General features: G+C 39.3%; 6 protein-coding genes across 13 annotated transcripts in view; 4 read left to right on the forward strand and 2 right to left on the reverse strand.

The window, feature by feature from the left end:
- Nucleotides 1-1,355: 1,355 nt before the first annotated feature.
- LOC117435994 (uncharacterized) lies at nucleotides 1,356-4,930 on the reverse strand. The gene is made up of 2 exons (XM_034061374.1): nucleotides 3,260-4,930; nucleotides 1,356-3,225 (listed from the first exon to the last, which is right to left on the reverse strand). The coding sequence occupies exon 1, from the start codon at nucleotides 4,718-4,720 to the stop codon at nucleotides 4,085-4,087; it is 636 nt and encodes a 211-aa protein (XP_033917265.1). The 5' UTR covers nucleotides 4,721-4,930; the 3' UTR covers nucleotides 1,356-3,225; nucleotides 3,260-4,084.
- A 365-nt stretch (nucleotides 4,931-5,295) lies between these two features.
- Nucleotides 5,296-46,418, forward strand: PPP4R3A (protein phosphatase 4 regulatory subunit 3A). 2 transcript variants are annotated; one of them, XM_005149506.4, is made up of 15 exons: nucleotides 5,296-5,648; nucleotides 12,080-12,135; nucleotides 20,483-20,581; nucleotides 22,851-23,468; nucleotides 32,069-32,146; nucleotides 32,249-32,365; nucleotides 32,857-32,973; nucleotides 34,300-34,431; nucleotides 34,524-34,626; nucleotides 35,877-36,035; nucleotides 37,301-37,470; nucleotides 39,270-39,412; nucleotides 41,963-42,153; nucleotides 42,695-42,921; nucleotides 45,171-46,418. In XM_005149506.4, exons 1-15 carry the CDS (start codon nucleotides 5,507-5,509, stop codon nucleotides 45,282-45,284), a joined length of 2,466 nt encoding a protein of 821 aa, XP_005149563.1. In that variant the 5' UTR covers nucleotides 5,296-5,506; the 3' UTR covers nucleotides 45,285-46,418. The 2 variants fall into 2 exon arrangements, with proteins under 2 accessions (XP_005149563.1, XP_030905184.1); XM_031049324.2 differs by lacking the exons at nucleotides 5,296-5,648; nucleotides 12,080-12,135 and adding an exon at nucleotides 19,615-19,755.
- Nucleotides 46,419-53,505: 7,087 nt separating this feature from the next.
- On the forward strand, nucleotides 53,506-157,852 carry CCDC88C (coiled-coil domain containing 88C). 3 transcript variants are annotated; one of them, XM_031049322.2, is made up of 31 exons: nucleotides 53,507-53,914; nucleotides 54,000-54,100; nucleotides 62,445-62,553; nucleotides 99,221-99,290; nucleotides 108,968-109,026; nucleotides 110,676-110,759; nucleotides 111,401-111,541; nucleotides 112,183-112,367; nucleotides 112,935-113,016; nucleotides 113,462-113,620; nucleotides 119,546-119,692; nucleotides 121,088-121,232; nucleotides 123,928-124,109; nucleotides 128,042-128,179; nucleotides 129,523-130,593; nucleotides 132,950-133,077; nucleotides 134,284-134,425; nucleotides 135,023-135,211; nucleotides 135,568-135,729; nucleotides 136,819-137,096; nucleotides 141,722-141,865; nucleotides 142,458-142,644; nucleotides 142,865-143,010; nucleotides 145,842-145,931; nucleotides 146,732-146,973; nucleotides 150,722-150,904; nucleotides 151,303-151,371; nucleotides 151,999-152,067; nucleotides 152,854-153,155; nucleotides 154,125-154,340; nucleotides 155,557-157,852. In XM_031049322.2, the coding sequence occupies exons 1-31, from the start codon at nucleotides 53,855-53,857 to the stop codon at nucleotides 156,565-156,567; spliced, it is 6,291 nt and encodes a 2,096-aa protein (XP_030905182.2). In that variant the 5' UTR covers nucleotides 53,507-53,854; the 3' UTR covers nucleotides 156,568-157,852. The 3 variants fall into 3 exon arrangements, with proteins under 3 accessions (XP_030905181.2, XP_030905182.2, XP_005149562.2); XM_005149505.3 differs by lacking the exon at nucleotides 154,125-154,340; XM_031049321.2 differs by lacking the exons at nucleotides 150,722-150,904; nucleotides 151,303-151,371; nucleotides 151,999-152,067; ... (1 more) ...; nucleotides 154,125-154,340; nucleotides 155,557-157,852 and adding an exon at nucleotides 148,479-148,871 and having other exon boundaries at nucleotides 53,506-53,914.
- Nucleotides 157,853-168,922: 11,070 nt separating this feature from the next.
- Nucleotides 168,923-187,379, forward strand: GPR68 (G protein-coupled receptor 68). Its single transcript, XM_005149646.3, has 3 exons — nucleotides 168,923-169,083; nucleotides 169,861-169,973; nucleotides 185,122-187,379. The coding sequence occupies exon 3, from the start codon at nucleotides 185,258-185,260 to the stop codon at nucleotides 186,332-186,334; it is 1,077 nt and encodes a 358-aa protein (XP_005149703.1). The 5' UTR covers nucleotides 168,923-169,083; nucleotides 169,861-169,973; nucleotides 185,122-185,257; the 3' UTR covers nucleotides 186,335-187,379.
- A 3,073-nt stretch (nucleotides 187,380-190,452) lies between these two features.
- DGLUCY (D-glutamate cyclase) lies at nucleotides 190,453-243,791 on the reverse strand. Of its 4 annotated transcripts, none has more exons than XM_031049477.2 (15): nucleotides 243,646-243,791; nucleotides 221,297-221,346; nucleotides 220,028-220,103; nucleotides 217,125-217,236; nucleotides 213,838-213,991; nucleotides 212,940-213,138; nucleotides 210,512-210,662; nucleotides 209,136-209,258; nucleotides 206,120-206,317; nucleotides 203,792-204,052; nucleotides 203,224-203,323; nucleotides 201,429-201,577; nucleotides 196,688-196,807; nucleotides 195,384-195,535; nucleotides 190,453-190,830 (listed from the first exon to the last, which is right to left on the reverse strand). In XM_031049477.2, the coding sequence occupies exons 4-15, from the start codon at nucleotides 217,225-217,227 to the stop codon at nucleotides 190,690-190,692; spliced, it is 1,851 nt and encodes a 616-aa protein (XP_030905337.2). In that variant the 5' UTR covers nucleotides 217,228-217,236; nucleotides 220,028-220,103; nucleotides 221,297-221,346; nucleotides 243,646-243,791; the 3' UTR covers nucleotides 190,453-190,689. The 4 variants fall into 4 exon arrangements, with proteins under 4 accessions (XP_030905337.2, XP_030905338.2, XP_030905339.2 ...); XM_031049478.2 differs by having other exon boundaries at nucleotides 220,028-220,122; XM_031049479.2 differs by lacking the exon at nucleotides 220,028-220,103.
- A 711-nt stretch (nucleotides 243,792-244,502) lies between these two features.
- The window catches only part of RPS6KA5 (ribosomal protein S6 kinase A5), a 79,764-nt gene continuing 35,908 nt past the window's right edge, over nucleotides 244,503-288,358 (forward strand). Inside the window, exons 1-5 of one of the 2 annotated variants that reach the window (XM_034062046.1) lie at nucleotides 244,503-244,875; nucleotides 256,625-256,696; nucleotides 267,683-267,901; nucleotides 272,886-273,001; nucleotides 273,493-273,600. In XM_034062046.1, the coding sequence (XP_033917937.1) occupies nucleotides 244,803-244,875; nucleotides 256,625-256,696; nucleotides 267,683-267,901; nucleotides 272,886-273,001; nucleotides 273,493-273,600 (588 nt within the window). In that variant the 5' untranslated portion in view covers nucleotides 244,503-244,802. Of the gene's footprint in view, nucleotides 244,876-256,624; nucleotides 256,697-267,682; nucleotides 267,902-272,885; nucleotides 273,002-273,492; nucleotides 273,601-288,358 lie in introns of those variants that run through there. The other variant, XM_031049375.2, reaches the window with a different exon arrangement.

A 288,358-nucleotide genomic window follows, 5' to 3' on the forward strand; every position in this document is an offset into this window, starting at 1 on the left:
ATAGGCTCAGGTTTGTGGTTCAGGTACAAGAACAGGGCTACTGCTTCTAGAAAATCTGCAGCAGGATGTGAAAACTAAGCAGCGACATCTGAAACATGATTCATAGAACATGACATTAAAGCTACTTTTTAGTCCTGAAGTTACCTTATTCTAAAGCTGCATTCTTCTACAGCTTGCTAGCTTACTGTAGAATCATAGAATAATCATAGAATCATAAAATGGTTTGGGCTGGGAGCGACCTTAAAGATCACCTTGTTCCAAACCCCCTACCACAGGTAGGGATGCCTCCCACTAGACCAGGTTGCTCAAAGCCCCATCCAACCTGGCCTTGAACACTTCCAAGGATGGGGCAGCCACAACTGCTGTGGGCAACCTGTGCCAGAGCCTCACCACTCTCATGGTAAATATTTCCTTTTTATATCAAATTGAAATCTATCTCCCCTCTTTCAGTGTAAAACAATTCCCCCTTATCCTGTCACTGCATGCCCTTGTAAAAAAAGTACCTCTCCACCTCCCCCTTTAGGTACTATGATAAGTACCTAAAGGTATTAGATAACACCAAAAGATATTAGATACTATACAGACAGTGTGTTGGGTTGCTTGTTTACTATGCAGCTGAGCTTCTTTCAGAGCGGCCTTACTATTTATACATATAGTATATGTATATACCAGGCTGTATCTGACTGGTTCCATTTTGGAGGTGTAAGAGCACAACCAGGCCATCAATACCTGACCATGGCATCCCCCACCCTGGCTGGCTAAGCTGGTCACCCATCAGCTCTTGCAGCAAAACTGTTCACAGCTCAAAATTATAAGTACTATTGTTTGCCTTAAAAATGCAGTGATGACTGGGAGGTGTTTATGAACTCACAGACACCTGTAAAGCAGGAATATGCCAGAAGCAGCTGCCAGTAACGCAGCTGCCCTATGCTAAGCCATTCCTTCTCCTCCATCACAGCCTTCAGTAGGTGAACCTGTCTGTTTCTGACCATTCTGTCCTCAGCCATGCATATAAGTCTTCCAGGCTCTTTGAGTAAGACACAATTTTTATTCACAGTTTTTTCAGAGATTTTTCCAAAGAAGCCACATCAGCTGCTACTGGTATATTTCCAGCTCATAATTCCTTAAACTGCATCCTATATCAGCATTTGTTGTCTGTGATTGATGTCAGATAAATCAGTCTATTATTATGTGTTCCCACCTGTCCGATTTGAACACTTGCAGTCAAGTCTTTATGTCCAGTAATTTAAACTTTATTAAAAATTAATATTTTTCATGCTTTCTGAGATCACAGTCCTTTAAGATTCCTGTAGATTCAAGTTCTTGAGGACCTGTGTACTTTAAATGTTTCTCTCTAAGAAAACTTGTTCAATATCCATCTTAATAATTACCAGGAAGGCATTTAGTCATTGTTCATATGATACAAATACATCACACATTCTTTCAAGTATAGAACAAATTTATTTACTAAACAAATCTACTTTTTTAATCAATATCAACGTTTTAAATAATCTAGATAGAATAGGCCTATAATAGTGTTAACATTTAGAAAACTTGAGCTTTCCTAGAACTTCCAATTATTCACATCCCTTGAGGTCCTCATCCATTTTTCTATGCTTTAGAATTTGCAATGATTGCTAGGTTTGCCTTTTTTCTATTTCTTGTATGTATTTATTTCAAACTGCTGTGTTCACTTCCTCACTCAACTAGAAAATTATTTTTCAAAATCTCCCCTCTTCCTTGATCACAATATCCTGACTTCTTTAGAGACATCTTTATAGACTCCCCCTACTTTGATACAGTTTTTCTGTGTAATGTTTCTTTTCACTCAGTTGTTCATTTTCCACAGCCTTTTTTAGGAAAAAGTCAAAACGTGTCTTGGGAACAAGAAGACGTAGCCAGTATCCATATGTGTATATATAGTATGGATTGTAACCGTGTCTGCACATACTGAATGTAGCCATATTGAAATACTCGGACAAGCTCTGACTAATATTCTAGCAGTTAGCTTTACATAATGAAGTCTGAAATTTTTAGTTTCCTCAATATGTGGTTTTGGGGTTTTTTTTTTGCCAGAAAGTAATTAGCTAGGAGTTTTAGGAAATCTTAACAGTGCTTTAATGTATAGCTCCACGTTATGTGTTTGATCTCATTATAACAATGTAATTTTCTTTCCCCAAATTAGAAGTAGATAACTTCTTATTTCATTATCTTGTTCTTGGACTGCTGTGCAAGAGGCCCTTGTTGGTAAACCCAGTTTAGGCTTATTCCTATTACACTGATCCACGTGCAGTTACTTTCCTGTGAATAGGAGAAGTTTAAAACTGTATTCAATACTCCATTTCCTCACTTATTACTCAATTCCTGGTGAGCCAAAACCTCTGCCAGGGCATGGTCCTCTATTATTTACAGAAACTAAGGAGCTTAACCTTTTAACTCAGCTAAGAATGGCCTCTCACAATCCCTGAAGATATTTCCTTCTGGACACAGTCCATTCCCCCTGGAAGCGGGGGGAAGGTACTGAGGTACAACTTGACACATGTTTGCCTTCCAACTCATGATTCTAAGAAAAATAAGCTGAGTGGGATTTTTTTCTTTCACGTCTGCTTTCCAGGATGGGTAGCTGCCCTCAGCGCCCACCCTTTCTGTTGGAAGCACTGGGGTGCAAATGTTTGAAAAAAATGAAACACTTTGCTAAATATAATGAGAATTGGGATAAAACCCTGACAAGTGGGCACTGTTGTTGGGCTGAGCATTTTTCAGACTGATATCAAAATAATACAAGGCAAATTAAGAGAAGCTGAACCCAAAATTTTCATATAGCAAACTATAAACTGAAATCTGATTGAACTTCTTGTTTTCAATTCACAAGAAACACTGAAAGAACCAAACTGCAGTTAACAGTGTGGTCTATGCTTAATCTGATGGCCACAAGAGGGTACAATTTGTAAATTGTAAATGACTGTAATGGTCCCACAGAGATTTATCTAAGTGTCCTCATTCCTTTTTGAAGTCACAAGAATCCATCTCCAGTGCTGCCTGAGAGAAATTCTGGCACAGCACTTCCCAGGGCAAGGGTTGCACAGGTTGTCAAACAAAGGTGAGAAGTGCTTTCCGTGCAGATGCTTCATGAGGTTTCCCTTCATTTGGGCCCATAACCTGCAGTTCTAGCAATCAAATCTTTTCAAAGCTTTCATTGCATTAGCCAGCACAACATGCCTTCAGCTACTTTAAGGGCACCCAAACAATACTCCTGAACGTACTTTAAGGGCACCCAAACAATACTCCTGAACGCATCTGTGTTCTTAAGTAGTCCTTAAGCAACAGAGCCAGGCCTGAAAGCAAAGGTTTATCTGAGCCACTGGGAAACCAAGTACCAATTCTGTAGCTGGGCACTGACTTCATCACATGGCAAGCAAACTTGAAAGTGGAGAAAGGAAAACAGTGCTTGACGGGGGGCCTCCTCGTGAGTGTAATGAATTCGGGACTGAAAGTTTATCATCTCTGGGTTTGCCTCAAACTAGCACTGGTATAACTCACTTTGATGAGCAAATATCAGTACTTGCTTTAAAGTATAAAAATAAATCAATCTAATAGAGTATTTAAATTGCAATGAGCTCCCATGTGTGTAGTGTACCTAGAATATAAGGTGGACTCACACAGTGGTGTGTCTGTAGTGTCCCAAATGACTACTGTGTTTGCATATTTTAGGGAAATCTGTCAAACATATGTTCAGATGTTGGCAGCAGTGGCAAAAGCAGAGTCTCGACAGCTTCTGTTTGTTACTGCGATTGTTAGATCCTATCTCTGCCTATGGAGATCCAACAGCCGCTCAGTCAGAAGCTGTTTAACTTTAGGCTCACTCAGCAATGTATGACAGGAAAATAAAAAAGGAAGGAAGGAAAAAACCCTTCTGCGAGTGACCATCTCGGTTGTGCTCGTAGAGCAGCCACACAAACGCGAACCTGGGTGATCACAGCTCCCCGACGTCTCCTCTGCGGTGGGACCCGGGGCTGCGCGTTTGACACTGCCGCCCCGCGCACACGCGCGGCTGCCGGACACCCCCTTCTCGCTGCGATACCGGTCACCTCTGCTCCGGCAGCGCCCTGCGCAAGGCGCGGGAAGAGCCGGCACCGCCGCCGAGGGCGCTGTCACCCTGCGCCGCCCCTCCCTGGGCCCGCGGTAACGGCCCGGGCCGGGTCCACGGGTGTCCCGCCCGCGCAGCTCCGGCAGCGATCCCGGCAGTGCCGTTCGCTGCGTGGGGGCGGTGCTGGGCGCGGTGGTGTCGGTGCGGGGCTGCCAGTGCTCCGTGAAGCCACCAGTAGCGCACCGTGCTCAGAGACACAAACCCTACTCGCTGCCCGGTCGGGGCTGCTGTCCCTTTAAACACTGGCGGGCGGCCCGTTCCGCCGCTGGCTGGGAGACCCCGCGCCTCCAGTGAGAGGTGAAACCAAGATGGCGGCCGCGCAGTGACTGAGGCGGAGCCGGAGGGAGCCGGGCTGGATGGGCCGCGTCGTCGCTGCTCGCCCCTTCCGCAGGACAGAGCGCCTCTCTGCTGGCCGGGCTGCTGAGTGTCTGGAGCGCTGCCACGTCGCAGGGCGCGCAGAGGAGTCGGGACTGAGCCACCGCAGACCGTGAGGAGGAGGAGGAGGACGAGGAAGAACAACATGGCGGCGGAGTCGTACTGGGAGTGAAGCTTCTGCCTGCGACGGGAGCTCATGGGGGAGACGAGGTGCTGAGCTTGCCAGCACGCTTCATCCTGCTTCGGGACAGGCAGCGCCCTCAGGCCCCGGCGAGCCTCGGCGGGAAGGAAGGAGGCTCCTCGGACCCGCGCGCTGACGGACTGCGAGCGAGGGACTTCGGGCCTGGGCAGCTGCTGCACAATAGAGCCAAGCTCCAGGCCCGGGCGAGCGGCCCCTCTCCCCCCTGCCTCCCCTCGCCTGCTTCACCCCGGCCTCGCCAGCTTCCCGCCTGCTTCTCTCGCCAGGGACCGGGCCGCCAGGGTCGCCTGCTCTTGTCACCCCGGGCTGGCTGCCCTTTGCCGCCCGTGCCATCTGCTTTCCACCGCTGCTTCCACTCCCGTGGATCCGCTTCTCCTCCAGGAGCCCTTCTTTACCGCCTCTCCTCCCTGTCCTTCACCCTGCAAAGAGCCTCTCTCGTCTCTGCGGCTCTCCTCTGCGCAGGCTTATTCGTCTTTTGTGCAGCGCCTGACGGTGCCTGGAGCAGCTCCCTTTTTCCATCTCCACCTCTTTTCTCATTCCCCTTTTTCCTCTGAGCCCCCCTTCTCCCCCCCCCCCCCCCCCCCCCCAACCCTATTACCCTTGGTAATGAGGAGTCCCTTGGAGCACTGAAGAGGAGTAAGAAAAGCTTGTTTGGTGTGCCTGTGTGGGGCTGCTACCTTCTCTCCCGCTCCCCTCCTTTTGAGGGGGGCCTAGCCGCCGAGTAGCCTCCTGCTTCTCCAGCAGTTGTAAGCCAGAGTGGTGGCTGTGTTGTGGTAGGCGGCAGGATGACTGACACCCGGCGGAGGGTGAAGGTTTACACGCTAAATGAGGACCGCCAGTGGGACGATCGAGGCACAGGACATGTGTCCTCTTGCTACGTGGAGAGGCTCAAGGGCATGTCCCTGCTAGTCAGGGCAGAGAGTGATGGTAAGTGTGTGTGTCTGACGGTACAGTCTTTCCTCATCCTACCCAGAAAAGGAACTGGGCTTAGTTTTGTGTCTGTTGCCTTAAGGTTTTGCTGCGTAATTCTAATGTGATTTCTAAAAGTAAGTAGGCTCTAACCGTAGTTTATTCGTGATAGGCCAAGTGAAAGACATGGAAGATTGCCATGAAGTGCAAGCATAGTAGGCACTTGGTTCATAGTGTGTTGCATACAAAATACTTGAAGCTCATGTTGTAAAGCTGGAATGGGTTTAGGCATCTAATGATGTATCACTACATGCCGAATGTACTCCAGTTTCAAAACTGATAACCATGATGTATCCTTCCTTAGACGTTTCTGGAAATGATCTCCTTGTGAATGGAATTGTTCAAAACTTAGATCATATTTTTTAGCATAAATTTTTGAAAGGTGATTAGATGGCTAGCACCTTTCCCCCCACCCTTTCTTCCCCCTCCCTCTTTTCTTTGGTTGCAAGAATTATACAAGACATTCTAAAAGCTATCAACAGTTTTCAGCGTACACTTGTTCCAGTAGTGTAGACAGTACAGTGGACAGAACAGCATTTTCAGAGATTTTTTTTTTGTGGAATGGGATTTCTCAGACCTTCAGTAGTTCTAGATCTTCCTGTAAATACATTTAAAACCATGCATTATCAAATTTCTTCTTGTTTTCTGAACAGCATATGGCAATTGTGTAGCTTGAGTAGTAGCATCTGTTGCTGTAGCTACATGTTTGGGCTAGTCTTGATTATTGGTTAAGTGACTTCATGACTGCTATGATCAGAGTAGATTGTAAAATATATACTTTGTAATATCTAGCATTTATCATTTTGATAGTAATTCTGTCAGTGCATGACTTACTACTTCATTAGATATACAGCTGGTTATATCTAGTGACTTGTAGATCTAGTTGTAGCTTGTGACTGTCAACAGACCTTATAATTTTCTTTATTTGGCTTTGTCATTATAGGAACTAGGTTGAAAAGCATCTTGAGAATCATTACATCTTACTGTTTGAGAAAGTACTGACAAACTGTACAGTAATCTGTACAACAGAGATCATAAACTGATACGGAAGAAGGAAACTGAGCAGGTTTTTGATAATAGAGCTGCTGATAAGCATGAATCTCAGGATTTTGTAGCTTCTTGATTATACTTTAAAAAGTTGAACTGATGTTAAACTGATTATTTTATTTTTCACTAAAGTTGCATTTGTAGTTTGGTCATTTTCATAGTATAACAAATTATTCAAAATGGTAACAGACTTCGTTTCATTTCAGTGTGAGAAGGGAAGTAAGAAGGTTATCACTACATTTTTCGGCTGATCTTTATATTTTATTCTAGATACAGTTGCTGTCTACATAGTTGATGTGCTTGTGTTTAAAAACTTACGTCTTCTACACACTAAACAATTTCCTGTTTATTTCGTTGGGTTTTTTAATTGTTTTTAGAAAAGAAAGCAAAAGAGCTGCAGTTAATAACCTGCTTGTGAAGAAATAGTCCATTCAAACTAAAATCCGTTTATTGACTTTTAGTGGGATATGGATGCTTGAGACTGATTAGAACCTGAATTGGGCTGTTGGCAGCTTCTTTGTTGTAAATGAACATCTGTAAGAAAAAAATGCAGACTGGTATAAATGATCCCTAAAAAAGATGAAGTAATTACTTTGTGTTGCATAGCTAAGATATTCTGTCAAAGCAAAACTGGCTTAAACTCTCTAATAGCACCTAATACACAGAAGTATATTTAATGGGATACTTGCATTAGACTTCTCTCAAACAGCATCCATGTATTTCAAGAGTAGTGAATAATACACAGAGCCTAAGTTCTTAATTTAGTAGGTAGTATCAGCCCTGGGTAAATGTGCACTCTATTAATAGGCTAGTTTTTCTAACTTGCTTTTGTAAGCACCTCATAAAATCGATTTATTTTGTGTACTCTATGTGGCAATTGTTTACAGGCTGATCTTGAAGGCAAGCATAGTCATTTTTACATATGAGCAAATGTTTTGGGAAAAGGTAACACCAGTCTAGTGTTTCAGGTACTACACAATTTGTGCGTTCTCTTGCATGCTTTTTTAACTAAATGAAGTAATTCATTGTGATTTCTCTTACCCCTCTCTCCCTCCAGTTATCAGAAACACAAAAGTACTGGGAACCTGACATCATTTGTCTTCATGTTTCCATTGCATTCTTGTATTGTCTTTCTTTGTCAGCTCCTTCGCATTCCACAATCAAACTTCCTCCTTCCTCCTTTTCTAAACCAGCTTTTCCTAGCGTTAGAGCTGAGATTTATCCTGTGCATGCTGCTGTGTTCTTACTGACTTACTTCAGGAAGCTGACTGAAAACCTTGGGATCTGCCTCAGTTAAAAGCTCCGTTTCCTTTGTGGAGGAGACCGTGGGTGTTAGCGGGAGTTCTTGCTGTGGATGGGAAATTGCCAGTCATGTGAAAGGGCCAGTTCGGCTGTGCATGGAGTGACAGCAGAATTACCAGAAGTTCATTTGGCTGACCACTGGGGCTAACACATAGTTCAGTCTTTGGATTGAGCAGCTGTGATTTGGTGAAGCTTCATAGCTGCTTTCCAAGTGGCTGAGATTTTATGGCAGGGTCAGGGAGTTCAGATAAAGGAGCTACAAAAATCAGTATGCCAAGTCCAAGGTAAGTGATCATTTGAAATTGGAGGAGTAGGAGTGCAATTTATGTATTTTTTTTCCTTCATCTATAGGAGTAATTTTTTTTTTTCTTCCTTGGGCTGGTGGTGTTTTGGGGTTTTTTTGGTTGTTGGTTTTGTTGGGTTTTTTTTTAACACCATCTTAATTGTTGAGAGCAGTTGAGTGAGTTACATTGTTATCTGAGATGTCTAATGCTCCCAAGGCACTAAACTTTAAGAATTGCAGGCTATTTGGAATAATCTCTTACTCTACAGAAATAGCATAAACTGCTCTCAGATCAGATATATTATGCTTTTAAACAGGGAATTGGTTTTGGTTTTTTACACTTAAACAGCTGTTTACTTTTTTACTTAAAGCACTGAAAAGTTTCTCTGTATGATTCCTAGTTGCACTATCTGCTACTGGAGTTGCAGTAGGGCAATAGTGAACTCTTTTCTTACAAATAATCACCTTCCATGTTAGTTTCTGTGTGTATTTGGAAGCCTTTGGTCTCTGACCTGTTTCTCACATGGTATTTGAGGCTGCGGTGGCCTGCCTCATTCTTGAAATGTCTGAATGCTTCTAGATTTTAACTACATAGATTCAGATCACTTTTTTTGTTCTGAGCCCAGATACCTAAAGTGACCTCTGTAATGTTAATTTGAGGGCTTAAACTTTTAATTGAAGCTTACTAGTCCTATAACTAAACTTTTTGACAAGTCAAAGTGAATTCCTCCATTGGAGTCCATATTTAATTACTTTAGTCACAGGGGAGGCACCCACATCCTCACTCTTTCTTCAGACTAGTTATCAGTAACCCTATAATACTGTCAGAAGGCATAGCCAAAGTTTGTCTTAAGTTTGTTTTACCTTGCTCCAAACTCAAGGGTTTAATTTTGTTTATTTATAGCAAAGCAACACCAAAAATTTTGTGATTTAGGTTAAAATACCTAAAGGGGGGCCTACAAGAAGTCTGAAGAAGGACTTTTTACAAGGATATGTAGTTGCAGGACAAAGGAGAATAGGTTCAAACTTAAACAGGGGAGATTTAGGTTGGATACTAGGAAGAAGTTCTTTACTGTGATGGTGGTGAGGCCCTGGCAGAGGTTGCACAGAGGAGTTATGGCTGGCCCATCCCTGGCAGTGTTCAGGACCACCTTAGATGGGACATTGAGCAGCCTGGTCTAATGGAAGGTGTCACTGCCCATGGCAGGAGATTGGAGCTAGATGATCTTTAAGTTACCTTCCAACCCAAACTATTCTATGATTCTACGAAAATGCCACCCCTTACCCCTCAAAAAACCCAAACCAAAACAAAAATTACCCAAACAAAACTATGGGAGTTGGGCGGTGGGAATTTTTGTTTCTTTTCTCCTGGTTCTTCCCTCTCCTGAATGTTTATGTTTAACCCTTCAGAAATGCATTAGACTGATGAATAGTCTCTTGCAAATACAGAATGCATTCCTGGACCTCAGTTCGAGCTGTTTCCTGTGTTTGAGTGGATTGGTTTCTGTGGATCACTAGCAGCAGAACTGATAGCAGAGCTTAAACCTCTATGTGCAGCTTGCAGAAAACAGCTCTTGAGTTGAAGTTTCCATTTTAAAACATGTTTGTACTGGTGCAGGGAGGTGAGTGACACTACCCTTCCTGCTTTTGAGGAAGGATCCACGTAACAATTAGATGGGAGAGGAGCAGTGTTCCATATTAGCAGGTCTTTTCCATATGTATGTATATATATAAACAAGTCTGGAGATTTGTTGATGAAGGCTGCTGGCTCGGAATACTTCTCTAAATATCTTTGAAAATAGCACTGTATATCTGTATGTAATCTCTTTAGAGCAAGTTGTTCTCTGTACGCACATTCCTTTCTCAGCATAGAATGGTGATTACACTAACAAAAAAACCACAGCCGTGCATTTTTGCATTACTGTAACAAATAACAGAATTCAGCAAATCAGTGTTTTCTTCTTTATTAGGTGGCTTCAAATGCTACTTTCTGGCACCAGTGTTTTGCAGCTACATTTATAAATTCATTCAAGGATATAATTAGATGTGCATAATTTGGGGGAGTTTATTAAAACCATAGCTTGTACTAAGGTGAGTTTTCAGGTGTTACCTAACTATAAATAGCCATTGGGTCAGTGAAGATGAAATTTTGTTGGTGTATTGTAAAGTAGACTGGATAGTCTTAATGTATTCTAGCGTAGTACCAAAAGAAGAATACCTACAGAGAAAGTAATTGCTTATGACAAATGCAAGATTAAGCGTCTTGATCTGTGTTTAGGAATCAGTACTGATACTGACTTTGAATGGAGGAGAACTTTGTTTTTGGTATGTTGAATTTCTGTAACCTTTTTCCAAATAATATATTTGTGTTAGACGTCTGTTACTGTTGCCTGGTTCACAGAAGCAAATAAGGGAGACCTAAGACAATCTCATACCAGCAAGGGGCCTGACCCTGTAAAACTTAGTATAGGAAAATAGGCTCACTAAACTAACTAGTAGAATAGTCACTGATTTTTGAGTAGTTGAACATTTTAGGAGAACAAATTGCAGAAGTGGAACATCAGATCCTTCAGAAGGATGGGTTGGGGACAGTTATTAGGTGTAGGGCACACCTTTTACACTCCACTACGTTTCTCTTTCCAAATTCATGTTTTTCTAGTTATGAATCACAAATGGTGAGGAATAAGTTGAATCATGTAGTAATGAGAAGCAAGTCAAGCCTTATAATGCTTGATTTGTCTTTCCTACAAACATCAGGTTTAGCAGAAGAGGAGAAGAAATGTTCTTCTGTGGTAAGTGTAGTAAGGAGGTCATTCTTTGGTGTTTCCTTCTAGCCTGGAAGATGAAATGTCTTCGTTCATTGTCTTCCAAGATTTATTTATTTTTAAGTATTTGTCAAACATGGTGTTCAAGACTGCTAATTTCAGGATTCTGATGTCTATAGTTGTGTGTTCAGCAGTTAAAATATAGTGTTGAATTTATCAATTGTTTTAATTCTTATGATTCTGATTTGTATTTGCTGCTATTAAATCTTTCTAGATAGTAAAGAATATGTAGAAGTTAGTCAGCTGGATGAATAGCTGAAAATGATATTCTAAAACTTCATGTATTTGAAGCTGAGGCTTTGAAACCAAAAGTAAGATTGAAGTGAAATAGTGCCTATAAGAGATGATTATAATAGAAATGGAATGCTGGTTTTAGATGTTCACTAGGCAAACCCAAAATGCAGAGCTCAGGACTGTGGCCTAAGTACTAGTGTATTGAAGTCATCAGTAAAGCTCCTCGAGGATGTTTCCCTTCCCTGTCCAGCTGTCACAAGGGTTGCTACTCTAAGAATTAGTTTCTATATATGCTTTCCAGCAAAATAATGTGTTTCAGCTAAACTTCAGGAACAAATACCACATGATTAGCAAACTTCATACAAAACAACTGGGGGTGATCTACGAAATACAGTTATAATGCTTTTTGTGTGTTGACTTTAAAATCTCTAAAAATGTTGCCAGAAAAGTCATTACTCTGAATAAGAAAGAGGTTCAAAATTCAGTCCTCAAAACAGTCTTGAATGTTTGGTACTATGTGAACAATATATTTGAGGGAAAAACAAAATACAAAGCTGTAGAATATGTTTTTCACAGGCTCATTATTGGGTGGAAGGGTGTTACTACTTGTGGAAAGAGTGATCAGAAGATTCATGTTGAAATTGGAATTTAATACACATGTAAATAGTACACATGTAAAGTGGAACTTTTTTTTCTAGGTTCTCTTCTTCTGGAGTCGAAAATTAACCCTAACACTGCGTACCAGAAGCAACAGGTAAACATACTGCTTTTTCTTCACATTTGAAGGCAGGTTCTTTAACTTCAGCAATAGTTGGTTGGGATTTTTTGCCTCTATTTCAAATTATATTTTATGTTTTTGTACCAAAATAGGAGACAAAGTAGTTCTCAACATTTTGTGTATTTCATGATATGCGTGTGTTACTTCTCTGCACTGTTTGTAAAATTATCTATGTAACTTGCACTCTGTTTTACGTCAAAAATTGCTTTGGGAGAGACAGGCAAAGCGTAGGTGTGAAAATCACAAAGTAGCTGAGGTTCCTGAGGATTATAGTATCAGAAATTTAATATCATCTGGCTTTTTTATTTATATTTCAGACACTACAACTTGTGAAGTGTTTTATTTAAGACTAGAAGGCTTTAAAACTATTTACATATTTACCTTTGTTTGGTTTTTGCTTCAAAATGGATATGGGTTACTAAAGCTTCAAAGCATTCTCTGTACACAAAAGCAGCTTCTTACCTCTTGTTCGCACCTTTGTTCAATTATTGAAGCCGTACATTGTAAGCCGTGAAAGCTGCTGAGATGGGTGAGAAGTGAACTGTAGGTCTTGAATTTTGTTTTCTGTTAATCTCTCATGGATGCTGAGAATTACCCCTAGAGGTTTAGGAATGTTAAACCAGACTGTCTTTTGTTGCCTGTCTAGTCAGCTCAGACTTGCTAAAATCTGGTAAGGTGCAGTTAATGTATTAAAATACCTTTCAGTCTTCACCTTTAATAGTTTATTATAAGCATAGATGTACTGTAGTTTTGCTCACAAGCAGACTCAGTGGTTGTGCAGCTGCTTGTAGGATTTTATGTTGAAGTGAATGAGGAGAACCAGCCTGGGTTAAAATACCCTTCCTTGAAATATTTAACCTCTGTCAGCCCCTTGATATAATTTGTAATGCACCATATCAGAAGTCTGTACTGAACAACTGATAAGGCCAATGGAGAGTGGAAAATCAATTGCAGGGAGTAAGAAAAGACAAGACCAGCAAAAATGCTAAGCAAACTATCTCTTGGTTGTAATCCTAACTGGCCTGAGGTCGTGGTTCTGTGATACAGTAACTCAAGGTTTAGGACTCCTAAAACAACGTTGAGTATTTCACAGCTTTATGGCAAAAAGTGCTGTTCTAGTGTAAACTTGCTTAGCTGATTCAAATCCGTTGAAAAAGCATTGAGGGGTGAGCCTTGTATCATTATGCTTTATGCCAGATCAGATGTGAAGCTTACTTAAAGTAGGCAAAAAATTGTCAGATCTGTGTAAACCCCCACATGTGCCTGTGGGCACACCAGCCTTTCACACCTGTGGTTATGGCTACTCTGGGTCAGAGTCAGACATGTGGTGTAATCTGGCACTGCACAAGTCTGTACTGGTGACTGTGAAACTGTGGTTACTGAAATAAAAATATTAAACTTGAATCTGTCCTTTTAAAACAGCACTGTATGTTTTCTGTGCAGGAGAAAGAAAATTGCTGTTCTTAAAGCTTTCAAATGCTGCATAGACAGAATTTGTATTTGTAGGTGGGTTTTTCATAATATTTAAGCCAAGCAGCAACTAATATAGATTGAATGTAGGGCTCCACTCTGAGCCTTAGAAATACCAAATCTTTCTTGGTGTGTGTACTAATCCTACTTTATAGCACATTCTCTTTTATGTGAGGCCTTTGTATCTTTTCCTTTAGTAAAAGGCAAGTGCAGAGTTTAAACCTGATTCCATATGAGCTAATCTTGGGACTTTAACAGCTGAAAGGAAGAGTTGCTTCTTTACAGCTGCTCTCATATGGTTCTGAACTGCCTAAACTCACTAAACCATGATACTCCAAATCCCACTTCAAAGATTCGTAACTGTCTCTGTGAGCAGAAGTTTCAAGCAACCTCATGCAATATCCATTTGTGGAACTGAGATGGTAGAGTGAGAAATCTTTCCTTTTTGGCTTCAAGATGCCACTTAGGTCACCTAAGCTACAACTGAAATTGCAGCCTGAGGTAAACTTTTGAGTTCGCCTGCCAGTTGTGCTCATAAAATTTCAAGAACAATCTTCTAGAAACTAAGACTTAAAACTTCAAAGTAACTTCCCAGTGTTACGGTCTTACCAGCCTTTTATCTTGGAATTTTGTTGTGAGGGTGAGCCTCCATTCCGTTTTAAAGAGGTACGTAGCAGTGCATCTGTTTTTACTGTGATATACTTAGCATGTGCCATGTGGGTCTTCAAATCTCTAATTGAACTAATGGAATCAGTGGATAAGGTCTTTGGATGACTTTTGGCTGACATGAGGCTTGTAAAAAAAAACAGTCTTTCATTGGACCAACTAATATAATTTGTGATTGGAAGGAAGGAGAGGTATGATAAGTTCTTGTGGAAACTTTCAATGCCAGTTGCTTTGGATTCTTCACCAACCCTATACCTAATAATAGTGTTGTAATAAACAGTGGAGTTCTTCTGCAAGAAGAACTTTGTAATAACAGTGAAATTCTTCCACTGGTGAAAGAACCTTCTACCTGCTCTGCACTGCTAATGCCACTGTGAAAATGATTGTCTCATTAATTGTTGATCTCGAAAATGATGCAATCTCAGGATATACATCTGCATATTTTAATGATAACTGTCACAGCTTAGAACATTATTTGTCAGAATGATAGTGTAAAGACCTGAATACAAGTTTGCCTTGCTGCCACTTTTGTCTTGGTTTGTAAGACATCCATGGAATAACAAATAAACCATCCCCCAAACAAACAGCAACCAAACCAAATAAACAAAAAACTAAAACAAAACAACAGAAGCCATACCCTGTGAACCTGAGGTAACATTTTGTCAAATTGTCTGCTTTAGATTTCTTGGGGTTCAGGGTTGAAAGCATTGACTGCCCTTTACTGTGGATTAGTCAGTTTTCTGTGTGCACATAAATATTGATCTGATTGGTGGTATATACAAATGTCTGCCCTTTGGAGAGGAACACTTGGTAGATCTTGGGATCTGCTTGGGGACTCATTTTTCATACATCAGCATGTATGGTGTATCCTGAGATACTTCCCCTGTCTTCCCAGACTTACCTACCATCTGGAGGTTTGGAATAACTTAAAAGTATGAAACATGTAGAGAGTCAGATAAATTAGATTAAATCTTTCTGTCACCATGAAGAGTTATTCTGCTGAGTTCATGAAGGAAGATGTGTCTGTGAACCTGACCAGTGGAAGTTTTTGGATGCTCTGATCTGCATACTTCCTGGCAAACTCGTCATTACTTACACTAGAACTAGAAGAAAGGAATCCGTGTGAGAAAAGCTAGAAAGAAAACATCTTGAGAAACTAATGCCTTGTGGCTCAGAAAAAGGACTAATATTTCTTGTTTTAAGGTATGATTTGTAGGCAGAAGATTTATTCTGAAGAAGTAAAATGTGCATCAGTATGACTCAGCCTCCTGACTTTTTCTTGTTTAGGACTGTATGCTGAGTTTTATTATTATTCTTATTTTTAAATGTTACCATAATGATGATGATAAGTTCAGTATGGAATATACTGGATTTAATTATGGGTAAGTAGCACAGAGCTTAAAAGCAAATTTTGTTTAGTAAGGGGAATTTAATTATACAATGGTTGCTGGACAACACATACAATATTTAGTTTAACTCTTCTGGTGTTGTTTTCTTAATATACTAATAAAGGTAGGAGATACTTTAATTGTAATGCCTGGTGAAGTCCGTTTACACACACTTCAGTTCATGCTCTTACATTGTTGGGGTTTTTTAAAAGTATTAAAATGTCACAATTCCAGAATGCTAGTGACAAAGGTGCTGTTCTAAAGTGAACATTCTTCAGAAAATGGGTAATTGCATTAGTATTTTAGGACAACACATATCCTCCTATGCAACCTTAGAGGAGAAATAAACTCTATATACTTAGCATTTATCTAGAGAGAAAACTGATACGGGTGTGGGCTGGGGTATATAGTTTTAAATATACTTTAAGTATACTTTAGCAGTGCTTTAGCTATAGAACAGTAAAGACTTACCTTCTCAACTTTATTTTAAATACATCCATGTACAGCCTGTAACCCAGTGATGAAATATGTATTGCATCCCCTTTTGTGCCTGAAACAAGGAGGACTTAAGTTGCTCCCAGCTGCAAAGTCTTGCCTCTGCACTAGAAACTTCAGGGTCTTGTGTTCTCTACTTTTGCAGCCCCTTTTTCATTTCCTCACAAGAATACAAAACTTATATTCACCTAGAGTACTTTCTATTAACTACGTAGTTCAGAGGTGGTTATCTTTGTATAAAGAGAGCAGACTTGCTAATAAAAAAGCTACTTTTTGGACAGATCCAAAAAGGCACTGGCGGAATACTCTGAGATGAACTTCCTGCCCTTGCTGTCAGGACAAGCAAGCCAACAGTGAAACTATTTTAATTTGTGCTTAGTGTAGCTAAGATAGTAGGGAAGAATATGTGGTTTTGCAGGGTGAGAGGAGAAGCAAAGGAGAGTGACAGCTCTTGGGTTTGGGTGGGTTGGTTCATCTATTTCAAATGATGACATGTTCCATTATCTTCACATGTTTTCCAGTGAAATCCAGTTTTTCTGCTGTTTCTGGATATGGCCACTAGGCCAGTGAGTCCCTTCTGTTACAGAACTAATAAACTGGTTTTTATTTCATGATTCATTGGAATGCAGCTAAGAAATTGATAACTGAAAAGTCACATATGATTATTGAGCTTTCATAGAAGCTAATAAAATACATTCTGCCATAAGACTGAGTGTGCTTTGATATGTTATCCCAGTTTTTGGGATAACATTCAGATATTCCAGTTTTAGGTGAACAAATGCACAAAACCAAATGCAGAAGTGACCTTTAGATTACATTACTAGGATGGGATTTTATAGCCAGAAGATCCTGGTGTAACCTAACATGATAGCTATATAAATAAACTTAAAAATCTTGGGTAGCACCAGTAGTTTATTTCTGAAGCAGAAGACTGCTTAGGGAATTGTACTTTTGATTGTAAATATCTAGCTAGCAAGATGCCGAAAGGTGGCTTGACACATGGAAGTGTCTGCAACTGTAAACAATGTCAGGGCTCTGATAAGGAAAACAGCAGTCAGGCAGTCCAAGAGGGGGAGGAGCAAACATCCTGTGTTGAACTTCCAGTAGGATCCAGGAAAGTTTCACAGGCCTAAATTGTTTGATGACTAGTAGGAAGAAATTAATTTGCTTCTTAAGACAGAAAGCAAGCATTTGTGAAAGACCTGTGTAATTTGGGAATCGCTGCTTCTTGAGTGTAGCTTGAATCTCACAGAGATGCCAAGAGAATATTTTGGAGTTGCTGTGAAGACTGATAACCCTTCTCCCTGGATGTGAATACTAGTAGGAGGCCACTGTCAAACAATAGTAGTTTTCTTAATTTTACCACATTAGGAAAGAAAGCTTAAATTAATTTTACAGCAGAATCAAATATGAGTACTGATTGCTCTGAAATTCTTAATTATGAAATCCCAGGGCTTGCTTTGGAGATTGTATGAATGCTGTACAATGCACCTGCTGATCAGCTTGCTAGTAATTAAATAAAACTGATTTAATGTCTAGCAAAAGTGTGACGTCTACTGACTGTTAGTCAAGAACTTGAGATTGATGGTGTGTATTCAACAACCTTTATGTTAAGGAAAGTGAGACTTTTGGAAATAATTTCCAAAAAATGTGAGGGGAATCACACAGTAGATACTAAGCCTCACCCATATAAATACAATTGCCACTGTATTCTGGCTTAAACTATTGCAGTAGTGTTTTTGAAGTTGAGTTTTGTGGAAGTGAAGTTTTAAAGAAAGCTGTAGCACACAGTAGTGCTTCCCTGCAAACCTCTAACTAACCAACAAGAACTTGTTCCATGTGGGTGTGATACAGCGAACAATGAGACAAGCAGCAGAGGAATCCCCAGCTGTATTCTGAAGAAGTTTTGCCTCAGGCTGTATAAGAGTGCAACCTCTTTGGTAGAAATGATATATGCTTCTTTATGGGAATGTTATATATGCAGGTCTTCTAACAAGAGACCATGATAAGAATTTTTGCTTAAAATTAAAAACTCCTTGTTATATATGAGCAGTCATAATGAACAATAGTGTGGAAGAACACAAATTTATATAAATGGTCTTAAGGAGACAGCAAATTTTGTATAGGCTAAGATAGTGATGATCCATTCAACTGGCACTATTGTCAAAATATTTTTTTTTGTGAAGCAGCAAGTGATTTTCAAACAGAATAAGGTTGAGAACTCTATATAAAGTTTCCTGATTATCAGCCTATTTAAAAAAGATCTTGCCAAGAGCTCAAATGTATGTTAAGACCTAGAATGCCAGGATTCTGGCAAAGCACTCAATGTAAAAGCCTTAAGTGGTAAAATGTGTGCATGTTTATGGCATAGTTCACACAATATAGCTATGGTTTAATACTGTAGCTTCACATTTTAATTGTTTTTAATGCCAGGCTAGACAAGAACAGATTTCAGATGTTTGTGTTAGTCATCCCATCCGGTTCCTTGTCTAGAGACGAACATTTTGTATGTAATGAAAAAAAGGATATGTTTTTGATCAAACTGAGCCAGAATTGCTTTTATGGAAAAAAAAACAACCCAAAACAAAACATGCAGCATTTACTTTAGGAACTTCCTTTTCTAAATTTTTGTAGCCTGTTACTTTTCTGGCTCTGTATGAGTCAGCAGTACTAGGTGCTGTCAATCTGTTATTACCAGAGTATTTGCACCATGACCTGTCTTGTAGAGAATAAAGTATTAATTGTGACTTTCTTCTTCCTTTTGTATTTTGGAGGTGGTCTTCCTAAATCCCTTTCTTCTGTGTACCACCTCTTCCTCAACCCTTTGGAAAAGGAAAAGGTAAACTATTTGCCATTTGCAAGGTAAAGCCATTAGTGCCTCTGAAGCAGTATAGCTGCTCTGGTAATGGCAAATTGATTATATTGTATTGCTTGATGAATCCTAATGGAGCTGCCTTATTGTGCTCTTTAGACTATAGTTAAAGGAGTTTTCTAGTAAGTGTATATCAAAATGTCAGTGTAAGATTTCTCTTTATTCTCAGTGTTCATTTTAATATTTGAAATAAATTAAGCCTAATTAATAAACTGTCTTAAACTTTACCGATGTCTGGCAACTTTTAGTGCTTTTGCAGATATTTAAAAGTAATTCCTTTGGGAATAATCACTGTAAGCAGAATTTATATGTAATGACGCAAAAATACTGTAAGTTACGGTTCTCATTGAAATATAAGTAGAAAAATTACTGTGTCTTGTGCTAGTGAGTAAATGCATGCTTTAGCATTTAATGAAAATAATGCAGTTGCATATGTATGTTTGATGCGGCTGTATTTCAACTAGCTGCTATAGGAAGACAAAAGACAAACTAAAATTGATTTGATATGTAAATAATGCAGCTTATATCTTCTTCTCTTTTCATGTTTATTTTTTATTCTAACAGTTGTTTAGCAGACTGTCTGTAAACTACTCCATCGAATACCTTATCAGTGTGCGATATCACTGTTTGCAGCATCAGCTTCCGCTTCCATATATTGTTTTTGCATGCAATATGAGGGCTCTGGTAAACTCTTGAACTATTCTAGTAAGTAGATGAGAGCTTAACTGTCTGGGTAGTAAACATAACTAAGCGTGGTTTCAACTAACTTGTAGAAATCTAAGGCAAAACATCCTTTCAGAATTTGGAATGTGTAAAAATGGTGTATGTGGTTCAATGTAATCCGTATGCATATTCCTAGGGAGTTAGCTGTGTGCATATTCAAGTTTTTGATCTCATTTACAGTTTGTAGGCATCTTGGGGCTGCTTTTTAAGCAGCTGTTCTGTGCTTCTGCACAGTGACTTCTGGGGCTTATAAGAATGAGAAGAAAACAAAAAGGATCATAATTTAGTTCCTACGAAAGATGTGCAGTTTTATGTGGTCCAGTTGAAACAAATTAAAAAAACCCAAGCAAATCAAAACCAAAGCCAGTTGCTTTTGTTATCGTGTTTTATCAGAGGATTCATTGAGGTAGAAGTACTTATTCTAGATCAATCTTTTCGAGATTTACAGTATTAATGGTAATTCGAATTAATTAAACCTTTCAGTATGTTTCTGGAACTTCCTTAATTTATGCAGAAATGTTTGTAATTCTAAGAATCTCAGAACTTATAAAAGTCTTGCAAAGTATGAGATTGCATTTGTAGTGTATTACTCTCCTGTTCTACTAAGATGTTAAACTGTTCTTATTTTAAATTTTTACACTTTAAACACTCTTCAGATTTTCAAAATCTGAAATAACATTGCCTTAAAATACTTTTCCTCTCTTTAAAGGATACATTGATTGTGTGGTCTGAAGCTGAAAATTATGATTTGGCACTTAGCTTTCAAGAAAAAGCAGGATGTGATGAAATATGGGAAAAAATATGTCAGGTAAGTATGATAAGTCTAAGATTGAGACAGCCTAAATCATCTTAATGTTTGTGTTCAGAATTTTTAGACTGTTCTAAGAGATGAACCTGAGCACAGTGGATAGAAAGTACAAACTATCATTGTAGCCACCTCCCCCAAATTCTGCATTTGTTGAGTTTGAAAACTTTCTTCTTCCTCCAGAAATTTGTTATGAACTTAAAGTATGTCTGCAGTGTTTTTTTAGAGTATTTTCAGTTCTTTTTAGCTCAATTACTGCCCAAGAAACTTTAGCTCAAAAATGAGTGCTTAAAAGGTTTCATATAAATTGATTTTGTAATTAAGTTTTCCCAGGATGGCCAAAAGGGAAAAGATTACCTGTCCACAGTTTTGCTGTAGACAGAAGAATGTATGTGAACTATTAGTGAATTTTATAACATATTTCTCATAGACTAACCATATCTTATTCACATTTCTGTTTCTACATTTATTGTTCTTCTCTTCCTCTTACCTCATTCTATTGTTTCAGGTGAGGGCAGTATTGAGTTTCTCAATAGAACTTTTCCATGGAAGTATGGCAGTATGCTTCTGTTGACTATTAGGGTACGGAAGATTGATCTGATAGTTCCTCTGAAGTAAGAGATAGCTATATCCCTTCATTATCCCCTCAAAGCTATAGTTCTTGCAGTTTAAAGAAATTAACCTATTTATATATAGCATATATATATTTTAATATGTGCTAATTAATTCATTGTGTTTTACCACTATGACCAGCTGACTATATAGTCACTGAACCAGTGTTGTTTCTGGGTAACATTTGGTCAGGTATTAACTGTTGACCAATACCTGGAAGATTTTAGTCAATGTATTCACTTAATTAATTTTGTCAGTTCTTGTTTAGTTTTATTTTCTTCCATTCCAAGCATTACAACTTCTCTGAATTACTATGCTACATTAGGTGGCATTTCTCAAAATTTGTCTAATTCTCTCTTTACGGACTCTTTTGTTCTTAACAAAACTTGAGCTCCCTCCACTGTCTTTTGGACTGTGTTCTCACTGATTTCAGAAAAAAGACAAAGAAAACTGATTTTACAATTGCATGTGTAGAGATCATTCATCTTTTTAGAATTTAAAATTAAATCAGGAAATAAGTACTACATATATAAATAAGTACAGAAACATTTCCAGAAACCTTAACAGTCAAAAGAGCAAAAGTTGGGGAAAGAAATAAATCCGGGGGAAAGGGCAAATTATGTTCTTGGGAAACATGCAGATAAGAAGCCCAGCTTCCTCAGCCTCATGTAAAGATCTTGTAATTTTGTAAGAAACCAGTGTCTTTACATCCTGTTTTGAGGACATGCTATTGTATTGTGTCCAGTGTACTTCAAAGGTTTTAACCTTCCTCAGTTGGAATCATAGAATCATAGAATAGTTAGGGTTGGAAAGGACCTTAAGATCATCTAGTTCCAACCCCCCTGCCATGGGCAGGGACACCTCACACTATGACACCGTGTCACCCAAGGCTCTGTCTAACCTGGCCTTGAACACCACCAGAGATGGAGCATTCACAGCTTCCTTGGGCAACCCATTCCAGTGCCTCACCACCCTAGCAGTAAAGAACTTCTTCATTGTATCCAATCTAAACTTCCACTGTTTAAGTTTTAACACATAACCCCTTGCCCTATCACTACAGTCCCTAATGAATAGTCCCTCCCCAGCACCCCTATAGCCCCCCTTCAGATACTGGAAGGCTGTTACGAGGTCTCCGTGTAGCTTCTCCAGGCCAAACAGTCCCAACTTTCTCAGCCTATCTTCATATGGGAGGTGCTCCAGTCCCCTGATCATCCTCATGGCCCTCCTCTGGACTTGTTTCAGCAGGTCCATGTCCTTTTTATGTTGAAAGCACCAGATCTGCACACAGTACTCCAAGTGGGGTTTCACAAGAGCAGAGTAGAGGGGCAGTAGCCTGTTAGAAAGTTGTCCATACTAGTAATTATGAATTTCCTTTTTTATTTGGAGTACTCGGGAAATGTAGCTTTTCTCTTTATTCTCTCTCCTTTTTGTAGAAAATATCTAATGTAGAAATAATCTTGTAAAGACTTCTGTTTGCAAAAATGTTTTCATTATCTCTTACTTTCCAAACCAGTTGTACTCAGTGTCAGCCTTATGTTTGCACTTCTGTTTTGGCCATACAAAGAAAAAGTGTGTGGTGTTTGAAATGGTATTTTTATAAAAGCATTCAGGTAACAGTAAACATTAAACTCCACTTTTTGGAACGCATCTTATTTTGTAGGTTCAAGGCAAAGACCCTTCTGTCGATATTACTCAGGACCTTGTCGATGAATCTGAGGAAGAGCGTTTTGATGATATGTCATCACCAGGTCTAGAATTGCCATCTTGTGAATTAAGCCGGCTAGAAGAAATTGCAGAACTTGTGGCATCTTCACTGCCTTCACCATTACGTCGTGAAAAACTCGCACTAGCACTGGAAAATGAGGGCTATATTAAGAAGCTCTTAGAAATTTTTCATGTGTGTGAAGACTTGGAGAACATTGAAGGACTACACCACTTATATGAAATTATCAAGGGAATTTTCCTTTTGAACAGAACTGCACTGTTTGAAGTCATGTTTTCTGAGGAATGTATAATGGACGTAATTGGATGCCTAGAATATGATCCGTCTTTATCACAGTCACGGAAACACAGGGAATTTCTGACTAAAACAGCGAAATTTAAAGAGGTGATACCTATATCTGATCCAGAGCTGAAGCAAAAAATACATCAGACCTACAGAGTACAGTATATTCAAGATATGGTCCTACCCACTCCCTCAGTTTTTGAGGAGAATATGCTATCAACACTTCATTCTTTCATCTTTTTTAATAAAGTGGAAATAGTTGGTATGTTACAGGTAAGTCTCAAAATTTCACAGTCTCTTTATTTGCTATTTGTGCTTGTGCAGAGAAAGTTGGATAATTTTTTTTTTAACGATTGAGATGCTTCAGTAGAACCTTCATTTATGTGATTCCAAAAGTAATTTTGAAGTATGACATAAAAGGCATGGATTTGAGTAGTGAGCTGTTATTATGTTCTTAAATTTCAGATACTGGACTAGATTCTCTGTAACCGATATAAATGGAGCAAAACATATGTGGAATCCTGAATGAGGTTGTTTGGAATGAATAGTACTGTTTGCGTCTTACAGGGTTGATCTTCTGTAGGGGTTCGTGGGTTTTTTTCTGTATTTTGGGACTTTCCAAGTGCTGCAATTAAGGATAATTCTTGTCATGCTACCATGACAAGACAAAAAATATCAAATTACTTCACCCAAATTTCACAAATACAATCTCATACCAGGATAAAACTGTTTCTGATTTGGAAGTAAATTAAATCAGTTGTTTGGAAAGAACAGGTTCAGAACATAACATTGCTTTAGATGCTTGAATGTTTTCTTAGTTTGTCTTTTAAGTTCCTAAATAATACTGCTTAGAATTGCCAGGTTTTCATGATGTATGTCTTAATGCAAATATAGAGATTATTTGATGATTATAGATGCCTTGCTTACATGTCTTAAATATTCTGCACCAACCCATGAACTTCCTGAACTCTGTAGAAATAGGTGGACTATGTCTGTAATAGGAGCTTCCTAATGCTTTCAGCAAGCTCAGCAAAGTGTTACAACACATGCATTGTAGTTTGTTAATTGTCGCTATCTTAATTCTTCTAGCATTTCATAAATTCATAGCCACTCTTTTTGTAAGGGCTGTCTTATCTGGAGAAATGTGCAAAGTGCTAGGTGCTACTGATGACCTTAATCATATTTATCTAAAGTTGAATCTCAGCATATATCCTGTTCAATTTTATGGAGTATCCAACAAAGGAGAGTGAAAATTCCTTTTACAAGCTCATAGCAAAACCTCCCAACCTTCCATCCACCACACTCAGTTGATCAGAATACCGATATTATTTAATCCACTCTGTTGGAGCTTTAATCTGTTATATCCACATGTGGAGTATTTGATAAGCAGCCAGATGTGCATGATGTCACTCAGGCCTAGCAGCTGAGGTATGTGCCTTGTGGACAGACCATTACTTCCTGCAGCAGCTGGTGGAAGGCTGGTAGAACTTCAGAGGCCTCTTTGTTAGTACTAGACCCCAGTTTGCTCCCAACTGAACCAAACTCTTCATGTCTGTATGTGTGTCCTTGATAAGTAAGGTCCCAGATGTGAATCTGAAATAGTCAGAAGGCCTTAAGCATTTTGGAGGGGCCATTTTGAAAAAACAAGTCTGACATTGCGAGTGCTGAATAATTCAGATAAGGGATCTCAGCTTAAGTATCCAGTATGACCTGTGTCTCTAAAGTATCTTGACCTCTTTGCAAGGGTTGCTAAAAGCAAAGTCCTGAGGATCATGTATTTTAATTTGAGGAGGAGGAATGGAAGAATTATTCAGGAGTGTTGGTGTTAGTGGCTGATTCTGAGAGGGCTCTTGAAAAGGAAGCTGGGCAAGGAAAAAAAGGGACCTGATGCTGCAGAATCATTAAGGGTGTTTTTGCCAGAAATCCTTGGGTAACTTGATTGAGTAGCTGATTAGTTTCCTCTTTTTCTCTCTCTTGCATCCTATGTTAGGTTAATAGATGTAAGGTAAGCTTGGGTTGGAATATCAAAGACTGATGCAGTTGAAAAACATTTTAGTTGCAGTTTACAGTTGAAACAGAGACTCAGGTCTGATTTCGATTTGCTGTGTGACCGCAGGTTTCTGAGCATTATCTTCACTTCTGTTGCTGTTGTCTGTGGTTGAGAATAAAGTGTACTGTGTGTGCACTGGGGCCAGAATAGTTATTGCTGCATAACTTTCAAAGTTAAATAAATACTTCACATTGTTCAAGTGCAGCCACAAGTGGCAGCACAGGAGGAGGAACACATATTCTGTGTTACATTGCATTTCCTAGACCTTTCACAGTACAGCTGTATAGCATTGAGTGGTTACTCCCCAAGTTTATAAATAAGACTGTTGGAAATTATATTCATGATCAGTTCTGGGTTTTGAGGGAATTAAAAGAGGCTATCACAAATTATATACCCATTGCATTTCTAAGAGATTAAATGGCTTGATTGATTGATTGATAGATTTTTCTAGTTGACAGTGTGGCTTTAAGCCTATTTACCTGACATTTATTTATCCATTTATTTATAAAGCAGTATGTCAGGTTGCACTTTTCTATTATCTCTGCCCTCTAAGTTTTCATTCTTCCCTTTCCTTTCTCCACCACCCCTATGCCTACATTCTGTGTATAAAATGTATGGTTCCATTCCTTTTCATTTCTTTAAGCAGAATAAATAATGTTTTGAGAACAAAATTAAGACTGCTTCTGTCGATTGAACTTCTGTAACTGTTTTTCAAGGTCTCTTATTAGCATATGGTTTAACATGCGTTTCTGTAGTTGGTTCTATCATAGTATTTCAGTGGTGGGGGGTGTTATTTCATGAAAGAGTTAAACTTGTCTCTGGAGTTTCTGGCATTCATTGTTTTAGATCTTGTGAGATCCCAGTTCTCACTAACCTTACATGTGTACTTAAGAAGCTGGTGTTTTATAAATCATTATTGAGAACTTTCTGGGATGCTTCTTGGTAGTTTCTTGGCACCCATGGATGAGACTCAAGTTCTTAGTTGATGTGTAGTGCAGGTTGTTAATGCTTCAGCTGTTGACTTTAGGTTGTCTCTCCTAGACCACTGAGAGGGGAATGATCTCTTTAGGAAATTTTACCTCTCGGGTTAAAAGTAAAGTCCCTGAGCAGCTGATAGCCTGTGACATGCTGCAGCTATTGTGTGTGCAGCTGACTTGTTTTATATTCTGTTCTTTTCTCTCTTACTGATTGCTAAGGAAAGGACAAGAAAAGCTCTTAACTTCCACCAGGACAAAATAGAGAAGCTCTACAGAGCCCTTCTCATCTCAGGCTGTATATTAACTAAAATGGCACACTGCACTTCCCTCGTTTCAAATTAACTGAGCCATACCTTAGTTACAGAGAAGTGACTAGAAATTTGTACAGGCCTCTGTGCAGGTTGTGCCTTATGCTTTTTGACAGGCCAGGTGACTTTCCTCAAAATTACCACCAAATACCTTATTTAAGGTATTTGGTGTCAACACAGGACATGTAAGGTCAATTTTTTAGTATAACTAGTGAATTCTGTAAATATGAATATGCAGATTCTTAAGAATTGTGGCTTTTTAAGGGATTTTGGACATCTTTAAAAAGAAAAAAACCAAACATCTGCAGTCATGGAGGATACCTGCTTCCACGATTTTGCTTCCTTTGGTAGGTAAATAACTTCTGGCTGTTCTGTGGTAAAACAATGAAAATAGAGAATGGTGCGCCTTTGGCACTTACGGTTATGAACTGTATTCCTCTCTCCTTTACAAAGGTTAGCTTTTCCCATAATCTTTATGTAAATGTTTACACTGATGGGCTGTTATAAGAAACAGAGGTTAATTTATTTTTTATTTAATTGTCTAAGATCTGTAATTTTAAGTAACTATGTGGAGATCTCACTAAACTAGATACTGTTGTTCATGATGGATAGTAAGCCCAGTATTTCCAGTCTATAGAATTAACTGCTCTGGAAACCTCTGCAGTTATAGGTTTTATGATTCAGTGTACATGAGATACGAAAGAGGTATATAACATTTTTTTCCAATTTCAGCCCCTCCTAATATGCTCTTACTGCTTGGCGTCCAGCCTGTTCTAGTCTTGAGATGTCATAGCCATCAAGAAACCTCTCTGAAATGTGGAGTTCGCCAAGTTTTGAGAGTGGGGGTGGGACAGGTAAGTGGTGTTTCTTACTTTATATGACGCTCTTTTGCAATTAAAAAAATACATACTAATGTTCACACTGGAGGCCACCAGTTCTTTCCCTTTGTATTATTAACTAGTTCTTAAAAAAACAAAAAAACTTGCAAAACTGCGCCATAGAGTGAGCAAACACCGTTTCCTTCTGTTCTATTCCCCCTTTCTCATTGGCGTACTCTTTTTGCTAGCAAGGTCCTGCAGTGTTTTACTTTCCACAATACAGAATATTGATAGGATTACTTTGGGGTATGTGCTTTTAGACTTTTAGAGTCTTTTGTTTTGAGGAAAGTGAAGACTACAATGGGAACATTGGGCATATGTTAAAATAATTCATGTGCCTAGGAGAGCCCTGATCACTTGGCATTACTGCACTGGTAAATTAGCATTTTTAAATACAGAAATCACGTTGCTGTTAGTCCCTATATCCCTTTTTAATAGCTAAAAAGTTGTAGGAATTAAAGTACACTTGGGTATATGCATTTAGGTATATTTTGCTGGATTTATATATAACAACAGGCTGGTTATAATTTTGAAAGTGGTTTTACAGGTAGTTACTGATTCTTTACAGAACTCTGGATGCAAGTGTAATTATCTGTAGTTGTTTTAGAGAAAGAATTGTGTCAGTGCATGTGGGTAGCTTTACACAAATGTATTGGGACTGGAATGTCTACTGCCAGTCTGCTGTTTTGCAGTAGTTGGCTCAGGAGTAACTGTAGATCCACTCCCAGCAAAATTTACCTTGCAAATAAGGTATAAAAGGATGCCACTTTCTGGGGAAGATGACAGTGAAAGAAGTTTGCAAGTGGTGCATGCTAATGATTTCTGAGATTAACTTCTACATTGTACAAAATTATTGTCACTGTCTACAGAAACTCCAGACGTGATAAATGGATCCTATTGCTGTTTCAGCATGCAGTTTCAAGTGGAAATAGCTTATTGATAGCAAATGAAGGCGTGTATGGGAAGGTAGTCTGAGATAAAGGAGACTGAAGCATTTTTTAAACTATAAAATCCTCTGTTGTTGAAGCAGGAAGGAATGTATGTTTGAAGCTGTAATTTTGTTTGCTAGTAAGATTTTATGAAATTTTCTTGGCTGAAATACTGTTTCTGCCTAAAATTGAATATGGAGGTGGGAAACAGGATGGAAGGTGTACTGTTTTCCAGCTCAGGTGTCACAGAGCTTCTTGAAAGTTTTTTGAGAAAGGCATGTTTTCTGTGTTTATCTGTAATCACAGGCATGAAGGATCTGATAAGTGCAAGTTAATTACATTTAGGAAAAGCCTGCTTTTGAAGAATGCTTTTTTAAGTGCCTACTAATAGGAGGGGGAGGACAAATATAAATAGTGTCTTTTTTGTGATCCTACTTTGTGGGGTTTCTTGTTTTTAAAGTCATAAATGATTGAGTGCATAGATAGCCTGGCTTAATTTTATCTTCATGAACTTCGAAATATATTAAATCCAAGGAACATCTACTTGGATTTTGCAGAAGCATAAATGAATACACTTAGTATTTGGCATATGCATAGTTTAAGTATTGCATGTTTAATTAATTTCTGTGCATGGGGAAAATAACTATTCTACAATTGCCTCATAAACTGTGGTTTGCAGTTTTATTTTCTTAGAAACATTTGTGACTTTCAGGGCTTCCAAGGTAACATCCAAATGGATTTTGGTGCCTGTCTGCAAGGAATTATGCATTTGTGCTGTGTTCACTTCACAGCTGTATTTTGGGGGATTTTTTTTCAAGTTGGAAAACACCCCAAATGGGAAACGCTTAAGATTGTAGAATTTTAGCATTTGGTGTTGGTGCTTTGTGACTTCTAATACATGGGAACTCTGCTTTAAGACTGTGCATTTCCATAGGTTCTGGTAGTGTTGTCCAGGAATGTATCTTTAGATATGTTGCCCATGTCGGTAATCTTGCAACCTGAGAGAGAGAATTTTGTATTTAGAATGTTCACTGCAATCACAGTTATCTATAATACAGGAGTGTTGGAAGTTTTCCCATCAATAGCAACCTGTCTACCTTTCCTTAAGCATCCTGGAATGAGACAGTACCTAAAACATATTTCAGGGCTGAGACCTAACTGCAAAGTTAGTAACAGGTTGGGTTGGTTTTTTTCTTTTCTTGGAATAACTGTCATTTACTGCATGTTATCTATGTAAGAATGGGATGTTTCAAATCACTCAGATTGATCTTAATTTTGTCTGATTTTAAACTTCTAAATAAAATCGATACTGTTAGAAAGTCCCCTCTGCAAGTCCCAGATGTTTGCAAGCCCAGTAGCAGGATGAGTTGGCCTCTCCTGTAGATGTCCTCATATTGAACCATGATGACCTGTCACAGAGCTTAGCTGGGCTCCTGCCCAGCAAGGCCTTGCCTGTTGGGCTCTGCTGTTAGTGCTGGAGGTGCAGCTTCTCTGGCCACCTCTGTCTCTTGAGTCTCCACCATGGGTCACAAGTGAGATCCCCCATGTCACCAGCACCACAGGGTCTTCTCCTCTCGTTCCACACTTGACTTGAAAAAAAACCCAAAAAACCAAAAAAGCCCCCAACTTTGGGTAGTATTGTGTACCCTTTTTTATGCGGAAGCACACTAATCTTGGCTCTGACCTACTGAAATGCTGAAATTTCTACTATTTTTTGCTAATGACTATTCTAAGATATTCCTGTGGTATTGACTTAACAGTTACTGTCAAGTATTATGAAGGAAGTAAAAAAAGTTCATTTCACAGTGAGACTGGAAATGTAGGGGTTACACTTTTCCAGCTGGGATAAGCATGCATCTTCTCAATAGTTTTGATAAGAGGTGAGGTTAGTTTTACATCTTGGTTAAAAATCGCAAAAAGATAAATGAAAGCAAACTACTTAGCCTATTCTTAAATCCACTGGTAATCATGCAGAATAACTTGAATGCTCTTAAAAAATAATTTACTTTTTATATTTTTATGCTTATTGTTTGTTTTTTTTTAATTTTGGTTAAAAAATACGTTGGTATGTGTGCTGTGGGTTTGTCATGCTACCTGTAATGTCTAATAAGTTAGATATTAGAATAGAAATCTTACCAAGCCATATTAAAGCTGGATAGCAGGTAGTCAAACATCCTTGTATTCTTTCATCACAGCTGAAGTTTCTTGAAACCTAAGATCTTAGTAGTTGTTTAGAACATGTTTGAGTGTTGAGATTTGAAAGTCAAACTTTGCATTTCCAGTACTTGTTCCTCCAGATCGAATTTCAGTAAACATCAAATGAAGCGTGTCCTATCTCATTTTGATTTTGAAGCAGCCACAGAAATAGCACCTGAAATTGTGTGCAAAAATGATTTTTCTTTATTATCACTAAACTGTTGGGTCAGTTTGGAAGCACATCACAGCATCAAACAAGAGGAAACAGGTGACATATCCCAAATACAGGGTTGCCTTGCAGTGTGGTGAAATGCCTTGTAGGGTGGTAGCTCATGCCAACCTATTTTGGGTTTATCTGTGTTGTGCAGTGCCATGTAGAGATCTTGCACTGGGTTGTGACAGTGTTATAACTGCATTAGTGTGGTGTGCTATTGGAACTGAGGTACTTATTTTCTCAGCAAGGCTGCAAAGTGACCCTGGGTGAGGTACCTAGATAATCTGCAGTTTCAGAAACTTTATGTGGATGTATCTGAAATGCTGTTGTGGTTCTGCTTTATGCTGTGTAAATGTAAGCAAGGCAGTTTAGTTTTCTAGCACTGTGGTTTTAGGGTGGAGGGATATTGCACGTGGTGTCACTTTACTTCACAGAAATAACACTGGCAGCTTTTTGAAAAAAATCTATTAGTTTCTGTTGTACAGGCAGCTTTTTCAAGCAAGTGCTGTCTTATAACTGTAATATTGGGGAAAGTATGGGGGAGGTTTATTTCCATTTTAATGACTATGTAGTTGTTAGGACCGTGATGGTTATGGGAAGCTACATATTGCTACTTTTTCAGTCTAAATACATGTTTGTAATGTGTTGTCTGCTGTTTGTAGTTTTGCTAATGTACAGCAGCATGAAAAAGAATGGAATGGTTTTTGATTGCTGCCAGCCAGAATGCCCAGCAGATGCTGTATATAAGAGAAACACTTTGATCTGGTTTCTGAAGTTCACGCTTCTCACAACATTTGGGAGAAAGAATCTTGCCTCCTTGCTGCTGTTAGGAAACTGTCTTTGTCGTGTCTTTGTCTCCTGCAAAGATCTCAAGGTTCCAAAAATACATGTATGTATAGGGCCAAGTGGGAGGTCATATTTATAAATACATGTAAACAGTTAAAGCAAGGGTATTGTAGTGTGGTTTGAGGGACAGGCATGTGCCAAGGGGGAAGTAAGTTAGAAAAGTCATGAACAAAATTATGAGATTGGCAGTAGAAAATAGAAAACAGACAGCCAAAGGCAAAACAAGATACGTTGTAACTGAGAGTGAAGTGTTGGGTTTGGAGAGGTGTTGAACATCATAAAAGCACAAAACCAAGATTGATATTAATTAGTTTGAAAACTGAGTTAGAAAGTTGATACTGGTGTGATTAACTACAGTACACAAGTGTATATTCTCTCAAGCTACAGGAAGCATGGTTTAGAAGAACTTTATGTTATACTTGGATGCTTTTTTGATAATGTCAAATAAACAAATGGTTTTGTTTTGCCTTTGTAGGAAGATGAAAAATTTCTGACAGACTTGTTTGCACAGCTAACAGATGAAGCCACGGATGAGGAGAAAAGACAGGAATTGGTAAGAAATATGTAAAACATACATGAAAGGGACAGTTACTACAAAGTGAGGCATGTATCTGTTTTTTTAATTACTAACTAGTGCATTATTCATGTTTTTCAGGTAAACTTTCTGAAAGAGTTTTGTGCATTCTCTCAAACACTGCAACCTCAAAACAGAGATGCATTTTTCAAAACCTTGTCAAATATGGGCATACTGCCAGCACTAGAAGTTATATTGGTAAATCAGTTCCATTTTATTTGTGATAACAATTTTATGTATGTCAGAGAGGTTGTTTTAAAAAAATAAGTATGCCAAACTTCAGACATGCGGTTTTCTGAAGTGTTTGCTTCATTTTCTTGTCTTAGCCTAGGTTAAAATATTTTTGTAAAACTTCAAAGCCAGTTCCAGTATGACATTGTAAGTGCCCTGGCATTCTTACGTTTTTGTTTTCTTGTTCGCTTTACATCTTTATATGCTCTTTGGTGTACTATTAAATTAGAAAATAGGGAGGTAGACCAAAGAGCAAGGAAAACATAAAATGTGTTTTTCCCAACAGTTGTCAAATGTACAAAGAAGAGGTAATAGTCAATACAGGTTTAGAATACAGTTTTAGTAATAGCTAGGTATGACTTGTAAGTAGGAATTAAAAGCTGTATGCTTTGTGGTTTTCATTGCATTTAAGCCTTTTCTTTAAAGGAAACATAAATGATTTTATTTTACTTCTCTAGGGGATGGATGATGCACAAGTACGAAGTGCAGCCACTGATATATTCTCATACTTGGTTGAATACAACCCATCCATGGTACGAGAGTTCGTCATGCAGGAAGCGCAGCAGAATGATGATGTAAGTAGAGGGTCCCTAGAAATGTGTGTATTGTTTTTTGAAATTACTATTTTATATTGACAGCTCTGTTAAGGACGTGAACCCTAGTTCTGAAGAAATATGCAATATAGTCATGATGGTTACAGGATACTGAACTGCCATGTTTTTAACAGTTCTGTTTGGTGAGATGAATGCTTTCCTGTTTACATATTCCTGTTCCTTAAAACACGTTACCATAAACCACCATTTTGGTTAACACAGCTGTTATACAAGCAGTGCAGAATGGTTTTGAATTATGGCCTCCTTAAAATGCAAAATATAAATTTCGGTCTTGATCTTAGCATACACATGTTTTTAATTTACTTGTGAGAAACCTGTGTTTCATTTACTATCTCACATGTTGCAAGTGGAATGATGGTCTTGAGTGTTCAAAATCATGTTTCGACAGAGATTTACATTTCCCAGAGATCCCCTCTAGCTGATAAATACAAAAGGCAGCACACAACTAGTAGCAAGAAGGGTATTTTAGAGTGGTATTCAGTGGAGAAAAAAACATTGTGCTGCCTTTTCACTAGAGGAGATAGTTAATGTCTTTTCTCATATCTGTTAAAAACATGCCAGAGAACAGGAAGCTGCTGGTGCTGCTACTTCTGCACTGAAAGAAAGGGCCAGATGGGACAGGGAATATTGCTGGTCTTTCCAGCTACTTGAATCTGATGACTGTCTTCTTTCATGGGGGACGGTGGTAACCAAGCAATTTTAGCGTAGGGGTTCCTAAATGTAAATATTATTTTCTACTTTTATGTATATTTCTTGATTTTTGCAAATACATGTTGGGGTTATTTTTAGGTGAAAATAATCTCATCAAGGTCAAGAGCATTATAAAATGTACTGTTACGTTTGTAGAAGTAAAACTCTTGGTATGTATTCTAAAGGGGGGAAGGAAGAGATGTGCAGATAAAAACTGTGCTCTAAAAACACTTCCAGAAATCAGTTGTATTTTGACACTGTTAATTGCCTGTCTCTACTTTTTACCTTTTGACATTTAAGTTCAGACTGAATTCAAAATTAGATTGTTAATTTCAGAACCATTTTTAGTTGCTTTGACAGATTCTTCAGTGCTTGCCTTCTTAATGTTGGACCACTGACCAGAATGGACCAGTGGCCTGTAAAGTTAAATTGTGTCTGTTAAGTTTGGATTTTTTTGTTTGGTAGTTGTTTACATTTTGCAGAATTTTGATAGAACACTGTTTTAACCAGGCACTAACCCTTTTAGAAGGTAATTTGGATTTAGTGCAAGGGAGGAACATTAGAACTGATTTTTGCTTTTTTTTTCCTGCCTGTTAGGATATATTACTCATCAACCTCATTATAGAACACATGATTTGTGACACAGATCCAGAACTCGGAGGGGCAGTGCTACTAATGGGTTTGCTTCGTACTTTAGTTGATCCAGAAAATATGCTTGCCACTGCCAATGTAAGTAAACACCTTAAGCTGAAATTACATTTGGTTTTTAGATTATTGGTGATATGTGTTACACAGATACTTTTTTTTTCCCCATTCTTTAGAAAACAGAAAAGACAGAGTTCTTGGGTTTCTTCTACAAACATTGTATGCATGTTCTGACAGCCCCTTTACTGGCCAATACTACAGAGGACAAGCCTAGCAAAGGTAATGTCGCTCTGGGTTTTGAACATATTAAGGCTGTTGAATGTCAGTGTTTAAAATAAAGTAACTGTCAAAGGATGTTTTCTGTTTTAAAGAGTATCTGAATCTATGATACATCGTTCAAAGTAAAATATTGACTCATTATTTAGTCATTTGAATAATTTATAATTATAAAATTCAGAGACATGATTTAAGAAATGAATTGCATTTGCTGCAGATTTTATTTCGGCAAAAAATGAAATACTGTGTGATTTTTGGTAACTCATAGGGCTGTTCAGTGACAGACTTGTAAACATGTAAAAGTTTTATAAGGTCGGGGATTACTAGAGAGGATGCAGAATTGCCCCTAAGGTGTGTATCACAATACTGTGCTGAATTTGAGGGTATTGTTTCTAAATCAAAGTAAGAAAGCAGAGATCAGTGATGAAGTAACTGTTCTTGCTGGCTACTAGCAGCAGTACTGTTTGTTAATAGTATAGCACATCCAAAATGGATGTAAAAGGAGGTACATAAATGATACATAAATGTTCTCTGAACTTCTTAATTTATTGTATGGATTTCCAAGGGATTAGTTAAATTAATCTATTTTATCTTAACTGTCATCCAGATGGACTGAAAGTGAGATTTTTATTATTTAAATTACTTCTGTTCTTTAATGGTCAACTGTCTGGCAATACTTTTAAAAGTTAGAACTACATTTTTAAAAACGGCATTAAATCTAATATTTAACTTACTATTTTTGTACTTACAAGCTGGATTAATGTTTTGTTTATGCTGATATGGTTGTCCCAGAAGTATTAAAAGAGGCTGAGATTCTTCTTGTTAGAAGACATAATAGATCATATTTTTGGTGCAGATGTAGTCAAGGCACTGCATATAGGAGCATACTTCATGATAGAGACATATGGGCATCATAATGAGATTTGGTTAAAAAAAGCGTGATGGTTGTGTTACTGTTACATTCTGTCTTCTCTGAACCTTCAAACACTGAGTTAAAACAAAATGTAGTTGTTTCTATAAGAGGGTTTCCTGCCATATATATATATATGTATATAGAATACTCTGATAATAAGAAGATCGTTCAGTTTCTGTTTTAAAGACTAAACATATCCTGTGGCATGTTTCCTAAACTGTCTGTGGGAATACTGAAGAACTTGTAAATGTTTACCAGACTACAGCTGGATATTTGAAGTTAGTTTCTGAAGGCAATATCCTAGATATGCTTAATGACTTTGGTTTTGGTTTTATTATAGATGATTTTCAGACAGCCCAACTCTTGGCATTAATACTGGAATTGCTAACTTTCTGTGTGGAACATCATACTTATCACATAAAGAACTACATCATAAACAAAGATATCCTGCGAAGGGTACTCGTTCTCATGGCCTCAAAGCACGCTTTCTTGGCATTGTGTAAGTTAGAAACCTGAAGAATTAACTAGTACTTTGTGAATGTGAAGCGTTGCATGTCGTCATTCTGCTGGAAGTAAACTGTTCACAGATGATGACAGTTTGTGACTGAATACAGGAATTCTGTTATACTCTATGTTACTCATACCAATTTCTACCTATGTCAGTAGTATTAGTGAATAGGTTTGCACTTACAGATGCTTTTTTTTTCCTAAAAAGCAGACGGGTTTTTCTTAATCTCAGTCTAGAGGTGAATTTAAAAGATGGTATCTCAGTATTGAATATACTGATAGCCACTGTAACTTCTGACATTTTTTTTAGTAGAAATTATCAGAGGTATTTGATTAGAGATTAACAGATCTCCAATTTGGAGTGCATTAAGCAGCACAAAAGCTCTGTGTGCTGCTCTTCAGACTCTAGTAACCATTTTATTGACTATGCTCAGCAGAGTAATAATAAAACAGTGTGACTTTATTCTGGAGGCAAGTAAGAGATTTTTTCCTAATTCCATCGTGCACATAGATTAAAATAAAGCCTAAAGTTGACTGAGCAGTACCATACAATAAGAAATGACATCTTAAATTTGTAAGTGAATTGCCTGAGTTAGGTTTTAGAACCCTTGAATAATCTTTTTTCATTTACATCTAGTTGCTAACCAAAGTGTGATACCTTGTTGAAAAGAGGTTGAAACTCTACTTTCAACAAGAGTTGAAACTCTCTGTTTATACATAGAAAATCACATACTTCTGTACGCTTTGGAGTTTCAGAAAGAGCTTTAAACTGGATGTAAATTAAGTCTTTGCTTTATTGTATGTGTGAAGAAAATGTCATTTGCTCATTTCAAAATGAGATAGTTTGCATCCTAACCAAATAAGGACTCAATAAGTAAATTAAATAAATGACAATTTAATAAGCAAATTTTCTAATTCTTCTGAGAAAATATTTTGCTTTTGTCATAAGTAATTTAAAAAAGCAAAAATACACCTTTACATTAGAATATTTAAACAGTAGTATAATATTTCTTCAGTGAACAGGGGTGGCTTCACTCCTATGATGAAGGATTTCTTTATGATAAAATAGATGAGTAATCTTCAGCAGTATTGTAAAGACTGTTGAGAAGCAGAGAACAGCTGAATGTATTACCTGGTTCTAGTAATTTAATGCTGTGTAAGAACTGAGGTTGCAAATTGTCTTGAGTAATGCTGAATAATTTCTAGGGTTTTTTTCTTTTAAATTTAAAAAATATTTTGGTAACACTTCTGTTTCAGGTGCCCTTCGTTTCAAAAGAAAGATAATTGGGCTAAAGGATGAATTCTACAACCGTTACATAATGAAAAGTTTTTTGTTTGAACCTGTGGTCAAAGCATTTCTAAATAATGGTTCCCGTTATAATCTGATGAACTCTGCCATAATAGAGATGTTTGAATTTATCAGAGTGGTGAGTGCTGCTACATGGTGAAGACAATTTCTGTTTTGTTTAATCTTGTAATTCAAGATGACTTTTCTTTTTACTTGTACCCTAAATTATGCTATTCTAATGGGACTATATGATACTGTATTTAAATCAGTTTTCTTTTGTATCACTGTTACATATTTGTACATGTGCTTTCTTATGTTCAAACAGTACTGTGACTTGAAAGTTAAATTAACTCAGTACTGTGTATTCACAGGTGTGCAACTAATGCAGATTGGATGAGCCTGTTATCCCAGGAATGTAATTTAAAACTACTGCTACAGAACCATCCAATTTAGCTGTGCTCTGTAACATCAACTCAACTAAATATGGAAACATACAGAAAAAATACCAGTCTTTTTTGATTATATTAGTAGAGTACTGCAAAGTTCTTTCAGTGAGTAGTCTGCTAAAATATTCATGCCAGTTTGGCTGTCAGCACGTAACTGTTTCCTCACTGTTGTCTGCACCCAGATTCTGACAAGGTGCTGTACAGACTCTAAATATGTAAACGGGGATAAGCTAAGGTGCAGTCCGTCATAAGTGGGTGAGGAAAAAGGAGGCTTGGTCATCTCTTGAAGTCCTCTGTGCTAATGACCTCTTTCTCTTGGAACTGAGACGCAGGGTAATTCAGGACTGAGACGACCTGATCATCATGGAAGAGTTGTTTTAAAAATAGTTTTGTAGCAGTGAAAAAAGTTAATCCATATGGATGGCCCTCACTTCTGTGCTGTGGTCTTTCAGTACTCCACAAGATTTGGTGCTGATTCTGCAGTTCATGCTATGGGGAAATAAATTGTCTTTTATTTTGTTATCTCCCTTTTCACATAGATTCCCAGGTTGCATTTCCAGAATAGTTCTTGGTATCTGTAAATTTTGTAATATTTTTTTTGAATCCAGTTTTTTTTTATGAAAAGAGCAAAATTTTTAAAGTGTGATTTTATTGTCACTAATGTATAGCCATTCATAAGAGGAGACATTTGAGCACATAATCAAAAAGATAAACAATCAGTGTATTAAGATCCATGTTTCTTTGCTTGTCCTTATTAACTGTTCATTAAGGTGTTTATTCTGAGGTGTATTCCAGGGGCTGTGCTGTGCTAAGAAAGCCAAATAATGTCCAGGAGGTTTCCCTGCTGCAGGATGCAGACCTGTGCTAGTCTCAGCTGCTTAGGGTGGCTTTGGGTAGCCACAACCCTAAATCAAAATAGCAGAACTATTGGGAGGGTTTTGTAAAGAACCTTGGCCAGCACCGTATGGCCACAGAGGAGAAACTTCATGCTATTTTCTGATGAAAAATACCTTCCTTGTTCTCATCCTAAACAAATGTATTGAATAATTATTTTTACATAAGTAATTTATTTGCAGTGAGGAAAGAAATAATATGAATGCTACATCTGTATCTCATAAGTATATTTTAATTGAATTATGACAAATATATCAGTGATTAACTGATACAATTATAAATATTTTTATAAGTTATAGTGGTAAAGATCTTTTAGAGTTGGTTTTGGTATAATTTTCTGTTGGGGTTTTATGTTCTGTTCATGAGTTTGGAAGGAGATACTGCCAGAAAATTGCTGCTATCATGCCTGTTTAGCTGATCAGATATGTAAAGCTCTAGATTTTTAACTACACTTGTACTCATTTTTGCATAAGATAGTTAATATGCTACTTCCTTTGTAGTGTTTGAAATCATCTCTCATTTCAGTTGCTTTTTATATTTTATTAAATAAAGTAATTTGAATTAAAATAAGTCACTTTATGTTTGTTCATTCCTATAGGAAGATATAAAATCATTAACAGCACATGTAATTGAAAATTACTGGAAGGCACTGGAAGATGTTGACTATGTGCAGACATTCAAAGGACTGAAACTACGATTTGAGCAACAAAGGGAAAGACAAGATAATCCAAAACTTGACAGGTAAAATGCACTAAATACTCTTCTTAGTATATTAGTGTTGTAACTCTGTTTTGGGAATATTGGTGAGTTGTTCTGCAGTAATGGGAAATTAAATAATTTAGACTCCTGCTTGCATCTTGGGCATTGTTGAATTTACCTGATTAAAAGTGTGATTCCCAGATGTGTTGCTTAAAATTCTTGATCAGCTTTCAGCTAACATTAGTTGCTGGACCCTCAGTAATAATGCTAAGTTATCATATCCTACACTTAATGTACACTGTTGCAATGAGGCTGGAAGCCTATCAAGTATCGGAAATTCATTTGCTTAAATAATTAATTTCCATTGCTTAATGTGAAAAATAGTTCAATTGTGAATTACTATTCAGTGGATTTTTCCTCCAAAAATTCACATCAGATTTCCTTTTATTTTAGGTAGCTGTGGGAGTAGATATTTTAAGCTCTACCAAAATGACTGAGAAATAGAATATACAAAGAAATTGTCAGAGGATGCTTTTTTTATCACTGTCAGATTTGCTGGTGGAGTAAAAACTGATCCAACACTTGAATCACTTCTGTTTGCCAGAGCAGAAGTTCCCTTCCTTAGTACACAGTGGTTACCAAAGGGTAAAAGGTTAGGGTGTATAAAAAAACAGGATGTTTAAGACTTTTTACTCCCATTTGTTTTTGGCAAATGATACTACTTTTATATGTCGTTTCATTAAAACAAAATGGACTGTTTGCATGAATTAGATGAGTTAATCTTCAGAATTGTTAGCAAGACCTGTTCTTGTTGTCTTGAACTAGTTTGAAAACACATTAAAAAAGTAATCCTGATAAGTCATATGAGGACACCTTGAAATTTCAGACTTCTGAGTTATTTCCTGCCACAAGATTTCTTAACCAATATTTAAATGTGAGACTTACTGCACAATTAAAATCAAAATATAATCACAGGTTGGGCACATTCAAGAGTATGTGTTAGATCTGCAATTTTGAGTACTCATGCTTTGCAGGTGAGATGTTATTTTGTCTTGTGTCAGCTAAGCTTATCACTTACCTGTTAAATTCAGTATAATGGTTACATTAATGCACGTGTTGGAAGGAACACCCAGCTACTTCCATCAGTAATTTCCATCTGGTTTAGGAAGTAAAACATTAGTCTTAGCTTGGCTTAAGTTGAGCGAAGTGATTTGTGTATAGTTGTGCTGCATGAGTTTATCAAACAGAAAATTATAGCTTCAAAAACTTTGTAGCTCAGCCAGCCCAGTTTTGCCTTCTTCCTACACATCTTGTTCAGTGGCTGCACAAGCCCTGTCACAGTCCACATAATTTCTGAAGTGAAAACCCAGAAATAATAAAATTCAAAGATAGCAAGAAGCTGTTCGCACACTATAGTAAAGAATAGCTTGGTAAGGAAGGAGGCCTAAAATTTTGTTGATGTGGGCCACAGAAATGTTCAGAAGAGTGCCATTTAAGTGTAGTTTTTCACTGTTAGAAGAACTTGGAATTTAAATGCAGTGTAAAATCGTGCAGTATGTATACATCCAGATGATCATTTTGGCAAGCAGATTGTTCAGAATTAGATTTATTTTTAAAAGTATGTTTAGCATTCTTTTTAAATACCTTGTAATTTCATGATTCTTCCCTTCTGGCTTTTTCCTGCAGTCAGTAATGCAAGATTTTTTCAATGAATAGAACAAACCTAGATTGTATTATTAAAATTTTAATTCCAGTAACAGAGACTTTATGATAAACATTAAATCTCAGACTTACACTGTGGCCAGTAAGTTTTGAAGCACTACAGGAAATCTGTCAAAGGTTTCAGGCTTTTGTTGGAAATCAGCTGTTACAATCAATATCTGGCAATAATTCTCTGTTCTTCAGGGTGCACATCACTGTCCCTCTTCTGCAAGGCCGTAATACTGCTTCTGTGAGAACAAAAGGAAGGTGGAGTTGAGATAGACCAACACTGATAATAGATCAAATGGAGAGGGACAGGTAGCATTTTGTGTCGAGGGCTCTGAAGAATGGAAAATGCTGATAGTGACCAAAAGTTGTAATAAGTGGATGTGGCAGGAAGAGATAGCTGTCTTTTTAGTGTATCCATTTTAAACTGGAGTCATATTCAAATTAGATTGGCAGAGGAGAGGTTGTGTGCTATTTTTTTTTCCTTTTTTCTTAAACACTTTGGACACTAGGTACTGATGAGTTATAAAGTATTTTCAGGAAGAAAAAAAATTAAAAATCCATAGTTGCCAAACTCTTTGGTTTGCAACTTTTTGTTTACCTGCGCAAACTGTTAACCCAAGCCTGAATGCAACACAGTTTTGGACAGAGTAGTGTTAATGGGCTATGAGCAGAATTGTACTTTATTTGATTCTTTATAAATAATGTTTTTAATGATATTTTCATTGAAAATACAAATATTCACATTACAGATTGATTTGCTGGTATTTTTATTGCTCTCTAATACTAATATCTGTAAGCTGTCATTATAAATGTTGAGTAGAAATTTAGTTACTAACATGAGTTGGTTTTTGACTCAAAAATTTTAAACTTACTGTTCGGCAGCATGCGGTCCATTTTGAGAAACCATAGATACAGAAGGGATGCAAGAACCCTGGAAGATGAGGAGGAAATGTGGTTTAATACTGACGAAGATGATATGGAAGATGGAGAGGCAGTGGTGCCCCCTTCTGACAAAACTAAAAATGATGAAGATATTATGGACCCTATCAGTAAATTCATGGAAAGGAAAAAATGTAAGTGATGAGAAGTGTAATACCATATGGCTCATGCAGAAGCTATAACTTGCATTCTGTAGTCCTGCTGCAGTGAAGGATTGGCATATATTTATTCTGAAGTTTTTAGATTTTGCGATTGTGACACTAAGTTGTTGGACTACCCCTTCAAAACAGGTTTTGCTGTCTTTAAAAGAAGCATGATACAAAATATTGTTACAGATTTCTTTAAGCTTTTGAAAGGCAATCTTAGCTGATAGTCAAGTTTTCCTGTGTTTTATTCAGGTTTATAATTCAAAATTTAATTTGAAAATTAGATTTTCAAAATGTAATACATGTTCAGGTGATTTCATTGATAGAAGTGTCCATTCCTGGCCAATGACAACAGCTGGTAGCTAGTATAGTAGTATAAGAAAAAAAAGTCTATGATTACTCACTTTACCAAGTAGTACATAAAGTGCTAAGCTTTTTCCCACACAGTAAAGTGATTTGTAATTAAATATTTTGCTAAATAATACTGCTCTACTTTTGCATTTTTTTATGTTTTTTTTTCTCTCTCCAGTAAAAGAGAGTGAAGAAAAGGAAGTACTTCTGAAAACTAACCTTTCAGGTCGTCAGAGCCCAAGTTTCAAGCTTTCCTTTTCCAGTGGTACAAAATCTAACCTTACCAGCCAGTCATCTGCAAGTAATCTGCCTGGGTCCCCAGGGTCACCTGGATCTCCAGGGTCCCCTGGGTCTCCAGGATCAGTTTCTAAAAGCACATCTCAGATGGCAGCTATCACAACTAAGGTAATTCTGAATGGCCGTAGATTGAATTAATTGTTACAGACTAGGGATTTGCTTTATCATCTCCCAGGTTTGAGTGAATTGTGACAGGTTACGCAATAATGGACGTTCTGGTTTGTGTGTACATTTTGGTCTAATTTTTAGCATTTTTAAGGAGATCTGACGTGTATAAAAAGAAGAAATAACAGCTCTTTAATGCTCAAACTCTTAAAGTATGAGCCATAGCACTAGCTGCTGTTTGCAATGATATTTACGTTGAAATAAAGATGACACTTTACTTTTGTTGAATTGCACAGGGTATTTGGCAGGTAGAAATACAGAAATACTTTGGAAACATTGCCAAATTTTGTCAGATACCACAATGTCCCAACACCCCCATGGAGAACTTCTGCTGTTACCATTTTTAATATTGTTCAGAATGATACATCTGGCACATATGAAAGAAATAAATTTTATTATATAGCGGTGGTTTCTGTTGCCAAAATGTAAACAGTTTTTAATTTCCTAATGTGACTTTTTTATCTTTCGAAATAACATATAGTTTTGGGTTGGAACATACTGATGTAGAAGAAATCCTGTGTAAAAGACTCACTATAACTTGCAGTGAGCATTCCAACTGGCATTTTTTTAATATATTTTTAGAACACTGGTTGGTTTTTATTGTGTTTTTGGCTAAAGCTCTATTTAAACTTTTATAAGTCAAGGAGACAGAGTGATTGGTGTTTTCTCAGCACTGGGGGACAGATAAGGTAGTGTTTATACAGTGTAGTTCAGGTAATGAGAATTTACTTTCATAACAAGAAAGGCCAGGTTTGTATCTCAGTTCTCAGGTAGCCTTGGAATAACTATTCACCTAACTTCTAGTAAAGGTAAATGGTATTCTAGGGTTTTTCTTTCTTTTAGTCGAACATAGTTCTAAGAGTTTATTTGGATTACCTTCTGCTGGCAACACCTCGATAAGAAGAGTGGCTGATGGAAGAACTAAGGATTACATCTTTTAAATCCTTCTGTGGGGAAGGGAAGAAGATTTATTTTATTTATGGGGAAAAAAAATTAAGAGAGTTAGTCAAGCAGTTTTCCAAAGGGATAGAATTGGCTTGCAATTTAGTTCAGTCTGTTCCAAGCTGGAGGCTTGTCCTTTCCAAAACAGTAATTCCTTTATTCTGAAATGGGGTCTACATATGGAGCATATTGCATATAGTATTGGTTCCAAAATTTTAAGTTGTGGTAGTAAAAGAAAAATGTATGTTGAAGATGCAATGCACTGAAAAGCATTCATGGATTCAGGCATAAGCTACCTCCTGTCAGTATTACACTGTTCATGAACGTGCTACAGCTGCAAACCAGAAACAGTGTTGAAACTGGGTTCTTCATTCATTATCTGATCCTGTTGTGTGTAGTATACTCAGTGTTATGTTAAATCTGACTGTACAGAATGTATGTAACTATTTATCAAGTTGTATTTGGGTAGCCAGTTGGCTGAAATTTTTGGTTTGGATATCATTAGACATCTGAATAAGTAATACGATGTTGCAGTAAAGTACGAGTAACCGCCATTGCAGTCAAATGCTGGTCAAGCTTCAGAAATTAAAACGTACTGTAGCTGGAGGAAATTCTAGAAGTTTGTGTCATTTCTTCATGGGTCTGCAGCTGCCTGCTCTTAAAATTTTTGTTTATTTGCAATACAAGGCATTTTTTAATATTACTGGATATACTTTAATTTTCATCTGCCAAGTTTTTACATTCTGTAACTCACACACCTCATCCAGTTACATTGCGCAAAAAAATTAAGTTACTATGCAGTTAAACTAGCTTTTGTTGGGACAGACTGTGCTCTAAAAGTATCATAATTCAGAAATTCAAATTGAAGTATACTCTTTGTTTGTTTCTGAGGTGCTTCCAGATTGCTCGTTGTTGCATTCAACCATGCTCCCTAAAAAAGAATTTAAATCTTTACAGATAGAGCTTCAGTGGCATTTAGAAAAACTAAGTAGATTTTTGGACTTCCTTACATTTCAACTGGAAATAATTCCGTCCAGTTGGATAGGTAAAAGCCCATTTTGGATTTATTCATTTAAGCATTTTTCAGACTATTGTTCCTGAAGGATTTATTATTGTTCTGCTTCGCTTTATTCAAAACTTCCTAAATCAGTATACTTATGGTAATAGTCCATGCAGACATAATTTCCCAATACAAATGTGAATATGTGCAAATATTTTCTTAATTGTAGTAATTCTGTCTGTCTTTGTAGGGAGGCCTTGTTGGGCTTGTAGATTATCCTGACGATGATGAAGAGGATGATGAAGATGAAGATAAAGAGGAAACTTTACCTTTGTCAAAGAAAGCAAAGCTTGAGTCATCATAATGGCAACTGAGGAAGAACATTACTAGTTGGGGGAAAGATCTTTTTTCCAAAAACAAAACAAAACCACAGCAAAGCAGCAATCTTTTGTGAACTACTGTGTGTGACACAGATCAACCTATACAAATGGATTTCTGCCAATCAAGTGCCAATTCAAAGGAGCAGAAGGAGGGGAAATATTTCGTTTAGGGGAAAGACGCCTTTGAGCTCTCCAGCTTGGACCACATGTTGCCCTTTTCTCAGGGAAGGAAATGGAAAACAAAACAAAAAACAGCCAATAGGGCAGGAGTTTTGTTAGTGGAACTCTGGATTGGCTGGCTGGTCAGTTGCTACAATCAGAATATGCTTTCTTGGACCATGTATGAGACTCCTGAAGAAGAGGCGTTTTTTTGCCCTAATTCTTCACTAGTTAAGAATGCCAGCAGTTTCTTTGTATAAAAGAGACCTGCCTTTGAAATCATACATTCTGAACATTTTACTCAAGCTACAACAGGTTTTAAAAACCTCTATGGGGGAGGGCCGAATATAAAGTTTCCTCTTTTTCTTTTTTTTTTTTTTTTAATCTGTTCCCTTTGCCCTTTAAACTGCAGAATTTTTTTTGGAGGTGAGGGATTTGTTTGTCCCTTCTTGATTAAAGATTGAGTGGAATTCTAGATGTGGTCACTTTTGTGTCAGAATTTTTTTTTGCCCCCCTGAGTGTATGCTTAGTTGTTGAGTATATATTTGGGACCATTAAAATTTTTTGATGTAATATAATCTCACTGTTGTGCTGGTACCTATTTCACCCTGTGTAATTTTGTTCTGCATCACAGTTCTTAATATGTTTAGGATTTTATGGAAGATGGTATAGTTTTTATTGGGAGAAAAAAAAATCTTGCCACAATGTGCATAAAAGCAATACTATTTTGTGACTAAATATTTTATATTAAATTTTACATCAGCAACTGTCAAGAAAAATTTCAGGGAAATAGGAATAAAAAAATTTAAACCTATAAATATGAAATTAGTATTCCAAAGAGACTTTGAAATTTCGTAACTCAGAACAGTGGTAGACTAACTCATCAAAATGCAAAATGGAATACCAATATATTGACTCATTTGACTTACAAAAATAAAAAAGAATTAATTAAGCTGAAGGAAAATGGCATTAGTGGTATTTTTTTAAAACCTCTGCTTCCCTTTGGAATACCAGTTTTAAGTGAATCAAAGATGGTTGTAGAATAGTCTTTACAAGGATGCCATCTTTTGAAATTTATTCCAGTAATTGAAAAAGAGCAGTTAAACTTTGGGTCTAACTCAGTGATGACATTCTTCCTCCTTTTTCCAAAAATCTAAATAGTTACTAATTTGAAACTAAATGTTATATGCTGCCTCCTTACTGCACTTACAGAAGATAGCTTGAAGAAGAGTTAATTCAGTTCCTTTGCAAGCAGGAAAGCCTTTCTTAGATGTATTTTCAGGAGTTTATTCCTTTTGGACATTCAAAGCACCAATGTTACAACAATTGTGATGTTGCACATTCATGTATCACATACAAATAGAAGTGAGAGAAATGAAAACGTGGGGCTGGATCATACATGATTGCACCTCAGTGTAGATTAGCACTTTTGTTTCTGAAAATTGTGTTTTGCATGGCAGATTCTGTGCCAACTACAGAAGTCAGTACCTTTGCACTGGGACATTATTAATACATGTTAGTAATTTCAGATTTAAAATGAGAGTGTGCACTAGGGAAATCTTAGCCATCTTTTCCTCAAGACGTTAATTTGAAATCACTTTCCAAGGTTTTTACAGTGTGTTTGAAATGTCTGTGACAGGGCAGTTCTGAGCAGTAAATTTTACAGAGAAGGCAAGAGATGAGCACTTGGTCACTACAAGATCTGATACAATTTCCTGCTGCAGTGTGAGAGCCCCTATGCTGTCTCAACAATCTGCCTGAAACCTGAGTTTTGCAACTTTGGCGTCATCAGGCATCACGACAAGGAAATCTGAAATTTTGCAGGTTTTCTTAATCAACCTGGATTTCAATCCTTCCCAAGCTGTCAAACTTTCCTTGAGTATAAAGCTTTTAAAGTTCATCCATCTAGTCATCTTTGTGTCCTACAGCTATATTTCAGGAAGGCATTCTTCTGGTGTGGAAGGAACATTTTTTGTTAATGTGTTACTGTGTTCCTTCAGCTATTGAGTGTTTGATTTTGTAATGTGTGATGTTGCGGTCTTCTAATCTTTCACATGCTTTCATGATACTTGTAGGAGTCTGGGATTTTGAACTTCCAGAATTTGAAGTATGGTGTTTAACAGAAGAAATGCTGTCCTTAAGTTACTGGGTTGGGTCAAAATAATAATGGAAATAGGTCTGGGTTTGAACTTTCTATATTTTTATGAAGTTCTAAAGGACTGGTAAAGTACTAAGCTGCACATCTTTTAGTACTTTTTAGTACTTTTAGTACTTTTAGTACTTTTAGTACTATCTTGACTTGTAGTCAGATCATTAGGTGTCTTCCCAAGTACCTACTGCTTGTGACCTGACAGGACATATCTACACTTTGATGGAAGTTGGAAGTAGCCAGGAAGTAGGTGAGTTGGGGACAGTGGTAGGTATGCTGTTCCCAGTGACTTTCACTTTTGTATTCATGGAAATCTTGAAATACATTTCAGGGGAAAAAAAGGAAATAGTGGGATTGTGAGAAGTGATGGATTAAAAAAAAAATCTGAGTTAAGGTGTAGAAAAAATATGTTACAAAACAGTGTTTTTTCTAGATCTTTCTCTGGGCTGCTGGGGTTTTCTAAGTTTTAAAACATGGCTCCATGAAGGAATTGGCTACCTTTCAACCCAGCACAAGTTACTCTGGTTACCTTGCTCAGTTATGTTTTCTGGCACTTGTATAGAGTCGCTACAGAAGGTTAGCATTACCTTTACTGGCCATTCCACACCTGCAGAGGTATCCTAGAGCAGTGCTGTCTGTGCTGGAGTAAGTCGTATTGCAGTTGCCCTGCCTTGAGGAGATCAACACCCATTCCAGATAAGCTGTGAAAGTAGAAGACCTGATGAGTTACTGCATGTGCTCAACCAACTCACCTCTACAGTAACTTTACAGACACCACATCTGTGAAACACTGGTCTTACAATGCAAATAACAATTCTCTTCAGCATCTGTAACTGAAAAATAATCTCACTTCAAAGAGAATGAGCCAAGCCCATGTGACTTACAAAGTAAGTCCTTGTTCACATCAACCATCTCTAATCTTCAACATAATTCAACTAGAATCAAAGCCACCTTCTGTGTTTCAGTATGCTGTCAGTGCACACAATACATAAACCACTGATGACCAATTTTTACCATAGTCTTGTAAAACAGCTATCTAACCCCTTTGGGGCTACCACTGGACAACCTTACCTTTGTGTCTTCTGTCACAACCCCTCAAAACTGGAGTCTTTAATTTCATTAGTTGCTCAAATTCTTAAAGTTCTTCCCACATCTGTTTTGATTGTCACACAGGAGTGAATTTGGGGTGCTGTTTGAGCAGGTAGAACAGACACAAGTTTCCCCATTCCCCACGTTGTTCACTGTTCCAAGAAATGGCAATCCGCTTGGTAGAGGTGGTAGTCCCTGCTCTATTGTCATCTCCCTCCCTGCTGAGGCTCTGTTATCTTCTCCTTGGAGTGTTTTCCTTGCATGTGAATTGACACTTCAACTTTAGCCAGCCTAAGTACTTTGACAAGTTGCTTGTAAAATCTTTGGTTGTGGTTGTGTAATTTATACCAAGTCCTAGTGTCATCAATATAGATACTCATACACTCCTGTACAACTAAAACGCCAAACCAGCAATCTGAAGACTGAACATGCCCTAAAGCACTGGATCTTCAAAATCACATTCTGTTGTTATTAGGACATTTGCTAGTGATGATTGATAGGGATTGTCACTGATGATTTGAAAATATTTTCAAATCATCAATACTAAATCTTTAATCAAAACATGTTCCATTTGATATATTTTGGTTCTTTCTATACTTTCCTTTTTATCTTTAGAGTGGCCAGTAGCCATGCCTAGTGTGGTCCTATTGATTCTTCAGTTCACCTCATGAATCTCGGTTAATGCTGATGGTGTAGTTCTTCTGCGAAAGAGAAATTGAAGAATGTGCATGGCAATGTTCTGTGCTTTGGTGAGAAACCAAGCATTTGGATAACATCCCTGAACCTTTACATAATTATTGTGGTCCTTCAGTAATCATCTCAACAGACCAGGCCCTATCATGCATTTGAAACCTACAGGACACCTTCCCCTCTCTGCTGCTGCTTCATATGACATCTTTCACTATTTGCTGGACTTGTAGTTCCCACACTCCTGTACACACTGCTTTAGATTACCACAACCACCCTTTGTTTCTAGCACCTCTTTCGCTTATGAGTTTAACTTAAATGGATTTGTTCTCTTTTCTTTCAGGCCTGTGAGGATTCTTCCACTGCTATAGCACTCATTGCTTCTCCAAAGCTTTAAGTCAAGAAGTTTATGCCATCGTTGCTGTGTTTGCTTGGGATGTGGGTACTCCTCTCTTGCTTTCGAGTTCATGCAAAGAGCCATAAACCACTGCTGCCCCTTCATGTTCTCCCCTTATCTTTTGCACAGTATTTCTTTATTGTTTCCCACATGTATTTGACTGTATATTTATTTTCTATGGACTCAGATGTTTATGAAACATTCTGCCTAAACTCCCTCCTTCTGTTTTAGATTCTGTATTATGTTAATCTTGCAGGAGCCTACGCAGCTGGCTGAAATTTCAGTGAACATCCCGCCCTCCCACACAGGTTAATGTTAGGTTTTGTGGGAGTTTCTCTCAACATTCTCTTTCAGATGCCAGCCACAGAGACTCTGTAAATCACCAGCATCCCCGCCCACGTTCAGATTGATCTAAGGCATGTAAGCAAATACTCCTGGGTTTTTGTTTGTGCTTGGTTGCACATATAGTTGTTTCTTTTTATTTTCATTCATATTTATCGAACACAGTTTCTTTCCCCCCTTTGTCCAAACAAAACGAACAACATTGAAAATAGCATTTCAGAATCGGATATTGCGAGGAGCAAAGTGATCTTCTTGCCACCTTTTTTTTTTCCTGGCACCTATTGTTTACATCTCCAGAGTCTATTTAAAGTAAACTTGCTTCATAGATGAGAAGTTGATTGATGAACAGTAGAGTCATATTTACAAGAAAGCTGCTTAAGGACAGTCCCATGCAAAGGAGGAGAAAAAGGCCTTTCCTGATTACCATGAGTTTAAACTCCTGTATTGTAACCTTGAGAATTCTGTTATTCCCATCCCTCAGCAACTTACACTTCAGACAGCAGATGAATGGTGGAGCTTTGTTGATGGTTGTAGTCGTTGCTAGGGGACAGTCTGAGGGAGGTAAATCATGCCATTTACAGTCAGCCTAAAGGGACATTTGGAAATGCTTGAGCTTAGAAATTTCCTTCTGTGGTCTGTGTTGCTGAGAGTTGAGTGCTTCATGACTGTGAAGAGTGCTTTAGAAATACACACGATGATAATGGAGGCATGAAACATCCTCATGTCTTTGGATGCTTATACCTTTGTATGTGTTTCAAATGGTTGTCCTGGTGCTTAAGAACTGTGCTTTTAGTTAAAAGCTGACTGAGTACAAATGGTATGAAAAGAAAGTTGTGGATCACATTAAAATTAAATACTACAATGCAACTGCATGCACATATCTGGATCTGAACTTCCTTGCATGGTTTGGGTCGGTAAGGATCTTAAGGTCATCTAGTTCTAACCCCCGCTATGAACACAGACACCTCACTTGCTTAAGGCCCTGTCCAACCTGGCCTTTATTCACAAGCATTTATTTTGTTTTGTCTGCTGTGGGAAGGTGACAGCTTCAGGTACCACCAGAAATGAGACCTTGACCTGTGGTGATATTTCACAAGCTATGTCCTTGGTGAAACACAAGGTAAGTAAGTAAAAGTGCCTATCTGGAGAGAACAGCGAGGTGTGGAATTGCCAAGGAAGGAAAACCCAGCCTGGGCAGCTTGGGGTCTAAGAGCAGGGCATATGTTAGGCTCTGGTGGGCAGTCCGGCCTCCCCCAGCCCTCACTGTGTACCAAAATCGGGGCAAGCCTAGCTTGTGCCTCTGTAGCTCAGCGGGGTTTTACCGACCCGCAGCGCTCTTAGGTGGCCAGCTTGAAGCGTGCAGCTCTGGACCACCCTGAGACTTAAGCAACTCGCTCACTGCTCAGCATTTGTCAATGTGTCTGTCTCCCACAGCCCTTCAGCCTTTCACTCTTCAGCGGCTGGCTGCAGACCCTTCCACCCCACCCCCCACAGCTTCGATTTCCCCCTTGTCAATACAATTCGAAGGAGTTTACCAGTATTTTACACACTAGGCCAGCGGTGGGGCTTTCAAACACAAGACAAAATACTCTTCCAAGCTGTTGTTTTGCTTTCCTCACCAGAGCCGCTAGGGCACGAGAGTAACCCCACCTCCCCTCACAGCCGGCACCACCGGCTGTGACCGCCAGAGGGCGCCAGGGCCCCGCGCTCCGAGGCCCGACCCTATTCCAAGTCTGTTCCCAGCCCCGTCCCCATCCCCGACCCCGCTCCCGCGGCTGCATCTCCAGCTCCCGCTATGCTGCTGCTATAGAGACTAAATATTATCTGTAGCGCAGGCAGTTACGTTGAACAGCGCGTGAGCATTCAGCACTCAATAGCATCCCCAGGACCATTTCCTGGATAAGAAGTTTGGGCTTTACCATTGTGCTCCATGATGTGTCCCCTTCCCCCTTTCAATTACCTCACTACTGGCAACTGTTGCTTCACTTCAGGGGTCTGTAGAGGCGTGCTCCTACAAACAAATCGCATCCAGGTTGTGAAAGGGGGGAAAGCATTCTTGCATTTTTAATCTGCCCTCTCTGAAGGACACTAATTTTCAGATATTCTTTCTTTTGACTGTACTTCCACTAGACCAGGAAGCTCAAAGCCCTGTGCAGCCTAGCCTTGAACACTTCCAGGGATGGGATATCCATAACCTTTCTAGGCAACCTGTGACAGTGTCTCACAGTGAGGAGTCGCTTCCTAATGTCTAATCTAAATCTACCCTCTGTCATCTTAAAGCCATTCCCCTTTGTCCTATCACTACAAGCCCTTGTAAAAGGTCCCTCTTCAGCTTTCTTGTAGGCCCGCTTTAGACACTGGAAGGCTGCTCTAAGGTCTCTCCAGAGTTTTCTCCAGGCTGAATAAGCCCAACTTTCTTAGCCTGTCTTCATAACAGAAATGCGCAAACCCTCTCCATGTCCCCTTCTCTGGACTCCAGCAGGTCTGTGTCCTTCTTATGTCAGAGGCCAGAGAGCTGAATTCAGCACTGCGGGGGGGATGTATCTCACAAGCATGGAGGAGAGTGAAGACTACATCCATGAAAATCAGCAAACTGTCGAATGAGAACCCTAGCAAAACCCAACCAAGGTATGTAGCACCAGGCACGGAACAATTCAGATTTATGACTAAAAGGTATTTCCTCAAAATCTGAGTCTGGGATGGAGCACTCATCATTTGTACCTCCTGAAAGTTCTTTCCCCAACTAAAACCAGGGCGAGTCCTGTCCCCTGCAGCAGGTTGTGCCTCCCGCTCTGTCCGGAGCTCTGCGGTTCGAGTTTTTGTGGCGCGGTGAGGGGCTGATGCCACACGCTTCGAGGCACCCCTCCAACAGCCGCCGGAGCACTCCGTCCGTACTTTCGTGCTTTTTAAGGCACAAACTTGCACACCGCGTGTAGCGCTCTACGCTTGGGTCGTTCCCCGGCAGCGGAGCGGGCAGGGGGAGCGCAGGTGTAACCGCCAGGTCCGCAGGCTATAGAGCAATGAGACGCAGCCGCGGGGTAGCGAAACCGCTCCTACCCCCGCGCCGGGCTCTGCTGCAGACGAGAGAACACGCCGCCGGCACCCCTCGTCCCTCCGCTCCCGGCCATGCGACGGGCGGGTGCAGCAAGCACAGACAGCTCGCACCCCGTCCGGCCCGCGCCAGCCAGCCTGCCCTCTCCCTCCCTCACCCGCGGCCGCCCAGGGGCGCCGTCTATTGGCCGGCGCCGACCCTCTCCGGGCCTCTCATTCGCGGCGGGCAGTGCCCGTCACGGCGCTGCCGCAGCCCGGGTCTAATTGCCGGGTCAGGGCGCGCTTCGCTACAGGTAGCGTCGCGCCGGAGCTGGGGCTGCACCATATCTGGGAGCTGCCCGGAGCTTTGCGCCTCCACCTCTGGTCGTGGACGGCTGCTGCCCTTCGCCTCACTTTCTCGGCGCTGCTCGCTCCTGTCCCGGCCGCTCCTCCTGCAGCTGCGGGGCGAGCTCGGCTGGCAGCAGCCTGTTGCTGCTGGGAGGAGGGACCGGAGCGGCGGCGGGCGGTCCTGAGTCTCCCCCCTGCGCGGGGCGGGGGAGCGATGAGGCGCGCATTGTTTCCCCTGTAGGCAGCGCCCGGCGGGCAGCGGGGCGGCGGGGCATGGGTTCCGCGCCTTTGTCTCCTGAGTGAGGCGGCACCGTACCCCTTGTCTCCCGCCGCTGCCAGCAGGACTCGGCGACATGGACGTGACCGTCTCCGAGCTCCTGGAGCTGTTCCTGCAGAGCCCCTTGGTGACCTGGGTGAGCAGAGCGGTGTGTGATGGGCAGCCAGTGAGCGGCCGGGCCCTTCCGCCATCCCGCAACTCTACTGTTCTTCCTCCGGCAGGTGAAAACCTTCGGCGCCTTGGGGAGCGGGGACGGGGACAATCTCGGCATCTACATGGACCTGGTGGATGGCGTCGTCCTGAACAACATTATGCTACAGATGTGAGTGGGCTCCGGAGGGAGGGACCGTGCCGGGGGGCGGTAGCGCCGAGCACGCCTCGGCCCTCACCCGCGGGGGGCGCCGGGGCTGCCAGAGGAGAGGTCGCCCCTTCAAATGGCGGTGTCCGGCTGCAGACGGCGTCGTCTGTATCCTCCGCTGGGGAAGCTGACAGGCTGGAAGGACCGGGTGCAGGGCGAAAGCACCACGTTTGCATTTTTCCTTTTGGTTTTCTTTGAAATTAACAAAAACAGAAGAGAAAGCCACCCCAAGCTAACTCAGTTCTCTAAAACATGCTTTAATGGTTTTCTCTTTTGGTGGTGTTTTCCCCTTCTTTACTCCTCTTCCCCCCAGCCCCAACAGTTACTTTTTCTTACTTGTTCATATATGCTGTAGGGGAAGGTATATTGCAGTATACTACAAATAAGGAAATGAAAGTGCTTTATCATATGAAGCTTTACTGGAAGGATCTCATCTGAATTGTGCCTGTTATTGTGTAAGCTTCAATATTAAATATGTGATTTAGAAAAGCCCAGCTTCACTGATATCTCTTTATGGCAGCACTGTAAGGATGTGTCTTCAGGAAGCTTACTTATAAATAGGTTAAAAGACCAAACACTGAAAACACTGTAATGTTGAAATGAATGGTTGGTAGAAGTTGAACGTTTCTTTTAACCACATCCTTTCCTGTTGATGGTCTGCTACATGCAGATCCTGTCTGTCTTCTATCATCTTTTAAGTACTCTGAAATGTGTCTAGCAACGTTTGTAGGGAGAAATATTTGGCTTTCTAGAGAGGAGCCTTTGGAAATACCTCAATTTTGGCACTGCATTCTTTCAAGTGAATAAAATCATTTGAAGTGCCACCAGTGATTTGCAGTGTTAGGCCGAGTCCCAGTACTTAAATGAAGAATTTGTATCGGAATCTTTAAATGAAATTCCTGAAAAGTAACTTACAACCTCTGCTCCATCCAGTGAAGTTGGTAAGTTTTGTTATCTTTTGGTATCTGGCTGCTCCATCTGACAAGTAATCACATTTTCTTCTGGTTTGAAGTAACTAACAATGGAGATTGTGAGCTGGAACTTAGTATAGCTGGTGAAGGGTCACGGTTTGGAACAGAATCCAGGTCAATCAGCCCACTTGGTGATGACAAACTAGTGGTGTAAATTGTTAGCTGTGATGGAAACCTGATACAAAAAGAGGACATAAATTTCAGCATTTTCCAAGGAATAATTACACTTTTAAAAGGTAACTTTCTGCAAATTAGGGCCTTGAGTATGAGCGCTTGGACCCAGACTTGTAGTTTTCCAAGCTATGGGAAACTGGATTTAGATTTATGACCATTATGCTTGGCACGGAGATGACCAACCAAGCTATCAAGGAACAGCAGCAGTTGAGTCTGCTGTATGTTTACTTAACTATCACTGTTAAATAACATATGAAAGAATCTTACCATTTCAAAACAAGAAAAATTCATGTAATAGTTGCTCTTGAATTTTGTTAAATAGGCTGAAGTTATGTGGCTTTTGAATGACTGTGGCATTCTTATGAGTGATGTGGTTTAGAAGTGATTTATCCCGTGGTGTGTGCAAACAAATATTTGTAGTTGGCTGTTGAAACATGTCTAAGGAGATATAAAATTGTTAAAGTCTGTGGAGCAACTTAACAATGCTTTGAGGACAAAGAGTGAAGGATAAGATCTCCTGGAAGTAATGAAGATAAGCATATAGGCTGACCAAGTGCAGTGACACTCGTTGGCATTTTTGTTAGGTACCATGTGATTGTGAGAAATGCCCTAGCAGGTTTACTTGCCCTGGGCAATCAGTTAAATAAGTTTGGGGTTTTTTTTCCAAAAAAACGTGTCTTCCAGCAGTGTTGCCAAAAATCTGAGTGGGGGATGCACAAGCAGTGCAGAGCAGGAGACTAGGACATTACCCCTCCTTTTTAGGCAGCTTTGGCAGTGCTTCAGATGGTGCCTCAGTGCTTGAAACTAAGCTTTTTACTGAGAGCTCAAGACTGTTTAACTTAGGAAGGGTTGTGGTTGTGTTTATGTATCCCAACTCAGCAAGGCTTGGGAGAGGTGCTGCGACCTTCACTTTTTCCTGACTTAACCTTTAGAAATAGCAATGCAATTAGTGCTTGCCTGTAAATCAGGAAAGCCTTTGAAGGCATGTTTCTGCCCCACAAAGCTTTCAGAATAATGAAATAAGCATGTATTTTAAATGCTTGCTCATCAGCTTTTCAGGTCCTGATCCCTGAAGATGACTTCCAGTGTTTGGCTTGAGACTTCTTGTTGAAATTGTATTAATGATGGCCTTTGATAAATGGGTTAGAATCTGACATACCATGCCGTGACAGTGGTGATTGCCTGAAAGCACAGATGCGTGCATGCGTACACACGTGCAGAGAGCTGGGGGTAGCAGAGTGGAAGAGCTGGGCTCATAGTGTCATAGCTGTCTCCTTGCATGTGTGTTACTTAACTTTCAGGTTTTTAGCTTAAATAACCTGCTTGCTTGCTTACTGGAACACAAGTAACATGGGTACGTGAGCTTGCATCTAAACACCAAGTGTGATGCAGTACTTTCCTGCAGATCAGCAGATTTCTTTCAGTGAAGATTTTGAAAGCCAAATTCTTGGGAAATTCATTATTAAAATAAAACATCTTTGTCCTGCAGCTAAGCAGATTTTGAAGTTTAATCCATGGCCAAAGAGACAGGTGGATCTGTGAAGAAATCCAGATATACCCGTTGAGTGAAGGTTGCTGAATGAAAGGAATGATTTAGCTGTTTGAGGCTAGTGGGCTGTACAGTTCAGTCAGACTCTGGTTTCTGTTGTAATAGGTTGGATTTTGCTCAAATGCTCTCTGGCACCTTCAGGTGGGTAGAGAAGATCCCAGCTGCTTGAAGTCATGGAGTCAATGTTTTTTAGGCAGTGGGCTTATATCAGCAAGGCAGCTGTGTCACTGGAGAGATATGTCTACCAGTCTTCCTGTCCACAGGTCCCTGCTGGCTCTGTGACAGGAGGTGAAAACAAGGCTGTGTCTTTATCTTTTTCAGATACAGTCTGCCCCCAGCAATGCTAGGCCTGAATAAAATGTAGTTTGCTCAGGCTCACCAAACATAGCCATGGCACGAGGGCAAAAGAAGTGAACCCAGCCTGGGCTGATGTAGATTCTGACTGCAATGTGATCAGTGGGTAACCATCTGTTGGGCTTTGCCTGTGATTCCTTAGCTCACTGGTGATCCCTGACAAAACAAAACCCTTTCTAAAGAACAGAGGATTGCTTAGTTCTCAATAGTGGTGCCTAGATGTTTAACAAGTTAAACCCAATAAGAAGAGACAGAGAGCAATGTTTGGTTTCCCCACTTACATTTAAAGCAAGACAAATGTTTTTTTTTTCAAGTTGTTCTGCTCTAAATGACTGGTTTCTTTTTCCTGTGTGCTGTCCAAGTGTATACCTCAATCTGATAATGCTCAAAGGACACGTTGATTTTTGCAGCTTGCAGTACTGTCTGAATACTCTGCATACAAAAATGTGTGTTAATCTTCAAAGTGGAACTGCCATATTCAGAGTTTCTGTGTTTCTGGTGCATTTATGTGTATCAGGTTAATGAGGTTCTCTGTGGACAAAATTCAAAGAACATTTTTTAGATGATTGTGTGACACTTCTGGTATGAAACTAGCATGTGGCCATACTGCTTAGACTGCCTTCACTGTTACAGTTGCATCTGTGGCATAACACCTACAAACATAAGCAAATATTTGGCCTGTTTAACTTACTGTAGAAATCTTTTTATTTGGGAAATAGCATGGGGGTTTACATATGCAGGCACATACGTGTTTTCATACTGACTTGTTCTAATTCTTCTAATTGATGGTAGACTGCTGTTAAAATGTTTAGTAAATAGGAATATGTCTTAGGAATAGAGCTGATAAAACTGCTTGCATTGAAACCACATAATTAAAATGCAAAATAATAGGTCTTTCAATTTCAATCACCACTGTCATAGTTTGTGGTACTGTCAATCTGTTGTCTTTAATCTGGACCATATGACAGGAGCAGCCATGTTGTGAGCGCACGCTTCTTGTGATTTGCAGCAAATGGCACGAATGCTGGAAGGTTGGAGATATACATCTGTTTAATTAAAAATCTCATTTGGAGGTACATTTTTCTACCATGTTCTAGGCAATTCGGAAACCCTGCCAGCCTTATTGGCATCATCCCACTTGATGATAGAGGAAGAAGTTGGATGATGGGAGAGTTAGACTGGTCCAAGAATGGTGTATTTTCAGTTGGCGAGTTACCTGCAGAGTGAAGTGCCATGGGATGCTGGGCACAGCTGGTTTCTTCTAATGTCTCATAACCACTGAGCCTGGTTTATGGGCTTCCCCCTTAATCATGAAAAATACATGTCAGAAATTGCTCAAATGAGAATTATGATTTGCATTTTTTTAAATTATTTTTATTACTTCTATTTTATTAATTGGTTAAGAGGTTGCATCTTCAAGCACTTATGTTGCTGGCCCCATGCCTGCTGAACTCACCACTTGGCCTCTGCCTCCTGGCACGTCCTTTTCTCTCTGCTCCTGTAAAAGTCATGAAGGTGTAAAACCAGAGGACTTCTTTAAAATGTTTGGGTATGTAGTAAGGTTTGAGACTTTACTTCTGTTCATGTGGCTTGGGTGTTTACTTGTTTGTGAAGTACCTCTCTTAGTCATGCCACCTTAGTCTTATTTGAGCAACTTTTTTGATCTTTACAAGTAGGTGATTTTTAAAAAGGGAGCTGTAGTTTTCATTATGTGTGTGTAAAGGAAAGACCAAACATCAAGGGACTGAAAATGCATCTCATTGAAGTCCTGTGCAGGTATTTTTCTAGTACATTCAGGAATTTGTTTGGGTTCCCTGGTTGGTGTTGTAAAAATATCCTTAGTTTTCAGTGTAATCCTTGGAAAGAGATTCTTTCTGTAAAGTTCTTCATAAAGAGGTTACACCAACCAGACAGGTCTTAGAATGTGTGAAGTTTGGTACCAACAGCTCTGTTTTCTTTATGGCAGAAAAATCTCTAAACACAGAGCTTGCCCCTTACAGTGTAAGGTGTACTCAGGTGTTTTTTTTCCTTGAGGACTCTGCTTCCCGTTTCTGCTTTTCCTTTGCTGTAGATCGGGCTGATGGGTTGTAGTGCTTTAAGTACCTCAATCTCTCTAGGTTTTTAGCTGCCACCTTTCACTTCTGTTCAGATCAGCAAGTGCTGTGTGGCTGTGGGTGTTCTGGCAGCTTGCTCTTTTCCCAAGAGTGCAAGTAGCCTCAGTCCTCTGTGCTGCCTCTCCCAGCTCCTCCACCCTTCCATGTCCCCTGAGATCTCAGAGACAAGTGAGTGACATGGAGAAGGCAGCAGCAGGAGGGATCCAGCCAACCTCGCGTAATGTGACATGGTTAATCTAGGCAGGAGGAGTGATGCAGGAAGTGTTTAAAAAATGCAATAAATATATTCTTTCTGAATAAGTGCATGCCTCGAACTCTTGATTCTTATAAGTAGTCTTCATCTCATGCTTATGTCAAAAGATGTTTTGCCAGTTCAGCTGGATAAAACTGAGCTTACCTGTAAATGGCAAAGAATAAAGCTCTTTTTTGGAAACATCCCCCTGCCTCCAAGAGTAACTTTCTGCAGGTCCTCCAACTTCCTGGCTGTGGAGCTACAACAGGTGTAGTCAGTATGAGCTTATCTGACCCAGGATTAAGAAAAAAAGTGTGGCAGCAAATGAAGAGGAAATGGGATATTGCGTATTGGGAAGGGATTGTTTAGCTTTCCATGTGGAGACAATAAGCCCTGTGGTAGTTTGAAATGTGGGTTGTGCTGGCCTTCCACTTCTACTGCAGTGTCTTTTCTGAAGTGAGCTGAGGGGCTGCATAAAGTTGGTTACGCAACATATGCAGAAATCCATACTGTCATTTTTTCGAGCTATGTTTTCAGAAAAGCTTTTAACTTCATTGTTTGTTGGGAGAAGGAGGCAGGACTGCCAGAGTGACACTGTATGCTGCCGCTTGGCTCCAGGTTAAGAGGACCCTGAGGTCAGTGGCATTAAGGGCACTTGGGGCAACCAATTACCATTAATGAAGGTGATAGGATAAAAGCCCCAGAATTGCTGAGGGACTGGTTCTGCCAATGCTTACGTTCTTTTAATAGATGACTAGCCCCACTGTGCCAAAAGATGAGCAGGTCTTGTCTTGGAAGGAGGAGTTGTTCTGGTTCTTACTTGCTTTGGAGAACCTCACCCAAGTCTTGCAGTTGCACTGCCTACAGCTGTTGAATAAATCTGCTCTCCTTTGCTGTGGCTGGTGGGTGTGTTTTGTGGAATTTTGCCCCATTTCATGCAGTTTTGAGATGGGTTGTGAAGTATTGCTCTGCTGTACAGTCAGACTTTCTCTTCCTGGCTGTAGATGTTGATCAGTACCAGACAGTGGCATGGCAGTGTGCTGCTTACATGAGCTTTCACATGGAAACAAGAACTGTAGGCTGACCCTCCTGTTTGGCCAGCTTCTCTTTTACTGCGCATTTCTTCCGTTTAGGCTTCCTGGTTTGTTGTCATGACCTCACTAAAAAGGCTAAGCATCCAGCTTCCTTCGGGGTTCAGCTCAGACAGTAGTGAAGCTTGGTACTCTCAAAGTTCAAGCCCTGGTGCCATTTATGCTTCTCCAACTTGCTGTGCTGCAAAAGACCCATACTGTCAGTTGGTGTATGGGTATGACTTCCATATCTGAGCATCAGTAAAATGGAATACTTACTACAGATTTTGTTTTAAAAGCTTCTACCAGTAGGCTTTTTTGTCTTTTTTTTTTTTTTTGTAATTGACAGTGCCGATCAGTATACAAAATCCTTTGCTACTGTAAAGGCTCTGTAGGGTCTTGCTACCAGTGACTAGTTTACACAATGGTCATCTGTACTTCAGTTTGCTTGAACTCTGGTGCATAAATACTGTGTCTGATGTTATCTGCTGCGTGGCGGTTTCCTCTCATCTCTGGAATATCAATGTATTCTGCCATATTTATGCACATAGCACTGCTTTTACTAAAGAGGTGCTTTGGGATGGTTGTGCATTTAAAGAGAAATAGAAAGAAAAAGCTCTCTCACATACTTACTTAAACTTTTGCAGATATGCTTTAAGAATAAATATTGGATCAGTTCTTCTCTGATTTTCTTGTCATTGCTGGAGTTCACTGTTTGGCCCTGGAAGAGCTGTGAATGGCTTAATTAACAGCCACAGAACAGAGCTCTGGGAGGCAGGTGTTTGGATTGTGTGGGAGTTTGCTGATAAGAGTATTTATTAGAGGGGAAACACAGGACTTTGATCTAAGGTGTTAGATAAAGGTTTTCAGGTTCCTTTTGTTTGCAGCATGTTAGGGTGTAGGCAGACTGTCTGAAGGTGTACATTCATATTATTTGCAACTTTTTTCCTGGGTTTTATAATTTATTTTAGAAATTAAAAATCGGGTACGATTTTGATTTGCTTCCTTCAAAATCAAACAAACTTTAGGCTTCTTTCCCTAAAATCTTTACACCAACTTTTTTTCTTGTCTTGCTTATATCTCTACCTGTGTTTATGTTTTATTCATATCTTGAAGCCCACTGGAGTGTTTATGAGGCACAGTGGATATATAAGTATTGCTCTGCTGTACAAAGCTTTCTCTTTCTGGCTGTAGACTTTGGTTACTGTCAGACAGTGGCATAGTAGCTTGCTGCTTACATGAGTTTTCACATGGAAACAAGAACTGTAGTGTTACATCTAGTAACATCTAGTTAGATGATATGGTAGAATAAAAGTGCAGTGTTTCTTTTTCCTTTTACTTCAGTGTATAATAGATACAGGTTCTGCATTGATCAAGTATTAATACCCTTCTCTTGTCAAAAAACTTCCAAAGCCAAGGAAGGCATGGTAGTGTTTCCTAGGCTTCCCTTTACTTGAATAAGATAAACCCCTTATTATCAGAGACTGCTTTGATCTAGTGTGTACAAGCTAAATGTTCTCTTTTCTTTGGGGAAATACAAATAGGAGGGAAATACAAATAGGAAGGAAATACAAATAGGAAGGGAAGCTGCTCTGAACTGCTGTGCGTGTTAACTATAAAGTATGATATTTTGTGGTGTTCATGGAAATTTCCAAGTTATACATATGGGCAAAGGTAATGAGCTTTCTCCATTGCAAATTAATGTATATGTATCCTATGTAATTATGTCAGCACATTTAATAGGTAATTTTTTAAGGGTTTTCCTAATTGTGTATTACTGAGATGCTATGTCTTAGTACTGAATAAAATTGTAATATTTTGTTTTCTTTTCCTTCTTTTAATAGAGACCCTCGACCAACCAACCAGTGTGTCAACAAGCACGTAAATAATGACACCTATCTTCGGGTTCAAAACCTGACCATCTTAGTCAGAAACATCAAGACTTACTACCAGGTGAGATTTCGGCTCTCTGCTCATTGATCTGTGGTGATTACTATAATGTTTCAGCTCGTGCAGGGGCTAGTGGCTCAAAAAAAATTTGCTACAAGAAATAAAAAGGAAACTGTGTTTATGTAAAAGTACTTTCAGCCATGCTTTCCTTATAAAGTGACAATGCATCTGCCTTATCTGCCAGAGGCTGGTTCTCTGCACCCCCCTTCTTTCAAAGAAGAAATGTGCTCAAAGGCTATGATAGTGCGTGGATAGTACATGTAGTGAAAAAGCTCCTTTGTGGTGATGTTGCAGGCTGTGTATGTGAAGGGATTTGCTAACATTGAAGTAATGGTTTTGGGTATAAAATTTAAAACAAGTGACTTTCTATTCTTTAAAGGGGCTGCCAGCAAGCAAATGGTTATGAAGAACTGTACTTAATGCTAGAAATATAAATGGCAAATTGCTATAGTGCTAATTAGGAAAAATCTGTTCTTATCTTGAAGGCAGACATTGTATAATGTGTACCTGTTCTTGGGTGTTAAAGCAGTTGTTTGTTCTGAACTCCTCCTTTAAGAGCCTTAAGTGCAGGAATTACTGCAAATTCTCACAGTGCACTTCTTAGGCATCACCCTTGAACTGATAGTGTTCCTCTGCTGTAATACTGCTCCTCTAAAATGAGGGTGATGACAGCTGAGCACCTTTGTAGATTTAGATGCATATATGATGCTGCTGGAAAGCCATAGAAGTGAATTCAGTTACTCTAAATAGAATTTCTGTATACACACTGTAGTTAGACTCCTTAATGAGAGGAGTAAATGTTCTACTATTTTCTTCTACACATCTTTTTGCCAGATTTGAATGCTGTGCATTATAAACCAGGCTGAAACCAATGAGGACTGTTAAAATGCTCCTCTGTGTATGTGTCTTGAGCTTATAATGGACAAAACAGCTAAACTGTAGGAGTTGATATCTGTGTGCTCATCTTGGACACTTCATTTTTTCTGTACATGAGAAGAGATTAAATGCTTAACCATTGTAGTCCATTTTGATGCTGTTTTCTTACATGTCATTGCCTACTTCTATTCCATATTATTGCCACTACTATGCTTCTGACCTTGTTCAAGGAAGCCTAAAAGAGAGAAGGACTTGTGAAAAAGTTGTATGGGGTAGATCATAGAATCATAGAATAGTTAGGGTTGGAAAGGACCTTAAGATCATCTAGTTCCAACCCCCCTGCCATGGCCAGGGACACCAAACATACACTTAGGCATTTCCAGGGATGGAGGCAGTTTTATGTATATGTAGATGACTCATCTGTGCAGGTTCCAGGAGCTTGCTAGTAAAATGAAGTGTGTAACTCTGTTTTGACATTATGTAGAAGCGTATCATGTATTTCTGAAGGCAGCTGACTTGTGTCTTGATTGTTGAAAACTGGAGATGGTAATACAATGTGATGTCATCCCTGAGACTTGTGATTTTCAAGGAGGAAATTCCATTTGGTCATAACTGGAGGCTGAATATGGGTATTTTATTTCTTTGTTACCCACTGAACAGTGTAACTATGTATAGAGTCTTCAAGGAAAAAAGACTGTTTAAGGACAGGGACAGGATTAGTTTGTCTTTCCCCTCACCCAGACAAGATTTACAGTCTAAGAGTCTGATCCATCAGATATTGAAACTCAGGCATTTTATTCATGTGACTACTTTGTCTTGGAGCTGATAATACGACTTTTTTAAAGAGTACCTGAGCAGAGCTCAGGTTCATTAAAAGAGAAAAATTATTCATAATTATATGATATGTTGCTTAGTGTCTTGTTGACCTAGCTGTTGAGTTGTTTAATCATAATTCAGTAAAGCTAGCAATGACTAAAATAGGTTAAGACAGAGTTTCCAGTGGGAAACAGTAGTTGAGGCTTGCTGTAGCAAGCATAACAGTGAGGTTCCTGTTGTAGTCAGGAAATTAAGTACCATGCATCTTGTTGCCTGAGGACTACATATACTTCATGTAAAAAAAGCTGAGAGTCGTGAGAACTGATCATTCTTTGCATTTGGTCCTGAAAATGTGTAATTAGAGCAAAGTTTAAAATAAAATCACATTTTTTGTGATGATAACATTGTATAATAAATGTACTTATCCTTGTCAGAATCACATTTTCAGGGCAAATCCAAGGTCTTGATGGTAATCTGAGAATCCCTTTCATGTGGTGGAATCTGGGTGGAGTTAAGGCCGTCTATGCTGTAGCCAAGCTCTGGGCGATTCAGAGTGTAATGTTACATCTGTACTAATGTCTGTTAGATGTTCCAAACATTTCTTTGTATTTTAGGATCTTGTAGAATCTGCTTACATATTTTTTTAACATGTAACCAAGTGGATGCTTTGGGATATATTAAATATTGTTAGGCCTCTCTTCAGTGTTTAGAGATGTTTTTAAGTAGGTTGAAGTTGTGGGCATAGTTTGAAGTAGTATTAATATACTAGCTTAAGTTAAAATGAGTGTAGTGTCTTACTGACTGAAAACATAGTCAAATTTGATTGCAGACTGGAAGTGGGAGGGAAAAAAGTTCCTGGCAAACAATAGGAACATGAATTTGCTGCTTCCTCAAGAGAAACAAAAGCTCTAAAAATATAGTGTTGGCCTTGACATTTTACATTCCCTTTCACTTAATGGACCCAAGTAAAGCTTACAGATTCATAAATTCTAGGTCTCCTAGAATGAGGAAAATAGCACTTCATGATTAGCTGAAGGACATTGGAAGGTATGAAACAATACTTGCTCCTCTCTGCACTGGGCAGGAGTGATCAAGAATATGACATAAATTCATGGTACTGTAAACTGTATCTGAGGAAGGTGACATAACTGGCTACTAAAATTAACTCTGATATTCAGAAGGTAGTTGACATTTCAGATCACACAGTTGTCTAGTTCATCTGTATCTAATATCAGATTTCTCATGTATCTGTAGATAATCTTTGTTAAAGCAAAGTTCTCATTAATGCAGATAATATTATTATCTTCAGAAAACAAGGTTAGGTCTAATCCAGAAGCATGAATCCACGCATTCTTCACAGTGTTGTGGCTGTCCTAATCTCTCATGCTGAGGGTTTATGCTGGGAATGACAATGAACAAGCCAGGTTATTAGTGGAATTTGGTTCTGATTTGAGCCATAGAGTTTGGTTCTTACCTGTGCTTCGGCAGACATAACTTAGGAGTGGTAAATGCAATGAAGAAGTGTTTTTAAGTTCAAATAAGCTCTGATTTTTAGAAGCTTGCTAACTGAATTTGTTCATTAAAAACTTTTTGGAGAGTTGTATTCTCACAACTTTCAGCTGCATGAAACTGGATTGTTGGTGGCTGCTAGGAAAGATGTAGTGTCAAGACTGTTAAAATGCAGGATAATATTGGTTGCTGAGGCTTTGGTGGTGGGTTTTTTTCATAGGGTATGTAATATTTGTTACTAGTGGTAGCAGTCAACATGTCTGCGTTTCCTGCTCTCAGCAGTTGTACCTTTGCATGTCTGTGATTGGCAAGAGGTCTGTCCCTCTTTTGAAACCAGGACCAGGCAAATTACTCATTTTGCTGTGGGGTTTCATGAGCATTCAAGAGAATCTGTCATTAATTGCATTTAATGGCTGATCATAAAACTTTTGCAGTTGGTGCTGTATCTTGGAAAAGGGCTGAGCATGGCAGAATGTGTTCATTGCTCATGGTATGAGTTTTGTGTCTTTTCTTGCTCTGACTGCCAGGTGACTGATACTTGGCTGTCTTTGAACTGGAATTCAAAATGCCTTTGTAAGAAATGGTTTACCAAAGAGAATTACAGGTTACTGTCTGTGACTGCAGTTGATGATGTTGATTGAAGGAGTCAATAGAGAACTGAATGTATTGGAGAAGAGGTGCTGATCCACTGCTCATTGGTGCAGGTGTTGTGCATCCTAGTCAAAGGGTGAAGTCTACATATTACAGCTAACTGGTGTATGTGGAAAAGATTGACCTCCAGCTGTCATCTGCTGCGTTGTGTTGATAACATGGTTGGGAATGTTGGTCCTTAAACCAACACTAGGTAGTTCAGTCCAACATGGATGAAATGATCTTGCTATTCTTTAGCTCTGCCTTCACTTTGAAATGCTTCTGTTGTGAGTTCCACTAAGGCTTATCTACTGATCCAATTAAATTGGTTTGAAAATAGTTCAGGAGTGAGTACTGCAAGACTGAACAATGCTTGGCTTCATTCAAATGAGCATTCTTGACCCTTGTTGCCAGTGGGCTGTTAATTCCCTGGGGCCTTATGCTTCTTTTCCAAATGGTGATCCATCACAGTTGTGGCAACTATCTTCATAGTGGTGTGGCACTACCCCTGTTTTTGGCAGAGTTAGTACTAACCTTGTTAGTACTACAGTTTATTGGTATTGTTAAAAAAGGGCAACAAAAAAGCCCTTAAGCTGCAACAACCTATGCAAGAGCTATTATTGTTGCTGGTTCTGTCACTTCTTGTGATGGAACAAGAAAGCTAGAAAATCTGAAGGGTGTTAACCTATGCCTTCACAGTGCTGTGAGCAATATTTAATCCTGTAGTCTCCATGTAAGAGCAGCTGTCCTGATGTCTGCAATACTTGGAGAACGTACTCATACCTACAGAGTTTTGAAAGAGGCCTAAAGCAGACAGGTAGGGGAAGCTTGAAGTGGTTCTGCTGTGCTTCCTCTGCTCATGTGTCAATCCTTGGGTTTAGTGGCTTTTTCTGAGGAACTAAAAACCACTTTGATAGCAGTTATTAAAAAATAAATAAATAAATTTCTGACAGCATCTGTTTTGATGTCAGCTGGTTTGCTAACCCTTGAAAATGCCAGTAATCAATCACTCCTACAGTATATACTGCAGTTCCAAGCAAAAATTGCTACCTCTTACATGAAAAACGTGAGGCAGAAAGTGAAAAAGAAGTGGCAGTTGTGGCCACTAAATCCCTAGCAGATTGTTTCATGTTTTTAAATAGGTTGGAAATATATCTTAATTTTAAAAAATATTAAATGAAAGTGTACCAAGACACAGTTCCGAGACTAGTTATGACTGTGTGGCTTGTGCAGCTTCAAGAAGAAACTTGTAATGCTTAGCATTTCCATTAAAGTGAGGGTGTGGGGGGGGAAACTGACCTTATTCACTGAATTTGTAGAAACTTAATGCCACAAATCCTACTGTTCCTACCCAAACTCACTTAGCTGGGGTCAGAGATAACGGTGAGCAAGGATGCCTTACTTTAAGGCATGTTTCTACAGATGTGTGTCCTTCTTTTACTTGTCTGCTCCATATTTTTGTAAAACAAGTACAAGCAGCAGGGTTTTTATCAGGCATGTTACAAGGTATTAGGTGGCTGTGAATATTACTGTTGCTGTGGCTGTGTGAGACTATTGTGTCTTCAGGCTGGGGCAAAAGCTGGTTCTCCTGGTGGGTCAGCAAAGGTCTTGCAATACTAGTAGCTTTCAGATCAATAGACAGCTTCAGCTTCTGTATTTGAAGTGTTGAGTCAGACTTAGAGCTCTTGACTGGACTATGAAGAGGAATTCAAACTTGGAGCTCTAGATTTGGGCACAAGTTATGGACTGACAGTTGTATTCGAGCTATAAATACAGTCTGGAAGTAGCAGTGTCCTCTTTTGTGAATTTAAATCTTTCCTCACTACACAGGCTAGTTCTAGTGGGCTGGTAATTCAGTCCTTAACAAACACCAAGGGGCTAGAAATGCACATAAATGCACACACCCTTAAAGTAAAAAAGCAGTCTTCTGTTCTGGGGGGGAGGTTGTACCCACAGTGGCCTACTGAATTAGGTAAGTCTTTCTTTTGCTAGCCTTGTTTATTTGGCATGTTAAGCTCCAGTATGCCTGAGTGATGCAATATGCTTTCTTTTGATTCCTGTTTCCTAGAGATCTTAGTTTAGCAACTCCTCATCTTGAGTTTTAAATTCCAAGACTTTCTCAAGAGCAAGATATAAGAATATTCGATAGATAAGCTCTTTCTAATTCAAATACTGTGGTGAGCTCATGCACAAGTGTCTGTTCACTCCCTTTTCTGTACAGTTGAGTGGGTTTATATGCATACAAACTCCTGAATTATTTGTGCATTGGCAATTGTATTGTTGCACCTCCTGAAGGTGGCATGCATATTCTAGTGGCCTTAAGTTACAGCTGCACAAAGAAATGGTGGTGAGCAGCCACTAAACCTCTGTGTGTCTTTTGTGCCTCTTTTTTTCTTTTTTTTTCCCGAAGTCTACAGTTAATAAGTTAACTATGATAAATAAGTTAGTACTAAGGTACCACTGTAGAGGTGCTCTGTGTTTCAGTAAGGCAGTGAGCTACGACTCAAGAAATACTGCCACTGGCACAATGTGGAATAAGACCTTATCTGTTCTATATTTGTTTCCACTCCTATTCTTCATTTGACTCTTAGTTTAAACTTGCTACAGGCACAAACAGTCTATATATATCTCGTACTTCAGAACCAAGAAGGCCTCATTAAGCACATGACAAAAATGTTTTTAATTATACTTTCTGTTCTGCAATAGCATGCTCATGAGACATGAGGGTTGCATGTAAGACTGGTATTGTGAACACATTCAGTTATTGTGGTGGTGGGTGCAGGGCAAGGGTATGATCTTGGCACAGGCATTCTGGGAAATGCTAAACTAGTGATAATAGTCTTTGATTTAGTCCTTCAGCTGAAAATAGTGGTACCACTCTGCAAGTGGAATAAACATAAGAATATGAGAAAGATCATGCTTATTTTGTATAGGTCCTGTTAGCAAGTTATTTCAGTGAGAGACTGAGACAGGTGGCTCATCAAGACCAGCCAGACTGATGCTTTTTCTTTGGGTGAAAATTATCTTGCTCATTTCCAGAAGAACTAGACAAACATTGCTGCTCCAGAGCCAAAGTAAGCTTCTGCAGAGATCAGTTTTAAAAGTGTTTCCAGGTTGGTGAGAGCTACCCTATCAGATGGCTAGTAGCGTGCTCTTGGGCACCTGACTGAGGTTATTATTAGCTGTGATTGTAGGATGCATTTCAGCCAGTATACTGAATTATGTCTGAGGATTTAATGGAGAACTGAGCTTAAAGAGACATATTTATTCCCCTGAGGCTCCACATGCATTTTAATAATGAAATGGTGATCTCAAATACATGGAAGAGAATAGGGTGGCTTTTAAACTTCTTTATTGCCTGTAATTTCCTGGAGCTAGAATATCGGAAAGGGCAGAATAGGCTGGCATGTGTCTGTGTAGTCCTGTCTTTGTTTTGCTTAATAAGCTAAAGGGGTGTGAATTCATTGTGCAGAAAATGAAGAAACTGAGCCAAGAAAAAAGGAGCAGTGTCCTAAAATACAGAGGCAAGCGGAGGTGGCCTGTAAAATTTTTACAGTATGGAATAGCTGTTTGGTTCCCACGCAGCAATATTTAGTTAACCTTTGACATGTTAATTGAAAACAATTCTTGGGATGTCTGAATTGTCAAATACATTCATTGTGTCCTTTATATGGCTTAAAAAAGGGTAACCCGAGAGTGTGTGAAGCTTTTCTTAATGGAAGCCAAGGCCTAATGTTAATCTCCTAGACTATTGCTGTGATTACCAGTGCTAAAACCAACGGGGTATTTCAGTCCTATACTACATATATATTTTTGGATATTAGATTTAGAATGTAACTTGCTATTCAGTCTCACCAGACAGCCACGTTCAATGCTGCTGCCTACATTTCAGGCAGATGTCCTATTCTTGTCAGCTGAAATTTTGTTAAGGAGGAAGCTAAGTTTAGTAGAGCCTACAAATTTTGGGTAAGTTAGAAAACAGCCTGCATGCCACTTGTAGCTGAAAACAGCTTTGAGATTTATTTTTGCTAGAAGATGATAATAAATTAAAGATTGCTTTATTGCTTGTGTTTCTGCAATGAATTTCATGTCATTTAGTCCTTTTCATGAAAAAGTTTTTAAAGACAAGAAGATGAATTCTACAAATTTATAGGATTGCAAAACAAACCCTGAATTGCATGCCAGTTCCCAAAGAACTAATTTCTGCTTTTTAACGGCAGGTAGCAAATGAAGGTGATTTATGTTCGTATTTGTTTGCATGTTCTGCCTATGAAGGTGTTGCTTAATCCAGTGTGGTGCTTTTAACAGTGAGGTTATTGTCGTGTGGTATATTGTGGCACACTGGATTCAGTCCATAGTCTTGCTCTTACCTAACTGTTGACTCTGGATTAAGGTTTGGTGTCAAGGCTTGTTCCCATCAGCAAAGGTCTCTCTGTGCCTATCTCTCAGCTTGCCTAGGCTTTTCACTCCAGCAGGGTTGCTGTTAGCTTATGTTACAAAGTTCTGTAACAGACTCTCACTTTCTTGGGCACTGCTTTTTCTTAAGGACTTACAAGACCAGTAAGCAATTCTTCCCCAGGGTGTTTTCATCTGAGGCTGATATTTGAGATGTCATTTTAAAGCAGTGCTTATCTGTTGCTTTGAAGGAGTGATTATCAGGAGTTTCAGAAATGTGTGGGAGATCTTGGATAGAGCATCATCTCCAAATACACAGTTGTATTCTGAGAACAAAATGTGGTTTGCATGGTAAAGGTCTGCTCAAGCTTGTGATGACATCTTGTACTTCTGGCAAACGTGAATGTTCTTAAGCCAAGAAAGGGGCATGGAGGTTGTGGAGCCACCCACCCTTGTTAAGAATGACGGGATTTAGCTTTTGGAGCAGGCTTCTGGACCTGAGGAAGCAACAGACGTGAGGACAGGAGGACTGAAGTTTCAGTGTACTGCTTTCTTTGCTGAAGACAAACCACAGGGAAGGGTGTATTCCCTGCTTTACATAGTGCGTGGACTTTACACCGGCACAAATTAGGGAAGGCACCTGATCTTGAATGCACAGAAATTGAACTGCTGGCTTGCTGATCCATGCATGTGTCTCAAATTTTGCAAATATATGTATTTTTTTTAAGGAAGGATTTTTTTTTAAAAAAGCAAACTCTAAAGAGCAATTAATGCAGCAAATTGATGTGTGTACACTGTAAGCAGAATAACTTTTTATTTTTTATAGCCGTTTAGGTGGACTGTTTGAATATAAGCTGTGCAAGAGCTGGTGCCTCTCCTCTTTCCCATTATGATTAAAAGATGGAGCTGAAGGGATTTAAGTGTTTAAATTCTGTTGGGTCCTCATATGGCCAGTAAAAATGCCTAAATAAAACTGCTCAGCAGGCTGAAATGGCCCCTGTGGAGCTGTCACTGTCTGTTCTCCTTCATGATTAGCATTATTAAGAGTCTCTAGATGTTTGGTTTTGTTTTTTTTAGACTTATAGAATGACATTGCTAGTGCCTGTTAGGTGACCAAGATAAGCGATAGACATCTGCTCCTCTGGGGGTAATAGGAGAGACTTGTGGTCTTTGCACAAAGGAAACATGTACGAGTTCCTTTTGAATATCATCTTGTCCTGTGAAAATTACTTAGTGGGTTATTAATATTTTTAAACTATGTTAGGTGGTGTTCTAGAAAATGTCAGCTTTATTCACCTGATATTGAAGAACAGATTCAGAAAACATTAAGCTGTTTGCTATAAGGCTGAGAACAAAAGAATGAAGATAAATTCCCCGTGGCACTTTAAAGAGTTGTTTTCTTTGTAAATGGTGATCCCATCTGTAATATATCCAGAAAGGTATTTGTAGGGGAGTGCAGCATCAAATTTGTATTGCAGAAAGACCTGTTTGGCACAGAGTGTGTGTTAGAATGGGAGGGTAGTACTGAGGTTAATGCGTGGTTTATTTTGGAGCAGCTGTGTTGCAGTAAAACTAGGTGGCTGGAGTCTCATGGGAGGCATAATGATTTACCACTAGATACTGGACAGAGGTGAATTTCTTCTTAAGTTTTGATACAAAATGCAGAATTACTGTGCATGATAAAAGGCTCAGTTGTCAGGATACAGATTCCAAAGAAACAGTAATCGGTCCTGAGAAGTAGTTACCTTAAAAATAAAGCATGCTTCACTGTTCTCTAAAAACAAACAAAAAGTCCCAGCAAAACTCTTCTATTTGACTGGTTACTATTTGAGTTACTAGGAGTCTCTCAAAACTGTATAGTTACTTCAAAGCAGAGCTACAATTTAACTACAGTGAGTTGCCTTTTAATGTAATAAACGTCCCAAGATCACTTAAATTTCAGACTTTCAAATAGTGGGGAAAAAAACCCCACCAATCAACCTACAAAACCAAACCACCCTGTGTGTTCTGTATCTTCCTGAATATGAGAAAGCTGCATGTCAGCATTGAAGGCTTTGCCTTTACTTTCAGTGTTTGCGGCAAATGCTTATCCAAAGAGCACGTGGGTGTATCTTTACAGTTTTACATGCAGAAGGAATGAGTCTGTAGTAAAGGACTACAAAAGCTGCCATTATTAGAAGCTTTGCTTACACTCCAGTGCTCTTTTCCAGTCATGCAGAAGAAACTAAACCAGAGTGCTCTGCTGTAATTCTCAAACTTGGTTGAGCTGTCTCACATTTCTGCCAGTATGCATTTCCTTTGTATCCAGAGCCAAAATCTTGATTGGAAAGATGTTTTTTTGAGCTCCCTTTTTCACTTAGCTGTTCCTCTTTATAAATTGCTGTGTTGAAATTCTGTGCAATTGAGGGGTTCAATTTTCAAATAAATTGTTATTGCTTAAAGACTTATTTCTGTAAGATGCAGCTGTAGTTTGGCCTCTTGCTTCTTAAAACATCTTGGTTAACTTGCAGTTGAATTTTCTTTGTATGGCATAAGACCTGATCTTAAGTGGCACTGGCTTAATATAATTTGACATCCCAGCCATCTTCCATGGTGGGGTCTTTAAGTAGTTGTGCTTTGATACCCTTGGCTGTTGTGAAACTGGAGCTGTCTGCCAGATCATGGTTTGTTTTGCCTCTTCTCCTTGACAGCATATTGCAGCCTTTACCAGTGTCAAGGTATTTATCACACTTCATCAGTACTACTTAGAGATTTTGCAGTGTTTATGGCAACTGTTTGACTGTCTGCAGAAGGACCCAAACTGGCTTGCTTTTTCAGTCTTGAGCTTAGCCGGGCATCTAGTTTTGGAAGTTTAGTTTTGTAGGCTTTGATCATTATGCAAAACCTGGTGGTAAGAGAGGTGCATTCAGATGAGACCTGATTTAGTGTGACAGAGTAAAAAGCAGGTGTGTTGAGCAATCTGAACTGTTGTGCTCCTCCAGCATGCAGGATTTGTAGACAGGCCTGTACTCTGTCACCCATTTATGAAGCATAGATCATTTGAAGTTTCTTTTCATTTTGTTTGCAAACAAGTAGGAGCACACAACAAATGACAATCTCTTGAGACTCTAAAGGGATAATCTTAAGTATAAAATACATTAAAGTCACCCTTCCTATAAACAAACAAAAACCAAACCACCTTGGTCTTACTGGTATTCATGCATGTCCCTCCCATCATGTTGCATTACACTTAATTCCTCAAAGTCTTTTGTAAGTAAAGAAAATTAATAGTGAAGGGGTAGTTAATTTTTAGTTGGATAAATGCTGCAAAATGGTGCTTAATGCACAAACAAGTTCCTGGTATGTTCTTTTTGTAACAGGTAGAATACAATTTCCTGACTGAAAACTTCAGAGTACACTGGAGTCTTGGCTGAATCCACCAACCATATTTAATATGCAGAGGAAGTGACAAGCAAATGTTTTCAGCACATTTGTTTTAAATAAGCTTTTTTAATGCCAGTTTTTAATGTACCTGTGCAGCACCACAAAACCAGAGGCTCTAGCTTACTGGTTGTGAGAGTGATACTGTTGCACAGGTGAATCTGAGATTCTAAAGATGCTGTCTGAGCACTGTGCTAAAGGTTAACATATAGTTATTATAGTAAAGTTTTTTTCAAGTATATAGTGTTCCACTTCTCAGTTTGTCTGATTATGTTTGTGTAACTGGTGGGAAGTGCTGCCAGAAGAAAAATCTGCGTAAGGAGAGAAAAGGCTGGGAAAAAAAAGTTTAGATTGGATATAAGGAAGAAATTCTTTACTGTAAGGGTAGTGAGGCACTGGAACGGATTGCCCAGGGAAGCTGTGAATTCTTCATCTCTGGCCGGTGTTCAAGGCCAGGTTGGACAGAGCCTTGGGTGACATGATTTAGTGGGAGGTGTCCCTGCCCATGGCAGGAGGGTTGGAAGCAGATGATCTTAAGGTCCTTTCCAACCCTAAATATTCTGTGATTCTATGATAATATGTAGTCCTTATGTCTTTCATCCCCAAACAAGGTTTTATAAAAAAAAACCCAAACTAAACCATCCTCCCTGAAACAAACAAAACTCCCAACAACAAAACAAACACCCCAAAACAAACAAAAAACAAACAAAAAACCCCGCCCCATGCATCAAAAATTTGCATCAAAGGCTATTTTTGAACTGTAGGTTTCATTGTGTGTGTTTGGAGGGGGTCGTGTGGTGTTTGGGTTTTTTTATGAAGTACCAATAAATGCCTCTGCTGTTATATGCTGTGACCGTACAGTTGCTTCCCTGTATCTTCTTGGCTTGTGCTAATGATAGGGAGTGGCTGACTACCACAGTACTCTTCTGCTGGGGTATGTATGCTGTTTCTTCACTGGGATGAAAATGGTTCCTGCCTAAAAAGGCACCAGCAAATAGTGAAAAGCACAAGTATACAAGTCTGGAGGTACTTGAAACTCCTTTCTTGACATGGTGATTTGTTGTATTGTCAAGTTAGTCTGAGAGTTACAATGAAGTGCGCTTGTGTATAAAGGAGGAAAGCTGAGACTGAAAAACATCCCTCCCCCCCAAAAAAAACCAACAACCAAAACCCCAAAAAGCAAACACCCCCCCAACAAACAAAAAAAAAGAGAAAACCCTGCTAAATATTCCATACTGGTCAGTTCTGATTTAAGATGTTTCCAAGGTATTTAATGCAACACTTTAATATTTCAACCATCATTTTGTTTCTACAGGATCAGAAATACAGATAAAAATAAATAGCATGGGATTTTAAACTTTTTCGTGCACAGTGATAATTTTAACTGCTGTCTCATTCCATGTTTAACTAGAAATATGATTTCATTTTTTTAAATCCTCCTTCCCCCTTCCTACCTCCCCAGCCACCAGGTGAAATGTTTAAGTTGGCACTTGTCAGAAAAGCAGAAGAGCTAGTTTTACAGAATGAGAAGAAGTTATGTCAAAGCACATCTGTGTACCTTTTTGAAACAGGTTAAGAATGTGAAATAAATTAAATGGAACAGTTGTCAGAGGAAAAGGTCGAATTCCCTGACTCCAGAATACCTGCACTCTAGATGTTGATAAATTTACCTGGGAGAAGGATAATATCTAAGATAGGATTTTGTTTGCTTGGTTCATGGCAGTTATTGCACCAACAACTTTGACAGTTGTTGGACAGTACTTGGAATTCCCTAAAGCATGAATCCATATGAACTGAAATGTACAGCTTCCCAAATTTCCAAAACTTTCAGTACAATCCTTCTATCAGGTTGGTGCCAGCTTTTAAGAACTGGTTCTCTCCATCTGATGGGTATGTTGTGACTGGTGAGCATAGTTAGTTATTTACGTGTAGGGAATATGACAATAGAGAATCCACCTTCAGGAGTGGTGACCCCCTCATCACCTAAGGTAAACTATGAAGGCATTCCCTTGTGAATGCTCACACCCATGCTGCCTTGGAGGGGTGTTTGCTCTCTGTTCTGGTGTCTTGCTGATTTGCAATGCAAAAGATGCTCCCACTGAATAGACTTTCCTCTTGCATTTAAAGGCTTGAATTTCTACAGTTAATAGGGCCATCCACAGTGACAGAAGCTGGTTTTTTTCCCCTAGGTATTGCAGCTGGACACTGCAGTCACAGTCGGCTGCTTCTACAAGGCAGCTCCTCCCCACATAAACTCTAAAGCTTATTATGTTAGTGTACCTTAATATGTACCATCGGTATGTAGCTAGCTGGCATAAGACATGTCATTTAGTTACATTGTATATGCAAAAAAGTATTCAAATGACATACTGGAATTACAGTGCAGTAGTTTTTGCTGGTTGCTCTGAAAACTCTACTAGTAGGGTATTCTCAGCTCCTTCTGCTAGTCTTAAATTAAGAAATTATCTGAAAGGTTTTTGTATTGTGAGGGAAATCTCAAGGCTTCAGAAAAGTGATCATGAAAAAGCAGGATTTGTCTCTTAACATCAACTGAGGTCTGATCACTGTACTTACTATTGTGAGAATGGGGAGAGAGGGGGAGTTTTGTGTCAGTTTAAGCACTCCCAGTTAGTTTAGTCATCACCTACCTGCTCTGTGTGGTACAGACCCTTTTGAGTTGCACATCTTTGGTACACACTGCTGATGCGCAGATAGACTCCACAACTAGTTAAAGTTGTAAAGTAGGTATGCTTTTATTCAGCGCTGAGGTGCATGGGGATAGCTCCTCCAAAGCATGCACACCTCAGGGTTGTTGTCCCTTTACACTTATTCTCTTAAGGTATACATAGACATGAGGTTGCTCAATCCGCCTATACATATTTATTATCTATCCCCGCTTCGTATTATAATGAGCCGGAAGGTCCTTTGCACCTGCGCAGTGCCCCTTCTGATCATGGGCAGGGGTCTCAGGATGAAGTAAATGAGTCTTCCTCCTGTGGGCAGGAGTCTTCAAGATGAAGTAAATGAGTCTTCCTCTTCTTAACCTTTACACCTTTTAATCTTCAGACATGGACTTAGGGTTAGTTGGCGCCCAGTCTGCTTCTCCTGCCGCTTATCAATAGGAACAAACATCTGTGTTTTTGTCATGGTCTTAAGGCTTGATCGCCCAGTCTGCTTCTCCCCAGCTTATCAGCAGAACTAGCATCTGCTTTTTCCCCTCCAGCAGTAATCAATGCCTTGGCAAGGTGGCAATGGCAGGTACTTAGGACAGACAATACTTTTGTTTAAGGAAAGGAATTCCTTTAACTCCCTTGTACAATTTCTCTGTATTACCCCCCTGTACATTGGTTACCCGTGTATCAGTCCCCCCTTTTTCTATAAAGTGAGTAAATTCTTTTACTCTATTATTTATGACAGACCTATCCATGTTCCTTCTATTGATTTATGAAGTGATTTTGATAAAATTATACTTGGAGAAGGCCTTGGTTAACTAGATCTCTGGACCATCCAGTAACTCCTCATCCAATCCACTTCCAACAATTTTAAGCTTTTGCATATTCTCCTGCAGTTTTCCCAGCTTAGCATGGATTGATTCAGAATGGTCAGATTACGTTCATGCAGCACATACCTTTGAAATCCTCAAAACCTTTTCTACAAGACACCCACTGTATCTTGCAGGACTCAAACCACCAGATGCTTGCTGCTTAAAAACCAAAACTTTTTCTACAAGACACCCACTGTGTCTTGCAGGACCCTAACCACAAGATGCCCACTGCCTCCTGTGATTGTAAACCATAGGACGCCCGCTGCCTCTTGTTTTACACCTAAAACCTTTTTGTACAAGACACCCACTGTGTCTTGCAGGACCCTAACCACAAGATGCCCACTGCCTCCTGTGATTGTAAACCATAGGACGCCCGCTGCCTCTTGTTTTGCACCTAAAACCTTTTTGTACAAGACACCCACTGTATCTTGCAGGACCCTAACCACAAGATGCCCACTGCCTCCTGTGATTGTAAACCATAGGACGCCCGCTGCCTCTCGTGCGTAAAACCTTTTGTACAAGACATCCACTGTGTCTTGCGGACCCAAACCACAAGATGCTCACTGTCCCCTGTGACTGTAAACCACAGGATGCCCGTTGCCTCTTGTGGGTGTACACCAAACGGACACTAGCAGTCGGGTATACACCTAATTAGGCCAAGCTTCATGTAGTATGTGCAGCACTTGTACTGCCCTTATCTCATTCAGGTAGTAAGTGATACCTGGATTTATATTCTGAATACAATTGCAACATTGTGTTAACACTCATGGATCACTCTATCACAAATTTGTCTGTTATTACTGCTCGATGTGATTTTCCAGGGAGCTTTTGGAGCCTTTTTGAATCCAGACGCTTTGTTCTCTAATTTTGATAGTAGTGAAAGTTGTGAGTAATACTTGGAACGGCCCCTTCTACCTTGGTTCGAGATCTTCCTCTGTGGTCTGAAAGATTTTATGTATACATAATCTCCAGGTTGTATATTATGTACTGGACTCTCCAGTCCTCTGCTTCAAGTTCCAGCCACATGGTTTTCTTCTCCCACTTGGAGAGGCACTCCCTGTTGGACCCCATATGGTCTTCCATATAAAATTTTACATGGTCTAGCCTTTTCTTTCGACCGAGGTTTAGTTCAAAGCCTTAATAGAGCCAGTGGTAAGGCTTGGTACCAATATTAATTTATTTCCTGACATATTTTACCAGTCTGATGTTTTGATCAGATGAACCATCTTTTCTACTTGCCCACTGACCTGGGGCCTGTATGGTACATGTAGTTGCCAATCAGCTTCTAATTTTTGCTAGTTTTTTTGTAACTATTTTGCTCTAAAGTGGGAACCTCGGTCGGAAGAAATTGCCTCTGGTACTCCAAAACAAGGTATATCATATAACGATGTTCCAATTACTTGTCTTACATTATTTATTCTACAAGGGAATGCTTCTGGCCACCCTGAAAAAGTATCCGTTAACACCAACAAATATTGGTAACCTGTTCTCGGTAACTCAGGAAAATTTATTTGCCAGTACTGTCCTGGGTAGCTTCCTTCCCAGTTGTATCAATTTGATTTCTATTTTCTCCTTCCTACAATTTGCCTAAGTATTTATACAAAGAGTTGCGACCCCAATGAGTTTTATTAGGTTCCTCCTGAAGTATCTTCCAGAGTTGATTACAGGGAATTATAATTCGCCCATCATGTATCTGAACCCAACCCCCTTTTTTCCTGTCCTTTGAGATCTTCAATCAATTTTCTAACCTCCTTTGAATATCTAGGTTTAGATTTCTCAATTGTTAGTTTGCCATCAGGGATTCACCTTCTTGTTTGGCTTCAATATTGGCCAAATTATTTCCAGTTTCCTGATCAGAATCACCAGCTTAAATTTAAAAACCAAAAAAAAAACCATGAAGGAGATAACCAGTGGGCTTCTTTCTGTTCCAGAACTGCTAATACAACATGAGACACTAGTACAGTAATCTTTTGTCCCAAGGTAAATTTGCAAGTCTCTTCAATGTTCATGACAACTGCAGCCACAGCTCTTAGGCATCTGGGCTATCCTTTGCTTGCTTCATCCAGCTGTTTTGAAAAATGCACCACTGTCTTCTTATAGGGTCCTAGTTTCTGAGCAAGGACCAAAGCTATTCCCTCTTCTGGAAGTCACAGAGCTGCAGTTCTCATTAGCTCTGTTTTAAAGCCCTCCTCTACAGAATCAGTCTATTCCAAAGAGAGAGGTTTCTTTTAACAGTTCATATAGTGGTCTTACCAGAACACCATAATCATGTATCCATGTCTGCATCATCCAGTCATTCCCAGGTACGTACTCCTTGATGGCTGATGGTCGTGGTGTTTGATAAATGGCTTCTTTTCTAGCAGTTCCAACTTCTATGTTCTCCTGTTGTTTCATATCCTAGGTAGGAAACTCAGGTTTGAATTAGTTTGGCCTTTTGTCTGGATACCTGATAATCATTCAGTCCCAGAAAATTCAACAATCCCACCATTAACGAGACATATTCTTCCTTTGTTCCTGTAGCAATTAATAGGTCATTCACATATTGTAAGAGTCCCTCTGAGTGGGTGGATCAAAACTTGTTGGACTGGTTTTAAACCCTTCAGGTAATACTGTCCAAATTAGTTGAGTTTTCCTTACTGTGTCAGGATTTTCCTTATTCAAAAGCCAATAAATTCTGGTTTTCTTTGGCCAATATTAAGCAAAGAAAGAGTCCTTTAAATCCAAGACAGCAAACCATTTGATTATTATTCAATTTAGTAACAAATGTCTATACCCCCCTTCCTTTCAGTTCTGTAAAGTCAATCTGCCATTGTTGGCCTGGTCCATTTGTTCCCTTTTAAATTTTTCCAGACTGCAGGGTCACTTATATTACTCTCCATTGCCTCCCAGGGCCATCTCTCTCCCCGGTTATTTCCCCCAAAAACACAACAGTTACATTCAATGCTTTACAAAGAGATTTTTTAGCAACTGTGGGAATTTCATATTGGACTCCAGTTTCCATTTCATGATAATACATGATGTTGTATTTTAAGTTCAATTTTAGTTACTTTTTTTCTGTTTCCAATTTTTATCCACCTGGGCAAATATATTTTGGTTGGCTACTATAGTACCACCTCCACTTTAAACTTCCACAATTAGTATCTAAATTATCATCTATAATATCACATGCATCAAAAATTATTGACAGTGAGGTACTCGAATTGGTTATAACTTCCTGCTTCTGAATTTGTCCTCACTGAGTTTGATTATATATGCAACTGCCTTTCTTTGTTCCTTTGCATTCATAAACGGTGTGGTAGATCATTATTTGAGAGGTTACTCTCCCTTGTCTAGTTGTGGTAATGCATTCACTACAGTTGTTGTGAATGATTTTCCTATCAGAACTGACACCAAAAGAGGTCCGGTCAGGATCATAGTGCTCAGCGGTCACAGCCCCAGGGGTTGCAGCCCTTGGCAGACCTTTTCAGCTGCAGCACCGACTCCCTCCGGTCTTGCCCTCTCTGGTAGGTTAAAGGTATACCCCACAACAACTATTCCAACGAGGTGGTAATTTCACACCGAATGCAAAAAGAACTGTAATTGATTTCTCAAAAACTATTCGTGGTCTCCCCTACCAGTAATAATATACTTCAAACAACTGGGACACTTGGCTCTTAAAATAATTTCAACTATATCTGCATTTCCCATATCAAATTTACAGGAGTCAATATATATTCCTTCAGTTACTTATCCGAGTCCTCTTGAGGGTCAGCTTGGTGTCTCCGGGTTCAGTCACAACTTTCCTTTTATGGGTCCTTTTACTCCAGACGCGTGTGTCCACCCTTTTTCAGCAGTTCTTATTGCCGTTTCTGTAGTTAAAAGAACAAGAAATGGTCCCTCCCAACGAGGGGATCATTCTTGTTCTAATTCATTCACTGGAGCTGCCCCATGGCATTCCCCTCCAGGGCAGTCTCAATTCCAGGGTCCAGACTCCCCATAGCACACACACAGATCCGGTTCCACAGAAGAACATCTTTCCCTAGTATCACAATCTGAACAACATCTCTTTAGCTTTTAGTTTTTCCTGTCCTTTTCCAAAACCAAAATTAAGGGATCAGGAAGAGGTATATTAATTTTGCACTCTGTCACATCTGCATACATTACTTCATTCCATTTTCCTTGTCACCTCAAAACAACATTATAACAATGTATCATAATTCAAAGTTCCATTTTTGGGCCATTTTCCTTGATCTTCCAAAGTATATGAAGGTCAGCATTGGTTACAATATTTTACCAACGTTTTCTTGTTTACAGAGGTCCCAGAAGACCCTCTCAGTTCTTTCCAATGTGCCAAAATGTAACCCAATGGGCTTTTCCTCAGAATTTCCTTGTTTTGACCGGCTCCCATTTCAGCCAATCTTTTACAGATCTCTATATAGTTTCTCAGTGCTCTGCAAATGCACTTATGAAAATATGAGAGCACCTACACAAGTTTCAGTTACAGCAAAATTTCCTTTGCAATCATGCCTCTTTTTTTTTTGACATTTTTACATTTTTTTTTCCAGTTTGTGTTTTTTTTTTCTCTTTTTTTTTCTTTTCTTTTAATCTTATACACAGGACAGAGACAGGACCACAAAACATAGACACTTCGTCCGTCTCCGGCCGCTCTCCTCGCGGAGACACGGAACCGCGGATTGGGACTCCACACTCGCTTCTTAGCTATGCTACGTCTCAGTCACACAGAAACACCAAGTTACACATGGGATCCCCCACTCACACTATGGTTCTGCTTACCCTCCTCACGGTTCTCAGAATTTGAGATACAGCAGAAACCTGGTGGGTTCGCTTACCCTTCACCTGCCCCCCTAGCAGGTCCGTCCTGGCTCCCAAAACTTGGGATACAGCGAAAACCCGGGCTCACCCGATCCGCTCCCAGGATCGCTAGCAGCCGCTCTATCGGTCGGCGAGCCCCCCGCTTGCAAGCCATACCAACCAAGGGGAACTTTGCTGTGCGCCAGACGTCTCTGCGCGCCTTACCAGCAGCCCCGGGCCACGCGTACGCCTTACAGGCCACCTAAATTACCAAAACCCAAATTACCAAAACCCCAAGCATACCGTTTCTCCGCAGCCGGCACAGGTTGTTGTCTGTCCCCGCAGTGAGCAGACGAGAAGTGGAGGTCCTCCAGGCAAACAGCCTGTGGCGCCGAGGATGTCCACCCCTTGGCCGATCCTGCAGCCGGACAGCGGTCTCCTGCCTGGCTCGCCAAATTGATGCGCAGATAGACTCCACAACTAGTTAAAGTTGTAAAGTAGGTATGCTTTTATTCAGCGCTGAGGTGCATGGGGATAGCTCCTCCAAAGCATGCACACCTCAGGGTTGTTGTCCCTTTACACTTATTCTCTTAAGGTATACATAGACATGAGGTTGCTCAATCCGCCTATACATATTTATTATCTATCCCCGCTTCGTATTATAATGAGCCGGAAGGTCCTTTGCACCTGCGCAGTGCCCCTTCTGATCATGGGCAGGGGTCTCAGGATGAAGTAAATGAGTCTTCCTCCTGTGGGCAGGAGTCTTCAAGATGAAGTAAATGAGTCTTCCTCTTCTTAACCTTTACACCTTTTAATCTTCAGACATGGACTTAGGGTTAGTTGGCGCCCAGTCTGCTTCTCCTGCCGCTTATCAATAGGAACAAACATCTGTGTTTTTGTCATGGTCTTAAGGCTTGATCGCCCAGTCTGCTTCTCCCCAGCTTATCAGCAGAACTAGCATCTGCTTTTTCCCCTCCAGCAGTAATCAATGCCTTGGCAAGGTGGCAATGGCAGGTACTTAGGACAGACAATACTTTTGTTTAAGGAAAGGAATTCCTTTAACTCCCTTGTACAATTTCTCTGTATTACCCCCCTGTACATTGGTTACCCGTGTATCACTGCTGCTGTATCAAAAAGAAGTTACGAACAGAGTGAATGGATTTCCTGGCACTTGGGAAGCCATTGAAGTCTGTGCTTAACAGAGCAACCAGGCTGAGTAATGTAATGCAATATTAAACGCACAGCGGCCTCAAATAATTTCTGTTTACAGGGGTGAACCTTCTTCTGTTTGTTTTGTTATTTTTTTAACATACCATCTAAGCAGTGATTAACAGAGGGAAAATAACATTTTTGAAATGACTGTCCTTCGAAGGAACCAACTAGGAGAGGGTAGAGCTTAATAACTATCTCTCACCTTTTTTTAATGACAAGTCATTAATTTTCCTTTGATATTGAGAGCAAGTCTGTTCCAGTTCCCAAGACATAATGCTGTATGCCCTTGAGGGGAAAAGTGGTTAAGAATTACAAGGAGTATTATGCTTTATAGACATAAGCAACCTGCTGAAGTAATAACCTGCTATGTGCCTCTGAGTATCTCAGTATGAATCAGGGCTTTAAAGTGGTGATTGATATATGAGGAATATGTCATCTTTGAGACTAATGAGGCAGCTGCACTTGAGAGAGGAGGAATACATTTATTTTCATTCTCTGTAGCACTGACCGTCGTGCAGGAAGATTCAGACTTGAGTAACCACTTACATTGTTGCTACAATCCTTGAGATAATATGGCTCCTCTGCTGAGGCAGAGCAGAGCACAGATTTAGTTGAGCATACTTTATTATGCTGTAGCTGTAGCAGCTTAGTCGCATTTCCTGACTGTTAACTGAGATTTCTTTTTCTGAGACTTCTTCTATTGCAGAAACAGTCATGCTTTCTAAATATTTTAAACTTTTCTCTATAGTTTCTGTAGCTTCCAGTTTGATAAGAAACCTGGTGAATTGGTATTTTAATACCTTGTGGTGTAACCTGTAGTGGAGTAGTGTCTCATTCTTGACCACTGGATTTTATGCAGACTGGTTTGGGAAGAGCTTGGGAACACAGTAATTCGCTTTGAAGAACTGCTGTGGTCTGTTTCATGCTTGTCTGAACCCAGGAATTCAAACACTGTCTTCTACATTAATCACTGGACTGCCTTCTTCAGTTAATGGTATACATGAGAAGAACAGCACATTTGATGAGGCAAATTTATTGAAAATACACATCAAAGCATATGTTCTAACATTTAATTACCAATTTACCTAGTGAGAATGTCAGTGTTAATTAAAGAATCTGTAAGTATTTAGAGTTCAGAATTTAAAGTTCATAGAATCATAGAATAGTTAGGGTTGGAAAGGACCTTAAGATCATCTAGTTCCAACCCCCCTGCCATGGGCAGGGACACCTCACACTAAACCGTATCACCCAAGGCTTCATCCAACCTGGCCTTGAACACCGCCAGGGATGGAGCATTCACAACTTCCCTGGGCAATCCAAGTTTGGCTTCTAAATCTTAAAAATCCATAAGATGTCCAAAGGAAAACAGTTTACACATCTAACTCATAATGAGTTGTGTTGTTACAAAGCAGTGGAAACCACTTTGCATGTTATGCATTTATAAAGAGGTGCTCATTAAAAAAGCGTTTTTTTTTTTGTCACCGCCTGTTATTTGTTTAATGTGATGGGTGCTTTACTACAGTGTTGTATTAATTTTGTCATCTTTATTTTCCAAAAGTGCATTATTCATCACTTTGAACCATATGGGCAGAAATATATTCTGAACATCTGATTTCTGCACTGGCCGGTCCCTGAGGAAAGACTCTAAAGTCCATGTTTATGACAAAGTGAAGTCTTTCATGTTGTCTTTCCATGAACATTTCTTACCTTCTGTGTACCAATTAGGAGATTCACAGCTGTGATGCTACAAGGGGGCTGCATTTGTTTAGGCAGCAAAGGCCTCTTTGCTTAAATTAATAAATAAAGCCAACTGTTCTGGAAACAGGGAGAGCTTCCTGTATGTCCTCCACAAACCCTGGGTTTGGTTTTTTTTTTCCCTATGGCTTGCACCTGACAGTAGGCATGAGCTGAGGTGTGTGTGGAGTGAGATGTATGGTGACCTGGCTGCTGACAGGTATGGCAGCCCTTGCTGGGGAATGTACCCAAGGGTGTCCCTTGCCAGAATTCTTCAGAAACTTTTAAAAGTTCGATTCTTCTGGCACCCTTTCATAAAAATCGGGATGGAATCCTTGTGATGAGTTGCTTTAATTCCCTTGCCTTGACTGCTCCAAATCCAATGTACGAGTGTATTTAGGAATAAAGAGCCCGATTTAAATGTGCCACAACGTTGCACTTCAGCACTCTTACCTCTTTTTTACTATGTATCTCATGTGCTTTGGAGATATGATATGTGCATTGTTCTGTCTCCCGTTTCTCTTCCATGATCCTAGCATGTCCAGTAACAGTTGCATGAGTTGTACACAATGAGTGAAGTATGTGTATAGTGTAGAGTGTACTACAATTTATTTTTCTCTCTTTAGTGAGGGACAAGGGAATGAATAGGTGGCAAAATGTCCTTTCCTTTCATTGTGGAGTGAAATCTTTTATTTAACACGTTCAATGGGCAGGTTTCATTCTCGTTCTTCTGTCCTATGTATGTATCAAAAACCTGCCATATAACCTGGTGTAATCAGCAGTCTGCTCACAGGAGGCCTCGCGTTTGAAACAGCAGGAGTTTTTGCAGCTTGGAGCTGAGTGGTGTTGGCAGAGTTGTTTGAAGAAGTTTGCTTAGTTCTGCCCTCATTGTGCTGAGTCGATTTCAAAGGGGCTCTTGCTTCTACTTCGTGAGAATGACTTTCAGTCAAAATTCACAGGGAGTCATGTATCTACTAATCTGAAACACAGCAAAAGTTTTTATTTTCACTTTTGGATGTGCCTGTTACTCTATTGCTGCTTAGAAAGTGACCTCAGTGGTTGCAGATTAGCTCAAGGGAAATTCTGTTTTTTACTACTGCGCATTAATGTTCAGTAGTAAATTTTGGAGACCTAGCACATCTGCATATTTATACTGTCAATAAAAATTGCTTAGTTCGGAGATTCAAATTTAAATGCCCTGTGTTTACTATATGTCTTAATGTTGTGCACATACAAACATTGGCTTATGCTGAGGTTTAGAGGAATGGTGAATTTAGATAGTGCTACTGATGTGCCAGAGCATCTAGGCTTGCATTAAGGTACTGCATCATAAATGATGGATTTTCTTGGGTCATTTCCTCCAAATAGTAAGCATCTTTTTCTCCCTCTAAAATTAGTGGGAGCTGCATGTTTTCAGAGTGCTGAGAAGTAAGACCATTCATTCAGATGCCCAGCTACAAAATGCAAACTATTACTGTAGGTTTGAAGGCACAGATTTTTTTACTGCAGTGTTTCTTCAGTGAGTGACTATGCTAATTCCCATAGAGCTCTAGTTTCTGATCAGCCATTCACCATTCAACCAATTCATCATGCTCTTTGCAAAAAACAGGTTTGGCAAAGTAACTCAATGCCTCCGTCAGAGTATGTTTAAACTGATGCAGAACCATTTTAATAAGTTATGTGAAATGCTGCAGGTGAACCAAACAAGAGTCCTTACTCCAGCCCTTAACATCATCAACATTTTGGAGTTTGCAGCGGACTAGCATTGCTCCTTTCTCCGTTCTACAGCTGCATCTCCTTGCCAAGGTTTTGTGCTTCACTCAGGTGAAGGGTGTAAATGCTTTCCCTGGTGATAAATTGTTGCTTATACTGCCTTTCTCTGACCACAGTGCCCTTTAAAATTTCATCTGAGGCTGCTTTTAGGAGTCAGGCTTCTTCCAGACCACCAAGGAGGCTCAGCATAGTTTGAAGGCTGCTAGGCTTAGATCTGCTGGTGAGTAGTTGCAGCAAGAACATAAACATTTGTGTAGCCTGTTTCTTTAAAAATTCTAGTAACTTTTAGTTCTACGGAGTAACACAGCCCAAATGTGCTGGACTGGAGAAGGTGTTGCTGCTCTCTGCAGCCTGAGGCTTGAATTGCTCGTCTGAAGTAATCTTCCTGGGCATTTACTTTCCCCTCCTCTGCTTTCAGCTAGCCGAAAGGCCAGGCTCGCAGAGTTGCACTGCTGCTGTTTTGTGATCTGGTTGATAGGGAGCACAAGTCACTCTATATGTCATATTAAGTTTCTCTCGATTATGTTCCTTAAATGGTAAACCTGAGCTCTGCTGATGTAGGTAAGGGATAGGATCTACATGTGAGGCAGCTTGGAAATTGCCTAGCAACATACATGCCAGCCACCTTCACGGGTCATTAAAGGACACTGAAGATGAAGAAGTGTAATTGAAAAATGACAGTGCTATGAAAGGTTTTGGTAGTGTGCATACTTTTGCTTTTCCTGTCTGTACCTGGAGCAGCTCCTTGTGTTTGGGGGCTTTTGCTGGTTTTGAAATTTTTGTGACCACTTTTAAGGTTTTATTCAGTAAATAAAAGGTCTTGAAAGTTGCTTTCTCTTTCTGTTTTAGGTGAAGCTTTTGTACAAACACATGACTGATGAGATTTGCTTTCAGGAAAACACTAAACATCACAGCTTAAGGGGAAATTGTGTTTTGTTGACATGGAAGATCCAGCGGTCAGAAGCCTTAAAACTGGTATAGGGGGAGTATTAGAAGTTAATCTTTCCTGAATGTTAATAATAACATAGTGACACAGTTTCCTCTGTTTCTGTCACAAATGGCATAAAGAAAGAATCTTTTAGGATGAAACTACACCCTTCACATTTTTTCATATATCTTGGGTATTCCCAGGTGTTGTGTTGTGACTACTGGCAACAACTGATGAAGAAAAGTATAAAATGGGGAGAGGAAGTCTTCTTTAAAAATGCACATCAATTATTTAACTAGGTTTTCTACATCAGAAGCTGGCCTCTGCTGCTTAACTCTGCCTAAGCCATTTGCTAGGGCTGTTGTGAAAGAGAACTCTTAAAATGAGGTCTGTGATATGAGGCTGGTGGGAGAGCAAGAAGGGTAAAGCTCTGCCGGGTTAAGTTAATGTTAAGTTATGAGTTACTGCAAGATTCACAGTAGATTACACAGATTGTATAAAGCAGGGTTAATCAGTCCTTTCAGATACTTAAGAGAGTGCTCTTAAGAACTGGCAAGATTGAAAAGTCTTCTTGAGAGAGTGTTTGCAGGTGCAAGTATGCATGTGTTTGTGAATGCATAGCCTGGATTACCATTGATAAGTAAATTTTGCCTAGCAGCTACTACCACATAGGGACATTGGCTATTTCCTGTTCTGTGTCTAGATGAAACTGTAGCAGCTGTTGAAAGTGACTTTATATATTTTTCTGGGGGCATAACTCTTTCTTCTTAAATGCAACAATAAGATTTTTGTTATTCTGTGATATTAGGGAAGTGGTGGATTTTCCAGTGCTGAACACTTAAGATTTGGCTGAACAGGGTGCTGGACCATCTAGTCTTGGTCATACTCTACCTAGAAAGGTTGGATCAGGGTGGGCCTTGAGGTCTCTTACAACCTGATATTCTGTGGAGTGAACTTGGCTGATATGGGAATGGCAAAGGATGGGACCCAGCTCCTGGGGCTAAGCATATACTGGGACTGCCCCAGGTACCCTCTTGGACCTGCTTGCCTTGGGTGGCTGCTGAGAGTGAAGCGCCATCCGTTTGTAAAGGTAGCTCTGGGCTGTCAGTTTACAAAGCGATATGGTCCTTTGCTAAGGTGGTCTTGGGATGTGACTGAAGTGGAGGCTTTTCTGTCACCTCCTTGGTGAAAACAAGTTGAAAAAAAGAGAGAGGCTGTTGCTGGCAGCCTGACCTGGTAATTGCTCGTGGCTTATGTATGGCTCAGCTCTGTCGAGGTGCAAATTACTGCGAGTAGAGACTCTGTGAATAGCCAAGAGTCAATTGCCTGTGTTCTCCCTGTAGGTAATTATTCCCTCTTCCAAGGGGGACATGGTAACTGCAGATAGAAGGGTTGTTTGCTATTGAAAACAAACGAGCATAGAAAATCCAGGGAGTGATGAGATGCCCAGAGGCTGTTCTGAGGGCATGGCCCCCATTTCCCCTTCCTGCCCTCTTCCATTTTATTCACTATTAGTTTTTACCGGGGCTAGTTTTTGTGGCACAGTGCTAACAGTGATTGACACAGTAAATGCTGGGAGTGTTTTCTTTCGCAAGGGTGCTCGGATTACTTTGGGAAAGTCACATGAAATTTACTGCAGCATCTCCACCTGTACAGTGCAAGAAGCACTGACAGCCTTCAAAATCCCTTGCATATTACCTGCCTGGGGCAACCTACTGGCTGTAAAGAGGAACACCACTGTACATTTGTGTGTGGAAGAACCATCTGATCTGACTTGAAGCTTCTCCCTTTATCCACCTTAAGAAAAAAATTTGCAGATTGTTGCTATAGGCGAGGGACTGTGTCTGGGTATTTGTTGAACTTGCTAATACTGGGTAAATTGGATGATAATGATAATGCAGTGATATGTTGAGGTAGTAACATTGGATATAAATTCTACAATGATGCCTCATAAACCTTTCAAGGGGTATTTGGAAGGGGTGTGCCTGAACTGCAAAGAACATTGCAGGTATTTGAGTTTTTAGTGCCCTGATAACTGGTTGGTAACATAAGTTTGCCTGCAAGAGAGCTCTCAGTGATGAGAAAGCCAGGTTGTTGCAGCTAATTTAATCAGATTAATAGCATGTATGAGCTGCTTTAGGTTTGTTTTAACCTAGAGACATTATCAATGAAACCTTTTGCTCTCTGTACTTCCCCAATCACTTCCCTTGTCCCATAGAATCTTACTGTCTGGACAGGCATCCTTGTGATGTGGGATAACTTGTCGTGCTCTGACTTCCCTTCATACCAGCTGAAAGCTTCCCTTTTCTATAAACTTGACATGGATTTTTGCATGGCTGTCTGCAAATGCCTCAAGGACCACCACTACCAATGCTGCTGTCCTCTGCTGGAATTAGATAATAAACCAGTGGCATAGTGACTGCATGCTTCCTGAAACATTAATTTGTTGTTCAATGCTAGGTTGCCCAGAAGCTGCCCAAGTACAAGAAGGTTTAAGCTTGTTGGAAACTCATTAAATTAGCTCTTTGGAAGTTGATCAGTTTAATTGAAACTTGATTTCCCCCCTTCACAGGGAGTAGGATGAGTGCTAACAGACTAGTTGCTCAGTTCTCTCTCTGGTATCCCTTATGCACTATCACAACCCTTTTCTTCACTGGGGGAAAAAAAAGATTGCTTTGGTATTACAGTTTTTCCCAAGTTACAGACCCAAAGTTTTTCATGCATTTTAAAACAAGGAGTGTTAACCAATAACCTGTGTGTCTTATCCCGTAAAATCCCCATTGTTCATCACTGCCTGAATGATGTCCATGTATTTACTGTTCCTTGGTTTCTAGGTATCATTTTCTGCATTTCTCCAGTACTATCCGTTCAAGTTTCTCAAAATGATTTATCAATGTAATGTGAATTAAATCTTATTTATTTGGGGGAGTATTGTCCTGGAAAGACCAAGCATATTTGTGCTTGTTTCTAAGCACTTATCTGTGTTATATTTCAACAGCTCCAAGGATGTTTGGATGTATTGAAGACAAGGCATGACACCTTTCTGAGGGAAAAATTCTTTTTCCTATTAGCTGGCTCCATGGAGTCAAGAGGTCTACTGAGACAGTAGATAAAAACCATGTATTATACACAGTCCTTCTACAAATGCTTTAGTTGGGTTGGTGGTGGTTTCTTGATGGCAAGCTGTATTTAATATTGTACTTTCTTTTTATTCCTGTGAACAAAGGCAGTAGAGCAGAGTTTGGAGCTCTGCATGGCTAATGTATTTTTGGAAACTGTCTTCCTTTTAAAACAAGTGTGCTTGGTGCTTTCAGAGAATTCAGAAGTAGTTCAAGCCTGTTCTGATGGCTTCTGCTGTTTCTTTTTAATGTGTGCTAGGCTAAATTATGATGGTCCTTAGAGACTACCATAAATTAGCTTGAAGCGTGTTCAGCAGACGAATTGCATTTTAGCTGGCTGTATTTGTAATGTCAAGTGACAGGTCTTTAACATGCCACATTTCATATTCCCTGTTACTGCATAAACCACCCCAGGACAAATCTAAAGTGAAGTAAAATAGAAGTTGAGAGTAATTTGTCTGGATAATGTTATAAACATGTGAAGTCGCTTCCACATCATTTGAAGAGAGGAGTTGAGGATAAATCAATAGGCTTTTTATTTTCAGCAAAGAGGGTAAATTAGTCAAAGGTGCTGCTGGCAATAAAAGCAGGAGAATACAGTGCTCCACAGTTGTATTTTCTCATCTCTGGATCAAATCGATATTGCCACTAGGCACAACCATAGAGCTGTATTTGCATTAACATAAGTGATTCCTCTTGGAGTCAGTAAAACTAGGGTAGGAAATCTGCTGCTACATAACCATTGAATATTTCATTTAAGATTTTAGAAATAAATGTATATTTTTGTATTTAGTTTGATTTTAAAAATATTTGTTCTGCAACTGATGTATCTGGGGGTGGCAGCTTCTCCATTTATTCCACTGGGTTAGAAGTAAAACTAATTGTCCAAAAATGCTTTTTGCATATATAAAAAATAACTTCATTAAAATACATATAGATTTTTTTATTTGTTACATAATGTAGATAATGTGCCCTGTAAACAATTTGAATTGATGTTAAAGCAGATCTGTTAATCAGGGCTTGCCTTGGTCACCTAGCTCTCTGATGTCCCGAGTGCTTTAGTTCTGTGCAGCCTGGAGCAGTTGATTTAACCAGTTCATAAAGCAGTGAGAGTGTGCACAATGGATCACATTATAACCACAGAATCTTCCTTTCATTTCCTTCCTCCATTGCTTGTTACTACATTTTCATCAACCTACGTATATGCCCTGCATATATATGACAAGCTCTTTGTTCCAGAGATGGCTCACTATGCATTTGTACAGCTCCAGTCGATGCGGTTTTGCTCCTTGCTGGGACCTCTGTACTGGTCTAATACAAATAGAAAAACCTGAGCCATAACAATGGGTGGATGATTGATTGTTCCTGGGTCCTTTCAGGTTTGGTTTGCTGGGTTTTTTTGGGGGGGAGAGGATTATACACACACACACACACTCACATATATATATATATATATACATGCATATATATATGATATATGCCATGCAAATTGCATGTCTGATTTATTTATTTATTTTAAATTAAAACCTGATCTTGTATGGTATAAGTCTACATCGAGTGTACTTCTGTTGTTTGGTAGGTTGTCTGCACCCTGTACAGGCTGAGCATGGCTAAGGTTAGGTATGATTCCTTCACATCCCTCCCACTGAGATTCCAGTGTACGATTGTGAAAACTGATTATTTTCAGCAGAAGAGGCAACAGTTACTTTACTGGCTTTTGGATTTCCACTTGAAGGGACTTTAGAAGTGTGCTTTGTAACTTGCTGGTTTTCAGAAAAAATTCCTTTCAAGACAGCTAATCCTCTAGTCTGTCACATAAATACAATTGTTGCAGAGATGAGCAAAGTTCTTAACCAAATTTTGTCATGTATATAATGTGTTGGCAGAGAAAGTGAGTACTGAGTCACACATATAGTGTCATCAGGCATGCTTGCATGTAAGATGTACATGGAAAACATCTCCATAAAAGATGTTTCTTTCACTTCCCTGTCATTCCCCTGCAACAACTTGTTTCATCTTGTCTAATCTTTTGTGGGACCTTATCATACAGTTTATAGAACCTTGCTAGAAATTATTTCCCTGACACAGTAACTCCAGGTAATTATAGTGGATATATATGACTTAAAAAAGAGTAAATAGGAAGACATATTTTTTTTCTTCCTTTAAAACACAACCTCTTTGTTTTAGGCTGCAGAATAACTTGATTTCATTATTATATTAAAACTGGGAACTTTAGAAAAACATATTTAAAAAACATCCCTTGTGTCTCAATTTGCTGTTTAAAAATATGTTTTAATGTTAACTTGTTCATTAGCCCAAGTGTTTACTCGTCCTTAAGAGTTCTGATTCCAGAGTGGGATTGGAGTACATCTTACCTGGGAAGTGCAGTTCCCAACCTGTCTTTGTAGTGACATTCAAAGGGACCTTAAGGTGTGTAGGGGCAAAGCTGCCACCCCATCCTTCTAGGAGAGTGTGAGCTGGTGCAGATGACCACTGACTCCTGCTGAGACCTTATCTAAGCATGTAGCAGCTCCTTCACCAAATGTTTTCCAGGATGTTTATGAGGTCAGATCCATGCTGAGGTTTATCAGAGAAAGATGTTGGCTGTGCTGCACAGATAGGACTCTGCTGAACTTTCCTGCTCCGTTGGCCTGAGTTGCAGCTGAAATGTAACCCAGATTCTGTAAGTAGGTAGTGTTGGCTTTTGCTGATACAAATAAAGCTGGTGATGGTTTTTCCTCAAGGGTATTTTAAGTAGGAAAGCACCATTTGGCTTCCAGTCAGCTGGTCAATTAGCATTTTATAGCCAAGCAATATAGTTAAGTGGAATCGCTTGGCTTGAGCATTGAATTACAATGGCTGGTAGACTGCTGCTCTTCTTACATAATTTATTTAGTAATTTCTTCTTGTTTAGGATTCAGGCAGAGGTTAATTTAATTCTGCATGAGAAGCAAGTAGTTACCCTGCATTAATGCTGTGCTGTTCTGCAGTGCAGGGGAAAGTTTCGGTGTACAGGTTGTATTTGCCTGGTCTCTCAGCAATGGAAAAGACAATTTTACCTACTCGTTTCCTGGCAATGCATTCATTGCAAGAAATATTTACATGCTCACACTGACATTTAAAAGTGCAGTCAAGAAAATAAATACCTTAAGACCATTTTATTCCACGCTGTTGCATGTGTATTTTTAAGTATTAAATGTGTAGTGAGGTGTAGTATGGAACAAGGAGACTTTGTTCCACGAAATTACAGGGGGCCCGCTTACCCCGTTACAGGTAAACGAAATGTTAATATGTGACCGTGGCAACTTGAGTCTGAGAGCTGCCTCTGCATCCCTTCTGCTTATCTGAGGCAGAGAGCAAACATCCGGTGTGTGATCTAGGAAGGATAAAGTAGGTAAAATGTGCCTCAGCACTCCAGAAACTAATTAGAAACTTTTAGGTAGAGCAGATGAATATGTTTGTTTAGGCTCTTAATAAGTCTTAGTGCTTAACTAGGTGCTTAGAATTTTTTCTGCATCTCATATGCATCTTGATTTTTTTTCCTAAAGTGCTTGACTGCTAGAGTCAATGTGGAGGAATTTTCTTTTTTTTTTTTTCTTTTTTTTTTAAGCTCCTTTTTTAGCAAAGTGATTGCAGAGAGCTTGCAAATGTGAAGCAACTGTGCCACAAGGGCTTAGATGCCAGAAGGCTGCTAATGAGAGCATACATTTACTTATGTTTAGCCTCAGGATTTCTACATAACTTAATAATGTGGTTGAATCCATGTATACCAGTCCTGGAGTGCCTCTTCCGGAAGAAAAAAAACCCCATACCTCTAGTTTAGCCAGTATCCTTGTTTCTCAGATCTGCCAGTTGTCTTTGCCTGCTTCATGCTCCACCTGTGTGGGCCAGCACAGCAGAGTGGGGAGTGCCCCAGGACTGAGCACCCAGTTTGACCTTCACTTCAAAAGCCCTCCCTATTTGCATAGGGCTCTGTATTTAAACCTTTGTGGGGTTTATCTACCGAGTTTGGGAGTCTGGCTCAAGTAGCCCATGATTTGGCTGCTGATCTTTAATTTTGTGACAGTGGTGTTGACCTAACTATAAGCATCCATTCTTGCAACCATCACTGCTGTCAAAAGAGCAGAGATTTGGACAGCTTCAGCAGAGGAGCATTTCAGGCACCTACAGGTGCTGCAGTGAGGCCAGATGGGGATTTGTTTTCAATTAGATTCCTTAAATAACACTTCTGATACCAATATTATTTTTTGTGGAAATCTCATTAGCAAGAATTAAACCAATTTGCTCTGAAGGAGGTGATTGCTGACTTGCAGTAGCTGGTCTCTGAGCTGGTTAGTGGTCTAGGTGTAAAGCTGGCAGCTCAGACCGTAATTGTTCCAATAACCAAGGAAATTGTTACCATATGTTATTGCTGTAGCTTTTACTGTTTTTTACCAAGCTTTAGTTGTGCTGTAAAAACGATTAAAAGATTTCTCACAAGAGGAATTAGATTTTTTTTTTCCTATAATCCAGAGAGCAACGATACTCTGGAGTTTTTGTGGGCTATTTAAAGTGTTTGAAAACCCTGCTTTGTTCTCCAGTAGTTCATGCTTTGAGTGTGCTGCCCGGAGCCATGCCAGTCACCAGGGGCCGGATGACACATATGTGGCATATCTGCCTCTGCTGCGGCTTCTCACAGTTATGTTTGACTTCAAGTAAAATGGCATCCTTTTGTATAATACAGTAACATGCTGTCCTTATGGGGAAATGGTGTGTTTATCTTCCATTTGTTTTGCTGGCTGGACCCATATCCAGATTAATCCCATGTCCAGTGTAGCACAGCACAGCTCCCTGCCTAAAGCCCAAGTTTGACTTTGTGGGATCTTCAGAGTGGGATGGTGAGATGTGAGGGTATCAGAGAGGCTAGACTGAGGCACTGCATTTTACTTGTCAACCTGTGTTGTTACTGCTTCAGATAAGGAAAGCAAGAAAATACTGGTAAGTGCTAGAAGTTGAATTCATGATTTGCTGTTGATGGGAGCAACTTTGGTTGTATTTCCAGATGTGGGAAAGCAATGGACCTGAGACATGGTCACTTTATCCTAGCTACTAAGTCAGCTGAGCCTTACTAACTTTATTTGTTTTTTTTCCCCAGACGAAATCTGAGCTAGACTCATCAGTGTAAGCAGCTTTTAGTTTTTTTAGTAATTTCTCACACTTGTTGAGTGGGTAGTTTGCTTAATTCTGTTAACAGAGGATAGTTTATTGAACTGAAGTAACTGTTTCTTTGACTCCTTTTCTTTATCTTGAAAAAGGAGGGCAGTGACATTGATCTTCCTTTATAAAGTGTTGAGATCTACTGGTGAGCTGCAGTGTGTAACAACTAGGTACTGCCATCACAAACACTAATCTGAAGGTGAAGGCTTTAGAACAATAAAGATAGTTATCTATTTAAATAAGTTACTTCAAAAATAAACCAGGTCAGAGTAACACCTGAACAATTTGAATCTTTCAGTCTAAATTAAGAAATCACTCTTTGCAGGCTTGAGGCTGTTTCTGCTCTATTTGGTGACTGTCAGTTTCTTCCCAGAAAATACTAAGTTCAAACAGTTAAAAGGGCGTTCAGTCATGGTTATGTTGGATGTCATACTCATAATTTTACAGAAGGAGCTCATGGGAATGTTACCAGCATAAAGGTTAGCTGTAATGCCTTTTGTGACTGCCAGTTAAATAGCTAGTGATCTGATGATTACACAAAGACAACCCAAATTCCTTATGCATTCCTGCCTCAGTGCCGCTCCACACACTGGGTGACAAGAAGCACAATTCTTTCTCTTTTTTGCCATGGAAATTGCTGGTTAAAGCTCAGTACTTCAGTATATGCAAATTCTGATTTTCTGTTTAAAGCCTTAGTGCCATGCTGTATTGTCATAACAGATATTGCAGTCCAACCATGTGCTGTTAAATTCAATGGGTTTTGCACCTGTTTTGGTAACAGATGCAAACAACTTTGTTTGACATGTCTCAAATGCACAAACTATAAAATGCATTTGGCTAATTACTGAGTGAATGCTTGGTCTGCATTAGCCCAACTTCACATTGTCTAAAGTCTGTAGAGGATTTTTTTTAACAGTGTCAAAAAACAGTCATCTGTAACATTGAGATATTTCTGTTTTATTCAGAAGAGAAACTGTTCAGTATGTTTTGGGTATGGATTGAGGGGCGTGGGGGGAAGTAAAGTGTATGTCTAAAACTTTTTTTATTCTTTTTGAATATCCATTCTGATTACTTATCAAATGCTGCAGGCTCACTGAAATATTTCCTCTTTCAATCAGGCTTAATTTTCCTCCTGTAGTAACTGTGAAAGCAGAGGAATAACAATGGGGTAACTTAGAGGGGAAGTGGTTGGGTGAATGAGTGATTGTTTTAGGAAATGTGTTACTGTGCTCAGCTGCAGTGCTTTTCCCCTGGCTCTGAATGCTTTGCAAGTGTCTGTGCATGTGCCCTCCGAGTGGCCTAGAGGTGGGCTGGGGAATGGAAACGAGCAGAGAAAAGGCACATGCCAAACATTTGGTAGAGCTCTGTGTGTGAATCTTCTGTTTCCTGAATCCCAGCACAGTGTTTTAATCACACACCATTTTCCTCCCAGGCTTTTTATGTGAAATAAATACTTGCCTGCAAAATGTTTTATTCATATCATCACAAGAGAGTGCTGGTAACTGTAGTTTGAAGGTAACAACTGTACTCTTGTGTTCTGTTAAGTTACTGGGTCATAGCTGATCAAATTATTATGCAGTCTCCTCTGCGATGTATTTATTTGTCTGTGTTTCAGCATTTTGCCTGTCTCAGGACTTGTAGCCTTTCCTATCCCTTAAGCCTGTTCTGTCACTTCAGAGCAGCTTCAGGCAGCTGACATGTGAAGGTTGAACCTGGCCAAGCAGTGCACCTCCCTTTCAAACAAACTTTCATGACAAAGAACTGTTGTAGTTTAAGCCCTGCTGATAACTCAGAACCACACAGCTGCTCGCTCCGTCCCCCACCCCATTCCTTCCCCCCCATCCCGGAGGGATAAGGATCAAAAGAATGTTACTCCCAGAGGCTGAGATAAGAACAGTCCAGTAACTAAGGTATAACACAAATCACTACTGCTACCACCAATAATAATAATGATAAGGGAAATAACAAGGGAAGAGAATACAACTGCTCACCACCTGCCAACTGATACCTAGCCTGACCAAGCAGTGATCTCATCCTTCCAGGTAACTGCCCCCATTTTATAGACTGGGCATGACGTGCTGTGGTATGTGGTATCTCCCCCAAAATACAATGACCTTTGAACAAGGTTCATAACATATTTAAATCTGTTTTAGTCCCCATTTAAAAACAATGGGAACTTAGAACTAAACTAGAACTTTAAATCCAGTTTCTCTGAGCAGCGCCAGATGCCTGTTCAATAGCTTTCCACCCTACCCACTTCCCTAGGCCGTCATTAAAATCTCAGACCCATGAAATTATTTGACCAGTTATTTGGGTTACTATGACTTCACAGAATGGCTTAGGTACGTTTGAACCAGCTGCATTTATACTCCCTGAAACATGACAGCAGCTGTATGTTGAACATCAGTTGAATACAGGTCATGCCTGGGGTAAAAGCATGACTGATTGGTGTGCCTGGCATGGCCATGCATTAGTTCTGATTAGTGCCATGGGGCTCTTCAAGTCCTGTATTAGCCATTGTTAACAGAGGTGATTAGTGTATGTTAGCTGTGCAACCTGATGCGATCTTCAAATAGTGATTTCTCTCTCAAGTGAGGCTTCCTCTTGTGACCTCTGACCTGCCAGTAAGTTAAAAGCTTTGTAAATGATGGTGCTCTTTATTCCTTGTGGTGTGATTGATTGGGATTCCTTCACACTGAACTTTGTCTGTTGTTCTCTTTTGTTTAGGAGGTCCTCCAGCAGCTGATTGTAATGAATTTACCAAATGTTTTAATGATTGGCAAAGATCCTCTTTCTGGTGAGTAGCTTGTTGGGTTCTTAACCCTTTGCTCCTGAAACACTGAATAAAATTTCTATTTGTTTTGTTACCTTAAATTAGAATGGAATTATAGTTTAGATTGGAAAAGACCTTTAAAATTGAGTCCAACCGTTAACCTAGCACCGCCAAGTCCACCTCTAAACCATGTCCCTGAGCACCACATCTGCACATCTTTTAAATACCTTCAGGAATGGTGACTCCACCACTTTCCTGGGTAGCCTGTTCTGATGCTTTACTACCTTTTTGGTGAAGAAATTTTTCCTAATTTCCAATCTAAAACCCCCCTGGTGCTACTTGAGGCCATTTCCTCCTGTCCTATCACTTGTTACTCAGGATTAGAGACCAGCACCTTGTTACAACCTCCTTTCAGGTAGTTGTAGAGAGTGGTAAGGTCTCCCCTGAGCTTCCTTTACTCCAGATTAAGCAACCCCAGTTCCCTCAGCCATTTCTCGTAAGACTTGTGCTCCAGACCCTTCACCAGCTTTGTTGACCTTTTCTGGACCTGTTCCAGCACCTCAATGTCCCTCTTGCAGTGAGGGGCCCAGAACCAAGCACAGTATTTGTGGTGCAGCCTCACCAGTACAGGGTGACAATCACTTCCCTGGCCCAGCTGACCACACTATTACTGATACAGACCAGGATGCCATTGTCCTTCTTGGCTGCCTGGGCACACTTTGGTTCATGTTCAGCGAGCATCAGTCAGCATCCCTAGGTCCTTTTCCACCAAGCAGCTTTCCAGCCACTCTTCCCCAAGCCTGTAGCATTGCATGAGGTTGTTGTGACCCAGCTGGAGAGCCTGGCACATTGCCTTGTTGAATCTCATACAGTTGGCCTCAGCCCATTGATCCAGCCTGTCCTGATCCTTCTGTAAAGCCTTCCCGTCCTCAGTTAGATCAGCACTCCCACCAAGTTGGTGTTGTCTGCAAACTGACTGAGGGTGCACTCGATCCCCTTCTCCAGATTGTTAATAAAGATATTAAACAGAGCTGACCCCAGTACAGGGCCCAGGGGAATAACACTTGTGACCAGCCACCAACTGGATGTATCTCCATTCACCACCACTCCTTGGGCCTGGCCATCCAGCCAGTTTTTACCTAGTGAATGGGTATACCAGTCCAAGCCATGAGCAGCCAGTTTCTTGAGGAGAATGCTCATGATGTCCTTGTAGAGTCCTCTGGAGTTGCTTGCCCCTTCTTCCAAAGGTGATAAATTCTCCTTTTTTTTTTCCTGTGAGTTCCAGCTGAAGCTCTCTATTCAGCCAGGCCAGTGGTCTTCCCTGCTGGCTTGTCTTTCTGCACATGGGGATGGCCTGATACTGCACATTTAAGATTTCCTTCTTGAAGAATGTCTAGCCTTCCTGGAGTTCTTCAGAACTGCCATCCAAGGGACTCTGTCAAACAATCTCCTAAACAGGACAAATTGCAAACATGCTTTTAAACAAACTACCTGTTTGCAGCCAAGCTACAAATATTTGAATACTTCTGAGTCTCAGTTTAATATACATAATATACACCACTTACATTTACATACCTGTACATAGAAATGTAATTTCTGATAATGTGTTTGCATGTCAAGCATGCAATAGTGAGTTGTTTCTTGACTTTGAAGCAGTTGCTGCTCTGACTTTAGCGTGTCTCTTCACTTCTTGCTGTAAGTGACCAAGGATACAGTCTGCAGTAGGAAAATTGCTTGCCCTCCAGGTTTTCTGTCCTGTATGCCTGTATAATCAGTTTAGTTGCAGCAGTATGTACACATAGGAAGAGTCTTGTAGAATTGCCCTGAAGTGTGAAGGAACTGTTGCAAAGGAAGCGTGGGAAGTGAAATATGTGCGGTGGGGTGAAAAAACACATCTGTGATACACTGGAAGAAGTGAAGAGAGTGGACAAGGAGAAAAACATCTGTCTGGCCATGTTATTTAGGCAAGGACATCTGCCACATGAGGTGTTACATCAAAAGTGACCTGGAAGCCAGTGAGCTCCTGTCCAGAGTCCAGTGTTTTTGGTGAGGTAAAATGAAACCTGTTAAGTCTGAAAATGAAGTAGACTTCTCTGTAGAATTACATTTCTGAAATGAAAGGTTTTATTGCTGTGGCTTTTCTTTTTAATTATTTTTTAATGCCCATTCTGTCTCTGCTTTAGCCCTGTGCTAGTATCAAGGACACTGTTTTTACCAAAAAAGGAAAAGTGGATGAACCTTGTCAGCAGTGATGGGGAATGACACAGTAATCAGCCCCTCTAGAGCAAACAAATGGCAGAAACCTTGACAGATTTTTATCTTGCTGTTCTTAGCAGCAGTAGTATTAACTTGGAGATGTTGGATCAGTGAAACTCAGAGTTTTGGCACTTTTGCAGTAAAATCAAGCTGTGAGTAAGGCACCCACGTGTTCAGCAAGCAGATTAAAGTCTGCAGTGCTGGTCTCAATTCTCATGTACAGGCTACTGTTATGGGTAAAGAAGGAAATGGAAATGCAAGAGCCGTTGCTTTTCACAGTTGTACAGGCACTGGGCAGAGCCTGGACTGCTAGCATCAAGAATGCTATTCAATAGAGATGTTTGGGCCAACAAGGCAGTATCTCTGCTGGCTAAGTATCAATGGAAAATGCTGGCTGGTTTCTTGTCATGGCCATTCCTGAGCGACATTTGGCAGGAGACTCATAATGGAGTAAACACAGTGTTGGTTCCTGGGGAAGCTGCACACTTGAAAGCTGTCCTGTATTTAGCTATAATTTCCCATCATTGGCTTGCTGGTTTTTGTCAGCACTATAGACCTTTATTTCTTTGAAGATGTGTCTCGTAGGAAGGATATTGGTCATCTGTGTGTTCCCGTCTTCCAGCTCCTTTAATCACAACCAGAAAATTTTGCACAACCAGTCCCAGCTTAGAGACTACAGAGGAGAGTGGTGAACAAAGAAAGACTTGATGTGCTTGCTCCAAAGAATGTATTCAAGGAGTAAAGTGTCTGAGGGATAGGATTTCAAGAGAAGCTCATCTTAGTCTCAGCTTTAGGCAGATGATCACTGGTAAGATATGCTGAAAAATGGTTAGAGAAGTGGAGAACTAGAACTTCTTTCAGGAAGGGGAACCTAGCTGAGGGTTGACAGGAGGCTTGGAAAGGGAACAGGGAGGAGAAAGCTGAGAATTTAGTAAAACCAGTATAAAAAGCTGAATGAAGTAGGCTCTGATGAGCAATGTGGGTGAGCAATGACTGGGTGACTATCAGGTTGATGTCCTTGTTACTGAATGTGTCAGAGGGGAGTGAGAGGAAGGGAAAAACAAGTGAAACAGATCTCCCTACTCAGAGAGCTAAAGGAGGGCTGCAGATTGAATAGAGAGACGTGAGGACAAAGCAGTCCTCAGCATGGAAAGTGGTGCTTCTGGCATAAATACAGAGAGTCCCCAGGAAAAGGTGATGGGAGAGGGAGAAGGCAGGGGATGACAACAGGGGGGTGAGAAAAAAATTATGGGAGACCCTTATTTGAGGGAAGTGTTTAAAAGCAGCAGGAATGGTAGAGGAGAAACCACTTTCTCTGTGTCAGTGATCCAGTCCAGAGACAGTGCTCCAGACTGAGAGGGAAGGAAGAGTCCTGGAGGGGGCATCTGCAAAGGCAGTGCTGGGCAATGTGGGGAGCACTAGAAGCTGGAGACCAAGGCACAGGTGGTCTGTGGGGCTGGGATGGGTGAGAGAGGCAGTAGTAAAATTCCAGTTTTGCCGTCCCTGTCCTGTAAGTTGTCTCTTTTGAGCAAAGGAAGAAAAAATGATCCCACAGTCACATTCCTGGAACAAATACAATGTTGCTCTGTACTGTTTGAGCTGGGAAGGTTCCTAATGGCTGTATTGACTCCATAGGTCCAAGAGCAGAGAGCTGTTAGAACATTCAATATGATTCACAGTGTAACAGCTTAACTCCTTTAAACAAGCCCACGTGATGTGTTGCCATGCATGTTTTTTGAGCTGTGTTCACCAGTGCTATCTGCAAATTTTACTTTTTCCTTCTAAAACACAGCCAAAAGTGGTGTTACATGTGTTAAATTATAACCAGAACAGCTCTGAAGCTGAGGATGCTGTTCTTGTTTTTTAGGTCCCATTTGGCATTCAGCAGTTGGGACTATTGAGGGCTTCTGCATTTCTGCTTTGATTGTGAGACTATTGGCAAAACAGAGTGGCCACCACTAAAAATACAGTAGCAATTTGGCTTTTGCATCAAGAAGGAACATGTCTGCTGGGTTTAGGAGCTTTACTTGTTTTCATGTCCAGTCATTTTGATGCAGGTTGTGGGAATTTTGCCTACTTTAGTTCTGTGGCCATGGGCATAAGACTTGCAAAAATATTTGTAAGGAGATGAAGACTTTGACTGGTTTCTAGAATATAGGGAGCTGAAAAGAAACTTGAAAGTTTAATTACAGGATTTAGAAAGTTTTCCCAGGAATCTGACTTGCAGAAAGATGCAGCTGATGTTACAGGATTTACTCCCTTTTCTGTATGGTGGAGAGCTACTACCATTAAATTTCCTCTGCTTTTGTGCTCCTCCATGATTTTTCTTGCTGAACAGCTTTTTCAGTTAATTACTGCACCACAAATCCCCCAGTGATCAATATGAGAATCATCAATTTATCATCTGTATACATCACTGTAATCAATTTCTATAATTATCTCTGGGTTTTGCATTCCTTATGCACAAGGAATATCAGTATAGGGTACTAGTCCTGCATCTCTCTTTAAAGGCTTTTACTAATTTCTTAGTTTCTAGACATGCTTAATTTAACACAGCTAGTGAGTGTACTTGGAAAGTGATGGCAATTAATCCTTTGAAACAGTCATAATTAATTAGGATGTGGGTGGGATTTTAACTTTTTTTTTTCAGACCAAGAATGGAAATGAGGTTTTATTTGCCTGAAGTAGGCTCATTCCTGTCTCTTCAGAAAACTTCTTTTCAAATTGCACATGAAGTTTGTGAATGAGAGAGCCCAAAGTCCCTGCTAAAAAGTGTCTATAGAAACTGTCTTCATTAAAATCATAAAAGATGTCTACTCTCACTGGGGTATTTTTTCATGTCTGGTTTCCTTCCTCATTTTGTTTCACGATTCTCCAGAGGCACAAAGGTTCATAAAAGATGAAGTTAATAACAAAACACTGGCTCAATAGCGTAAATCTAGCAATCAAGCTTTTCTCACTCAGCATGTTGCTATAGTTGGGAAAACTGGCACCTGTGTGTTTTACTACTTCCCACCTTCTCCACACATCTATCACCACTGCATATGTAGCACTACATGCAGTGGTACTCTGCTCTCCTCCACTGGAGGAATGTCAAAGTTGAAATGTGCAGAAAGAAGCAGCACAAGCTCAAGATTTCGAATGCTTGGGCACTCTCGTTCCTGTTTTCTCTGACATCTTTCCTAGCACGCTTTCCTTTTTTTTTTTTATTTACATTGGTCCTTCTTGTTTTGTTGCTGTGTCTGCTAATCCCAATGCCTGCCTTTTCCCTGGGTCCTGCCATCTGTTTCCCACCCTCTGTATCCTGTGAGAGCAGAGTAGTCTCCTGGCTTTGGTACAGAGAGGCTCCAAGGATGCACAGGTGGTGCTCGGGCTTTCCCTCCCTTTGTTTTCCAGAAAAAACAGTGGTCCCCTCTCAAGGCTGGGAGCAGATGGTCTTTCTGGAAATCCCCCAGGTTGATGGCTCCCTTGCAGGGAGAAATAGGTGTAAAAGAAAAGAGATTTTGGGGTGTTCTTGGTGCTTTGGGGTTTTGATGGTGGTTTTGGGTATGGTGGTTTTTTGTTGGTTTTTTTTGGGGGGGATTGGTTTGTGCTTTTTTTGTTTGTGCTTTTTTTTTTGTTTGTTTTGTGTTTTGTTTTTTTTTTATTAGCACCTTTCTGTTTACCTGCTAGTTTGAATCCTGTCCATTCATTTCAGCTTGTAGGTACCTGTTTGCCAGGTGCTGCCTCAGACCTATGCATTTGCATTCCAGGTTGTAGGACACTGTCTTGGTAAGGTCAGCTGATAAGCCTGTGTATACGCAGCAAACTTTCTTCCCAGCCATCTAGGAAGGGCTTGTGTCATCCCAATGAGCCAGCACAGGGAAGCCTGCACATTCCTGCTTATACAGTGCACAGTGAGCTTTACCAACTTATTGAGGTTTAGTGCAAATGAAGCCTTCTGAAAAACATCACAGGATCATTCACTGTTCAGGAGGCATAACTAAGTTAGGAATAAAGATCACTTCTTTTTGCTCAACATGATTTACAGGATAAGTATACTCTCCTGAGTGTGGAACCTAGCTGCTGTGCCATGTGAACCCTGGATGTGCTTCTGATACACTTAGTAATCTTGGGCACTCCACTCTCAGCTCTCTTGTGTGTGAGATGAAAGGGGAAGAGGGGTAGTTAATCTCTTCCTGGCTCATTCTGAGGTTTAATTGAAAACTTTCTTCAAAGCAGTTCAGTTTGATAGAGATTTTTTTTTCCACACATACCCAATTTCTTCTAAATATCTCTTGTAAATAATGTTATCCTACATGGCTTTAAAATGTTACTCAAACCTAACTTGAGTATGAGTTATCTTGGAGTGCCTTGATGCTGACAAACTGTCTCCACCCCATGGGAAACAACTTCTGAATGAAAGCCCAAGGAATTTCTCTTAAAAAACAACCACACATGATCTTCTCAAGCATTTGTGTGGCTGGCAGAGTAGATATGCTAGGTAGACCTTTTAACCTTAAAAGCTTTTCTAGTGGGCACTATGATCTCACTTTCATTACATGTCCATAGCAAGTCAGCAAGCAGAAAATAACTTTTTAAGAAAGAGATCTTGGAAAACTCCTGACAGCTAAGTTTACTTTGAAAGCTGCTAGTGAGGAGAGCAGACTGCCAAATGCTATGTTTAAAACGGTAGCAAATGCTCATGATTGAGTCTTTTCATTTCTCAGTCCTTTCTATAAACTCTGGCTTGGCTTTCCCTGCCAAAGGGGCTTGCCATGAGTGTCTTGACTTCTCTTCCTCATGGGAGGGCCCAAGTGGGGACAAGGTTTCAGAGTTGATGTTTCCAGGTAAGGTCAGTCCCTGAGTTGACCAACCCAGACCAGGGCTGACCTTGCTAAGTTAGTCTGCAGTAATAGCTGAAGGTGTTTTACCTCACAGGGTCATGAGCATCACTGATGCCCATCTGTTATCTCATGGAAAGAATAGCACCTTTGGTGCAGAGAGGTAAAATGTAGTTTGAATGGCTTAAGTAGCTTGCATGTCTTTCAGATGGTATAGATGCTCTCGCTGTTGAAAAGTAACTCTGATGTTTTCTAAAATGAGTGATTCCAAGCCACTAGGCTCACCCTGAGGACATCTGTGATGCCATGGTGCCTGGATTGGAATTTATGGTCAATTGGAGCATGCAGGGGTTAGGGCAGTTGTCTGATGTGATCCAGAGCAAGCAACCTGGTGGCTACTCCTTCAGTCTCTCATTGGAGATGTTCTGCCCCGCCTAAGTTTGGGAGAATGAGAGACGCACTCCATAAGTTCACTTATGGGCTTGCCCTCCATAATTTAGCAACTTGCTTTCATGTCATACTCTGCATTTAATGCCTGGTCTGTGTCTTCTCTGAAGTTGATGCAGAGTGAAGCTGATGCTGAAACTCTGATGAATACTTGTTTTCATGTAAAAATGTTTTCTGATCAAACCTGGATCTTTGGGTTAGTAGTGCCCTCAAATGAACTGTTCATGAAGTAACAGATTTTTTTGTTGCTGTTGCTAAGGGATTTTTTTTTTTTGGTGACACCTCTAATCTACCATTGTGCTATTCAGAATTGCACAGAACTATTTGACTTACAGACTGAAATGTTATGTATCTCTTAAATAGTAATTTTCAGAGAAGAGCAAGCCATATGTGTTGCTAGATAAAGGCAAAAGAGTAAGAATGGTTGTTAAAAATATTCTGCAGGGAAGTTAACAATATTGTACTTATAGGGTAAAGTGTGAACTAGCATGTTTTAAATATGTCTGTCTGCAGAAGAGAAGTATTTCTGCTTGCAAAATCTTAATGTTGGGGCTTCAGTGTTGAGAACGCTGGTGTGGATTTGTACATGTAATGGTAGCTTTTGTAGGGCGGTCATGAAACATTTCAAATATCAACATTCTGAAATGTCGCTGAAAAATTATTGAACAAGTAGGGTACATTTAAAGACTGGTTTAGGGCCACTGTGTGCTCTAAAATCAGGAAATAGGAAAACGAGTTATTTCTGAAGCTGCCTGCGCATGGCTGTGCTCACTTGCAAATTTCAGAGGATGTAAGTAACAATTGTAGTAGTTTAGGTCAGTGTGCCTTTGTGCACTGGGGGGGCTGCAGCAGCTTAACTCATGAGTCAGTTTAGCTCCAGTTCCCTAGCCTTGGGTCCTGTACATGCCTCTAACCTTCTGCCAGTATAGTGTTACAAGGGCATGGGGTTAGTGGAGGAACACAGTTGCACTCAGAGAAATTATTATCTGTCTGTTTAGTGATAGGAGCAATTGAACATGCAAGTAAAGCAGGGTATAAAATGAAAGTGTTTATCCCACAGTTACTCATTCTGAATCAGGAACCCTGCAGATGTATAGGGACGAGAGAAAACTGCATGGCCTGTTTCTCGTGTAATCTTCTCTCCTAATGTGGATGAGGACAGGCTTTTCCTGGACTTAACTCCATGATGATTTTTTATTTCCTCATCAAAGCTCTTTGCCTTCTATGTTGCTTTATCTAACTTTGATATACGTGGGTTTCTTTACCGCCCAACAATCCTCACATTAATTTTATTGAAACAAGTTGGCTCAAAGCTGCACCAGTTACCCTTGTGCAACTTTCTCTCTTCTAACCTTTGGAGGCAGCCGGCAGGGCTGTTGGTCGCTACAGGCCTCCCTGCAGTAACAACCTGCGTGTGTCTCCTCCCGGCGAGGCTCCCAGAGCATATGGTTAGCTGCATATTCTGTCTTCTACATCACTCATTTTTTTTTTATCCCTTTTAGCACATGGGGTTTCTGCTTCAAAGTGTGAACAGGCTTTGATGCAGAACAGAGGCAGAATTTATTTGCTAAAACATCTCTTAAAGAGAATTTATGTGCACAGAATGGCATTCAGCTTTTGGAAGTCTGAGTGGCAACTATTTTACAGAGTTTAGGACAAGTTGTTTCCTTGAAAGTAACCCTCCTTTGCTTCTGCCTTGGGTGGTTTAATTTTGGTTTAGCATGGGGTTTTTCTTGGAGTGGAAGGAAGTTGTGGTTTGGTTAGCTTTTTTGCACTCTTATTGATCATAAAACAAGAGACAAGTACTTGTGTATGTGTTGAACTACGTAAAAGTTGGTTTGTTGAGAGTTGGTTTGGTTTTAGTTTTGGGGTTTTTTTTCTGGTTGTGGATTTTTCTTTTGTTCCTTCCCGCCTCTCCCCCACATTTTGATCAGAAAATGTAGGTGAGGATATAAAATGGAGGGGAAAAGAAGTCCTGCTGGATCTGGGATTTTAACCTAATCCATAATAATTGTTATGTGGAAAACATGGTAATGCTGTAAATAGCACATACTTATTTTATTGTCTAGGCACTTGTTCAAGGTCTTGCTTCTCTTTTCAGGCAGATATTTTGGAGTATTTTGCAAGTACTGAACTTGTTGTACATACATGCTGATTCCCTTTTTTCCTCTCTAGGTAAAAGCATGGATGAAATTAAGAAGCTGCTGTTGTTGGTTCTGGGATGTGCTGTACAGGTGAACATTCATTAAAGGCTTGAAAAATTAGATTTTTTTTTTTTGAAACTTATTTTTTCTGGAGTGAGAAAATCTAGCCAAAAATCAGTGCTGTATGAACAAATCTCCAGCTCAAGAGAGCCTGTGAGCTGAAAATGTGAGAAGACACAATAGGTGAATGAAAGATGCAAGAAAAGGAAGCATGCTTTGTGACAGCAGTAGCCTCAATTTGTTGCCAGTGCTTTATCAGCCACACAGGATATGTACTCTTGCAACTAAGTAGTCCACTTTGATAACAAAGTGGGAAGAGATAAGCTTTGAACAGGGGTCTTGATATCAAGATAATCATTGGCTTATTTTCTTCCTGTTTCAAAATACGGATTGTGTAGTACATATTAGTGCCAAATAAACAGATGAGCTAACAGTCTAAACATTTGTTTAATGAATGCTGACTTTATTTGCATAATCTTTTGATTGAATATTATGTGTAGAAAATCTGAAATGAATAGATACTTTGTATATTCATGTGGGGATTTTTATGCAGCATTTGTTAAAATAAAGAGACAGGCGATGTATATGGGAAACTCCGCAGAAATGCGTGACAGTTACCAGATAAAGAAGTCAGTGTTCTACCCACCAGACCTCTGTGGCGGTAAACAATAGATGGTTGCTGGCTCGCCTTTGCTTATAACTGTCCATGTTTGTAGGTCTGTCTAGTGTTTTTTGTCGTGCCTTAGGACACTTATCCTGCTGAGCTATGTCAAGTCAATTATGTCAGAGTAAAGCTGTTGAAATATGACTGCTCTGAACTATCTCCCTTTTGCATTGCAGCACAAAAAATAAAGGTCTGATTTAGCAAGCTGCTGTTTATTCTCAGTCCCTGTTTATGAGAACTAGTTCTTCCCAATGGAAGGAATGGTTGAGACTCAGAACCAGGCCCCAGAAGGGCACTTTAAATGAGTTTAAATAAAAACTTTAAGCAATGCTTAAGTTCTCCACAATACACAGTTGTTACAAGGGAATAATGTTAGTGTACAATCACAGGTGTACAGATAGCATACGTCTGCCTTAAGTAAAAGATTTAATAAAATCTGTTAATCTGAAATGTCAATCATTTTTATCCAGAATGTTTCTCAGTCCCATTTCTTATCTAAAGCACATGTTGATTTGGTCCAACAAGCAATATTATGCATTGATTAGAACTGTATCTAAAGTGATGTATTTCTTTTCATTGCCAAAACCAAGCGAAATGAAAACAGCAAAGCAGACAGGTTAAATGATGCAACGTAAATGTAGGTTTATGTTTGTGGAACTCCATTAATGAAGCTGTGATGATTTCTTCCCACAGTTACACCACCTTTTGAGCTCACTGCATGTTAAACTTGTTTTTAAAGAGCAAACCCAGCCATTTAACTTAGCCTTAATTGTACTGACAGTGAAAAGTTTAAATAATTTAGTGCATAATTTGATTCATGCTCCATATGGAGCAATGAAGTGTTATTATACTTTCTGGTGTGACAAAGTATAGATCTTAAAAATTTAGTCATTAGCAACGTAGGGAGGTTTTGAATTCATTTATTTATTTATTTATTTTTGTTGAATAAAAAAAAGGTGCAGTAAGTTTTAGGACATATAGCACTGTTTCAGGGCGTGTTGTTTCCTTTCAACAGTGTGAAAGAAAAGAAGAGTTTATTGAAAGGATAAAACAACTGGATATTGAAACCCAAGCTGCCATTGTGTCACACATTCAGGAGGTGGGACTCTCAGTATTGTCTGTTCTGACTTTTTATCTCTCCCTTCCTTGATGTAACTTGTTATGAAATATTAATGCTTGGAATTTCACAGTAGATTCTTGGACTTAATGAAAAAAAGATTGAATGAGTTACTGCAATCAGATTGTAAAATTAAACTTAAAGGCATTGGGAACATTATTTGGCTCAGTGATCTTTTTGAGATCTGCAGTAGTAAATGCCTTGCTTGCCAGTTATAGGATACGTAATTGTTTTAAGGATACACATGTAATATTTCCAAAAAACTTGAGACACCAGCCCAATTGTACACTGTGGGATCAGTCCTTTCAAATCCCTGTGGTGACCACCTCAGTGCTTGCAGCAAGACGTTTGCATACTTATAATGTGCAACCACACATGCTGTTGATCATAATATGTATCTGATCACATTTAAAAATCAGCCTTAATTATTAAAAATCTAAATACCAGAAATGGGTGCGTAGTGTTACAATTAAGGTAGTTGTTTTTGTTATTTGCAGTCTGATTTTGGTGAAACATGGTATGGGGTTTTTTTTATAGATCAGTAGAAGAACCTGGGGGATGCAGCATATAAAGCAAAGAAATTTACAAGTCAGCCAGTGCAAAGACTTTGTTTCTGTTCCCAGGTGACTCACAACCAGGAGAATGTCTTCGACTTGCAGTGGCTGGAGCTCCCAGATATGGCCCCAGAAGAACTAGAGTCTCTCTCCAGGAATATGGTTTTCCACCTTAAGAGGCTCATTGATGAGAGAGATGAATGCACAGAAGTATGATGGCTTCTTTCCCATATCAGGCTTATGTGAAGCAGCAGATGCAGGCTCCATTCCTTCTCTTGTCTTGTTTGTGCATTGGATTTCTATTTCTTCTGTACCTTTCTACTACAGTTCTGAAAATCTGTAGAAAGATTTTTGACTGTTTCATTGATCAGTCATTCATTTTTGAGTGACTACTTACCTGTCTCTCCTTTGATATCTACTGCCATCATGGGTTCCAATGTCTTCTCTAGGTTTTTTTCCATGTGAAGGTTGCCCTATCTGTTGCTGATTCACCAGTTCCTTTCGCTTCAGATCTCTGGAGGAAGCTTCTTGCCTTCTTTAACCTGTTAGTTTTCTGTCATATTCTTGACTGTGATTGTGTTGGTTAAAACTCTTAAGTTGCTATTGATTTTTATGAATTCTTCAAGCAGCTGCTGATTTTGAGTGTTGGAAAGAGAAACTTTTTTTAAGTGGTCTGAACATAGTGGAGATCCTTTCTTCCTCTTTGTAACCTTCACTTGGCTGTCACTTGAATGCTGTATATTGCCAGGCTAATAATTTTCTACATTTATAAAAAATTTTTAGATACTTTAAAAACTATTTATTATTATACTGTTTATCTCTTGACACTGCATGCTCCTCTGTATGTCTAGGTCATTGTAGATCTCACTCAAGAGAGAGATTATCTGCAGTCTCAGCAACCACCAAGTCCATTGAAAGTACCGAGTCCGGATTCTTCACCAAACCCAGCCAACCCTCTTTCTAATGAAGACAAGCAGCACCTTGCAGTTGAGCTGGCAGACACGAAGGCTAAACTGAGAAGAATCCGGCAGGAGCTGTGAGTCACCAGTGATTTGTGCTTCTAGAGAGACTTGTATATTAAGTCTTGAGCATCATGAAAATACAGGTGCCTGTCAGCTTTGGTATACTGGTCTCCATGAGAGCTCTCAGAATCACAAATTTCAAATTTTTATTCATAGCAGTAGGAAGCTAGTATGGGTGTTCCATCTTTCTTCTTTCTTAATTGTTCTTTAAACACAGAGTGATGGCTACTTTGTTTTTCTTTTTGTGTCTAATCTCTCTCTTTCCCTCTTCAAAATGCCAACAACTGGCTGCACTTTTTAATTATCAGTGGGAAGTCCAGAAGCCAGTGAAGCTGGCTATGGCAGCAGTAGCACCAATGAGATTTAAACAGAGGTACTCACTAAAAAATTAATTGTAAACTCAGATCTATATCATGAGAAAAAATTCCTTGCTTTCATGAAGCTGTCATGGCAAAGAGACTCTATGTTCAGAATATAAGAGATTTCTGTCTTCTGTTCCAGATTCCCAGGAGTGTCCATATAGTCAATATTGTTTTGTGGAGGGGGGGAATTCTTACTAAGATTTTTCTAATCATTTTCAGAGAAGAGAAGTCTGAGCAGCTTGTGGATTCAAAACATGAAATTGAGCAGCTCGCACTAGAGCTGCAAAAAATAAAACAGGAGGTAAGATGGGCTCATTTTACTGTGGCAGTCTTCCCTGTTTAAAAAAGAAGTCTTTTCCTGTGTTGAGGCTAAAAATATTACTATGCCTGTTTTTTAATGAAGTTACTCTAGCAAGCTGTTTGATGATTATGGCTATGGCATAGCAATGCTACACTTTCCACATACCTGTTGAGAGCAGTCTCTTTTGTTAAGCTTGAAAATAATTTAGTAATGCCTGAAGCTTATGCAGCATTAGGCATTAGAAATGTCAGAGTCCCAATAGTCTGAAGAATGTCTGTGTCTTGTAGAGAATTTTTACTAGCTAGTACAATTCTCTTACTCCTGAATCAGGAGAATGCTGTTTGCATACACTTAAAATACTAAATAAATAGAAATAAACTTTAAAGAACATGCATTAAAGTATTAACCAAGATTTTTCTTCCTACTTACTCCTCACTCCTTGTAGAATATCCACCTGGCCTCAGATGCTCGCTCTGCCCGAGCATACAGAGATGAGCTTGACTCTCTGAGAGAAAGGGCAAACCGTGTGGAGAGACTTGAGATGGAACTTGTTCGGTGCAAAGAGAAACTTCATGATGTGGATTTTTACAAAGCTCGCATGGAGGCAAGTGAAAATGGGGGCAAATACTTGCTGAGTAATCCTTAGTGTTTGGCTTTTGTTGTGTTACCAGTCAATGTGTCATTTGTCATTGAGCTGACTGTAGCAGAACATCAGAGCAAGTAGAAATTTCCTAACATATACCATAGTTATTGACTTAGCAACATTGCAACTTCTTTTAGTGGCAAGAAAGACTTGGTGCACACAGAAAATAAATACCCATTAGTTTTAATAAACACTGTGTTTCAGCATTATGTGGCTAAACAAGACATACCTTTCTAGGTGCTGCTTCTAGAGAATCCAGACCTTTAGTCTAGCCTTGAAAATTTGCTCTTAGATAAAAACCCTGTCTTCCAGATTTGTTCCTTTGACCAACATTTTAAATTTAATATATAAACTAGCTAAATGAATGTGTTGGTATTTTTCCTTAGGGATTCATAGCAGATGCAACTGTTGTTAAAATGCCTGGATGTTTTTAAGCATGACCTAGGTGACATTCTTGACACCCCTTTCTTGCAACTGTTGCTTGTAGTATGAAGGAGAGAAAATCTGGATCTTCCATAGTGCCCTGAGTGTAGGGTATATCAATGAGCAATGTATAGTTTTGATTCAGTAATAGTGCCAGTTACTCAGCTTAGTCACCTGCACCTATGCCCATCCTGGAATTAATTAATTAACTTACACTGGAAAGGACCTTGCAGATCATCTAGACCAAGTCATTGATTACTGTATGGCTGACCTTAAATTTACGCCAGATTGCTGTTATTTTTCCATCCTTTGAGTTCTTTGAGCCATCCTCACCTGAATTCTCAGTAATATACATACACTTCAGCCAAAGTCAAATAAATATCCAGACTTGGTGAACATATGGAGGTTCAATAATTGGCAGTCTCACTATAATTAAATAAAATCCCAGGTCTGAGGTATAAGAATGATGTTGTAACTCTCATCTGCCAGGCCTCTGGCCCAAAACACAAACCTTATTTCTGCTCTATAAACTCTTTGTAAACAATTCCCCCATCCATAACCTAAGGGGCCAGCTAGCTGCTGTTGCTTCTGAATAGGTTCACTAAAATGCATGGTTATTAAATGTAGTGATAGACTACAAAAGCTTGTCTTCCCTCTCAGTAATTCCTAGTTTACATTAGGAAGTATGAAGCTCTGCTTTTCTCCCTCAAGCTGACAAATCAGTCGTGCGTTAACCTGGCACACTAGCTATCACCATGGTATCCTGGCATTTACCTTTTTATTGTGCGCTGGAGTCAGTTAGCTTCTACCTCTGCTCAGATAATTTAGCCAGAGCTGGGAGAGGAGTTCTTTAGTCTTGTTTTCATCTGAGATCAAGGGAGTACCTGTTTCTGGTTTTGAGTTCTCGGCCTCCTTGCTTGTCCTAGAGCCAGCAGTTTCCTGCTGTGCTGTCTGCATGCTTATCTTGCTTAACATACCACTCAGGAAAGAGACCTACACTTCAATTTCAAATTTGTTCCAATTTTCCTCACTCCTTCTTCAACTCTCTAACTTTTTGGTGAATGTATTGAGCATCAAAGATAAGTGTTGGCTCTGCAAGGATACCTCCCTGAAATACAGTAGTGGGACAAAGAGTATTTCTCTTCCCTATGGTACTACTCTAGTTGTGGGCCACAATGTGGCCTGTAGCAAACATTGGTGGTGCTGCAGGGGTGAGCTCTTCCAATACGCAGCAGGGTTACACAGCTGTTTGCAGGCTGCTCTGTGGTCTAGAATAGCCAGAGAGTTTCACATTCTCACCCCTCCCTCTTCCATCATTGACTGAGTTTTGGCACAGTCATGGACCGCCAGTATTGCAAAGGCAACATCAGGCCAACTCGACTGGTCTCATGCTGTTACATGCAGAGGATTCCACATGGTGTGCTATTCTATATTCTTTATGGTCTTGGAGTAGCAGTACCCAACTTTTTGTGGTACCTCAGTTTTCTGTCTTACCTGTCTCAAGTTCCCCACCCATCCAGAAGAAGTCTTGATGGCTGGAATCGCTTCCATGTCTGCTCAGATTCCTCCTATTGTTTGGCTTACAATTCCAAATTGTAAGATTTGTGCAGCAATGTAACATGGTAGAAATTTTTACTACTAGATAGTACAGTGCTGATTCATCTCATAGCATTTGCTGGTTGCAGCTGGCTTCCTATGCTCCAAGTCTTAAACCCTGAACAAGTCTTATAGAGGCACAGCAGTGAAAATGTAGGTGCATAAAGTACATAGTAAGCTACTTTTCTATGGTAACATGGTACCTTAGGGCTCATAGTGTCTTGGCAGGATTGTTAATAAGAGGTGCCAGATCAGTAAGTAAGAAGTAAAAAGCGGATTTACCTTCATGCATCAATGCAGAAAGCTATTAAATGAGCTCTTAAAAATCTTTTCCCTCTTGTAGTTCATATGCACATTCAGTAGTTTGAGCAAAACATAAGGAATGTGCTCCATGTATGATACTGTGACAAGCTTTAGGAATTGTGAGCAAGCTTACAAGTAGTTTCTGAAAACACATAGTAAAAATCAGCAGCAGTGGTGGTAAGAGGTTTAAAGAGCCACTGCAGAAGGAGTGTGAAAAGAACAATTCTCTACGTGAACATAACACAATTGTGTGTATTGTTTCCTTTTCTGTATGTCTTGATAAAGTTGTTATGAAATGACATTTTAGTTTGACCATCATTCAAGGAACCTGAAGATGAATGTGCTCTGGAGTCCTTCCTGCTGAGGTAGCTTAATGAGGTCGTAAGTGTGAATGTGGAGGAGCAGGCTTAATCCAGAGCTTCCTCCAAGGAGATGCTTCTCTCCAATGTGGAAGCTTCCCTCCAGCATTCCTCATCATTGAATGTTGTGCTGCTCCAGGAGATCAGGTTATTTTCTGAGGCCAGAGAGTCTGCCTTGCCCATTCTTCCTCCTTCTCACTGCAATCACATTTCCATGTGGGATGACAGGAGGTGTTTATGTGAATGTTAAAGCAAAAGCAGCTCTTGTATGTTTTCATATAGCTGTCTGAGATAGTGTTTGATTTTGTGTTAACAGCAGCTCAGTAGGGGCAGCTTCTGAACTGCCAGAAGGGAGAGGTTTGAACTCTCTTTAAAAACTAGGTTTGAATGTGTGTGCAAATTCTCTAGCTTCAGATTTAAACAACCTGATTACTACTTTAGGTTTCTTAAAATGTTTCCCAGTAGCAACACACCCTGATTGCGCAACCGCTGAGCCCCAGAGTTAATTGTAGCCATATGAGTACACAATGCATATCCTTAAAGCTGTTTCAAGGCACAGTGATACAGGATCAAACCACAATTTGTAATTTATTTTAGAAATCACAAAAGCAGAACTGTATTTGTTAGATATTAAACCATCACCATTTAAGTGATATAAAGCAAAAGGGGTTTTTTTAGTCCCTTGCCTAGTAAATTCAGTGTATTTAAAAAAAACAAACAAAAAAACCCATAAAGCCAACTAATTTGCTGTCAGTTTAAAAATAAACTCATAGTTAGAAAATAATGTCGGTGTGTTTGTTAATTAAAGAAAAAATAAATCTTTGTTTCAGTGGAAGCACCACCACCCCATGGCCACCACCTGCTGATTGTCTAACAGGTGGGATTTGTAGCCAGATGCATTTTTAGGTCAGTTATGTTGTTCCAGTGACTTCTGGGACATGTTAGTGCTGACATGTTTTAGTTAGGAGAGCTTTACCTTCCAGTCCTTGAGAAGTAACTCTACAAAGAGTAATGGAGTAATTATTTAAATTATATGAACTTTTCTATATTAAGATGACCGCAAACCGTGGGCACACCAGTGAGCAATGTTGACCTTGCCATAGCAGGCATTTCCACCAGGTTATTAGTTTAAGATTTTGTCAGAACTGCTTTGAACTGACTTGTCCACTGCTCCTGAGTGCTCAATGGAAAGTGCTTCAGTCTCACATATTGCAGCTGCTAGCAATGTGTGGTTTGTACCAGAGCCTGAACATGTGTATTTACTTGGCACATAGCTTGACTCTTCATGAGACACTATAATAAGTTCCTGCTTAGTAGGCAGTTTTGGGGATAGTTCTGAGGTCATGTTTTTGAGGTCAGGCACCACCTTACTTTTTAGGGCTGTGGTCCAGATTGAGTGTGATGATCTAACAAAATAAACCCTTGTCATGTTGCTATTCCATTTCAGGTATTCTGGCACTTTCCATGACACCCGGCATATTTTTGTCATGTACTTCCTCTGGTCTGTCGTAAGTTTAGCAACAGCCTTTTTAGTTTGCCTGTTCTCAGGTGACCCTGTTAGACCAGACTTGGTCAAAAATGCTTGTTCTGTAAAATTAGCATTTCAGTATTCTAATTGTTTTAGTTACTTACATACTCAGACATTTTAATTGTGGTAAACCACTTTACAAACACTAACATGTAGTTGTCCTTTTAATGGCACTGTAGTAGGCAAACATTTTTCGCATATTTTGCAAGCTGGTAGCTGGCCCACTGAGAAATCAAGGGCAGTATGGTACTGAGTAAGATGGACTTTCCATTTTATGCTATCTACAGTCAAGAGGCAGCAAGGAGCTGAGATTACTGGCTATATAAGACTATTAAATCACGCCCCACTGTAGTATCCAAAGGCAAGGGGAGTGGCTGTCATCAGACACTCTTTAACTTGTGCTTTACAGCTGTCTTTTTTTCTTTTTTTTTTTCTTTTCTTTTTAATAAGTGAGCCACATGAGGCATCTGAAGGCTGATCCTACTCCCCAAAATGAGAAGGCAGTTGCTGCTTTAGCAGTGAAAGGGATTTGCTCATGCCTGGTGATCTTTCAGGAATCTATTTGGTTTGGATGTTTGTGGTCTGAGAGAGCAGACATGACCACTGATGTCAGCAGAGACTTCACATTTTGAAGACAGTTGTCTAGGAATAACTTGTCAAGCCATAACAATTTCATCTTGCTTGTGTGCATATATTCTATTTTTGTATATTTTATTGGAGCAGGGGAAAGGATGGGGAGAAGAGAGAGTAAAACAAAGAAAGACAAAAGGAGATTTCTTCAGAGAATCAAATAAGCTGCTTCTTGACCCATTATAACTCTTCTAGGCAAAAATCCTTCCTGTGTCCCTTTAATTTTTTTAATGCTGCTATACTCCTGCCATAGAAAATTCTGTCTCTGACTCAAGACTCATCTGAGGAGTAAAAGCTAGCAGTGAGGTATTGTAACTTGGTACAGACATAATTTAATAAATGCATTTAAAACATGACCAAGAGTACATGGCCAGATTTTATGCTTTGGACATTTCATGTTTCTGGAGATAAGATTCTTGAATGCATGGAGCTTCATTTGTTACTTTGAAAGGAACATTTGAAGTGCAGCATGACTAATTTGTTTCTAATGCTGTGTCCACAGCAGAATAATGGATTGAATTTTCACTCAGTAAAAACAGATCCAGAAGCTGTAATAGATAAGCAACATGGTATGTGCAGTTAATGCTCATGTATTTGTTGCGAATGGGGTAGGGCGTGTGTTAATAGGTAAGTATAAAACAACTTCATTTGTTTAAATTAATTAAAATTCTGTTCATGAAATAAATAAACTTTATTAAGCAAACATTACATGTAAGTGGACGGAAACAGGGATATGGAGGCAGTTAATTTTCTGTAAGTCTTTTTGCACCTCTTTATCTAGCCTCACATAAAGCAAAACCAACTTCATTAAACATCTAAAATTCTGAGTGGGATAAAAAAGATTAGATTTAGTTTGCATTAATGACTCGCAGATAATTAAACATAGTATTATCATCTTCCACTAAAATACCAGGTAAAAACTTCTTTATGAAACAGAATCATGTCAAGATTTTTTTTGTGTGTTGCGGTGTCGGTTTATGAAAGTCACCTCATCTTTGAAAAGTCAGTTTATGTAAAGAGATTGACACTGTCACGTTTTCTCCCTAGGAATTAAGAGAGGACAACATCATATTAATTGAAACAAAGGCCATGCTAGAAGAACAGCTAACAATGGCAAGAGCTCGTGGTGATAAACTACATGAATTAGAGAAGGAAAATTTGCAATTGAAATCCAAACTTCATGACGTAGAGCTGGTATGTTCTCTCTTTTTCATTATGCTAATGTTTTGAACTTTTGGTTTTATGCTAGCTCATAGATTCGTGTTGCAGAAACTAATAGAGATAGGCAAATAAATACACAGCATTTTTAAAGAGGTCTTTAGATTGAACTTTGTGTCCATGAATTCTTGAAATGTTACAATTTTAACTGTAAATATTGTCAATGTTCCTTTGTGTAAGACTGAATTTAATTTTATACAAAAAGGTATGTCACAATTTAAAAATAAAGATTGCTTTCTTGCATGTTGATAATGGTGATGTTAAAATCTATCAGTTAAGTTGAAATCTCTTAAATATCAGAAACTAAATCTGCTGTAATAAATGCTCTTTGACTTTGGAAACAAAAACCCCAGCCATTACAGTGACTTTAAGAATCTGTTACTGCTGTAAAGGATACAATATTCACAAACTTATTTCTGTGTGAATCAGGCATGGCTTATTGGTTTGTAGAAAAGGAAACACCAGAAGTGGCAAATTGTCTACAAACAAAAAGCAGTTTTGAATTTTATAATCCCACTAGGCACAACAAATATTTTCATGTTTTGTATTTTACTTAACAGTACTCTTATCCCACTGTGTTTTGAATTCTTGTGGATTTAACAGTATAGGGTTTCCAACAGGGCCTGTTGGAAACAAAGATCTTGAGGGTGCTGTGTGAAGTTATGTTTAATGACTAATTCAGAGCATTATAAGGGTCATGTCATGCTCTAGCTTTTCCAAAATGGCTGGTGATTTCTAATTACAGTTTTCTGGGTGACTTGATTTTTTGCGTAACGTTTCTGAAAATTTTGGACTTCCTGAGTCACCATTTCAGCTCCCACAAATGCAAACAGCCAAAGTAGTCATGAGAAGCATTGTAGATTCACGCTCCAGGTCTGTTTTCTGGATATTTTAAGACCCAAATTATGAGGCAGATATGACTGGATCCAAATTTAATGTGATGAGTTGAAGAAGCTCAGTAGAATTCAAGGCTGTATTTGCAGAGCCTCAAGTGTTGGTGCATGATGCTGTGTGTTTTTGAAGAACTTAGCTCTGGAGATGGCTTGAATCCAGCCTGTCTTACTAGCCCTGACTTGTATCAGCCTTGTCATGGCCCAGTATGTTCTCACTCCAGTCAGCCTGCCTTCAAGTGCTTCATGGACCAGAGCTGACTATAGGGCCAGTTGGGTGTCTCTGCACTGCATTCTGTGGCATGTATGGTAGGCAACAGCAAACATTTAACGCTGTACATGTATTTCAATATAAAAGCACACAATGTTTAAGGAGATTCTTCTACCCTCTACATGTGCTGTGGTTATAGCAGTTTAACTGACAGAAAAAATCTTATGCAAGAGCTGAATATGCCTTTTCATTCATGTGTTTATTGCACAGGACCGGGACACTGACAAGAAGAGAATTGAAGAACTTTTGGAGGAGAACATGGTCTTGGAGATTGCACAGAAACAGAGCATGAATGAATCTGCACACCTAGGCTGGGAACTAGAACAACTGTCTAAAAGCACAGACCTTGCAGATAGTAAGTAACAGCTGGGGTAGCTGTTGTTGTGTTTATGGTCTCTTTCAGTATAGGCAGCTTGGTTGACTGAGGTGGGAACAGAATTTGAATCAAAGCCTGAGAACTTCCGTCATTCAGCCACTTGATTTTGAACATAGTTTTTTGGAACTTCTAAAACGTATTCTTTTAATTTCTTTCACTTTCTTTTGAAAGCATTAAAATGTTTTCCTTCTATTTTGTTTGTTACTGAGAGAGTGACTTTTTAAATTATAAAAATTTTAAAGCTTTGCAAATGACCAAGCACAAATGTCACATTGGTTATTTCTAGCTGAATGGCTGGGAGGAGCCTGTGATCTTTAGTATTCTTTAGTACAGTTAGTGCAGACAGTTAGTGGTCCCAGGAAGTGGTGTGTGCTGAAGTCATTTATTTTTACTAGATGCTGAAAAATGTGTACAGTTAAAATAACAGGCTGATTATTTTTTTGAATGGTTGATTTGATTTCCATGACTATCAGAAACATAACGAATGCTTCTTCCACTACTCAGTTTTCAGCATTGGTTTCAGTGTCTTAGCATTCATTCTGTCTATAATACCAGCCTAAATATCAATGCAAAATGGAATTTTGCATATAAAATATAGGCTGGCAGTTCCATGTGCAGCTTTTACTGTTTACTCACCTGATTCTGGTAAGACTTGCATGTTTGGCTTTGTGTACCAGGAACAGTTTAACTTGAAGACAAAGAACTGTATTAGAATAAGCAGATGCTCAGTTTTCAGTAAAGCAGTCTAGAAGAATAGCTTTGTTCTGTGAAATAACTGAATGTGTGCCTGACACCAAATCTGCTTACTGTCTATGATCTGAGTTCTCTTTAATAACATTAATGGCTAATTATTTGTTACTTTTAATTAATAATCTTGCACTGCAGATTTACCTTAGCCTGGGAAGTAAATGGCACTCTATTCCTCTTTATGTATAATCAAAGATACTGCTTATTATATTAGCCAGTGGGGGGAAAAATACAGGTCTCTCAAAACTTACAAAGTTTGATAAAATGTATTTCAGGAAATTGTAAAACTGTTGAATTTTCTGGCTTGTTTCATATAGCAAGTTTTTCCCCATACCTGATTTGGATTTGTTAGTGATGTAATAAAAGAAGGATGGCTGTTTTATTTTGTTATTTCCTACTTATTCATTTCTGTCAAACATAACTTCCTCAATTTGCTCAACAGAGTGGTATAAAAGGAAGAAAACAGATGAGATTCCACCACTGCTTAGCATTTCAGCACTGGAGCTTCAGAATCTCTCTGATTAACCAAATAAAAGAGAGTAAGAGGAACTGAGAAGCAAGTAACAATTCATATTCAATAGGAAAAAAATTAGTGAAGGAAGCCTCATTTAAAAGCACTAAAAACATTAAGTTTTAAAATGTTAAACTAGCTCACAGAAGTGCTGTCCTACTTTCACAGTAATTCTTTTAAAGATGTTCCATTTCAATGCATGTTGCTGTTCGTATGAACTGAGTCAGTCTGTAAAGCTCTTTTGGAAAACCTCCTGTTCCTGGATTTCAAGTTAAGTCTGCAAGGGTGGCAGATAGCAGAAGATTTTAGTTGCTAGTTTGCAATATTTTATTCAAAATAATTTAAAAGAGGCATGGAAAAAAGTCACTTAGATAGGCTTTGCTTCAGGACAGAACTCAAATGGATTATTTAGTTAATGCTTACTATTTCAGTCTTCATTTGACCAAAACTTCCTAGGTGATGTTCCATAAAAGAGACAAGTGATTCTGTGATTCTGTACCATTCTCAGAAATCCAGCTGTTCTATTTAATGTGATGTATGTAATAGTGCTGATTGTTTAGCAGGAGTGAATAATCTTCTGAGTCTTCAAGACAATGTTAAACCCAATTTCTTATGAAATGCGGTTTTGAGGTGAAGAGTAGCAATTATTCCAAGTGAAACAGAGGGTTGCTCTTATCTCAGGTCCTGAGCAGAGAAATTAACAGAACAAGGTTTTGGTGCTGGGATTTAAGGATGAGAGGTAATGAGACTTTTGATCTACAAACATTTAGAGTAAATTAACATCTCTGTTGGTGAAACTTGCATAAATATTGTTAGTTCTTGGATTTCAACTTCAGACACTTTTCTGGAACCAGCATTCTGATAGATATCCTGTGCCTGTGTTATCAGATAGTAAAATATCCTCCCTGACTTGGCATATTCTTGATGAAGTATCTGTGAAGATGAGTATTGGAACTCACTTCTGTAAGATTTTTGTTTTCATGGCTAAATGTGATTGAATATGTAAGTTTTCACTACCTTTTGGAAGTGCACCATCTTGCTGTTTCAGCAAACATGTCACGGTGGTTTACTTTCTGCCTCTATTTATTTCCTCTGATGGGTGTATGAGAGGGTATCGAAGTGTATTTTGCTACCAACATTAAACGTTACTAACGCTGTAACATTACTAACATGTTTAAAACAACTTTAAGAAGAGTTAGGAAAGTAACTTAAGATGGTTATCTCTTAAAATATTTAGTTATTAAAGGTCCTAATTGTTGTCTGTCAAAATGGGTTCTCTGTTTAACCAAGTGTTTACTTTGCAGTTAAGCTGAAATGATAAGGATCTGACTGCAATTATCTTCATGCAGGTGAATCTTAAGGACCTAGGAAGGGAGATGTTTCTAAATTCACCTTCTGATTCTCATGTTTCAACAGCCAGAAAGTCCTTTGTATTTGAGTTGAATGAATGCGCGTCAAGTCGCATACTAAAGCTAGAGAAGGATAATCAGAGCTTGCAGAACACAATCCAAGAGCTGAGAGATGCTTCCTTGACCTCCAAAGAGAGCAGCCTAAAGTTTGTGGAACTGGAAAAGGAAAATCAACAACTTAGCAAAAAGGTAATTTGCTTGCAGAAACAGAGCTTTTCAGCTTTTAGGCACAGTGCACGCAGGGCTGTACGGCATTCCTGAGCAATGAGGGATTGCAGGGAATTCACCCATGTTCACCAGAAGACTGGGCATGTTTAGAGGCCCATCTGTTAAATTGCATTCTAACATTAGTGTATTCTGTTGCCTTCTACTTCACTACCTACTTACATCCATCGTAAGCAAAATTGACTGTTCCTGTTTCATAAAAGCTGTCTTTCAGTGCTCATTTTCCCCTGTCAGATTGTCAGATTGTGTCCCTTTTTGTCATATTATGATAGTCACTGCTACACAAGGAAACCATGGCCACGTTGAACTATTGTTTGAAAGTTTTAATATTATTTCCATGTAAGTGAAATAAAGCACACAGGTGAATTCAGGTTAGTGTCGTTTAAAATAAGTCTGTATTTTTGTCTTGTCATTTTGGCTTTCCGCAAAGACCTGCATTCTTTTAAACTTTATAGCAAACATGCAGATCATCACTTTTTAGATTTGTCTTTATATATACACCTGTTGCACTCTATTATTAACCATTATTACATTCAGCTGAAATGCCAGCTCAGTGCTTGTCCTTGTGAAACACAGTGCTCAGTCACCTCCAAACATCACTTTGTTTTTGTCTGGCTAATAACTTGCATCCTGAACTCTGCTTAATTGAGCCAAGTGCTGATGGGGAAAGATGATACTTGCTAGTCTGAGTATGAAAAATTCCCATGTCTTTTTTCCACATTCACTTTTGCTAAATTATCCAGAATATAAGTCTCATTTTTCTTTTTTTCCATTACTGCTGTATCCTCTGTATGTGATGCAAAGATTTCAGTCTTCTCTGGCCTGCCTAACTGAATGCTGTAAAGGACAAGGGAAGAAAGAAATGCTGGCCATGGATTACCTAATTGTAACTAGCAGAAGGACAGTTTCTCTGCTGAGGAGAGCTGGTATCTATCACTGGATCATTCCATCTTCTGGAGAAAGTCTTTTGGCAAGTTGAGAGACCAGGAGCAAGGAAAACTGCAAATATTCAGTTCACTGTACTTCTTCCATGATACCATTTACGACCTATTGTTTATGAGTAATTTATGTGCTTAAAATTTGGGATCAAGACATATAAAGCACTCAGCAGATACCTGTGGTGTACAGCAATTTAAGGCACTTGAACAACTGTGGTCAACCTTTGGCTTTGCCCCAGGCAGATTCATGTGGGCACCTCTTGTTATGGCACTATATTGTTGTCGACAGTTGTGATTCCAGAATTAGTCTGATGTTGTTGAGTGCATGGGCGTGGTGCGGGTCACATACAGGTCTGGTAGTTAAAGCAAAAACCAGTAGTGGGGAATACCTGGGAATGGTGAAAGGGGGGCACTGTATGTATCAGATCAATGAGGAAAAAATGGCAGGTAAAAATACTACTATTAAGAGCAATTGAAATGCATGAACTCTACACCAGAGAACACAGAGTATGATGGGAGCCATTGACTGAATACCACAAGCTAGTCAAGCTGTTGGTGGACTTCACCTTCTCTTCAGGGAAGTTCTGGGAGGAAAAATGGTAGCAGACAGCACTCTGTAGTCTACTACAGAGTACAGAGCGTACAGAGTCCTGATACATGATGTGTAAAATAGTCTTGATTTGAGATGTTTGAATTTTCTTCTAATCTTCTCTTTCTCTGTGTCCTGGTTTGAGCAGTAGCAGTCATTTTTCTCCTTCTTGGTAGCTGGTGCTGTGCTGTGTTTTTGACTTTCAGGCTGGGAACAGTTGCTGATAGCAAGTATGTTTTGAGTTACTGCTCAAATGTTTGGTTTGTCCAAGGCCTTTTCTGAGCTCATGCTCTGCCAGGGAGGAGGGGAAGCCGGGAGGAAGGAGAGACAGGACACCTGACCCAGGCTAGCCAAGGAGGTATTCCATACCATAGCACGTCATACCCAGGATGTAACCGGGAGAGACCCGGAAGGGCTGGAACTCTGGGGGGATGGGGGAGGTATAGGTCGGTGCTCAGTCGGGCAGGGTGGGGTGAGTTATGGGTCAGTGGCTGGTGAGATCTTGTATTCTCTTCACTTGTTTGCTTTATCATTATTATTTGTAGTAGTAGTGGCAGTGGCGATTTGTGTTATACCTTAGCAATTAAACCGTTCTTATCTCAACCCGTGGGGGCTACATTCTTTGGATTCTCCTTCCCAACTCTCCAGGGGTTGGCGGAGCAAGGGGGGGAGGAGTGAACAAGCTGTGCGGGTTTGGTTTTAAACCACGACACTCTGTTTTTGTATTACTCTCACACATGTATCTGCTTAATTAGAGGGTATGCAAGAACACAGAGTTGTGCTGGGGAAAAAGGGGATAATAGGGGAAAGTCACTCTGATTCTTTGCAGAATGTTTAGTACAATAGAGGAAAGGGCAACAGTTTCTAAGGACTATTAAAAGACAAGCACATATAAAGTCACAAGATAAGATAAAGAAGTATTTTTCCTCAAATGTCGTGTGCCTGAGGGTTTTTTCTGCCTTTCTTGAGATACCCATAGTAAAATCTTGCCTCCTGAAAGTCATTTAATGTCCAGATTTCATCCAGTGTGTGAGACTTTCAAAAACTGTTGTTTGAGTATGTTTGGCTATCTGCTGATCTAGTGCTTAAAAGGATCATGTAGCCAGAACAGTATTATTCAGGTGGTACAAAGGAGATAATGTGAAGGGAAGGTCACCTGCACCTTTTTTTTTTCCTTTCTTGCAAGGTTTTCAGAGGAGCTAAAAATAGAAACCCCTCTTTTCAGGCACAGTCAAGTAATGCAGTCCAAGTACCTGTCTGTATTCTTTGCATTTGTGACTTTTTTTTGGACTGAAACAAGCTGTGAACAGTAGTTTTTTACTTGCTTTCAGTTTTCTGTGAGGTGCTAATGAAGACCAGATATTGCTGAGCTACCGAGTTTGTTCCAGCTTTCCCTGAACAGCTCCTTTGACACTAATGAACCTAAATGTGGTTATATTTCTGTTAAGTCTTTCTGATCTCAAATCTGGGCAGCCCTTGCTTGTTAAAACACTTCCTGTAATGAGGCACATGTTGACATAGGCAGAGCCCAGCCTCCAGCTATTTCCCACTTGTAAAAATTACTGTTAATACCTTTTCATTGATATTTTCACTGTTGGCAGAGTTCATAATGCCAACACAAAAAATTGAGCTGATGCTTGTGCAGAGTTGTTACGTACTCACAGTACTTTACAACCCAATAAAGGAATACTTCTTGACTTGAGGAGCCTCACTCTCTGAACTTCTTGTTTCTAATCTGCTGCTTTTCAGTGCTTAGTGAATTATAAATGCAGCCTTCAAAAGGAGGGAGTAAAAAAACATCATTCCTTGTAGGATTGGGACCTGATTCACAAATCTTTTAAAATACACTGTTGTCACTAGCTGAGGAGAAGAAAGAGCCAACAGAGCACAGGGAAAGAGAAGGTAAACTTGGAAGTGTTTATTGCTGCAGTGATTGTCCTTTGTTTCTAATAGTTTGGGGTTTTTTTTAATGCAGTTGCTCACTAAATTGGCTTAGTAGCTTTCTCTTCATACACTGGTAGATTAAGGCCATCAGTGATGGAGAGTCTAGAAGAAGCCAAATCCGTCAGAAAGGTAAGCATCAGAACAGAAGCACAACAGGGTGTTCAGCCAGGCAGGTGAAGCATTTCTTAGTGCTGTACCTTGCATGCTCTGATCTTACTAGACTTGGAGGAGATTCTTGGCACTGTGAGAAAAACAGAACAGTCCATTTCCTCCAGTGAGACTGGCAAGCTGCAGAAGGGGAAGGATTACATCTTTCCACCATAGTCTTCATCTCATTCCTTTCTGGTCTTCAAAATATCTTCAAGTGCAGACAGTCATTGTGTCAAGCTGTGTTTGATGTGTTTTGGTGTGTTCTCTCCACACAGATTGAGAAGTTGCAAAATCAAATTGAAAAAGAGAAGCAAAGTAATCAAGATCTGGAGACCTTGAGTGAGGAGCTGATAAAAGATAAAGAGCAGCTACAAGTCATCATGGAGACTCTAAAAGCTGACAAAGACAGACAGGTGCAAACTTCACAAATGCAATATGAAAGCATGTGCTCAGTAGTGGTAATTTAGTGATGCCATTTAAAGCATCTGGTTCAGGGAGACAGGGCAATTAGAGGGCTTTTAAGTGCAGGTTGAGCCTGTTCAAATGTAGGTGAAAGGCTTCTTCAAGCAAAATATAACAGCATATGATGGTAGCTACTGCTCCTGTTGCCACAGGGGGATCTTCAGGCTGTTATAAAGATAGACCTTCCCTCTTTGGGGAGAAAAACCCTGGATCTTACTAAATGGGATACCAATTGGTTTTAGATGTACAAATAAAACCCCAGTTTACTGCAGATGATTGGTCTTCTACCACCTGTATGATTGATTTAGTTGGGGATTTCTTAGCCACCCAACCATTTTTGCTCCGTTTCAAAAAAAATGCTGAGAAAGCATTTATGTCTTCTGGATTGATGTTTTAAATGCCATTCAGTTCTTACTACTGTGCTGCAGTTCATGTGCAGTGCCTTGAAACTATCTCATAGGTTTATGCAAAGTATCATTTGTATTAATTTGACTAGTGAAGAAATACAGACACAGATCATTGGAGAGTGGTCTGTATATTTTCACCCTGTATTAAGATCTGCTCCAAATTTTGTGAATGAAGGTTAAAGAACAAAATGCCTTATTTGTGTATCATTCTTCATCTTGAAGGGTTCTTACCCAGACTTCTACCTGGGAAACTGCACTTTACCATCAAAGTCCGGCATTTCAGTTAGAACACATATAGATTCTTTGTGGTAAGAATTAATGAATGCTTCACAGGTAGGGCAGGAAGTAAAGCCAGAAGTATCCTCAGTCACCAGAAAGGGCAGGTTCTGAATTTTTTCTTTGTCTCAGTCCTTTTTGACTTCTTTGGATTTTGTCTAGATAGGAATCTAATGCTCATTACAGTGTAAATCACAATTGCTTCAGCTGAAATTTGACTAGTGGGATATAAGTGTATTGTTCTTACAGAAAGTGTGTCCTTAATGAGATTTGTAACTGCTATAAGTTCTCAAAAGTTTCAAACATTATGGAGTTTGTAAACCTAGACAGAAAGACAGCATAATTCCTTACAAAGCATCTTTTCCAAGGTGTTTTCTGCCTTGAACTTCTTAGCTGGTAGCACAAATATTGCACTACTTTTAACCTGTTAGAATTGCGGATTGACAGAGGTTTTATTTTAGGTTGTCAGTTTTAGTCAGGGAAAACTATTGAGAAATTGGTCTTGAATTAAATGGACATGGTTTTGTTAACAGTCATCTGTCTGCTTCAGGACTAACCTACACTGCGCTTTGTAAGGTAGATAAGTAACATTTTTATGGTTGTTTATGTAGATAAAGGACCTTAAACAAGAAAACGATCATCTTAATCAAGTGGTTTTGTCTCTGAGGCAAAGATCTCAAGTGAGCAGCGAGGCAAGAGTAAAAGATATTGAAAAAGAGAACAAGATCCTTCATGAAACTGTTACAGAGACAAGTAGCAAACTGAGCAAGCTGGAATTTGAGAAGAAACAATTGCAAAAGGACTTTGACCAGGTTAGAGAAAAAGTGGAAAGAGTGGAAGAGATGGAAAAAGAGCTCCATCGGCTGGAGAGGGAGAATGAACAGCTCACAAAGAAGGCAGCAGTGATGAAAATAGTGACGGAAAAAGTGGAAGTTCTTGAGCAGGAGAATGGGGATCTGGAAGTAGAAAATAGGAAGCTAAGAAAATCCCTGGACACATTGCAGAATATCTCCATCCGTCTTGGGGACCTGGAAAGGGACAATAAGCAATTGGATGAGGAAAATCTGGAGCTTAGAAAAGTGGTGGAGACGATGAGATTTACCAGCACAAAAATGGCAAAAATAGAAGCAGAAAATAAAGATTTGGAGAGGGAGAAAGAGGACTTAAGAAAGAATGTGGAAATGTTAAAAGCAATGAGCAAAAAATCAGAGAGGCTGGAGCTAAGCTATCAGAGTATCAGCTCTGAAAACCAGAGACTTCAGCAAATTGTAGAGAACAGCAGCAAAAGGATACAGGAGTTAGAAAAAGAGGTACAGGGAATGGAGAGTGAGAATCAGGTCCTCCAGAGAAACCTTGCAGAGCTAAAAGTTTCTGCCAAAAAGCTAGAGAGGTTGGAAAAGGAGAACAAAGCCCTGGAGCAAGAAATGTCTCAGCTTGAGAAAGACAAAAAAATGTTAGAGAAAGAAACAAAACGGCTTTGGCAGCAAGTGGAGCTGAAAGATGCTTTTTTGGATGATAGTACAGTAAAGTTGGCGGTTGCTGAGAAAGAAAATAAGACACTAGAAAAGGAAATTGCTCGATTCAGAGATTCATCTAACAAGCTGAAAGAATTTGAAAAGGACAATAAAGATCTCATAAAGCAAGTTACAATTGATAAAAAAACACTGGCTACACTGAGAGAGGTAAGCAAAATAATATTGACAGTTTTGATATAATGCTGGTTTTTTATTTCAGCTCTGTGAAGTACCAGAGGAAGTCATCTGTCTCATGACTGCTTAATTCATGAGCCAGGGGATCTTCATAGCTTTATCAGCCATCACTGGATAGTGTTGCCTTGCAAAGTGGAACCTGCCAAAAATTGCCATGTAACACTTTGTGTCCACAAACACAATGTCTCCAAGTGCCATCTTTTTTCATGATGAGGAGGCTTTTAATGCAGTTCCCCTGTGGTAGCTGTAAACAAAAAGGTTTGATACTTTCTCTACCCCCATGACCACAAAACTGTTAACTGCTAACATGACACCAGCAGGCAAGATTGACTTTAAGGATAGAAATTAGAGGGCTTATTGAGGACACATTAATATCTCTGTTCTAAACCAGGTTTAGTTAAGACAAGGACATCCCGGATGACCATTCTAACTTTTTCACTAACAGCTGCACCAAGTTTTTGCTTTATAACTACCTACAGCTTTTTCCTCCCAAAAGCTTCCCTGCAGAGTGAGAGCATGCTAAGCAGCTCTGCTGTTAAGCAGCAGTGATCTCTTCAGGTATCCCCCTCAACAGCAGAATGCAGTAATCTCAGTGTTCCTAGTAGTGATCTTTTAAAAATACACAATTAGCATTACGATATTGTCAAACTAGTGATATATGTGCCAGAACCTGGCACTCCAAAGTGACCCATGGGTATATTCGGGTTATTGCAACTTGCTCTTGTTGCCTGCTCCAGCTGCTGTTGTCTTGCCAGAAACAGGATTTCCTGTGAAAGGCAGAACAGTTGATGCTGTGGTAGCTGGGTGAAATAAGTTTAGCAAGACTAATGTAGTAAGCAATTACGTACTTGTAGATTTATTTTAGTTTTTGAGACATTAGTGTAATTTTGAGGAGGAAAAGAAGTTTTATCACAAACATTTGAAGTGGTCCCAAGTTGTTTTTCTATCCAACTTTCCTTAAAAATAAATAATGTAATCTCTGAGAAGGCTACTTTTTAATCTTTCCCTTCCCAGACTTCTGCAAATTTCCAGTGGTGCAGACCCATAAAGCAGAATATCTTTTTTTCCCTAGTTAATTTCTATAGATTCTACAGAAGGAATCCATGGATGTTAAAGGGACTTGTTTGCAGACCATTGGGCTGCCACTGACATTAACTTTACCTTTTTTGTTCCTTGCCATATGTATGAATATGTGCGTAAATTTGTGATATCAGAGGACTTTTGAATACCTGCAGTTTATGTTTAACAATGTGGGGTTTGGTTTTGTGTTTTTTTTTCTTGCTTTTATTTGCTATCCAGTATATTTTTCTTTCTTACTTGAAGTGCTTCAGTAACTTTGTTGTTTTTCATTGTTCTTGTTTAAGAAAACTTTGAGCAGACAGCTGAGCAATATAGTTGTCTAAAGTACATTTGCATTTCAGAATGCAATGAATGGTAGGAATCTCTGAACTTGGCTATGCAGGAAGGATAATTTGTCCTTTTTAAACAAGCTGGCTGATATTATGTCTTCTCAGGCCATTTCCATACAGATGACCGCTTGACTGTCATAACAACAAAGTGTTGTCCCAGTAAACCTTCTGGTACAGCTCCATCAAATCTCCTCATATGACTTCCTTGTCTGGTTCTGCTTGAGTTTCTTTTGAAGAAACCTAAATGAAACCATAGCAGGCTAGCAAATACCATCACAGAAGTCCAGTCTCCAGAGCTGTCCTGTCTTACATGACAATGTAATTAGGGTTTTTTAATGTTGGCAGTATTTTGCCATATGGCCGAAACTCAGGGTCAGTCGTGAAAATGCACGATTACCAGGGGACTTGGTAATAGCATCTTAACAATATTATTTCAGGAAACTTGCATGCTGAAATCTTGTCATTCCTCTGTGTGTGCCAGTCTCCACTGGGCTTTTCAGCAGGGTGCTTTGTCCTAGCTGAGAGGTGGGAACTCCCTCTGCTGGTGTCTCCTAGTGTCTCGTGTCTCCTGGTGTCTCCTGACCTGCACACATCCCTTCTGTGGCACAAGAACAGGATGTTTCTTGGCATGCCCACATTCCCTATTTTTGCAGGCAGGCAGGATGCCAGTATTGGCAGAAGTAATTCAGTACAGTGAGCGAGCCAAAGGCCAAAAGAAGCATTCTTCAGATTTATTTCAAATAGACTATAAATAAAAGCAGTTTAATTCTGTACTCAGCTGTCGCTGATAAAGAATTGTAGCTGACCTTCTTGGAACTAGGATTTCATCCAGTAAGTTTTTCAGTACTTTAAAAAAATACACTGCTGGTAAATTAGCACCACCCTTTGCACAGCAACTAATCATGATAGTGCTGTTACAGGATTTGGTCCTGGAGAAGCTGAAGAGTCAACAGTTGTCTAGTGAGCTGGACAAATTGAGCCGGGAACTGGAGAAGATAGGTTTGAACAAAGACCTACTGCTACAGGATGACAATGGCAATGATGACACGTAAGGAAACTGAGCTAACTTAGTCCTTCTTTTGACTCTGAAGGCTTTTCCTCAGCCTAACTCAAGCCCTTTGCCTTTCTTTGTGATTCTCATCTGTCCCACTCCAATTACCCATACCAGTTTTGGATATAAAGTAGATTTTTTTTCTGTAGGAAGCTTGGCAATATACTGCAGGTTTTGCAAAACTTTTTCTTCAGTGGAAGGAAGAAATGCCGTTTTCTGTCTCATTACCACAGTCCCACTCTACTACCCAATAGAGTAGCTGAGTAGCTATTTCAGTGTGTATTCTTTATATTCTCTTTACAAGTAAAAATAGTGCCTAATAACCAGTGGCTGTCATTACTCCACATAACTGGTGATCCAACCACCCTTTAATATAATCATAGATGTTGCCTAAGAAATTTCTGACTACAAGGAATTCCTTTGCATCTCCTACAGCCTGAAGAAGAGAAGGCTGCATGGAGACCTCACAGCAGCCTTTCAGTATCTGAAGCGGGCCTATAAGGATGATGGTGATGGACTATTCATTAGGGACTGTAGTGACAGCACAAGGGATAACGGGTTAAAACTTAAACAGGGGAAGTTTAGATTGGATATAAGGAAGAAATTCTTTCCTGTGAGGGTGGTGAGGCACTGGAATGGGTTGCCCAGGGGGGTTGTGAATGCTCCATCCCTTGCAGTGTTCAAGGCCAGGTTGGACAGAGCTAGATGATCTTAAGGTCCTTTCCAGCCCTAACTATTCTATTATTCTGTGATAGTAGTGGACAAAGAAACCCCCACAACCCATCTATATATAGGCCTTTTGGTAAGATGTAATTAGAGAAACATACCCATCTCTTAAGAGTCTTTAGAATCTACTGTGGATTTTTCTTCTTGTCATGAATGTACAAAAGAACCATGAGAAGAAATCTCTGTGGTGTAATTGGGCAAAAAAGAAGAAAAACTTATTTTCTTTCAGGTTTTGTAGCTCTTAGTTCTGTAGAACTGTGCTGGCGCTACTTTGGTTGAAATTTTCCCAAGGCAGGTTCCCCAGCTATAATATATCAGTAGCAATCTGTGGCAGTAGAGAAAATCATTTTCCTGAAGAAGCAAACACATATAATGTAACGTGGTGAGATTTGGAATGGGTGAAGGTGAAGTCCCCTATGTAGACAGCGGCTCATATCCTAGCAGCAGATACTGGAAAGCTATTCTCATGTCTTTCAGAAAATACAAGTTTCTGGAAAGCAAAACTGAATCAGCACTAAAAATGACACTAGCTGTGAAAGAGGAAAAGATTGCAATGCTGGAAGCTCAAGTGAAAGACTCTATGAACTTGAACCAGCAATTACAGAATGATCTAAATATGGTAAGAGGTTAACTGAATTTTAATTGCTCACTATGTGGTTAGATGCATTCCCATGCATTTTGTTCTTTTTCACTCAGCAGAACAAGTTATTTCTAGTTTCTCACCCTTACACATGCACTTCCCTAAAACCTTTTCTGACTGGATTACTTTCTCTTGTTCCTTTCTATATAATGGCATGAATTTCAGGAAAGCTGTTGGGCTCAGGGCACAGCAAAAGGGTGTTAGGTTTTATTGGTTATTTTTTTTGCTTAACCAATGTTTGCAGATCTCTGTTTTCCTATGGCTTTTTCGTTACTATGGTCTCTGTTTTGTGCTTTGTTTAATGAAAGGCTGAAGAAGAATGCGATTGAATGTTTTCACTTAAGAACAGCTTGCATGTTAGGTGACAGTGAGTCAAAGGGCACCTTATTGGAGGCCAGGAGACATGGATACCTCCACCTGTCTGTGTCTCAGTTCCCTTATCTGTTAAGTGAGGGTAATGATTGTTAAGTCTGTTCAAGTGTCTGCAGTGAAAGCGAGGAACTGCATATCCCATCATTATTAATATAAAATCCTACTTAAATCAGTGTTGAAGGTTGTTGCTTGCTGGCTTTTCAGGTAAAGAAGGACTTTGATGCACTTAAGCAGACGAAACACGATGGGCAGTATGCTCAGAAGTCACTGAGGTATTCTGCAGAGAAGCTCATTCCCAACCACCAAATGCCTGAGAAGTTAGAAATGGGGCACCAGGAAGCTACCATGGAGCTGCTGAAACTGAAGGATAGGGCAATTGAACTGGAAAGGAATGTAAGCCTTCTCCTGTTTCCTGTTATCTCTCAGACTTCCCTTGCAATCATGAGTGGGTTGCTAGGAACTGGATTTTGAGCTTCTACAAGTCTTGTGGTTTTCTGGAGAACATTAAGTCTACCAAATTCTTTGGGCATCTTAGGAGCACATAGGACTTTTTTATTATATAAGTCATGTACATCATCATTGCTAGGATTAATTCTTTGTATAAAATCTGTCCTACTTTTATTTAACGCTGGAGTTTGCTCTTGCACATTTGTTGCAGAATGATCATCACTAATTGGTTCTCACCTTTGATAGGACTCACAGCTGTTTCCTTTCTTTCTGTCGCCCCTTCAATGCCTTCTCTCTTTCAGAATGCAGCTCTACATACTGAGAAGCAGCTGCTTAAAGAACAGCTGAAGCATTTGGAATCACAGAACGTGTCCTTCAACAATCAGATCCTGACACTGCAGAAGCAAAATGTCTTCCTTCAGGAGCACAACACTGCCCTGCAGACACAGACAGCTAAACTCCAGGTCAGGACAACCTTGCACTTCTCTGCCAGGAGACTGGATTTCATTACAGTAGTGGGGAGAAGATGACAGCTAATAAGAAAACATCTGTATTGGTAGGCTGGATGTAGTGACAAGGTCCATAAAGTGGAGCTTAGTTTCAGGTCTGAATTTCTCTAAGCTAGAAGGGAAATCAGCTCTGTAGCTAATGTCTTCTAGCTGTTTTCATTAAGAAGGTAGTTACTTAGAGGGAAGCTGTTAAAATCAATACGGCAAACTCCAGATGTGTTGTTCCAAAAGCCGCACTTCTGGAATAAAAGATTTTTTTTCTGTTAATGGTATGCCTGTGAAAGAGCTTGGAAGAAACAAGGACACAAGTTAGCTCCTAAGAGGCATCATAGCAATAAGTTCCAATCACAATTTTCATATTTTCATGCAAAATGTCAAAGTTGCTGGTGGAAAGCACTCTTAAAAATAATTTTTAAAAAATAGCTTGAGAGAAGAGTCATAATGGACAGTATTGGATTAGTTCTCTTTTGATTTTTTTACTGTGACTTTCTCTTATCAAGCTTTGCTTCTTGCATCTTCACAGACACTTCTTGTTTGTTCCCTTTGTTTCTAACCTGTAATCGAAGTATATAAGCAACATGAGAAGTCAATGCGTTACCTGTGTACTGAAATCAGACTTCTATGTCCCCATACAAAGTGGTGCAGATAATTTTGTTGATTTTGCATGAACATAAGTTTTCATTACTTGTACACAAGCATCAGGTAACTTAGCTTTGTACATGATTCAGAGATGCAGTTCAGTTGCAAGTATTCCAGCTTATCTTGGTCTGCCAGGCTCAAGAACTTTTACTGTTAAAACAGCAGTTTTTCAGTTTAAAGGTTATCCCGTTGTTTTCTGACTGCTGATAGCATGACTTTATGTGGTGCACACTACCAGCAATAATACCAAAACAATAACTAATTGTCCATAAATATCTTAAGTCTACAAAGCAATGGATGCATTCTTGAATAACTCTGTACAGATACAAGCTGCCACTACATGTTTGTTGTATGCACCAGTAGGTGTAAATAATTAATACCTGCTTTTTATTTGAGAAACTTCAGGTAGAAAATTCAACTCTCAGCTCCCAGAGTTCTTCACTTATGGCCCAGAATACTTTACTCCAAAATCAGCAGACAGCCAAGGAGAATGAGAATGAAAATCTACTGAAACAGAAGGAGCAGCTGAAAGCCGAGTATGAGTCATTGCTTCAGGACCATGAACACCTTGCATCACTACATGAACGGCAGTCTGCAGAATATGAAGTCCTAATAAACCAGCACAGCTGCTTGAAAACATTACACAAAAACTTGGACCTGGAGCACAAAGGTCTTGGTGAGAGGTATGATCACTGCTCAGGGGTGCAGAATAACCAGAAAGTGCCCATGTTACAATTTTAGCCTTAAATGTGTGTCTCCAATTAAAACTGGAAGATACTAGATCATTCCCCTGAAAAAGTGTCTTCTCATCCTTTCTGTTATTAGGAGATTAGATGAAAACACTTGCAAAGCTGTAAATTCTAGACCTCTAAAGGTGGTAGACCTTTAATGACTGGTGAAATTTAGCAAACATGAGCTTAGGCCTTGGGGATGCTTTATCAGAGATAACTTGAATGCCTTTCCTGTGTTTAAGGATCTGTGCTAGGAGCGTTAGCAGTGCACCTTTATGGTGCATGCAGCCTTAAAGTTATCCCAGATCTACTGTGTAGGGTATCTTTTCTAGTCATACAGTAAGGTGTGCAAGTCACCTAGGTGTGAGTAGTACATATTTTGTGACGTTTAGGTCATTGAAGTTTGTGTGTGGCATCAGTTTCATGACAAAGGAGGCTCTCTGAAGGGAAGCCATACTGAGCAGCTAACAGGTAGTGACTTTTCTTTTAGTTCTCACAATCTAAGGCTTTTGCTTCAGGCCCTTCAACTGGATTGTGAAGTCAGAGTAATCTGTTTATTGCTTACTCTCTAGTCACTGTAATTTTCTGACAGTTACGCATGGATCAAACAATAGGTATGATGTACTGCTACATAAATGCTGCTTCACCTACCCCACAAGACTTTTCTTATACAACTTAGAGATTTTCCTCAAAATATTTGTATTTAGGTTTAGTTTCTGTGCAAAACGATGAGCTGGATTCAGAGCAATTCAATGGTAATCTTTGAGGGTGGAGTGAAACCTGGTGCTAAAATTTTCTTTCCCAAACACTAAGGAGCTGACAATACAACGTGCAGTGGATTTTTATAAAGTATAGAAATAAGCCTATTGTGATTAAAATATCCACCAGGCTGTGTGACAGGACAGCTGCTTGGCTGTCAATTAAATGAGCTGTAAATGGTTACACAGATGCTGTTCCTGCTTACCGAGTCTCTCTCAGACTGATTAATGGTTCTCATTGATTCAGGCTTTGCCTGAGATTATCACACTGTGGTGTGTTGAGGCAGTTTGCTGGATTCTTTCTTTTCTTGGTGAGTACCAATTATTAAATAGTTTTTGTTTGAGGGAATAACCTCAAAACCTGTTTTCTAAAAAAACCAGGTTATCTTTAGTGAAAGTGTTCAGATTACCATTGTAAACATTAACAATTTGGACTGTCTGTTACTGAGGTGTGACTGCTAGTGAGAGATGTTGCAGAGGAGCAGATGGTGGCCTTTTCTATACTCAAAGCAGGTTGATTTTGGCAGTTCTAAGAGCACAATGTCCTCCTCAGCAGATCAGTCTCAAAAGATACTTACCAAGGTGGTTTGTCCAAGGACAGCCTCTGTCTCCATTTGGCTGACAGAAAAAAAGAGACAAGCTTAATTTTTGTCTGTGTCTTCCGTTTTGCCTCCATCATGTGCTGTGTGCAGTTCAGCTGGCTGAGGGAGCTGAGGGGAGAAAGTTGGAAAAACAGCTGTAAGAAAGTGTTTCCTTCTGCTCCTCTGAGGTATTTAACTGCTAAGTTGAAATGTCTCACTTTCAACTTCAGAAAGAATGCTCTATCTGCTAAATTTTCCCAGAGCAGCTTAGTGCAGCCAAGAAGCTTGTGCTGCATCTAAGAGACAAGTTTTCTTTGTTGCAGCTCCAAGGTATTGTTTTGGTGACAGCAGTGTAATAATGGCAGCATGGTACTCCTGCACAAACCTATGACTGCAGCTTGTCTAGAAAAATTCACAGCAACTTTAGTTAGTGTGTGGATTCCTAACACTGCGTACAGCCAAGGTCCCCAAGGTTTGTGTAGTTCACTCTGATGCATTCTAACCACAGAATATTTTCTGCACCTGAGCAAAATTCATTAAGCCTCCTTTGGCTCTCTGCACAGTATTAGCACTGCAGTGGGGATTCAATAATGGGTTGGGTGTAACTGCAGTGAAATAGCCCAGCAAACCACAGACATGTGGGTTTGACTTAGCAAGAAAAGGAGAGTTAGTATGTTAGGGTCATTTTCCAGTAATAGCTGTTTCTTGTCTTTGTGGTGTTTGGCTGACCATGTCAGCGAGCACAGAAAGGCTGGACTCTTTTGCTGCATTTTTTAAATTGCTTTACATATTACACATTATAAAGGGGAGGTAATAACTTACTAAATACAATTCATTAGCAGATCCTTGAGCATTTTCTTTGTGGCTTACTCTGAAGAAGTCTAATCCTGCAGAGACATTGGAAAAATTCTTCTCAGTGGAAAAAAAAAAGCACAAAATGACTCTGCTGTGAGGGTTACATGTTGCAGGGACTTTTATTATGTTACCCCTGCTGGCTGATAATTTTCTTCTGGATTCTCTTTGCCACATGATTTTTATCATAGCTGAACATTTTTAAAGTTTTTGTAGTCACAAATGCCTACCCACAGTAATTCTGCTAACAAAGGAGCAGAAAGAGTGAAAACCAAAAGGAGTAAAGAGAAATGTGATTGTTTAGTCCCATGAACAGATTGTACCAGAGCCAAATGGATTTTATTTGCTTGTATAACAATCTTTTAAAAACCCCTCTGTCCAAGTACCTGATGCCTAAAGTGGTGTGAGCATGAGTGTTGAATAGCCTACAGGATGGGTAACCCTGACCCCAGTGGTGTAGAGCTTGTCAGGTTGCACAAATCTTGCTCAAATAGCAGGCACCATGCTGAATCTGGACTACAAGAAAATTTTGCCTCGAGATTTCATTAGGGCTTCAGAGATGCAGAATCACTTGCATTTTTGCAGTCTCTTCTTTTTTACCTTTCGCTGAATATCTGGGGGAGCAGCTGTGGGTCTACCTCAGGGGTGGGTTCTCATGCTCAAAGGCAGCATGTGGATCTGGGCCAAGCTGGTGTAACTGGGCCAGTATACTGCTTCCCTCCCAGCAGTCCTCTTTAAAAAAAATAGTGGACTTGATTAAAAATGAACAGAATAGCCCTATCATACAGAAATGGCAAAAGAATTCACAACACAGTTTCTGCAGAGGCAGCCATGGTAATCTCTGCCAAATGACTGACTGTGGAGTTTGTCTTCTTAGACTCTGGATTGGCACGCTGTGTATCTTAAATATTTCTTGGAGCTGGATGTAAAACCTTCCTCTGCTTTCAAGTTCTTCTGTTTGTTGTACAGATACTGAATTTGAAATGTCCTGGAGCTGAATGGAGGAAGAAAACAAATAGATAAGGTTAATTAAACTTAACTGCTGTTACTAGGAATGAATAGCAAAAAGCAGCTTTTGTCTGGGAGGCAGGTACTTTTCTGTGTGGCCCTTCAATGGACTGGAATTTGGGACAGTCTGTAATTTGACCCTGGGATGAAGAGAATGGTAGCCTGAAAGGAGAACAAGTTGGCAGGAGTCAGTGTATTTGGTGCTGTCTGCTGCTTTTGTTTTTGTTCTGAAGTTTTCATGGCTGCAGAGTAGCTTTGCTCTGCATTCATCTGTTTTGGGATGAGAGTTGTGGATAGAGAATGCTTGTTCTCCAGCTTTTCCAAGCAACGCTGCATCTTCCATCTAATTGCTGTTTTAAAATTGCTTAGAAAGATGTTTCTCTGTGACTGGTACAGGTGTATCTGCCCAGGGATATTTTTGGGCAATATCCTTTTATCACAGTCACAGAAAAATGTGCTGATAACTTTTGATGTTCGCTGCATCGGTGTCCCCAGTGGCTTTTGCTGACATGAGTGTATGGGCATAGACCCTGAAGGAGGTCACCAGAGGGGAAAAAAACCCGTGTTTGAGAACAGCTTGCTGTTTTGCAATGCAGTCTTAAGCCACCTCATTCTTTGCAGTGTTTTCCAAATGCAGGCAATGTAGCAGTTCAGGGAGGCTGAGCCTGCCTAATCAATGCCTGTGTCAAGTATCAGGGGAGTTGTTACACACCTCTTATTGTAGCATTCCAATGATCTAAATTAAAGACATAGTTGGTGACATCTGCCCGTGTTCCCACCCTGAATGATTTACACAGAAGTTGTATAAACCAAGTAAGAGTGGAAGCTTAGGCGTGAACACCAATGTTGCTCTTGAGTTTCTCAGGAGTGAACAAGTAGAGCCACTCAAGCAGGTGGGTCAGCTCCTGCTCAAAGGTGTTTTGCTGTCAGCTCACCGATAACTAGCCTTATCATCTGCCAGGAATATGCAGGAGATTATTACTTATCCAGGATGCTTTTAGCTATGCATACAGCCTAGTCTGCATTAGTTTGTTACCTAATAAGCTGTTGCTCATTCTACCGCTTTTGTGTTGCTTTATGACTGCTATTTTCTGTTTTTTAGACAGGTTTTTGAAACCTGCCACTGATAATTATTTGTGAATTGATTCCAGTTTAACAGTGCAGTTAGCACTCACCCTGGAGACTTGTGTGCTTTTTACCAAATGATCCTAATCTTGAAGTAAGGTAGATCTTTAACCACACAAACGTGTATGAAGCCAAGCAGGCAAGAAAAAAAAATCTTTTCTGGCTGTCATGATGCTACCTATTAAAAATCTTTAATTAGAGGAAGAAAACTGTTTAAAACAAAGCTATTTAAATGCTGCTACTCTTTTTGCAGGTACAACAGTTTAATGAAACACAAGGCAGAGTTGGAAGAGTTGGAAATAGTTTTAAAAACTGAGAGAGAAGCTCTTCAACAAGAGAGGAGATCAAATGCAATAACCGCTGGGGAAAATCAGAAGTTGAGGGAGGAGCTGGACAGGTAGGGTTCTTTTGCTAAACTCTTGTATGCTGATTGCAGTGCTGGCAGACGGCAAGGTGTAGCTGATCTGTCAGCAGATACAGAATTTAATCTTCAAATTTTATGCCTTCATGATTTGCGGACAGTTTTAGATTTACCAAACGCTATAAAAGAATGCCACAGTATCATCTTACAGTATTACAGTGTTTCACAGTTCAAGACACATTAGTGCTCATATTCCATGCATTGAGAAAAAAGTTCTGTGAATTTTCTTTATTTGTGCCAAATAGAGCTGCGTTTATATCAAAATGCTCTTAAATATATTGTGCCCAAGATATCTGTGGTCTATTTCTTACATACTGAGGAAGGATCAGTTTCATGTTTAATCTATTTTTCTTTCAATTCTTTGGTAGATTTGAAATATTTTATATTACTAGTGCTACTTTCTTAATTAAATTTTATTATATGATTAGAATAAAAATGCCTTTAAGAGTTAGTCTTTGGAACTAAATGTTTGATGTAGTGGCAGCAGCACACTGGCAGTATGGTCTTTGGGTGTGTGGTACTTTCTGTGAAGTGTCCTTCATAAGCCTGTTGACGTCTTTGTGTTTAGGGTGAATTTCTTTCACAGCCAACTAAAGGCAGAATATGAAGGGCTACATGCACACACTAAAGAGCTGAAGACTTCCTTGAACAACTCTCAGTTGGAGCTGAATCGTTGGCAGGCTCGCTATGATGAGCTGAAGGAACAGCACCAGTCCATGGATATCTCTCTGACCAAGCTGGATAACCACTGTGAGGTGAGTAGCTGTAGGCAGGTATACTGCTGGGTCCCTGTTGGAGACATTGTGTGAAGTTTCCGGCACATGGTAGACAAGTTATGGGGTCATAATAAGATCCTCATATTCTTTGAAGTTTATCATTGTATCTTATGTTGCTCTGCTGTTCTGTTAGCTTGATTATGGTGTACTTCCAGGGAATCCAGATGCAAAAGAGAGATTAATCTATCTTGTTTAATAGCTGCTGTCCCGTCTAAAAGGAAATCTGGAAGAAGAAAACCATCATCTCCTGAGTCAGATTCAGATGCTGAGCCAGCAGAATCAGATGTTACTGGAGCAAAACATGGAGAACAAGGAGCAGTATCACGAAGAACAGAAGCAGTACATGTAAGAAACTAGAGATTTGATGTGTGAAACCTGAAAAAGTCATCTAGACAAACGCAGAATAAAAAATAATTATCAGGAGTAGGACAAGCAGGCAAATGAGAGGTTTGCTTGATACTGTGTAGTGGAGAGAAGCAATAAAATGTCTTTGCATCGCTTTACCACAGAGGGATGTTCAGGAGGTCTGGGAACAAGCTCAGCTCTATTCAAATAATATAGACAAACTCATATTGAAAACTGATATATGAAAGATGCAACTTCTCAAAGGTTTTTGAACAGCTTGTGTCATGGTTTAAGCCCAGCCGGTAATTCAGAACCATGCAGCCATTCGCTCACTCCCCCTTTCCCTCCCCCTGCTCATGGAGCGATGGGAAGAAGAATTAAAAGAATGTAGCTCCCATGGGTTGAGATAAGAACAGCCCAGTAACTAAGGTATAACACAAACCACTGCTGCTACCACCAATAATAATAATGATAAGGGAAATAACAAGGGAAGAGAATACAACAGCTCACCACCTGCCGACCGATACCCAGCCCAACCCGAGCAGATATCTAGCCCTTCTGGGTAACTGTCCCCAGTTTATACAGTACAGTGGGCGTGACATGCTGTGGTATGGAATACTGCCCATACTGTCCCACACACCCTGCCACTCATGACTGTCCAACCTCAGGCAAAATCTCTTGATGGTCCTCCCATATCATCATCTAACCCTAGACAAGACCCAAACGCGACTCCGCTTAACTTTCGAGATCAGACAAAATGGTCATGGATAAAAAGCACTCTGTACGTGTGCCAACATGGTGATCCCCATCACAATCGGCAAACCTTCAGAACTCTCAAATGATGCTGCTGTACTTGTCACTGGGACTGGTGTAGCTGCTGTGCTTGGAGCTGGAGTAGCTGTGCTGTTTGCTGTGGTCAGAGTTTGAGTAGCTGCTGTACTTGTCGCTGGGGTTGGTGTAGCTGCTATGCTTGGAGTAGCTGTGTTATCTGTTGTAGTCAGAGTGTGAGTAGCAGCTGTACTTGTCACTAGGGTTTGTGGGAATGTCTGCCTCATGGACTGACCACCAGAGGAGGGGGAAAAAAGACATGTAATTGCCATACATTTCTATTATATACTTCACAAAGTATAGAGGTGGTGACCACACTGGGAACACAAGCCAGATCAGTTTCATGATCAATGAGTCTACTGTATTACAAGTCATTACCATAAAGTACAGTGAAACAAGAAACAGCCCAGGCCCCCCAGCCAATAAACACTAAAATAGCAAATACTGGCTGTAAGTAAGGTACGACATGCTGAAACTGTGAGATCAAGAGAAACAATTTTGAGAGCCAATAAATCAGCCTTGTGACAAGTGACTGTTAATCTGAAGAAATGAATGCTTCTCGCAGATATGATTAGACACACTCCGGCCAGATCTGTCATTATCTCAACCCTTTGTGCCCCACGTTGGGTGCCAGAAAGAACTGTCATGGTTTAAACCCAGCTGGCAACCCAGAACCATGCAGCTGCTGGCTCACTCCCCCTGCTTCCTCCCCTGGCTCCTGGAGGGATGGGGAGGAGAATCAAAAGAATTTAACTCCCACCAGCTGAGGTAAGAACAGCCCAGTAACTAAGGTATAACACAAACCACTACTGCTACCAACAATAATAATAATGATAAGGGAAATAACAAGGAAAGAGAATACAACCGCTCACCACCCACTGATACCCAGCCCACCCGAGCAGCAATCTAGCCCTTCTGGGTAACTGCCCCCAGCTTATACAGTGGGCATGACGTGCTGTGGTATGGAATACCTCTTTGGCTAGTTTGGGTCAGGTGTCCTGTCTCTGCTTCCTTCAGGCTTCCCATCCTCCCTGGCAGAGCATGAGGCTCAGAAAGTGCTTGGTCAGGGTAAACATTACTGAGCAACAACTAAAACCATTGGTGTTATCAGCGCTGTTCCCAGGCTGAAAGTCAAAACCACAGCACTGCACCAGCTACTAAGAAGGAGAAAAATGAGTGCTACTGCTGAACCCAGGACAGGTTGGAAAGCAGATGAATTACAACAAAAATAAAGTCTTAGGAGAGTCATTTTAAATTTAGATTCCTGAAGTACAGTAAATATTTATACTTCTCTAGTTTCTGTCATTTGCAATTTATTAAATACCTCTTTTGGTGTTGTTTATAAAGGGTGCAAGTGTTGACATACATTGCTGCAACCCCAAGCAGAGGGTGAAATGCTTAAGTGAGACACCTGTTTAAACATACTGTACATTTACAAAGAATCCTGTTCTCACTGCAGTGAATTTCTCTTACAGCTATGAAGGAAGGAAGAAAAGTGTTCTTAATCCGAAGAATTTTAGTCTTAAATACTCCAGGGCGATGTGGGAGCTAGCGACTTTCATTTTAGTAGTGGATTATATGGTTGAAAATGTTAGAAATTGTTTGCTGAAATTGACTGAATGCGGTTCAAATGTACTGAGAGACCCCAAGCATATTTATCCAAGTGTCTGACAGTTCTGTGTTTGAGGTACATTAGACCTACTACTTGAATGAAAAGAGATTTGCTAACATCCACTCCACAGGCTAATAAAATGAGTAAAAAGAAATAGTAAGATTCCATGGCACTCCTGAAAGTGCTTTGACACTGCTCATAGGAGACCAAAGTAGTCTTAAAAAGATCAAATATTATTTATTTCTCTACTTAGAGTAGCAACACACGAATAAAATACCGAGTTATGTAGACAATGAAGTTCAATTGTCTGTGATCTGATGGGTTTTGGTCTTCAAGCTTTTTCATTATGATTAATTTCATACAGTTCAGAATATGCTTTTTCCTCTCACAGTGACAAATTGAATGCCTTAAGGAGACACAAGGAAAAACTTGAAGAGAAGATAATGGATCAGTACAAGTTTTATGATCCTGCTCCCAAAAAGTAAGTCCCTTGTGGGTTTTGTTCTGCTGTTCTTGAGGGTAAAAAAGTATCTTCCATACTGGAGATAATAGAAATTTCATCTGAAATAAGGACAGTGTCATCTCCACTTCTGTCTCACTCTATGAGCCATTCCTGGAAGCATCAAGTTGTGTTAATATAGAGTACAGTACCTCATGTGGGGCCCTCTGTTTTAATACTGGAATCTGAAACAGTATTAATTGAAAAGAGCCCCTTTCCCTGATAAAGATCATCAGCAGGGGGAGAGGGACCCCCATTATGATGACAAAGCAGCAGTAGGAACTTCCAGAGCTGCTCTTCCAAAGGAGCTAAGGCAGTCCACTGGGGAAAAAGGACTTTAAAAAAATTACACTAAGAACAACAAAAAAGAGCCAAGCTAATTCCACTACACATAGTTCTGGTTGATAGCCTTAGCAAAGAGAGCCATTTATCTTTAAAGCAATTTTAATTTCTTACCTTCTCTGTTCCTGCAGTATAGCTTTTGACACCATTAATGTCTCACATGTGTCCATATATTTAGTTTATATTTCTAGCAGAGGGAACAGTTGTCCCTCTCACATTTCTCATGCTGAAGAAATATTTCTGTAAAATAGTTCAGACTTTGGGAGAGAGATGATCTTGAGCTCTGTGAAATTCTTTCTGCATCTTTTGAGCCAATTCATGTCAGTAAGCAAATAAGAATGTGTGAAGGCTCAATGGTGTTAGCACAGCTGTAAACATCTTCGGGGGGGGTATTGTTTTTAGTGTTTTATGAATCCCATTCACAAAACCTACTTTATCAGGAAAAACCACTGGATTGGAGCCAGAGCCTTAGTCAAACTAATCAAGCCAAAGAAGGAAACTATGAGGGAGCGATTGAAAGCAGCAACAGAAACCCCTCAATCGCATTCTGAATCTGCAGAGACTGTAAACTCTCCATTTGCCTCACAAAAACTGAAACATCAACAAGAGATTCAGGATAATAACTCTCAAGGGTCAAACTCCTTGGAAGAGAGAGAGAACCCTGGAAGTTCTTCAAACAAAGGTAGGGAATGCTCAGCCTAAATATATGACCTGAACAGTATTTTTTGAAAACATTTAAGAAAGATTTTTAAAATACTTAATGTACAGGATATGTTAATACTCCATCACATTTTGTTTGATACCGTTTTGTTTTTAGTAAACATAAAGTTTTAGTAAGCAAAAACCCCCTAAACTAAGAAGATGAACTTTTAATTTGGTTTGGTTTGGTTCTTTTACCTTCTTCTTCCTTCAGCTTTTGTATGTGAGTTCTTGGTTTGCCTGAATGTACTGCATGTTACTGAATAAGTTGTTAGAAATACTTAATTTGCTGGGATTTTGCAGCAAAGCAGTTTAAAGTTGGACCGTGTAACATTACAAGCTATTCTTAAATGGGCAATAGCTGGTCTTGCAGACACTGCCAGAAGATGGCGCACATGCAAAATAAATAACGTTGAAAACGCTAAATTACTGTAATCCAGTTATTTTGGGGGATGATAAAGTGTTTTGACTTTGAATCAGACTAAGGACTGCTTAATTTAAAATGATAAAATTATTTTTTTAAACACTTGAAGGCAAATGTGAGAAAATTTAAATTATTTCTTTCTCTGTTTAGTTAGTTCATACAGTAAATTGCTTCCTACTTACGGGAAATTTAAAAGAAAGCTCCCCAGAGCCTTTCTTAAAGTTAATATATATCCCAAGGTTTGCTTATTGTATTGAGATCACTTCTGCCAGCTTCTATATATAGATTATTGTCCTGCAGGGATACTTTTCAAGAAGCAGTTTTGAAATTAATCCTTAAATAATAATTTTTATCTTCCCACTGGGGAGTGTGGAAAACAGAAGGGAAGGGGCTGAGGAGGGTAAAGCTCTTGTTATAAACTCCCATGTCTGTCTGACTGAAGTTTTTGTTTTGATTGGGTTTTACATTTCTTCTTATCCATTCTAATTGTTCGAGGTCATTGATTCACTTAAAAAAAAAACATGTCTCAGAGAATTTGTATAATTTCAGGAGATATTAAATGTTTAACATATATCCAGAGTTCAATCTGGGAATTTTGATTTGAGTTTCCACAGAACAAGGCCCTCATGGAGTGACAGAGATAAGAGATTCTCTGAGGCTTTGTTCTTTTTGATGTTCTGTCAAATGTGTTTATGTTGAGATGCTGAGTATCAGAATTAAAACCTAGAAGACATGTAGGAAATTTTGAGCATACACAAGTAACACACACACCTATCTGATTTTACTTTATTTAATAAAAATATTTTGGGTGATCAACAGTAATTTCTGAATGGACTTTATTATATTTTATGTATATACATTAATCTATGACTTAATCTGAATCAGATTATCTGTGATTATGTGTTAATCAACCCCCCAAATATATGTTAGTCTTTGTTTAGCCTTTGTAGTTTCTACTAGCTGTGTAGTCTTTAATCTGTTTTAAGAAACTTTCAAGTTTTACTTACAAGGCTTTTTTTAATTTTTTTTCTTCTTTTCGGGATACCTGGGTGATAACAATTTAGCTACGCAGCGCAAAAAGATTGCCTTTTTGAGAAGCAAAATCAAGGATAAAGAAAAGTCTCCTAAGTCTCCATCAAATCATCAGTCTCTCTCTAATCGGCTCCAGTTCTGGTCGTCTTCCAGCATCCCATCCTCTCCTAATGAACCTCTTTCTTTCCCAGAATTGGGAGATTTCTAACACATTCTCTTTAATATTTATCTTCATTTAATTCTGACAAATATTTAAATAAAAAATTTTAAAAATCCCATGTCTTGAAAGAACACATACCTTGATAGAAACAGTCAGCATGTCTTTATAGTACTTTAAATACAAATGCAGATTAGTGAACATGGACATAAGTTTTCCCATAGAAGATGAATTGCACACTGTGGATTGTTTCTTCGATGCAGCATATTTTAGGGGACCTCATGACATACAGTTTGCGTATGTATATTGGCTGTGATGCATGTTGTAAGTAAGTGAATTTGCTATGTGCTTTGACATTTTCTTGCAATCACATACTTGCATCGTGTCCAGTTAAAGTGTTGAACTGATTTGCTGTTGCTGTGCTTCTACAATGTTGTAGTCCTACTAAAATACACCTCTAATACATAAGCAGTCTCAAATCCTGGAGATTCTTCCAGTATTCTATGCCACTAAATGTTAAAAATGGCAGCTTAACATCATTTCTTTTAAGTAGTCTGGCTTTGAATATAGAATGGAAGCTACTTGGAAAATTATTCTCTGCAAAGTGTCTTGACGTTTGCATTCAAACCTGCTATTTAGCAAGGTTTTACACTTCCAGCTATGAAAATTCCTCCCAAATTGAGCTCAAGTTTCAGTTTCTCCTGCTTCAGTTTTGACAGATTTTTTTTTTTTTATTTTTTTAAAGAAGAAAGTGAATTTGGTCTCTTGAGATGGGAAACAACTTTCATCATGGATTCATTGCCCAGAATTCTTATTGCCTGATAGCCACGACCTAATGGCTTCTGAAATTAATGTGTGGTTCCAGTGCCCATTCTGTCTTAGACAGACATATGCAGCTCAGGCGATATGCTACAGGGACCTCAGCAAAGAGGCCAAAAGATCTCATCTCCCTTCTTACTCTGAGAATTGGCTCTCTGTAGCGCAACAGGGACACTGGCACAGAAACTTGTTGCTGCCTATTTTGGGATTTGTAGAATATTTGTTTCCAGGGCAGTTAATAATTCTGGCATATACAGAAGATGTTAAGTGCATCTGCAAAGTCTATTAGAAATACAGATTTCCATGCCAAGCGTTAGCCAGTAATTACTACAGGCATGCCATAATCTTAAATTCTGAGAGAAAGTGCCAGCCTTGTGCTGTGAAGCCTTTGCATGCATACTGCAGCAGACCTTGTTTCTGAAGTCAGCTTCCAGGAGTCAGTACTTAGGTCCATTTCTCTAATGCAGCTTTGCAGCTGCTCTGCACTCTGAACTGTCTGTCCATTGTCTCTCTTAAGTTGCTTATTTTGACCACTGCACTCTGCTGCATAGTTCTTTATATTTTGTTCTATTTTGTGTGCCTTCAAACATTACATTCGCATTACAAGAAATGAATTAACCTACCTTATCATTAGGAAACATGTCTTCAGCTTTTTGAGTCTAATATTCTAGCAGACAGTTTTCATTGTTCTCATGCTAAGGTTCCAGAAATTTCACTTAAAAATCATGCACCAGAACATCACAAGAGCAACAAAATTTTAACTTTGTGAAGACTGGGCTCTTGCTCCTCAGCAAAGATCTGAACTTGAAAGCAATTAGCTTACTGTGCAGATCATGTTAGATAATTTCCAAATCAGCATTATTTCTCTGTGAATAAGAGCGTGACTACTGTCACTCTTTCCTTATTCTATTTTGTTACTGAAGTAAGTGCTTATAAAATGTACCTGCAAGGAATAATGTTATGGGAATTTCACACTTCACTTATCTTTTCTGCATTCATGTCTTTGCTCCTTTTCTTCCTCCTTACACGGTAATTATTGCATGTATAATATCAACCCTCCCACTGGCACTAAGCAGCCCTTGTCACTCCCACACTTTACAGAGAGCACACGTGATTGAGAAACTGGTGGCAGAAATTTCCTATCCAATGCTGAACTGATTATGGAAAAGCTTGCAAAACTGGTGCCTCTGTTACGCAGTTTCTTTGTGCCTGTTTGTCATGTTTGTATAGGCAAGTAAATACAAATCTCCTAATGCTGTTTTTCATTGACTTGTATTTATCCACCTCTCTCCCCCTCAGTGATAATGGACCTAAAGCAAAAGAGGAATTCCCGTCATGCAGGCAGCAATGAGAATGTTGAAATTGCAGCAGACTCTGCAACAAAACACTCCTGTGCGGAGCTGGGTCCCAGGACTTACTCAACCTCAGCTATTCATTTACAGACTTCCACTCCCATCTCCAGGCTGCAGGGCAGACCAAAAGGTGTGCAATGGCAGTGCATTTGATATACCAGCTGTTACTACAACTCAGGCTACTTTGTAGCTCCTGCTTGGGTGAAACATGGCTTCTAGTGCCATTCAAGTATAAAACCAGAGCATTAGTATCTTCATTCCTATTTTATTTTATTGATTAGATACAGGGTTTCCTCACTCTTGTCATGTCATCAACTTGGCAGACCACCTTTGGATGTCAGTTCTCCTCTGGTTCCCTGCCTAGCGGTTCACAGCAGTGGTTGTAAGATTGATGCTTTTCTAGTGTTGGTTCTGTAAAACCCTCTTGATCACCTTAGTCTTCTACACTGCTAGCATGCATTGGAGACTGACCTGAAAGATTAACCTTCCTGTGTTAATATGGCCTTTTAAGTTTTGTATTCTTTTCAGGCTGTAATTCAGAAGATAATCTATGTGAACAGTCCTCTGAGGTGGAGTTTGTAAGCACCAGACAGCACGGTAAGCTTGTAGCATGCACGAACACTTCTACATGGACTTTTTCCTAAAATAAGTTTCAAAAACAATGCTGACATTGAGATGAGTTGCCTTGCCTCAGAAACAGACTTTTTAATGCATGGCTTTTCTGGACAATGTTTAATTCCTTCCTCAAGGGAGTGACTCAGCAATAAAAAAAATTAGAGGTGGAGGGGTTGTGGATGCAGAGTGGGAACACTGGTGCAGAAGCAGCACTGCCTGCTTAGAGATTTAAGGGAACACTTAATCTGAAGGCTGGTTACCAGCTCCTTCCAAAGAAATAAACTGAAAAAGAGACACCAGCTTATTGTGAAACTTCTTCAGAGTTTGCTTTGCTTTGTTAATAGTTGCTGTAAAAGAAAAGCCCAGAATATATTTCTTTGTGCAAAAAGTGAGAAAAACAAGATGGATCCTGAACAACTTCAATTGAAAAATGAAAATGGTTTCTACTCTGTCCAGACTTTGGTATCCTGTGTATGTTACGTTGTTAATGTTTTCAAAGTGACTTAGTTGCACAGGTTCTATTTTCAGAAGGCATACTGTAGCCAAGTCTTTTAAAGAATCAAAGGAACTTAGGATCTGTTTGTTCAGTGCCTGTTTTGTGTTTTTCAGTGTCCAGGCCAAACAGTTTAGAGAGCAGCAGAAATGCTTCCAGCAGTAGTTCACCTCTCAATTTGAAAGGTAAAGCTTTTATAACTGAGTTCTGACAAACAGGAAGTGAAATTCCATGAAACTGTGTACAAAATGCTGTTTTCCTTCCAATTAAATCTGAAGACTGCTGTTTTGAAATTGTAATGATTATGCAATCTGAGTGTGGCTGTCTTGGGAATCAAAACTGCTGGCAAGAAGTATTTTTCTGAGATTGATTCTGGCAAGTGGCAGCTTTTAAGGCAGGCAGTCTAGTTTTGCTTCAGTTTGACTGGCATCATATTGTGGGAAGTACCATGCTACTGTTAGACTCCTTTTACAACAACAGCCTCTGCTGTTCTTACTCTGCACACAGCTTGTGTATGGAATCTCTGTGCTCTGGAGATCTGCTGTTGCTGAAATTGGATGTGCTTGAAGGATGCCAGAAGACCTGATGCTGTGGAAAAATCCACTTCCTGCTTTCCCACTTACAGGTTTCGGTTCTCCAGTCACATACACAGCCAAAACTAGGGAGATCTAATGGCACAGAGGTTGTAAAGAGGACCCCTTACTATCTGTGTTGTTACTGCTCTTTGGACAAGTAGTTGGGCTTTTTTTAACACAGGGTCTTAAAGTATGTATTGTAAGTCATTTACTAGCCCTGATGTTTCAACATTCTGACTGCCTTGAGTTCGGTAGGAGAAGCAAGGTAAAAAATGCCACCTACTCTGTGGAAATGCCATCTAGTGTGGAAGTGGCCCTGGATGATAAAGTTCCTACCTCAGTGAGAAATCTGAAATGAAGAACAGTGCCTTTAACAATATTTATGCTTCTCCTCAGGTTCCTTAGATCATATCCATGGTAGAACCGACAGCCTCAGCAGTGAAGATACGGTGCCAAGCAGAGAGGCACCAGCCTTGCTCCATGACAGCTATCCCTTTCACTTTGCTTCCACTGTCTTAAGCCCTAGCAGCAGACATGAATCCTCCTCCCACAGAAATGGTTTGATCTCATATGATATACCTCAGAAGAGTACTCCATCCCAGTCTTACTCAGGCAGACAACGGTCTGCCTCACCTGGCAGTGAAATGGTAACTTTGGAAGAGTTCTTGGAAGAGAGCAACAGACTGTCCCCACCAAGTGTAAGTAAATAGAGATAGGTAGCCCATCTCAGATGTCAAGAAACTGTTCAAAGCTGATTCAGGGGAATGTGGGGATAGGGAAACAAGGAAAGACAAGAATATTCTTATTCATATGTGTGGAACTTGCAGAGAACTGTGGAATGTAAAATGAATGAAACAGCTAAGGCAAGATTAACTATCACACAGCTGATTTATTGTTCTGTACCAGCTATGGCAACTTAGGCAAATAATTCACTTCAAGTACTATGTATTGGACTGCTGGGGCTTTTTAATATCAAACACTTGGGGTCAAGGTTTCATATTATATTGTCAGTTCTCAGATACAGGTATTTTTGTGAACTGATAAGTTTTCTGTGTAATTTTCAGCTGCTAAATCTGTAATTGGATATGAAACTTAATGGTATGTGCAACACGCACAGTTAAAGCCATCTTCTAATCTGAAACTACCATTAGTACATTTGAGAGAGAATATTTTTCTTGCCACAGGAAGTTCTTGATGCTTTTACCATGCTGTGTGTTTGTATGCTGACTGGCACTGTGCTGTTGGTTCAATGACTGCAAGAAAACATCACAAACTGAAGTGCTTTGTCAGATGTTAAATGCTTGTTTTCTAGATGGCATTTGTCTTCTGGCATGCTGTACAGTAGTGAGGTAGTACAGCATCAAGCGTGTTAGTATCTTAAGAATAATTCATTGGTAGTGAAAGCAGCCACATATTTCTGTGTCATGAATGCCTTGGCAACAATACTGAAGTCGACAAATCTGTACCATTTTATGGCATTGGTAAATTCTGGTCCTTCAGTTTTCAGAGTAATATTTAAATATACTTCCTATTCCCTCGTTACCCTAAGTACAAATCTTAGCTTGAAAGATGTTTAAAGTTAGATAATTTTTTTTATGTATTTTTGTTTGTAACTACTTGACCATGTCACTATTTTCATTCTTTCTGTCATCCTTTTTCCTTTTCAGCATCAGCACAGTTTAAATGAGAGTGAAATGATTTCATTGCACCAATTTCTGTTAGAAGCTGATGCACTGTATCCCTGTTGCTATTCCCTGTGTCCTTTCCTCCATCAGGAACCTTCACAGTCATTTGAATCGATCCTCAGTCATTCATGTCCCAACAGAATGAGGCACAGAACAGTCAGGGGAAATGGGAGATCTACTTCACTGTATATCCCCAGGGTATTCGTTGTTCTTGCTATGAAAGCAACAGCTCCCAGCTTATAACAGCTTTTGCTAGCACATTAATACCTATAAAAGCATCCTGTAACTCTTACCTGTTATTTTAAAGGCTACCAGATCACTTGCATTAATTGCTCATAAAGTATTTCCAATGCTTGTTCAAAAATATGTGTGGTTTTGGAGGACTAGTCATTCTGTAGTGTTAATGTGCATATTTTTTAATGTTTAAAGTGCATTTAAAATTAACCCTAACACTTTAACATTTAGGTGAGCATAAAAATCTTCCCACTGCACTATTACCATTAATGGTGTTCATGTCTCGCAAATGAGTTTTGTGACTGGAAGAAACATTTGGAATGCTAGTGAAATGACTGTGTTAAACTTTAACACACTCCCTAGAGAAGAGTAAAGAAATAAATTCTGTGAGCTTCTTTCAGCACGTTTTTTTGTGAAGACAGCATGTCCCTTAACTATTCTGAGCATGCCTCGTACTAATAGTCCAATGGCAGCTGATCAAACATCACCATTTTTGGATTGCATGGACCATCCCCATGAAATATTTCTTGTATGTTTTCTTTTACTGCCAGGTTAATTGTCTGACTTGGAATTTGCAAGTTAATTGTGGACAAGCAATCATATCTCAATTTGTGTAATGATTTTTTTGTATATTTCATTATATTGTACATGCTTAGCTTTTGACGTGCATTGTATATTGACTAGGAGAGGTGAGGGGAATCAGTGGAGAAGCGATAAAACTTTCTTGTAATGCTAGCTCATCTCTTGTTATATTCCTGAAGTTACAGTGGAGTGTTGATCAGATGAACTGTATTCTGGAAGGTGACAGACCATCATTGATGCTGATATCAATGGCTGATGTCATTAATATGATATTGATGTTACAATGACAGTCGCTGGTGTGAAAGGAAGCAAAAGAGCTGCTGCCCAGATTGCAATTGAAATGAAACTTAAATTTTATGACAATTAATCTGGCAAACAAGGCTGTCATGTTCTAAATTTGACGAGCATGACTTCTTGATTTGTGTTTATATCCATTGTAAACATTTATATCTTCTATTCCCCACTTAAAAGATAAAATCTAGAGTTGTGTTTGGGTTGAATGAAGTGAGAAGGAAGTTTTATCAGAACACAGATGTCTGCATGATTCTTTAAACAAGTGTTTTCATTAATATGGCATGTGCATGTTTTCTTACACCAGGACACCTCCAGTAACAGAGATGACTTGCTCAGTGATTATTTTAAGAAAACAAATGAGCCTTCAGCTACTGGGAACCTGCTGGTTCAGCCGTCCAGAAAGGAGGGTGCTAAGATGCCCAGTAGTCTTGTTGCTGCAACTGTAAAGACCATCGCCAATGAAGAAGGAAGAATAGCTGAGCCTGGAAATTACACAAAGCCAAACCTTAGACAAGTAGAACCTGAGCCTCTCGCAAACTCCCTGGGATCCCTTAAGATTCTTCACACACCACAGCACCAGGCTGCCAGTGGGATGCGGCAGATGGCGCAACCTCAGCAGCCTGGAACCACGAGCAGGAGGAGTACATCACTTAGCAGGGCATTTAGTTTAGCCTCTGCAGACCTCCTCAGAGCCACTGGCCCGGAGACCTACAGGCAAGAGAGTCCTCAGAAGTCAGCAGCAGACCAGCGTGGGGGCAAGGATGCTGTTGGTCAGACAGCTAGGGCTTCAGTGCCAACAGGCTCCCAGGTAACCTTAAGAGAGAGACCACAGTCTGCCAAGGTGGGAGGTTCCTTGCAAGGTGTTGATTCCCGCTGTTGGCAGCTTGATGCAAGGCGCCTTTCCCTGGCCCCAACAAAAGATGAGAGGCCAGTCTCTTTCCATCAGCTTTCTGCCTCACCCACTGCATCCACCAGCAATCTGCATGTCCAGCAACAAGGGCGCATGAACTCTGTGCAGCACTACTCACCCACATCACACACTCCCTCTAAAGTGAAACCCAAATCAGCCCCTTGTACTGGGGAGGTGGCTGCAGTGGCCCCTGCCAGACCTGTTTCCAGCAGCACTGAGGGAAGTGTTTCACTAGGGCAAAGCCAGGGTGATGCCCTAATCAGCAAGTGCCAGGGTAAGCTGCCAGAAGGCAGTGCTGGGGCTATGGAGGAGCCCATGAGAGGGAACAGTTCCAACAGCACTCCTGGGTCTCCAGACCCCCAGAGGGATCAGCAGACGGTTTGGTATGAGTATGGGTGTGTGTAACCCACAGGTGCAGCTAGTAGTATGTGTGTTTGGCCTTGCTGCCATCTGGGTAGCATTTGTCTAGACACTGTGCCAGGTCTTAAAAGGCATCACCTGCATGCTGCTCTGAGTGTTCTCCATGTCCTGTTTTCTAGTCAAACAATGTGTGATTAAGAGAAAGAGCAAAACCCCAGGCCTTCTTTTGACACTGTTGTGCCTAAAACAAAGTGGAAGTCTGATGCCACTGCGGGCTTAACACCTGATTTTCACAAGTGTTAAGCATTCTGCACTCCAGAAGCTTAGCAGGATTCTCTGTCATTGCTGCAGTGTGCACCCCTTCTACCTGCATTAAAGAAGAGTTTCACAGGTCATGTGTGGGTGCTGAACCCAGCCCTGCCATTGATAACCATACTGAAAAGGTAAAATAAAAGCCAAACTTCTCCACAGAGACAGAACCCCAGATATTTGGCTTAAATAGCTTAAAAATAAAGCTGAAGAGCAAAACTACATGGCTTTAGCCATCTGTTAAAATCTTTTCTTGCACAGCCACATTTTATAGAGGTAATGTGTAGACTTCAAGGGTCACATCTTGACCTTCCCCAATGGGACTGTGTAAACATGGAGAGGCCAGTGTGATTACCTCACCGCCTTCACTACAGCTGCAACTCAGTGGATCTTTGACTCTGTAAGCCAAGTGGTGCTGCCTTTTGAAACTTGTTTTATCTTTTATACAAACACTGGAACTAATGCAACCTTTCAGGAGAGATGCCGTTTCAGTTGTAAAGGTGGCATCTCATGTACAAAAGTGTCTTGTAAGTATGTGTATATAAGAAGTTCAAGTATTGTACAGGAATGCTATGTAAATTGTATTATTACATCCTATTGTGCATGACAGCCCACGCCCTAAGCAGTATGCGGGATTTTGTCTCTTAGAAATCCTTGTTTATGTCTCTAAGAGTTTTGCTCAATATGGAAAGCAAAATAATTTTGTATACATGTGAAGGAAATATACTTTTAAAAATCTATTTATGTGCAAAAAAAAGTTCCTTGTATGTTTCTGTCCAGAGTGTCATCAGCTGCGTGTGTATATATGATCAAATGCATATCTTTAATTCTGTTTCATGTTTAAGCTGTTTTTCTGGCAATAGACAAAATCCTTTAAAAATAATACTTGTTTTGCTGGTTCTGATTTAATCTAGTAGAAGCTAAAACTGATCCATCTGAGGATGTTTTTGTTATCTAGTATGTAGTGATCCTGGTCTGGAAACTACAAAATTGTTTATAATAAAGATTAAGATAAAACAGATGGATGTTGCACTCTTTTTTGTGTTTTCTTGGGGGGAGGGGCAACACACTTTATGGTGCTAAATGGAAATCTCTCTGCAATAGCTTTATGTAAGCCTCAGTATTGGTTTGGGTGTCTGAGTGGCAGGGTTGTGTTGGGTTTTGTATTGTTGCCACAGAAGGGGTATCAGAAATCTTCCTGTTTGATTGTAACCTTACAGGCTTTAGAAGGATCATTCATGGAAATTAAATGACTTCCAGATTGCTGTAGAATCAGGCCAGTAAATTTTTATGCTTCTCTGACCACTTCAGACAGTGCCCAAGCACACTGTCGATTTTGTCCAAGCTTGCATCTTGTACCATCAGTTTTGTGCTTAATTCTCAGGATGCATTACAAAAGTGAGAAATTACTCATCTTTGAGCATGAAGGGAATTGCAAAAGGAACTTTCTGCTTTCTCTGTTATTTTAATTGCAAGCCACAGATTTGCAACAATTTTAAAATTATGTGCTCTACAACAGTTTTAGAACATGCTGCATGTTTTTAGTAAACTCAAATTCTTCTTCCAGAAATGTCCCCTCAACACTGATTCTTGGCCTGATCATTAAAGGTGGAAGACTGCAGTTTCTCCCTTGTTTCAGTTCCTCCCTGGAGGTGTGTGCTTGATTGCCCTGCATGCTGGACTGCTGAGGAATGGACCTGTCTGCACTCCTGCATGTGCTGTACTGCCAGGTAAGAACTGGGGCGGGTGGGAGAACAAGGCCTGCCTGCAGTTAAGCTGCTGCTACTCTTTGCTTTTCTGGGGTGGTCAGAGCAGTCATGGGTAGAATAAATGGGTGTTTCCATGTGTCAGAGCTAATGCGGAACAGGTCAGTTGTGTTTAGGGGCAGTGAGTAATCGGCAAACCCTGCTGGTGGAGCTGGATAGGAGCTGCTGTGAGGCACTCTCTTGGTGAGGCGGCAGGAGCTGCTGTGAGGTGGTTCTGTGAGGGAGCAGTGGAGGGGGCAGCGCTGCCAGGCTGTTTCTGGCTTCTTGGTGCTTTCCAAGAAGAAAAGGGGAACTGTGATGAAATAGCAGCTGTTTCGCTTTGCACAACTTCAAAGCCTGCTGAGACCCGCCCAGGCAGCCGGGCCCAGCCGTTGGCAGTGCTGGCAGTGAGCTGCCAGCTGCCATGCACCAGGAACACATTGAGCACCAGAGAGAAAGGGCCTGCCTGCAGAAGGCTTCAGCACACTGGCTTGTCCCAGCTCTGTGTGCCAAAGGGCTGTAGGCTGCTAGTATTACATGGGGGAAAGCATTGCTAGCTATGTGTGTTAATAGTGTGAATGGTTCTGGACGTAACACTTCAAGTGATAGTGTTCAATAATGGAGTGCTTCAGTTTGTGTACATGCCTCATTCATTCTCTAGATCATGTTCTCTGTCAAAGGGCAGGTTTTTGAAGGGGATACCACCCCAAGGGGGCAGCTAAGTTGCCAATAGGTTTCTGAGGAAGCCAAGGGGCTGTGAGTTTTGCAACACCCTCACCCTGAAGTCAGTGAAGCTGTTTGACACAAGCAAACAAATTTTGCTTGGAATTGCAGGCACTGTATGATGATGGTATTTGCTTGAAGTAAAAGAAATGGCTGCTGTGGAAGTAGCTTCTAGGGAGTTGCGTGCTCTGCAGTGACAGTACCTTCTTACCAAGAAACCTGAAGCCCAGGTCCTTTACAGAGACACTGTGTCATGGAAGCCTTTTTCTTATTAGGTGTTTTTCAACTGTTCCTCAGACCTGGGAGCTGATTGTGAAGTGAACAGATCTTTTGTGATTTCAGTTAATTGAGTTTAGAGTATAAAACCTCCAGAAGAATTAAAAAGTAGAATCTGCTATTTTCTGTAGTGAGGGAAGTTCCAAGTGTAAGTACATTGTAAAAATGGCTGGTAGTTAGCTTAGAAAAATGATCATCAAGGAGCACTATGTAGTTGAAATCATTTCTGATCATCCAGGTGTTTGAGACTCTATGACATGAAGAAAGACTTTTAACAATGTAGAAGAAATGCTCCAGAAATCATTGGTTCATGTGGAATGGCTACCACCTGGATGTTACATGGATGTAGAGAGATGAACACTTTTTTGTTGTTGTTTCTGTTAAGCATGAATCCAGCTGTGCTGAGAGCATTTGAATTGTGGTTTAGCATTTTTAGATGGTGGAGGGAGGGAATCACTTGTGGTAAGCTTTACCAAGAAATTTTGTCCTAATAATTGCTTCTCTGCCCATAAAGAGTTGTGGAATAACAGATCCTGGCAGTACTGGAGATGTTCAAGGCAAGGTGGAAAACTCAGGAATGTTCTTATACATCACCAGTACCAGGTGGAATTTATCTGACCTAACAGTGCAAAATGAAATAGCACAGTTATTAGAAATAACAAATGAAGTTATATTTATGAAAGGTTAGTGGACTGGAGAAATAGACTGGGATGTGAAGGCCTATCTCAAAAGCTGGTGCTAGAGACTGCCATAAGAACTGAGAGAATGGCATCAGCTGGAAAGTGCTGAAAAATGTTGTAATTTAAGAGTACTGCTGGGAGTTTAAGGTGACTGGGAGAAGCTCTGGCAAGATTTGCATAACTAAATTGTGTTCTTCCAGTCACAAGGATTTCTTCAAAAGTATGAAGAGAACCATAGACAACAGAGAGCTGCTGTTTAAAAGCTTCTCAAGTGGGAATCCTTAAAAGGCTAACTGGGTCCTAAAGACGCTGAATTGTGAGTTGGTGTGTGTGACAGAAAACTGAGGTTAGTTCAGATTTGGAGGATTATGAAGGGTATTGTTAGAGTAATACAGCTGATTGTGCACCCCAGTAGCAGACTATTTGTACTTCTGTTGAACCTATAGAGGGGATAATTTATTGGCTGTTGGGGGTTTTGGCAAGGATAATGAGGCAGGAGCAAATTTGGGTTTTATTGACAACAGGACAATGAAAATGTGGTTATTCCACACAGAGAGAATCTAAAATATGTCCAAAACAAAACACTCAATGTCATGGAAACTAATGTCAGCTCTCTATCATTCCCATATGCTGTTCTGATCATCTCTCTACTTGCTTGTTTTTAACCAAAGATTATCGTGATTGAGGATTATGTAGCTCTGATGATGAGGCTGTGCTGAAGTGAGTAATGTGTGTTGCATACCAGAATGAGGAAGAGCAATAGATCTAAGCATTGGCATTAGTCTGTGGAAAGCATGTATTGCACAAAGGGTAAAACATAAAAAGCCCAGCTCCCTCTTCAGGGAATGACACTCTGTGGTGTGATCTCAAAGTCATGCAACCTCTCGTGGTAGGGGGGTTGGAACTAGATGATCTTGAGGTCCTCTACAACCCTAACTATTGTATGATTCTATGCTAAAAGAGAGAGTGCTTAGGAAGAGGGAAATGGAGCTATTGGTTAGACTCATTGCACCAGGCTCTTATGGAATGAAGTAGATTAATATAATATCATAGTATTTTAATGCTTTTGATTTACAGTATGAGATAGTTTACAGTATAGCTAAACAGCCTCTGCTTTAAGAAAACATCAGCAGATAAAATATAAGAGGCTCCTTCTTTTCTCCAGCATCAGGTTCTGCCTGCCTTTGGATTCAGGATGGAATTGGGCTATCATACTAGGAACAACAGGCACCTTCTCCATAAGAAAATCCCTAAAATTTGCAAGTCAAAGATCACCTCACTCACTTTTTCGGTAGTTGGTGTGCTCTTAAGTGTGACATGCATTAATGGTAAGTAAAGCACAGTTTGTGTTTGGGAACACACTGCTAAGGAAGAACATGAGAGTGTGAGAAGGATATTCCAGCTGGAGAAGCAGAGCTCCCCAGTGGACTGCAGAGGCATCTCTAGAGACTTGCTTTGGAGGGAAGAAGTTTTCTGCAAGAACTGAGCAGTAAAGTATGTCTGCAAAGGACTGAAGTGAACATTTTGTAGTGTTCCTACTCTGATTGTTTTACCATTCAGATGGGTATTTTGAAGGTTAGGGGATGTGGAAGTCTGTTTTCTCTTAATGCTTTAAATATCTTTGACCAAAATTATCCTATTCTTGTTAAACCCATGGAAAATGCTTCTCTGCACCTTTGCGAAATATTTTTTCCTCTAGTTACCCAAAACCTGGAATTTCCATGTGCGTGCACTGTGAGCCCATAAACTACCTAATCCACAGATGTGTGTGTTTCAGAGCTGCTGGTTACGAGGGGATGTTCAGCTGCAGCATCTCGGCCATCTACAGAGATGGGAAACTCACAACCAATTTGGGAGTGCTCCTGTAGGAGCCTTTTGGCTATTTGTGAATGAAAGTAGAAGAAATACTGAGAATCAGGGAAATATCTGAAGGGAAAATCTTGGAACTTTTTTTATTTTACAACTGCAATCCCCTAAATAAGGATTGCTTGCTTCCAACAGTGCAAAAGCCTGTCAGAGTTCAAAGAATATCTGGACAATGCTCTTAGTCGTAAGGTTAGGTAGTCCTGTGAGAAGCAGGGAATATGACTTGATGATTTTTATGAGGCCCTTCCAACTCAAGATATTCTATGATTTTCTAAAAAGGCAAATAGAGAAAACAGGCACTCACAACATGTACTGGATAGACCTTGTATTGATTTAGCTGGCAATTACCTAAAATTACGCAAATGTTAGTAACCTTCAGTTTCCTCAAACTTCTGAACTTGCTCACAGCTTTTTTGCACCATAAATAAATGAGACAAAGTGGTAGAATACTTTAGAGAGCTATATTAACAGCACTGTGTAAGCCAAGGACTGTACACAGAGTCACAGAATCACAGAATCTGATGTAGTCCATTTCCACTAGACATCCCAGCTATCTGGTAATGTTCCTCTTCCATGTAGACTGGTTCTCAATCAAGGCACAAAAGGTTTAAATCAGCATCCAATGAGGCACCAGTATGCACATTCCATAATGCAGCTCTGGTGCCTCCATTGACACAAGGACCTCTGTGCTGTCGGTATGTTCTTACTTACATTTCCACATAGTATTATCTTGCTTCTGGAGAGCTGAAGCTTATAGGAGGTGTGTTATGTACGTTTAATGGGGAACAGTATATTTTTAATGCTTTGGCATGCCTTTAAAGTAATTTCTTCCAAGAACAACCACATGGTATGTTAGCAGAAAACTCTTCATGTGAAATGTGCAAACAAATGAGCCTTCTTGCTAGATCCTGTCCTCAGGCTCAGATAATGCAACAAGCCACCACAGTCTGGCCAAGCATGTTGTCTCCAGCAACTTTCCTCATGACTTCTCTCCTTCAGCACTAGAGATCTTTCTGTTCTTCAACACAGAGAATTATTTTTACTCTTTCTTATCTCTGAGTTCACTTTTTGCACCATGTTTCCCCCCAGTTCTAGCTCCAGCTTTCTCTACTCTTTCTGTCTCCATTTTCGTTACTAAAGGTTTTAGTCATCTACAGCAAGCTGTCATGTTTTTTTGCCATATTTTCTTGCTGTTGTCGTGTCTTTGTACTTCTCCATACTTGCCAGGCTCTCTGTTACACAGTTACATTCCCAGGTCTTGAGATCAGTTTGTAGTCCTCCATGCTTTTTCGTGCTTCCTCAGCTCTTCATCCACTGTTGTCTCAGACATTCCCCACACTCCCTTGCCTCATCCATGCTCATCCTGCTCAAACATTTTGCCCAAATCCACCAGTTTTGATGTCCAAATACCATCAGTTCAAGGATCCTTTCTGCCCTCACATTCCTCCATGGTGACACTGTGGTCCATGTCTTCTCATTTTGCCTCTTCCTGACTCATTGCCTCCTTTAGCTCATTTGTGTTGCTCCGTTTTGCTCTGTGTTTGTGAGAAAGGATGGCCAACCCTTGAGGTGGGAAATACACCATATGCTACAAATCACTGCAGGTATTTGTGGTGCAGAAGAGGCATGTTCACATGAAGTCTAGAGCTAGAGTCAGTCTTGTTTTCAAATCTCAAAATCTACTTACTTAGTTATTGAGCTTTCTTTCAAATGTTTATTCATCACAATAAATACAGAATTCTGCCTGTAGCAGGATTTCAATGCAAGATCTTGTAACAATTTCTAAGCTTGTTTGTTGCATGTTTTAGGACCAGCAGATGTCTTTGACAGTTACAGTTCTGTAAGAATTTGTTAGCCATTTATAATGCTGATAGAATGAGAGATGCATTTAAGAAGGCAGGTACCATTTTTTGCATATCAAGACAATATTATTTCTATTTAGTTGTAAGTATTTTTAACAGTGAGTTTCCACATAATTGTCATTGTTTTAGAGTTGCTTTCCTTGCTTATTTTGGCTTCTTTAATTGAAAAAAACCTCAAATTCCCAAAGCCCAGTCCCATTACCCACATGCTGCTCCTGTGCACACGGATCCTTTTCCTTGTTTATTTAACCAGCCATATCAATGGTAACAGAGTTCCATTTGGCAGATCCTGAATTCCTTTCAGCCTCCCACCCTGTCCTGTATGAACACACATTTGTTTTCTTCTTATGTAATCAGGCAAATGAATCAAAACAGATACTAACAAGGCTTTATTGGATCAATTTTCACCCACGTAAAGTTTTGTAACTAAAATAAAATGAAATGTGCCTTTCATGTGTTAAACTCCTACCAGGTTGTATCTGTTTAACAGACAGTGTTTCTTGGGAAGAGGAGAGTATACTTGCAAGCAAATCTGAAACTGAAAGTCAGAAAAAAAGCAAAAAAATCAACCAACTCAGTAATTCCAGTCTATTGTTTTTAGCACGATACTTTTGCAGCAGTGTTTCATGGGAAAAGCCGGGATCTGGAGAACTATGTACATTCATGCTTTGACTGACCATCTACTGCAGTTACTGAAGATAGGGACTTTTTTGCCCTTGAAGTATCGGTTCAAGGACATTTAAGACCCATGTTTTGCACTGCATCAGGGCACTGTCCTGCAGAAGTACATTATGAGCACTTCTGGATTTACATTTTGAAGCAGCTTGGGAAACACAAGCATGGTGAGGACAGAGAGAGAATTTCCGCTGGTTACAAGGTGTGACATGTTCCTGTGACTAGCTGAAATGGTCTCAGCCTGTGTGACTATACTGAACTTTAACTTGTGGCAGAAGTTCCCCAGTTTTGATAAGTTCCCAAAGGTGCTGTAAATCTTTTGTCCACCTTCCAGAAAGTAGCTGCTGAAGGTGCCGATTGAAAGCCAGTGAGCCAGGAGAGATTTCAGACCTGCTGAAGGATGCTCTCACAATGAGGATTCCTGGAAAGAGATAAGGTAAGTTGAATTGTTAAACATCAGTACCCTAGAGTTAAATTACATGCCCTCAGATGATGTTGCGAGCCCTGCAGAGCCTTGCTGATACCCAGCCAGAGTTGTGCTAGCCAGCATGAGATAAAACTGAGGTGCTAACCCACCAAGTCAGCTGAAGGGCACTGCTGGCAGCAGAGGCTGCAAAAGGGTTCCTCCTCACATCCTGACTCTGGCTCTTTCTCTGTGGGGCATGATAGTGAACGGAATGAGCCTGGTCGGCAGACATCACTAGCAAATACGAAAGCCTTTAAAATAGCTAAGGGTTGAGTACATCTTCAGAAATTCACCATTTGAAGGACAGAAGCTCTTGAGTAGCCAATGTCATATGTGAGAGGCCTCAGGAAGATAATCAAGGTTGCTTGGAGGTGACCCCAGCCATAGGCCTTGCATACTGTCATGGTATCAGCAGCCCTTCTTCAGGCCAGTGCTTTTCATCAGTGCTGGCTTTGTCAAAGCCTTATCATGTTGGTGGCAGAGCACAGATACACATGGTGCTCTGCTTAGCAAGCACTTTGGTTCCTCTATTTTTTTGTTTCTTGAGGATGTGAGCTCGGTGCTTTTCTGCTGGTTTGGAAGACAAATGTATGTCTTGTGCTGACTCTGGGGGGAATAGGAAACCTGCAGGATCCAAAGAGAAGCTTTGAGATCCCATGCAATCAGATACTGACAGGGAGTACAGTGGGTTTACCTGATAGCTGCCAGCACAGCAACAAGGGCAGACACCTGAAGTTCCTTCTGGAGGTAGGAGGGTAGTCTGGATGATGGGGCTTGTTTGTGAGATGACATTTTCCAACGAGAACTCTTTAAGTCAAACTTACCACTTGGGGTATGTTCTGGGACATTTGGGATAATGTGTCCAGTAAGTTCTAGGAAATTGGTCCATGTATCTTACCAAACCACCTGGAGTGCCAGTGTGAGGACTGTGCATGAGTCTTGCAGAGTGAAAACTGAGACCTATGGAAAAGGTTAAAAATAATACATGATGCAGTGCAGACTGGGACAAGAACAGAAATAAGAGAAAATAGGAGACAGATAAATTGCAAGATGCTGCAATGAAGTCTGCAGCAGCATTCCCTCTTGGAACAAGGCAGCTGAAACAGGTGGAATGTCCTACATAACCACACCACAGTGCAGTGCAAGAGCTGGAACTGCGAGGGCTCTAAGGGTGGTAGCAGGATGGAAGTGGAAAGTTCTTGTTTGCCAGCTGCGCAAAATAGCGTGCATGGATTATCATTGCAAGAGAGAGAGAAGCTACTTAATTTCTTCCTATCCTCACAAAAAAATGGGTGCTTGAAAGGATTTAAATCAAACTTCATAGGAAAGTTGACCCTTGTAGGCAAAGTGTAGGTCAGGTAATTGGAATTTAATGGAGCCAACACTGACAGAAAGGGCATCTGCTGGAATACACTTAGAGAGGGATGATGATGACAGGAAATAAGACCAATGTGAGTGAGCAGAAGTCCAGAAAACATAGTCTGTGAAGAAGACTGAAAAATGGGGTTGTTTAATCTGCAGAAGAAAAGTCTAAGAGGGGACAGCATGATTAATCATTGAGCATTCAAATTATTAAAATCGAGAAAAGTAGCAATAGTCTTTTCTGTGTCCATTCAAAAGGACAAGAAAAAAACAATGAATTTGAAACATGCCAGATTAAGCTTTTGATAGTAGTGCAAGCTTTTTAAAGAGCAAGGCTGGCCAGGGGATGGAGACATTGCCAGAAGAGAGGCAGAATTTTCCTTGATGGCAATTTAAGAGAAGAAGCTAAAGCTGTGGAGGAGGTAGTCTAGCTTTCCTCATTGGGCCTCAGAGCAAGGAAGTGGTCTGCCTGGCCTCCCTTCCTGCTGCATTTCTGTTTCATCTGTGATGCTTATAACACCAGTTTAGCTCCTTTCTTTTTGAAGCTTGCTGCTTCTGGTTCTGACACATGCAAGCCAGGAGAGCTGACTTAAATAACTCACTGGAGTTATTTAATCATCATACACATGAAAATGATATGACCAAAGCAAGTGAAAAGCAAGAATTGCCACTTGCACGGAATAATAGCTATTTGTCACCTTTAATAGCTGCTGTATAATTCATGGAGACAAAAGGCCCCAAGAAGTGTCATTTCTTTTCATTTTTAAAGTTTTGAATACAGCCCAGTGTTCAATTGCTGAATGTGTGTGATGGAGGCTGTGATGTGCAGCAGACACTGTCCTGCCCCCTTATGGAAGCGACTAGGGCAGGTGAGCCAAGCCACCAAATTCCTGTATTTTAGCAACCTGCTCTACAGCTTCTGCATGCCGAGACAGGCACAACAGAACAGCTGGATAAATGAGAAGCAAACCAGGACTTTTCCGAGCTTACTTTGCTTTGGAATTTTTGGAAAAGGAGGATTACAGAAGTGATTGCTTCTGGTCCAGGTAAGACCTTATTTACCAGTTGCATTGGTCAAGTACTGCCTTTTAAACACACTCTGAGATAGGTATATCAGATATGTCTGAGATACAGATAAATAGGTGTATATATATGTGTGTGTGTGTCTGTATATATACATATATATGTACTGTCTGATGACCAGGACGCTGGCTGTGCTTTCTGGCTATTGTGGTCGCTGTGGTCACCTTTATCTGTCATCTCTATCACATTTCTGAACATGTTCACAGTTCAGCATGACAGAATTGCAACCAGGGTGGGAACCAAGAAAGTGATACTAACTGTGATGTTACTGCTACCGTTGTCTCTTATTTCCCTGGCTCCCAAAGGGATAATCACTGTCTGTGGGCCTACTCAGGACATGTTTCCAATCTGCAGCCTGGGCACTGCAGGAGGTGGAAAAGCTTACCCTGCAGCTACCAATGGCACATGGATACCAAAGTGATCTCTGACTCTGGCAGGCTCTTGGGGAAGGCAAGTAATCCATTGTAATGCCCTGTTACTGCTTATTGAAGAGTAATGCACATATTACTAAGGAAGTAACTGCACTTTATTTTCTTAGTGTAATTTTTTTAGAAATTATTTTTATCTAATAAGAGTTGCAATATTTGAAGGATACTCAACTGTGGATTAAAAGGCATTGGAACAAGTGTTTTATTTTGCTTCCTGAAAGATCCCAGTCTCTGTGATTTTCTTAATATATGTGTTTTTCTATGTATTTATATATATAACTACTAAATAAATAATGTTACATAAGTGATAGATAGAAAAAAGAAAAAACCAACCAAAAAGTCCCACAAACAAAAAATCCAAAATGAAACAAAGAGAGCATTCCAAGTAGGCCTGATCAATTTCATATTCAACCCTTCATATTCTTTAATGTTGTACAGAGTGTCCAGCCTCTGGCTGCACTCCTGGGAGCCTGTGCCTTACCTGTTCAGCCAGGTATGCTGTCTGCATCTCTGACATTCTCTGAGCTGCATGTGAACCTGCAAAGGACAGTTCTGTGCTTCTGTGCTTTTTGCAGCCTTTTCTGGCCATGTTCAAGAATTTGTTATCTTTTCTCTATCATCTTTCCTCAGAAAATCATAGAGGTCTCTTAGCCCTGCAGATAATTTTAGATCTCTGATCTCCCAGAGACTCTGGCAGAGGAATGGCTCTGCCATCTGGTAGCCTGTCATACCTGAAAATCCCTTTGCCTGTGTTTGGAATAAGGAGTTATTTTTTTATTCTGCCATGGGCACTCCTGGAGTATTTCCAAGATTTATAAATGTCATTGTATCCTCTCCCCGCCCCCATCCTCCCTTTTTTCCCATTTTGTTTCTGTGGTTATGCCCCTCTGCTTTCCACCAGGTTGGAAATGGAGAACGTGTCTTGGAGTACCCTGCACAAGACTCATATTTCCAAACTTACCATCTCTGTCCAGCCTTGGAGCACTGTTGCCACATTACAGTGAGCAGACAGGAACTCTCACAGATGCTGTACTGAGAATGCAGTCACTGTTTTCCCTACAACAGCGCAGCAGAGCACTACATAAGGTAGTTGTGTACCAGTTCATTGTTTCCAGCTTACATGGTATAAATTGTATCTAGCTCCTTTTTTTTTTTTTCCTCTGAGTATTACATTTCAGGTTGAATAACAGACACTTTAATACATATCCTATGGGGTAGCTTTCACTTCTGTGGGAATAAAAGTAGTGGTGTGAGTTAGCAGGGGGTCAGCTTTTGCATCTGCTACAGTCTTCCTGAATGACCAGAGACAAGCCCTTTGATCTGTGTATGCCTCGGTTTGTTTTGCTGCATAGATGAGAGACGAAGGAAACCCCACCTTGTAGCCCTTGCTCTTGCACAACCAGAAAAGATGCTCCCTTGTGCAGAGATCAGCTTCTGCTGTGTTTGGACATGATGAAGGTCTGATCTCAGCAAGTCCTAGAAACAACTTACTGTAAATAATACCAATAACAAGACTAAGGCTCTGTGTACTTTGTAGTATGTCTGTGCAAGCCAACATCTGTGTGTGTTTAGATAAGCTGTAAGCAGCAGTATTTGGGCTTTGCACCAGCTGCTGTGATCACAGTGCAGTTGTCTGCTGGTTCTTGCCTGTGATGGTAGGTGCGGGTGTGCACGCTGCTCTGTGTGCGTTGCAATCTCCGTATTTAGTGCCTGCTTTTGGCACTCTCATCTCTCATTTATGAATGAGTGGGTGAGGGAGGGGAGGGCTGGGCTGGGCTGACTCCCTTGCAGTTGAACCATAAAGAGCACAGGAGCTGAAACACAATCTCCTCCTCCTTTTTCCCTGTGCTGTTTCACTGGCAGTCTTGCTCACAGCTGGGAGGAGGACAGCCTTACCAGCAGCCTGAGCAGGAGCTGGGAAGTTTTGTGCTCTTCACACTGCAGGGAAAGCCTCTTTGCATAAACTCTGCTCACAGGTGAGTTTTATTTTTATCTTTTCATTCTTAAAAGGAAGTTGATTTTCCATCATTGAGCCAGATTATACAAGGTTATGACTCCTGGAAAGGTGCAAGACAGATTTTTGGCTATGTTGTTAAAGCAAAACAAGAAAGCAGTCCAAGGACTCAACCCCAAAGCAATGTTGTTAAAAAAAAATCACAACTTCTAAATTAATTTCTTTGGCAAGCTCCCACTAGTGGGAACTTTGAATAAAAGTTCTTCCAAAAAAACTTTCTTGTCTTCCACTTAGGCACAAGGAGAGCTGAATGTTGATGTTGTATTGATAAAGGGGAATTGTTATGATAAAGCAAGAAACTGTTTCATGTTTGCAGCAGGGAACCAGAGCAATAGCCAGTAGATAAATTCCAGTAGTCATTTTCAGACAACTTTGTAGGACTATATAAGTTGACATATTTTGAATGACTAATAAGTAATTAAATATTTCATTTCCCCTGAGAACACAAGACAAAAGTTATGCCTAACAGAAAATCACCAAGCCACAAACCTTGGTGTGTGGGTGCTCTGTGTACACCTGTATAGATTTGTCTTTGTATCTCAAAAGTATGCATTACTGTATTTTCCAAGGAGCAAACCACATTCCTTGTTGCTGTTCAGAACCTGACTTGGAAAACTCAAAATGTGAAGGCTTGTTTAGTAAAATGAAGTCCATTAGGCCAGAAATTTCTTTTTTTATATATAGGATTAATTGCCTTTCTTCATTATTGTAGGTTGCTTGTGTTATGAGTATGTTTTTCTGTACAGTCCTTGTAAAGAAAGAAGTAAATCATTGAGCCATCAGCTTCATGGGTGCATGGGGAGGGGAGCTAAGAAATAGAGAATTTAGAGGAATATGACTGCTTTGTACTGTCCTTTTTCTGTTCAGAACACATGCAGATATTAATAAAAAATTAAGGAAACTTAACAGTGAGGCAGGGAAAATAGCTACACGTAGGCTCATAAGACATGACACTGTCATTGTGAGCATTCCAGGACTTTCTGAGTAGTCTGTTAATCAGCTCCCTCCATGGCTTTTTCCACATTTGCATCCTGTGTTCACACTGGCTTCCGAAGAGTATGGTGTCTGGCTACTTCTTCTTTCAAGCTTGCTTTAACCAAGAAGCCAGTCAAAATGAGTCAGTCCTGTGTATTTAACATTCACTCTTCCATTCCTTTTCTGAGGAAACAAATCTTTTAACTGTCCTCACCCCTATCCTTCCTGCCTCCCCATCTTCTTGCCAATATGTTAATGTTCCCTCATATCATGCTGCTTCTACACATGCAATTGTCTTTCTGTGTTGAGGGAAGAGTCAGAAGGCAGCTGTTTCACACTCAATGCTATACAGCTGTAATTTAGATGATAACATAGAAGATACTCCAAAGCTTTAGGAGTCTTTGCAGAGTCTGGGGAGTACCCCATGAGAAAATGTTGGGTTAATAGGATCAGACCAGTATGATGTTCTGTTATAGTGGAGCACAGTTGGGGTATGACAATGTCTGTGTCATAGCTTTGTGATTTGAATATCACAGTTTTGAATGAATAAAGATGTGGTGTTTCCAATATCTCATTTCAAAACCTCATGTCGCTTGATGTCTTGAGTGAGGTGTATTCATCTCACTTTGTGGCTAGCAGGTAAAAATTGACTCCATTTGTGCCAGGACTTGAGGAGTGTAAGCAATCCAAGACAATGGGAAAAGAAAAGGGAGATGTGGGGAAAGAAAGGAGGAAAATGAGTCCCAGCTGAACTAGGTGTTGTCATACTAGATGCCATTGAATAAGGTGAGCCTGGGGAATGGCTGAAACCAGAAACTTCTTACTTGTGGCTTAGCATAGTTTTATGGGGCCAGATGTACAAATGTGTGGGCATTAATGGAAATTTTCCACCCCTAACTAGCCCTGTGGATGCTGTCACTCAGGTTAACCAGCTTATGCTTCAACTGCAAGTTTTCTTGGCTTCCCATTGAACAATGCATGGAGAAGAAAATTTTTCCCTGCCAATTTTTCTAGACCTGCCCTGAGGGTGTACATGTGTTGCCCTGGGACTTCATTCCCATTGACTATTCTTGCGTCAATGTGATGATAACTAAATAAAAAGTTATTTCGCACTCAGAGGGACATTTACGCAACTTGCTTGATTATTTTTAGGTAAAGAACTGCTGAAAGAGAGCTCCAGACATGGCGGCCTTGTAAGACTCATCTTATAATTAGCTGAATTATATTATACTATTAGTCTCTAATTCATTTGTTTTTTCTATAAAGCTTATTCTGATGGCTTTTAATGCTTGTTATGAATTATTCTGCCAGCTGAAGCATTTGCAGAGCTGCTGACCCTGACAGCTGACAGCAATTGGTTTTGAAAAGACACAGAACAGCTTTAATGTTTAGAAGAAACTGGCCACTAATTGTGAGCAAAGGTATTAGTAATCAGCAGCAGCTAAGAACAGCTTTGCAGTTTATTCTCCAGGGAATGCATCCACTCTAATTCCTTTTTCTCCACTAGAAACCATGCTCTGAATTCTGTTAATCTACTGGGTAGTGAAAGTAGAACTTTTTAGGCACTACAAAAGCTGTAGCTAGTCTGTCTGTGAAAAAAAAAGGGGGGGGATGACACAAAATAATAGGTTTAAAACACTGTTAGATGGGAGATTGAGAAATGGGCTCACCTGAAAGTGTACTCTGCTCCTTTCTATGGAGCCCTCTTGCCAGAAATTGTTTCTGTGGCAACAAATTTGTTTCCAGCTGGGTTGTCTTGGATTTTGATCTGGGGTTGCTTAGGCTTAGATCTGTCACCATGCCAAAGGTGAATAGAAATGCAAAACTTATCTGGTCTACTGGCAATGGAGAGGGCACTCTGCTGCTGTTAGAAATGATATCCTGGCATTCTTCTCTTAGAAATTGCTACAGACAGCTGTTGCTGCTAGAATGAGCCTAGTCTCTAATTTCTGAACATCGTTGCTCTATTCCATGAGCTTTCAAGCTTTCTTTCTCTCACATTGTTTGCTATGGGCTGGCAGTAAAGATGCATAGTTTTGAAGAGAGGCTAGGTAGCTAACAGAGGAAAGTGAGACCAAAATTGACTGTATTACAAAAGTAAATGTAATCAAACTATCAAATTTAAGTCACTTTAATGAAACCCGAATGAAATGCTAAAATGGGCAACATCAGTAGGGAAGAATAAAAATATTATTAGACATCTCCTGGTTTGGCTTTCTTATAATTCAATATTTTAGTAATAATTTGAATTTGATCATTTTATATCTGGAAACATTTTGTCTTCCATCTGCCAAAAGAAGGACAATTTTTACTCTGTGATGGATAATGATTTTGTATCTACACATGTGTCTAATTAGAGGATGTATCTGGTTTATGCTCCATGTTTAAAAATTGATCAGATATACCTTTCAAAATAGAAATTGTCTTTTAATCTCACAAGAAGCTTAAACAGAAGTTCCCTTCCTTATCATGTCAGGACATTATTATTTGGAACTTGAACTTGTCCAGATTTCAGGGGTGGTCTTACACCTTTACACCAGAGCAGGACCGGTATTTCTGAACGGCTCTCAAATTTGGAATCCTACATCTCCTTTGTCATCTTTTCCATTTCCTGTCTAGAAGTTCATTATAACTCTCCCTGTAAAGAGTATTTGATTCTCTCCCTTTCTCTAGTCAGATGCATGTTGGAAAGCATGAATGGTTTACAGTGAGGTGATAGCTTTTGCTGAGTTGCTTCTCTGATACTCAATTTTCTTTAAAAGAAGATATATAAGAAGGGTTACTTGGTTTCCAATCATATGGATGATTAAGTTAGTGCATCCAGGCAGGATCCTGGGATTTGTCTTCCAGGTGAGCAGTAGCAAACCTGGTGGGCTCTGACACATGGAAAGTGTACAGTCACTGCTCATGGGGATGGTGATGTCATCCAAAGGGTGGGATGGAGAGGTGTTGGAAAGAACATTTAGGCTCTTATGCAGGACACTGAAGAACAGGAACTCAAGAGTGCTGTGCCTGAGGAAGATATCTTACACTATATGCAAGGCCAGGCAGAGGTATATAGGGAGGTAGTTTCAAAGGAAAAAAAGGAGGAAGACAAATTCATATAAAGCAGGAAACAAGGGCACTCAGGAGTGAAGGAAGGCCAGACTTTACTTAAATGTTAATGAAATCAAGACATTAATAATTAAAATCCAGTGAGTACTAAAAGGAGATTTTAGTTTTATATTAAGGAATTGAGGAAATGAAATTTCAGGAAATGAAAACGTAAGCAAGTCTCCAGGTACAGGTGCCAGCACTTTGTTTAGGATGGTTTATCCAGTGGGAACTAGGTTGTTGGATTCCTGTACCCTCAAGTAAAAAAAAAAAAAACAATCCAAAGGAAGGACCAAAGTTTTCAGTCGTCATCTAGGGAGCAAGAACAACAACGAGGGAAGGAACACAGGAAGACCTTCTGCAAGGAGCGTTGCTTCTACATAATCGTGACAAGTCTGAGAAATAACGCTGGAGAACATGCCTTACATGCAAGTATTGACTCAGATCTACAGGAAACTTGGTTGATCTCCAAAAGGGAAACTGCAAAATAGGAGGAAGCTTAGTAACAGCAGTAAAAAGGGATAGCTTAGAAGAGTTGAATCTCTACAGGCTAGAGGGGAATTATTTGAAGACATGCACAAATATATGTACACAAACACACACACGCGCGCGCACACACACACACCCCACCCCCCCTTCCATACTGGATCCAAGGAATAAATACAGAAATACAGAACAGGAGCCAAAAAAGACTCGATTGATTCTGAAAGGAAATGAGCACAGCTAAGCAGCAGTATGTGGAAGGGTGAATGGTGTGCTAGACTAGAAAGAATTAGATTTAGAACAGAAACATGTTTGAAATGCACAATGGGGATCAATATAAGCCATAAACAAACATAGTACAAAGGCACAAAAAAGAACTATTCTAGTTTTAAATAGCGACAGTGCACAAAATGCTAGGTGCTTCAATTTAAAGGTCCCCTATTTTGTGATGAATTTCATCTCTGATTAAAATAAATCCAAACAAGAAAAAAAATTAAGTCAAAGAAAAATTAGGTGAGGAAGAGAAAAATCTCCAAATATTTGAAACAGCTTTTCACTTTACTGTGTCTTAAAACTTTTGCTGTACAAAATGAATCATATACTGAATCATATATTCAGAAAATAACATTTAAAAGAGATTAATTTATTGAATCATTGTTTACTGCTCTGTGGAATAATAAAAATGTTAACATTCTTTTTGAACAGGAGATGTGCTCAATATCTTTAGACATGGCATTGTTTCAGCCACATTTCAGTTAGCAAGCAAGATTTTTCTCTCAGACAGCCTTTGTTATTTGTCAGATTTTGTTAATCAGATACTGATTATTGATTTCCCAAGCTACTGCTTGTCAGCAGCACTGCAAAATCCACTGAACGACTGGTAAAGGAGGAGAGGATTAAAAATTGTACAGATGGATGTTTAGTTGCTTTCCAAACTACTTGTGGTTAATAAGATAGTTCTGTTTGGAGGCTGTGATGTGCTGGTACTTGAATTTAATTTTACCTTGTTCTCTCTGAAGGTAGTGACATTATGAAAGATAATTTGGTCCTTGCTTTTTTCTCCAACTTCTTAGTTTTTTGAACAAATGTTTTCCCTTATAACTTGTGTTGGGGAGGCTTGACAGAATGGCCTGCTTTGCATGTCATCAACAACCTCTGCTCTTTCTGTGAGAGCATATGGGTACAGATACACATCAGCTATGTCTGTATAGTGCCATTAACACCTGGGTGAAGACAGAGGCTAACAGCTGGTTTGCTTTGCTCAGCCTTGGTGTGTGGATGCTGATGCGTACAGGATGCTGGTAGTGTGCTGTGGCCCACTTGGTGTAAATGTGTGGCCCTGGCTTAGGTGCGGAGAAGTCTGTGGGGTGACTCTCACAGAGCCAGGACCTCTTTGGGCAGTTGCTCTGTGATGCAAGAGCTGTATGGCAGTGCCAGGGTTAGAGGGGCATGTGAGCAAACCAAGGAAGGAAAAAATCATCAAAATGCAATACAGAGATGACCCAAACCTTAAATCACTGATTTTCTATGTGAGACATCTGGTATTGCCTGATGGAGCACAGTGCTGGTGTCAGAGCAAGCCGCAGCATCAGAAAAGGCAGTAATACAGAGTTTGGGAAAATGAATCAGGAGAGTGATTTTTCCCCAAGGCTGTAGATGGTAAAATGAATCAAACTCATTTAGTTCAGAAGGGTAAAGTTCCTGTTTCTCAATCCCAAGCTACAACACAGCTGTTCCAGTCCTTGTTCCTTACTGGTAGTATCACATGTTGATCATGGCTTGTGTAGCTTCTAATCAGCAAGATCTGCATAATCTTGGCTTTTATTGCATTGTCATTTTAAATGAGGATCAGGGCACAGATTAGGGATTATAAACAGTTCTGTTGGCTATGAGTGATGGTTCCTTATTTGCCTGCTGCTTGTGCAATAGAGACAGGATGCTGCTTTGGCTTTTGTGTCAAGGAGAGTTGTCAGGGAGAGGGAGGTTGGCTTGGCTGGGGTTTTAGTTGAGAATAAAGGAACAACTGGAGTTGTTATCTGAAGAATACAGGGATTTAAGATTTCTGTAGAAAGTGGTGTGGTGTGTTTTCCTCCACCCACTGTCCTGTAGTCAAGCAAGTCATCTGCAAAGCCTCAGGGAGATGTCCCCTGTGGGTAGGAGCTAGTCACAATACTTAGTGGTGAAATACTTGGTGGGTCATGTCATCCACCTGGGTGATCTTTAACAGCAGGAAGGAGGGGGCAAATGAGGGTCATTTTTAAAAGCTGTGAGGCAGCTAAGGCATGACTAATTCCTATTATGTGATTCACCTCTCTGATATCACTTGACTGTTTGCCTGAAGTTACACATTGTATGAACTTTTTTTACCATAAATAGGGATTTTCCAAAGTGTCGGCTCTTTTCAGCACCTCCTAGTGCTCAGCCAGTTATTCAGAACTTGCATTTGGTAAAAAGGCCCTAATCCTAGATAAGGAATAAGTAGTACTCATATATTGGACTGACTGTGCTTATCCTACCAGCCTTCTTTACTCTTCACTACAAGTTCTCCTTTATATGTGCAGGCCTTGTCTGAGAATTCCAAAGTCATAAAAACTTAAAATGAAATATTACAACAGCAGAACATGGATGTTTTGTATTAGTTTTTGTGCATGTGAAGTCATATAGGTTTCACTTGAATATAGCTTTCATTCTTAGGAAAAAACTTGCAAAATTAAAAACATTTCATAAAAAATTATTGGAAAGTGATGCTTTGTTTCAAAACAAAATTCCTCTGTGCAAATTATTTTACTTCATGTCAGATTTATACAGTTAGTTTTTATGCTGTTGCATGCTGCTAGGGAAGATGAGTTGTGCCATGTCACCTGACAAACAACAGTGGAGATCAGAATGGGGAAGCTCCTGAGAGTTCCCCAAACATTTCTTTGCCTTCAAGGGACATCACCTGCACCATTCTAAAGTTTGCCAGACTTCAAGAGCTTCTGTGAGGGAAGCCCTACATCCCATGCACCATCCATCTCAGTGCTTCAGTTGCCTTTTTTAGTGGAAAGATTTTCATGACATCTAACCCAGCATCTCTCATGTTTGCAGCAATTTTTAACTCATTTAAAGGTTTTTGCTGTGTTTGCCCTCAATCTGGTCATCTTTATACTAAACAAGCCTGAGTTCCATGAAACCCTCAACTATCCCAGCACTGTGGGCCAGATGCCATCTGAAGTTTTGCTTTTTAGCTATTTAATGTACCTAGCTTACTTCAGACTTCAGAGAAATTTGGTGAGCAGAAATAAAGAAGTTGGGACAAATTCCCAGAATATCAAAGTTCAAGCAAAGGCAGCTGTTTACCCAATGCTGTGAATAATTGCATGTCTGCTAGTGAAAATTGGACATCAGTGACTAATTTGTCTTTTGTTTATGTGGGTTCTGATAAAATGTTGCTGGCTTCCTTCTTTGACAAAAAGTTTATAAATGAAGTCATACAATAATGACAAAAGTAAAGTTATTTGTAATTTACAGAATTATATGGTTTCCTCCCACTGAAAGAGATACAGAATAATAATTATTGTACACATAAGCTCATGTTAGAAGTGTCCACTCACAAGTTAACAAACACTGAATGGGTTTTGAGTGCCTCACAGCACAGTGTCCTATTCACTATCAACTTGTCTGAAGGAAACACTTGCCTGTAAGGGAATGTAATTTTGAATTTGCAAAGACAGAGAAATGGAGATTACATAGTTTGGTTCCCAAAATATTTGGACTTTTCCTAATTTGCCTGTGTATCTCTTAGAGTGCAAAAAGTTTCAGAGACTTCCCCAATGGTGAGTAGAAAGAACATCTGATTTGTGCCCTTTAAGCACTGCATCCCACTGTAATTCTTCTCAGCAATAACAGAGTGAACCTAAGTGCATTTCTGTTCAGCGGCTGCATAGCGATATTCCCCATTGCATACTGACAGTCTGATTTTATCTTTTGGGGTTTTTTTCTTTTTTTTTTCTTTCCAAGGTTGGTAATTTTGCATTTGCCCTCAGTGGATTTTGTTTTGTTTTCAAATGAAGGCCATCTTAAATCCCGTTTGTGTTACATACTCCTTCCCAAGTCATTATCATTTGCTGATTTAGTGAGTGTATTTTTCTATCCCATTCTGAATGGGATAGAAATTACAAAATTGAGAATAGATGAAAATGCTGACTAGCATTCTGGAAAGGGCAAACTATTGCACACTAATGTCAGCCCATCATTCCAGATCAGTAGTGGTCTACAGGTGTCTGCTTTCTGAATGTGGTTTTTTTAACGTATCTGGCAGTACGTGATGCCTTTACAAATAACATGGGAATGAACATTAGGTTGTGTCAAAAGTCTTCATAAAATCGAGGTGTATGACACTTGTTGCTTCCTCTGTAGCTGTTCATCCACAAATCTCATCAAACAAGGAAATGAGATTGGTCTGACACTAGTTTCTTCTTGAGTCATGTATCTGTTATTGCAGCAGCATCTCTAAAGCAGCCTCCCAAGCTGTTTGACTGCAGTGCTGCTGCCCTTGCTGCCTCTATGTCTCCCCACAGCTTTCACCAGCCCTGAAATGCAGCTGCTGACTATTCCTTCTCAAGTCCTGCCTTCCCTCATGCATCAATACCCCCAGTGTGTGGAGATTCTCTGTGAGAAGGAAATTACTAGGGCATCACAGGAGCAGGAAGCTGTTGAGGAGGAGGCTGTCACATCTGAAATCAGACTGAAGAGGCTGTGAGGACAGGGATGGCACAAAACTGGAGCAGGTAATTTGTGTGAGCTGAGGAACTGACAGGATGGGATGGTATTTGAGTGTTGTGCTAGACACACTCAAATATTTGAATGTAGGGCTAGATTGTCCATTGGCAGGGAGGGGAAGCAATAGTTTCATGGATTAATCAAGCAAGATGAGACCAGATTCCACTGCTGTCCTTTATTGTTTCTGAGTCCCCTTTGCTTTCTGCTTACAGCAGAAAAGCAGCAAGGTGATAAGCAGCCTGGCAAGTCTGCATGTTGCAGGTAAAATAGGGCCCATCCATGCTTGTGCTGGTCCTCCTACAGAAAGCAAGTAGGACTGAGGCCAGAGCTTCTCCTCTCATTCTGAGGCAGGATGAGAAGTAAGTGTGATTGCTAACCCCAGCCCAACTTAATCTTCTCCTGAAGTATGGCAGGATTCACTTGAGGTGAGTCTCCACAGCTGTGAGTCACTTCTGTAAATACATGGAGGTATATATATATTGGTTGTCTGATGACTTGTTCTGGTTGAAGCTGGGTTGAGTGCTTTGTAATTCTCCAATTACCATTTTTCACAGAAAGTTATGCCTGTTTTACTGCAATCCACCATAATTTCTGAAACATCATCAGCAATAGTTCACAAATTGGTTTAGCTAATTCCCTAAACTTTCACAGTATCTGTTAGCCTTTGCTTACCTATTTATTCTATGTCCCTATCCTTACTGTTAAAAACAGTTTTGTTAGATGCTGAGTCACAATTTTGGTTCTAAAGGTTGGAATAAAAATGAACATTAAGTATTTCAGCTGTGTTTAGATCTATAATTCATACTTGTGCCTCATTGTATTTGTCTTTTCCTTTACTTTTCTTGTGTGTTAGTAGAGACATCCTACATTGTCTTTTATGGTTCTTTCTACTTCTTCAAGTTCAACCCCACAGCAATGAAGCAGGGGCACTTTCCACTAGACCAGCTTGCTCAGAGCCCTGTCCAACTTGACCTTGAATGTTTCCAGGGATAGGGCATCTACCAGCTCTCTGGGCCACCTGTTCTTATATCTAGTCTGAATCTACCCTCCTTTAGCTTAAAACCATCACCCTTTGTCCTGTTGCTACAGGCACTATATTAATAAGCCTGTCCCCTTCTTTATTATAGGCCCCCTTTAAGTGCTGAAAGACTGCAATGAGGTGTCCCCAGAGCCTTCTATTCTCCAGGCTGAACAGTGAGAGTTTATTTGTAGGAAGAAGCTTTCTTCTTCAGCCTTACTTCCTAGAAGAGGTCACCCCTCTGACCTTTTTTTGTGGCCTTCCACTGGGCCTGCCACAACAGGTCTATCTTTTAGACCATAGTTATTCCAGCTGAATCTAAATATTATTGTGCCATTTCCTCATACTCATTCGTGCACCCTGATTTCCACTTTCTTCTACCTTTTTTTTTTTTTAAAATTTGCCCTTAGCTGGTCTCTGCCCATTTTATATTGTTTGACTGGTTCCTAATTTCTTCTGCTGGTCACCACTTCCCACCCCCTTTACCTGCCCTTATTCTTCCAGGCTTTGTGAACTAGGATCAAACCAAGCTGACAAACCAAGTGTTGGGTGGAAGCTTAGTGTGTGTATTTAAGGGCTGGTGTTTTTGTAGGTAATGATTTGAGCCAAATCCTAAACTGAAACCACCTCAGGTTTCTGGTTCCAAGATATGCAGCACAGTTCAATTCCTGCTATGACAGTGACTCAGTAGTCACTGTCGGTAGTGTATGACAGCTGCATGGACAGATTAAACAGCGAGAGAACTACTGCCACATAAAGACACACAACCATATTATGCTCCCTGTTCATGGAAATGGGTGCTTTGAGGATGAGACAAGCTGTGCGCACAACTTTTGCAAATTCCCACAAGGAAGTCCTTTAGCATAGTCCCATTTGTCTGTGAGAAAAATACGTAGGTCTAATTGCAGACAGATTTCTTAGGAGGGAAGTTGTAGCAATGTTCTCTGAAACTGAAGAAACCCACCCAGCTCCATGCTAATATGTGGTCTGAGCTGAAGAGGCTGCTGCTGAAAGTGGCTCTGAGCTATTTCCTGTGCTGCCACTGGCAGACAGGGCTTAACGTGTGAGCTGCTCCATCGTTCAGGGTGCAGGGGGGAGTCATGTTTTTATCAACAGTTAAAGCACAAAAGAGTTGAGAAAGAAAAGAACCTGCTGTTGAACTGTCTAATTGAGTAATGAAAGTTGGCTTGTTGAAACCAAGTGAGGCACTCTAAAGCCCAGGGATCCTTGGCTGTATTTTCAATTTGGGAACAAGAAAATTGTTTGGAGCTTATGTAGATGGTGAGAGTCTTCTAATTTGTTTACGAGACTTGAGCTTAGATGGGTATCAACTGAAAGATGTGGGCATATATGAGAGATAAATACTGCCTGGAAATGTCTGCAGCCCCATGATGCTGAAGGTGTTACATAAACTCTGCTCTAAAAAAAAAAAATCACACAGCTGCACTATTTCCATATTAAAGTTAAAAAGAATGCCTCTGTGTGTGTTCCTGTTCATAAATGCTTTCAGCTTTATGAGTATCTGCACCCCAGATGTTTTTCATACAGCAGCTTTTTTTCCTCCTTCTTCCCCTATCCAGAGGAGGTCAGTAAGTAATGAGGGAGATATTCATCTTTTCTCTCCCATACCTTGCATCACCTTTCCTTCTAGTTCCACTTTTCCAGAGAGCTTGTCAGGTATTGTGTGTTATGTTCTTAATAACAGGGTGCGTTCTTCCACACCTGTCTGTTTAGCACTGCCATTGCAGTACTTTGATACCAGGGTTTTTCATACCATTCAGTTTCACTCCCTTCGCTGGTGCAGAGCTATGCTTCACATACTTGGTGCTGGGGAAAGGTGAACCATTTGGCTATAGAGCCTTGTCCCTAGCCAGGCACAAGGGGTCAGAGGTCACACAGGTGTTCTAGACCCCACCTGCAGAGGAGACTGAAAGAAGGGAAGGATTTCCTGTCTCACTGCTGCCACTGACCAGAAGAGCAGTACAAGACAGCTGTTGCACAAGCAAGAATCTGGACCTCAGTATTTCGATTCTGATCTTTGAAACTAGGGAGGGTTTGTTAGCACATGGCAAATGGATTTCTAATGGCCAGCCTTCTCTTCCTGCCCCCTGAAGCAGCGCACTCCAACACTTCCTCCTGGAGCAGGAAATGATGCTGTAATCATAAGTTTATATAATATTAGCATAATGCCATATCAATGAGACTTTTGCTGTCTCCTTCCCATTCGGCATTTTGGCAAGACTTTTAAGCTAATCAGAAAAGACTTTTATGGCCATGTTCTCCATGGCATTAACATAATTTAATAAAAACATTTTGAGTTTTTAGAGGAAAAGGATAATTTTCAAAAAACGGTGCAACTGTAGAGTACATCTGCTTTTTCTCATCCTGTGATCCGCACTGACTCACTGGGTTACACTGAACAGAACTCACAGCTGCTGGACTATGCTAGACCTATAAAGACAGTTCTGACTTTTCAAAACTGTTGACAGCTTTCAAATTATTAGTTGACCTCATCAACAGGAACTGGACACTGACTGGATACTTCTAGTTGGGAGATTAGATAATAGATCCCATATGTTTACGCATTTTAAACTACAACTAGGTGTGCTAATCATCCTGTGCAGGCAAAACCTTACACGTGAAAGTTGCCAAATTATTATACAGAAATGAAGTAGTATCAAATGAAAACACAAATACAATTGTACTTGGCTCTGAGTGGATGGGATAAGTAGGTTATCAAACCTGCTTCAGCAAAGATTCTGTGCTCTGTTCTTGCAGATGAGGAGCCAGGTCTCCTGGAGACAGAAGAGCTCCATGTTATGAAAGAGCTTCCAGTTATGAAGCCATTTAGAAACTGGGAAATTTGTACATCAGTGATTAATTTCTGTGGTACACATCTGAGCTGATAACATTATTGTTGTTTCATGGGAAGGTTATGGCAATCTTGGAGAAAACTTCAAACAGAACCATGAGTATCTGTGACTGGGTCCCTTAAGCAGCCCTTCTCCCACTGTGCTTGATTATCTAGCTGCTGTGCCATCTGCAGTGGAGAGGTGTGAGATTGAGAGGAGGGGAACACAGCTTACACTGTCCTAGAATAGACTGGTCTTTCATACAAGCTGCATTGGGCAATGAAGTCAGAAGTTGGCCTGTTGTTTCAAGACTGGAAGCAACTGAGATCCCCAAGAATATTTCCACCAAACCCAGGGCCAGTGTTCTGTCTGTCAGTAAGAAAATACAGATAAGAAAAGGAATGAAAACAACATTCTAATTCTTAAATATTTACATGTGGCCGTAAGTTTGCTGTGATTTCTGTGGGACTGTGCTGCACTGGTTGAAGAAACCAGAAACACTGAAAGTCTTTGCAGGTTTGGTCACTTATTTCAGCTGGGCAATTCTTTACTAACCTAAACAAAGTGATTTTCTTCTCAATTTCTACATGAGTAGAGCCCACCACTACTTAAAAAAACATTTATTAAAGAAGAAAAAGGACATCAACGTCCTCAAATGATGCAGCTGACATTCATTTTACTGCAGTGTGGTCATGTTTTCATAAGGGTTGCCTTGGAAAAAATGCCATGTTCCTAGACAGAACAGAAAATGATGACAACAATGTAAATTAGGATGGTAAACCGGAAAAAGGAACAAGGCCTTATACCTTATGTTTGTCCTGGATCGAGCTGTCTCCTTTTGAAGCCATGTTAACTGAAGCTGTAGGGAGAGCACACAAATCGTTAACCTTACAAAAGTATATGTCACAACTGTGCATTTTCTGGGAAGTCTTGCTGTTTTGCATCATCGGGTAATACACATCCCCTTCAGGCTGGGCACAGTTTGCCTCGCTGTTTACCAGGTCTGAGTGTTTGTGCCAATGTGAATATATCCTATGAGGTGATAAAATGCTGAACGTGATACTTCATTTAGTCTAGGTGTTAATCACTGTGAGTTGGCTCAAGGCTGAACACTTGTCCTAGATGACTTCAGTGTTAACTTATCGTCAGCAGTGGGTTTTGTGTCTTAAATAGTAATAGTATAATATGGAAATAGTTTGTATGGGTATGAGCTTGGGTTAAAGGAAATTCTCCAGGTGAAAAAAATTACATTCATATTCAGTGGAGATGGAAAGAAAAGATACAGCTATATAAGTAGTAGCAGTAAATGACAGTTGATGGCAAATAAGGAATCTGTAATATCCTTTAGGACTGGGGGGAATTTGTGCCAGATTTTTACAGGGTCCATTTGGGAGAGAATGACAGCTTGCTTTCAAGATTGTGCTTCTACATAACTGTAAGAGAAACTGACAAAAATTCCTCTTTTGTTTTTTTTTTCATCCTGATGGGTTCAACTGCCCTTTCCATGATCTCTAAAAGGAAATTTAAGAAATGGAAATGAAAAATCAGCTGTTTGTGCACCCTGCATCTTCTGAGGAAGTCTGAGTGGACTGCTGGTTCACCAGGGACATTTTTTCCATCATGGACAAATCAAATTACTGGTTTTGTGTTTCATCTGCAAAACAGATGATATTTCTTCACCTTTTAGACACTTTCAAAGCTAAACCAACAAATGTTTGTTATTTGCTTTGGGATTCTTGAGCACACAATTTTCTGATACTTTTCTGGTAAGAACTAGGACTTGCATGAATCATGACTTCCAGACGGGCTTTATCTTCTATCGAAGACTATAAGAAATGTAAGGCTAGGAAAATGCAGCTTACTGAAAACCATACTATATATTTGACAATTGTATCCTTTCTGAAGGTTTTCATGTGTTCTACCTTCAGGTTATTAACATCCTGCAGCAAGCCATCACTTCAGCCTAAAGGTCTGTGGAAGAAGTAAGTGACGCATGAAACCAGATTAAATTTTACATCTATTCACTCAGGATCCTGATGAGTGATCCACAAGAAGAGGTAGAAGATGGTGAATTTCACAGAGAATGCAACTGAGAAGTGCACTATTAATCATGATATCCACCAGATGTTATCCCCTGTGGTGTACATATTTGTATTTATATTAGGCTTGCCAGCTAACTGCCTTTCACTGTACTATGGGTATTTACAGATCAAGGCTAAAAATGAATTGGGTATCTACCTTTGCAATTTGACCATCGCAGACCTGCTCTACATATTTTCTTTGCCTTTTTGGCTTCAGTATGTTTTACAGCATGACAATTGGACCTATGATGAGCTGCTGTGCAAGATTTGCGGCATCATCTTGTATGAGAATATCTATATCAGTGTGGGCTTCCTCTGCTGCATCTCCATTGACCGCTATCTTGCAGTAGTGCACCCTTTTCGGTTTCAGCAGTTTCGGACAATGAAGGCTGCTGTGATCGTGAGCATCATTATCTGGACTAAGGAAATCATGACATGCTGCTTTGTCTTTACACATGGGGAGGTCAGTATGGATGCTGATAGCCATGTGGTGTGCTTTGAGCATTACCCCATCAAAGAATGGGAGCATAATGTCAATTACTACCGCTTCTCTGCTGGCTTCCTTTTCCCCTTCTTCCTACTGGCCTTCTCTTACTGTGGGATTTTACGAGTTGTCCACAAGAGTCCCGGAACTCAAAAGAAAAAGAAAATCCAAATTAAACGCCTGGTTTCAAGCACTGTTTTCATTTTTTTAGTTTGCTTTGGACCATACCACATCCTCCTTGTGGTTCGAAGCTTGCTGGAGAACAGCTGCTCATTTGCTGAGAAAATATTCAATATTTACCATGTTTCCCTCCTGTTGACTACTTTTAACTGTGTTGCTGATCCAGTATTGTACTGTTTTTCCAGTGAAAGCACTTACCAGAACTTTGCCAAGATGCGAGACTCTTGTTTAACGTGTTTAGGGTATCTGAAGCCTGAGGCAAAGGAATCCTATCCACTGAACACTTCAGAACCTCCCAACAGGCCACAGCATGAGCAACGACCAGGGTTATTACAAATATCATCTGATGGTGCTGAAATCAAGGACTCCTCCACAACTAACATGGGTGGCCTATAGCAGTCATCAAAAGACAACATTAATCTAAAATTTGCAGTTACAGCCATGTGAGTGTATCCGAGTCATCCATGTACTACAGTGTTACCTCCCAGAGGCTTATTAGAAATGCAGTACAGCAAGGTTGTTTCTGGATATGCCTGGGCCTTGGTAATAGTGAGGAAAGCACACACTGGGTCAGTTCAGTTCCAATCGTGTTTTTGTTGTCCTTGTGGCACCACTCAAAAACTGTTGTCCTGATGACTCCATTGACTGGAATAAGCTAGTACTCATGGCATGTGGTTCTGTTGAATTTGTCTTTAGCTGCTTTCTGTTTGCCCAGGTAGCATCTAGAGAAAATAATTCTCTATAAGCTGTCATCGTATGTTGAAAAGGCTGGAGAGAGAACAAATTCAATATCCCCATATGTACTTTTAAAAAGAAAAAAACAATCTATAACTGAAATAACTTTTTCAGCTGGTTGTGAGGCCTGCAAAGACTGTGCCAGAAGCAGCCTCCTAAACTCGCCAGTCCAATAATATGTGTGGGGCGTCTTCTCCCAGAACATCTGTTGAGTCCTTCAGTCTGTTGGTTGACTATTGAATCTCAGACTGTTGAACCTCATCATAAGGCTCCTATTGACTTCCAAAGTATGAGAACTCTTGGCTCCAAGGGGGATAAATAATTTGATCTGTTCACTGGGAGGTTGTTAGTATGTGAAGTGCTTTGAACTGATGTGCTTTCCTGAGTCACTGTGTTCAAAGACAAATTTAATTACATCTGAATCTTGCTACACCTAGCTAAGGTTTGATTGTGTCCTTTGCAATTTGTGTGTCTTGTGCATCATAGACCATGCAGGCAATTAAATAAAAATACAGTTGTCAGGGAAACTGGTAAATGGATTCTGCTCCCACAGATACTATGGCTTGTGGTTTTGTCATTGTTCAATAAATGCAATATCAGAAATATGATGTATGAATGATCTGTGTTTCCTGGTTTAGACAGAAACAAAATACAGGAATGAGCAGAGATAATGGCAATTGGTGCGTGTTGTGGTCTATAGCACTGTTTCTACCACCATCTCCTCTTCAGTTTGTTTGCTTGGGTTTTTTTTCCCTGTATTATACTAATGAATCCTGTATGATACTTCTCATCATATCTTCTTGTATCTGTAACTGTTGCATGATGAATATTGCCTTGTCCTTTCGCTTCACTGGTTTCAAACCTTTTTTGAAACACTTCTGTCTCTGCAGCCTGGAGCTGATAACTTCCAGCAGGACAATCAGGTTTGGGTTGTTTGGTTTTGTTTGTTAAATGTCAAAAGATTAGATAGGCAGCCAATCTATTGCTGGTGTCTCAAGTATGTCATTATAAAACAGCCCTGCTTGTCATCAGTTTCTAAAAGGAATATATTCTAATGGTTGTCTGGAAACCACCTTGGGAGTGTTGAGAGTGCAATATTAGAAGTACTTAGGGGATGTGTTTAATAAAGAATGTTTTTATTATTTTCTTTCTATATTTGTTCACACTGTGTTTGAAATAGCTATCTCATGTCTTTGGCTTACACTTTCTGTTTGTGTGACTGCAAACCTTTTCCTCCCTCCTCTTGCAGAAAGGGTTTGTGTCTCCAGTCCCAGGAGGGGATTAGGTTTGCTTAGGTTAACATTTGATTTGTTTAATTATTTTACATTTCTTTTTATACTCAAACCCTTCACCAAGCTGGATTAATGACCTTATACATGCATGTTTTTTCTTTGGGCCATTAGTGCTGTTTAGCTTTACTTTCTTCTAATTTTTCCTCTAATCCCCTGCATGTACCAATGGGGTGGCAAGGCTGAGGCTCCCAACTACCCTGGTGCTGTGCCAGTGTGCTGTTAAGCACTGAGCCAACCAATTGGATTCCCATGACCTTGCAGGCTGTGAGACACACACACGTGGTTTGTTCTAAGATGAAATATTTATTGTCCTGTTTACGCCTTACTTCGTTACAGCTACCCATGTTGTTTAAATTAGACAGCTGGAATGCAGAGCATGCCATAGTACACCGAATTGTCATCTGAGGGATTAAGGCTTATTTGAGTTGGTTCTTTGATGTGGTCAGCTTTTGGTCAGCTGCAGAAGCTTAAAATCAGATGGAAACTTGTGTAACAGTCCAGTATTCTTCTTCATTCTCAACATTTAACCTGCTGACCCACAAGAGGAGTTGTTGTTTTGGTTTTGTTTTCTTATTTTTATGAAGGCAATATTTTCTCTTTTTTTTTTCTGTATTGTAACTGTTAGCCTTAGGCTGCAGAGCTGTGGGGAAAAAGGTAACTCTCACTCAGAGCCTTTCTTTTCATTACAGCCAGAACATAATCAATCAAGGGTCCTACTATGGCTGCTTCAGTTATGCTACACATTGCAATTGGATTAAACACGGCACTTGGGACTGCACATGAGAAAGGATTTTTAAAACCTGCATTATAGAAAAAGTGAAATAAATTATTACATTTTCTATTTTCTATTTCTTAATAAAATCTGATTGCTAAAACTTGTATTTGAGGGAAAGAAAGAGAAAAAGCTTACTAAATTTATATATTTTTTACTAAAGTTACTGTTCAGAAAGATATATTGCACCTGTTAGTGTAACATGTAAGTAAGCTTGTAGCACACAGAAGAAAATCGACTGCGTCTTTTTGCAGTCAGACATTCTGAAATTATGCCAGTTTCATTCTGTGGGTTCTGTGCAGCAGTGGCTATATGCCATCCTGGGAGTTACTGCCTTTGGCAAGAGCTCAAGTATTCATATTGAATATTTTACTTAATAGTTGTAGTTTGGAGATTTCTAGAACTGTTTTCTAATTGTGGAACTTCAAAGATAGTTTTATTGCAACTTCCTACAAGAAGGCTTTAAATAAAATGAATCTAAAAAGAAATGAGCAATGTATAAAATAAACTTTGGGAGTTTTGGTGAATCTGAATGTCTAGCAGCAAGTCTGGCATTAAGACTTCTTTGTCTCATACATGTTCAACTGTTCTAAGTCTTTAAAGGCTGTGTATCCTCAAAGATTTAGAAGATTAATGTTCAAAGTGTGCTAGTGTTCATGGTACAAACTGATTTTTCTCATTCTCAAGAACTTATGTTTGCCTTACATAACAAGAAAAATAAAACTCACCTGCTGGAAAGAAATGTTAGATAAAAGGTGTTGTTCACTGCTGGAAGTCCACTGTCCTTTGGAAAAGGCAGTGGCTAAACTCAACGGCCATTCTTGCTCTGGTAAAGCACAATGGCTTGATGCTTGCCTTTTGTACAATTATAATCATTTTATATTGCTAAAGCATGGGTGCCTGAGAGGTGCAGTGTCAAATATACTCTGTCCTCCCTGCTGCAAGGGCTGATGACTAGCAAAGCTTCAGCCCTGGCACTCATCTGGAGTTAAAGTAAAATCACAGCTTTAAATGACAGGAATCAGGCACAATTCACAATCAGTTGTCAGGTACTGGTTCAGCATTACTAGGCCTCTGAGTTATGCTTCACTCATTCTTGTCAGGAGCTGAATTTCTGTAACTGGAATTCATGTAAATGTTCATTTACATAATTCTATTTAGTATTGAATGTGGGTTTTTTTTAATTTCTAATGATGCTTTAATTTCTAAGCATTATTTTTTAATCACTATGTATTTAATTCATTTATTCTTAACAATAGGATACCCTGAAAAGTCTACAACCTTTTGGTATTGCCTAGAAAAGGACAAAATATACAAATGGCAAACTACTAACAGGAAGGAGACAAATGGCACAGCTTACCATTTATACAGAAGCCCTGCAAGTCTGGCCTTACTGTTATTACTTCAGGTAAAGCTTCCCTTGCCTCCTCACGCTTCCACAAACTACCCACCACCATAAGAAGACAATGTTAGAGGGGCCACAGGGAGTGTGCAAGGGAGCTGTATTTAACTTTTATTGCTGTAACATTTTCTTGGGTTTTTTTTTGGTTTGTACCTTCCCTCTCCACTGTAGCTGTTTTCCCCACCACAAGGTATTTTTAAATCCAAGCTGCTACAAGAGTTACTTCCTGTTGCAGTTGAAAGGTTAGTAAAACAGGAACAGCAATGCCAATAATATTTTAATGAGAAGCTTTCTTTGTAGAAACCAGGTCACCTCTTAGTTCATACTAAGATTTAATATCCATTCTCCATTATAAAATCACAGAAAAGAAAGGTAGAACAAATCATCATGATGATTCACAGAGATGTTGTAAGGGTAACAGTGAAAAGTTGTGTGCAGCCAAGACACCAGAGATGAGAAGTCATCTTTTCATGATCTTGTACACCCTGTGAAAGCCAAGGGGAGAAGGCAAGAACATGACTCTTGACACAGGAATCATAAGGGGCAGTCACTACTGTGCTGTTTCTCGGAGCTTTTCAATCATAAGTGAATGGGTGTTGTAGAAGGGCAGCCCATCCACTTCCATTTCTAGACTGGCAGTTTTTCCACTGCGGACTCCATGCTGCACGAGTGTTTTCAGAAGTTTTTCCTCCTTATAAGCCAAATAAATAGAATATAATTAAAATCCTGAATCAAACAAGAGCATTCATCAAGACTTTTATCTTAGTTCTGAGCACATCCTCCAGATTTGTTTTGACAGCAGTTTGCTAGCACCTTTTTTTCCTTGCCCCCAAGAGTATGTATAGCATCTGGAACTTGAGGAGTGTAAAAAGGCTTATATTCTTGATTGCTATTTAAGTAATGAATTATATGGTTCTCCAGACTCCCTCAAATGACATGTTAGTGTCAGTTCAGAAACATGAATCCTTTTTTGCCTGGCTTCAAGTTCCTACATTGCACAAATACGAACTGGAGGAACTTTCACCCAAAGCATCTCAAAAAATTACCTGTAGTTTCCCCAGCATAGCAGCTGGCAGCAGCTTTAAAGAAAAAGAGGAGAAGGAAAGGGGATACATCAGGGAAAAAAAGGTAGAGAAGGTACTTGAATGGGCAGCACAAATGCTTTTCTTTCCTGCTTACTTCTGTGATCTCTGCGTGTCTTTTTCTCTCTGCCCTTTTTTTTCTATTGATTTTATCAGTTCTTGTTGCTTAGCAAAGGGATGAGGGGAGGAAAGAAACCTTAAAATTGTGCTTCCTTGTGATTGTCTGAAACAGCAAATACTTTATTTAGAATTGCAACTAAATTTCATGTTTGTAACAGTTATTTTCTTGCTTAGCAGTAATGTAAGCAGATAACAAAGCATGTTCCAAGTTGAGCTGTTCAGGAACACAGCAGGAACAGACCCATTTGTGATCCAGGGCCCAATGAATATTGAGAGATGAAAAGATGGGATAAAGTCAGCTCTGAAAAAAACCCTTACTATTTCTATGAACAGTGAAAATAGAAGACCTGGTTTCAGATGGAAGTATTTCTAACATAAAATGCTTTTCTGTTCATTTATGAAATGTACACAGTAAAACTCTTTCTACTGTCTTAGATTTATTTCTCTAATTCTATTAATAACACTCTAAGAGAAATAAAAAGCCTACTCCCATCCTAGCTTCCCCCTGCCCCAATGTCCTATGGTAATTTACAGAAAATATCAAAACAGTCATGTACCTCTGTCTTTCTCCCTTCCTTTGCTAGGAATGCCTTTCCCAGTCTTTGGTGCACTGTTCTGTTTCCAGTTGTGCAAGACCCTTCTTTGACAGAAATCCCTACTGGAACAGCCCTACCAGTGACCTTGACAAGCAGTTTTATAGGTTCCAATACTTCCTGTTTGATATTCCTATCCAACAACCTCTAGCAAAGTCCTGGACATAAATTAACAACTAAAGCTTTTAAACTGTCCAATACTCTCTTGTTAAATGTTATCTTTTTCCCTAGGAAGACTTCTAAACCATAAAGAATACAATAACTTTAGATCTGAATTTAGATACAATATGACTGTGTTTTACATAATGCAGTATACGGAAAAAATGCAACCATTTCTGAAAGGATTAGAGCATACCTTGCATGGCCAAGGAGCTGAGAAATTAGTATAATTTGGTAACCTGCTTTCTGAATGCACTTTATAAAGATTTGTCTTATATTTATGGGTAGTGCATCCTAGTTCTTATCTCCAACAAAGTTAAATAAAGCTCTGGTCTTCTACTAAAGAGAAAAATATACAGTTACATGGCATTGACATCATGCAACAATACAGCGATGATACAGTTATTGAGAAAATGATCTGGATACACTGGTTGCATAAAAGTGCTACTTTATAAAGTTATAAATATACCTCATCTGCTATGATATGAATGATCATATATATGAATGCAAATGTAAGCACCTGCTATTTCTGCATGAGAGAGGTTTCTCTTAGCACTGAGTATTTATATGCAAAGTGGCAAATTAAATCTCTTATGTCACAGAAGACACACCTGAATGGGATATGCAAAATATCATTTCTAATTGGAATTGTTTCGCCCACATATCTACATATTCGAGCACTATGTTCTGCTTATGTGCTTATGCGGGGAAACAAGGCTTGCTTGCTCACTTGCTTAATACTATATAGCTATGCCTGATAAACCATATTATATCATCAAATGCTATTATTTCCATTTGTGAGGAACATACACAATGTACAGCACACATTTTTAGCTGTAAAGTGCTGCAATTTTCTCACCATTCTCCCTTTAGTAAGTAGCTGTGTTAGGAGTAACTAGAAATACAAATAAACAGAAAATTGTTAGTTTGCAATTTATTCAAGGAAAAAACTCCCTTGTGAATGACAAAACTAATAAAAATACTAAAATAAATGTCATCCTTATATATTGCTAATTTATAAAGAAATTCATATTCTTCAGATCGTAATTTAAAAATAAATACTATACAGTTTAATTATTAGCATTAATAAAGATTCGGTAAAAGAACAGCTGCCTGATATATTAACCTGCTTGGGAGATGCAAGGAAATGCAGAGTTGACTGTAGGCTGTTTAGCATTAATTACATTAGTATATGTATGAATTAATACATTTCCCTACAGTAATTTTAGCATAAAAGTACCATAAACATCTGAAACCACATAACTATGATTCAACTCCACAACTGAAAGTAAGTAAACATTGCTTAAATCAAATTGCTTCTTGCTCATTAAGTTCTCAACAAGGAACTAATGCTTTGCAGTACTCCTAATTAAAATACACATAAAGACCAATGCACACAGAACAACCTCAGCATTCTCTTCAATGGCAGTGGAGAGCTCCACAGTTCTGGGCTTTGTTGCACTGTGGTCCTGACACTGCTTGAGCATGAGGCTGCAGAGAAATAACCTTAGCATTTCAGGGGAAGTATTAATTTAGTAAGTATGATCTCCAGTTTTCATGGAAGGAATGCCAATTTTGGAAGAAAAATAAAAGATTATAAGAAAGCTGTTTGGTGCTTAAGCACTCCTTCAAATGCCTTCTTTCCAATTACAGACAGACAGATACAAAGACCAAGGTGAGTGCGTGTGGTTGTGCTCTTCCCAGGGTAATCATTAGAGCATTAAAAGAAACTGGATTGGGCAGAAAGTAGCCATATAAACATAAATGGTTTGATTTTTTTTATACTAATGGAGTATGTGAACACTAATGAGTTCAATCTTCTGCACGATTTACTCTTGTGTGATTTATAATTAAGGATATCATATTCTCTTGTCAGACATTTTGTAATTTTCTCTCCACCACAAAATGGTTTCCATTAATTTTATCTCAATAGATTTTACTGTTGCACTTTCAATAGCCCATTCCTGTATTATTATCAATACTCCCAGGTATGTAGCTTAGTAAAGCAAAAGCAAGAAGGATTTCCTGTACAGAACATCACATTTAATTACAGTATCTTGTTACCAGGAATTTTGTTCATAGTAGTTTTTAGGATACATGAATTTAAATGGCAAAACCAGTAGATGTAACTGGAAAAAGACATTGAAAAGTGATTTACCTATTTATGGAAAAGACTGCACATAAATGTGCCATATCCTTTGTTAAGTCAAAGGGTAAAGGGCTTATATAGCTATGTTAAATGTTGGGATTGGTTTCAGGTTTATGACCTTTGGATGAAAATTGAAAATGGCAATAATTAAAAAAGTAAGACCTACTCTAAAATACTTTAGAGGTGCTTTGTTGTAATTTCACATGGAACATACTGTCATCTCAGGAGAAATACTGCACTGTTGTGGGCAACATCTATGGTAAACAGATTACATTTTGCTTAGCATTCTTGGAGGTCACAAACTGAGTGGTTTTGTCCTACTCTCTATAGAGGTCCCCTGCCAATAAAAGTGAAGTCTGAAGTTCCTAAGTTACTATAAATATGGTGGAACAAACGTTATTTGATTGTTGAGTGTGTGCACATGTATATATATTTTAAACATCCCCAAGTTAAAAATGGAGCCCCATGCTTAGCAGGATGAACACAGATCACAGTCATTTCTCACCCCTCTCAGTTATTTTACTTTTTCTCAGTCTGAAACTGTTGCATTCCCAGAATATCATGCTGTTCCAAGCTGCGTTAGTCAAAACACATTTAAAAATACTCATCTGCAAATCTTCCTCCAACTTTAGTTTAGAAACATTCAAAACTAATTATAGAAAGTTTCCAAGATAACTAGAAAAGGTGGAAAGATCCAGAAGGACAGGTGCAAAGATCAGAAGTATGAATTGGCTTCTGTATTAGAACTGTGACTTTTGACTGTGGAAGAGAGGCAGCTATAGGAGGCTACAACAGAGATTTATAAATCATGAATGAGCCTAAGTGAGTGAATTGGGAATTTTAGTCACTGTATTGCAATACAAGGATTTTTTGTACTGCCCATAAAATTGTAGCACTGTCTGCTTGAAGCCACAGCGCACAGCATTCATTTTTGAAGATTTTTATGTTAAATTTTTCTTGAATCCTTTGACGAATATTCTAAGTACAGTGTGGCTGCTTGTTCACCAGGGATTCCTAAAATACACCTAAAGACCATGTGAAAGGAAGCGTTGAACTGGACTAGGCAGGATTTAGCAACTGCTAGCAAATTTCATCTACATATCATAAGCAAGTCACAACTCGTTGGCTCTCCAGAAATTACCTTGGTAACTGATGGAAGTGCCGATAGCCAGACCGTTTTGTTTGATAGCCGTGGAAACCCGACAGCTTTCCTCAAATAGCGGTCATGTACCTCACAAGTGCTGAGGATATACAGAGCACAAGCAATGGCATAACCTCCCCAGTTAGAGACCCCTGCAAAAGAACATCACCATGAAACCAAGTTGTGAAAACCCCCCGACAGTTATTGCAGAGATACCTGACCTGAATAAGGCACTAGGCATGCACAACTGAGTCTCATGGAGCGACAGTGAAATGGAACATGGTTAGGAATTAAATGTTGACATAAATTGGGAACATTTCAGAAATACCAAGTTGCATAACAAAAGTTTTCAGTAGTATTTCAGATTGAATTTCTGCAAGTCTCCATCTAGCTTAGTTTCCTGTTTTGTCTTTCCAACAAAGTAAAAACTCAAATGGGCATGGACTATAACACAGTTCCATTTGGGTTACTGTGAAGCCCATGAACTGTGAGATCATGTGTTACAGCCTGATGTCTTTTCCTTTTAATCACAGACAAGCAGAAGGTTTTGATAAAGTATCCTAAACCAGTGTCCTTGGCGTGTCATATACAAGACATTCTAACATAGTTAATATCCACAAATTTTCTGTGCTGTTATCAAACTGATCTACACAGTCACCTTTGACACCTTTTTTGTTAAGACTGTACTGGAGATCATTAGATCTGAAACTTGGTGTAAGAAGTTATCTCTGCTACCTGCTAACCTTTTCCAGAGATGCAGAATGGCAAAATTTTCAAAAAGTGTGGAATTTGGTTTAGTGCATGTAGTTTTCTACACTTAAACGTGTCCAGGACCTCACTTCCCTTTGCAGGACCTGGGTGCGACAGTTACTTTCAAAGTAAAAACCATTAGAGTTGCCAAAACAGCCACCATAGATAAGAGCACTATGAGTGGCTTGGGGTCACAGACACAGAAGCTCACCAATTATACTGAAAATTCCTATATGCATACACATTTTAATTCCCTGCAGTCTTCCTTGTTATTTTATTTCAGGTGTAATTTTTTTCAAGAATATTCAGGATTTGCCCAGCTATTTCCAATTAAATTCACTTTCTTCAGGGAGCATCTTCAATTTCAGTTAGTACTCCTGGAGCTGTAGTTGCTTAATGCTTCAGAAAATTGACATACCATGGAGACAGATTTGTTTGCCAGGGATGACTTGGTTACACAAAGAAAAGACCAAGACAAGTTAGTTGGAAAGACAGATGTCAATTCTATTCTCAAACATTAGCAAATCTCCCATTCCCCCCAAAAGATTACTTACCAGCTACAACAGCAAAATCAGCTTCAACATCACAAGCTATAACATCTCCATTTTTTATGTGCTTCTTTACAGCATCTTTAATTTTGCCCATACCTAATTCATTTCCTCCATCCCCAACACCTTTATTAAAAGAGAAGACCAAATGAGTATGAACTCAGCATAAATAACAATCCACAGAGAAAGCACCCAGTGTCTTCCACAGAGCTGCTGTAACAGTTCATAGCTTGATTTATCCTTTTTCAACAAAAGTGTCTAAAAACAGAAGATTGAATGAAATAGCTGAAAGCACAATACCTATCACATGCAAATCTGTAAGTATATAAAGGAGATGTATGCTGCACTGGTGCATGCAAAAGGAATCAAAATTATCAAGTGTTCATGAACTGCAGGCAGAATTAAGATAGTAAACTTTACCTCCAGAAGGCCTTAAATAAGTGTTCTATGTAACGCATTATCAGAAGGACATTAGACAATTAGAAAATAAATCTAAAATTAACCTGAGAAGTTAGCCTACTCTTCTACAATAAAGCAAGCATGAAAACTTTGCCTTGTTACAAGCTTTAATTAAAAAAAAATATTAAAAGTGGCAATTATTGCAGAAAGATAAGCAAAAATACACATAAGGACTTTGCCAGAAGTAGAACTTTGTGCACTGGCAATCTCTTCTACACCAATCACTATCGTTGTGTCACAGAGTACAAAGGCCCAACCCTGTGTACTATTACTGTTTGCATTTTTCCTAGTAATTTATGAAAAAATCCAGCTAGGTGGTTCTTTTGGTTTGTTTGTTGGAGGTTTCTTTAAGTGTTTTATATTCAGGGTGTCGAACTTGACTTTTGTTGGTAGAGTAAAAACATGATGCATAAAAAGAACAACTCAAAACATCCATTTAAATGGAAATTAATGTTTCTCTTCCATCTCTTAGGATAAGTGGCATCTTCTCAAGTTTGAAGAATTTACAGAAAAATCCTGGTTAATGTCTGTGAAATAGAACAGTGAAGAGCTCCAAGTCCTCCCTGCAACATATTTGAATTTGAAATGTGACTGGGCTCTAATGCATAGCATGTGTTACAGGAGAGAAATTGCAGTATTTGTAACTTACACTTCAAGCCCTGAAAATGATAATTTTAACATGCATAAATAGCTCACATAAGTCTATAGCAAATTCCTTCTTTAAGTGAAATTCTAAGTTATTTCTCAGCAGCATATTTTATTTAAATCCTTAATTCTATATAGTTAAGGGAAGCATAACTGAGTGACACATAACTAACATGAAAGGATTTGCCATGGAACAGCTAATTGTTTTTCTTATCTGTTCACTTTTAGTGTTGGAATTTCTAAAATCTGTTTGCTGGTAGTACTTTTCAAATAGGTAATGACATAATCATGTATCTTGTGTATACATATGGTAGTTACTACTGTACTGCAGTATGGGTTTTGAATGAACCCACATATTTTAATTATCCTCATATTCAAAATCCAAAATTTTGCTCTTAGTATTCTTTAAAAAGGCTAAAATGAACTACTGTCCTTTGAAGATTGTCAACAGTTTAACTTAAAAATACTAATCCGCTGCTCAGGGGTTTTTTTGTATTAGCCTTGCTTCGCTTTCTCTTGTCTTTGTGGAAGTCCTGTCACCAGGATGGTTATGCAATTGATAGATCTACTGCTGTAGATGGATCACATTAGCATTACACTGTGAGGAAAGGAACACCACACCAAATATTTTCCTGTACCATTTGTCTTCTTATTCTTCTACACATTAGCTGAGGACTAGGTTCTACTGCAGATTTTCAGAGTGAGATTCACCTGACAAAATGTAGCCATCTCTACACACGAGCCAGTCACTTAGACTTCTTTTAAAGTCAGCAGAAAGAAACAGACCCTTCAAACATTCGGTTCATCTCACCCCAAGGCAAATATCTCAAATATAGATGTCTGAAAATAGACAAGATGAACCCTCTTCTCCTACAGGCCTGAGCGCTTTCCAGGAAGAGGAAAAATAGTTCTGTCTGTCTTCCACACAAGTTTTCATGACTACATTGGTTTCTGAAACTACATTCATGAAATATCCAGGAATTGTCAGTCTTCTGTGCTAAAAATCATTTGTATGAAAGGGAAACGTGTAATCACATTTTTTTCATGCAGTACTTTGGAAAGCTTTTCATTAGCTCCTATATAAATAGCATATAGCTATGTCAATTGTGTGACAGCTGAACAAAATTGCATGTGGTTTTGGTGACATCTCTTAATCTTTTATTCCAGTCTTTTGTGGAAAACGAGTCTTCCCAACCCCAGTCTTTCATGTCTTACTTTGTACATTCCTGAACGTTGCTGCTTACTCCATGGCTTTTCATGATATCGGTACCCATACAATTGTGGGCATTGTTCATGATTTGTCCGTGGTCAGACTTCTAGATCGGATCCTTCTTTTAAACACAGGTACTGTTTTAAATCCAAAACTTGGCAGCAATTAATCAGCATGAACCTTTTAATATTTTTCTCTCCACCTACTAACACAGCACATCTTGCCACTGAGCACACTATATAAAGACTTTTGTAGGCTTAAAACTTCATCTTTTTAGTATCCTCTTCCAGTATATAAACTTATCTGAGTACTCTGCCCTAATGCTGTGCAATATTTGCATTTTATTTTGGATCTAGACATATGCCTTCAAATTCCTATTGACCATGAAGAAAGTCGAAGGTAGCCTGGTATCATAATTAGTAGCAATACATAACTTTAGTAATGAGAGACAAGATGCAAAGGCCACAGCCCAGACTGATGCCTTGTAAAGGTAGGTTTTGGAGGAATACCTTGAAAAAATTCAATAGCCATCCCAAAAATTGTAATCAAATTTAAAAACAGACACAAAAAGTTAGTGTGATAGGCAAAATAAGAGATGTTAACTGAATAACAGACAATCCAAGAAACAACTACATATTTTTTCTATAGACAGTCAATTAGCTCTCCAGCACAGAAATACGTACACGTTTTCCATGGGAGATCAGAGCAGATACCTTCATTATCTTTCGAAGACTATGACTTGTTAAACCATTTTCTATGCAGACATCTCTTTAGAAAAAATTCACAGCAGTGGGACACGCTGAATCTAGATAACTTCTTCTTCTCTTATTATTCAAAGGCTGGTGGTATTTTTAATTAATGACACTTCTTAGTGTATTTGAATATTCAGAGAATGTTTAAAACAAACTAAATTCTGATGAACAGATTCAAATTCCCATCCTGTAGAGCACTCAAAACTTTGCAAAATCAATATCCTTTGACCTGCTCTGGGCTATTTTAAAAGGTGAAGGTATTTTTATTAAAGGAATTAGGATGTGATATCATATATGTGCTGCAGAAATCCTTGTATCAACCATTTAAAATCAGGCACAAGAACTGAAATTAAATGCGGCCGATAACACCCTGAGTCTTTTTGCTAATCATCTTTATGAAACAGAGTTTTTTCTATCCTTATTCAGTCAATCTTCAGCTTGTTTGCTGAGATGGCCAATAGTGTGCCATCTAAAGTGCTGCTTTTGGAATGCTGAACGTTACTCACTGGGAATAGGACAAAAATTGAACTAAATCTAAATAAAATGTATTGCCAGTTTGAAAATAATAAATAAGCCCCAACAACCAAACACAAACAACCCAAACAAAAACCAGTGCTCTCTTCTGTGGTACAGCTTTTAGATTATTCCAACACAGTGAAATCAGACTATGCATTATCTCTGCAGGAGCCCCTGCTTGAAAAACACCAAAACTGAGAAGTCAAAGTACCCGTGCTTTTGGTCATGCTTAAGAGTGAGTCCACAGCACTACAAGAAGAATAAAAGCCAGATCAGCAGACATGTTCTTTCATGACTGAAATCAACCTGTCATGGGTACTTAGTTCTAATTTTGTGACACTTCTAATTTTGTTTCTAGTATTTACATAGATTATGTATCTCTCAGCAGTGCAGCAGGAAACGTTTGATTGTACAAGAACATTGTACAAAACTTCATCTATATACCTTGATCTATGGCATGTTTTTCCAAAACAAGATACAGGTAAGTTTTCAGGAAAAGAAAAAGGACTATTGACAAAAGAGAAGAGCACCATGTTGACAAAAGCATTCTTATTAGACATATTAGCCAATTAGACATATTGGTCAAATTAGTTTTGGCAAGAAAGACAATGTAAAGATTATTACTGTATACATGTATTTTATTAGAGAAGGCACTATTATACTAGATGCAGATATGCAATCCGTGCTTAAGAGAATGCTAAAGGCGATATAAATTAGGATTCTATCCAGACTCCTATTTCAACACAGGTGTAACAACCATAAAAATAACTATAACATTTTAATATGTAGTGTTCCTTTTCAACAGTAATTTGCTTTCTGTGCTGTCTTTCACACATAAAATACAGGATAAAATCAGTGCCTAAACTTACACTTAGGGAAGCATATATACGCACAGTGATGTGTACATAATACACACATCTGGGCTTGGTTTTCATCCTTAAATAACTTTGAAATCAATTCCTTTCTTTTTTGTGGCTGTGAGATCCTTTCAATGGAAACTTACAATTTCTCTCCAGCAACGAACTCTTTAAATTCAACCACAACAAACAGCTGTAGCTTGCAAGCAGTTATTCAGCACCTGTCTCCTGTTCCCCTTTACTTCCAGTAAGAGTTTCTGGTTCATGTTTCTCTTGCTTCTGAGAATATAACACAAACTCACACGTACCTGTTGTTGTGACTCCTGGAAGGGTTTGGGCAGCCAGAAATAGTTCATCTATGGGATCCACAAGATGTTTAATGTTAACTTTCCTGGCATTGTAATAGTTGCCATCAGCAGCCATCCCAGCACGCTCTATTGCTATCAGGTGATCAAATCTGGTTAGAGACAAGTGAAAAAACAGAGAAGAGTCAATGCTCTGATTTTCACATAACAAAGCCTTCTGTTGGTTGTTCCTCCTGTTCTGCTTTGTTCTGCTTTTTGACCATTTGGGATCCAAAGTAAAATTTGGATACTATTTTGCTATTTCTGAGTGTAGTTCTCTTAAGTTTATGTTCAAATATTAGTATAGTTTATAGCTTTAGTGAAACTCCCTCAAGCCATATTTACCACCAAGAAATGGAGAAGCTCTTGAAACACTCCTAACCAGCAATCCTTTGGGTCAGCCACCTGGCCTTGCTGTTTCATGTTAAAATACATAATATCTTGTAAGACAATAGTCTCTGTAAGTGTTTGCAAAGAAAACAAGAAGGTGGTGAAGTAATGTTGGTGCAAATATAGCCCCTGAAGTAATGTTGGTGCAAATATAGTCTCTGCTTACAGTGCATTTCTTGGCAAATGTTCATTTGTTTCTAATTAAGGATTTTTTTGGTTTGGGTCTTCAGATTTGTGGGATTTTTCATTAAGTCTGTGGCTACTTTGCTAGTTATGAAAATAGATGTACTGCAGATGCCCTAGGTTTTAAACTGAATTTTAGTACTCAGTTCTGCTACTGTATGTTAGAATTCTGGTTTTCCAATTTTACTGTCAAGAGGTTACCAGTTCTCCTGAATTATCAAATGTTCTTGTGTGCAGGTATCTACAGTGATTCAGAGACCTTAAACTGGTTGTCTACTTCAAAGAAATGCTTTAGCTTTTGAGGACTGTGAGATCAAATGAAATAGAAACTGACTCTAATTTGATTAGGCATAGCTACAAGCAACATTTAAAAAACAAAATATAAAAAATGAAGACCATATCATGCATACTATTAAGCATACAATTATAACATACGCTAGTCTGTGGAAAAAAACCAGGAATTGAACGTGTTGATGAATCAAATACCAGGGTGGAAGGCTTCAGAATAAACTGAAGGCAACTACATTAAAATGCCTTACTAGGAAAGATGAATAAAAATGAGTAACATATGCTTACTTAAAGGGGACAGAATTTGCCTGCTAAGTTATGAAATGTGCATACAGTTACTTATCAAATTTTCCAGTGCATTAAGCCTAATCACACACTTTGCATAAATTTGAATTTTTGCCTAATGTTGTATACTCAATAATGTATATGCAAACAGTTCAATGTTGAGAACTGCTTGCATACATCTGTAATTTTTTCTTTGGCTGCCTTTGGCTGAAGATGATCACCTTCACACTATTACAAACACATGACACTAAATCAGATCAGATTCCCCAGTTGTCAGACTTGAGCCAAAGCTGTAGAATGTGAACATGCTCCACAGCTCTCTTCCCAGTTCTTTCGCAAACTTGGAGGCAATATTTCCCCTTTCTGACTTTCTCACTGATTTGAAAACTGGTAAAATTACATAGTGTGTGTGTGCATTTACATATGGAATTAAAGCTGAAATACTTTTAGAGGTTTTCCCAAGGAAAAGAGCTATTGATATATGAAGTATTGTTTCTTTTTTTTGTCCAGCTGTTAAGGATTTACTTGTAACCATTACACCTTCTTAGATCATGGTCATTATTTTCTTATAACTTGACACAGTAGGGGTGTGACCCATTCTGAATACACATACCTAGGTCTTCTAGGATTCCCATTTTCACACAAAAACGTTAAAGCTGAATTGGCACTTTTACTTTGATAACTCAATAGAGGGACAGGTCTCTTCAGGATTCCTACAGGAAAACCAAATACAATTAAGATACTATGTAGTTTTGGGGGTTTTGGTTTGGTTTGGGTTTTTTTTTATGTATGTTTTAGTAACTTAAAAAAAAAGAAAGGTAGAATAGTGAGAATAATAAGGACACAGACTCTTTACATAGTTCCTGAAAAGATCCCTGCTTCCTTACCTTGAATTAAAATCATTTGGATGTTAGTATTTGTAAATGGAACACTGAAATAGAAAACAGGTCTACAAAGTTAAGAAAAAGACATCCAGAAACAGCATCCATACATATAAGCATTAACTTGATGCCAGCTAGTTTAACAAGATGTCATGTAGCAGTGCTGATCAGAGCTTAGAGGATGAGCTGTGGATCATTCTCTGGGGAAAAAAAACATGCTGTATAAGTGACAGTGAGATTAACTGAAGCAAACCTTGGCTCAACTTGGCAAGCTAAAAACTGAAAACGTGTGTGTCTTACCTAGTTGAACAGCCTCTTCAATAATCTTTTTATTCAGATTCATGGCTCTCTGATCTGTTACTATGGCAACCTCTTTCTGCAAGGCCTGCAATATAGCTGCAATAGCAAGGGCTCCCGGGGGGCCGTCGTTCTCTTCCGGTGGCTCATAAGTGAAGTTGGTAGGAAATCCAGTTGTTATCAGCACAGACTGAGCATGGGAGATGGACAGGCAAGCCTTCAGCAGCTCATCCTGGCGGTGCAGATGAATTATACCCCTGTCTCCTACAGAATTGTTTCAAAACAGAGCAGTACACTTCAGGATATTGTTTGGCTTTTGAAGTTTCTGCATAGGTGAATCTGCATACTTTAATGACATAAAATGGGTTAATAAAAAAGAGAAAAACCTCTGGTCAAGGCAGGAATTGGGGTAATTTCCTCAGGAAACCTAGGAAGGTGTAGGATATGAGTAATGAAGATAATGGTCTCTGCTTCCAGGTTAAGAATCTCAGTTAACTGGATTTCAAAAATTACTATACCTAGCATTTCTAGATATTGGTGTAAATATCTTTTCTGAGAGCTTATTGCATATTGTTTCCTTTCCTTTGGCCCTTTGCTTTCCTCTGAGCTGTGGTGACAATCACAATATTCCACGTCTAGCTACATGTAAGCCAGATTGCAACTGAAGCATCCCAGACTTTACGGAAGTTTTGGTACAGACTTTATATGAGTAAGCTGGTCCTTTGTCTTTATTTAACTCTATCCACTTAGGGAAGAGCTAATTTCCAAATAAATTCCACTTAATGAAATTAGACAAGCAAGGTTTCAGAGACATTGAAAGTTATAAGCTCAATTAATATAGTGGTATCTAGGTGACTGTTAAAAGATCTTGTAACCCTTCATGTAGTAGAGAATCGTGTTACATGACCTTGAGAAACAGATGGATATTAACAGATATCTCTTCTCATGGCTTAGTCCCTAAAGAGGCAATGCTGTGTTGTCTGTATGTATCTTTTAATTGTTCAAACACTTCATATCCCTTCTCTTTTCCCTGATACTCAAACTCAAGTTCACAACACAGTCCTTTCGACTTGCTAGCACTCCTGAAAACCAAGAATATCAGCACAATGTGCTGATATTTATGGGCTGATGGTGAGAGGTAAGTCCTCACTGCCTCACATAGCCTCCTTAAATCCTTATCTTTCTCACTTTTCTCCTTCTGCCCCCTGCACTTTCCTCTTTTTGCCCTCAGTTTCTCCTTTGCCATTTCTTCCTCTGTTCCTCCTAAGTAACATACAGACAATATACAGATAGTGGACACAATAATGTTCTGAACAAAACTTAAGCTACAGAAAGAGAATATTAATCTCTGAGAAGTGGGGTATATTAACTAAGATAAAGTATCCACTCCCTTTCAGCAATAAAATGAGCTAACTCTTAAGTTAGGCCCTGTATTTCTGCAGAGCACGGCATTGTGCCAAGCTGAACTCCAGAGAGTGGGAAAAGGAGAGGCCTTGTGAGTAAAAATAAACAGACCCAAACATATGCACACAGCCCAAACCCAGAGCTTGGGAGAGCTGAGCTGGGCGTAAGCTGTTTTCCACTACTGCCTACAGAGGATTTCAGAAAATTTATGGGAAACTGAGATCAGAATTTACAGCAGACAGAGGGGACTAATTCAGTGTGTATTTTGGGAATGGCTGTGCTATTCGGTTTGCATTTATTTCCCTCTCATCTTCCTTGTGTGCACAAGCAGCCCTACCTCTCAACCTTCTGTGATGATCAGGTCCTTTTAGTCCATCGTGTGACAACTCAGTGATGAATATGTTAGCAGAGCTTGATGTAATTCCACCATTCGAGAGGGGTGTTTGAAAACCCATGCAACTATTAGGATTTTCTGGTAGGAGCACAGTAGTCATGAATGTATATAAAGAGACATGCTATTTACTCAACAGTGAATACCTGTGTAGCTATAACGAGCATGCTGAGGTGTCCAGAATTTTACACACCAATTTCGGTTTTATTCAGTAAGAGTTCTTATTCCCTGTGGGCTCTCCAGTCTGCTGTAAACATTGATGCTTTTGTGTACTTTGAGAGTACAGTCATCAAGTTCAAATACTCCATTACCCATAAAGTTGAATGGTTTTGTCCAGACTCTGATATTTAGCATAGTAACAGACAATGTATGACCTAGCTATATTAACTCACTGTATTCCACAAAGAATTTTAAAATCTTAAAACTGTTTTTAGTTTCTTACTGTGTTCTTGAACTTTGTGAATATTGAAAAACACAGGGTAGGTCATACCTACCACATAGCAAACCCATTAAACAAAGAGAGGTTTTGTTTTTACCTGGATCTATTCCAATTAGGGTCTCTAGAGTTTTTATCTTTTGGGCTGCTTCTGCTGACACGATACTATAATGCAGAGGATCTTGAGAAATGCAGTGAACTTGTGGGACTTCTCTTGATGATCTGAATGTGACATTGTCATTCTTTAGGTCAGTAATGAACATGCAGCCAGGAGAATGAGTAAAAGCTAGTGGAGCTCCTAAAATGGGTGAAAAAACTTCAATTAAGCACATTGTTATGGCAATGCATTAAAATATCAAAATGATAAAATTGCAAAAAGCCATTTAACAATGCAAGAGTCACTACCTGATGACACTTATATCATAAAAACAGGTGATATTTTAAGTTACACAGCAGTAATTCATACAATCTGTGAACCAAATGTATGCATATACATCTGAAAATGTTTTCACTTTTAAAAATTTCATGTGGGTAGCTGAGACAAGGTTTTTCTGCAATGTTCTCTTTGGTATAAACTTGAGGCAACTTAGGAACTAAACACTGGTAACCTCCAAGGAAGTGCGTCAGGGACAGGCAAGTCTGAAAATTGGGTTTGACATGCATGAAGAAATTAGTGCACTGATAAAGCCAACCATATCCTGGGCTGCATCAAAAGAAGCATGACCAGCAGGTTGAAGGAGGTTATCCTGCCCCTCTGCTCTGCTCTTGTGAGACCTCTCTTGGAGTATTGTGTGCAGTTCTGGTGTCCTCAACATAAAAAGGACATGGAACTGTTAGAACAAGTCCAGAGGAGGGCCATGAGGATGATCAGGGGACTGGAGCACCTCCTGTATGAAGACAGGCTGAGAGAGCTGGGCTTGTTCAGCCTGGAGAAGAGAAGGTTGCGTGGAGACCTCATAGCAGCCTTCCAGTATCTGAAGGGGGCTTATAAGAAGGCTGAGGAGGCACTCTTCATTAGGGACTGTAGTGACAGGAAAAGGGGTAACGGGTAAAACTTAAACAGGGGAAGTTTAGATGGGATATAAGGAAGAAGTTCTTTACAGCGAGGGTGGTGAGGCACTGGAATGGGTTGCCCAGGGAAGTTGTGAATGCTCCATCCCTGGCAGTGTTCAAGGCCAGGTTGGATGAAGCCTTGGGTGATATGGTTTAGTGTGAGGTGTCCCTGCCCATGGCAGGGGGGTTGGAACTAGATGATCTTAAGGTCCTTTCCAACCCTAACTATTCTATGATTCTATGATAGAAGAACAAGTTAATGTTTAAGCTTGCACAGTGTGTTGGTCATACTGTTTCTGTTAGAATAAATTATTTTTCCAGGTTCTAGAGTGCTGCTGAAGGCTATAGTATCTCTCTTGTATCACTAAATATCCTTGTAATAGTGATACATCAGCTACTGCCTGCTGGTTAGGAGTAGTTCTTTTACCAGATTAAGATAATGTGGACTATCATCTCTGTGCAGTGTCTTGCCCACCTGGCTTGGAGACCTATAAACTGGCAAGGAATAACAACAAAAGGTGACCAAAAAGCCTTATGAAATGGATTTACAGTAGCATCTAAAACCCTGGTGAAAAATAAGTTTATTTAGACCTGACAACATAGAAGGTCCCCAGGCTGAAAATATTTGCTGCCTAATTTGTTTACTAATTCCTGAAGTCTTGATCTAAATTGTACTTGATTTGGCAAAATTGGTATTTTGCTGGATAAAACACAAGTGGTATACTTAAACAAGCAAAACCTTTGTTAGGGTGGTGAAAAGGGAGGAAATATTTCTTTAATAAGTAGACATGTACTTGGTTTGTGCTAGATCTGTCGGGAGTCTGCGGCTAGTAATTTATAAGCAGTGGCCAGGGAGGGAAGGGGGGGAATGGGATGATTTGGTTATTGAGGTTTAATATACCTCATTAAACCATGTGGAGAGACAGTATTTTTTGTGAGAAGCTAGCAGATTTATCTAAAGCATGAGTGCTGCTGATAGGGCAGAATTTTAACTACCTAGCTCAGAAAGGAGCACAGCTAGATACCAGCTGTCCCAAAATTCTTGGAGTGTGTTAATGACAACTGGTTTTAATATAGAAAATGGAGAAATAAACAAAAGTTCCAGGCAAAGGTAAGATAGACACCTGTCTTGGACAACAGATTGTAGAGAAGTTGGCAATTTTTTTCTCTTCTTCCCCTCCAAAACAAGATGCATGAGGAAGACTAATAGAACTGCTGGAAAAGAGCATGATTTTCAGCTTGAATTTGGGACTGGAGAAAAAGGATAATATGTAAGAAAGAAAAAGAAATCTTTGTGCCTGGTGCTGAACATATTTACAGCAGGTGTTGAGGGTAGTTCAGACAAACATCTGTAAGGAATCAGAAGGGTGTAGCAGATCCTACAAGGAGAGGACAAAGCAGATGACCTCCCAAGGCTCTTCCAACTATACTGCCTATGATTATTAAGCTTCTTTTTTTGTAAGAACTGAAACATGAGATTTCATTCCACACTAGTTATTTAAAGCAGTATATAATACTGTTACTACAGTTTAGTTACTTTTTCTTGCCCTTTGTGCTTATGCTTGTTATAAACGCAGGACAAAGTTCAGGACAGCTCTGTGTAGAGGACAAAGCTTCAGTTATGTAAAGTGTGTCACATTTATAAAACTGAATAGCTTAAAATTCTTAATGAGATAATTATGAACTCATTTCCAGGTCATTTGATTTGCTAGCCCTTGACAACATTTTGGAAATATTTCTGGCTGCATCTTTTTTTCTTTTCCCCTTTATTACTATTTTACTACAAAGCAATAAAAATATTTTAAAAGGAAGCTGCCAGAGTTTTACATTTCTGCCTTTAAAATACTGAAACAAAGTGATGAAATTCCAGTGAGAACTTCCTTTAAGGTAGACCTGTATTTTGCAAATGAAAAATAGTCCTGCCAAAGATGTTTTTTGTTGGGTGGGGGAGTAGGAAAAGAGTAGCTCACTCTAAAATCAAGCCTGCTAATCAGCCAACTCATTCAGAAAAGAAAAGGAGATTAAAGAGTTATTTTAAAAGAGTCTCCAAACATATCACATACTGCAGTTAATGATTGCTTCTACTCCTGTTACTCCACAGGCCCAAAACACTGGAATATCACCAGGGTGAAGGTGAACTGGATCTCCATAGTCTGGTTTGGAAAGATCCTGTATTCCCAAGAGACCTGAAATTGATAAAAAATGAAATTGTGAGAGATTTCAGTTAAGCAGTAATACTGCAAAGCTGGTGGGGTGGACCCCAGACACTGTTCAATGACACTGAGCTAGGACTGCAACAGTGGCAAGTCTCACTGAAGTGGCATAGTTGGCCTTCGAGTGTCCCCAGAACCTGAGCTGACTTATTTTCCCTTTTTGTACTTGATGACAACAGTAAAAATGTATTCACTTTATTTCTGCAATAAAATTCAAGCTAGACACATATACTGAGTCTCCAAGAGATTATAAATCTTCTCTATCAACAGAAGACTATATTCATAACACTGGCAAACAAGAATAAATGACTGCAATGCAAAACTGGTTCATCTTAGAATACATTTCCTACTGCTTTAGCTTCCTACATTCTTTAGCTAGAGAAATAAGCAACTGCTCTTTACTTCTTTGGGTTAGATAACTACATCTCACTCTTACTCAGCTTTCACTAAATCGTCTTTTGCTTTATTCCAACACCTGCTTGTAATATCCTGGATCACTCAAAGCACTTGTTATCTTCCTGTGGTTTTAAATTCTTCATATGCTTTAATATACCACTGCCTTCTCTAGAATTGTCTTAATCTTACAGGTGTTTGGTTTTGTTCTTTTCCAAACAGCCTCCTGATTTATCATGGTGTGGTTTTGGTTTGGTTTGGTTTTTTCCTGTTTTCCCTTGCAAAGAACAGGTCTACATTTGTTTGAGCTGCTTTTTAAAAAATCCATTCTTATCATATTGTTATTTATTCTGTCTGGAGTGTTGTGTTCAATGTACTATTGTAGTTAAAAAAATAATGCAGTATTTACTTTCACAGTCATCCACTAAGACACAAAATGTATCCACACATACTTCTCCCCATGCTGTCAATCACTGCTATCCTGTCACTGCAATCTTTGACAGCAAGAAAGTATTCACATATAAATGAAATTGCATACATTTTAGAAAATGTGATTACACTTCTTCACCAAAACCACCCCTGCCATATAACGCAGTTTATCTACATCAGACAGCTATCTTTTAGCCAAGAAATCAGCTCGTTCAACACTTATATTTTTATTCTTTTTTTTTTCTCCCCCCACTCCTCTCCCCATTGGGGTTTTGACCGTTACAAAAGATTAAGACAATAAATTCACTGGTGCAGGTGTTTCAGTCCTACCACTTTCCACGGTTCCCCCCTCCATTTTTATACACAGTAAAGGGCACGCAGGGTGAAGAATAAAAAGCACTGACCAGGGTCACCAATATGAATTGGTGCTCCATGGGCTTCTTTAAATTCAGATGTTGCTAGCACAGCTGCTTCCAACTGGCTCTCAGGAATAGGCCTCATTGTGACTACTAAATTGCAGCAAAAAGTAGAAACACTGTAGCAAGGCACAGCTGTCTGGCAGATTAAAAGAATCCAAGAAATGTTAAAGTGTTATTATTAAAGTATAATGATTAAAGTAGAATTATTATAAATGTTAAATAGTTAAAGTATTAGAAGAAATAAGTCTGAAACTTCTTTGTGCTTGAGTTTAAAAAGGACACATACAAACTTTCATTTTAAATCCCTTAAAACAAAATAATTTCTTAGTATCCTTTTTTAATTTTTCTTTTTAAGATCTGGCAGTGCAGAAGTGAAGCGTTCCATCCCCTATATGAGCTTCTTCATACAGAGCACCAAAACTTTCAGCATTATGCCTTTCTTGCTTTCGTATGTGCAACCTATAGCGTGGTGAGCTCAGTATATTCTGAATAGTCAGAAAACAATGGTGTGCCTTATACAGAAAGGAAAAAAGCTAGTAAGTATCACACAGCAACAAATCTACTTGGTCTGAATCTACCCTCTATATTTGAATTCAGGGAGCTACAGTGCTCTGTAACATGCAAGGGTTGGGAACTTCTGCTGCTGGCAGTACCCACATAGAATTATAGAATAGTTAGGATTGGAAAGGACCTCAAGAGCACCTAGTTCCAACCTCCCTGCCATGGGCAGGGACACCTCACACTAAACCATATCACCCAAGGCTTCATCCAACCTGGCCTTGAACACTGCCAGGGATGGAGCATTCACAACTTCCCTGGGCAACCCATTCCAGTGCCTCACCACCCTAACAGTAAAGAATTTCTTCCTTATATCAAGTCTAAACCTCTGCTGTTTAAGTTTCAACCCATTACCCCTTGTCCTGTCACTACAGTCCCTAATGAAGAGTGCCTCCTCAGCCTTCTTATAAGCCCCCTTCAGATACTGGAAGGCTGCTATGAGATCTCCACGCAGCCTTCTCTTCTCCAGGCTGAACAGCCCCAACTTTCTCAGCCTGTCTTCATACAGGAGGTGCTCCAGTCCCCTGATCATCCTCATGGCCCTCCTCTGGACTTGTTCTAACAGTTCCATGTCCTTTTTATGTTGAGGACACCAGAACTGCACACAATACTCCAAGTGAGGTCTCACAAGAGCAGAGCAGAGGGGCAGGATCACCTCCTTTGACTTGCTGGTCATGGATCTACAGAAGCAGCATGCCAGTTCCACAGATAAAATCTTTTGTGCCTCTAGAGAGGTTCTGTGGAATCATCATCATCATCACTGACTGGGATACTGAAGAACCCTTCCTATTCAGAAATTAAGCAGTCCAGCTTTTCAGATCAAAATGTTAGATATCTAAGCTGCATTTGAATGTAAACAAGGTATGTGGAGAGCTAGAGTTGTATAGAAAATGTTCATTAACAATATTTATTATAAAAACCCTACCTTTCACTGAAGAAACATACTGTACAATTCTTCACAGTATTGATATGCTACAAACGATAAAATTTTCCTAATTCTGAAATGTTATAAGCAAATACATAGTTGTATCTTTAAGCTTGGTAGAAGTCATGTATGAAACAGATTTGTGCCTTCGTGTTCACCAGGAGTACAGCAAAAAGATTGTGATACTAATACTGAAAACAACAACTACTGTTTAATAGAAAAGCATCCAAACTAAATGAAAAAGACATGCAGGTGTGTACTTAAGCATTTTGAATATTAAAGAGCCTACCTACTGGAACCAGAACTATTCTAGGACATCTGACAACATTAAAATCTGCACTGTCAACTTTCTGAGCACTGTTATAATTTTCAGTGCTATGGAAGATACCTCAAGTCTCTGGGAACATTTTCTGTCCCGGAGGTCTCAGTATATAGCAAATATGCAGTTTAAAGGCTCTACTGTCCAGGAAAAATCTGAAATGTGGCTGTCATACATGCAGAAGAAACTGCTACTGCCATGGGTCATAAAAGGAATATTCCTATTGCAAGCTGGAGCTGGTATGGAGAGGAAGCCATGCATAATGGTACGGTCAGAATACTGCACAGGCCATCAACAGAAATAGAGAAGGCAAACCAAAACAGAATCCAAATGAAATCCAGACAGAATCCACAGCACACAGGAAAAACTTTGTCACCATAAATGAGTAAGTAAGCAGACTGCCTTTGCAGGAAGCTGAGAAAAGCACTGAACTGAAGCTCGGCATATTTTACCCTGTATTTTAAAGCACTCAGCACTAGCATATAACTAATATTATCATGCAGGTAGGAAAAATGTTCTGATTTTGAGCAAGAGGTATATGCACATAATGTGAATACAGACAAAATCAGGCAAAGTCACAAGAAAGACTATGCATGTCTGCATATACTTACCTTATACATGCTTACATTACATTTTTGCTCAACATTTCTTACAGGAATGCCAGCATTTTTAACTGCTTCTTCGAAAGAGAAGCTGCAGCCTAAATAAAAGGTCACCATGTTCTTAAGTTGTTCAGAATACTCCCTCAGGCTTTTCAGTGATCCAGTACAGACTCCATGCTCATATATTCTGTACTGTAGGCAGTCAGTTCTAGTGAAAGAAGAAGTTAGCATAGCTTTATCATATCTTTTGAAAACAAGGTGAATTGTTTGGATTGATATTAACCCAGTATCAAACCACAAAATACAGACTATTTTATGCATTTATTTTCTCTCTGAGTAACAATGAAACAAACATGTGAAATAAACATAAACACCTTATTCCACACAAAAACAAGCCAGTAAATGGAACATGTTAATTTGATAATTTTTGGTTTTCATAGGTAAAGGTGCCTTATATGTATCTTTTTTCAGGGCTTCAAAAATTAAGGAGCTGTTTTAAATCTTGCTTTTAGTGTTTACTACTACACTTAAGAGTACATCTTTCAAATTTCAGAGACTCTACAAATAGCATTGCAGTCACCATGCCTGCATTACTACTAAATAAAACAAAGGTAAAACAAAGGTATTTAATTCTGCTGGCTCAAATTGAAAAATGTTTAGAAATTAGACAAAATTTCACTTTTGCATTAGAGAAATACCTGTAATACTTTCAGGTATTATAACCTGTTTCTCAAGAACAAAACAATCTGCCTATTATATACTCATTCATAGTTTTCATTCAAACATATAATTCCAAGAAACTTGTTCAAAATGTACAATGCTGTAAGCTGGCTGTTCCCTGAAACCCTCCTGACCACCACTAGCATTCACTGCAAAAGTTTGACAAGCAGGATTGGTCTGTAGTTACCTGATATCAGAATCACTACTCAGGGAAGGACATTCCCAGTCACCTGGTTTACTTCTGTACAGTAGTGGTAGGGGTCCCTCATTTGCATGGCAAAACTTCTCAAAGTCATCAGCCAGGGACTTGTGCAAAATCAGGACATTGGCCTGTTTGTAGCCTGAAATCGTGGAAGGTAGGAATGACTGATTATTAATTCAGCTTTTTGTTTGTGAAACAGTAACTTTTTTGTATAGATTTCCTGAGATGGCCTATAAAAAATACCTGAAAGAATTTTTTTATTCAAATTCTATAATTACATTAAATTTATGAAATGTTTTTAAAATCATAGCTATTCACTCTGTATGTGAAGTCATACTAGAATATGAAGACAGCATAATTACTTTAATGTTTTATTAATTTATATATAAACATAATTTATTACCTAACCTGCGAAATTTAGTATTCTGTAGGGAAATGCTTTACTTTGCAAATGTTATCATAGAGCCAAAGCAAGGCTATTGCATACTACACTTTCAGCATTTTTTTTTTCCAATAACGGCCAATCCAACAGTAAACTCCTGGTATCTTCACAAAGTCATAGGAGAGTTAAGGTTTGAAAGGACCTTAAGATCATCCAGTTCTAATCCCCCTCCCATGGACAGGGACACCTCACACTAGATCAGGTCACTCACGGCCCTGTCTAACCTGGCCTTGAACACTGCTAGGGATGGAGCATTCACCACTTTCTTGGGCAGCCTACTCCTGTGCCTCACCACTCTCACAGTAAAGAACTTCTTCCTTCTATCCAACTTAAATCTCCCCTGTTCAAGTTTAAACCTATTACCTCTTGTCTGATCACTACAGTCCCTGATGAATAGACCTTCCTATCTGACATCCTTGTAGGCCCCTTTGAGATACTGGGAGGCTGCTATGAGGCCTATGATGTTATGTAGCCCATTCTTTGAAGTTTGCTGGCTATGGAATCATCGGCTGCAATTTAACAGACATAATTACAGCTCAGGAATAAACTCTTGTTTGTCTCCCTGAATCTCAATCATTTCCATTATTTCTAATTAAAAAACCTAAATTGAACTGAACTGCTACACTTTCTTCACTTAGAATCAGCAGGGTTGCTGACTACTACCATGTGATATCTTCTAAAGACATTAACACTTTGCAGTGAGTATCACAGAAGAAAGCCCCCATTTACTTAGCAAAAACTTATTTTCTGAACAGTAATAAATACAAATGTCATGTAAGTACTAGCTGTTCAAATACAGAGAGGAAATTTGGAGTACAACTACTGTGTGGTGTATAAAACCACCAATTAACGATCACTAACTCCTGTATTGATTCTGTCTTGACAAGTTATCACTATGTCTCATATCAGACAGGACAGTAAAAGGTGGTATAGAAGTTCTAATTTTCCTTAAATAATGCAGTAGTCTTCCATACAAGAGGCAGTCATTTAGCTGAAATTGATGATCTGCCTTAAAAGGCTTTAGAAAACCAGCCAAATCTTACTCTTGACCAAAGCTAACAGAAAAATCAAAAGATAAATCTATATTCCTGATGGAAAAATGCAAACCAAAGGCTGAGGTAAGCATGTATTTGCATACTGAATGTGCCCACAAACTGCCCTCTTGGGAGCAGTCAGCACAAAAATTTTATTACTATCAAAAGTTACTAAATACAGGAACAGTTTCTTGCTAAATACAGAAACTCTTTAAAAAAAAAATACTAAATTTACCACTGAATAAAATACTACATTCAGTTACCCTCAACTTCATTCCCTGCCATCCATGCGAAATTCATACACACTATACTTTGCTGGTGATATTAACTCTTAAAATTCTGGGTTTAGTCAGTGCATTCAACTCAAACAACACTGAATTTAAAATGCTAGTCAAAGCTGACAGACTGAACCTGCAGGTAACTTTGAGGTATTCTATAAACCTGAGAAACTTTGTTATGACTCTTTGAGAACTTTATTGCTCTTTCTGATAACTACCCTTATTTTTTTTATAGATTAAAAGGTATTTTTCCCTTCTCCTTTGATATACACTTGCATTATGTATCTGCCATTATGAATATATTCACAAGCAATATGTGGAACTGGACATGCTGATCAACCCAAGCATTAATTCAATACATTCATGTTCTAGTTTAGAGAAATTTAGAAAGAGCTTTTAATTTCTTTGGTGAATAAGAGCAGTAAGAAATAATAATTTTACTTGTATATCAGCCAGCAACATAAGACATTTTTAAGGATTCTAAGAAATTCCAATTACCCTAGTTTTTTTTAGTCTTTGCATAATGTAACTCTGTGCTCATGGCTAGAACTTTGAATTTGTTCCGTATGTAAACAACTTTTTTTTTAAATGTTAAAACTATTGCATCAATAAATGCACTTAAAAATACAGTTGGAGCAAAATGCAGATATTAATATATATAACATTATATATATAATTATAAACATTGTAACGTGCTTTCAACTTGTGTAGTGATGGAAAAGAAATCCATAATTTCAAGACTCATTAAATGATTCTATAAAATCATCCTTAATGTTTTTATGTTATACTAATGCTACTGCACTCAGCTTTGTTGATCAGCTACTTGCTACAGTGTTTTCAGTTAAGTTATATTGTAAAGTTAATCAGAACATGGCAGAAACATCTCTGCTTCTGTAAAAGCTGAGCTATGAGAGGCAACAGAGATACAATTTTCCAGAATGCATTCAGTTATCTGAGTATGTAACTATTTTTCCCTCCCCCTTTTAATTCTCAGTCTTGATGAGTTAGGAATTTCAAACTTCAACAACTGAAGCAGAAAAAAAGTTCTGTAACTATAGGTCTCTAATTCTTCCCAAAAGTCTATCTGATGCACCAAGTAAAGCAAGGTCTCTGCGAAGAACATAGTGTATCCTCCTAAAAATGTGCTAATAACATAAACAAGAAAAGCCAGAGTTGGTTAATGATTTTTCAAATATTATCTGCAGTCATTTCTCAGTGACCTAACTGGGAGCTGAGGGATAATGCACTGCAAACATTGAAAACAAAGTCCATGTACTTTACACAGGTAAGAGGATATCTTTTCTCTGACTTAACTTTATGGTATGAGATCACAGTGTCAGGTGCTTAGTGTGATTTCAGAAACACCCAAGTGACTTAAGAATATAAGTTTGACATTTTCTTCTGTTTTACTTCAGTGCTTTTGACATTCCTACATTCCCTTACAAACAAAAATCAAAACACAAAACTTTCAATCTAAATTGAGTCATTTTTGCACTTAGAGCTGTTAGGTTTACCTACCCGCTGCTATTCCAGAAGTATTCCTAATATTGAGTCTGTTGCAGCGAATTATTTGTCTTAGTGCATGGGGAAGAAGAGATTTCAAGCCTTCTGTCAAAAACATCTCTTCAGCCTTAACAGGAAAGATAATCATAAATTTAAACACAAGGCATATGTTTTTCTTTTTCTTTCTTTTTTTTTACATTTTAAATTCTGATTTGCTAGAGAACTTGGCTTAGGTTTCCTCCTTAGCTGCACCAAAAGTCTTATCACTAGGAAATTCTAAATTATAATCCAAAAGGCAGATCAAAGTCAAAAGACTATTTTTCTGACATTTTATTACTTAATACAAACTGATTTTTTCAATAAATTAGCCAGGGTAGTGTAGCATTTGGGACAAAATGCAAAATTTTGCTGGCCTATAATGTAATAAACAGATTTATTTCCTCCCTGATAAATATTCATTTCCTAGAGTATTCACTTTTCCAAAATTCACTGTAAACTTAAAACTGCAAATGCACAAATGGATTAACCTACCAAGGTATAATCTGTAATATTACTTCTCTACTCAAAATGCTTTTAGACAATTAGCAATGCAACCTTTCATTAAAGAGAGAACTATACTCAGAAAATGTCATTTTAATACATTCCACATGTATTATACTTTTCAAATATTAATTATGTAGAAGTGAATACTCCTTTGGCTATTCTTCCCCTGGGAAAGCATATAGATGTTCAAGTCACTTGTCATACGATTTGGAGTAGGAACAGAGATAAGTACCCTAATTACAATCAATATCTGAATCTTTTTACGTCTTTTGGAGATTAAAGATATATTTTTCTGCAATCTGGTCAAAGTTCACACAAAGTTTTTCCCCTGACCTCAACTACGTAATAACTAAAAAGGGCTTATTACATCACTATAAGGAAAAAGTAAAAGATAGCTTGAAGTAAAATAACTTGGCTGCTTACGATTCTAACCTTGGTCACTTTTAGGTAAAGAAATTGAACTTATCCTCCAAATAATCAAATTACCAACCTCCAAGTTTTTCTTTAATTCAGAAGCCATTCTTGATGTCGTTCACAAGAAGTAATACATATGATAGAACTGTGCTGCTTTTTTTAAAAAGGTGCCAGTAAATTAATGTATAATAAGAATTTACAACCTTCTAGCAAAAATTAACTTTTCTGTTAAAGGTGCACAGATTTTGCACACTAACTGTGATAGTACAGCTTCACTCTGACAGTGGAGCAGAATACAAGTGAAACACTTCATTGTGAAAAGTTATACCTCTGAGTAATTCATTCCTTAATTTCAAGTAAGAGCAGTGATATGTTTGGACTGAAATTATACTCTCAGCATAAAATATCCAAAAACATCCAAAATTTTCCCCAAAGCCTGCAGAATTCTGAGAGGTTAAGTTTGGTGCACTGAAATAGAGTAGGTTTTATATTTACTCCTAATTCTGAAGTCTTTGTACAACACTGTCAACCAAAAGAAAACAGTCTGAATTTTTTTCTGAACACTAACTTACTACTCTCTAACTCTTCATCTTTTTTGCTTTTACATTATCACTCTGTATATGTCACAAAAAAATTTCTGCATTATAAAATCATACACAATTCCAAACACACACTTTAAAGATACCAAGCTACAGGACTGTGAATGTCAGTAATACCACAATGTTGGCTGTAAGTACCTTACAGAAACACTTGGGCTTGTAGTTCCTATTTGTGAACGTATCTCCTAGCTCAAAGAAACATACATTGCTGGTGACTGGTTAAGAAGTGAATAATTTAAACATTAACTCTGTATGAAAGCCAGCTGATTTATTTCTTTCAGATGAGAAATAGTTATATTCTTTCAATTCTCCTCCCTGTCCCTCTGGGGGGGGAGGAGGAGAGAGAGAAACTGGGGAGAAAGTGGGGGGAAGTGAGCAAGTGGGCTGCATATGGGTTACTGACTGCACTTAAAACCACGACGATAGTAAAACTACAGCTCTTGCTATTTGACTTCCTCGGGAATGGCTAGTTTCTATGCTGTATGTTATTTCCATAAGCTACGGAGTGTCAGTTTGGATTCCCCAGTCATCTCTAGGAACTCCTGTAAAACTGTTGGAGCCATCATTCCATGACAAGAGAGAAGCACCAAGATAACTAAGGTCTTACAGTATCTTTTTCACTTTGTCCTGTCAGGATGCACAATGAAGTGTTCAGACTGGCTTCATGGGGCCCTCAAGCAGCACTCTAACTAAAAAGTCTAATACAGCTGTTTATCAGTTATCAGGATCTATTGCCTGGCAGAGCTTTTTCAATCCCTTTCATTTTGTTCCAAGATAGTTTCAGGTAACAGTAGGTATCAGTTATCTCATGGGGGTATGTTGGATCATGATGCAGATAAAGACGGTGCAGGATAAGTGAGGTAAGGAGAAGATGCTGACAGAGCTTATAAGACAGCTGTCATGCCTGAGGGCATCCTATGTAGTGTCCCTTACTAAGGGACCTTAAGATTTGGCTTTCTAGTCTGGGTTGTCTTTAATGGAATGAAACTCTAAAGGAGACTAGATACAGTCTTGGGTAACCAGTTTTGAAAATCAGGTGATTTACTATCATCTGCATAATGCCAAACCTCATACTTACAGGTGAAAGAACCCTTGTTATAAGTCATGCTGCTCACATCAGACTCCCTGACTTACAATGCCAACAACCAATATTGTAAAGCTTCACAGCACTAAAGTGTCAAGATCACTCTTAAAGAACCTTTTCTTAAATATTTGGTTTCACATTAGAATCACAATAAACACTTTTCTTCCTAGAGGTTTACATTAAGATTCAATGTGTTTTACACGAATCTTGAGTTTTACATACTGAACTTAATAAATATTAAAATGTCTTGCCATCTGACACATTAAGATGGCACTTACCCACTATTGATTAGTGGGCACTACCACATCCTGAGGTGCACTTCCAGATCTTGACAAGGGTAATGAAACTTCAAAGCTGGAAGGAGAAGGACAATCTGTAAAAACAGTGTAAGGAGCTGGGTGATCAGATGGTGTTCGTGGTATGGCATGTGTCACATCAGAACTTCAGAACAATGAATCAGTTTGTCAGAAACAATATTGTACTGAAAGATGTATATATTCAGGAAAAAACTTTTCTTTGTACCAAAGTGGCAGTGAGGAAGTACAGATATGTATCAGCTTTGGTAAAGTTCTAAACATCTTGGGCCTGGATTTAATATGTAAAATTGTTAGGTGACATCTTCACTTAGTAAGTATGTGTATCGTTACTCCAGCAGAGCTAAGCCAATACACAATACCTGACTAATTTGGCACAGCTAATCTGCAAAATACCGCATTACCTAGACAACAGCAATTTTCAGGAAGGCTAGATTTGGAGGGTGAATATTTTTTATTCCAAAATTGTGATCAGTTGTTGCCATGTGAAGCTGTAAGTTATTAGCCATTTCTACATGCTGTTCTTGGCACACTAGTTGAATATGGGTGACTGTGTGCAATGAGGTGCTGATCTTTGCTGAGGTGATTGGAATGGAACTGGTTCTAAGCCTCATCTTTGTAACGGATTGTAATGAATATGCTGTTTCTCACAACTCATGCTAGGAAAAAGGCATGTTGAGAGGAACGTTACTTTATCCTGTTGAAAATCCTGCTGTTCTCAAGAGGTATGACTTTGCCTGTCATATCACTTAGAGATTCAGGAGTTTCTATCTTTAAGCCTTGTCTGGTAACAAATTTAGCCACTGTGTTTGAGGTAAGAATTGAATATTCAACAGTAATGCTTGGAAAATTGATCAATATCAGCAACCTTTACGAAATGCAATCCAACATGAAGCAAGAAAAATGCAGTTGCAGACAAGATTTAATAAAGAGGTTGCCTTATCTTTCAGACAACTTGATGCTGGACATAGTAGTCTCTTCACACCACTCTATTCTTTGTATGTCCCAAGCTACTTGTTTCCTTCCTCTTTATTTTGTCTACAGTATGCCTCTGTCTCTGTCTTTTTCCTCCCTGAGCTCAGGCCTCCATAACTCCAAGCTGGACATGGCTTTACTGGGCTTGCTTCCTTGGTTTGTCTGACTGCATCCTCTGGCAATGTGGGGGTTTGGATGCCTTCTCTTCTCCCACTAGCTCTTTTTCATTTATATACTTCTCGTATCTCTCAGTTGTACCTTGAACTGTCTCAGTTTTCAATCTTCAATAAGCTTTTCCTGTTCTCCATCTGAAACAAAATAATGTAACTTTAGAAATCATAAAACGCAATAAATGCAGTTTCCTATCTTGTAAGATGCAGACTTCTCTGAACCTCAATATCTGTATATGTAGATAGAGATATATATCTCCTTTTAATATTACAGATAGGCTTGGATTAAGCATAGCTTTTCTAATAATTTCCTCAAATTTTTACAGTGGAACCACCAATTAGCCTTGAAAATTATGTAACTTTACATTAAATTGTCAATTGAGCTATAGTTTATAAAGCATTTTTGCAATCTGCAGAGCATAATCTCTTTAGAGAAAAAGAAGGAAGTGCAATAAGTGAAATGTTTTGTGTTACTGTAGAATTTTCAAAATGGAAAACTGAACCTGTAAATTTCATAGATATTTAAAAATGAACATAGATTCTTTACAGGCCCACGTTGTAAATTATTCATTACCCAAGAAATGGAAAAATGTCATTTAAGTGTCAGAAAGATTATACTTTGAGATGCAGTGGGTGTGTCCATAATGCTGTGCTAAACCACGCCAGCTAAAAGTGAATTAAAAATTATATAACAACACAAAAGGATTAAAACACCCTTAAGAAATTTCAGGTTGACTGCTTTACCTTTACATGTCAAGAAAAAATCATGAAATAAAAATAAACCAACATATTTCTGTGGTATTAAAAAAAATATCATCTGAGAATAAGCAGGCTATAAAAAATACTCATGATAAGAGTAACAAGTCAGTCTGAAGACTGCAAAGTAGCTAATACCACTTTCTGACGTTACAGATTGCAGGTCTGTTTCTCCAGTGGTACTGATACACTAATAAGAATCTGGTTTAATGCCATGACTTTTCGAAGTGTAATCATAGAGACCTGCTTGTAAGTAGCCAAGACTCTTACGAAACACAGTCTTACATTGTTTATATCACTTTTGTCCTATTTCAGTTTAAAGTTTGATAATGACAATGGGTGGTGGCTTGCACAGGTTCATAGGCCAAAAAAGTGCAGGGGTCACTACCTAACACTGCTGGGCATATTTTTTTAGATGCTGTCACTTACCCAAAGCTACTGCTGCTCTAACAGGAACAGCAGGGTAACTTGAAACACGAACCAGCCCACAGGCTGCCTTTACTGATACATAATGGAAACTAATCTAAACTAATTATAATCTAACAAACCCTTTGTGTACTATGCCTTGCCCTTGTATGAATACAGTTAGAGAGGTTTGTTAATGTAAATACGGTATAAAATGCCCTGCTGTTTAATCATCAAACTGATTTGAAATTCTGCCAAGAAACTTCTGTGAAAAGCATAAACTTTGACTTTCTAACCAGGTCTTTCTGTTATACTTGTGATGTTTCATTTGAAGAATCAATTAATGATTCTTTCTCTCCCCATCTGCTATGAATCATTTCAAAGCACAGAAGTGCTCTGTGTATCATTCCAAAAAGGAAGTGCTTTCTGTGTTTTCAGACAGAGGCTCATCCAGCAAATTAAGATTTGACTTTAGATTTGAAATACAGTGTATTTGCCTTTGAAGTTTGCGCACTTTTAGATGAGTGCTGCAAATAGAAATTTAAATTAGTTTCTATTAGTTTTCTCTCTGCTGCATGAAGCAGCTAGCCTATGTTCAAGATCCTGCAGATTGCGTCAGGATGAGAAACTGATGATAGAATCAATGTATCTTTGATGCAATCTTGTTTACATGCAAAAAAGACATACAACGTTTAGTTTCTCCCCGTATATTAAGAACAAATAACAGAAAGCAACTACCAGTTCTAAAGCAGATGTTTCAGACAGGGCTGCATGTTAGTGTGGCATACCTTGCACAGCCTCCCTGAACTTCCACCACTGCATTTGTAGTATTTTACACTCAGCATCTGCTCTGGGACAAAATACAGTTCTTCTCAGATGGAGAAATGTGGGCAAAGACTAGAGAACAGTTCACACCAGGGCCCTGCCCTTTCATGGGCACAATTTATGCAAGATCTCAGCTCTTAAGACTTTTTCATCCTGCAAAGAATGAAGCCTCAGACCTTCACACACCCTTCCAACCCCTTGTAATACCTACATACCCTGCTCCATCATCTTACAATAATACATGATCAACAAGCATTAGAACAGCCACCTGTCGTGGTTTAAAACCCAACCACAGTCTCTCTCTCACCCCCCCCAGTCTTTCTTTCCTTCCCCCCCTCCTCCCCACATCCCGGAGGGATGGGGAGGAGAATCAAAAGAATTTAACTCCCATGGGTTGAGATAAGAACAGTCCAGTAACTAACGTATAACACAAACCACTGCTGCTTCCACCAATAATAACAATGATAAGGGAATATAAAAAAGGGAAGAGAATACGATACCACCTGCTGAAACAAGCCCGACCCAGAAGAGAGTGAGCCCTTCCAGGGAACTCCCAGTTACCTCCCTGGGCATGACGTGCTGTGGTATGGAATACCTCTTTGGCTAGTTTGGGTCAGGTGTCCTGTCTCTGCTTCCTCCCGGCTTCCCTTCCTCCCTGGAAGAGCATGAGACTCACAAAGTCCTTGATCAGAGCAAACATTACTTAGCAACAACTAAAAAACATTGGTTTTACCAGCTCTGTTCCCAGGCTGAAAGTCAAAACACAGTGCTGCACCAGCTACTAAGAAGGAAAAAAATTGACTGCTACTGCTATACCCAGGACAGTATCCACCCTTATTCCATACCATTCACGTCATGCTCAGATCCCACATTTTCAATATACCATTGTTCTTATATATATATATATAAATCTGCATACACACAGACAGAGAGAAAGAGATCATTTCTTAGTGCATGGACCAATCCCTATAATGCTGCTGAGTCCATTTGGTCCATGATGTCAGGTTCCATCCCTTGTAACAGCCTTTCGGAGCAGGAGAGGCTGTGTGCAGTGTTTGATCATTGCCTGCTGATGCTGATCATTCCTTTACTGCAGAACTCGTCTGCTTCTACCAAAGTTCATTCTCTGTTGGGATGATGGCTGGAGGGAAGTCAGGGCCAGTAGCTGGTGACCTGAAGACATCTAGTTGATGGGCTATAAAAGTATTACACAGCGGGCAACAGCATACAATTAAGTTCATCGCCTATTTTCCCCTAAAATCAAATCCCCTTGAGGTATATGTTGGACTTCCCCATTTTCCCACTTTACCCACCAAGTATATTCGGGTCCCTGAGCAACAGCAATCCCACGAGTGGATTTGCCTTTACCTGAAGCAGGAATAACCCAGACTGTCTTCCCCAGCAAATTCATGTGCACCATAGGAACTTTGTCCCCCTCTACAATATGTAAAAGTTCTGACTGGGCTGGGCCAGCCCTGTTGACAGATCCTCTAGTGTTGAGCAACCAGGTGACCTTTGGTGTGTATCCCAACCCTTGAAAGTTCCCCCACCCATTGCTCTCAGTGTAGTTTTTAACAGCCCATTGTACCGTTCGATTTTCCCAGAGGCTGGTGCATGGTAGGGGATGTGATATACCCACTCAATGCCATGCTCTTTAGCCCAAGTGCCTATAAGGTTGTTCCAAAAATGAGTCCCATTGTCTGACTCAGTTCTCTCTGGGGTGCCATGTCGCCACAAAATCTGTTTCTCAAGGCCCAGGATAGTGTTCTGGGCAGTGGCGTGGGGCACAGAGTACGTTTCTAGCCATCTGGTGGTTGCTTCCACCATGGTACGAACATGGCGCTTGCCTTGGCGGGTTGGTGGGAGTGTGATATAGTCAATCTGGAGGCCTCCCCCTATTTATACTTCAGCCATCATCCTCCATACCAATAGAGTCTTTAAACATTTGGCTTGTTTAATTGCAGCACATATCTCACACTCATGAATAACCTGGGTAATAGTGTCCATTGTTAAGTCCACCCCTCGATCACGGGCCCATCTGTATGTTGCATCTCTACCCTGATGGCCTGAAGTGTCATGGGCCCATGGGGCCAAAAATAATTCACCTTTATGTTGCCAATCTAAGTCCATCTGAGCCACTTCAATCTTGGCAGCTTTATCCACTTGTTGGTTGTTCTGGTGTTCCTCAGTGGCCTGACTCTCGGGTACATGGGCATCTACATGGCGTACCTTCACCACCAGGTTCTGCACCCGGGCAGCGATACCTTGCCACAGTGCAGCAGCCTAAACAGGTTTACCTCTGCGTTGCCAGTTGCTCTGCTTCCATTGCTGCAACCACCCCCATAGGGCATTTGCCACCATCCATGACTCAGTACAGAGATAAAGTACTGGCCACTTTCCTCATTCAGCAATGTCCAAGGCCAGCTGGATGGCTTTCACCTCGGCAAACTGACTTGATTCACCCTCTCCTTCAGCAGTTTCTGCAACTTGTGGTTGAGGACTCCATACGGCTGCCTTCCATCTCCGATGCTTTCCCACAATATGGCAGGACCCATCAGTGAACAAGGCATACTGCTTTTCACTTTCTGGCAATTTATTATATGGTGGGGCCTCTTCAGCATGCATCACCTCCTCTTCTGGTGACATTCCGAAATCTTTGCCCTTTGGCCAGTCCATGATGACTTCTAGAATGCCTGGACGACTGGGATTTCCTATTCGAGCTCATTATGTAATTAGTGCAGCCCATTTACTCCATGTAGCATCAGTTGCATGATGTGTAGAGGAGACCCTGCCTTTAAACATCCAGCCCAGCAAGGGCAACAGGGGTGCCAGGAGGAGTTGTGCTTCAGTGCCAATCACTTCCAAAGCAGGTCAAACCCCTTCATAGGCTGCCAGTATCTCTTTCTCCATTGGGGTATAGCTGGCCTCAGATACTTTATATCCCCGACTCCAAAAGCCAAGGGGTCGACTTTGAGTCTCCCCTGGAGCTTTCTGCCAGAGGCTCCAGGTAGAACCATTCTCCCCAGCTGCAGTATACATTTTCTACATCTGGGCCGGTCCGGACTTGTCCAAGGGCCACTGCATGAACTATCTTGAGTTTAATTTGCTCTAAGGCTTGTTGTTTCTCAGGGCCCCATTTAAAATAATTCTTTTTCTGGGTCACATGATAGAGGGGGCTTGCAATCAAACTGTAATTTGGGATGTGCATTCTCCAGAACCCCACAGCACCCCCGAAAGCTTGCGTTTCTTTCTTATTAGTTGGTGGAGACATTGCTGTTATCTTGTTGATCACATCTGTGGGAATCTGTCTATGTCCATCTTGCCATTTTATTCCCCAAAGTTGAATCTCCTGTGCAGGTCCCTTGACCTTACTCTGTTTTATGGCAAAACTAGCTTTTAGCAGGATTTGGATTATTTTCCTCCCTTTCTCAAAGACTTCTTCTGCTGTATCACCCCACACAATAATGTCATCAATGTATTGCAGGTGTTCTGGAGCTTGCCCCTGTTCCAGTGCAGTCTGGATCAGTCCGTGGCAAATGATAGGGCTGTGTTTCCACCCCTGGGGCAGTCGGTTCCAAGTGAACTGGACACCCCTCCAAGTAAAAGTGAACTGTGGCCTGAACTCTGCTGCCAAAGGAATTGAGAAAAATGCATTGGCAATATCAATCATGGCATACCACTTGGCTGCCTTTGACTCTAATTCATACTGAAGTTCTAGCATGTCTGGTACAACTGCACTCAATGGTGGTGTGACTTCATTCAGGCCACGATAGTCTACTGTTAGTCTCCACTCTCCGTTAGAATTTTGCACTGGCCATATGGGACTGTTAAAGGCTGAGCGGGTCCTGCTGATCACTCCCTGACTCTCCAGTCTACAGATCAGCCTATGGATGGGAATCAAGGAGTTTCGATTGGTGCGATATTGCCGCCGGTGCACTGTTGTGGTCGCATTTGGCACTTGTTGTTCTTCGACATTCAGCAACCTCACAACCGAAAGATCCTCTGAGAGACCAGACAGGGTGGACAGCTGCTCAATTTCCTCAGTCTTCAAAGCAGCAATACCAAAAGCCCAACGGTACCCCTTTGGGTCTTTGAAGTACCCTCTCCTGAGGTAGTCTATGCCGAGGATGCATGGAACCTCTGGACCGGTCACAATGGGGTGCTTTTGTCATTTCCTCCCAGTCAGGCTGATTTCAGCCTCCAGTACAGTCAATTCTCGGGATCCTCCTACCACGCCAGAAATATAGATGGGTTCCAACCCTTGACAGCTCTATGGCATCAGGGTACACTGTGCACTGGTATCTGTTAGAGCCTTATACTTCTGTGGGACTGATGTGCCAGGCCATCTGATCCACACAGTCAAGTAAATCTGATTGTCCCCTACCTCCACCTGGCTGGAGGCAGGGCCCCTCTAATAGTCATCACGACGCTGGACACTTAAGTTGTGTTGAAAGGGATTATTCTTTGTTCTCACAGGAGCTGGAGTAAAATCAGCTCTTCCGCTCCATCTGGGAACCTGCTCACCAGAGACTGAAGCTGCAGCTCTCATGGGACGTTCAGTCTTGGCCCTTGCTCTCCTCTTCAATTCACCTACCCACTCCTCCAAGGCTGAAGTAGGTTTTCCATCCCACTTCGTCATGTCTTCTCCGTGAACCTGCAGGTAAAACCATAGGGTGGCCTGGGGTGTGTACTTTCTATATTTTCTCTCTAGAACAATAGGACGTCTTTTGTTAATAGCTGAGACGTGTGTTGGCACACGTGAGGAGCTGGATAAATCAGATAGAACGTCCCTCAATTGTTTGAGATCCTGGGACAGTTTTTCCACAGCTGAGATGATGGAAGGGGTGAGATTGTCTTCGAACTCTCGGAGTTGATGAATCATTTCATCCACTGTTAGTGGTACTATGTCATTCCATGTTACTGTTGCAAATGAATGGGCATATGATGACGGTGCAGTCCGTGTAAGTTTTCACCACATGGGTCATGTACATTCGACTTCACTTGGGCCTATGTGTATATCCCCGTTATTCAGCTTGATGTGATAGATCATCTCTACAATGGCTGATTCCCTCAGAGACTGGATGCCTGTGTCTAAAGTAGTCCACTTGGCCGGACAACTCATAACACTGTCCTTGTATAGAAACCTTTCTTTCACAGCTGCCAAGAGCCACCTCCAAAGACTGAGGGACTTTTTCTCTCTTGCAATTGCTTTGTCAATTCCCCCTTCTCTAGCAAGTGATCTCAGCTGCTTGGCTTCTGTACCTTCTACTTTGTGATCATCGGCCCCATTATCCCAGCATTGGAGCAACTAGGTGATGATGTGCTCCCCTGATTGATGGGTAAAATCTTTTCACGTATTCCATAGCTCAGTTGAGGTTCAAGGTCAAGAAGTCACCTCTTCTTCTTCTTCTTTGTCATGTGATGATGACTCCTGATCAAATGCTGGACCAGGTGGTGAGTACATTGTTTCTTCATCTTGCCTCACCCTTCTTGCCTCCTTTTTGTTTTTAATCTTGTGTACAGGAGCAACCGATATTGGTATGAATTGGTTCTCTGGTTCAGCTGCAGTGATTATCACTGTGGTTTGAGTAGCAACTGCACTTGTCGCTGGGGGTGGTGTAGCTGCTGTGCTTGGAGCTGGAGTAGCTGTGCTTTGCCCTCAGATCCAGGGACATTTTTTTCTTTTTGAAGGCATTGGATAGTGTTGAACAAGGTCCTGTAGGCATAGGCCAAGCCCCAGCATGTTGCCATGATTTGTCCATCTCTGGTATAGCCAGAATGACAACACACCTCATTTAAGTGTTTCACTAATTCTTACGGATTTTGCACTTGTTCAGTGGTGAAATTCCAAAGTACTGGAGGGGCCCACTGACCTAGATGCTTTCCCATACTATCCCACATACCCTGCCACTCATGGCTGTCCAGCCTCAGGGAAAATCTTTTGGTCCTCCTATATCATCATTTAATCTCAGACAAGGCTGAAACCTGACTCTACTTAACTCTTGAAATCATACAAAATGGTTGTGGGCAAAACACACTGTATGCGAGCCAACATGGTGATCCCCATCACAATCAGCAGACAGGTCTCAACAGTATTAAAAGGCCATTAAAAAACTTCAAAACTGTCTGGGGGGGAGTGGGGGTGGGACAGACTGGGAGGGTAAAAGAATGTCTCCTTCACAGGTTGACCACCAGAGAAGGATTAAAAAGATGTGCAATTGCTAAGCACTTTTATTATATACCTCCCAAAGTATAAAGGTGGTGACCACACTGGGAACATAAACCAGATCAGTTTCATGATCAATGCTTCTATTGTATTACGAGTCATTATCATAAAGTACAATGAGACAAGAACCTTAGGCCAAGCCCCACACTTGAAAAACACCCAGGCATGACATGCTGTGGTATGGAATACCTCTTTGGCTAGTTTGGGTCAGGTGTCCTGTCTCTGCTTCCTCCCGGCCTCCCCTCCTCCCTGGAAGAGCATGAGACTCACAAAATCCTTGGCCAGAGTAAACATTACTTAGCAACAACTAAAAAGCATTGGTGTTATCAGCTCTGTTCCCAGGCTGAAAGTCAAAACACAGTGCTGCACCAGCTACTAAGAAAGAGAAAAATTGACTGCTACTGCTAAACCCAGGACACCACCTCATTTACATGCACCCTCAGCAAGGGTACACATAACAGGCGATGAAGACCTTTATCAAGATTTAAAAATGCCACTTTCATGCCTTTGACTCTGCTGACAAGAATATTGGCCAGCTGCAGTAAGAGAGACAGCAAATGATCTACCAGAGGTTGTTTTCATATACGATTAAAAGTGCTTATTCAACTTCAAGAAACTGAAAACAACCCAAGAGGGTGGTACTTTTAGTTTTCCAATCTACACTGAGCTACAGAAGATTTTTAGAATTGCTCCACAATACTTTGGGCTGTGTCCAGCCACTAGTTCTCCATCTTGGCCTCTTCTGGCAGTGAGACAGATAAAGGATGCAGGGAGGGCTTTGCCTACAAGCCACCAGTGCCAGCCTCTCCCTTGCCCCCTGAAGCAGCACTGGCCAGTTAGCAGAGTACTGCGCATTGGAGCTGAGATTATGAGTACTGGCTGGATAAAAATTCCAAAAGTTAGACATTTTTTTTCTTCCCAGTCTTATTCATGCAAAATGAAAATGGAAGTCCATAGGACAAAGTCCAGTGGCTTATACTGTTTCGTTTGTAAGGCAGCAGCAACAGGTGCTTATTTTGATAAGAAAGTATGTCACCGCCTAGGTTACACCCATTTGCATCATGCATAGTCATAGGACTGACAGTATGCCCACTTCTCCCAAGGAATTCCATCTGGAGGTAAGCAGGTGAGTGATGTTCTGCTCCCTACACACCACAAATATAGTGTCATGCTCCTGAAAAAAAAAAAAATGTGCCATGCTCCTGCTGTCAGGTCATTCAGGCTCACCCAGAATATGCAATTTCTTTCGCATTCACATCTGCAAGCAGGTGCCAAGTCACTACATCTGTTGCTCCTCATCAAGCAATTCTGCAACTGCAAGCAAATGCAGCCCATGCATGTACACAGACAGAGTGTCCTTGAAATGCGTGTGTCTCAGAAGGCTGTGTCTGGGGAACCTCTAGTAAATTGTACCTCTCCAAACACTACTAGGAACAAACATCTTTGCCTCCACAAATATCTATGATGGAGATGCTGACTTCCACAGTTCTGATGCTTCCTTCAGGTCTTAGACCAAGAAGTACTGTGAACAGCTCAAAAGGACTGAGTATCATTTCCCTGATGGAACTAGCTTAAGCAGTGTTATTTCGATAACCAGGTGAATCAGTGGCAGGCTCTGCAAGAATGCCTCACTGCAACTTCTAAGAGTAAGTGTAGATCGTAGATTCACAGAATAGTTTGGGTTGGAAGAGACCTTCAAAGGTCATCTACTCCTGCAATGAGCAGGGACATCTTCAACTAGATCAGGTTGCCCAGAACCACAGCATGTGGATGGTTCTGATACTGTCAGTCTGTTATGGTATCCTCAGAGTGTCACCACTGGTGACAGCAGCACCATGGCTGTACAGCAAGTGCAAGGGAGACGTTTAGGAGCTTTGCTAGGCTTGAGTCCTAACACAGGTCATGTGAAGAACTTCTCATGCAAGTTTCTGTTTACAGTCTAGATCAGGTATCAGATTACTAAATGCTGTCATACTGTTAGCTGTTCAGTGGCTTATACAACACACTACTGTGTTCAAACCAGTTATAGTAGAGTCTGACTATTTCAAAGTGTCACAGACTATAACTCTGTGTGCGGTTTCAGCAAACTCAAAATGTTGAAAAAGATACACAGCTCACCTTTCTGGCTCCTAGAATTAATTCTTATCTTTTATTCCTTTTCTCTATGTTCAGTGGGTAAATAGAGTAGCACCTGTAGATCTACCATCCTCGTACCTTTTAGCAGTATTAAAATATAATTTTTAAAAAAGCAGCTTGGTGTTAAAGAGATGACTCACAGTGCTGCAGCATCAGTTAGGTGACTTGAAAGAGATGTTCATGTCATCATTTTGATTTTCATTACCAAACAATAAGGGCTAAAAATGTCTTGCACATTTTATATCACATTTTATATTTTTTAAATATAAAGAAGCTACAGAGATTGGTGCGTATGTGCTGTACTTCCAAAATTCCATTTTAATACAGATTTGAGCCAGTATTTTGTATAGAAGCAACAGAACAAAATTTAAGCTATTGTGCTTTTTTGTTTATTTATTTTGGGTTTTGTCCCCAGATATGGTTGAGATAATATGCACAAAACCTTGCCTCAAAGCTTACAACTTGAGGACTCAAACCTGTACTACTATGAACATGAGTAACAGGGATGAGTAGATAAGTAGTCCTCTTGAGTTCAAGGACAGATAAAGTGCTTAAACATTTGTTGTATTGTACTTCATCTGCATAAGTGTTTGCATACAAGCCATATACTATATACAGATAAATTATATAGTACACAGTAAAGAAAGATGTGACAGAAAAGTTAGTTTAAACACAGAAAAATGTATCAGCAATGCACATAAGCAACATACATTGTTTTTTCAAACACATGTATGGAACAAGATAACAGCCTTGATATAAAAGTAAGTTATAAAGTTATAATTAGTATCGATGAACCATACAGTTTGGAAATAAAGTTTAGCTCTATTCTCTTTTTCCTTTTTTCTTTTGTTTTTTTGTCTGTTTAGCAACTACTGATCCTTTTTTTTCTGTTTCCTATATACATGCCACATGGATAATTGCAATAATGTACCTTAACATTCTGTATTCCACCTATTTAGAAGGGGGCTTTAAGATACTAAGTTTTGAAGAACCATTTTTGTCCTTGGATTTTTTTTTACTTATTATATATCCTAAGTATAGATAGTATGCCAAGTTTTGTTTTATTTTGTTTTAAAACAGGAAAAGACTCTTGGCTTGTTGGAGCATTAAGTTTCAATCTGGCTGAATTTCTTCCTTCTCTGAAATGGATTTTTACTTTCCATTTCATCACAGTGCCTTAAGAGCTTTATGGTATGGGTTAATACATGAATAAAGTAAAAATAATTCAAAATATTATAACAACAGTATTCTCCAGAAAATAGGATTACCGCTACATCAAGCCCAGTATCCTCACATTGATAGTGGTCAATAATGCATACCTAACGAAGATGCATACCTAAATTCACACCTAAATTCAGAGCAGACATTGACAAAGCTTAGCTGGGATATCCTTCTTGTATTCCATCACCTGTGGTTAAGGAACTTTGGAGCTAAGGGTGATTTCTTTGTTTGTAGAGTTTAATGTAAAAACTGATAGTCAAGTGGACTTTATCTCATATAACTGCAGTTTGCAGCATATCATATGGATTCCACTAGTTATCTCCTAAATTAATTTACTTGGGCAACTGTCTATCCAGACAAAGGCCAGGAACTTTGCATGGATTGTTTTATCAAGATTCTAGGTCCAAATTTAAACTATCATTATATTGGAATGCAATCTACAAACACAGACATTCCTTTCACCGTAATTCCATAAATACATTTCTTTTTGAGACATGCATCTTAGAAGAGTGTTCCAAATACAATTAATTAGCAGTTAGTTACGGGCAGTGTCTTCTCCCAGAGAAGGGTCAGTCTACACTGTATATGCAGTGAAAAAATACAAGACAAAAGCACTCAGCAGCTTGCATTATCGGCTCTAAGTCTAAATGTACAATTAAAATAGAGCATTCACATTTGCTAAAACTGAACTGTGAAAAGCTATCGGTTTTGTTTCAAAATGATTAGTCAATGTGTGGGATTTGGATTGTGAGGGGAAAAAAAAGTAGTGACTTTGGTTCAAACACAGTTTAATATTTATGTAGCTTCTCTTTTAATCAGTATGAAGACAGATTTTTGGGACTGCGAGTATTTAGGATCAGAATTTCTGGACAGAACAAGATAAATCTATAAAAACAAACCAAAAAAAATCATACAGAGCAGGGTGTATTGTATGGTATATTGCTATATCATACCTATCGGAGTATTTTTAGTATGCAAAGATGGAAGCACATTACAATCTGAACATCGGCTGAAGGTGTTTCTCACTACAGAAAGGAGAGAAAGGATTTTAAGCAGCTAAAAGGAAGATGAACAGGCATCAGTTACTAGAACTTGGTGTGATTTCCAGAGAGACTGATCAAGCAAAAGAAAGCTGCCATTAAAAACAAATAGTTACTACTACTAAAATATGTGAAAAGATGATGGTAGCTAACAACCATCATTAGCATTCTCTACTGATAGATTTTTATAATAGAAATCTCTATTCTCATAATACTTTTCTTTGTAAATTAACCAACTTTGACATAGACATTTGGTATACAAGGCTAATTTTGAGTCTGTTAAGTACTTCAAACTGCAGATGTATGAGATATGCAATCATCATGTCCATGAGAAAATTGTCAGAAATAATGCAAGTTCACTGGAGCATGAAAATACAAGACTAGAAAGAAGTGAGACTTTCCTGCTTGACACAAAAAATACAGTTTACCAGAAGTCATATAAAAGAATATGAAACTCTCTATAAAAACCAGCAAATCTGTGTCCTCCTGATCAAACAATAAACATGTTTGGAATTTTTTGTTTGGTGATTTGGTTGTTTTTTTTTTTCTGTTTACTGGAAAGTTTTATGCCCAAGCATTCTGAGTAGACCCAGCTTCAGCCTGGAAAATATTACAGAATATTTTCCACTCCCTTTGAAGAAGGAAACTCTTGTGATCAGTACTTGGTTTCAGACCCAAGGAAAAACAAAAAAAAGTGTGTGCATACATATATATAACATAAATGCATTAATTCCATGGTTGAGCACATAAAGCAAACTGTTCTCCATTGAAGAGTTATTTCAAGACTGCATAAATGTAACAGAATAAAAGACAGTCCAAAATTAATATCTTACAGTTCAAAGAATAGAATGATTTGCATGTGACTTTTCCATGGTTACTAAGTATACAAAAGAAAATATGCAAACCAGTGTATTAAGTGGGCACTGTTTGAATAGAATCTATGTATATTAAAAATAGCTAAGAATATTAACAGAAATGCTGCTACCTTCAGTGGCCTTGGGTTCATGAACTCTGCAGAAGTCACATATGTCAATTATCTTAAACAGGAATAGAGAGGACCCCATGCTTATAGATGGCTTCTTTTGCTCCTGATAGAAATTTATTTTTTATGGACAACTAATTTCTGGCCGTGTTGTGGTTTACCATTACAGTAATTATCAGCTTCAGTGAAGAAGTCGAAGTTTGCCCAGTTTTCAGTCGTGCTCAAAGGACTTTCATCATAGCCTATTAATGAGAAATTTTTGGGGCAGCTTTTTGATCTGGGTCTGTGTATTGCTCAGCACCAAGGAATGCTGATACATAGCAAGGGCTCTTCAGCATTACTGCAGTGTGATGCAATCTCTTACCTGCACTGAACACTTGTCCTGTAACTAAAACTGTAAGCATATATTTTCAATTCTGCTGAAATAACCTCAATACCCTATATAACATAATAACATTTAGAATTAATTCATTAAATATTTTTGTAATAAATCAGAATACATTTGTGGTTTCTTTGAAACAGCTTATGAATATTGCAAGTAACTTGACTGCTGGTGTATTTACTGCATGAGTAAATAATAATAGGTAGATGCAAGACACGTAAATAACCAGGAAAGATGAGAAATAAGCCTCTCTGAAGTACTTAGCTAAATATTAGCAATGAGCATTCTGTGAACACAGGACAGCAAGATTATTAATAAGATAGGCAGATTTCCTTAAATGTTTGGGGTTTATTGTTATTCTAGGCAAAGCTCTGTTTTAAGAAGACTGTATGATTTCTGTATGGGTCACTTTTAAGAAACTCAACAGAAATAAAGTTTCCAAAACCAAACAGAACAGCCAAAATAGATTGAATTGTAGCCCAAAACTTCAACTGCATAAGAGGATGCACTGTTAAGTTTCAACCCAGAGAGGTAAATGCATTAAAAGGAAGAGACAAGTGATGATGTGAAGATGTGCAGCATCACCTGCAGCTGTGACAATAGCATCCTTGACTCTGTAATTGAAGATGAATGCTGCTGCTACTGTAGCAGAGGCATGGAGTGGGGAAGAAGGCTGCTCTCCTGGGGTGTGTGGGTAGGGTGAGAAGGCATTTACTTCTGCAGAGAAAGGGAGGCACTGGGAAGATTAGGCAACTGCTGCTTTAGAGGAGGAATGATTACTCTTTCATGGGATGTCTCCAGTCAGAAAGGGTACATAAAAGGCAAGAGAAAGCATGACCCTGATCTGGCTTGAAGCATAGGGTTAAATAAGGGATTAATACTCTGTGTTTGTCAAAAGCAGGAAGAGTAACATTTTTTGCAGAAAAAATGTTTTTTTTTCTGGTTTCTTTGTGCTTGTTTTGGGTGGGACAGAGTTTTCTTTACAGTAGTTAATGTGGGGCTACGTTTTAGATTTGTGCTGAAAACAGTGTTGACAATGCAGAGACACTTCCATTACTGCTGAGTAGGCCTTACACAGAGTGAAGGCATTTTTGGCTTCTCAGAGCACCACACCAGCAAGAGGGCTGGGGGTACACAAGAAGTTTGGAGGGGACACAGCTGGGACAGCTGACTCCAACTGACCAAAGGGATATTCCATGCCACAGGACATCATGCTCAGCAATAAAATCTGGGAGAAGAAAGAAGCAGGGAATGTTCAGAGTAATTGGATTTGTCTTTCCAAGTAACTGTTCTGTGTGGTAGAGCCCTGCTGTCTTGGAGGTGGCTGAACACCTGCCTGCCAGTGGGTCATGGTGAATTAACTAATTGCTTTGCTTGCACAATGAATGAATTAGTTGCTTTTGCTTTACCTATTGAGCTGTCTTTATCTCTTGTTTTCCAACTTCTACTCTCCTCATTCTCTCCCCAGTCCTGATGGGGGTGAAGTGAGCAAGCAGCTGTGTGGAGCTTAGATGCTGGCTGCCTTTAAACCATGACACCCTTCATCTCCTCTCTCCCTACCCATCAAAAGGTAGTGCTCCAGGACTGCAGTGGATTCATGTTCAACCCCAAACAGTTCATAATTCTGTTGCTTTATTACTTGTTATCCAAAAGCAATTATTTTGTCTTGTGTAACCAAACCAGTAGCTCATGCTTGTCTACTGTCTTCAATCACATAGCTTTCTAAAGAAAAATATTGTCACACAGTGGAACAGTTTAACCATTTTATTTATCTAAAGACTTGAGAAAATAATGGAAAGCATAACAATTCACTACCACCTAAAACCAAATCTTTTTATGGGAAGACATTGTAAAGCCATGTTGCAGATATGTGTTATTCAGAGAATGCATGATTAAGTTGAATTCACACCCTACCTTCTCTACATATTACAAGTAATTCTAAGAATCTGAGGGGTTTGCCTCATTTGACTCCCCACTAGAGTCATTGGAACATTGAGTCCAATGGGAAGCAAATCAGTTACTACAGAGTTTCTATAATGATATTTGGTGTAATAAAACCTGGTTGGATAGGAATGCGTTCTTCTGAAGCTGGTGAGAGATGTAGTATTAATCTTCATTAAATTCCAGAAAATGCTGGGGGTTGAGGAGGTTGAAGTAGCTCAGAGTTAATGGAGTTATTCACAATGTCAATAATCTGCACTGCTGTAATGTTCTCCATCAATATGGTAACCAGCAGTCACAACAGAAAACACAACTTTGAATGTGACATGTTGTAAGGAGAATGCCAAACCTCACTCTTAGTCAGACTGAATAAATGACAGCCAAAGCAAAACTGTTTAATGGGACATTTCTTTGCATAGAAGTCTAACACTTCAGAGGAAACACAAATCCTGAGGAATTTACAAAAGAAGTATAAAATTTCTTCTGACCAGCTGGGGTTTTGATTTCCTCTTGAAAGACTGGCACATCAAACACTTTACATTAGAAAACAGGTGTACTAAAACTGAGGTTTCTAACATCTAACTAACCCTATGTTACCCCTATAAGCTCTTTACTTAAGAAAACTGAAAGAAATGAGGCTGTGCACGGACTACTGAAAGCTCAAAGAACCGCAGCCCCTGTTGCATAACCTGTACCTACAGCAAACGTTACTGGACATTCTGGGGTGAGGGAATTAGTGCTTCATAGTGCTTCCAACAAAAGCATGGAGGAGATAAAAGGTAACTATTCTTCACTCTCTTTTAAACTAAATCATTATGGGTCATCAGATGAAACTAGAAGCAGCAAAGTCAAAGGAAACAAACGTAGGTCTTTATTCAATCGACTGCATGGTCAAACCTTAGAAATTTCTTACCACAATTTGCTGTGACACTAGAAGGCTGCTATTGGCCAGTGCTGGAGACAGGATGCTGAGCTACACATACCCTAGTTTGTATCCTCGAGCTTATAAATCAGAATGGGATGAAAATTTAAGAATCTGTATCTGGTGTGTGTTTGTTCATGGAATCATGTTTATCTACTGTTTTTATAATTTTTTATTATTATTCTTTGAAACGAAAGATAATACTTCAAGATCATTCAATATTTTCCTTGTCCTTTTAAAGAACTTTTTAGTTGTAATGCTGCCTATATTAAATCACTTCTTATTGTAGTACACAGGATCATATTTCACTGTATTAAGAGGTGCCTTCCAGTCACCTGACATAGCACTTCAAAGAATGGGAGTTTTCTATTTTTTCTGAGGAGCTCCAAGTTCCTCCCAAACTCTAGGAGATATGCCACCTGAATCTGGAATATATTTCTCAATTTATCTACGTTTCAGGATTTTCTTTTATGTAATTTAAATTCATTAGAGCATCTTTTTAAATTTAAAAGAATAGGTTCAAAATCAATAACCATATAATTTTTTTTTCTCTATGGTAATTTAGCAGATGCAATATTTTAAAATATGTCAGTTGAAAAACAGTTGTGGAAATAAACTTATTTTTCATTTATGCTTTTAAAAAACTGCCTTTCCTCTTTCATTTTATGCAGCACTTATTTTTGTTTTCCAGAACTACAATGCATACCTTTAAACTGACATTTGATCACTTTTTTCCCTTATATTTTTGCCCCTTCTTTAGGGTGGAAGGCAGATGTATGGCTTCTGCAACTACCAGGATGTACTCATGGTCTCTGTGCCGAGTTAAAAGTTTTAACTTCCTCATCTCTAGCTTTCAGATCATCTTGATTAGCTTCTCCTTTCTAAAGCCCCTTTCTCCAAAGTTTACAGTCAATTTTCAAAATAATGAGGATTCACATGTGAGTATTCTGAAAAGGATTTTGAGCTTAATTACATGCAATCAGTATTACTCAGAGGTTTAATGATACCATTATGTAGAACAGCCTTCTGTGTTTCTGCCAACAAATTTGAAAATCATTTCAAATTATTTTGAGGATTAGGATCTAAAAGTCAATTCTTTGTATTAACCAGAAATGCCATCTCTGTTAACTTATGTATTAAAGCAGTTCAGAAATTGAAATAAACTCCTATTTTTGTTTTAATAGATATTGGGGCTATCCTTTTCCTCATCCAAACCTGAGTAATGTAACAAATATTTTCATTGTTTGTCTTACATAGCTACGTACCTTTTTAACAATTAAACTTTTGACAGTGCTGCCTGGAATACTAGTTGTAACTACTGTAACTGAAGAAAAGACAAACAAATGAATTTTTAGCAAATAAATTAATAGTAACTGAAACAGGACTTAGGTTTAATTGAAGATGTAACCCTAGAATCAGTAATACATCTTCACTTATATGCTCTCTTTCAAGAAATGATCCATTTCCTGACAGAGTTGTACCACTTCTGTTAAGAGAATTATTAGGCTTAGATGCTTAGCATAACTTCTCCTTTCATGGTAAGACATAAGCGGATTTAGGCAGATGAAACTCTTGGCCAGAACAATTTCATACAAAAATGCTTTAAACAGCAAATTTACCTACCCAGTCTACTTTCCTGACAGTTACCAAGCACAAAATATTCAACTGCTGATTAAAAAAGCCCAACAAAACAACAACCAACCAAACACAGAGAACATATGTCAACTAGAAACCAAAACTAATACTGTACTAAAACCTCACACAAAACCTGTTTCATGACTGTCTTTCAAAGGGAGTTCTTCCTTAAATTCATTTTGTGCTTTCCAAAATTTGATCCTCTTTTTCCCCTGCTGGGCAACTGTTTGCTGTGGAGTGATTAAGGGAAACATTTTGTATCATTGGGCTTTGCAACATTTGTACTTTGAAAGTAACACCTATTTTTGGTACAATTCGATGACCATCAGGAAGCACCAGACACCTCCAACTTTAGCCCCATGGGAACGACATTTTTCATAACCAGCTCCCCTTCAGAAAGTAAATCAAGTACCTCAGTACTGTAAAGCAGTTACATCCTGGAAGTAAGCAGCTACAGCACTCGTTTACTTCTCTCTCTCTTTTCCACTCAGTGTCTTTACACAGAGCACTTCAATTTCACCTCAGCCCTCAAACCAGCTTGGCACACCACCTCTTTTAGAACAAGAAAGGAAATGTTGTGACACTTTTTCTTAAATGAAGTTCAATAATATCATTCCATGTGGATATTTCCCACAACATTTTTTCCTCCCTGTCTTCACAATTAGGAATGGCAAGTAAATACACATATTTTTGAACAGTTGTGTTGTGGGGTAGAGCAGGGACATCTATCTTTAGAACTCTGTTATTCCATGTTCCAAAACTTGCAGCATACACTCAGCCCAAACACTGAACTGTTGGTTGATTGACCTGTCAGGTTGCTCTTATTATATACATGAATACAAAAATGCAACTTAAAAATAAAAATACATTTACACTACGAAGGGAAAGTGGCTCTGCATCACCCCATAGTATTAACTCCTTTTTTACATAAAATATTTTTCCTTTTCATTGGAGAGGTAATTTATTGAATGCACATCATACAAACAGTATTTTTTTAGTGTCATAGCACACACATAAGTGAATATTTAAAATGCAAATAATGTTTTCAGTCAGTTAAATTACACTCAGAGCTGTGCTTCCAGAACAGTTTACATAACAAGGGTGGTTTACTTCTTCAAACTATAAAGGAATATTTTGCAGACCATTCTGTACTCCCTGTGAGTCTGTAGCCCATCACTGCTGTATTTTCACATGCCTGCTTTGGCTGCAGGCTCAAGCCAAATTTCCTCCCTCATCTGACTCTGTGACTGTGTGTGTTAGTGATTTAAATGGGACAAAGGCAGAATTTGAGTGTTGGCACATGACTATTCATAACTCTGACTGCTGGCGTGCTTTGCAGAATGGTTGGGCCTCTGACTAGTACTCTCCCAGGCAACATCTTTGTAAAAGCTGGGGGCTAGCATAACTCAGTAACACACTGCAATCCGTATAAATCTAGTAGGCAATATGGAAAAGGACACCTTGTTTTGAAGGGGAAAGAATTTAGCTGTCTACATGCAAGTAATGCCATGCTATGTCATGTCACTTGCACTGACACCTAAAGAACAAGTCCTAATCTTTATTTTCTGGTACAGATTTAGCCTGTATGTTTCCACCTACCTGTAAATCCTACCTACCCTTAAGGCTGACAAAACTGTATCCTTCTACAACCATCCACAAAGCCACGTGATACTGCTTCAAAGACAAAGGTGACAGAGGTAATGAAACTAGCCTAGAACATTCCACTGAAGGTAGGTCTACTCTTAAATCAAGCAATCAAATTTAATTCTCAATTGCTCCAAAAAGTTCAGTTTAAACGAAAGCTTGAGCATAGTCCTGTACTAATGGATTACTGACAGGAAGTTTAGCATTTCAGTGCAAGTATAGCTCTTTTGTCTGTCAAAAGGTGGGATTCTTTCCAAGCATTCAGTAGGATTGCTTTGCTGTTTTCTGGATATGACACCCACTGCAGAAGCTATTTTAACACTGAAGAGATGACCATGCTGCTCAGTTACTCTTTCCAAGATGCAACAAAATCAGTGGGTCCCTCAGTGTTGACAATGAACTTCTAGTTCATGCAACCGTACTTTCCACGCCCAGTCACAATTTAAACTAAAATATACAGGGTAGCCACCATCTTGCTATATGCATAGTCAGCAGCTACCACAACGGATCACTGACCTTGGTTTGATGTTTTAGGGTTATAGCTGTTTTAGCTGAAATTTAAATGAAGAGGTTTCAGCATAAGACAAATAAGCATATAAAGTCTGTCAAGCTATGAACATCTGGAACCAAAACAATTAGCAAGGACTGTGTAATCATTGCCAGCTCCACTCACACTGAGTGCTAGTAAGGAACATAGTGGAATCAAATTTCAGTTTCTCTCTTCTAAAGCTGCCAGGGACAATTAGTCCAAAGTGGAGGCTAAAAAAGAGTCACTGGATGAAATACAGTATCAGTCTCTTTACAATGTAACATCTGGGACACAGAATAATAAAAAAGTTGTAAAGTAAAACTGCTGCTTCCCAAAGTGTGTACAAAGGAGCCGTTAGTTACAAAGATGTAAATATTTAACAATGAACTTTTATCACCTTCATATTTTCATTATTTTCCCTTTTGTATTTTAATATTATGCTGATGTAACATTTACTATCTCTGTAATAGACAGGCTTATAAAATCAAGGGACAAAAGCTTGGCAATCAATTATTTTTCAGTTTGAAAACATCTCTAATCAGACTTTCAGTATTTAGTCTTGACATAATACTGTCAGAAAGGCTTGGATGAACATTTCCAGTGAATTTATGTGTGTACCATATGCTACAGGGAGATACTTCAACAGAATACTTGCACTGCTTAGGGGAAAACATCTTCAAAAGTTTTACTGAGAATACTCTGAAACCCTTGGAAAACACTTTATGTGTGAATAAGACCAACCCTCAAAACACCCTAAACCCAATTCTCTAATAGAAAGCTCTTATCAACTTTAAATAGTTCAATCTAATCTCTCTACAGGAAACTATTGAAATGTGTGTGTATATATATATATGTACATGTTACACATATGTGTGTACAAGCACACACACAAATACATAATGCTGTAATGTAAAAGATTAACAGAAGACATTTTATTTCATGTTTGACGTATGAGAAGCAGACTTAGCGTGAATGCAGCTGTTGTATGTGACACAGCATTGCAAATTAGTACCTTGCTATACAGTATCAAAAGATAGGAAGAAACATCATTCAAAAGCAACAAATCAGAAATTACTGTAAATTAAGAGATTGAGAGAAGTGACTTGTGTGATTTCTTAAGGAAATGTGGACTGCTTTAGACATGTCAGATTGTTTCCAAAACATAGGAGTCTGAGAGGCTTAACTGAGACGATTCAAAATACATCTTCCTTAAAAACGAAATCAAAACACGCTGTGAGGATAGTGTGCTCCACGCAGCTAATGGGACCAAAGGGAAATGCCTAAGCAGTGCAACTTGAGTCAGGTATGTGGACACAGTTGCCCAGCGCTTTCTCCCACTCCCACCCCACAACACACCAAAGCAGAAACCCCCAGACTAGCACGTCCTGCGCCAACATAACCAACCAAGCCTCTCTCTGCTTCGTGACCTTTCAGCTGTCATAAAAATTAGTTTATCTTCCAGTAAATTCAGACCCTCCACCCTCCCAAGGCGACGGCCGCGCTCACCGCCCGAAGGCCAGGCCGCGGATGCTACTTGCTCCCCCAGCCCCAGCCGCCGGGCCTTCCCCGGTCCCTGCGAAGGCCGCAGGACGCGCCAGGGGCGACGCAGCGGGTCTCTTTCCCCCCAGCCCTCTCAGCGCGGCTCAGTCTGAGACCTGTGCTCACCCTCCGTCCCAGGCCCCGCCGCCCACATCCCCATTCTATGTGACCCTGGAGCTTGCGAGAGCTGAACACTAACAACACAGCCGCGGCGCTGCCCCCGCTGCCAAGCTCTGGCCTAAAGACGGACATACCGACGTGCCGCATTGACAGCGTCAGCTCTCCAGCTGCCCCAGCTCAGGGAGGCGGCCGAGCCGAGCCGCACGGACAGGCCACCGCTGTGGGGCTGCACACACCTCCCGCGCCGCACGGGAAGGCGGAGGCTCAGCGGAAACAGCACGCACACTCCCCAACCCCTTTGGCTGTGCCTCACTCCTCCCGGCCCCGTCGCATCCCTCTGCGAGGGACTATCCTGCTCCCCCATCCAGCCGCCACCGCCACCGCCACCGCCGCCGCCGCGTCCTCTCGCGCCAGGCTACAGCTCTGCTCAACAACTCCCTAGTGCTACTGGGCGTGAGAATACCCACACCTGCTTCCTACCCCCGTAGGACGGAGCCAGCCCCTAACCCGACGACAGGGAACCATCGCCACTCCCTCAAGATGACTGCCAGCACAATGCTCAACCAGCTCCCTCCTTTTTCTCTAGGCAACCCAGCGCCCGCCCCCACGCGGGGGGGTGGGAGAGGCGGGCGGGAATGTTTACAAACAAGGTGAGGGAGTAGAGGAATTAGGAGGGGAGCTGGAGGGCTGGAGCCAGCGGTTAGCGCAGCCGCTGAGCCAATGGGGGAGAGCGCAGCTCGGCGGAAGGGCGGGGGAGGGACGTGCAACGTTTCTCTGCCCAACAGCCGCTGGGGTTCGCGGGCGCTCGCTCGCCCAATGAGCGCTCGGCATGGTGAGGGAGGGGGTGCGAGAGCCCGAGTAGGAGCTGCTCCTCCTGGCGCCCCCTCCTCCAGCCTCGCGCAGCCTATCCCAGCTGGGCCGCGCTGGGCTCGGCCGGGCGCCGAGCGGCTCCGCTCCCGCCTGTTGGGCGGGGAGGGCGGCCGGAGCAAGGGGGAGGGGAGCCGCAAGGACATGGGCTGGCTCTGAGGGCCGGGGAAGGGAAGCCGACGTGCGTGTGCCTCCCTGTATTTTAATAAGTGTTTGTTGTCGGGTGGTGTGGGTTTTATTTTTTTCCCTTCAAGGCGGAGGGGAGAACAGCCGCCCCCAGCCCCAGGCGCCTGCATGGCCCCTCTCCCCCAGAGCGCCCCTGGAAAATAAAGCCCGCCTCGGGCCAGGTGACATACCCCCGCCTCCGCGCTCAGACACACACACGGGGAGCGGCACGGGCGCGGGAGCGCCCGCCTGCGAGACCATGGAGGGACCCTCGGGCCCGGCGGAGGAGGGGGAGCTGCCGCTCCTCACCGTCAAGCACGAGCTGAGGAACGGTGAGCGGGGCGGGCCGGGGTGGCTGCGGGAGGTCATGGCGGAGGAGGGGGGTGCGCCAAGGGGAGCGCTCCCGCCTGAGGGGAGGGCTGCGGGGGGCTGCCGGGGGGGGTCCGGCCGCCGGGACTTGGGGAAGAAGTGCCGAGGTAGGAGGTTGAAGATAGTTGATCGGGGCCAGTAGGCAAATCTCGGTGAGGAGAAAACCTAGAGGATGAACTGAAAGACATGGGCAGGGGTGTCTGAGATGCGGGCAGGGAGTCTCTTATTTCTAATAAAAGTATTTCAGTTGGACTTGTAAGTATTTGGATCCCTTGTCCCACTTCCCGAGTGGTATTTGACGCTTTTGAAGGAGATGAGTGTTAACCCAGTTCTTTCTTTTTTACCCCCCCCCCCTTTTATTTATTTTTATTTTTAATTTGTGTGTTTGACTTTTATGGCTATGTCAGTAGGGGGGGGGAGGGCTGTTTGTTAGAGTCTTAAATGATGTCGTTTTCTGTGACAGCTTTTCTCTGACCTCGGTGAAATACCGGAATTGTAGGGAGTGGAATGTGCCAACATGTAACTGCAGAGTTAGCTGGCTTTTCAGCCTATTAATCTTCTTGTAGCCCAGTCGTTACTTGAAGACCCTCTGGAGTGGTAGTTCAACACATGAAATGTATATGATGTTTCAAGATAACAGCAGAAATACTCTGTTGCAGGTTGTTGTGTTGGGGAAGATCTTTATATGTTTTTAATAGGTACTCTGTGCTTCTTAGAAGTTTCCAGGCAACTTGAATACTGCACTAAATCTAAATTTTACTTTTAATTTAGAAATGCATGTAAAATATAATCAGGATGTATGTTCTCTGTATTTGTTAAAAACGGAGGTGCTGTTAACTCATGCCCCTTATTCCTTTTCTCTAATCTTTTTTCTCCATGAAGAAGTAAAAGTAAATGCTGTTCGTGATGCTGTTCATCTTAAAAGTTTGTGAGAACCGGCCCCCGGATTAGTGTAGTTGACATTGGCTAATGGGCCGATAGGGAAGTCAAGTGCTGGGTCTCTTCTGTCCCGTTGAGCCTTCTGTCCCCCTGCCACTCGGGGCTCGGCGGAGGTGCCCCAGCGGAACATAGCTATCACTGCAGCTTAAAAATAAACAAAAAAAAAAGAAAAAAAAAAAGCGGTCTTCCTGATAGCTACGCAGAAACTAAAGGGACTGTAGTTTCCTTCTTTCAAGAAGCAGCAGAAGACTCGTGGAAAACATACTTTTCTTGTTGGGTGTTGCTAAATTTTAGTGTGCATCATTAAAAAAGGGTAAGGGGAAAGGAAATGGAACACATTTATTCGATATGTTTACCTAGTTATGTCTAGATTTCTTTTTATAAAAGTTAGGACAGCATATATCCCTGGGGGATTGTTATTTAAAGATAGTTTGAGGAATACACACACACACACCAACTAGAGAAAGAGCTGTCTAATCTAACGTAATAAACATTTTTCATTTTGATCCTGGTCTTAAAGCTTAAGATTGACACATTTCAGAATTCTCAGTCTTGCTCGTGTCTTTTCAAGCTTCTGAAATTCAATCAAATAGGTTAAAGTTGCTTTTCCCTTTCTGTTTCTCTTGTCCTTATTAAATATTTAAAAAACTCTGCTTTCTGAAAAATGCTTTCTAGCAATGGCTTGTCTATTTCTGGACCATTAGGGTGGAGGAGGGAGCTGCTCTGTCATGTACTCCTGGGAGACTCCTACTCCTGAAGATGTCAATAGTGTCATTGCTATGCAAGACGTATCAAGATACTGTTTCAGAACTTGTCTCTACACAATACACAGAGATACAATAGTTTAGGGAGAAAAACTGCAGTCAGCTTCTGCTGATACAGAAATATATAAATAATCTATAGGATACTTTAGATATTTTTCTTAGAGGTTTTTTTTTTGTACTGGGTCTGGCTGTGTGGTTGCTTACCTGCTAGCTGTGGTCAATCCACCACAGTGTTACTGTGCAGCACTTTTGCCTTATTTTGGAAAGAAGGGTGGGGGACATGCAAAAGCCAGACGATCTTAGTTTTTCTTAAATGCTGAGGTTGTATCCTTTCAATGTGTGATTTGTCTAGATTCTAGTGTTCCCCTCCTCTCCGTGTTCTTTGATGGTGCTAGCTCTGTGACTAATTGCCTGATTTAGAATTACATATCGAAAGTAGCTGTCAGTTGACAGATGAAAAAGAGGTCAGTCTCCACAGTGCTTTGAAAGAATGTACTATTGTGGCAGAAAATAGTGGCTTCTTTGAGAAGAGAGTGTCTCATTTTCATAGTGTGAAAGTTGTTGCTTGAACCTCTTGATAACAAACTCAAGGTACAAAAAATCATATATTCAAATCATTTAGTTAATGCAGGTGAACCTGCACTTATACTTCACATTTGCAATTACTTAGGTCTTGGAATTACTCTAAAAATACTAAATAAGTTAGACACAGGCATTGATTACTGTCAAGTAGATGAACATACTATAAAACTTGAATTTAAGATGAAATGAGCGTTTTTAAGAATGAAACAGATGATTGTTGTTACCTTCAAACAAGTATTGCGGCATATGAAAATGCAGTTAGAGCATATGCAGTGCAGTGCTATTTCTACACAGCTCAGAGCTGATCGTTAACCCTGTCATACCATGGTTTGACTTCTTTTAAACTTTGAAATTACAGTGCTGGCTTTGATATGTAGGGTAAATCTTTGTTTTGCCTCTCTATCTGGTATTCTTTGGGCCGTGAAAGTCCCGTGTTGCATGACCAGAAAGCAATTAATGCAAAAACATCATTTCATAGGCATGCAGATTGGGCCTGTGATAGGGAAGGAGCTGTGGTGCATAACACTTAAGTGTCTCTGTGAGATGCCATTTGATTTGCTGTATTATAGATACTAGACATTGCTCTGAGTGTGTGTGTGTATATATATATATATTTTATTTTCATGATGCAAAAAATAAGAATGTCCCCTTGCTGCTGGGGAAGCTGTAATGTATGCATGTGCTTCAATGATTGTTGCTTCAGTTGATTATTTTGCAGATTAGACACAGCAGTGATTTCCAGGACACGTTTCAGTTAAGAATGATTTTCTCCTAATATATATATACTTAAATATATATATATATAGCAACTTCCCCCTGTTCCCCCTTCTCCTGGCACACAAACCATTTCTTCCTCAGAAGAAACCTTGTAATTCAGCCACTTTAGAAGAGTCATCATCTTTTCTCACTTTGGGAGGGAAATGAGTTTTTGGGGAAAGTGGAATCATCTTCTGTTTTCAGGAAGCAGAAGAAAAAAATATCCCAAAGATCAAATGGTAGGAAGTGGCGACTGCTTCTCACTGAAGCTCTCCAGTGAAAATACTAAGAAAAAGAAATTTTCTGTGGCATCTATTTCTGGAACCTTGTAAAGGAAAAAGGTTTTTTTTTGAAGGCTAACCTTAGAGTTTGTATAACTTCTTTTTGGAGACCTAAGAAGTTTCATATTATTTACAGTGAAAAAAGTATGTCATAGCCTCTTCACATTTTCTATTTACTGGTAATGATGTGGAATGGAACAATGGTAAATATAAAGCCTATTAGAGTTTTTGTGTGATAGGGAGGGATATGGGCAGAGAAGGAAAAAACTGTGATGCAGGCAGGTAAGACCATTAAGAATGAGATTTTGTCCCACCTTCTCTTGATTTCTGTCCTAGTTCTTGTTTTTGGGGAAAAGAAATAAAATGAGGATGAAAGGATCCTTAAACTTCAGTTATGTGACTTGTCTCAGGTATGCACACTACCTGCTTTGCCCAGTGAGAGGCAGAGAGAAGCAGAACTGGGATCTCGAAGGGAATTTTCAAGACATTCCATGAATGAATGGGTGATAGGCTGTATGTATATATATGTATATATACATGCAGAAAAGCATGTACAGCCCAGAAATCAATGTAGCAATGGGCTGCAAGGCTTCAGAGACAGAAGAATTTGGAACGTCCACTTGAGTCAAATATTGAACGTGTAATTCAGTATGAAAACATAAAAGGCTTCAGACCATAAATACATAGAGTATTTGAAGGGTTTAATATTGAAAATTTTTATTTTCTCCTTCTTGAATGAGAACTTAAACTAGAGTAGATTTATTTGTAAACTAAGTTTGTGTTATATCATAAGGCATTGTGAAAATTCTGATGGCTAAAAAACATGATGAATCATGCATTAAGTAGTCAGCCTTCACTATGGAGCTATATCTGACACCTCTACAGTACTCTATTTTTTATTTTTAAAAGGAAATGTTCTTATGAAAATTTAAAGATTTTAAAAGACTTTTAAAATAATACTTTGTGTGAGGCTTTTTTTTTAAATTTGACTGTATTCTGGATATTTTTTAGAGATAAGGAGATATTAATAGTTGACTTTATTAAAAACTTCGTCTGCTTTTACTTCTACTTTTCTCTTTTCACTACTAAAATACATGTGCTCCCATTGTTGTGGGAAGTATGAAAAGTGTTTTAAGAGACTAAGTTTATGAATCATCCTTATTATGACTTAAATCTCTAGTTTTCACTCTTTACGGAATCAATTCTTCTTAAAAATGTTTTGTACTGTAAGAATTTCTTGTTAGTATCTTCTGGTAACTTTGATTATGATACACTTCGGTTATCAAGGAAAAGAATGACTATCGATCTGTTGTGCGGGGTTTTTTGTTTGTTTTTTTTTCAGGCTTTGGAGTCTAACAAATCTGTTAATATGATTTGTAAAAGGACCTGGTACCATTGCTTATTTTGCTGTCATTGCTTCAGTGATATAAAATGTCTAATGTAAATGAGGACTAGTAGTCACAGTAGCTGTTGTCAGCCTGTTGTTTAGCTTTGTTCCAATGTATTCTAAATGTGATGGTTTAAAAGCTCATGCTGGATTCCACAAAAGTTAGGAGGCTCATGTGCTGCTTTAATATACTTCAGGATTTTATTCAGGAGGCAATTCAGAGAACACTTGCCAGAATTCTTTGAACATAAGAGGAAGACTGGTTATCTGAGGGTGTGATTTGCAGCTATATTCTTTATATAAATATTTGCTGGATCCCCTTATTGCTTGTCATCATCTGATATCTTATGGTAAACATTCTTCCTTTCATGTGGATGTGCTCTTTCCCCCGCTCTCTGCCTCCCCCCCCCATTGTACAATCCTAATGATGTGGTGCAAGCTCTGCTTCTGAGTCATTCTATAGATAGGCAGATGACCTGGTTTACAGAGGACTCCTATTACACATGGTCACTTTATTTTTTTTTGTGTGTTTTGTGATCTATTGTGACTGTTTCCTCTTCCCATTTTTTGTTGATGTAAAAATATTTAATGCTTGCTTAGATAGATGAAGCTTTACCTGAGAGAGGATAATTCTGAAGATAATTCTTAAGTTTCACAGTTAATATCTGCGTAGACTAATATGTAAATACCTTCCGTCAACATTTAAATTGTCAGTTGCTCTTGTTTTGATGATAATCTACATTCTGTTTTTTTAACACTGTTTCCAAAGTGTCTGTGACTGAATAAAGTGTATTTTTGAAGTTTTGTACTGATTTCTAATCATAGAGAAGACCAGAGTTGATTTATATATATATATATTCTTTTTTAGGTATAACTTGTTGTTGAAAAGCTGTGCAAAATTGTTAGATATCTGTTATTTTGATCTGACTGATTTAACTCTGTTCAGCATTAGATTATCTATACCAGCTTTACTCATTATTATCTTGCCCAATTACATTTTGGTTTTTTTTTGACAATGATGTGATGTATAGTGTTACCGCACATTAAGCTTCTAGCTAACCATGGAGGTGCTTCTAGGTTGAATCTTGGTTAACTCATAGTGATGCATCTCACAGCAATGATAAACCTTATAGCAAAATTGCCTCTGTAATAGCAAAAGGGCCACTGCCAGTGAATGCAAATGAATCTTAATATGAAGCATTTTCCAGTTCAGACTATTATAAGTATGGATTGTTAATCTCTGATGTCTGCAGTTTTATCTTTATTTCAGCTTCTGATGTGTAAATGATAAATTTGGTAGGATAGTTTTCTGCAGCTTCCTTCAGTTTTCATAATGGTAATGATAGTTTCCTGTCATGTTCCTTTCAACATCTCACGCTTCCATATTTCTACATAATGTATTCCACTTAGCTGATACTTCAGAGGTCTTTGTCATCTTTGGCTATGTAAAGTTTTGGCTTCCAAGCCTTTTAGAATGGGATCAGCAGCTTTGTGAGATCTTGAATATTTTTTCAGTTCATATGGTTGTCCTCTTAAGCATCTAATATTATACAGAATGAACAGTTGTCACCCCGGTTACTTAGTTGTGATCCTAAGGGTTCAGAGCAACATGAATTACATTTTCTCTTCTTTGGTGCGAGTTCAGAACTGTGCATGTTTTATTTTTGCTCTGAATTCTTCATTTGACATAAGAAAAATGCAGGTAGTCCTTGAGATTATATGCTTTTTAAATTTCCTTTTAAGTTTGTGAGATAGATCCCTGACTATCTGATTAAACTGTACTTGTTCAGTGACATGACAATTACTAGTTTGTGATGTACTGTCAGATTTCAAGGACTGGAATGTTTTTCAATTCCCTTCACAAATAATGCTCAGTTGGTGTAACCAGTTACAATCAAAGTATAACTTTATATATAGCAGAAAATTAGTATAACATCTTAGATGCATTTTCTTCAGTGTCTAGCAACAGTTGTGTGGTTTCTGTTAGAGGGTGGCTTTGTATTTGTGTCCTGTTGTAATCAACCTGCCCCCCTCTCAAAAGGAATGTGCCAGTTTTGCTTAATTTCAAGGGGAAACACCTACTCCTCACTCTGAGTAAGGGATAAGCTCAAGTCTGTGTTCATATGACTTTGAAAACAGCATCTATATTTTGTTGAAGTAACTTAAAATAGGCATGTTAAGAGAGTGAAGATGGGCCATTCTCTGAAGTAATGGGTTAGAATGAAGTTGATGTTGGTACCAGGCACTGAACACCTTGTAGTTTGAAATGGTACAGAATGTCTGCCGTCCTGTTTTCCTTCTGTCCTGTTTCACTTCTAACTTTCTCTGTTCTCCTTTAAGTTATCTGAGGTTTATTGTTCTGCTCAGTAATACAGCAGAGCTGGTTTGATGTTGCAGTGAATAGTAGTCAAGTCACAGCTTTCAGGCAGAGCTCGTCTTTGAAGGTTGCTTGATCTAGTTCAGTAGAGGAAGCTCTAGTTGTTCTTGTCTGCTTCAAAAACCTGTATGCAATGGAGTCCAGAAACAGGACACAGCACATCTTAATTTGAAAACACCTACTGTTGAAATACTGTTTCTTAATATCATAAAAGTACAATTAAAAGCTAATAGAGTAATTACACAGTATCAGCTTCCACAGTTCTTAGTTCACAGCTGGCCATCTCAAAGTTCAGATACAGTGCAGGCAACAGTCATGTCTCTTACGTCATCTGGAGATTCTCCATCAGGCAGAAATACTTTGTTCTGATTCCCAGAATTAAGCAGGCTATCCTGCTTCCAGAGGCTAAGAACAGCAACACTTATCTTCATGCTCTGGTGTCTCTGCATGTGAAGGTTTGTCTTTGCAATAGGAATATTTCTAGGTATTTGCTTCCTGTTTTGCTTTTGTCTGTAGTGGAATAGTTCCACCATTTCCTCTTTGTCTTTATGGATGTTGTGATGTCTTGGCCATCCCCTTCAGTCTTTGTTTTGGGTTGATCAGTTGTGTGTCACTGTTGCCTTCACCTGCATACTCTCCTTACTGTGTTGGTCCAGTGCTGATTGCTATGAATTAGAGCAGAATATGAGTAAGTAGAAATCTTTTCTAATAGTGCGTATCTGCAGTTAGCGTGTTTCCTAGAGGGTCCCATCACCTTACTGTTTGGGTTTTTTTTTCTTTTTTTCCACGATGTACCACCATCCTTTATACTGCTGTGTCATTTATAGCTTCAGATTGTTTGTGGAATAACTCTTGTCCTGTTGACACTTGGGCAGTACTTTCCTCCTGTCCAAGCTTAGTTCCCTTCATCGGTACTCTTCAGCTTATGTATCAACAGACTTAGAAAAAAAAGGGTCAGGAAGAAGTACATTTTCTGTTTCCAGAATTACTTTCCTTGTGCTCAATTCTTTATCTAAGACCTTTCCCAAAGCTGCTGTTTCTGAGTGGCATCTTTGTGTACACTGAAATGTTATACTATTTGCTAGAAATATTGCGGGCTAGATGACAGAGTGTAGATCCTGTTGCACTCTTAACAGATAGGTCTGTGCAACCTGCATGAAGGCAACAATTTTTGATCAGGTTCTGATCACAGTCCTTTCACTCTTCTGTCAGCACAATCTTTTAAAGCCCGTCTAACTGGGTACAGTTTCTCAGAATTGCAGAAATCATTTCTTGTGAAAGGTCCTCTGGCAGTGGTCATTTAGGTTTTGGCAAATGACTGGTGAATAAACTGATCCTTTGGGATTTATGCTTCTGAAAGGTAGTTGAAGGAAATGTTGGCATGACAACTGTAATTCTGGAGAATCTGCATCTCATCTCAACTACCATGTCAGAAAGTGCTGCACCTGGTTTCAGCAGATGAAGACAAAGAACTACTCTACCAGTGTCATTGGAAAACACATGGCACAGGCACAAGGTCTACAGCTTTCGTTTCTCAGGGCATGCTTCAGAGATGGACTGAATGCAGAACTCAGGCTGTGGAAGAAGCCATTGCCAGTCATGGCAATGTTGGGAGAAGCACTTTCAAGAAATTGTTAATCTCTTCTTGTAGCTTTGAATTTTTTTTTTTTTTTACCCTACTTCTTGCTTCATAAGGAGTGATTCTGAGAGTTTGTAAAATGTCCTATCATCCCTCTGTGTGTTATGCAGCACTTCTTAGCTATTTGATTTGTGTGGTGGATTTTTTCCTCAGTATAATGCAAAAAGAATGAAGTGGGGCATATTTTATAGTGTTTATATGCTGATTTGTGATGTAGTTTCTCTTTTTACTATGAAAATAATATTACAATAACCTTGAAGACTTCTTTTTTTTATGATAAGGTAGTTAAACATCCTAAATGGAAGTAAAAATAGCATTAACTGGATAGTGCAGAATTAGAGTTCACGTTAAAAGAAGTACATAGAATTCAAACTAGGTATCATCAGGTTTTTACTGTGTAACCTCATAAAAATGAGAAAGATTTTACTAATGTTATTGAATGCAGAATGCAAGTTAAATTGAGTTTGTGGTACAGTTTAGATTAATGGATTAGGTTTAGGACTTGATATCTCTTTAGGATTATAGCCAGCACTACAAATCTTCAGCATGTTAATGGAGATGCAGTGTTTCTCTGTGTTCCACTCCCTCAATCTTCCTATTCAGTGCCAAGAATATGGAAGGATTAAATGACTGTTTTGCTTTTTAGAAGGGTGTTCAATTGAAAAGCCTTCTGCTGACAGCTCTTAAAGGATGTGAGATGGTAAAACCTTTCTGTAGTACTCCGTAATAGAAGATGGAAATTGGTGATTTCTCAGTGAAAGTTTTCTTCCCACTCTGAGTTCAGCACTTACTCAGCTAACATCCAGAGAAGTTCTATGTCCTGTATCTTTTCAGTGGCATCTACTGCTTCATTAAAACTGTGGACACTCTAGTCTGATCCCTTTAGGTAGTCTCTGACTCATGCTGTCCTTGGCAGGAAAGACACAGTTTTGAAACTGTATACATTCAGTATCATTCTCAGTACTTGTTAAGAAGAGTAATATGTAATATTAAATTGCTTCAAGACAGACTGCTTTCTGACTCTGACAGGACATACTGTAATTATATAGACACTAACTTAGTCTAGATTTGTCTTACCTGCTATTAATCCTTTCTTGGCACATGAGTACATCTTCTTTACTGCTGACTTCAGCAAGGACTGTGATGTAGCACTAGCAACAGTAATTGTTCTGTTTGCAGTCAAAATAATACAGCAAGCTTTAGCTCAACTTGTATGTGGCATATTGCCTCGTTGAATAGTTAATGATTCTGGTACTGTCTTACCTGATACAAGTTATTAAAATGGAACTGATCACAAAAAAATCATTGTCCTGTACTTCTATTTGTACAGGAAAAAAATCCTGAAAGCTCTCTTAGACTTTTTAATCTTCCAGGAAGTTGAAATGGTCTCTTTGCACTTATACCAAGTTTGATTAATGTCTTTTAAAGATGAATGGCAAGAATTGTAAATAATATTTTAAATGAGATTTTGTTAGTGCCTTATATGAGAGCACTGATGTTTGCCTCTCCTAATTAGATGCATTCTGTGTATGTGTGCAGATTCCTAGGATTGTTGGAATAAACCATCTATTTGTTTTTTCATTTATGTAGGTTTTTTTTTTTTATACTTGTATACCCTTTGCAGAGGGATGTCTTTCTGAAGCTTTAAGTTTCTGTTTGAGTTGGGTTACTGCAGTTCTGTGAGTGGAGACTGACTATACATTTTGGTAATTCAGAAAGCACACTGTCTTGATAAAGTTTCTTAGAAATGTCAAACCACATGAGAATTTCTGTTGGACGGAGTAAGCTAATTTCAGCATCTCCTGTCAAAGAGCTTTCCTTTTTTGGTTAAGACATCATTGTATTTTAAATCTGTGGTGCTGCTACTGAAAGCTTTTTTGCATTTTCCTAAGACTCTCTCTCCCTTCCCTCCCCTCTGCCTTTAGACATAAAGTGTAGATTGAAGTTGCTCTTTGTGAGGCATTCTTTTAGCAACCATGCCCGCTTATGCAGCTTTTGCTGCTTGATGCTGAATCTTTAATTATGCCAGAAAAACTGCTTATACAGCTGCTCAATAAAGTGGATCAGGGAGCTGAGCTTGGTTAAGAATAATCAAACCTGGTTATTTTTTTACCTTACAGCTTTTAACCTGGGTCACTTCAATGAACAGCTTTGCTGAAAGGCCTGCAGTCATATTGATGCAGATAGTGGATAATATTATGATAGGAATGAAAGATGGAAAAAAAACAGGGACTGCTTAAGGCTTTCTTTTAGCAGCTTATAAAATGAAAAAAACCCACAAAACAACAAACCCAACCAACCAACAAATAACAAACCTATGCCCCCCCAATTCCTTTTAAAAAGAGGGCTCTTAACTTCCCTGCTTGTAAAAGTGTCTCTTAGACAAAAACAAAACAAAAACAACAACTCAGTCTCAGTGCTGTAGATTTGTATAAACAGAAACTTCTCCTCCTAAACTCCCCAACAAATGGAACAACTTTTTAGCAGGTTAGATTTTAGCAAATGTCTTTGTTATGTAGACTCAGGATCATTCCTACTCAATGTTGAATGTATAAACAGTTATTGGAACTCTGCTTACGTCATCTCAAGCACCATATAATTCTGTAACATGGGAGTATTCAGGGTGCTAGGGCTAAGGGATGACCAGATTATTGTCTATAACTGTGATTAGAGATTACAGACAAGGTGAAACTAGAGTCTTCAGAGGTGTCTAGTGTTGGGACAGTGTATACAAGCTAGATGGGCTTCAGTGATTATTCTGTGATTTTGAGACCTCCAGGATCATTGATGGCAGCAAGAAAATTGTTCTCCCTTGCTTTTTAAGTTAAAAGATTACAGAATGCAACTGAATGTCCTTTTATTGCTGTGTATTTTGTTCATCTACTAATTTGTTGTCACTAAGGCTTCAGTAGTATGTCAGAATGATGTTTTGCTGTACTGCATATCTAACAGTTGGTTTAGTTTTGTTTTTTTTTTTTGTCTTTCAGCAAATTTGACAGGCCATGCAGAGAAAGTTGGCATTGAAAACTTTGAACTCCTGAAAGTTCTTGGAACAGGGGGTAAGGGGCACTGTTTGTCTAAGCTGAATATTTGAAGTATTACTCTAAAATATAATTTTGTTTTCTAGCTGAGGTTTTGGTAATTGAAACATTATTTAGGAAGATATATCACTTTTGTATTGATTAGCATACTTCACTTTTTTTTCCTCACAAATACTGTTTAAATTGCAGGCAATATTTTCTAGTTTACAGCCTTTTTTGAATATACACTTAAAAAAAGAAAATAAGTGGCTTGACATTTGTGACAGTTTAATACAGTTTGTGAAAAATTTGATCTTAGTTAAGGCATGGTCTTGGTAATTTCATTAAATTTTAAGACTATGGAAAAAGCAATAATGTTAGTATATTACTGAATAAGATATTTGACTCTTTTAACTGTACTTTTCAGAGTTGGTGATGGCTTGGCTAGTCTTTTTCTGTTGTATTCAAATCCCAGTAATTTTTAAGATGGAAAATATTCACAGTTGTGCTACAGATTTCAGCACAATGTTGAGGCTTTGTATGATGTTGTAGGATTGCTGACTGTAACTAACAAAAAAGCTTTGTTTCTCCTTTGTTAAAGGGACGCATGCACAGGCCTGTACACAGACCAAAAGTAATGGCTGTTATTCTTCTTTGTGAATTTATGGGTTCTTGTAGCCAGTATTAACATCAGATGCAGTGTTGAATAGATTGGGATAATCACAAAGGTGGACTATCATCAAGGTCTGTAGGAGTTTTAAGTTAGTTTGTAATGCTAATTTTTGGGTGTTACCAGCCATTAGCTGGTAGAGAGGCTAAAATTAAGTAAGCTGCTACATCACTGAAAAGAGCTGAGGGTTTTGATTTTAACATTTAGCTGTCATACAGATTCTTTCTTAAATTCATCAAGCTATTAAATCACCTGAGAGTATATTTTTCTGTTTCTGAATAATTAAAAAAAACTTGAATTTTAATGGTCTTAGACTCAATCCTTGCTGTTGTATTTTAGTAGTTAGGGCTAGAGGTGAGGACACTTTAATATCCATAGGTAGAAGCAGCTGTTAAGAAGTGTGACCACTTCTTGGTCTAAGTGAGGCTGCCAAAACTGAAATAAATTTTGTATTTATGTGAGGATTTCTTTCTCTTCTGCTGACAGAAACATTGTTCAAATATTTAATTATTTGTGTGTGTGTGAAAACCAGTCCCATACCTGAACTTCTTCTCCTTTTTCCTTACCACTGCTGTTAGTCTGAGATCACTTTGATATTACAGCTGTTGCATTTAGAATAGAGCATAAGTTTTGGTGGTTTCATAAGTGTCAGTCTTCAGGTTCAGACTAGTAGTAGCCTGACCTCCTTTTAGTGTCTAGGCACTACCTCTGAAATACCCCTTTAGCTGTTGTTGGACTGCTGTCTTTCATTCATTGCTACCTTCCACGCCCTCTTTTCATGAACAGATTAGCTAAATTTTTCTTGGCCTGAGGTACTCATGATCATAACTTGTCCCTAAGCTCATAGTGCAAAGCTATCCTATCCACTCAGGTTAACAGGGCAATTTTTGGATGACCACTTTCAGAAAAGGCTACTGCAATGGCTTGACAATGGAAGTCACCAGTGGATGGTGTGTGTAAGTGAAAAGCTGAGGAAGCATACCTGTCTTGTCCACATCCTGCTCTAGTAGTCATGTTGCTCCAAAAACATCTGTCTTAATAGACAGAACTATTTGAAGAATTCACTAGAATATTCCTGCAAACTTCAGAAATTTAAGGACATCTTGGATATCCTGGAATGGTATTTGTAGAAAGAATAGTTATTTTTTATGATGTGTTTAGTTTTGTTTTTTTTGTTTTGGGGTTTTTTTGTTGTTTTTTTTTTAATCAAGAAAATGCTATTTGCGCTTTTTTTAATATATAATTTCAAATAGCCTGAGGTTCTTGCTTTGGAAACCTAGACCATCAGAGCGGTCAAGAAGCTTTGTTTAGTCTTAAGAGTATCACAGCTAAGACTAGTGCACTAGGTGTGTCAAAGGTTGTTGATTTCCAATTGCTGGATGGCATTAAATGCAAGTGACCTGATCAGAATGGAAGTTCTGTTTGCTTTTGAGGAAGTGGCCATCTGTGAATTGCTAGTGTTTGCAATAGCATGAAATCACTGAAAACAGAACTGAAATCAGCTTGAAGAGGTCCTCTAATTGCTTGGCCGAAGGCAGTCAGTTATAGCTGCATCATCCCTGGCAACAATTCTTAAAAGACTCCAGTAGTAGCAATTCTGCAGCTTTCCTAGATGATCCTGATAAGGACTTTTAATTTCCAAGCTTGAGAAGCATTCTGGGGATATCAGTATGTAAAAATCCCCCCTCATTTTTGCAAGAAGTTTGTGAAAGAATGGCATATCACAATAGAATATACCTGTTTTAAGGCATTTCTTCTTGTTACTGAACCACAGAGTGCTTGTACAAATTGACTCTTCATGCTGTTAGTTTAATAACATACAAACCCCTTTGTAAAAACTTAGTTTTTAGGAAGTTCTATAACTACCTGGGCTATGCCAAGAGTTACTGTGCAAGCACTCACTCTGAAGTACAGAAAACCAACCTGCATGTTGTACCTGTTGCATGTGAAAAGTCTGGAGCTATACATTCAATTATTTAACTATTTTATGGACTTTTTTTTTCTGTATAATGTATTTTGTTGTTTTCCTCACAACTTTCACAGCAGGGAGATTATTTTGCAAAAACTTCATGAGACTCTAACCACCTGTTTGCATGCAGACTTTGCTATGAGGTTCTAAGTGTGTTGTGTCTTGAGTTGCAGGGTCCTGTTTAGGCCTGCAATATCTTGCGCTCATATTCGAATTGAGGTTGAGAAGTGAGTATGACAACTCTGACTTCTCAGTTCTTTGTACCAGAATATATGTTTGCTTGAGGGAATGAGAAGAAGCATGATAAAAACTATAATCACAATAAAGTCATAAATATTTGGAATAGCAAGCTGTTACTATGGGCTTGTCTTAAATGGTACCGTACAAGAGTAAGGCCTCATTTAGAACTAGTACTCTGTACAAAACTACTTGTCTGCATTTCAGTTGTCCTTAGGCTTGCTCTCTCAAAAAATGAGGAAAAGGCTTGGAAGGTATTTGCCTGTGTTCATGATAAGTAAAAGTCTGAATTTGCTTGTAGTTTTTATTTGGTTAGAAAAAGAAAGAAGGGTATTTGATGTTAAAAGAATCATAGAATCATAGAATAGTTAGGGTTGGAAAGGACCTTAAGATCATCTAGTTCCAACCCCCCTGCCATGGGCAGGGACACCTCACACTAAACCATATCACCCAAGGCTCTGTCCAACCTGGCCTTGAACACCACCAGGGATGGAGCATGGGGCAACCCATTCCAGTGCCTCACCACCCTAACAGTAAAGAACTTCCTCCTTATATCCAATCTAAACTTCCCCTGTTTAATTTTTAACCCATTATCCCTCATCCTGTCACTACAGTCCCCAATGAAGAGTCCCTCCTCCGCATCTTAATAACCCCCTTCAGCTACTGGAAGGCTCCTGTGAGGTCTCAATGCAGCCTTCTCTTCTCCAGGCTGAACAGCCCCAACTTTCTTAGCCTGTCTTCATATGGGAGGTGCTCCAGTCCCCTGATCATCTTCGTGGTTCTCCTCTGGACTTGTTCCAACAGTTCCGTGTCGTTTTTATGTTGAGGACACCAGAACTGCACACAATACTCCAAGAGAGGTCTCACAAGAGCAGAGCAGAGGGGCAGGATCACCTCCTTTGACCTGCTGGTCACACTTCTTATAATGCAGCCCAGAATACGGTTGGCTTTCTGGGCTGCAAGCACACACTGAAGCTGGCCCATGTTCAGTTCCTCATCAGCCAACACCCCCAAGTCCTTCTCCTCACAGCTGCTCTGAATCTCTTCTCTGCCCAACCTGTAGCTGTGCCTGGGATTGCTCTGACCCAGGCGTAGGACCTTGGACTTGGCATGGTTAAACTTCATGAAGCTAGCATCATCCCACCTTACACGCATATCAAGGTCCCTCTGGATGGTATTCCTTCCCTTTAGCGTATCAACCGAACCACACAGGTTGGTGTCATTGGCAGACTTGCTGAGGGTGCTCTCAATCCCACTGTCCATGTCACTGACAATGATGTTGAACAAGACCATTCCCAACACCAATCCCTGAGGGACACCACTCATTACTGGTCTCCAGCTGCACATTGAGCCATTGATCACAACTCTTTTCATGCAGCCTGTTCTTTATCCAACCAGTGGTCCACCTATCAAACTGATATCTCTCCAATTTAGAGACAAGGATGTCATGTGGGTCAGTGTCAAACACTCTGCACAAGTCCAGGTAGATGACATCAACTGCTCTACCTCTGTCCATCAGTTCCATAGCCCCATCATAGAAGGCCACCAGATTGGTCAGGCAAGATTTTGCCTTAGTGAAGCCATGCTGGCTGTCACAAAGCACCTTGTTGTTTTTCATGTGCCCCAGCATGCCTTCCAGGAGAATCTGCTCCAAGATTTTGCCAGGCACAGAGGTGAGACTGACTGGTCTGTAATTACCCGGGTCATCCATTTTCCCTTTCTTGAAAATGGGGGCTTTATTTCCCTTTTTTCAGTCATCAGGAATGTCACCTGACTGCCATGATTTTTCAAAGGTGATGGCCAGTGGCTTTGCAACTTCATTAACCAGCTGAACTGAATATCATAGTGTACACATTCCAGTTTTGACCTGAGTCTCACAGGAAAAGGCAACAAACCAAAAATCTTAGTAGCCTTTTAATCTGATTTGGATCCTTTTATGTTGTGTAAAGAGCTAATAATGTAATAAACTTCCCCATTGAAGCAATCAGTAACACTTTACGTTGGTAAAACAAAATACATGACAGTATGCTACTGTTACTAAAGCTATCAGTAATGTACTTGTTGCTCTTGGAGTTATTTATTGCTTACTTGACATCTCTGACTTGCACATGTTCCACTCAGTATCTGATTTCTGAAATTCTCGCCTTGTTTTCATTTAAGTCACTTTTTCCTGCTGTTACTGTATAACCTGCCAATTTGGAATTTTCAGATTTCTTGTCCACTGAATCCGTGTTTCCCTCCAATCCAGTTAAAGCTTTTTTTTTTCCCGGTGACATGGAAAACTAGTGTCTATTCTGTAGAATAATGATACTTGCAGCAAAGTAATGTAGCTGCTTCCCAAAGTCATGACAGGAACAAAAGAAGGTGGTTGTTTTGGTTTATGCTGGTCTACTGCTTGAACTCCAGTTCACTGATGAAGATAAGAAATAATTGCAAGCAAGAACAATATCTTTTACATGACCTTTTCCGATTAAGCAGTTATGTATGAAGGATATTCTTTGTATATGTGGAAGATACATAGAATCTGAAGGATATATTCATAAGAAGGGAAGAAAATTGGTAGGATGAATGTCAGATTGAAATAATCAGCTAAAATCTTATTATACAAGAAGGTGTAATGAAGTTCTATCTAAAAGGTCAGAAAGTGTTATTTTTTTGTTTTGTTTTTATGGAATCATAGAATCCTTAGGGTTGGAAAGGACCTTAAGATCATGAAGTTCCAACCCCTCTGCCATGGGCAGGGACACCTCACACTAAACCATGTCACCCAAGGCTTTGTCCAACCTGGCCTTGAATTAAGACTGTGAAATTAGGTTTCTTCTTTCAAAGCATCTTAAAGAAAATGGAAAATATTCCATCATAAAAGGAAAAGAAAAAAGTGAGGTTATTGTGATCAGGAGAGTGAGCCAACATTAGGGAGTGTCTCAAAATAATTATTTGATCTTTGTGAAGGTTTTTGCTTGGCTTTTTTTGTTTTTAGCTGCTAGAGCTATCTGCCTTTCTGACTTTGCCATGTGGTCAAACCCAAATTTCGATTCCTATGGACAAATATATGCACAATGAGAGTACTGCATCTAAATTTTTTAAGATTAAGTCTAAAGACTACTCTAACAATAAAAAGTGAAAATAGGTCATTAGGCATATATATTCATTCAGTGAAATTTATTCAAATCTTTAGATATTTTGTATCTGAGTAGTTTCTTTGTTGTCTCATAATTACTCTTTTTTACTGTCAGTGTAAGTAATATAAGAAAGGGATGTAGCTTATGGTAACACTTGAAAACATTGCTTTAAAACTATCTGTATGCAAATGTCAAGTTTTGATGTACTTAGAAGTCTGCATGACCCATCCTGTATGAAATAAACAAGAGGAATTGCTTGACTTTTTCCCTGCAAGAATTAACTGGCATGATGAAGTGGCTTAATGCGCTTGCATTTATACAGAAAGAATAAAGCAGCAAATAGTACTTTTTATTTTTAATTCATTGTCTTTCAGCAAGTGTGTGCTTTAGAATATTATAATGACTTGCTGAATTGTTACTTATGATGGTGTGTACTGCCATGTGTATTCATGAAAAAGGCAGAAGTGAAAGTTTTAACCTACAATTATATTTTTCTGCCTCACAAATTAAGTGGAAATTTGGTAAAAGTAGCTGGTATGAAATCTCTTATTCATCTTACAGACCCAATATCTATATCAGTCTGCAACTAATACTTTCTTTTTCTCAAACATTTAATTTTATGTTAATTATCTTAATAAACTGCAAAGTCAGTCTAACATAGTTTGTGTGTGTATATAATGCATATTATATATATAGTACATAAGACTATATAGACTTTTCGTTCTTTCATCATTTAAAGTATTCTTAATGAATTTTGGGGGTGAATATTTGGAGACTCTGTGTGTATGTTTCTTTATGGGGAATATATTGCTGGCTAAATATTTCTGCCTTTGAAGTGCTTGAGATGTGCATGAGATTTTATGAGAATGAACATTGAAATGTGGCTTCTTCAGGAAATCTTTCTTAATTTCTCAAATAAGATTATCAGGCAAGGGTGTTCTTGCAGTTAGCCTATGTACCTTCTCCATACTGCCACTCAAATAAATTGTGTTTGCAGTGTTGTCTTTTAACTAGATTTTTCGTGGTGTTATCGGAGACACATTCCTGGTGTTGAATGTATCATGAGTCATTTGATTAAAATAGTGCTACTTAAGATTTATTCTCATCAAAACTGCCGAGAATCATCATCATTCTGTCAGTCCTTTTCAGATAGCTGAAGAAACAAGTTGTACCATGGTAAAGTTCTATGTTGCAAATTCTTTTTTGATAACACTAGTATAGTTTCTAGAGTTTTCCTTACAGCTATTACACTTCTCAGGCAATTTTCTCTTATGCTGTATGTAAAGCTCTAGTAGGTGCTGTTAATTTACTGCTAGCGTTTTGCCATTTAAGATGCATTATTGTATGTTTTTATTAAGTATGATTAAAGTTACAGGGGGCCTACAGGGATGCTGGAGAGTGACTCTTCATCATGGACTGCAGCTGTAGAACAAGAAGCAATGGGTTTAAAGTTAAACAGGGAAAGTTCAGGTTAGATATAAGGAAGTTTTTTCTGTAACAGTGTTGAGGCACTGAACAGGTTGCCTGAAGAAGTGAATGCTCCATCACTGGCAGTGTTCAAGGCCAGGTTGGACAGAGCCTTGGGTGACATGGTTTAGTGTGAGGTGTCCCTGCCCATGGCAGAGGGGTTGGAACTTCATGATCTTAAGGTCCTTTCCAATGCTCACCATTCTGTGATTCTATGATACAGGTATCATGGCTGTATGAAACATTGCATGTATGAAACATTGCATGTATGAAACAGGGGCTTTTGTTGTTTTAATTTAGTTTAATGTAATGATTTTCTGGATCCAGCATTCCTGATAAAACTACTGTTTCCTGAGAACCCAAGAGAACTTCTGTTTAATGCGCTTTAATGAACTTTTCAGAGAGGCACAAGGAAGTTCAGCTGAACATTAGCGAAAACTAGGACAGCTTCCACAAGCAGTTGAGAAATGCAAGCTAAGGCCATTCTCCACGCTGTTTTTGTTGCATGGTGGTAGAATGCAGAAACATTATGTACATTTTTTTGAGAAGTAACTCCTTAAAAAGATGTCAAAAGTACTTTTGGAATAAGTTTTTATTTAATACCAGTGCTCTCAGTAGTAGGGGTCTGGTTTTCAGATGCTAAAAATAATTTAACATCCAATATTGAAAAAATAGGTGAATAACATTAAAAATGTGTATGTGCATAACAGTATTACTGTGGTCTGTACAACCTTGATTCAGATCACTTATGTTTGTACATTGTTACAGGATATATATATATCTCATGCCTATTTTACTAAGGTAAAAAAATCTTTTTACATCTATGTGACTATCCATTTCTTGATGACCAGCTGGTGAACACTGAATCTGACTTAGGTGCACTTGAGATGTCCAAACTACAATTAAAGTTGGGCAAGTGATATAATACTGAACATCTTGAAAAAGATTGTCCTGAGTATCTCCCATTTGCCTCCCAAAACAGACAGATATGTTCACACTAACCTGTCTTGACTCTGTTTGCCATTCTTGAGAGGTTTGTTGTGAAAAATTTTTTGCAAGCTTATATTGAGAATAACAAGTTCTGTAAGGAAGGCAAGCATGACTCCTTAGGGGGTGATGAGTCAGGTGAAGAACTTCTTTAAAAGAGTTGTTTATTATATGAGTAGGATCACTTTTGTATATTGAATGAAGCAGAATTCTGTTGTAAGAAGAAAGTACATGTCAGTTGATGATTTGTAACTCTGTTACCTGCCTGGAAAAAAAATGAAAGAATCCGGTGTTCCACCCAGTTCTTACTGGAAGCAGTGTATGCCACAGCATTTTTTAAAGACCAACTAAATTTGTGTGTCTCATGTCAGGACAGTATACCTTATCTAGTGTATTTACAGTTTTGAGAAGAGTGAGCATTGTCTTTGAGAAAGTAATGTGAAGATAATTATAGGGATTGAACAAAACACTCGGCTGGTTGTTTTTTGTCTCTCATGATGGCTTAAGGGTATCCTTGAAAATGTGGAGAGGCATACAACAATGTTTTCTGTACTGAACTTGTAGCAGCCTGCAGTTTGGGGTCTGCCTGAGCTGGAGATTCTCGTTTGTGTAGCAGTTCTTGGTGTACTTTCCTCTCCCTCAAGGATTTTATAATCATTTTGAACTCATCTAGGTTTTTGATATTGGCAGCATAATGGAAGAGTTGTTCCACAGCTTAACCACTATTTATTTGTGTGTTTTGGGCATTTCTTAATCTCAATACCTGGTGATTTAGTTTAGGTATTTTATTTCTAGAAATAAAGAAAAATTGTTCATTTACCTTTATACCATTTTGATTTTTAACTATTTAGCATATTCTTAAATGCTCTTTATTTTCCAGGCTAAATAAAAAGTCTTAAGCATGCTTAGTTCCCTTCATAATTAGAAGAGTTCTTTTATCTTTTTCTGTATTTTTTTAAAGTACTTCTATACTTTTTTTTTATGACTAGGAGGGCAGAGCTAGGGAAAGAAGAGTCAAGGGACCAAAAAAGTGTGCATCTTTCAAGTTATGAGCACACCAAAGTTTCATACCAGAGCCTAAGGGATTTCTTGTTTTCTGTTGAAGGTTTGGAAGTCAGTACATTTTGTGTCATTTTTCCCCTTCAATACTTTTCTGAAGTTTTAATATTCGCTTTACTTTTTTGGATTACCATTGGTGTTTTCTCATAGGGTAAAGTCTATTTATATGGTAGTTAACTATTCTATTTTTTCTATTTTCTCTATTTTCTTCTTATTATTTTTTCTCAGTTATAACTCTATGCACAAGTAATTATTATACTTCATATGGATTACTCATTTACCTATTTGAAATTTTATCTGCCACCTTATTTTTCAGCTTCTCAATATTTTGATACTGCGGTACAGTTTTCATCAGTCAGCTATGTTTTCTGTTGCAGTGGATGAATAACTAAACCAAGAAAATCAGCTTCCTCACTATTCATATATGACTGAATCATTCTTGTGGTGACCTCCTTTCACCAAAAAAAAAGAATATTTTTTTAAACCATTTGGGATTTTTTTTCTGCTAATACAGCTCTTCCTAAGAGGACCCTCTTCTTTGCAGCCATGACTGTTTAGTGCTTTTTAAGACAGTTTGGTAAGGGAACTTTAGTATCTTGGAAATCTAAGTAAGTCAACCATATCATTGTTCCTTCCTCCTGATTCATTTGAGTGATTATTAATAGAAATAATCATTATCATAAACAAAAGTAACATTTTTTTCATGTAGTATCCTGTTTGTGTATCTGCTAATTCTAACCTTTATTGTTTGTACAGGTTTCCCTAGCTGAGGTATCAAATCTACTTGTGTACAATTCCCAGGAGCCCTTTTTATAAAGAAACCCCAACCAAACAGTCCATGTTTGTCATTTTGTACTCCAGTATGGAGAGTATTTTTAGCCAAATATGTAAACTGAACATGTAGATTCAATAATTGAAAACTCTGGGAAGACTACCTTGTAGTTCCGGTGACTATTCTTTTTACTGCTTGTGTTTAGAAAACTTTATTTTGAGATAACTCCTCTCAAATATTCTCGTTTAAGTTCAGTATCTGAGCCTCAGAAAATTACGATGTACTAAATACATTGGCTTTTCTGTGGGTTTTTTGGAACTTCAGTGCTGTAAAGCCAGTAATGAAAGAATGTAAGTTGTGCAAATATGAACAGACTGTTTTGAGGACAAAAAAAAATTTTGTCTCTCTAACTCCGCACTTTTCTTGGATTCTGTATATGGGAGTTTTAGGTTATTACAGACGAAGCTTTTTAGATTTTTTTTTTAATCCTGAAACACTGACATTTTTTGAGCAAAACTTCAACCAAATAAGCTTAATAACTGAACACAGCAAGAGTATGAAAAAAACCCAATCAGTCTGAAACAAAAGAATGTATTCTGAAAGATTTTAGCCTGAATGGGTACTGTGAGTAACACTTAACAGTGAGTAATTGAAAATAATAATTATATCAGCCAGACCTGTGGTATGAGTAGGTGACTGTTTTTGTTTTGTTTTGTTTCTTTCTCCCTACTTTTTCTTTAAGCCTATGGAAAAGTGTTCCTAGTACGGAAAGTAAGTGGCCATGATGCTGGAAAGCTGTATGCCATGAAAGTACTGAAGAAAGCAACAATAGTTCAAAAAGCCAAAACAACTGAACACACAAGGACAGAACGACAAGTGTTGGAGCACATTAGGCAATCACCATTTCTGGTCACTTTACATTATGCCTTCCAGACAGATACAAAGCTTCATCTCATTTTAGGTGAGTAGTTTGCAAGATTTTAGTCTTATGTTAATTGAAAAAAATCCCCCCCCAAAAAAAAAACAACACCAAACCCTGCCCTTTTATCTCTTTAATATTTTGTGGGTTTTTTTTTTCATGTGGTCTTAAGTACTGTGTGTTTGGAGATTGCGTGAGAGACTATAGGAAGTAAAATACTGTTAATCTGCAACAGTGTCTGTGTTTGCGGTTTTCCTGTTTGAACTTCAGTGTGCTACTTTGACTTAGGGTGGATGGAAGTATTATCAGTGACTTACATGCATCAAAAAAAATGTATAGGACCATAAGTACTTGAACCAGAAAAATGTTTTCTTGAACTTGACTAGAAGAAGAAATTTTTATTTGTACTTTCTAAACCATTATTATATGCTGCCTAAGTTTTGTAGATTTTTAGACAAACTGCTACCGTGAATGAAAATGTTCTTAATCTTTATGAGTATGGGCATTAAAGTGGGTTACTTTTTTATTTCTGCATGTTGCTTTTGTGTACGTGGCACAGAGGTTATTAGTAAGGTGGGATGACCAAATGTGACTTTGTTACTAGGATTAGCTGGTAGGAAAAAAGGTAAGGAGTATTTAAGCAGCAGAAAGCTTTCAAACATACTGCATGTTTCACTCTAAAGCAATGTTGTATATTGTCCTTACTGTGATCAGTGTTTCTGAAATGTTGTCATCTGTCTGAGAGGACAGGGCTATTTATCACTATGCTAACCAATAATATGCTATTTTAACATTGAAATGCTGCATTTTTAAAGACTGTCTGAGGCAGTTCTTTTCTTTTGAACAAACATGGGCAATGTCAGTTAGAGATGACTGTGCGTTTTTCTGGTCAAATTCCTTACAACGCTGTAATCTACAGCTTGTCAGTATGGCTTCCTGCTTCAAAATGCTGGTGAAAATACGTGTATTGTGGGTCAGTTTGTTTTATGCGTTGTGATACTTCATTTTGGCAAGTTCTACTAGGAACTTTTGTAAATCTGCATTTACAGGAGATGTTGGATAATGAACTATTGGATGGCAAGCCTTATTAGAACATTAGTTATTCTGTTTCTATCCTTACTATTTGCTTTCCATTTTGATATGAAGAACCACATCAGTTTCTATAGCATTTCAAGGCTGGCAGAAGACTTATCAGGAATTTTGCTAGGGTTTTCAACTAAGAAATAACTTCCGTATTTACATGTGTCTATATTCCCTACCACTATCATTTTTTAGGACAATACTGTTTTGGGGAAAGAGGCTGAGATTAGAGAGTTATATTCCTTTTGCCTTATTCCCAGTTACATTGCTTTCGAAGAGTCCTATCATTTTCAGGAAGATGAAGGATTTTTCCTGATATTGAGGAATGTTTTTCCAGCTCCTGGAGTAAGAATATTAAAATCAACTCTTAGCCTTACTGCTTCAGGAAGCATTTGCTGCCAAACCCTTTTTTTCTTTTTTCTTTTTTTTTTTTATGAAACCATTTGATCTTTGAGTATTGAGATACTGCATGTTTTGATTTTTGGATGTTAAGAGGCAATCAGAAATCACACATCTCTATGCTGAAAGTACAGCTTGTTCATAAGGCTTGGCACTACTCTAAAATTAGGAATACCTTTCAGATCAGCAGCAAATTTTGTGTTTGGTATGCAATATGTATTTGTAAGAAAATTACAAGCAATTTGAAAAGGCCGCTTACTTACAGTATTTGGAACTGGAAAGTGAATAATCGAGTTAATGATTGGATGCAGAATACATTTTTGGAGTGAAGAATTTGAAGAAGTAAATGATCCGTTATCTGAAGTACAAGTTTTGCACTTCCTTTTAGCTTGTAACTTTGTATTGTAACTTTGTTTTATTAACCTTCATTAGAAGGCTGATTTAGACATTAAATTAATAAAACTTTATTAGTGTTACATAAATCTACACCACTCTCTGTCAATTCTTAGGAAGGTCATCTATACGCATACCTTAGCTTCATTTGCTATAGTGAGGTAATACAGATATCTGAGAAGCTCAAGCTTAAATAGAGTATTCACTAGATTTGTTTGCAATTCTCAACTCTCATTATCAATAAGGATTCTTCCAAATTCCTCTGACTAGGACATTAAAGAAATCTGTAAGCTATTGTCTTTGGCTGGAAAATGCTAATGACACAAAAAGTTAGAAATACATTCTTTACTGTTAGCGTGGTGAGGTGCTGGAATGGGTTGCCCAGGGAGGTTGTGAATGCTCCATCCCTGGCAGTGTTCAAGGCCAGGTTGGATGAAGCCTTGGATGATATGGTTTAGTGTGAGGTGTTTCTGCCCATGGCAGGGGGGTTGGAACTAGATGATCTTAAGGTCCTTTCCAACCCTAACTATTCTATGATTCTATGATAGCTTTGTTGCTGACCTTTACTAATGAAGATTTTTTTTTTGTATTGAAGTTAGGGTTAGGAATTTTGAAAAAAAAAAAAAAAGAAGAAAAGCAAAATGAGACAGAATGTGAACATGTGTTATAGATATTATAGTACAATTCTTTAAATCCAGATATTTTTGGTTAGAATGCAGTTTAGATACCATTAAAATATATATAAAAAAGGCACCAAACCAAACAAATCCTCACACAAGATGTATGTAGTTACCTAAAAATATATACACAGTTATAGAGAAATTTAGGTGACAAGGATAATTAGAAGGCTAGAAGGACTGCTTACATGAAGGGCAAGTTAAAAGCTTACATTATATTCTTGTAAGAGTCAAAAAGTAGGAAGCCCAGTAGTTCTGAAGACCATTGCGTAGCAGATAGTGCAGGTTGGGTATGCACCCACTATGACACAACGTTAAAGTGACATTTAAAGTAAGAAATTCAAAGCTGTTGTATCATTAGAGGTGTTTTGGTTTGTTTGTTTTTTTTTTTTTTTTGTTTTTGTGCAAAGTCTGCATGAACCTGAATTCTCAGAATATCAGTTGAGGCCAGAAAGGTTCTTTTATCCCCTTCCTTTTAGCAAAAAATGTGAATAATTAGGGTGGTATTAAAAACTTCTTTTAATCACTTTTTGTAACAGTGAAAATCTCGCCTACATAACATGGCCTAAAGCTACTTTATCTTTGTCCCTGGCCTTCATACCTTCCCTGACAGGAAAAAACCCCAATTGTTTGTTGCACGTTTATTATATCTCATTATATAAATCTCTGTAAATAACTTCTTCAATTTAGTGTTGGAATTTGTTTTTCAGAGGCTTCTGAATTTTTGGGGAAACCAGTCTTTGCCTTTGTTTTTGTAGCTGAGCTTGGTGTATGAGCAACATGTCATTTGAGTTTCAAGGGGTTTAGAATTGGAGTTTCAGTGCAATATTTAATACAATTCTTTGTTCCATTAGATTCCATAGCTGTATAAAGTCTGGATCAAGTGCAGACATGCTGTTGCATTTCTGCCAAATTCCCAGAATACAGGGTTTGGAGTTGATTCAAGTTTTTAGGTTGACTTTAAGCTACGATTGAAAGAACAGGGTTGTATCCATGTGAGTAACAGTTTTCTACAACCAGTTCTCTACAAAGCTTGTCACCTGAGGTTAAACTACTAATACTTAAACAAAAATTAATAAAACAATCTGACTTGTCAGCTGGAGTTTATATTGAAGTAACTGATAGTTAGGGGGTTTGTTGTTTTTTTTTTCCCTTGTGTTAGTGGTGCATTTGATTTAGCACCAAGAATTCAAAGGTAGATTGTTTCACTGGGCTGTGGTTGGTGTTATAACCTGAACAGAACTAGGCTTGTTCTGCTGCTCTTCTGGCAGGTTTGGCTTATATCTGTCTCAGTCATTGGAACAGTGCCTGGAAATTAAATTCTTGAATTGTACCAAGTTGCTTAGAAATATTTTTTTAAATTTCTTTTTTTTTTCTGTTTTCTTCATGGTTAGAATGTGGAGTTGTATGTTTTCTTTTTTTTATTAAGAAGGAAGCAATTGTAAAATATGGGTTATTTATACTTTATTGTATTTTCTTTTTTAAATGTGTACTGATCTAGATAAATTACTTTCTTCACATTCTTTTATTCCACTAATACCCCTTCCCAAACAGAGACTTGGAGAGCTGAAAAGAGAAAAGAGATCAGAATGTCTGTAATTTATGTATTTATGCTTTCTCCTTCCAGGTATTTACTTACTTATAACAGTTTTAGACCTTTTCCATGGATTTATGTATTATACCAGTGAATCTATAGAAACCATACTGAAGGAAATGTTAAGTCAGATGTGGAACACATTCCTTGCTGTGTATATGTAGACTCTAAATATGGGGGCTTTGGGATTGCAAATTAATGGCTTTAATGTACACTGCTAGCATAAACAGCTGTACATCTAAAATATATTTGTGTTGCAGTGGAACTTTGTTGTAAAAATTACTTTATTTTCCCACCACCACCACCTTGACTGTGGTCAAAACCCTTGTGTCATAGCCTGCAGAGAATCAAAGTGTGGTTTCCATGAGGGAATGCATGTAGAAATAATTTACTCCAGTAAGTTTTACCATCAAAGTTCCCCTAACAAAGGGTGAAACTTGTAATTGCCCATTATTTCAACTAATACCTGTTTTCTGAGTTGCCTTTACATCAGTCTGCCTTGTTGCTCTAAAGTATTTCGTAAGAGTTTACAAAGTATTCTGTTTGTAGCTATCATTTGTACTCATTTTTTTATATATATATTCCTGAATAACTGAAAGTCCAGTTTTGAGGAAAATATCCATATTTCTAATTCATGGATAGTTGAGGTTTATTTTATGGTTTTGCTGCCTGTTAAAACATTGGTTGTGTTTTTCCATTAGTCTTCTAAGAAGAAAATTGAGTATTGTACAACATGGTGAAATATTACTGAATTACAATGTAATAAAAGCATCTGATCCCAGAACATGTTATTTAATAGCTTACAAAGTACCTATTAATATTCCAGTAAGAATATTAAGTTGTCAGAAAGTGAAATTAAAAAGTTCTTTGTTCTACCTTTTAGACTATATAAATGGAGGAGAATTGTTTACTCACCTTTCACAGAGAGAGAGATTCTCAGAAAATGAGGTGCAAATTTACATTGGGGAAATTGTTTTGGCACTTGAACATCTCCACAAGGTAAAGTAACTTTGTGCTGATTTTGTGGGATTACAACTGTATTCTTTTTACATTATATAAAGTTAGTAAGAAGAACTATTTTTTAAAGTTGCTTTAAATCCAAAGTAACTTTATGTAGCAACTGAACATTAGTTATATAATTAGAAAAAACTTCCCAATGGAGTGTCTCTTCATGTGCACCAGAGTAAGACTACATGTTTTTGCCTGCAGCACGTAGTGTTGGCTTGTGTCACTTTTAAATTCATAGGGTATAGTATGTCCTTTAAGTTTTAAGGTACTAATGCACAGTGTAATTTCTAAGAATTTTTAAGTTGCTCGAAGTTATTTTTTTCAAAGGCATTTAAATATTGTGATTTTTTGAGGTGCAACTTTCAGGGTCAAATTACCTTAATAATAGGAAATTCACTAGCATTGTGTTTTATTTAAATGAATTCAAAATGTCTCCTTGATGTGTATACATTGATTTGGAAATACTTTTACTCTCTTTGCAGTTGGGAATTATATATCGGGATATAAAACTTGAGAATATTCTCCTTGATTCTGATGGCCATGTGGTGCTGACAGACTTTGGTCTGAGTAAGGAGTTTCTTACTGATGAGGTGAGTGTTTGAATCTCCAGTAAATGTGGACAGAATCCAGCAAGATCACAAAGTCATATTCTGTCTCATTGAAATTATAAACACAGTTGAAAGTGGATAAAAAAATTGCCTTTAGATTCTTCATGGATTGAAATCTACTAGTCTGTTTTACTGGTGTTTGAGCTTTCAGCTCATTGCTTTTTGGCCTGCCAATGTTGTCAGACATTTTTGTCTGTTCCAGTTTTCCCTGAAATACCTCCATGCTCCCTCCTGCTGCCCTTTCTGTGAAAAAAGGAGAAATCCCCATTAAGTCTGAGAAGCCACTTACATTAACATTTTCAGATGCATTTTAGAAAATGCTTGATTGTGCTAATACTTTGCAGTGACTAGGCAAATGGTATGCTATGACTCTTCTTTATGCTAATAATAATTAATGTATTATTATCTTGTCTCTTTCTCATGTCTTTGTGTCACTTTTAATAGGCTTAATTGCAAGCTTTTAGGATAAAAGCTTGTATCTTATTAAATATGTGCGTAGTACTTAACATAGTGATCTCTGACTGTTGATGTTAGTTGTTAATTGTTTGTAAGGTACAGTTCTATCTCCAGATACACTTTTTCGATTCCTGAGAGTCAAAAGTGCACAGAACTTTACTTCTGAGAAAATGTTAAAATGGCTATTTTTTGGCTTTCACTGCAGGTATCAGAGGTATTGAAATCTGGGAATGCAGATCTAAAAGTCATTGTTAGAAGCAGCAGAAGGATTTTTCTAAAAACAGATAACTGGTAGTTTCCTCTAGAATATTTGCATTTGAAATGGAGTCTGGTAGGATTTGGGAGGTACCATTTTAAGAGCTACAAAATGTTACTTTCTGAAGGAGAGAAATAGTACTGATAATGTGAGTATATTTCTTTTATATTATAGCGTGAAAACAAGAGGAAGTTCAAATGGCATGACAAGGGATTAGCAGCCAGACCAGTGCAAGGGAGGAAGTAGCAAGAGATGCAGTTTTCAGCAGGAAAGACACAACAATAGTAAAAGGTGTGTCTAGGAAGAGTAGGACCTTCTTAAAGTTGTGAAAGAAGCTGTGCTGGGCACAAGAAAAAAAGTAAAGTGTGTGGAAAGGTATTATTGCACTGATGGGAGAGAAAAGGAGCAGTCCTCCAGCCTTTGAGCTGAACTTGAATGAAACTGGAATCTTCCATATGATAAGAATGTCATAATGAATCAGGACCTTCTTTAAGTCTCAGATGGTTTTAGGAAATATAGGTATTCCTCATCTGTGCTCACCTTTGGGATGTCATTTATAAACAGTGCAAGGAAAGGGAAGGACTTGGATAAGCATCAGAAATGCCTCTCTGCCTTTTGTATATACTCTGAGTTGGATTCCTCTTTCTCCAGACATTAAATAAAGCAGTCTTGCCGCTTGGTCATTTAATGTTGGTTCCTCTGATTCTAATCCATTCAATTTTCAGTATATACCTCAGATTTATTTTTGTTCTCATATTCTCCTTCACATTTTATATTTGTCTTCCCTGTTAAAAAAGCTCAGGATTTCTAATGTTTCTTTTAAGGAGAAAAGGAATTGTAATTTTATTGTTCGCTTTTGAAATCTAAGGATTTGTCTGAGCTTGACTACAGTTTTCATGTATGCTATGATGATTTAGCTACTGAATCTAGATATGATTAGAATGACCCATTTAAACATAGAACTTGACATTCCCTATTCTATTCTCTTTAGACAATGCAGCTACTACTAGAACACTTAAAATTTGCATTACAAAAGATACTTAACTTACGCTTCTGAACCAGTGTACTTAGAGAAGGTAAAAATTGCCTGTATAACTACATAGTTTTATATTTCTCTGCATGCTTATTGGGTAGCACTTTTAAATAAAATTACACAACTTTATAAGTCAGTTAAGTGTGTAGCATCTGCAGTTTAATCAGATCAGTATGCTTTCCTTTCTCCCCTTCACACTTCTTTCCTGCTCTATCCTGCTTTTTGCAAGAAATTTGCCATTAAAAGTATGCTAATGCAAATGCAATTTATTCTGGTAACTCCCTCTTTGAATTGTATTTTCTCAAATGAGATATAGTTATTAAGAATGCATAAAAAATTCAGCAATTACAAGCATGTACTGTGTTTAGAATTCTTTACCATGTATTTATGAATTTCAGTTGGTTTTGTAGTTAGGGATACTTGCTTGGAAAGATCATAGAATCATAGAATAGTTAGGGTTGGAAAGGACCTTAAGATCATCTAGTTCCACCCCCCCCGCCATGGGCAGGGACACCTCACACTAAACCATGTCACCCAAGGCTTCATCCGACCTGGCCTTGAACACTGCCAGGGATGGAGCATTCACAACCTCCCTGGGCAACCCATTCAAGCTCCTCACCACCCTCACAGTAAAGAATTTCTTCCTTATATCCAATCTAAACCTCTGTTGTTTAAGTTTCAACCTGTTACCCCTTGTCTTGTCACTACAGTCCCTACTGAAGAGTCGCTCCCCAGCATCCCTGTAGGCCCCCTTCAGATACTGGAAGGCTGCTATGAGGTCTCCACGCAGCCTTCTCCAGGCTGAACAGCCCCAACTTTCTTAGCTTGTCTTCATATGGGAGGTGCTTCAGTCCCCTGATTATCCTTGTGTCCCTCCTCTAGACTTGTTCCAATAGTTCTGTGTCCTTTTTATGTTGAGGACACCAGAACTGCACACAATACTGCAAGAGAAGTCTCACAAGAGCAGAGCAGAGGGGCAGGATCACCTCCTTTGACCTGCTGGTCATGCTTCTTAAAATGCAGCCCAGAATACGGTTGGCTTTCTGGGCTGCAAGCACACACTGAAGCCAGCTCATGTTCATTTTCTCATCGACCAACACCCTCAAGTCCTTCTCTGCAGGGCTGCACTGAATTTCCTTTTTGCCCAACCTGTAGCTGTGCCTGGGATTGCTCCGACCCAGGTGTAGGACCTTGCACTTGTCATGGTTAAACTTCATGAGGTTGTCATCAGCTCACCTCACAAGCGTGTCAAGGTCCCTCTGGATGGCATTCCTTCCCTTTAGCGTATCAACCGAACCACACAGGTTGGTGTCATTGGCAAACTTGCTGAGGGTGCTCTCAATCCCACTGTCCATGTCACTGACAATGATGTTGAACAAGACCGTTCCCAACACCAGTCCCTGAGGGACACCACTCATTACTGGTTTCATTATTTCTGCTTTTATCTGATGGCTGTTAAATATTTCTAGGTACCTGAGCAAGTATAGGATCTAACAAGTTGTTTTATTATAAAAGTATACTATTTATTGACTATAATAACTATAGCAGATCGACTATTCAACAATAAGAAGGTGGGAAACTACTTTTCCTAAGTACTATTCGAGTGAAAGGAAACAAATCCATGTGACTTCTAGGAAAGCAGAAACCTATTGATTTCTGCCTTGCAGCTACTGAAGCATGAGTGTGAAGAGTGCATTGTCAAGTGTCCTCTTTGTTTTACAATTATTATGTGAAAGTGCTTATTACATGGAAGAATTACAAATCCAAAGCAATGTGGTTTTAAGTTCTGAAGTCTTTTCTATTACTGTTTCACTAAAAACTGACATTTGTCTCGTACAAATGAAATGGCAGTCTGGTTTTGCCTTTGGTTTATCTTTAAAATGGAACCCATATGCTTGTATTTGCATGCAAAAAGAAAAAAATAACCTAATAAAAACTTAGTTGAAGAAAAATGAATTTTCACATAGGATAGGTAGGTATCACAAGGTATTTAGATAAGAAATGACTTCTGGCATTCAAATATTATTTATTTGAAGAATAGCTTGTGAAGAGCTACAGTTTGACTAGTTTAACCACAGAATAGGATAGAATAAAACTTTGAAATGAATAGTTTTTAGTATTAAGTTTTATGGCATGTTGTTCTTAGCCCCCATGAAGAATTTAAGGCTAGTCTTTCTGATTTTTAACTCTCAACTGAATCTCAAAGAAAATCAGGGTAAAAGAAGAAGATGCTTTCTAGCCTTATGCTTTCATCCAATCATTTGGGTTGCTAGCAGGGATGTAGAATATATTTGCACATGACATTAATATAAATTAATATCATGGCATGGGTAATTTATAGGACCAACAGACTTCATGTTGAAGCTTATACAAGAGTCTTGTTCATTGCATAACTATCACTTTGGTGTTGCTATCTTTTTTTAATTGTTGTTGTCTTGCATTTCATTTATATTAAAATAAAAACAACAAAAAAACACCACCAAGAAAAAAAACCCAAACCCCACAACCCCCCATAGCTGGTTTTTTTTGGGGGGAGGGGGTTTTGTGGGTTTGTTTTTGTTTTTTTTTCCTCATCTCATTTCATGTGTAGTAGCCCTATCTTCTGCATTTGTGGTTTAGGGATATTTTTATCTTTTTAATGCATGAGTAGTTCTACTTGTATGCTGGAATTGTTTTGAGTTAGTTAATGTCATTTTAACCTAGTCATCAGGTCTGGTCTTAATTTTAATGTTTATTGTTAAAAAGCGACTTAATTTTTAAAAATCTTTCTACCCCCTTCACATTTTCCTCTACTTCTGCAACTACACTAAAAATCGTAGTATAGCATATATGGAGATCTTGATGTCTTAGAAAAAATAATCTGAACACATTCATTGAATTATTATAGTAGTAATCTATTCTGTTGGACCACGCATAACAATGTTTCTCTTGTTAATGAAATGCCATAAAGTACACTTTCTTTCAGAGTACAGTAAAATGCTCAGTTCTGCATTGGCACTTGTCTTCTGCATTAGCTTAAGTTTCATTTGAAGTTTTTATGTTTGCTTAATGAAGTTTAAAAAGTTATGTAGTAAATACTGAACATTGTCAATCTTTGAACAATGTATTTAAGAGCATACAAATGCTTCAGTAATGAGTAGATTTTCTGTAAGAGGGATGATTGAATTGCAATCCAAGTCTATTGGATGGATGTCTGTGTACCTCTTTCTGATGTGTAGAATAAATAGTTCATATACAGTATTATTTTTCCATCTGAAAATCTCTTGATCAGAGTTGCAAATTTAGTTATAATGGTCAGATGCTTTTCACTGTTGAATTGCTGCTTGGTTTTGTTTTATTAGCTGGTTGAGTGAACATTTTGTTCTGAAAAGAAAATTAGTATGTAATTTTAAAAGATTTTAAAAGGAAATTTCATTAGAGTAAAAAAGATTAAAAGGTGGTTAGTTCATAATGGATTTTGATAGATGAAGTAGGAAGAGATTTGCAGGCATTCTCGGGGCAGTTTAAAGACAGTCCAAAACAGAGTGAACTGACTACAATCTTTTTTTGGTGCTGTATAAACTGTCATCTCACTTAAGTGACTGGTGCATTTAACTTTAAAAGACCCTTTATAATTATCCAATTAAATGGTAATGTCTGATCATTGAAATTTGATATTGAATCCTCTGAGCACTGAGCATTTGCTTATGAAGGTGAGTTAGAATAACCCATACTGCAGATGACTGTTAACTGTGTTTCTTGCATTTCTGTTAAGCAATTTTTCAGTGATGTAAGCATAGCAGTTACAAGTAGTAACATTTCTGCAGAGGAAAAAATAAGAAAAACTGAATCCTGAAGTTAGTCCACAGAAGTTAACATTGGTTATAGATCTGCCTGAACAATTAGTCATTATTTCCCTTATTTTGGAAAAGGAAATGAAACAATGGCAAAACCATTTTGCTTTAATTGGTGTATCTCTGTTGGTGTTTTAACTGTCTCGAAATTGAATATTGAGAACATATTAGTGCCTGCCATGATTTTTCAAATATGACGGACAATGGCTTAGCAACTTCATTTGCCAGCTCCTTCAGGACCCATGGATGGATTTCATCAGGTCCCATGGACTTGTGTACGTTCAGGTTCTTAAGATGGTCTCGAACCAGATAATCTCTTACAGTGGGCCCAAAGTCTTCATTCTCACAGTCCCTGCATCTGCCTTCCAAGACTTTGGTGGTGTGGTCAGAGCATTTGCCAGTGAAGACCGAGGCAAAGAAGTCATTAAGAATTTCAACCTTCTCCTAATCGAGGGTTGCCAGTTCTCCTGGTAACTTCTGGGGAGGGCCCATGTCATCCCTAGTCTGTCTTTTATTTGCAATATAATCATAGAATCTCTTCCTGTTATCTTTCACATCCCTAGCCAATTTTAATTCTAACTGGGCCTTAGCTTTCCTAACTTGGTCCCTAACTACCCTGACAACATCCCTGTATTCATCCCAGACCGCCTGTCCTTGTTTCCACCTTTTATAAACCTCTTTTTTCCTGTGAATTTTTCTCAGCAGCTCCTTATCCATCCAAGGAGGTCTCCTGGCCCTCCTGCTGCACTTCCTTCTAGTCGGGATGCAACACTCCTGAGCTTACAGTAGGTGATCCTTGAATATCAACCAACAGTCTTGGGCCCCCCTGCCCTCTAGGGCTATACCCCATGGAACCTTAGTAAGCAGGTTCCTGAAGAGTCCAAAGTCTGATCTCTTGAAGTGCAGGGCAGTGAGTTTGCTGCACGCTCTTCTCACTGTCCTGAGGATCTCAGACTCAACCAGCTCATGTTCACTGCAACCAAGGCTGCCCTGGAGCATCACATTTCCAACCAGCCCTTCCATGTTGGTGAGTACGAGGTCAAGTATGGCACCTCTCCTTGTCAGCTCCTCTTATTACTTGCAGAAGGAAATTGTCTTCCACACAATCGAGGAACCTCCTGGATTGCTTATGCTGGGCTGTACCGTCCCTCCAACAGATGTCAGGGTGGTTGCAGTCCCCCATGAGGACAAGGGCTTGCGAGTGTGAGGCTGTTCCTATTTGTCTGTAGAGTTCTTCATCCACAGAGTCCTCTTTATCAGGAGGTCTGTAACAGATCCCCAAAATAATGTCCCCCATCTCTGTTCTCTCTTTAACCCTGACCCACAAACTCTGTTGACTGTTCACCTGTCCCCAGACAGAGTTCCATACTCTCCAGCCTATCCCTAACATAAATAGCAACTCCCCCTCCCCATCTGTCAGGCTTTTCTAATGGGTCTGTAACCTTCCATTCCAACACTCCAGTCATAGGAGACATCTGACCATGTTTCTGTGATGTCTATTATATCATATCCCCGTAGATGTGCACACATTCCTCTTGTTTGTTCCCCATACTAAGGGCATTTGTACAGAGACATCTGAGCCGAGCTCCAGATGAAGCCAGCTCATTGGCTGGAGCAGCTGGTATATCTCTGCATTGCTCTGAGCATTCATTATAGGTGCTGGCAACTGTCTAGGAGTGTTGGGATGGAATGATGCCCCCCTCATCTAGTTTATTTTATTTTATTTTATTTTATTTTATTTATTTATTTTATTTGTGAGTATTATTTAATTTTATTTTCCACATTGGGTTTGTTGGTATTTTTTAAACCTCTTGAATTACTGTGAATAACTAACTACTTCAATGAAACTTGAACAACTAGATGTGAAAAAACTTACGTGATGAGGGATTCATAGGCATATGAAAATGAATTTAGAATTAGATGGATTGCATTTAGGCAAAACTGTCTGCTCCTGTTCCAATAACTTTTACATTTGGTGCTCTTTGATATTATAAATGTGTATTTGGCATCTCTTAGGCCTTTATTTCTTTACATTCCCTGTTATAAAAATATTTTTGAAGGTATGTAATGGCAGTGGAATACTTCCCAGAATCTGTGCTCTTTTATACTTAATACTTTTGCCTCTGTACAAAGAAAGATAATTTTTTTCCGGTTTTGCTTCCTATGCTGTTCTTCTCTCTTTTGGTACTTTCACCTCCCTCTTATCAAAATATGGTGCTTTAGAAAACAAGTCTTCCAAAAATTAGAGTTTTGGGAAGAACCTAGTGCAAAATGTTCATCTGGGATGACAGTGGTACATACTTGCATTCCTCCCACACAATAATGTGCTATTCTGAATTATTTTGTCTGTAGAACTGAGGCTTTTGTTTTCTCTTAGTTATTTGCTTTACAAATGCATTATCAGTAACTGGTTTAAAGAATCCCTTGTGGAACAGCAATTGCATTGCTCTTGAAAAGCAAATATAGCTGTTGTATAAGTCTGTGAAGGGGGTTTCTTTCACCTCCACTTGACATTAGATGAAGGCGTAGTCTTGCATTGAGTTACGCTGTAGGGCCACAGCTGTATAGATTGCATGTTTCTTGGCTGGTATGCAGTGCCAGATTTAGCTGCTCTTGCTCTTCCATTTAAAAAAAAAATTGCTTGTTCTGATGCAGCTGCTGGCAGGGAAATCTCATTCCTGCTTGAAAAATTCAGTAGCCTGATTCCATATCTGTTTCGGAAGCAGAAGTCATTAGTGTGTCTAGCCTTGGTGTGAGGCATGATAACCAACATGGTAGTTTGACTTAACTGGCTCCTTCAAGTAGGAACAGCCACAAGGACAGGATTTTTAATTAATTCCAGATAACTGTACACACTTTATTAATTCTCCTTGAGATGACATTTGAAACTAGTGGAACTTTCAGCTGCCATATTGCAACTGCTCCTGGGGTAGTCTAAACAAACCTTTAATTTTGTACTACAGTCTTCATTGTGAAGCAGTCTTAAGTAGTGTTCCACTAAACATTTTTCCTGTCTTTGTTTTTCCTTTTCTGTATTTTACAGAGATCATACTTTTGGTCCTTAACAGAAGTTACAGCTACAAAAGCAACATTCTAGAGCTATGTCTTGAGTGAAATTGTACCATTTCTGAAATGGACAGCATAAATACCCAGTGTTATGCCTAGATATTACAACCTTAAAGGCTCCCAAGAGAATTAAAATTAAAAAAAAAAAACAGAAAAAAGAAGAAACAAATTTGTCTGGCATGCACTTTGTTGGAACAGGAATTTTGGTTTTAATTTTAAATCTGTATCAGGTCTTTGAACCATGAGAGGGCTTTTCTTTCAATATGCCTTCCTTGAGACTATAATTATTGTTATTCTGGACAATTAAAATGATAGCAAATAATATTACAGATCTGATTTCTATGGAAACACCTTTTTTCTTGGCACATTTTGTTTTTGAGGTAAATATCAATAACATTGTTTTCAGATAGGATGTTGAAAGCTGACTGAAGTTACAAGGCCTGTTTCTGCATGGAATTTAGGCTTTTCAGTCTTAACTTGTGATTTTCCTGAAATGCAAAATCCATTCAGCAGGTCAGCTTATTAGTAGCACCTCTGCTTTGTGGCCTCTAAAGCATTGCAAGTAAATTTCCGTTTTAGTCAGTATTCTTTTGATTTATCCTATAGTTTTCTCATTAAATTTACAAGGGAGCTCTGATGGCTCACTTAATTGGTAGCTTATAGACAGTTTGCTGATAGCTGATATGAGACTCTGATACTGTTGAATTCTTCAACTGCTTAATTTCTTCAGTCTTGTAATCTGTTTCTAGAGGAGCTGTGGTTTTCAACTGATGTGTCAGGGAGCAGCAGAATGGGGAGACTTTTCTCCACCTGTGAGCTGAGAGATAAGAGTGACAGCAAGACAGGCATGGATGAGTATGCTCGCTGACCAATAGTGCAATCCCACAGTTGCCAAACAGAATCGGTGCAAGTCTAGTGGCAGTAAGACTAGCTCAGACAACAGTCCAGTGGTTATCAGACAAAGTTGTCATAAGGAGGGAGGCTTGCGGTCAAGCCAGGATTTGAAGCTGGTGGATCAGGATCAGTGAGGTACACAGCCAAGTACAGGCATACTTGCAGCACAGCTGACACAAGGATGAAGAATGGGAGCCTGAATTTCAGCTCATAGCTGGAGGTGGAGGAGGCCCCTGACAAAGTTCCACAGAGGTTACGCAACTGCATTGTGTCACTATTGATCTTGGGCACAGATGCAGTAACTCCTAGGACTGGGGAAATAAGTTGTACAGTCTGTTGATAAGTTTGGGGCCTTGACAGGTTTATCCTAGGAAAGTTTTCATTTTTTATGCCTATAGCCGAACTAAGTTACAGCTTTTAGAACTCTAATTACACCCCTTCAGGGCTGTATGAGATAGCAACAATAGGGATACTGACCTTTGTCTGCTAGAAATTGTGCTATATGTTTTTATTTCTGGTTGGTCTTATTTGCTACAGTACTGATAGTGTCCAGACAGGGTGTAATTAATGTAACCTGGAACTTAATTTTGACTTCAAAGTTCCTTTAGCAAAGGAATAAAGACAACTTTGGACTTGAAACATTTGTTTAGAGATAAGGAAAGTAGTTTTACTCCAACATGTTTCCCTGGTTTAGTCAAATGAAAAGCAGTGAGACTTCTCACGGTACAAATGCTGGCATATATTGATACCTAGAAATGATCTAACACTTCAGGCTTTTAAGGATTTAAAGAAGAGGATTATAAGTTCCTGTTGAAAGGGCAAGAAAATTATATTTGATAATCTGAGAAACTTTTTAGGCGGGCCCATACCCCTAGTTAAGCCTGAATCTTACTCCTGAATGCTGTAGAATAATACCCTTTCTAGCTTTTACTGTCTGAATCTGCCTATTTCTCAACTGATTATTTTTTTCTTCAACAACTTCATAAAAATAGGAGATTGAATTATGTTTCTGTCAATTTCCAAATATGCATTGGATAAATGAAAATTATTAGTAGGGACAATTTCTTGTGTGTTGTTTAAAGTGTTCTTCCTTATTAACTAATAAATTGGTAAAACTATAAAATAGGAGGGTCATTTGGCATGCTGCTGTGGCTGAAGCTATTCCTACTACATTGATACTGATAAATATGTATCTTGGAGATTTCAGGAACCTCGCAAAAAGCATATTAGTGTTATTCTTCAAGAGAATAGTAACAGTACTGCCTACTTAGCATGTTTCCAGTACTGTTGCCTTTTGCTGCCATTTCTAGTTCTGAATTTGAGTCTGTTTTCTGGCCTACCTTCTTGAATGAGACCTTCTGTGGAAGTGTAATTTGCAGGTTTCATTTGGGATGACATGTTCTTCACTGGGTGAAGCGTTACAGTCCGATCCAGGTATCAGTTACAAGTATTTAAGCAAGAGGTGTTGGGACTCTGCATGTTCAATTTAAGTTAGTGGCAGGAGCTATTAAATATTTTATTACCATATTAAATGCTCCATAATACTAAGTTAGTTGACATCACTGAAACTTCAGAACAGAATAATATCATCTATTGTGTGTCTCTTGTTTGAGCAGACCGACTTCTGCTAGGCTCTTGTAGCTGGTGCAAAAGAAAGAGCAGACTTCACCACATAAAGTGAAGACCATGTGAGAAGCATATGAGAATTCATAGAAATTGTTCAGTGGGTTTACTTTACAGGTTTTGTAAAGTAAACTTTTTTACTTAAGAAACAGATTTTTTTTCCCATTAGTATATTGATAATCATATCACAAACCAGTCATTTGAGGAACTTTGCAAGCAGTTCTGGATTTATCTCATATAACATTGCCGTCTGTGACAATATCCAGCAATCATCTTGGCTGAACTTCTTGAGAGCCAGAAGCACAGCATCCCTGCAGATCTTACTCTAGAAGACAAGTTGGAAATGCACCATCTTGTGCAACAATTACAATAATGTGGTGTTAAAGAAATTTTAGCATCTGCAGTTCATTTCTCTTCCATGTGGTCTCTTCCCCAGTTCTCAGTCTTCTGTGCAAAGACACCTCTCTTTGGTATCTTCATCTCCCAAGAAATTTCCACATTATTTATATGGTAGTATAAGAAGACTTACTGTCCATTGGAGAAGAAAACTTGGGTTCTAAATACTTATGAATAACAATCAAGATTACAGATTTTTGTGTGCTAGAATGTTTATTCACTAAATAGAATTCAGAGCAAGTTCTTTATATAGATCATAACTGCCAGTTCCAAAAAGTTGGTTTGAAAATTTAACTCTTCTGGAGACTGGCTTTTTGTGATATATATTACATGCAGACTGCCTCCAGTTTATTGTAGGTGAGAAGCATTTTCACAAAAGTTGTGGGATTTACCTGCAGCCCTGAGTATTTTAATAAAGTTAGAGAAATACTAATAGCTCACATGACTTTTGATGTACACATTCATATGAAGTACAACCTCTTAGGTGATTTTTTTTTAGGAGAAGATGCAAGAAGTGCAGAGTTTTAGCTAAACTATGATTTTCATCAATTTGTTCTTTCACCTATGTGCCTGATCTAAAAGTTGGTATAGAGAATTTGACAACCCATGCTATAAGGAGGACTTGTCCTTGACTTTTACATACAAAGACCATATGTGTATTAGGTTAAAAAGGTTGTTTAAACTTGCTGTGCAATTTCATAGTACCTTCAACAATAGTTAAACATTCCTCTGTCTTGCTATGTCATAGCTGGGTCTTGCAGGGTCGGTCGGGCTGGGGCGCAAAGTGGGGGCTGGGTGTGTGCTGTGACTGGCCAAGGTGCCACACACTGCCCACTTTATATCTGACATGCTTAAGAGGTAGGCCAGTGCCAACCTCATGAAATTCAACAGTGAAGTGCAAGGTCCTACACCTGGGTCAGGTCAGTCCCAGGCACAGCTACAGGTTGGACGGAGAAGAGATTCAGAGCAGACCTATGGAGAAGGGCTTGGGGCTGTTGGTGGATGAGGAACTGAACATGGGCCAGAAGTGTGCACTCACAGCCCACAAGGCCAACTGTATCCTGGGCTGCATCTAAAAGAGTATGACCAACAGTTCAAAGGAGGTGATCCTGCTCCTCTACTCTTGCTCCTGTGAGACCCTACTTGGTGTATTGTGTACAGTTCTGGTGTCCTCAACATAAAAAGGACATGGAACTGTTGGAACTAGTCTGGGAGAGGAGGGCCATGAGGATGGTCACGGGGCTGGAGCACTTCTTATATGAAGACAGAAGTTCTCTACTGTGAGAGTGAGGAGGCACTGGAACAGGCTGCCCAAAGTAGTGTAGTGGTAAATACTCCATCCCTGGCAGTGTTCAAGGCCAGGTTGGACAGAGCCTTAGGTGACATGGTCTAGTAGGAAACAGGGGGATTGGAATTAGATGATCTTAAGGTCCTTTCCAACACAAACATTTTATGATTCTGTGATTTTTTGAAACCTTCATAGTGATGTAGTATTAAATGAATGAAACAGTTTAATTTCCCAACTAGCAAGGATGGACAAGAACAGGAATCTCCTAAGAATGTTACTGAAATCTGTTGAATAACCCTACCAAAATATGCATACTAATTCTATTATTTCTCTGTAATAAGAATGTGACAAGAACCAGTAAGTAATTCTTGTCTGGATTGGAGAATTTTTCAATGGACTTCAGGAAAGTCAGTCCTGAGAGCAGCCCTGAATGCCTTCAGTGGGGTTTTGTCTGTCTGCTTGGTTACCTTCTGTTCAGTCCCACCCTCTTGCTCTGTGTCAAAAGGTGTTACTCAGGCACAGATTTGTTGGTGACAGATTAAATACATGCCATCAGAGACTGCAACTCTGATTCTCTGACTCTAGAGTTTGTCTTTGTGTTATTTGGCCCTACAGCACTTAGTGTTCCTAGGGTTTGGTTTTGGGTTTTTTAATATTGAACGCACTGAAGGAGTGATTCTTAAGCTATTTGACTATGTTCCTAGAATGTTTTGTATTAATACAAAATATATGGAAATTCAATAGCTGAGAAGTGCCCTTTCTATAACATTATGTAATTTCAATTTCTTGAAGTTCTTATAGTAGAAATCATGTACTCTAGTTGCTATCCAGATCTTTAGACCATATCCTACCATTGCTCCTACTAGCAAGGAATTCCTATTAGAGAACACAATTAAAGAACATTTAGGAAAGAATAACTTTGTTTTTGCTTGAAGTCACTAGATTAATTTAAGGAGTTAAGCTTCATGGTTCAAAGGAATATGGTAGTAGTATGGTTTTAGAATGTGTCATATCTGATGTTCAGGGTACTAGTCCGGCTCAGTTAAGAACAAAGTATTTGTGCATCCGTAGTTGGAGAACAGAAGCAGTCTGTTCTGTTTCAAAGGTGACCTTTCATGTAGCTGGAGAAGTGGGTCCTAATTGTGAATGCTGAAAAGAATGGCTTCAGTGAATACATGGGAAATCTTCTGGCACAAAGACTGTTGTGAATAAAGTAAGATGTAGGATTGTAGGACCAATGTGTACATTGGAGCAGCAGCATGTATTGTTTAAATGATATTTGTCGAGTTGAAGTTCTTCAAAGGTCATATATTTAAATGTTAAATAGTAAGCTCTGAGGCATTTTCCCAAAGCAGTATTTGTATAGCAGTTAGATGTTCTCCTTAGGTTTGGTGCACGCTTACAAAGCAGCGTACTTGGAATACGCCTCAGTATTCTGAGCCCGAGACTCCAGATAGAGCATCTGGTTATTCTTTGCAGGTGTGGGTTTGGTGGTTGTTTGGGTTGGGTTTTTTTTTTGTATAGTTTCACCTGTGTTAGTATTCTGTTAGCTAGCCTTAACTCACCCTTTCTGACATTCACGTTTCTGTAAGTCCTTTTTTCATGTTTTTATTTGGGTGCTTTGCTTTGATATGTGTTTGTTTTATTCCCAAGGCCTCTGAAATGAATCTTAGTGACTTTTTTTGATCTTTATTTTTGTTTTTATCGGTCAAATGGCATGCTTCACTTTGTTCAGTCTGTCTCTTGTACAAACAGTCATTTTGGCAACAGATGGGTGTATTTTGTGCTTAATGTTTGTATAGATTACATGTTTCTCTTCATGTAACTTCTAGTTACTGGCAGAAGTTTAAACAGAAATCTTACTTTCTTTAGTACTCAGCAGAAACGTACTGACG

This window comes from Melopsittacus undulatus, chromosome 4 (assembly GCF_012275295.1).
Source record: "Melopsittacus undulatus isolate bMelUnd1 chromosome 4, bMelUnd1.mat.Z, whole genome shotgun sequence".
NCBI lineage: Eukaryota > Metazoa > Chordata > Aves > Psittaciformes > Psittaculidae > Melopsittacus > Melopsittacus undulatus.

Excerpts from the sequence above, each read along its gene's own strand:
- LOC117435994 (XM_034061374.1), bottom strand. The coding sequence starts at position 4,720 with ATGAGCTCCCGTCGCAGGCAGAAGCTTCACTCCCAGTACGACTCCGCC.
- PPP4R3A (XM_005149506.4), top strand. The coding sequence starts at position 5,507 with ATGACTGACACCCGGCGGAGGGTGAAGGTTTACACGCTAAATGAGGAC. Across the intron at positions 34,432-34,523 it reads ATATGCTTGCCACTGCCAAT|AAAACAGAAAAGACAGAGTT; the intron begins GTAAGTAAACAC and ends CCCATTCTTTAG. Across the intron at positions 37,471-39,269 it reads TGTTTGAATTTATCAGAGTG|GAAGATATAAAATCATTAAC; the intron begins GTGAGTGCTGCT and ends TCATTCCTATAG.
- CCDC88C (XM_031049322.2), top strand. The coding sequence starts at position 53,855 with ATGGACGTGACCGTCTCCGAGCTCCTGGAGCTGTTCCTGCAGAGCCCC. Across the intron at positions 110,760-111,400 it reads TTGTGTCACACATTCAGGAG|GTGACTCACAACCAGGAGAA; the intron begins GTGGGACTCTCA and ends TTCTGTTCCCAG. Across the intron at positions 111,542-112,182 it reads AGAGAGATGAATGCACAGAA|GTCATTGTAGATCTCACTCA; the intron begins GTATGATGGCTT and ends CTGTATGTCTAG.
- GPR68 (XM_005149646.3), top strand. The coding sequence starts at position 185,258 with ATGGTGAATTTCACAGAGAATGCAACTGAGAAGTGCACTATTAATCAT.
- DGLUCY (XM_005149504.4), bottom strand. The coding sequence starts at position 217,227 with ATGTTTTTGACAGAAGGCTTGAAATCTCTTCTTCCCCATGCACTAAGA. Across the intron at positions 206,318-209,135 it reads AGAAGCAATCATTAACTGCA|GAGCTCCACTAGCTTTTACT; the intron begins GTATGTGATATG and ends CACCCATTTTAG. Across the intron at positions 204,053-206,119 it reads CCTAATTGGAATAGATCCAG|GAGACAGGGGTATAATTCAT; the intron begins GTAAAAACAAAA and ends ACAATTCTGTAG.